The 239,588-nt window shown below is 40.5% G+C and overlaps 4 protein-coding genes, 1 non-coding gene and 1 pseudogene across 6 annotated transcripts in view; 4 read left to right on the top strand and 2 right to left on the bottom strand.

The window, feature by feature from the left end:
- Window positions 1-7,474: 7,474 nt before the first annotated feature.
- On the top strand, window positions 7,475-7,615 carry LOC114234444 (U4 spliceosomal RNA). Its single transcript, XR_003620645.1, has one exon. It is a non-coding gene; the product is annotated as a U4 spliceosomal RNA (small nuclear RNA).
- Window positions 7,616-19,190: 11,575 nt separating this feature from the next.
- APPBP2 (amyloid beta precursor protein binding protein 2) lies at window positions 19,191-67,578 on the top strand. The gene is made up of 13 exons (XM_008149502.3): window positions 19,191-19,604; window positions 30,996-31,084; window positions 37,275-37,426; window positions 40,537-40,660; window positions 44,667-44,835; window positions 47,989-48,078; window positions 50,079-50,146; window positions 50,227-50,332; window positions 51,025-51,149; window positions 54,590-54,675; window positions 57,361-57,551; window positions 59,066-59,231; window positions 62,019-67,578. Exons 1-13 carry the CDS (start codon window positions 19,467-19,469, stop codon window positions 62,270-62,272), a joined length of 1,758 nt encoding a protein of 585 aa, XP_008147724.1. The 5' UTR covers window positions 19,191-19,466; the 3' UTR covers window positions 62,273-67,578.
- On the top strand, window positions 48,696-49,178 carry LOC103293211 (ubiquitin-40S ribosomal protein S27a-like; annotated as a pseudogene).
- Window positions 67,579-72,841: 5,263 nt separating the features above from the next.
- On the bottom strand, window positions 72,842-80,003 carry CHCT1 (CHD1 helical C-terminal domain containing 1). The gene is made up of 6 exons (XM_008149503.3): window positions 79,871-80,003; window positions 77,855-77,956; window positions 77,397-77,572; window positions 76,872-76,971; window positions 76,018-76,213; window positions 72,842-73,055 (listed from the first exon to the last, which is right to left on the bottom strand). Exons 1-6 carry the CDS (start codon window positions 79,919-79,921, stop codon window positions 72,970-72,972), a joined length of 711 nt encoding a protein of 236 aa, XP_008147725.1. The 5' UTR covers window positions 79,922-80,003; the 3' UTR covers window positions 72,842-72,969.
- A 16,479-nt stretch (window positions 80,004-96,482) lies between these two features.
- Window positions 96,483-220,836, top strand: USP32 (ubiquitin specific peptidase 32). Of its 2 annotated transcripts, none has more exons than XM_054708936.1 (34): window positions 96,483-96,707; window positions 124,825-124,952; window positions 134,439-134,544; window positions 136,775-136,893; window positions 142,290-142,449; window positions 151,710-151,841; window positions 158,745-158,852; window positions 162,336-162,451; window positions 163,165-163,227; window positions 167,983-168,066; window positions 169,044-169,105; window positions 174,624-174,726; window positions 177,269-177,464; window positions 179,380-179,555; window positions 180,219-180,359; window positions 182,128-182,245; window positions 185,962-186,116; window positions 188,204-188,285; window positions 189,163-189,237; window positions 191,912-192,050; window positions 192,317-192,422; window positions 193,853-194,026; window positions 194,597-194,771; window positions 195,204-195,355; window positions 197,823-197,934; window positions 199,198-199,409; window positions 203,599-203,783; window positions 205,445-205,531; window positions 206,499-206,619; window positions 212,528-212,719; window positions 215,091-215,379; window positions 216,459-216,895; window positions 217,576-217,668; window positions 218,673-220,836. In XM_054708936.1, the coding sequence occupies exons 1-34, from the start codon at window positions 96,650-96,652 to the stop codon at window positions 218,844-218,846; spliced, it is 4,830 nt and encodes a 1,609-aa protein (XP_054564911.1). In that variant the 5' UTR covers window positions 96,483-96,649; the 3' UTR covers window positions 218,847-220,836. The 2 variants fall into 2 exon arrangements, with proteins under 2 accessions (XP_054564911.1, XP_054564910.1); XM_054708935.1 differs by having other exon boundaries at window positions 182,128-182,287.
- A 16,804-nt stretch (window positions 220,837-237,640) lies between these two features.
- CA4 (carbonic anhydrase 4) overlaps window positions 237,641-239,588 on the bottom strand; it is an 8,505-nt gene continuing 6,557 nt past the window's right edge. Inside the window, exons 5-8 of the mRNA XM_054708982.1 lie at window positions 239,398-239,481; window positions 239,070-239,133; window positions 238,737-238,903; window positions 237,641-237,835 (exon numbers count right to left, since the gene is read on the bottom strand). Coding sequence (XP_054564957.1) covers window positions 237,641-237,835; window positions 238,737-238,903; window positions 239,070-239,133; window positions 239,398-239,481 — 510 coding nt within the window. The remainder of the gene's footprint in view (window positions 237,836-238,736; window positions 238,904-239,069; window positions 239,134-239,397; window positions 239,482-239,588) is intronic.

The raw sequence follows: 239,588 nt of genomic DNA, 5'->3' as shown, positions 1-239,588 counted from the left end.
AATTTCTGGCTAACTTTAAAGTTCTTTGCAAGCAGAGAGGTTGAAAGCCAAGGTTGTCTTGTAAACTGCCTGAAGCTTGAAGGCATACCTTCCCAAACAGATTCCCTTCCCAAATGGTGGAAGACATAAAGACATCAACCGTAAAGGATACCTTCTGTTCCTAGTGGACTTCAGTGTTTCTTCCTAAATGAATAACAGGATCAATAACCCCATTCCCAATAAGTGTGAAAAGAGGGGAATTACTCCTCTGGACAAACGGGGAAAGTGACATAACAGTGTCATCTTGTAAGGGTACTGAAGTGACCCTGGTACTGAGGCTGAGCTATAACTGCTGAACTTGAGAATAAAATATACAGGGCAAAAGTGAAGAGCTCAGTGGTCTTTGCTTTCCTCTAGCTATTGTGAAAGTCTACCTTATTGCCAGCTGGGGTTATCAAGTAAAGCAGGGAGACAGTGGGCTAAGAAAGGGTAGGATTGGGGATCCTTGGGGATAGGACCTGAATCATGCACCCCCTTCTCTCCTTAGAGTTTTTGTATTTGTTAAATATCATCCCTGGGAAGAAGACAATAGCCATTACTGCATGCTCTTGCATGTGTCTGAGGTTCACAAAACCATTGGAGAGCTATCAGAATAAGAATCAGAGGAAGAAATGAAAGGGAGGAGCAAATATATCTGTGTGGCTTCAGCACACTCATGAGTTAGTCTCCTCCCTAGCCTGACAATGGATGCTCCTTTTGAATGGCCCAGGATCCCCATTCACCCTCCTCCCCATCCCACCAAACACCTTCCTCTTCAGTCTTATCCCGGTCTGGATTCATTTCTCCCCTCCCTTATCCGTCCCATACTCACAACCATCAGTTTGTTCCCACATGTCCCCAGACACAGTTCCCAAGAGGGACCAGGTGCCAAGATATCCAAAAGTCCCTCTACAGACAACTCAAATATCAATGACTACTGGGTTCGCCTGAAAGCCTGAGACAAGGAACTGAGTGAAGGTAGTTTATCTGGAAAATCATAGGATAAACTAAGGAACATAAAATACAGGGGGAAAAGATCATATAAGGGTCATTATGTAGGCTGTTGCTGTGGGCAACAGAAGTCCCGGTTAGCCAGGGCCTCCTGAGAAACTATAGAAGGGCTCTCCTGAAATGGTCCACTGGAGTACGGGAGGCAGGATCATCATCTACTCCCATTCCTTTGGGTGAGTTTGCCCCAGATACCTTGTCTATGGGTCTAGCAGACTCCTGGGGCATTGAAGAAAGTCTTGGGGCAGAATATACATTATGCACTGTATATAGTCATGGGTACTATCAGCGCTAGGTGCATCAGAGTTCACATGAACTATCCACCATAGCTGTGTCTAAAGGCAGAGATGGGCCAAAGGGATATAATTCGAGAGTCCAGAGGGTCTACCATAAGACCTAATACTGATTTTTCAAACTCTCTCATCAGAATCCATTATTGATAACATAACTTGTAATGAGTGTTTATTTGTGTTGCTTCCTCTAGCTGAATTCAAATGTGAAGTTCCTGATTGGCAGAGAGGGAGAAATTTTCTTAAATCTAGGAGAGAGCAATAGGAGGGAAGAGAAAAGGGCTATAAAGGGCTGGCATGTGACTCAGTAAAGGTTGAGTTGCAGATAATATGGAGTTTAAAGTACTTGCATAAGTTTCAGGTAATTTTTCTGTTTAAACCCAGCCATTAGATTTCAGTTTTACTCTGACATTTCTCAAGAGAAGATTTCAAGGATCTTGTCAATGAGTGTTCTATGTCTGAGGTCAAGGAATGCTTCTTAACCTTTGTTTAAAAGATTTGAGGTAGCCCTAGCTGGTTTGGCTCAGTGGATAGAGTGTCGGCCTGTGGACTGAAGAGTCCCAGGTTTGATTCTGGTCAAGGGCACATGCCCAGGTTGCGGGCTCAGTCCCCAGTAGGGGATGTGCAGGAGGCAGCCGATCAATGATTCTCTCTCATCATTGATGTTTCTATCACTCTCCCCCTCTCCCTTCCTCTCTGAAATCAATAAAAATATAAGATAAAAAAATTTTTGAGGTCAAGGAATGTTTCTTACCTTTGTTTAAAATATTTTCAGATATTTTCGTTGCTACTCTTATGGAACGAAACATAAGAGAAGAGAAACAGTTATTATACTTTTTGCAAATAATAAGGCACCTACTGAATTCTCATATGATATGCAGGATTTTTAATTTAGTGATTTTCCTGTTGGATATGAATATTCTATGCTGTTGGTGAGTGGACATGCTAATTACTAACTTCCCATCATTGCCTTGCACCTGAACCTTTCTCCGTATACTTTCCCAAAATACCTTGCTATCATAATAGCTAATAACTTGCACAGCATGATAACATAAATTGGAACAACAAATTCCTCTTAATAACTGTATTGTGATAAATTTGGACGGAAGCAGAAAATTCAAAAGAAAAGAGAAAAAATTACTTTGGAGTCATTAATGGCCATTTTAGCTGGTTTGTGTGGTGAGTGGAACCAAGTGGAGGTTTGGGCTCACTCTATTAGCCTCAGTAAATTTCTTATATAACTTGTTGTTATAATGGAAACTATACTAGTTCTGTCCACCAGGGGGCATTTCACAATAGAATGTAGAAAATTTATGTTGCAAGATTCGCTCTTGCCTAATTAGGGAATGATGCAAAGTTATAAAGTTGACATCCAGTTTCAGAGAGGGTATTCCCTTTCTGAAGAAACAGGCCCTTTGAGGACACTCGTTAGTAGAAAACAAAGATATTACATATTGTGAGGATGTAAGAGAGATTTCTGTGAAACTCCACAGTGAAACTAGTGTCATCTGGGTTCCAGGTCTTAAGCTAGGATAGACTTGATCCTGATTTTTCTGAGGCTAGCAGGCAGGTTTTGTTTGGTTAGGAGTAACTGAGCTCCCGCTTCTCTTTTGGACATTAGTTCTAATGCCTTGATCCAAAACAGAGAATTTGCTTATTGCCTTACAGAAATCCTCACCTACCCTGAATGGAAGAAAAGTACCAACTTACCTCTATCAAATCATCAAGAAAACAGACACACAAATCAACCTTATGCAGACTAGATGGGAGGTTTGTTTGTGGGATCCTCCAGTACTGAAGTACTTATTGCTTTTATCTGCTTGGCATCTGTGCCATCACTTTCTTCAGGTAGCAGACTCATACTCTAGGCAGAGAAAAGGCATATGACAATGATAAGCCAATTAACATCTCATCCACAGAGAGTAGGCCACCAGTGGTCATGAACAAGTACAGATTCTATTCCCCAAGAATTGCAATCTTGAATGGAGACATGTAGCAACAATTTAGAATGAAGATACCTTATGAAAACATCGTAACGAGAAGTTCTGTGAAGTGTCTGCACTGTTCTAGTATCTATTCTTTCCAATCTAGGGAGAGCAATTAGACAAGAAAAAGAAATAAAAGGTACCGAAATTGGAAAGGAAGAAGTAAAACTCTCTCTATTTGCAGATGGGATGATCTTACTGGTATATGTAGAATTGTAGGATACAAAATAAACATGCAAAAATCAGTTGTATTTCCAGACACTAGCTATGAACAATATAAAAAGGAAATTTTAAAAAACAATTCCAATTAAGTCATGGGGATGTATATACAGCATGTGATTATAGTTACTAATACTGTGTTGCATATTTAAAAGTTGCTAAGAGAGTAAATATTTTTTAAAACTATATTTTTTATTGATTTTAGAGACGGAGAGAGATATAGAAACATCAATGATGAGAATCACTGATTGGCTGCCTCCTGCACGCCCTCAACCAAAAATCAAGCCCACAACCAGGAGAATGTGCCCTGTCTGGGAATCACAACTGTGACTTCCTGGTTCATAGGTTGATGCTCAACCACTGACCCACATTGGCTGGGCAAGAGTAAATCTTTTTTAAAATTTATCTTTATTGTTGAAAGTAATATAATAAATCTTAAAAGTCCTCATCATAAGAAAAAAATTATAACTTTGTATAGGGATTTATTGTGGGGATCAATGTATACAAATATCAAATCATTATGCTGTATACCTGAAACTAATATGTTATATATCAACTAGAGGCCTGGTGCATGAAATTCGTGCACAGGTAGGGTCCCTAGGCCTGGCCTGCGATCAGGGCAGATTGGGGTCTTCTAGCTGCTGGCCAGGGCCTCCCTTCCCTGGCTGCTGGCCGGGGCCTTCCTTCGTTCCATGCCACTCCTTAGTGGTCAGCACACATCATAGCGAGCAATCGAACACCCGAGGGGACACTTTGCATATTAACCTTTTATATATATAGAGTATACCTCAATAAAAAATTGCTTGTATATATACACTCTTAATTAAAAGCAAGCTAAAAAAGAAAAGAATTTCAATTACAATAGCAACAGAAAGAATAAACTACTTGGGAATAAATTTAACCAAGGAGATGCATGACTTGTATATTGAAACTACACAACATTGCTGGATGAAATTAGAGACCTAAATATATGGAAAGTCATTCCATGTAAGATGTCAGCACTACTCAAAGTGTTCTACTGATTCAGTGTGATCCCTAACAAAATCCCAATTTTCTTTTTGCAAAAAATGGAAAAAAGGTAAGTTTATTTTATCCATTCTAAATTTTCCAATATGATCACATTTAAAAACTATTTTTTAGATTACATAAGGAATCAGTGAAAAATAAATGTTACTTAAAAATGAATTTATGGAAAACAGTATGGTGGCTCCTCAAAAATATTAAACATACAATTACTATATGATCCAGCAAGTCCACTTCTGGGTATATACACACAAAAATTGAAAACAGGGACTTAAACAGATATTTGTACACAGCAGCATTATTCATTATAGCCAAAACTTGAAGCACCCCAAGTGTTCATCAAAAGATGAATGAATAAACAAATGTGACATATACTATATATATGATTTGTTTATTCATTATATGTGTGCAATAGAATATTGTTCAAAAAGGAATTAAATTCTGCCCTGGCTGGTATAGCTCAGTTGGTTGAGTATCATCTCATACACAAAAAGATTGCTGGTTTGATTCCTGGTTAGGACACATGCCCAGATTGAGGGTTCAGTACATTGTGGAGGTGTGTACGGGAGGCAACCAATCAATGTTTCTCTCTCACATCGATGTTTTTCTCTCTCTCTCTCCCTTCTTTTTGTTTTTATAGTTAAATAGTTTAATCAGAGTATTGTCACAATCATAAATTAAAATAGCCCCAATGTTTGCAACATGGCCTTGCTACCATTCCAAACCTACCTTTTCATCTGTAAAGAACAGCATTCCATTTAAAAGGACTCAAAATGGAGTGACTGATCTCATCACCCGTGGTTTTATGCAACCGATGAACTCCCTGAATGGATATTGCTTCAGCATTGTCTCCCTTATATCTTAAAAAAAAATTTTAAACATATTTTAAAAAGAAATGAAGTTCTGATACATGTTACAACATACATGCACCTTGAAAACATGCTAAGTGAAATAAGTCAGACACTAAAGGAGAAAATACTGTATGATTGTGTATGATTCCACTTATATGAGGTACCTAGAATAGTCACATTTATAGAAACCGAAAGTATAATAGAGGTTACCAGGGGTTGGGAGGGTGAGAGAATGGGGAGCTATTGCTTAATGAGTGTAGATTTTCTGTTTGGGATTATGAAAAGTTTTGGAAATAAATAGTGGTGATGGTTGCACAATATGGTGATTGTAATTAGTGCCGCTGAGTTGTATGCTTAAAAATGGTCAAAATGGGGGCAAAAAGACTATTTTTTCCAAGATTTGTAAGCTACTTCAACATCTAATTTCTCTTTTGTCTCTTATCATATAGCATTTTCTATTGTTAAATCCAAAGGAATTTAATTCAATACACCATCACTACTTTCCCCTTAAAGAACAGGAATCCTGAGTGATCATTAGATAAACCTTTATATTTGTGGATTTCAGAGATCCACAATGTCGATTCAGCAGATTTTATGAGGAATTGGCAGAGGGCAGACTAGGGGTTATCAGGACATGAGGGAGGAGAGGGGCTCTTCAGAAAGAAAGCCTGTGCTCTTTTAAGTGAAAGGGACAGGAAAAAACTTTACTCATTTGTAACAGTATTGGAAAATAGGCGGCCTATCAATTGTTACTAGTTCAGGGAGGATGGCAGGGACCCCAAAAGATTTAACAAAGGAGAAGTCAAGTAGTAATCTTAGAAGTAGCTGGATCTCCCTTGAAAAAGCCAAAGTACAGGAAATTGGTGAAAGGCCTTGGCTGGGTTGCTCTGTTGGTCAGAGCATCGTCCCAATACGCCCAGACTGTGGGTTCATCTCCTGCCAGGGCACACACAAGAAGCAACCAACGAACGCATAAATAAGTGGAACAACAAATCAGTCAATCTCTCAAAATCAATCTCTCTCTCTCTCTCTCTCTCTCAAAGATAATGCCACTGTAGCACCTCTTGTGAATGAATTGACCATCACGTCATCTTTTCATCACTCACTGAAATTTCTGAGTAGAAGCATTTGGTTGGCCTTGTGTTCTGGCTGCTGAGAAGGGGAAAAGGAAGGAAAGATTTGCCTCTTTGGTTTCTGTAGTGGGAGGTGAGCTGCTACTGCTCACCATGAAAGAGGTTGGATAATGAACGGGGGTTGTGGGGAGCTTACTTGTCTGGAATAACCATGACAAATTTTCTTTTTCTTTTTCTTTTTCTTTTTCTTTTTGCAAAGAGATAAAAGTAATTCAGATGCTATTGTCTGCAAAGTGGAAGTTTATATGCAAGGTAAATATTTCCTCTCAGGCCCTGTGAAGCTTAGTGTCACAACTTCTTATTGTGGACCTTATCCCAATTGAGTTTCTTTTAAAAAAAAAAAATGTTTTTATTGATTTCAGAGAGAGGAATGGAGAGGGAGAGAGAGATAGAAATATCAATGATGAGAGAGAATCATCGATTGGCTGCCTCCCACACAGGGAATCGAACTGTGACCTTTTAGTTCATGGGTCAATGTTCAACCACTGGAGCCACACCAGCCCTGACCAATTGAGGGTTTAAAAAAAAATTATTTATCAACTTGGGAGAGAGAAACATTTTTGTTGTTCCACTTATTCGTGCATTCACTGGTTAATTCTTGAATATATGTACTCTGGGGATTGAACCCACAACCTTGGCATATGGGGATAACACTCTAACCAACTGAGCTACCCAGCCAGGGCCTCCCAAATGAGTTTTAACTTCACAGGTGGTGTGCTCTGAGTATATGGAATAGACTGATAAGACTTACAGCAAATCTAAAACAAGCCCTTTCTTGAATTCTCTTCACTGGCCCCAACAATGCTCAAATTCTGCTATGTTGGTACCTAACCTATGGACTTAGATTGCTTTAGATGATTGAAAATCACTATTTTTTAGGAAATGAAGTTTTGTGGACTAGGGACTTATAGAGAAACATTTTTGTGTGTACTAAAACTCAGGAAAAAAACTTTGTACAGTGGTAGTATCATAGCCAATGAGGTTTATTCAATGTGCAATTATTGCTAACTGAACACTTTTCCCAATACCCCATCATGACAACTTGACATATAGTCGACATTGGCAATTTTTGACAGTCTCTATGGAGACTGAATAAAAAAATAAGAATAAAAATTCAGGAAAAGGACAGAATTGGTTTGGAATATTTTGGGAGGAGCTGGAAAGTCCACAGTGGGCCTTGTGGAAGATGAATAGAGCTGCAATTGTCAAAGAAAGAACCCTGACAATAAGCTGGCACCTGAATGAGACCTCTCCAGCTAGAGCCCTCAGTAAGAATTGGGAAAGGGGAAATTTGGGGGTTTTAATTCTTTGGGAGTAAGAAGGGGGAGATCTATTTTGGAAATATCAATTTCTCTCAAAATATAAGGGAAAGGAACCATTCTGTTAAATTTTAAATGTTATGATTTTTAAAAATAGCTGGCTTAGTATTATTTGGGTGGTGTCATCCAATAAACAAGATTTGAAAATTTAATTGAGCAGAAATAAGGTGTGAGTTCTCATGTAGTATATAATGTGGCTGTTGGATAAAATGTGAATGTTCTGCTTTGACCCATTCCAAAGCTTTAGAGACCAGTATGAAAGAGGCATTCATAGAGACCTTGAGGAGCTAGACTACTTGTCTTAGTTGCTTTAGGCCAGTGTCTGGGAGGCTGGCCCAGGATGTGTGGGCAGGACTAGTCTGACATTACCTTCATCTCCTCCCCTGGAACATCCAAAGGGTACACTGTGTTCCAGGAAAAAAATGATACAAAATGATCAGCACAGAACAAATTCTGAAAAATTTTCCTATAGGACTACCAGTCTGATGAGATACATTAAAACATTAAAAACATGAACTGAACACGTAAAAATTTAAGCTACTTACTCATAAGGCTAAAAAATCACCATAAATACAAATTCCAAATCAGAAAAAATATTTTGCATCACTTGATAAAGGGTTGGTATTCTTAATATATATTATTAGAAGTCATTCCCTGGGTTGGGTGGGGGGGGGGGAGGATAAAAATGTAAATAGGCAGCTCATAAAACATAATAAATAGGTAATAACATGAAAAGCTTTTCAACTTCACTAATAATTTTTTAAAAATATTTTTATTGATTTGAGGGAGGAAGGGAGAGGGAGAGAGAGAAAGAGAAACATCAACGATGGGAGAGAATCACTGACTGGCTGCCTCCTGCATGCTCCACACTGGGGATCAAGCCTGTAACCCCGACATGTGCTATTGACCGGAATCGAACCTGGGACCCCTCAGTCTACAGGCTGACGCTCTATCCACTGAGCCAAACCAGCCAGGGCAACTTCACTAATAATTTACAAGTACAGATAAATTCAGCAGTAAGAAAAAGTTTACACCTACTAGAGAAGTAGCAATGTAGAAGACAATTACACCCAATGAATTTCCACGTTATGGAAATTAAGCAATCACATCTTGTTGGTGAAAATGCAAATTGTACAGTTTTTTTTGGCAGGGTTATATGACAATGCCCGTCAACCTTTACAGTGTGTATTCCTTTTAAAGCATCTAGTTCCTCTACTAGAAACGTACCTTACAGATGTATTCATACAAATAGAAAAAGATACATGTACAAGGTTGTTCATTACAGAAATATAATGGGAATAAATACCTAAGTTCAATGTAAGTATCTAAACCAAAGGGAAACGTTTACATAAAATGGTAAACATCTCTCTAATGGAAGACTCTGGCACCATGAAAAATAATGGGATTGAGTCTTAGCTGGTTTGGCTCAGTGGATAGAGCGTCGGCCTGCGAACTAAAGGGTCCCGGGTTCGATTCCGATCAAGGGCACATGCCTGGGTTGTGGGCTCGATCCCCAGTGCGGGGCGTGCAGGAGACAGCCAATCAATGGTTCTCTCTCATCATTGATGTTTCTATCTTTCTCTCCCTCTCCCTTCCTCTCTGAAATCAATAAAATATATTTTAAAAATAATAATGAGATCGAGGCCTGGCCGGCGTGGCTCAGTGGTTGAGCTTTGACCTATGAACTAGGCAGTCATGGTTCAATTCTAGGTTAGGGCACATGCCCAGGTTGCGGGCTAGATCCCCAGTAGTGGGCATGCAGGAGGCAGCCAGCCGATCAATGGTTCTCATTACTGATGTTTCTATCTCTTTCTCCCTCTCTCCTCCTCTTTGAAATCAATAAAAATATATTTTTTAAAAAGGAAAATAATGAGATCAATATCATTTTACTGCATTATTGTTCAACTTAATAAATTATCACAAAACCCTTACACCCATTAACAGCCCAGAGCCCCCTGATGCACTCTCCCAGTACTCTCCAGAGGTAACCACTTCCTGATTTCTATCTCTCTAGGTTAGTGTTGCCTGTCTTGAACTTTAAATAAATTTAATCATTCAGTAAATTTTCTATCCTGTCTGGCTTCTTTGGTCATGATTTTTGGGAGATATATTCACATCGAATGTTGCTACAGTTTGTTAATTTATGTTGCTATCTGGCATTTTTATTAAATATACAAAATTTATCCACTCTACAATTGGGTTGTCTCTAGTTTGGGGTTATTATGAATAAAGATCTGTGAATGTTTCTTTTACATTTTTTTTTTTAGTTCAAATATCTGTGTTTTCCGATGGTCTTAGGTGACCCTGCTAGCAGTTCTCAACCTGTGGGTCTCGAGAACCGCTGCTGTAGAGCCTAAGACCATCGGAAAACACAGATATTTACATTACGATTCATAACAGTAGCAAAATTACAATTACGAAGTAGCAACGAAAATAATTTTATGGTTGGGGGTCACCACAACATGAGAACTGTATTAAAGGGTCGCGGCATTAGAAAGGTTGAGAACCACTGTTCTAGGGTTTTACTTTAGCTTTGTTTTGTTTGGGCCCTCAATTCTGTATCATATTTTTTCCTCTTTGGTTCATTCCTTCATTTTGGTGCAGTCCATTCCCTAAATGTTTTGAGAAAGGATAATGGAGAGCAATTATTTTGAGATCTTTTATTTCTGAAAATATTTTTATTTTACTTTCACACTTTTTTTGTTTTTGTTTTTGTTTTAAAATATATTTTATTGATTTTTTACAGAGAGGAAGAGAGAGGGAGAGAGAGTTAGAGAAACATCGATCAGCTGCCTCTTGCACACCCCCTACTGGGGATGTGCCCGCAACCAAGGTACATGCCCTTGACCGGAATCGAACCTGGGACCCTTGAGTCCGCAGGCCGACGCTCTATCCACTGAGCCAAACTGGTTTCGGCTACTTTCACAGTTAATTGATAATCTGGCTTAGTAGGGAATTCTAGGTTGGAAATAATTTTTTTTAAATACATTTTATTGATTTTTTACAGAGAGGAAAGGAGAGGGATAGAGAGTTAGAAACATTGGTGAGAGAGAAACATCAATCAGCTGCCTCCTGCACACCCGCCACTGGGGATGTGCCCACAACCAAGGTACATGCCCTTGACCGGAATCGAACCTGAGACCCTTCAGTCCGCAGGCCAACGCTCTATCCACTGAGCCAAACCGGCTAGGGCAGAAATAATTTTTTTAAAGGAATTTCCTAAGATCATACACTAATAAATATTTTTACAATAGCATTGCTAGTGAGAAGTTTGATGTCATTTTGATTATTTTTATTTGTATTTTTATTATCTTTTTTATTAATTTCAGAAAGGAAGGAAGAGGGAGAGAGAGATAGGAACATTAATGATGAGAGAGAATCATTGGATCAGCTGTTTCCTACACTCCCCACACTGGGGATTGAGCACACAACCCAGGCATATGTCCTGACCAGGAATCAAACTGTGACCTCCTAGTTCACAGGTCGATGTTCAATCAGACCAGGTTTGGGAAAATACTCCTAAATTATGTCTGGATTACTTTCCACTCCTCTATTTTTCTCTCTTCCCTCTCTCTCTCCTCCTAATATTTGAAAATGTCATGACTCTCAGTCTCATCCTCTCTTTTTTCTCTTCTATTCTCTCTATTTTCTGGTTTTAAGTTTTTCTTCGACTTTCTGGGACATATCCTCAATTTTGACTTCCAAAATTAATATTGAAATTATTATTTCTGTGATCAAATTTTTTTATTTCCAAGAGTTCCTTTTACTCTCTAAAATTTAAAGTTTAAATTCCCCTTTTAAATTGCATATTTTTTTTTAATATTTTTATTGAGGTATTATATGTGTACATATCTTACTATTACCCCCCCACCCTTAAATTGCATCTTATTCTTGTTTTATAGATGCAATAACTCTGAGGATATGAGAAATAGTTTTGTTTGTTTTCTTCTCCCAAATCACATAGGTTTCCTCCAAGTTAATTTTTCTATTTGTTTTGGTTCTTTGTGTTTTATATTAGACTAGGGGGCTGGTGTACGAATTCGAGCACAGGTGGGTTCCCTTGGCCTGGCTGGCAATCGGGGCCGATTGGGGCCCTCTCGCCCAGTTCTTATCAGGGCCAGCTGGCTGGGGGGAGGGACTGCGGGAGGTTGGCTGGCCATGGGAGGTTGGCTTTGGGAGCGCACTGATCACCAGGGGACAGTTCCTGCATTGAGCATCTGCCCCCTGGTGGTCAGTGTGCATCATAGCAACCGGTCATTTGGTCAACTGGTCATTCAGTTGACTGGTCATAATGGTCACTTAGGCTTTTATATATATATATAGATGTTTTCATCTAATGTCTGGTGGTGTGTGGATCCTCAATATTTAATATTGAGTGGCCTCTAGGCAACGTATGTGGCTGTGACTTGTTCACTGTGTTATTTACTATATTGTAATCTGACTTAGCTTTTTTTATTGAAGAATCTTTGGTGTCACTTTGTTTAGCTCTTTTGGGCTGACAGACTCCCTAGAGAAGCCTCTTCTCCGGCATGGAGAATAAAGACCAGACTGACAGCATTCTGGAAGCTGAGGCAGGAAGAAGGCTAGGTCTAGAGGTACTATCTTAACAGAATGAAAATTTTCACTTAGAGTACCTGCTTTTAGTATGGAACCCCTACTTTCAACTAAACCTGGTTTCCCCCAAACCAGAACCCTATGTTTTATCCTTTCTAAAGAATAAGTTTCCATTTTTTCTGCCAGGATAGAAGAACCAGAATTTTGTTAGCATGTGTGGGCAGCTCGGAACTTTACATTTTCTAATCAAATTTTCAGTCAACCTTACTGTTTTTAGCCCCTTCTTCCTGCCCCTCCCCAATTCCAGGGATACTTGGTGCCCCATATTCCTGAGTCTTCTAAGATGGGTAAAGTTAAGGTGGGGTTTATGGTAATTTATTTCTGTAGCTGTATTAATTTCATCAAGCACCCACTTTATTTGGTCTACCTGGTTTGCTATCCACAATATTATATTCATCCTAAAGTTGGCTTCCTTTATGATAACAGGCCAGTTACAATCTGAATATAAGTTTTCATGTTTATGGGTAGCAGAAGAAAGTTGCTCACCCAAATGTTTAAAAAAAATAAAGGAAGCCTATCCCTTCAGTATAATTATGACAGTTTAGGAACATGCCTATGCCTATTTCTAAACCAATAAAGTCTACCTGGAAATGCCATGTTCTGATTGGCTTAGGTCTGGATTCCTAAACCCATCTTGTTTGTATTAGTTACCTATTGCCACATAACAAATTACCCTAAAACTACATGGCTTAAAACAACAACAAACATTTATAATCTCTCAAGGTTTATGTGGGTCAGGAGCAACTTAGCTGAAAAGTGTTCGTGTGGGACCTTTCATGAAGATTCATTCAAGATGTCAGGTGCAGCTGCAGTCCTCTGAAAGCTCAACTGAGACTGGGGGACTTTTAGGTGGCTCACGTACATAGCTGATGCCTCAGGTCCTCTCTTCAGTGTCCTTTCTACAGGGCAGCTTGAGTATCCTCACAACATGGTGGCTGGCTTCCCCCAGAATGAATGATTAAAGAAGGAGAGTGTTAAATGAAAGCTATGTCCTTGGAAGTAACATAGCATCATTCCCACCAGATTCTATTTGTTAGATGTGAGTCACAGTAGAGGAAGAGAGCTTCTCTTTTCCAATAGTTTCTGTTTCCTTTGCCAGGTTAGGGAAGTTTTCAGTCATTATTTCTTCAAATAGGTTCTCAATCCCTTGCTCTCTCTCTTCTCCTTCTGGTTATCCCAATGATGCAAATGTTGTTATGCTTGATGTTGTCCCAGAGGTCCCTTATACTATCCTCATTTCTTTAATCCTTTCTTTTTTCTTTTCTTTTCATGTTTTTTTTTTTTCCTGTTCTATTTGGGTGTTTTCTGCTACCTTGCCTTTCAAATCACTGATTTAATCCTGTTTCATCTAATCTCCTGTTGATTGCTTCTAGTTATTATATTTTTATTGATTTCTGAGAGCAAGGGAGAGGGAGAGAGAGAGATAGAAGCATCATTGATGAGAGAGTATCATTGATCAGCTGCTTCTTACACACCCCCTCCTAGGGATCGAGCCAGCAACCCTGGCATGTGCTCCACTAGAATCAAACCTGGGATCCTTCAGTCCTCAGGCCAAAGCTCTACCTACTGAGCCAAACCAGCTAGGGCTCTAGTACATTTTTAATTTTAGTTATTGTAGTCTTCATTTCTGACTGGTTCTTTTTTTATGGTTTTCATGTCTTTTTATGCTTACTAGCTCTTTGTTGAATTCTCACTAAGTTCCTTGAGCATCTTTATAACCAGTGTTTTGAACTCTCTCCTTCTCCCTTCCTCTCTGAAATTTATTTGTAAATTTTTATTTGCTAGAAAGTTATTTCATTGTGAAGCAGGAAGTGTCAGATAAGTAAGGATAAGGATTAAATAGAAAGTGGGAAGTGGGAAGAGATACAGTATTGACTCTAAATAGACTCTGATAAGTTAAGAATAGATATTATTAGCCTTAGAGAAAACACTGAAAAAATAATAGCTAAGAAGCTAGTAAAAAATAAAACTAAATATTAAAAATATTAGATTATTCCATTTACATAAAATACTAAAACAGAAAATAGTAATAATATTAGAAATTACATCAGTTGCTTGAGATGCGGCAGTTGTGGAGACTGACTACAAAGGGACACCATGAAACTTCTGGGGAAATGGTAATGTACACCTTGACTGGGATGGTAAATTATATAAATGTGTATATTTGTCAAAAATTATCAACCTGTATACTTAACATGTATGACTTTTATTGTGTTTAAGTTATGCCTTAGGCCCTAACCGGTTTGGCTCAGTGGATAGAGCTCCGGCCTGCGGACTCAAGGGTCCCAGGTTCATTTTCAGTCAAGGGCATGTACCTTGGTTGTGGGGACATCCCCAGTAGGGGGTGTGCAGGAGGCAGCTGATTGATGTTTCTCTCTCATCGATGTTTCTAACTCTCTCTCCCTCTCCCTTCTTCTCTGTAAAAAATCAATAAAATATAAGTTATGCCTTAGTAAAGTTGATTTTTAAAAAAGTATTGTGTCTTTGACCCAGTAAATACACTTGGTGACTTCAGCTTTGGGAGACATTTGTAGTTTTTGCTTGCCAGACATCCCTGACCTCATCTTTTGGTAACACCACTTGATTTTTTCCCCCCCTTAGGTAACAACTCCTTTCCTATTGTATGTAATTTTGGTGAATAGTCAATTATATTGCCTTGTCCTCCCTGGTTCAACCTCACCAATCAGACTTTATATTCCTGGAATTTGAATCTTGAGTCATGTGGTCCACAGACCAAAATTGGTTCAAGCCCATCATTGCTGTGCTTTTCTCCTTTTGAATCTCAAGATGTTCTTGAGAGACAGATTTTTGTCTCCGCCCTTAAAGATACTCTCTGATACATTGGAACTGTCAGCCCCGGTGACAGGCTGTCAGTAGCCATCTCTGGGAGGTTGACTAAGGCTCTTAGGCACACAGAAATGATTCTGTTTCTCTGAGCAACTCAAAGACCTTCATAGATACTGATTGCCCCAGGTAATTAAAGACAGTCACTCTATTATTCCCATATCAAGCTGGGGGGCCTGTGATGTTATCAAAGACCCATCTGCCTGGGCCTATCAGGCAGCTGTTCCCACTGTTCATTCTTACTGCCTTTCTGGACTCTACTTATGAAAGTAAATCCTCTGCACCCAGATGCCCCCAAATCTTTTTTTTTTCTTTCATTCCTACTCTAGGACCCATGCAGAGGCGTGGGGGTGAGGGATAGTGGTAGTGAGGAGCAGGGTGTAAGATACTTCCTCTATAATCACATTCCTATACTTTCTACTTTGGGCTTTTCTCCTTCTTCCTCCTTTCCAGGGAAACTGGCTGGTGTAAGGGATGGGGAAGCTCTATTTATAAAATCTACTGTATTGTCTTTGCATAAGTGTTCTTTCTGTTTCTCTTCAGGGCCTAGACTTCTGAAAAGCAAAAGCAAAGAAAAGGCTCCTTGTTTCCATCTTCTGTGTTCTCCAACTTAAAACAAATGGAGAACTATTCTATCTGCTGCCTCAATGGGGGGAAGGGTTACTATTATAATTTAAAACTAGTATCTTACCACATAAACAAGATGTATATGTGGTAAGATAGACAACCTTATACGTGTCTATTTGAACTTGTGAAGAAACATCTATAAATTAAGTTGGCATTTGCACAAAGACTGGCAAATGAAAGGGTTTATTAACCATTGCTTCTTAGGGCCAAATGGGGATATTATGTATGTTAATGAAAACAGTAGAGATCAAGAAGAGGGGGAGCATACCAGTAGGTAGATAGCAGTCTGGATTAAATTTGGAGACAGAATGCCACATGTAGCAAGCAGGGTGATTTTAAGAGGCCAAGACAAGATGGACAGTAACTATGAACATATTCAGGTAACTCTTTAAGTTTTCTGCAAATACGGGTAATGGTATAAGAGATAAGAATTGGGCCAGATTTTCTATCTGCATTGTTTCCCCAAGTGACAAGAACTTGTTGGCAAAGCCCTGCTCTGTTCTTTAGTGGCTTAAAATTACAGAATAATCATTTTGCCTCTACGGTGTGTGGTGCGATAGGCATGCTTTAACGACTCTGTTTATGAGGACCATGTGATTGATTGTTGGTCTGTGGTTGGGTGTTGAATATGTGGATTTTTACTTGGAGGGCTCTGAAAAAGACTCCTCAAATTTAGGACAAAAATCATTGTCTCCATTTTGATATTCTATGTTTAGGCAGGTCACTATTATAAATAGTGTAGCAGAAAGTTAAGGAAATTGTCCACTACAGGTTATGAATTGTATAATTTTCATGAACGGATTCATATACTTAGTATTATATAGCCCAAGGAGGAAATAGGTTCAAAATGGATTCTAAAATGATGGGTTCTTGAAAACTTTAGGGGATTGGAATGGGGTGTTCTGGTGATCTCTTATGGCATAACAAACCACCCCAACCTTAATAAATGAACTACCATTTTATTATGGTCCTGTGGGTCAGGAATTCAGACAGAGCAGAGCATGGATGCTTGTCTCAGCTCCATTATACACTTGGGCCCTCATCTGCCAACATCTTGGAGTTGAAGTCATTGGAGATCTCTTCACTGAAACAACTGGTACCTGAGCTGGGACTGTTGACCAGAGTGCTTATATATAGTCTCTTCATGTGGCTTGGGCTTTCTGAGAGCATGATGGTCTCAGGGTAATTTTTACATGGTGGCTCAGGAATCCAAGAGTAAGTATTCCAGAGAACACATGGACTCTACATGTCCTTTTCTGACCTAGCATCACTTCTCCTATACTCTATTTGTTGAAGCAGACACAATCCAACCAGATTTGAGAGGAAGGTACACCTTGATGATGGGAGAAAATGCAATTTAAAAATGGTCACAATGTGTATCACCTCTTAGGATTCTCAGAATTCTGTCTGGTCCCAGTTCATGTTTTATATAGCTCTTATGGTGCAAGGCCTCCTGCTAAATTTAAGGCCACCAGTAGTCTAGGATTAAAGGGGATCTGGTGGACTATAAGGATAACTTTGTGATACAAAGGACCTTTGTCTGCCAAATTGTATAGGCGGCAATGGCAGTTTAGCAGGCCTCTTCCTTATAGCCTTCTGCAGCTGGCAATGCAAAATTCTAGACCTCCTTCTGGCTCTGCAGGTAATAGACAACTGCTGTTTTTCTTCAGATAGACTCTGATCCTTTTACTTCTCTTACAATCCTATAAGGATTCCCTATCATCTCCAAGATAAAGTCCAAGGCTACGAGCATTACATTTAAGCCTCTTTATGATCTGGCTCTGACCACTAAAAACTCAGATGCTATGCTATCATCCAAAATATGAAAGCCAGTATTTACATAATTATTGAGTTCATATCCAAGCTCTGCTAGGATTCATTAATTCCCTAAGGGTACAAGGAAGAACATTTCTTCCTCATTTGAGGGTGGTCCACAATAAAAATGGCCTAGTTTCCACTGGTTTCTCTGTTCAACCAGTTCTTGAGGGTCCAAGCCTATAGTGCAGTGATGGCGAACCTATGACACGCGTGTCAGCACTGACACGCGTAGCCATTTCTGATGACACGCAGCCGCTGATGAAACATTTGCTGCTCCTGAGGATGAAACATTTGTGAAATAATGTTTTTTCCTGAAAGTGACACACTACCCGAGTTATGCTCAGTTTTTTGGCGAAGTTTGACAAACCAAGCTCAAAAGGTTGCCCATCACTGCTATAGTGATTCAGAATGGGTGGATAAAATTACTGCATGTAACATACCTATATTTAAAAAACTATCATTTTTATCTGAAATTAAAATGTAACTGGGCATTTGTTTTTTTAAAGATTGATTTTAGAGAGAGAGAGAAGAAGGGAAGTAGAGGGTGGGAGAGAGAGACACATAGATTTATTGTTCCACTTATTTATGAGTTGATTGGTTGATTCTTGTAAGTGCCCTGACCCCGGATGGAATCCACAACCTTGGCCTATGGGGAGGACCCTCTAACAAACTGAGCTAGTTGGCCATGGCACTATTATTTAATTCCATAATCAGGCTAACCTTCCTACCAAAATCTTCTAAAGCAAGTTCTTTTTGTTGTCGTTAAAATTTGTTTGGAACAAGAAATATGGTTTTTTTTACAAGTCACGAAGCAGGGAGGCATGGAACAGACTGACATACCTGGATGTGGGGTTGGTGGGACAAGAGATAAACCAAAGAACTCATATACTTATATGCATAGCCCATGGACACGGGCAATAGGGTAGGTTGTGAAGACCTGGGGGGTGGAGGTGGGGAGGGGTTGAGAGAAGGGGGGCAAAGATGGAGGAAATGGGAGATATCTGTAATTCTATCAACAATAAGAAATATATTTAAAAATGGGGGGAAATTTTCCAAACAGTGCGAATGGTTTATACAATGAAATTCAAATCTCCCTTCCATCCTGACCCCTAGTTCCTGGACCAAAGGTTCTTACCTTGGCTTAGGGACCAGAGTCTAAGGAAAGGTTTCTAGAGTCATGTGAATTCTCTGCATACTTTTCAATGTACTCACATTGTGCATTTTTGTGAGACCAGGATCCAAACTTTTACCTGAGGCACGAAAGGAACAGAGCCTAAGGCAGGTTTTGCTGAAGGGAGACCGAGACGTTCTCCGCGCTAAGGATCCGGGCTCTGCTCTTTCCAAGTTTTCCGCCTGCCGCATTCCTTCCCTCCAGCGCGTCGGCGCGCGCTGACGTCATGACGGCGCACACGCAGCCCCGCCCCTGCAGGGATCCGCGCTAGGACGGAACCCGGGTTTCTCTCAAACCCGGAATGTGAGGCCTGGGCCCGTCGTCCCCAGGTCCCTGTCCCGCTCTTCCCCGGGCCCTCCGCCTGCCGCCGCTGTCCCCCAACTCGCCCCAGAGGAGCCAGGGCGGCCGTGCCCTTCTGCCGGGTGCCCGCGTGGCTGCCGCCGCCCCTCGGAATCGTCCGGGGCCGCCGAGGAGTTCGCTACGGAGGGAGGCGGGGGCCTTTGGGAGGAGGAGGAGGCGGTGGCGGCGGCGGAGGAGGGAAGGAAGATGGCGGCCGTGGAACTAGAGTGGATCCCAGAGACTCTTTACAACACCGCCATCTCCGCCGTCGTGGACAACTACATCCGCTCCCGCCGGGACATCCGCTCCTTGCCCGAGAACATCCAGTTCGATGTTTACTACAAGGTACGGGCCTTGGGCCTGCTCTCCGCTCTCCTGCCGCAACCCGTGGGGCCGCACCCCCTTCCACGTCTGCGAACCCCCGCGGCAACCCCTCACCCCTCGTAGCAGGATGGCCTCCCGAGACATCTGGTGCGGTCTCGGGGTTGCCAGTATAGAAACACCCTGTCTCCATATTCTCTGTCTTTCAAGCTTTTGGGCCTTGATTGGTATCTCTTCCAAAGGAGTCCCCGTTTCGGTGTTCCCTCCTATACGGTGCCCCCCTGGGTAGGCCTTCGCTTGGACTTCCTCTATTGCGTCCCTCTCCTTCCCTTCTAGCTTGTGTCTTCGGGATATTTTCTGCACTCTTTTCCCAATTGTCAGCATCAGCTGGACTTTTTGCTGTGCTCCATCCCCCCCTCCCCCACACACACACACACAAACCCCTCTTCCCGGCCCCTTTCCTACTTTTCCCTCTCTCCTCCCTCCTTCCCAAGTTTTTTTTTTTTTTGCTTCGTGTTCCTTGGTTTCTCCTTTCTTATCCTAATTGAGAGGGAGTTGAGGAATTATTGGAAACAGTCGTGTGCCTTATTTTTTTAAAGCTTTGGTTTTCGTTTATTCTTGGAGTTAAATTGGGAATTTTATTAATTGGGAGTGTTGACAAACTATTTGAAAGGAAAAAGGGGGAGGGGTCTTTCCTAAAACAAAAAGCTTTAGAATTTAAATTATGTTCATGTATTGGGAAGTTGCAATCTTGCAGCATTCCTAAATCGCTCCCCCTCAAAAATCTCAACAAAAAGTCTCCAAGTCACTCTCCAAGGAGTTTCAAGGGTAAGAGTCTTTAGACGTGGACAATTTTTGCAGTGTTTTTAGAGGGAGGAGAACTTTATGGACTTGGAGTCTCCCCTTTCCTCTCCTCCCCACATTTGACTGTGAACAGTGGATTTATTATTCAGTTCTTGCCTTCAATTGGCGTGGAAAACTCCTATTCTCCAGTAGACACCCATACAAAATTTGCCTAAAGTAGAGTATGATTTATTTCTTAGACCTTAAATATTTCCTCTTGCTTTGTAAGTTGGCTGGGACAGTGTAAACTGATATTTAACAGATGTGTATATTCTTGTATATGCTTGGTGTTTCATGGCAGTTGTTTTATTGGGAAGTTTGCCTGCTTTCTCCACCCCAAAATAATTTTTCAGAAAGCAGCCAACTTGCTGCATTCTACTAAAGCCAACTGCTTTACACCAATTCTAAAAGTTCAAATGTTTTTCCCCCTAAATATTTGGAGAAAATTCATTTTGCTCATTTATAGTATTATTCAAAATCACTTTGATATATTGACTATTGTGTATATTCCAAATCCTTCATTCCAAATCGTTTTGATATATTGACTAGTGTGTATATTCCAAATCCTTCATTCCTTCATTTCAAATCCCTTTGATATATTGACTATTGTGTATATCTAAGGAAATAGTGTATATTTAAGATTCATAACTCCCAGGGAAGGATGAGTTAAGAGTTGTCTTTCTCACCTGGGGAGCTTCAACTTTGTGTGTGTACTAACTCTGTCCATTTTATTCAATCATATGCAATCTTTTACACTTTTAGAGAAAAATCATTGGAAATTTCATCCAAGTACATTTAGTAATTGAATGCCCTCAAAATACTTGGATATCTTCTAGTACCTTGCTTCTAATTGAAGTTTTTCATTTGAAGATTATTATTAGTGAGTATGAACAGATGGTGCGTATGCCACATTTTTTGTTTTGCGTAGTCCACAAAGTTTTAATGGTGCTTCTTGCCCTAGCCGGTTTGGCTTGGTGTATAAGAGCATCAGCCTGCAAACTGAAGGGTTCCTGGTTCCATTCCAGTCAAGGGCATATACCCAGGTTGCAGGCTCAGTCCCCAGTGCGGGGTGTGCGGGAGAGGGGATCAATGATTCTCTCTCATCCTTGATGTTTCTCTCTCTCCATCTCTCTTCCTCTCTGAAATCAATAAAAATATATATTTTTAAAAATAGTGCTTCTTTCTGGGACACTTTTACCCTGAATAGTTGTATGTCTTTTGGGAGTATGGCACTGTGCTAAGGTGAAGGAAGGTATTTAACAGCTACCTGGAACTGTTTTTACACGTTATCTTGTTTAATCCTCAAAAACTGTAAGTAGGGTATAACCCTGTGTGAGGTGAGAAAGTTAAGTAGTTTAGTCAAGGTCTCATACCTAGTATTTAGTTCCTTCAAGACCTTGCTTTCTTGCTTGGAAAGATTTTACATCTTGAGGTAGATTGTTTTTATGAAAGATACTATAGAACTAATTTTTATTAGCCTTTATAAAAATAGCTAGAGTGAAAGTCAATTCCTGGACTTCAGTCTTTAATGTAATGGAAGTATAAGAAGGAATTTTTATTTTAAACAGTTTATCAATACATAAATATGAGTCTCAGCATTTTAATACATATAAGATACTCATCTCATGCCCAATTTGTGAAAAATTTAAGAGTCTTACTGTTTATGGTTGCATTTTCTTCCATTTAGAGCTAAGAAGAAAGTCATTAGATCCCTCTAGTAGTCCCAACTTCCATCAATAGGCATAGTCATAGACAAAATTATAGTATTTGTGGAACCAAAAATTCCATCTCCCTCCCTCTCTCTCTCTCTTTTTTTTAACCTTCACCTGAGGATATATTTCCATTGATTTTTTAGAGAGAGAGTGGAAGAGACAGGGAAAGACAGAGAAATACTGATGTGAGAGAAACACATTGGTTGCCTCCTGCATGAACCCTGACAGGTCCTGGGCCAGGGAGGAGTCTATAACTCAGGTATATGCCCTTGATTGGAATTGAACCCGGGACCCTTTGGACGCTCTATGCACTGAACCAAACCGGCTAGGGTCTCCATCGTTGATTGTTTTGGTCCAGTTTCACACAAAGCTTTAGGAGGTGGGATTGTGGAATGAATGGGAGGTGAAACAGTAGGCATGCTGACTGCTCCTAAAATGGGCAGGGAGATAGGTGTTGATATGTACAAAGAGTAAAATGTGAAGGGATTTTTTTTTTTTTTAATGGAAAACATTAGATGTCTGTATTGGCTGACTGGCAGAAATCAAAACAGAGTAAGAAGTTAAATTTATCAGTAAGGCAAAAAATAAATTGTGGAGCAGAGTCCATGAGCAAGAACATTAATTTCTGAGTCTTGCCCCTTCACGTTGCATAAATTAAGGTGTCATTTATAAATTGGAGTTGGGGAAAGACCACTTTTTCTTTAAGATCAGATGGAAAGAGTTCAGGACATAAGGTATCAACCTAGGTAAATTTGTAAAGAATGGTTGTCATGAACAAGGAGGTATGATCATGTAATAGTAAGGGCGAGTGCTGATTTTTATTCAGAGAGGAAGGGAGAATGAGAGAGAGAGAGATAGAAACAAGGAGAGAGAATCATTGATTGGCTGCCTCCTGCACACCCCCACTGGGGATTGAGCTCACAACCCAGGCATGTGCCCCTTGGCCGGAATCGAACCTGGGACCCTTCAGTCCACAGGCCGACTCTCTATCTACTGAGCCAAACCAGCTAGGGCTGAGTGCTGATTTTTATGTAGGAAAGCTAAACTGAAGTTGGAAATGGCTGATGAGGTAGGTATATGGGAAGGGAAGGTCACTAAAATATGTTTTAAAAAATTGACAGGTAGTAAAGTTGGGTTAATAAAAAGTAATACCCTACAAAGTAATGTATTTGAATCTAAATAGTTTTTATTCAGAGATGCTAAACCATTTAGATATAGAAAGTGGATGAGGTGAATAGAAGGAATTGTAAAACTGTATATCAAGTAAAAGCAAATAGAATGAAGGGCTGGGTTCTTTAAAGAATGAAGTGTATATTCCCTTTTCATTTTAATCGCTGAATGGTATGTTTTGTATCTTGTTCCAATTACAATATTTGCCATAGTTAAGTTTTGGTTGGGTGAAGTGTTTTAGTAATTTGTTCATTTTATTATTTTCAGTCTTAAACTTAATGGTTTTTTAAAATTATTTTAAGTCTCATGCTGAAAACCATACGAATTCATGTCTGATTTAGTTAGAGTTCTTTTTTCTTTTTCTGGGTAAATTTCTGTTGTCTAGCTATATAGTCTCAACTAATATTCTGATAATCCTAAAATTGGCTGGTAACAAATTGAAAAAAATTCTTGCAATATATTTGACAGCTAAAGAATTACTCTTTTCATATAAAGAGCTTTTAAGATTAATAAATTGAAAATGAAAACTTTGCTGAAGCCAGTTTGGCTCAGTGGATAGAGCGTCGGCCTGCGGACTGAAGGGTCCCAGGTTCGATTCAGGTCAAGGGCATGTACCTTGGTTGCGGGCACATCCCCAGTTGGGGGTGTGCAGGAGGCCGCTGATCGATGTTTCTCTCTCATCAATGTTTCTAACTCTCTACCCTCTCCCTTCCTCTCTGTAAAAAAATGAAAAAAAATATATTTAAAAGAAAAAGAAAATGAAAACTTTATAAGATGGGTCACAAAAGAACATAAATAGCCAGCCATATCATGTATCTTTTTAAAAATATATATTTAAAAAATTTTTAAATATATTTATTGATTTTTTACAGAGAGGAAGGGAGAGGGATAGAGAGTTAGAAACGATGAGAGAGAAACATCGATCAGCTGCTTCCTGCACACTCCCTACTGGGTATGTGCCCACAACCAAGGTACATGCCCTTGACCGCTATCGATCCTGGGACCCTTGAATCATAGGCCAACACTCTATCCACTGAGCAAAACTGGTTAGTGCTAAAAAAAATTTTTTTGAAATATGTTTTTACTTATTTCAGAGCAGAAGGGAGAGATAGAAACACAATGATGAGAGAGAATCATTGTTCGCTGCCTCCTACCTGCCCCCTATTAGGGATAGAACTCACAGCCTGGGCATGTTCCCTGGCCAGGAATTGAACTGTGACTTCCTGGTTCACTGGTTGATGCTCAACCACTGAGCCACACCATATATTTTGATGGAAAGGTTATAATATGTCAACTCATCTCAGTTTAAGGTATAAATTTATCACAATTTGAATCAGACTCAGAATTTTATTGGATATAGGAAACTGATTAAATATAAAATTCATCTGGAGGAATTACATGAGAGTTAATGAGTCAAGGAAATTTTGAAGATGCACAATACTTAGATGTGCATTATAAGACAGTCAATTATATTAGAAAGCTACATATTTTAAAACACTGTAGCAGTGTCACAAAAACAGAGAAGTTGACTTGTAGAACATAGTAGACAGGAGCATTAGAGATCTTGCTGGGAAGATTTAGCCTGGCCCGTGCTGCTCAGTGGTTGGCATCGACCTGTGAACCCAGAGGTCATGGTTTGATTCCCCTTCAAGCACATTTCTGGGTTGCGGGCTCAGTCCCGGTAGGGGGAATGCGTGGTGGGGGAGAGGGGGCGGTTGATGATTATCTCTCATTGGTGTTTCTTTCCTCCCTTCCTCTCTCTGAAACCAACAAAAATAATATTTACTTTTTAAAAAAGAACAAAGTAGACAGTCAAGATAGAAACCAAAGCATATTTAAGAATTTAGTATGTGATCAAATTATGAGAGTGCTATATTACAAATAAGTGGGAGAAACATACAAAAATACCTTGGGCACCTGAGTATTTGGGGGAAAAGTTAGACCTCTACTTCACACTGTATACCAAAATGAATTCCCGGTGGTTAAAGATTTAAATATGGCAAATGAAATCATAAAAGAATCAGAATAAATCATTGAGTCAGTATCTCGTAGTGGGAAAAGATTGAAATTTCCTCAAAGAAATTATTTTCAAGGTAATTTACAAAATTTTAAAATGTCAAACATAAAAATAAATAATGTTATAAAAGGTGAAGTCCTCTGTTACTTGTCTTGCCAACACTAGAATGCCATCTTGTCATCGGGAAGGCTTTTCTAAGTATGAATTCAAAATCTAGGAGGAAAAAAAAGAAATTGGTACTTTTGAGTACATAAAAAAATTATAAGCACGTTTAAGAAAAAAATTTGCAAATAACAGTATATGACAGATAAGGGGTGAATTTCTTCTGGACGTTGGGTGACATTTAATGCCGGTGGGTCTTGATCCGGCATCTAGAAGGGTTCTGGAATCTGGAGAAGGCTGTACAGAGAGTAAATAAGAGTCCAGAGTCAAAAGATAATTTTGAAAGGCATTGGGGGTCAGAGGAGCCTAGCTAAAGGAGCTAAGTTCTCCTTGTCTCAGGACCCCTTGCTTTTTTCTTTTTTAAATATATTTTATTGATTTTTTACAGAGAGGAAGAGAGAGGGATAGAGAGCTAGAAACATCGATCAGCTGCCTCCCGCACACCCCCTACTGGGGACGTGCCCGCAACCAAGGTACATGCCCTTGACCTGAATCGAACCTGGGACCCTTGAGTCCGCAGACCTACGCTCTATCCTCTGAGCCAAACCGGTTTCAGCGACCCCTTGCTTTTTATTAACACAAATTGTCCTAAGGCAAGGTGGAGATATACACTTCAAAGGGTAGGGTTTCGTACTAGCCTATGGCTGTTCAGGTGTTTGGCCAGTAGGAGGCAATAACATGTAGAGTAAGATGCCCTGAGCTGTCTGGCAGCAAACAATCATCCTATTCAGGTTTGGGGGAAATGCCTTCAGCCATTCCCAACAGGTGATAACATATGTGACTCAGCCCTTGTTGAGTCCCCAAGTTCCATCAACCTTTTGATGAAACTTGCAATTTTGACATGCTGGAACTGGCTTCCGGCAAATTTCCTAATACAGAAAGATCACTAATGAGTATGTAAAGGACAACCAACTCATTTCCAGAAGTCCTGAACAGCCAGCACATAGAAGAGAAAAATGTGAATAGCCAGTAAACATCAAAAGATGCTCAACTGAAAGACAAATTAAAATACAGTATCACCCAGCCAAAGTGGCTCAATGGATTGAGTGTCGTCCTGTGCACCAAGAGGTCACTGGTTCAATTCCTGGTCAGGGTACATGCCTGAGTTGTGGGCTCCATCCCCAGTATGGAGCCAGTGGCAGTAGGAGGCAGTCGATTGATGTTTCCATCTCTTTCTCTCTAAAGTCAATAAAAACATGTATTTTTTTAAAGATACAATATCAAGCTCTGGCTGGTGTGGCTCAGTGGTTAGAATGAGAACGAAGGGGTCTTGGGTTCGGTTCCTGGTCAAAGGCATGTTCCTGCTTTGCAGATTCGATCTCCGGTACCAATCTGCACATGCAGGAGGCAACCAATCAATGTGTCTCTCTCACACTGTTGTTTCTCTCCCGCTTCCGTCTTCTTCCCTACCCCTCTCTTCCTCCCTTCCTTCCTTCCACTCTAAAAAAAAAAAAAAAAATCAATGGGAAAAATATTCTCAGGTAAGGATTAAGAAAAAACAAAATACAGTCTCAAGCCAAGGCAGTCATGAAGACGAAAGAAAATCTGGAGGACTAAAACTACCAAATATCAAGCTGTAACAATTAAGATCATATGGTATTGGCATATGGATAGACAAATAGACTAGTGGAACAAAACAGTTCAGAACCATACTGACACATATACTGTCACCTAATTTATGAAAAGGCAATTCAGTGGGGAAAGGAAAATCAAATAAATGTTATTAGTCAATTAAGTATCCATATAGGGAAAAAGGTATAATGACTTTACCTTACAACAGCAATTTTCAACCTTTTTCATCTTGAGGCACACATAAACTAAATTCATTCAGTAACAAACCAAGAAATGGAATTTTTGCTGACCTGACAAAAAAATAGGTATAATTTTGAATTATTCACACCAGATGACTATTGTATTAGCTGTTGTCATTTTTTTATTTGACAATCTAAGGAAAAATTAATCAGTGCCTCAGTGGACAAACAAAAACTCCTACCACCTTCAGATACTTACTTGAGTTTATTCAAAGAACAGTTGATGCTGCTGATAATTTATTTAGCTTGTTCCAGACCAACCTAATTCTTTCCAATTAAAAAAAAAACACACCACAGTAAAAGAGGTTAACATAATACTGATGCCTAGACCTAAGATAAAAAGAAAGTCTAGAAAACCTCACATGAATTGTGAGGCAAAAGTTCTAGATAAAATAATTGCAAGTGCAAATCAGCAAGTCTCTTCATATAATCACCATATTAATAGGACAGAGGAAAACTATCGTTACAGTTTTCTTCCATTGAACTTAAGGAATACACATTGACATTCTAAATATACATTTACTCAAAAGGTAATTTAAATACACATACCTAAACAAGAATACTTAGTGGTAGACACTTAAAGCATTCTGATTAAAATCAGGACTATAATAAGATAACTTCTATTATCAATATTATTTAATTTTTTTTTAAGTAAAGGCTTTCAGACTTAGTTCTGGAACTGTAAACTACATATTCAATATTCTTGAAGTGCTAATAAATACAGTTAAAGAAAAAGCCAGCAAAATCAACTGAAAAACTATCACAATGAGATATTCAGTGAGGGGGATGATTACACATTAGTAATTAAAATTAAATTTTTCTACATGCAGTATAGGAAAGAATACGTCACTTAAAATAACAACAGAAAACATGAATAGAGTAAATCCAAAAAGGAGATGTACAGAAACCCAAAGTGTTTAATAAATGTTGAAGAGAGATATTGTTACTAGATTGGAAAATTTAGGGTTTTCTACTGACTGTATATTCAATGTAGGCATAATCAGAATTTCAAAAACATATTTTGGAACCAAGTTTAATAACTTGAAGATATGTAATGGGGAAATAAGTTTTTAACTTCCATAACGAAGGGTTAAAGTTTATGAAACATACTCAAAACTCCAAGTCAATAAGAAAAAGAAGACTGAATAGAAATGTGCTGTTATGTTGACAGTGATTTCTCTTTTTTTAATCCTCACCCGAGGATATATTTTTTTAATTGATTTTTTATTTTAGAGAGAGAGGAAGGGAGAGAGAAACATCGATTTATCTGTTGCCTCCTGTACGAACCCTGACCGGGGATCAAACCTGCAACCTAGCTGTGCGCCCAGACTGGGAATCGAACCCTCAACCTTTTTGTGTATGGAATGATGCTCCAACCGAGCCACCGGGCCACGGCAATAGTGATTTTCTCTCTTTTTTTTTGTTAATCTTCACCAGAGGATATTTTTTCCGTTGCTTTTCAGAGAGAGTGGAAGGGAAGGAAGGAGGAGAAGAGGCCGGGAGAGATATAAAGATAGAAACATTGATATGAGAGAGACACATTAACTGGGTGCTTCCTGCACTCCCCCCTTTGGGTTGCTGGCCAGAGCTCTAACCACCGGGAAACACTGGCCAAGGCAACAGTGATTTTTCTCTCTTCCTGGTAAAATCAAATAAGTACTTTTCTTTTTTTAAATAAATTTTTTCTAGATTTTCTAATTTTTCTAAAAATGTATGTAATAATTCTGCAATCAGAGGAAACAAATATTTTAAAGTTCATTATTTAGACTATTGAATGTGTTTCTTATAACCATACTACCCTCTCTCTATTGTCTCATGGATATACTTCTAATTTTCACCACATATTGGTAGTGAAGCTTTAAGAAAAGCTGAGAAATTTATTCAGATTTACAGATTACTTATGAGTTGCATATGGCTGGTTATCATTATTGGTTAGATCTTACATCTAACTAGATTTTGTTTTAACCTTCCATTTATATCATGGTAGCATCTTCCACAATTAAACACAATCATGCTATCTTGAAAATTAAGCCATTAAATCCATCAAGTGAGCAATAGAGTTAAAGAATCTGGGTATTGGACATAAATTCATTCACATTACAATTGGAGGCGGGGAAAAACTCTTATTTAATGGATGGTGGATGTAGTGGACAACATGTAAATTTACAGCATATTTAAACTTTAGTAAGTTAACTGTCTGTTTCTTGTGCTTTTTAATGAAATGAACATGTCCACTTAAACCTTTGGCTTATTTCTCAGGACTGATCCTATGGGAGAGTCATAGCTCAATCTTTTTTAAAAAATGTTTTTTATTGATTTCAGAGAGTAAGAGAGAGATTGAAACATCAATGATAAGAGAGAATCATTAATCAGCTGCCACCTGCACACCCCCTACTGGGGATCGAGCCCGTAACCCAGGCATGTGCCCTTGACTGGAATTGAACCTGGGCCTACACTCTTATCCACTGAGCCAAACTGGCTAGGGCTGGACTCAATTTCTTTTATATCTTTTTCTAAAGTTTTCTGAATTTTTGTTTTGAGGAATTATTCTAAATTATTTATATGCTAATTAGATGTTAAGACTAAGCTGTTCACTTTTCGCCTATGATAATTTTGAATTGGTTTGGAAAGGTTTTTATCTTCATCTTTATTTCTCTGGGCTTGGGGCTGTCTTGCATTGCCCTTGCAATAATTGCCTTCAGTTTTCTGTTTTCATGTTTATATTTAATAATTACATAACTGTATAATACTTTGTATTACCTAATCATGTACCTGATACTGTTTTACAAATATTAATTTTTTATATTACTTTTCAACTACAGTTGACATTCAGTATTATATTAGTTTCAGGTGTACAGTGTAGTGGTTAGATAATCATATATTTTACAAAGTGATCCCCAATAATTCATGTACCCACCTGGCACCATACATAATTATTACAATACTAGAGGCCTGGACTGGATTCGTGCACTGGTGGGGTCCCTCGGCCTGGCCTGCGGGGATCAGGCCAAAACCGGCTCGCTGAGGGACCCCACTGGTGCACGGGGGCTGGAGAGGGACCGTGGGAGGGCTTCAGGGCATGTCTGGCCCATCTTGCCCAGTCCCAATCAGCCAGACTCCAGCAGCAAGCTAACCTAAGAGTCGGAGTGTCTGCCCCCTGGTGGTCAGTGCACGTCATAGCAACTGGTCGAATGGTCAAACTGTCGTACCCTTAGCATATTAGGCTTTTATATATATAGATTATTGACTATGTTTCCTATGCTGTACTTTACATCCCGATGACTATTTTGCAACTACCAATTTGTACTTCTTAATCCTTTCACTTTTCTCACCCAGCCCTTCAACTTTTTCCCCCTCTGGAACCAATAGTTCTCTGCATCAATGTGTCTGTTTCTGTTTTGTTTGTTTATGTATTTTGTTCTTTAGAGTCTACATAGATCATATACATATAACTAATTTCTAACTATCAGATACAACTATTAAAATGCTTTTATATGGATTGTATAAATTTGTTGATTTAGTGTTACATTTCTCATAGCACAAGCATCTTTCCCGATATTACTATGTAATCATACCAACTTTGAGTAGTATTCATTAAATTCATCAAATATTAAGTTCATCGAATTATATTCATAAGTATACTTAAAGTAGAAATTAAATTTAAAATTTTTAATTATCTCTTTTTGTTTTTTTATTTCAGCTTTACCAACAGGGACGCTTATGTCAACTGGGCAGTGAATTTTGTGAATTGGAAGTTTTTGCGAAAGTATTGAGAGCTCTGGATAAAAGGTAAATTTATTTATTTTTTATATTGTGGTAAACTGTACATAAACTAAATTTTACTATTGCACACCGACCTTCCTTGCCCATGGTCCTGGGCAACCAGCAGCAATGCACAGGTGCTGACTGCTAGCATGGCAAGGCATCTTCACTATTTTTATTTTGGGACTATTTCTCCTCTGTTCTTGTGGGCCACTACTTATTCTGTGGCTGGAACAGTTCTATCAGGTCTTCCCTAGGATCCATTGTTGCAGGAATCCACATGGTCTTGGAGTTTTCTGGAAATATAAACATTCTCAACCAAAGGTTAATAAAGAACTCTTTTCTATAAATTAGACTTGGGATCCTTTTGATTTTTGCCCAAACAATGTTCCTTTGGTTTATTTGACACCATGTGTGTTTTTCATGGGTGTCTTGCTGTTTGCATTACAAATAAAAATTAATTTTTAAAGTAAAAAATTTCTAGATGTAATTTACTTTCAGGATATTTTTCCTTACATAATATTACTTCACTATCCCCCCTTATTTTTATTTAATTATTAGGAGGCTTTTGGAAAATTTTTATAATGCAGTCTTGATAACTTTAAATTTTAATTTTTTTGCACAAAAATATGACTGCTTTAGGTTCATTGCATGTTAAGTAATTTTACCATGAAATGAACTATCAATAGAAATTTTGGTTAATACTTTAGGAACAGCTTTTGTACAATTACATTTTTTTGAATATTCACTTATTTCATTTAGCCAATTAAATTAATCTGAAAATCTTGATTACTATTTTACTGTCAAATTTAATACTCTAACAATAATCTTAGTTTACCCTATAAATATTAATGGAAAGGATTATTTGCATCCTTGAGAAAGCCCTGAGCATTCCTAGATTTAGATATAGGGCATCTGCATTTGGCCAACTCTCTTTCTGTTATCTGGGTCCAGATCTGAGCTGGGCATGGGAGGCACGAAGCAGCCATGGGGCAGACCTCCCTCAGAAGGGGCTAGGGTTCAGGCCCCTGTAATGTTGGGGGAGTGAGGATCTGTGCCCCACCTCTGTTGACCTCCAAATTCTCTCCTGATGGCCCCTCTGCGACTATGCCTGTCTTAGGTTGTTCCTCCCCTGAGGAATCTTACCCGTCTCTGGCTAACCAGCCATCCTCAGGGGCCAAGCAGGGTGATGTGAGGTTCAGTTCTGTCTCCTTGGTATCCTATGCCCCTATGGCCTCCATGCCCAGCACCTGCCTTGGGATCCCCTCACCTGCTGGCGGGGCCCCGGCATTGATCACATATCTCGGGGAACCCAGGTTTCTTTTCCATGGAGGGCCCAGCTCACGTTATTGGGCGAGAGACAGATCCATGGTACCAGCCACCATGAGGCTTCAACCTCAGCATGAACTGAAAACTCAGGCAACAGCTGTGGGCAATTGGATTGTGAGAAGAGGGTCCCTCTTGGCAAAAAGAGCAAGAAGGGCCAATATAGAATGCTCAAATGCTTTCCTAGGGGGCCTTCCACACAGTGGAAGGGATTAAATCCTTTCATGTCCTTATAAATTGCTGCCAAACATTCAAAGAATTAGTTTGTAAGTTTGGGATAATTGTACAATATGCTGTTGTAAAATATCAAAAATTATAATGAAATTGTAGAATATCATGTAAGAATATTCTTTGTTCTAGGCCAGTGATGGCAAACCTCTGACACGTGTGTCAGTGCCATTTCTGATGACACACAGCCGCTGAGGCGGCTGCATGCCGAGGATGAAACATTTATGTTATTTAAACTATAAATATCGCGAAATAATGTTTTTTCCTCAAAGTGACACACTACCCGAGTTATACTCAGTTTTTTGGCAAAGTTTGACATACCAAGCTCAAAAGGTTGCCCATCACTGTTCTAGGCCATGGCAATTCAATCTCAAACTGGCTATCAATTTCTTTTTGTATAGAAAAGGTTTTAACCAGTTAAAGTCTCCTAATAATTTCTAAAAGTCATTTAATCTTTTAAGACAATCTTTTCTTATCTCCACCTTCTGAGGCCTAATGTATTGGTTATCAATTACAATCCCTATGATATTTGAAAGGAACCTCTTTTTATTTCTTTCCAAAATAATTTTCAGACTACAGAGATTTTCATTTAAGAATCTTTGTCTTTCTTTTTACAACAAGCAACCTGTATGGTTACAGCTTGAAAGGCAAGCCTCAGGCGACTAGCTAGCTATATTACAAGTACTCGTACAGTAAGGCTGACTACTAATTTACTTTCAGATTTAACATTTTAACAATAATCTTGGTTTACATTGTAAATATTAGTGAAAGAGAATTTAAAATTTTAAAATTTCTCCTTTTTATTAAAATTATATTTTTAAAGTATCCTCTTAGGCTTATTTGCATATACAGAAGGATCATGGGAAGCCTTCAGTAACTTTCTTGCAAAACTTTATTTAAATTGCTTACAAAGACATTGGCTTATTTAAAGGAAGGGGGTTGGCCTTTGTTATTTCAAGATGGCGGGCAGTAAGCCACGTGGCCAGAGGGGCAGACAAGATGGCGGCTGTCTCACAAGCGGCAAATGTTGCCCCACCTCTAGCTTAATTAAGAATGCAGGCAGCCGAAACCGGTTTGGCTCAGTGGATAGAGTGTCGGCCTTCGGACTCAAGGGTCCGGGGTTCGATTCGGGTCAAGGGCATGTACCTTGGTTGCGGGCACATCCCCAGTGGGGGGTGTTTAGGAGTCAGCTGATCGATGTTTCTCTCTCATCGATGTTTCTAACTCTATCCCTCTCTCTTCCTCTCTGTGAAAAATCAATAAAATGAAAGAAAAAAAAAAGAATGCAGGCAGCTACGAGTCAGGATTCAATTATGTATAAAAACATTGGCTTCTCATGTAATTTATATGAGACCTTGATTATATTTTTTAAATCTAATTTATAAGGTAACTTAAGTAGGTATCTTTAATTAAAAAAGCAAAGAAACTTATTCAGTAAAACTTATATGTTTGATATTTTATTGGTCTGATCCAAAACCATAAACACTGTCCCACCTCCAATCCATACAAAAATGCTGGCTGCTTGAGGCTTTTGTTTTCTTGAAATTCTACTTCTGTTGAAAATTTTGGCTATATTTAAGAAATATATTGTTTTTGCCCTTCTTACAGGCGAAAACTTTCATAACACTTAATATATATGTATACAAGTAAAATACATTAATTTTTATTTGATAAAGCTTTCCATGCAATCTCAAGTATCAATCGGTTTAATTTAAAAATATTTATTTTAGCCGAAACCGGTTTGGCTCAGTGGATAGAGCGTCGGGTTTCGGACCGAAAGGTCCCAGGTTCGATTCCAGTCAAGGGCATGTACCTTGGTTGCGGGCACATCCCAGTAGGGGGTGTGCAGGAGGCAGCTGATCGATGTTTCTAACTCTCTATCCCTCTCTCTTCCTCTCTGTAAAAAATCAATAAAATAAAAAAATATTTCTTTTAAGAGAGAATAGACTTTTGTAAGATTTCGGGGCCTGTGAAATGTCTTAAAAGCTATTCTCAAAGCCTTGAAATACCTTGGAAAGATCAAATATATAATATATATATTTATATATATGATTTAAAGATTATATACTTAAATTATCTTAAAGAATATCAATTAAATTTAAACTGTATCACAGAATTCTCTTTTTAAAATCAGACCAAGAAGTAACATATTTTGAGTAGGTTTACAGGTGTTCATATGGAAAATAATACAATCCTATATAATAAAAGGCTAATATGCACATCAACCAAATGGTGGAACGACCGGTCACTTTGATGTGCACTGACCACCAGGGGGCAGATGCTCAATGCAGGAGCTGCCCCTGGTAGTCAGAAGCTCAGCCAGAAGCTGGTGAGTGCAGTGGCGGTGGCGGGAGGGCTCCTGGACTGCAAGAAGGCACAGGCTGGGCCTATTGTTATAATCTACTTTCTGTATCTGAATTTACCTATTGTACACATTTCATACAATATATAGTCTTTTGTGACTGGCTTTTTTTTTTTAATATATGTTATTGATTTTTCACAGAGAGGAAGGAAGAGGGTAGAGAGCTAGAAACATCAATGAGAGAGAAACATCGACCAGCTGCCTCCTGCACACCCTCTACTGGGAATGTGCCAGCAACCAAGGTACATGCCCTTGACCGGAATCGAACCTGGGACCTTTCAGTCCGCAGGCCGACGCTCTATCCACTGAGCCAAACCGGTTTCGGCCTTTCTTTACTTCCTGTAATGTTTTCAAGGTTCATTCATGTTGTTACTTATATTGGTATTTTTTTCTATGTTATAGTTGAATAAATTTCCATTGTATGGATATATGGATTTGTTTATCTAATCATCTGTTGATGAACATTTCAGTTGTTTCCCCCTTTTGGCAATTATGAATAATGCTGCTATGAATTGAATGTTCCTGGACAAGATTTGGTGTGGACATATGTTTTTAATTCTCTTGTATATAACTAGTTATATACATATGACAGCCCAATGTTTAACTTTTTGAATCTATAAACTGTTTTCCACAGCAGCTGTACCAGTTTTCATTTCTACCACCAATGTATGAGGGTTCTAATTTTTCCATATCCTTGCCATTACTTTTTTTTTTCTTGGCATTACTTTTTTTTATAGCTCGCTGCCGCTTGCCTCAGCTGGCCACCCGCCCACCACCCACCACCGCTGGTTGCTCTCCGCTGCTCATAGCTCGCTGCCTCGCCCTCCTGTAGCTCTCCACCACTTGTAGATTGGTCCTGACATTACGGCATAATAGATAATTAGCATATTCCTCTCTATAGGATTTTTATTGATTTCAGAGAGGAAGGGAGATAGAGAGAGAAACATCAATGATGTGAGAGAATCATTGATCGGCTGCCTTCTGTAGGCCCCCTGGGAGTTGAGCCCACAGCAAGGGCATGTGCCCTTAACTGGAATTGAATCCATGACTTCAGTCTGCAGGCTGACGCTCTATCCACTGAGCCAAACCAGCCAGGGCTTGGCATTACTTTTTAAACAAAATTATTATAACCATTCTAGCAGATATGAGGTGGTATATCATTATGATTTTGATTTGCTTTTCCCTAATGACTAATGATGTTGAACATCTTGTGTTTATTGGCCATTTGTATATTTTGGAGAACTTTGAAATCCATTGCTCTTTTTAAAAAAATTAAATTTATTGGAGTGACATTGATTAATAAAATTATATAGTTTTCAAGTATACAATTCTGTGACACATCTTCTGTATATTACATTGTATGTTCACCACCCAGAGTTAAATCTTTCGTTACCATATATTTGACCTTTCCTTTATGCTTTGCTATTCCCCATCCCCCTTTCCTCTAGTAACCACCATACTGTTGTCTGTGAGTTTTGTTTGTTTTTCTTGTTCATTTGTTGCGTTCCGTTTTATATTCCACATATGAGTGAAATCATATGGTTCTTGACTTTTTCTGTCTGACTTATTTTACTTAGTATGATATTCTCAAGATCATCCATGTTGACGTGAAGGCAGTATTTCATTTTTTCTTATTGCTTATTTTATAAATAGCGTTCCCGTTGCAGGAAAAATCCTGCAATAGGATTTCCTGCTGCACTCTACCCCACCTCCGTTCCTCCCTTGTCGCCCACCCCGCCTTCTCTGCCAGCCCGCCTGCTTTTCCCTTTGCCCCCGGCCCTGACTTCGCTCCTCCCTTCTCCCCCACCCTCTCCCCCCACCCCCGGGCTTGCTTGCTTCTTCGAAGCTTTACTTCCTTCTGCAGCTCTTGGCTTCTTTCAATGCTGTCTTGATATGCAAATTAGCCGCCATCTTTGTTGGGGGTAATTTGCATACTCGTCCTGATTGGTTGGTGGGCGTGGCTTGGTGTAGCGAAGGTGCGGTCAATTTGCATATTTGTCTATTATTAGATTAGATTGGGTTATTATTGTATTATAAGCCAATTTGGTTTTTAAAACTGATGTAAAAAGTTAGTTTTATTCTTTGTTGCCATAAATTCACCCATATAGGATCACTGAGTGATCACTGAGTAAAGATAGGCAAAATTGTGAATTATGGCTTCATAATTCATAAGGCAAAAAGCTTTTTTTCTTACTTCATCTTGGAAAATAATTGTACTATTATTTTTACAAAGCAAGCTAGCACTTTCTGAAAAGACAAAATACATTACCTTTATAAAATAATCTTTTCCTTCTCTTTCAGACATTTGCTTCATCATTGTTTCCAGGCTTTGATGGATCATGGTGTGAAAGTTGCTTCAGTCTTAGCCTACTCATTTAGCAGAAGGTGCTCTTATATAGCAGAATCAGATGCTGCAGTAAAGGAAAAAGCCATTCAAGTGGGCTTTGTTTTAGGTACGTAATGGTAAAATAGAGGAGTGTTTTGTTCTGTGACATGACTCATAATTAAACCTGCTAACAATAAAGGATTCTCCCTGGATAGTCCCAAAGTCTACATAAGGAGGTTGTGAGAAAAACATCAGAAAAACTATGTGTGATTTATTGAACATTAACTGCGCCAAGCACTATATTAGGCATTTAAGTGCTATCTTTCTAAATCCTCATGATATTCCAGTATTGCTATTAATAGCATTTTACAAATGCGGAAGTGGACTAAAAAAATGTAAAGTAACTTGCTCAAGTCACATAGCTAGTGGTAGTACTAAGTTTAGAATCCTGTGTCTAAATGACTTCCAGGCACATATCTTTCTACCATGTCATGCTGCCACAAGCCTCTTTCACCAGCTTACTATATGCAGTCATGGGACTGAATTCTTTTGGGATCTCAGTTTTTCCATCTCTAAAATGAGAGTAATTCTAAATACCTTCGTGGGAGTGTTATGAGACTACTGACAACATAAACAGGATTTTGAGGTTTTGTATGCTATATATAGGATGTCCCAAATAATGTATGCACACACTTAGAATAATTATAAAGGCAATGTTTATTAAACTACATTTCATTCTCAAAATTGAGCTGTCAGCTGTTAAATTTTTTGAGGGATACCTTATATATAAAAAATATTGTTTAATGTTTGTGTTCAGCAAATCTACTTAGATAAATGTTTCAGGCAAAATAAATTTTTAATGTATATTGTTGAAAGGATTGCAGATGTCCCCCTTTTTTCCCCCCATTGACCCCCCCACCCCCACCCTAGACCTTCACCATCAGGCAATTATTGAAGTTGTTGCTACCTTTTTTACTTTCTTTAAAAAAAATTTTTATATTTTGAAATGATTGTAGATTTACAGATAATATCAAAACCAGAAAGTTGACACTAGTTTAATACTGTTAACTAAACTATAGACCTTAATTAATTTTCACCAGTTTTTCTATTACATGCATGATTGTGTGTGTGTGTGTGTGTGTGTTTCTGTGCAGTTGATTCCATGTACAGATTTATATAACTATCATCAGGATCCTGGGCTGTTCCATCACCACAGATTACCTTTCATCTTTAACTTCTCACATTAATATGTGCATGTACCCCCCCCCACCTCCCCCACTCCCCCCCCACACACAGTGCACATACACTTTCTTTGCCAGCAAGTTTTTTTGGTCATTTCCTTCAGTCTTAGAATAATTCTGTGTAGTGATCATAGATAGTTTACTGGAGGAACTTCAGAACATTCTTTTCTGTGAAGAACCCTCAGCATTTATCCTTCCATAGTTCTGTGGAATTTAAATTGCAACAAAGAATTATGACCAAAGAATGTCTCTAACAATAGAGTATTTGTGATCTTGATGAATGTTAAGGTTGACATTCCTTTAATCTTAGATGGTCATGTAAGAATCTGTGGGGAAAATTTATATCAAGGAATGTGAAAAGCAGGCAGGCTAGTATTCATTAAGGTCCTCTGTTATCTCCACAAACATTTTTAACAATATGGCCATTGAAATGAGCCAGGTTGAAGAATTATCTTGGGAGAAGAGCCAAGTCCTAGCATACTCAGTTATATATGCCTGGCCTGTGTGGCCATATGATCAGTCTTAATGTTAAAACTACCAAAACAGTGAAAAATACTTCATGCCAGAGCACAGCCTGTGTTACTCAGTGGTTGAGCATCGACCTATGCACGAGGATGTTGCTGGTTCTATTCCCAGTCAGGGCACATGCCCATGTTTCGGGCTCAATCCCCAATAGGGGGCGTGCAGGAGGCAGCCAATCAATGATTATCTCTCATCATTGATGTTTCTATCTCTCTTTCTCTCTCTGAAATCAATAAAAATATATATTTAAAAATAGAATCAACTACCACACCTAGGGCTTAGGGAACCAAGAGCTGGGGTTGGAATTACTAAAATTTAGAAGGTTGATGAGGCGCCTTAACAGCTGGGATACTGCTAGGCTATAGGTGCCTCAGAGCACTGAGAAGTGGGACCTATGGGTCTAGAACTTAGACCACTAGGAGCAGACCTCACTGGCTGGTGCTGGTACCTCTGACCTGAGTTCTGTGAATCTAATTCTGTAAGTATTGGAAAACTGTGACTGGAACTGGCTTATTGGAATGAATTGCCACTACCAGAGTAAAGATTACTACCCTGGGGGTTTTGCTGTCAGCAGGGGCTTTGCTGACAGAAACTGGAAGCAAACAGGAAGGAGTGTCTCTTGTTCGTCCTCTACCACTCTAGTTGTTCCTTTTGACAGAGACTGCAGAGATTCAGCTGGCAATTCTAGTTCCCAGTGTCATAAAACAGAGTCTAAAAGGTTTATTTGAAGCTGAGAGACAATAGCTAATAACCAGCACTACACATCTATGAGGATGGTGAGTAGAGGCTGCTGAGTATGAATATGTATAATAACCATATTATTCAGTCACTTGGTGAGGGCCATAAAGTGTTCTTAAGTATACTTCTCTACAATTAGAATAATATTTGTTTGATCACATGTAAATCTCATTAAACATCAAACATGGATATGAGTAAAATATATTATTTTCTTAACTCAGACACTTTGACACTGTTAGACTATTGACACTATTTTTAAAAAATATTTTTATTGATTTCAAAGAGGAAGGGAGAGGGAGAGATAGAAACATCAATGAAGAGAGAGAATCATCATGCTCCTGCATACCCTCTTCTGGGGATGGAACCTGCAGCGTGGACATATGCCCTTCACCGTAATTAAACTCGGGACCCTTCAGTTTTCAGGCTGATGCTCTATCCACTTAGCCCAGTGGTCGACAAACTCATTAGTCAACAGAGCCAAATATCAACAGTACAACAATTGAAATTTCTTTTCAGAGCCAAAAACTGACTTCTGCTCATGGGCCACGAAGTTTCAATCGCACTGTATGTGCGTGCCCGCACGTGGTATTTTGTGGAAGAGCCACATTCAAGGGGCCAAAGAGCCGCATGTGCCTCGCGAGCCACAGTTTGCCGACCACTGACTTAGCCAAACCAGTTAGGGCATCAAGTGATTTATTAAATTATCTAAAAGTTAATGGTTTTTCTTGTCCTTCAGGTGGCTTTCTTTCTGATGCAGGCTGGTACAGTGATGCTGAGAAAGTTTTTCTGTCCTGCCTTCAGTTATGTACTCTACATGATGAGATGCTTCATTGGTTTCGTGCAGTAGAATGTTGTGTGAGGTAAGTTGGAATAGATCCTACAATTACCTCTTCTAATGGTACTTAGTAGCTTTTATGGTTTTAACTCAGATTCTAAGCATACATCACTATTTGAGTTAACCTCTGACGTGTTTATATGTCAGAGTTTCACTGGTCTGGTCTCCTGTCTCTCATCCCCAAAATATAGTTAACTTGCTATAGTTATTTTAGCTTAGATTTGAGTATTATGAACCAGACTGTATATATTTTTGCTTTGTTAGAGAACTTGCCTGTTCATTCATTCAACAAATATTTATTGAGTGCCTAGTATATACCAGGAACTATGCTAGGCATTGGATGCTAGGAAAAGAAATACACTTTTTTTCTTGGGTGTTACTATTTTTGTTTAACCCCTGCTCTGTTTACATTTCTAGAATCGTCCATGACAAGATTAGTATTTTACTTATACATAACAGTTTTCTTTAAAAATATATTGTTTAAACAGATGTACTTAAAGGAAAAGCAAGCAAATATAGAAGTAATTCTGCTTTTTACTGTCCTTATATTTTCTGCACATATAACATTTAGTTTTAGCTCTTTTTATATAGGTTTTCTCTCTGTTCCCCAATTTGACTTTTCTTCAAAAGAATTTTTTAACAAAACTAAAGGGAAATAAAAATAGTTTAAAAAAATCATAAAAACTTGACTTCCTAAGTTATCTAAAGTCTGCTCAATTTACTGAATATATAGTCTTCTATTTTTATTGAATTTGAATATCTATAGACACTTGAATGTCTCTAGCTTCTGCTCAGTTTTTGCTGTGAACCTAAAACTGCTCTAAAAAGTAAAATCAATTTTTAAAAAATAATAAGAAAATACTGTGCTTACATAGTAAGAGCCAGATTTGAAGGACCTTAAGAATCTAACTTGTCTTTTAATTAGGCTGAGTGTTGAGGCAAAATTAGATCCTCAGTTGGTTCAAAAGTTCCTGGGCCTTTGCATCCTACTTAATGTAAGCCCAGATCAGGCGTCCTCAAACTACGGCTCGCGGGCCACATGCGGGTGTTTTTGCGTTTTGTTTTTTTACTTCAAAATAAGATATGTGCAGTGTGCATAGGAATTTGTTCATAGTTTTTTTTTAAACTATAGTCCGGCCCTCCAACGGTCTGAGGGACAGTGAACTGGCCCCCTGTTTAAAAAGTTTAAGGACCCCTGGCCCAGATGGATACACAGATCCTGAAGAGTTTCTGCCCTTTTGTTTCAATAGACAACCATCGGGGACTGGAGAAATTACCAAGGTGTGCTTTTCTGGCATGAAATCTTTCATTTTCTACCCCCATCATGTGCCAATTATTAAATAATTTCTAGAACCTTATTCTTAGGGGAAATGCCTACTGTGAAAGTTGAAAATGCAATTCTTGGTATTGTAGCAATGAGAGGTAACACTGTTCTTTTTATTCTATAAATTAATCTATGACTGGGTTTAACCTTATTCAACCATTTGAATACTGTGAAATATATATTTTTAATACCAGTTCTTCGTATTTCAAGGGTTTTGTTTTTTTTTTCTGAATCGTTGCAATGTCTTTTGTAATGGCTACCATATTGGACAGAGTTGCACTGTCCAATATGGTAGCCATTAACCATAGTGACTATTTAAATTTAATTAAAATGAAAAATGCCCCTCAGTCACACTAGGGACATTTCAGATACTCAGAAGCCACTGTGGCTAGTGGCTACCAAATTGAGTAGAGCAGATATAGAACATTTCAGGAAGTTTTATTAAAGAGCATTGTTCTAGAGCATAAATGAAATAATCTCACTCACTATTGCAATTAGATCAGGGGTCCTCAAACTTTTAAACAGGGGGCCAGTTCACTGTCCCTCAGACCGTTGGAGGGCCGGACTATAGTTTAAAATAAACTATGAACAAATTCCTGTGCACACTGCACATATCTTATTTTGAAGTAAAAAAACAAAATGGCAAAAACACCCGCATGTGGCCCATGGGCCGTAGTTTGAGGACGCCTGAATTAGATTTACTTTCTCATCTCTCTCTACATAATCTCCTATTCATAAAACTCCAGGCACGTTGGCCTTTTTCCTGGTCTTATGCTAGAATTTTTTTCCCTTTCTTGGAGCCTTTGGATTTGTTTTTCTGTTTGGAATATATTTTCCTCCAGATCTTCACATGATTGTCTTTTTATCATTTAGGTGTCAATTCATATATTAACCTCCTCAAGACAATTCTTCCCTGTCTACCCCAAGCACTTCCTTTTTGAAGGTCTTAATCATATTACCCTATTTTTATCATCTTCATAGCATTTATCTTTAAATGAAAGTCTTATTTATTGGTGTGTTTGTTGGTCTACCCTAACACATGTCTCCCTGCTAGAATGAAGTTTCTTATGATCATGGATTCTTTCTCTCGTTTGCCACTACATCGTTTGCTTCTAGAAAAAAATGACTGGCATGTAATAGATGCTCAATCAGTACTTGACTGTGAGACCATCAAAACTTTATCATTTGGATTACTGTTTTTGTGAGGTTTTGTTTACTGTAATCTTTTACTAGATTTCCGTTTTATTTTTCTGTGTATGATTGCCATTGTGACAGGTCATTGCAAACTGGTCATTAGATCAGCAATTTGACAGTAAAAGTGATACTGTCTCCTTTTTCTATATGAGTACACTTACTTTTGCGTGAAATGTCTGTACACCAAAACATATATATTTTGTTCTTATGCTTCTGCTTAAAAAGTATAAATCCAATAATGCATTATTCAGCAGTAGCCTGATGTTACTATATTTACTTTAAATTATTAAATTTACTTTTTCGCTTTAAGTTGGAATTTGATATTATGAGTGAAAGATACTCCTTTAGAATTTTTTTTTAGTCTCAGTATATTATTTTGCTTGTCTTTTCTAAAAGCAGATTAACCGTATGGTGAGTGTTAGGAGGATGCACTGGCATTATGTAGTATTTGCTACTTTATTGAATAGTTCTGGTTCATTAGAAGTTACTCCTTTTTTCCTGACAGTACAAAGGATTAATACAGATTAGAAGATTTTTAGACTGTTTCTCATCATTGATCTGTTAATATTTTTGGTGGAGATAGAAAAAATAAATTTTAAGTAGATATATATTTTTATACTCCTGAAGAATGCTTCCTTACCTCTCTATACTTGGGTTTGTTTGTTTGTTTGTTTGTTTACATTAATTTCTATTCCTTTATTTCTTCGCAGGGCTAACAATTTTCAGAAAATTGTTTTGGCATGATAGATACATGGACATAATGCTCTAGCCAGCATTATAATAGAGGCATAAATATATGTCCAGTCCCCACACTATTACTCTGTTTTGCATGTTGGCTATTGCTCTCTACAGCTCAGTCTGCCCTAAAGCATTTCACTACTCGTGCATAGTATTAGATAGTCAGCATAGTTTTACTGTTTCTTTGTGTAAAGAACTCTGTACTTTTCCACTGTAGAGGATAAAGGTTATAAAGGAAACATCTGACAATACCACTATTTTTAATGAACTTATATTACTGGAAAGATGAGCAAAAATGAACATTTATAAAGCAACATAAAATGAGTGGTAACTGATCAAGTGTTGCACAATTATACTAGAAAAAAGAATGGTAGGTAATGATAGGTAATAGTATTTCACGTTGATTTTTATTATCTTTGTTGTCTTCCAAATTTTTTATAATGAGACTGCATTACTTTTAGATTTGGAACACAGAGAGTTTAAGGTTAGATGTAGATAGATTTAGTACATGCTGAGTGCACAAAGCATACAAAATATTTAGAGAATATAAGGAATCAAAGTTGGACAAGGTTAATCCTGGGTAACTTTCTGAGAAGAGCATATACTTCATGTTCATTAGTAGATCCCAGTTTGGACCAGATAGCTGTTTTCTAATGCCACCTCATTTCTTGAATCTAGTTACTTTAACTCATTTGGGTGCTACATGGTGATCTGTAAAGGTTATATTTCCATGCTGGAAATATAAAAAATAGAGGCATGTTTTTGTGCTTTGCAGGTTGCTTCATGTGCGAAATGGAAACTGTAAATATCATTTGGGTGAAGAAACATTTAAGTTAGCTCAGACATACATGGATAAACTCTCAAAACATGGCCAGCAAGCAAACAAAGCTGCACTCTATGGAGAACTGTGTGCACTTTTGTTTGCAAAAAGTCACTATGATGAGGTAAGTATTTTGAAGTATATTTCATTGTGACCGGTAAATATTTCTAAAACAGAGGATAAATCATGTACTCTTGTAATTTTGTTTTAATAGATCTCACTTTCACATGTTAGGTTTACTTAAAGCAGTACACATTTGTAATGGAATATTTAAAGTCAGTCAAAAATTCTGTGAGATGGGTTTTCAATATAAGCATGTGATTTAGGGCCTGTTTTGTTTTTGTTTTTATTTTGATCAAATGTATTTCACCTAAGTTATTTTGATGGGCATGCTCTGCTAAATAGACCTTCAGTAAATGCTTTTTATTGAATGCATAACTCTGGGTGAACTCTCATAATTGGAAGGCATTCATTTCAGTGGGAAGCTAGATTTTATTTATACTTTATTGCATTGTTTTGCTCCTTCCCCTGCCTTATGAGAAAGATAGCTTCCTCCTGGCTTTACACTACTAAATTAATGCTTTAGGGGTAATGAATACATAGTTGAGAAGTGATTTGTTTATTAACTTGGTTACTTTATTTATGGAAGAATATCATAATAATTTCATGCTGTCATTTAGCTTTTATATTTTAAAATTATTCCTATCTTGATTTTTGCCCCATTAATATAAATATTCCATATTTAAAGGAAAATTACAATTAGAAGTAAAACTAGAAAATTCTAGAATAATTATGAAGTGGTATTAAGCAACTCCAATGCTCTTCTTGCTTGTAATTCTATATAATGAAAGGCTCATATGCAAAATGACCGAATGGCAGAACGACTGGTCGCTATGACGCACATTGACCACCAGGGGGCAGACGCTCAATGCAGAAGCTGCCCCCTGGTGGTCAGTGCGCTCCCACAGTGGGAGTGCATTGGGCCTCTAGTACCTATATAAGAAGACACTGAACCCATTTGTAAAAATCTAAAATTCTTATCAGCATGCGTGTAATTTCTCAGGTGGTTTATGTATGCTCTTCTGATTATTTTTGATGCTGAGCTCCTCTATCTGCTGAATTAGTTTTGTTGATGGATTGTTTTGCTGCCCCTTGTATGCAGTGTCTGTTCCATAGTTTGTCGATCCAGTTATAGAATTTGGACCCTTTCCAAGATTTTCATACACCTAAAACCACACCATTCACAGAAGGCCTTCGTGTAGATAGCCTAATTTACTAGAAATGAGAGAGGGGTAAACAATAACAGTTTGAGTAGTAGAAGTGCCTATCTTAAAAGCTATTCAGGTGCCCCACCATTTTTTATATCTCTACATAGGAACTCCGTCATCTCTGGTGCCTCTTTTATCATTTTTTTATCCTTATTTTTCATACTGCCCTCTAGAACTACACTCTGTTTTTTCTGTTACATAGAGTGATTCAAATCTTGCCGTTCTTTACTCCCATATTCAGCCCCAGGCCCATCTTAATATAGCCAGTGGAACAAAGTACCTTTCATTTACCATTTTCCATTTTATTAGGCATTTACCATTTAATTGACAGTAATTTTTTTCCTGTATTTTAATTGGGAGTTTATGATGCTGTACCTTATTCATGGTGTTTGCAGCTCTCAGCAGTTTTATGAGGAATGTTTATAGATGTTTCTTGGATAATTTTGATAGTTTATTTTTTTTTAATATAAATATATTTATCAGTGATAACTGTAGAAAGTACACAATCTTGAGGATATAGTTACTAATTCAGCAGATATGAATTATCACCATAACCTGATATAAGTTACAGTAAGCTAGGCTCTACTGAGATAATATCAGCCCCAAAATAGCCGTAGATCGGAACTATGCTAGTTTATTTTACGCTCATGCTACAGCCTGTCTTGGGGATCTCTGTGGCTCTGCTTAACACTGTCTGCATTTGCTCAAAATTCCATGTTTCTATCTAGAACATTAGAGCTGGTTCTCTCCAGAACCAGCCTTATAGCAAAGGCCGAAAACACAATGAGGAATACTGCCTCTTAGAACTTTCTTCCAGAAATGGCACATTTCACTTCTATTCATATTTTAATTAGCCAAAGGAAATCACATGACCACGCTCATCTTTAGTGTGAAAGGGAACTATATCCTTCCCCAATGAGTGGCAATAAATGTTTTTTATTTTTTATTTATTTACTAGTATTTGTTTGTTTGTCTGTTTTTAATGATTTCCGAAATAGGGAGGGAGAGGGAGAGAGATAGAAACATCAGTGATGAGAAAGAAACATCCATCAGCTGCCTCCTACTGGAGATTGGACTCGCAACCCGGGCATGTTCCCTGACTAGGAATCAAACTGTGACCTGCTGGTTCATAGGTCAGTGCTCAACCAGTGAGCCACACCAGCCAGGCTCTTTTTATTTCTTTGAAGTTGTTCTTACTGTCCAAAATAATTTATTTTGCCTTTTTTTCTCCCCTTCTCCCACTAAGTACTGGGAGAGGAGGATCATTTTATGTTTTGTTCCTCACTAGATACCTAGATACTAGCACTCTGCCTGGCACTTAACTTCTCTGTCCCTCAGTTTTCCATAGAAATGTTACATATTTCATAGGGCTGTTGTGTCAGTTAAATGTGTTAATACACATAAAGTGTTTGGAACAATAGCTGGCATAAAGGAAGCAGTCACCTAAACAGGCAAGTAAGATATAAAATAGTGCCAGCTCATAGACACAGACAATAGCATGGTGATTGTACCAGAGGAAAAGGTGGGTGGGAGGAGGTAGGGAAGGGTATAGAGGGGGATAAATGGTGATGGAAGACTTGACTTGGGGTAGTGAACACACAATACAATATACAGGTTGTGTATTACAGAATTGTACACCTGAAACCTATATAATTTTATTAACCAATGTTATCCCAGTATATACAACAAAAAATAAAATAAAATATATGAAAAAAATTAAATAGTAAGCATTACAGTAGGAGAAGGCAAGTACAGGAAACCTAGTCTAGGACTGAAACTTGAGAGATAAGTTAGATGGGTTAAGAGGAAAGAGGAATGTATTCTAAGGCAGAGGGAACAGTATGTGCAAAGAGAAGAGAACATGGCTCTGATTTCTTGAATATGTGTTACATATCCAAAGAACTTAGCCTTAGAAAAAATTTTAAGTGTAAATATTTTGTGTGTTCTTCAAGTTCTTGAAAATTTGCAGAAAGAATATATATTTTTATTTTTTTAATTTTTTTCTTTAGGCGTACAAATGGTGCATTGAGGCAATGAAAGAAATCACAGCAGGCTTACCAGTCAAAGTTGTGGTGGATGTTTTAAGACAAGCTTCTAAGGTGAGTGAGTATAATGTTAAATTAATTATAAGATTTAGCAAACTTTAAATTTATCTTAACTCACTTATTTAACAAATTAGGTATTGCATACTCTGTGGACTAACAAAATCTGTTTTCTAAGTTTACATTCTCAGTTTTAGAAATCTGATTTCACAAAAAACTTGTGAAAATTTTTATTTTTATAATCAGCTCTCTGAAGTACAGATCAAAATAGAATTTTGATGCTATTCTGCTTGAATTTGTTGTTGTTGTTGTTGTTGTTGTGTGTGTGTGTGTGTGTGTGTGTGTGTGTGTGTGTGTGTGTGTTTAACCTTTACAACAACCTGAACTCCTTATGCCATGGCTGTATAGGCTTTGGTTACTTTTCTCCTAAAGGTATTAAATCTTTTGGTCATAGTACTGTAGTCTCATAGTATGTCAGCTTTCTATAATTGATTTGGTGGGCAATACATATATGATTTTTTCCTCTAGTTTCTTTTTATTCTGTAAATAAATGCATTAACTCTTTAAGACCAGTTAGTAATATCTAAAATTGCTGCTTTGAACCGGGAAACCCTGTGGGCCTGCATTTCACTCTTTCTTGCTCATTCACCATCTGTGGTGGAATTCCTGCCAAGATGCAGATTTTCATGAAAACCCTTACAGGGAAGACCATCACTCTCGAGGTTGAACCCTCGGATACAATAGAATATGTAAAGGCCAAGTTCCAGGGTAAGGAATTCTTACTGATCAGCAAAGGCTGATCTTTGCTGGCAAGCAACTGGAAGATGGTTGTACTTTGTCTGACTACAACATTCAAAAAAAGACCACTCCTCATCTTGTGTTGAGACTTGGTTGTGGTGCTAAGAAAAGGAAGAAATCTTAACACCATTCCCAAGAAGAATAAGTATAAGAGAAAGAAGATTAAGCTGGCTGTCCTGAAATACTACAAAGTGACTTCGAATGGCAAAATCAGTCGCCTTCATTGGGAGTGCCCTTTACATGAATGTGGTGCTGGAGTTTTTATGGCCAGCCACTTTGACAGACATCGTTGTGGCCAGTGTTGTTTGATCTATTGCTTCAACAAACCAGAAGAAGACAAGTACTTATATATGGGTTAATAAAATATGTGAACTAACAACAACAAAAATTGCTGCTTTGGTGCACTGAGGCTTAAAAGCATTAATGTACATTTTAAATATGCTCTATCTATACTCATAGGTTTTTCAGTTTTGAATATTACATTTTGGTTGGTTTTACTATCAATTAGAAGACAGATTCTAAAAGTAAAGATTTAGAAGAGTACAATTTCTGTGAAATTATGTAAATATTTTTTATTGATTTTTAGAGAGAAAGATTTTGATTTGTTTCAGTTACTTATGCATTCATTGGTTTGTTATATGTGCCCTGAATGGGGATCAAACCCTCAACCTTGGCATTTGGGACAATGCTCTAACCAACTGAACTACCCAGCCAGGGCATATATTTAATATAAAAAAAATGAAATATATGTTCAAGATTTCTATTTCTGTATACAAATGATAATTAGAGTTTTAAAACTACTGACTATCCTCATAAATCAAAATATTTTAAGAAGTAAAAGGAAAACTAAAAATTCTGTGCATATAAAACTTGTCAGATGAAAATGATACGATAGTTGTAAAGCTAGTCTAGAACTGGAATATAAATAAGTGCCCTAGAAAATAACATGGTAAGCCCTATCCCCACCATTTTATTTTAATAATAAGGAAGGATGGGAGTATACCAACTTTGTAAGGTAGCTTTGTTATAGCAGGTTTGTATTGGGCATGGCTATCAAAACTTTAATCTTTATAATTTCCCAGGATATATTTAGATCTGTTTATAATATAATTTTCAAGTTGGAAGGAAAAGAATTACAAATAGAACACTTCTTATGTTTGAAGGTGCTTTTTCTTTTTGACCATTATAGTTTGAATATTTAAACTATACTTATTTTAACACACTGAGAGTTATTTAATAATTTTTTACTTTATCTTTAGGCTTGTGTTGTAAAACGTGAATTTAAGAAGGCAGAACAGTTAATTAAACATGCAGTATATTTGGCACGGTAGGTGATTGTTATTAAAAATACCACTTCAAATTATCTGTCTCTACTTGATTCCCTAATAGTTTTGTATCTTTTTTTAGGGATCATTTTGGATCCAAACACCCAAAATATTCTGACACGCTGCTAGATTATGGTTTCTACTTACTCAATGTAGATAATATCTGTCAGTCTGTTGCAATTTATCAGGTATGTTAATGGTTACACTTTTTTTCTTTCAACCTAAATTGATTTGCTGACCTGTAGTTGTTTTCAGTGTATAAACTACTCTCAAAAAATAACTTTCTAAGCCCCTACTCATATATGGCACACCATTAGTTGACTAATATCTAGAAAGCTTACAAGTTAATGTTTTAAGGATTAAATAGAATCATCCAGGAAAAGAGTTGTGGATTGTGGGCTCATATGAAAGAGCACTCTTCCATTTCATTTGCCCAGATGTTGGCTTGTCCTTGTTTATTTAGTCAAGTCATAGCTGCCTTTGTAATAGCAAGGAGGGTCAATAGAGACAAAGCTATTTTAAGCCTTATCTGAATCTTTCTCAGGTAAATTATGTTTTTGCCATGGTTCTGGACAAGGTATCCTTGATTTTATAGTTCACTTCTGAAAAACATAGAAAAAAACACTGATATGATTCTCAAGATATATGAATGGTTTTTATATTTAAGCCATTGCCTTTTGAGTCAGACTCAGTCTTCAGAAAATCAAGCCTTGTAGGTAACTTTTATGTTCTATTGTGATTTAACTGCAGCATGACTTTACTTAAAAACTGATGAGATAAGTATATAGGATATATATTTAAATTACTAGGATGCTTAATTTAACTGAGTAGTGGTTTCTAAGGATTTACAGTATTATCAATTATTTTGATGATTTTTCAGGCAGCCCTTGACATTCGGCAGTCAGTGTTTGGTGGCAAAAATATCCATGTAGCAACAGCTCATGAAGACTTGGCTTATTCTTCTTATGTTCACCAATATAGCTCTGGGAAATTTGACAATGCACTGTAAGTTCCATGTTCCTTTTCATGAGGGATTATATGCTCTTGCTATTGTTTTGTTTTGTTTGTCCTACTACAGTAGTATTTAATGTACTTTATGCATTAAATTTGTCTTCCTGGAGCTCTAATATGATGCCTAAAATGTCTTTGACATTTTAAAATCATACCAATTTATAAGCCATTCATTTAGAGTTTATGTGGTTTAATATAGAGACTTGTATATCTTCTTATAGAATACTAGAGGTCAAGAGCATGAAATTCATGCAGGGGGCGGGGGGGTTCCTTAGCCTGGCCTGCACCGTCTCCAATCCAGGACCCCATGGGGATGTCCGACTGCCGGTTTAGGCTCGATCCCTGTGGGATCGGGTCTAAGTCAGCAGTTGGACATGCCTCTCACAATCTGGGACTGCTGGCTCCTAACTGCTTGCCTGCCTGCCTGCCTGCCTGCCTGATTGCCCCTAACCCCTCTCTCTGCCTGATCGCCCCTAACCACCTCTGCCTGCCTGCCTGATCGCCCCTAACTGCTCCATTGCTGGCCTGATCGCTCCTAACCACCTCTGCCTCAGCCCCGCACCCGGCACCCAGGATTCCCTCCTCCAGCTGGCTGCAGGCACCCTGGACCCGAATCGGCTTTGCCCGAGCTGGCCGCAGCTGCAGGGAACCATGGGCGGGCAGCTTTGCCCGGGCCTGGCTTTGTTAGGAAGGACGTCTGGATGGTCATCCGGAAGACGTCCGGTCTAATTAGCATATTACCCTTTTATTAGTATGGATAACTTATCTTTTGAATATTTTCTCCAATAATTTTTCTTGTGAGTAATATAGTAGTAGCCTCTGGCTAAATGACAGACTTAACCTAAAAACTTCTCGTCCAGAACACACAGAAATACTGAGTAAAACAATTATTTTTTAAAATGCATAACTGATTTTGCAAAAGAAGAAGGAAGCTTCCATGGGCCAATAATGCACTAAAATTCAAAAAATTAAATAATCAACTAAAATCCAAACTATGGTATAACTGCCCTGGAGAAGTGGGAAAGCTTACAAGTTTCTGTAATCTTTGGTGAACAGCAGACCTGGGTTTAAGAGACAAAGCATTTAGCCTACAGTAAGCTGTGAGTTAGAACTGAATTCACTTGAAGCCAGGATCAAGGCTACTCTTAGGGAAGGGTAGACTAGAAAAAAAATTTTGGCCACTAGCAAGAGAGATGACAAGGAAACTTGTCAGAAATTCCTCATAGGGATATTTACAACTACAGACATGTAGCACTCTTGTGTTTGGGCATCATGCATGCAGGAACCCTCAAATTGAGAAAAACATTGAAAAGCATTGAGACTAATTCTCTTGGGATGCTTTTCAAGAGAAAATGTGAAACTCTTGGAAATAACCCTCAAACCAAACCTTATAGATTTCCCATAGACTCAGCTCAACCTAAGATGAACTCACCATTCTAAAAAATTAAAAATAAGTAGGGCAACATTTCCTTATGAATGAGAGTCAGTAGACATAATGAACAGGATTAGGACCCTAAGAATGTCGCTTAACAGAAATTTTGGTTGATATTATATAAAGTAAGTATTCTTAAATGATTAAAGATATAAATGGGTTGGCAAACTATGGCATACAGGCATAATAAAGTTTTATTTGAACATAGCATTTTTCCTTCTCTTATGTATTGTCTGACTGTTTTCACATTACAACAGCAGAGTAGAGTAGTTGGGACAGCATGTGTGGCCCACACAACCTAAAATCTTTACTATCTGACCCTTTACAGAAAATAATTGCTGACCCTGATATTAAAGAAGGAATCAGTAATAGTTTGGAGGGGAAACAAAAAGAAAAAAACAGATTTAAAAACAAAACATCAGATACATGCTACAGAATGGATGAACCTTGAAAAACATGTACTAAGTGAAAGAAGCCAGTCACAAAGAACAACATTTGTATGATTATGTTTATACTAGAAGCCCGTTGCACGAAGTTTCGTGCAATAGACTTTCCTTCACCTGGCTGCCAGCACCAGTTTTCGGCTGGCCACCCGCCCATCGGAGCACCTCCCGAAGGCTGAGGGCGGGACTTGGGAGGCGCTCTGATCTGGGGGTGACCAGAGGAAAACTGGTGCCCGCGGAAAACTGGTACCCGCAGCCACGCAATCGGCCACCCCGAGTTCCGCCACCGGTGTCTTCAGCAGGCCCCATGGCTCCTCCCGCCAGCCAATCGGCCACCCTGAGTCCCGCCCCCCCGTGCCTCCAGCCGGCCCAATCGTGGGCGTACCGGAGTGATGCAATTTGCATATTACCTTTTTATTATGTAGGATGAAATATCCAGAATAGGCAAATGCATAGAGGCAGAAAGTAAAGGTGGTTAGTTGTGTAGGGCTAAGCGGTTGAAGGAAAATGTAGGGTTACTGCTAATGGCACAGAGTTTCTTTTTGGGGTGATGAAAATATTCTGAAGTTGATTGTGGTGATGGGTACACAACTCTGTCAACATACTAAAAATTATTGAGCTGTACACTTTAAATAGGTGAATTATGTGGTATGAATTACGTCTTAATATAAGAGCTGTTATAAAAAAAGAAAACATAGCTAGATTTATAAAGTGCTAATTGATATTAAAACTCAGTAGGTAAGTTAGCTAGCATATTAGACACAATTAAATAGACAGTGAATTAGAAGATATTTAATGTAATAAAATAATGATTACTTGGAAGATGGAGATAGAAAGCTTAGAGATTTTTTAAGGAACTGACAGATAAGATAGACAAATAGCTTACCTTCTGCTTGGTGAGATGGGCCATAAACAAATAACCAAACCTATCAGGTGAGAATGCATGTTGTGAAGAATAAAGTAAACTAGGAGTTTAGAGAGTGGTTGTAGATTATTTAGGGACTTTTGTATAAGCTAGAAAGGCTTTTCAATGAGGAGTGAGCCATGTAGATAGTCAAGGGAAGAGTATTTCAGAGTCCTACGTAAGAACATGATTTGCATATTCAGAAAACTGTGTGACTGGAAGTGTTTTTAAAAATGGTGGGAGATGAGGTTAGAGAGGTAGCCCAGTAAAAGATTGTTTTGAGCTTTGTAGGTTGTAATAACAACTTTATAGTTTATTCTGAGGGAGATGGGAATCCATTGGATGTTAAAAGTTCAGTTCACAAGCAGATAGAAATTTAAACCAAAAAAAAAAAAAATTGTTCTATACTACAGATGTTAGAAATTCTCAGTATTATATTATAAATTGTGTTTTTCAAGAATGCTTAAGTCACTTGTAACTAAAAGGAAATACCAGAATATACTTATCTATCTGTATTGCTTATTTCTATCTAAATGGTGGGCTCTGAAGGTTTAATTTGATGACTTGGTGTTAAAGAGAGGGAGGGAGGTAAGAAGGCCTGAGAGGGAAGCGGGGGTGGGGAAGAAATGCCAGAATATATCTATCTGTATTGCAGATTTCATGCAGAAAGAGCTATTGGTATCATTACCCACATCCTACCTGAAGATCATCTTCTTTTGGCTTCTTCAAAGAGGGTGAAAGGTACCCTTTGTAATTTAGTCTTCACCATTTATCTGTCTGTCTGTATTAGATTTCTTTAGCTATCAATTATAATTGATGTCTAGTCTCTGATATTTTTTAATTGATATATGGTATAAAATAAGGATATTTTTTATTTCTTCAGGGGTAGTGCTTAGGATTAGACTGTATCTATATACTAGGATAGCAGATTCACTGATTTAAAGTAATTTCCAGCCCTGTCTGGTTTGGCTCAGTGGATAGAGCGTCAGCCTGTGAACCGAAGGGTACAGGGCTCGATTCCAGTCAAGGGTACATACCTCAGTTTAGTTACAGGCTCCTCCCTGGCCTGGGCCCTAGTTGGGACAGGTACAGGAGGCAACTAATCCGTGTGTTTCTCTCACATCGATATTTCTCTCTGTCTCTCCCTTTCTCTCCACTCTTAAAAAAAAAAAATCAATGGAAAAATATCCTCAGATGAGGATTAAAAACAACAAATAAATAAATAATTGCCAGTGGTTCGTAATGAAAGGTTGTTTGCTTCTCTCCTATAGCATGGTTAATAAGCGAGAATGTCTAGCCCCCATCCCTTTCTTCATTTACATGCATTCATTCATGTATAACATGAAGGATTATTGCACAGTAACATGGATAGCAAACTGAAGATGGGTTTTTCACATGCCTTCAGCTTTATAGTGCAGGATTCTTCTGCTGCATATCGCATTATCCTTAATGTTTCAAGACTCTTTTTTTTAAAGTATATATTTTATTGATTTTTTACCGAAAGGAAGGGAGAGGGAGAGAGAGTTAGAAGCATTGATGAGAGAGAAACATCGATCAGCTGCCTTCTGCACACCCCCACCTGGGGATGTGCCTGCAACCAAGGTACATGCCCTTGACCGGAATCGAACCTGGGACCCTTCAATCCGCAGGCCGAGGCTCTATCCGCTGAGCCACACCGGCGAGGGCTGTTTTAAGACTCTTAACAAATACCACGTTCTTTTTTTATTTTAACTTTTCCTATAATCACTACCAAGCATTTAAGGCATTTATTTTGCCACCATAATTAGGTCACCCTTGTGGTAACTCCATGTATGTTGGATAAATTTTACCTTAATTCTGAAACAGGGTTTTTCCTCCCCTCTTAGTTTGCATTTATTTTATTTTTTAAACATTTAAAATATATATATATTTTATTGATTTCAGAGAGGAAGGGAGAGGGAAAGAGAGATAGAACCATCAATGATAAAAAAGAATCATCGATTGGCTGCCTCCTGCACGCCCCCCACTGGGGATCGAGTACACAACCCAGACATGTGCCCTGACCAGGAATTGAAACATGACCTCCTGGTTCATAGGTCAACACTGAGCAACCACAGCCAGGCTAAACATGTTTTTATTGATTTTAGAGATGAAGGGAGAGGGAGAGAGAGATTGAAACATCAATGATGACAGAGAATCATCAATTTGCTGCCTTCTGCACACCTCCTACTAGGGATCAAGCCTGAAACCTGGGCATGTACCCTGACTGGGAATCAAACTGTGACCTCCTGGTTCATGGGTGAATGCTCCCCCTGTGCTATATTGGCTGGGCACCAGTTTGCATTTTAAAAGTTACACAAGTAATATATGATCAATGTCAAAAATTAAAAGATAGAAAAGAGAAAAAAGTCACCTGAAGTTTTACCAATCCACAAGCAACATTTTGGTGAAATATTTTTAGACTTTTTCTGCACTCAATAATAAAATAAATGAATACATTTTTTTCCTAGTTTTACAATCTTTTTTTACACTTATTATGAACATTTTTCCATATTAGTACAAGTAGGTATATGTCCTTTTTTCTGATATTTTTAACCTCACCTCTGTTTTTGGACCTTTATATTGTTTTTAATCCTTTGTTCTTTAAAAATGCTACAGTGATCAAAATCTCTTTTACTTTTGTGCACATGGCCAGTTTTCCTAGAAATAAAATTACCTGGTAAAAGACTCTTTAAGGCTTTAAGTGAAACTTGAAACCTTGAATGTGACTTTGAAAGTGAACTATCTTTATACCTGATTTGGTTGGTCAAGTAGAAGGAAACCAGTTCTTCTGTTGTATTTGATTAAAGGTTATATTTGATAATAGTGTAGTTACAAAATTTTCAACTGTGCTTAGGTTCTCCTCGACACAGTTTCATAACTTTAAAATGTTTGCCTTTTCCTTTATAAAACAAATTCATACTGGCAATGTATAACAGTCTAGTACAATTAATTCTGCAAATAATTTGAAACACCACTGTTTTTCTTTTTCTTTTTTTTTTAAATATATTTTATTGACTTTTTACAGAGAGGAAAGGAGAGGGACAGAGAGCTAGAAACATCGATGAGAGAGAAACATCGACCAGCTGCCTCTTGCACACCCCCTACCGGGGATGTGCCTGCAACCAATGTACATGCCCTTGACCGGAATCGAACCTGGGACCTTTCAGTCCGCAGACCGACGCTCTATCCACTGAGCCAAACCGGTTTCGGCGACCACTGTTTTTCTTAAATTTGAATAACACCCCCCCTCAAAACTGTGTTTTTCCCCCAGTGAAGTGGAATACTTTCTTCTTACCAGTTTTAAACCATATCCACGTATATATGCATTTAATTTTAAATTATATGCTCAGATTAGCTCTGATAGATGGTTTGAAAGTACACTAATTTCATTGCTTTCTTATTCAGCACTTATTTTAGAGGAGATTGCAATTGACTGTCATAATAAAGAAACTGAACAGAGGCTGCTTCAAGAAGCTCATGATTTGCACCTATCTTCACTCCAACTGGCTAAAAAAGCTTTTGGGGAATTCAATGTCCAGACTGCAAAACACTATGGAAACCTTGGAAGACTTTATCAGTCAATGAGAAAATTTAAGGTAGAAATGTGTTTTACTATATTTTTCTTTCTCTAAATAATCTAAAGTAATAAAGCATAATCTTTTTTTTTTAAATATATTTTATTGATTTTTTACAGAGAGGAAGGGAGAGGGATAGAGAGTTAGAAACATCGATGAGAAACATCGATCAGCTGCCTCCTGCACGCCCCCTACTGGGGATGTGCCCGCAACCAAGGTACATGCCCTTGACCGGAATCGAACCCGGGACCCTTCAGTCCGCAGGCCGACGCTCTATCCACTGAGCCACACCGGTCAGGGCAATAAAGCATAATCTTAAATAATAAAGTATACATTTATTTTACCCATACTTTATTTCATTAAAAATTGGGAAAATATATGGGGGGAAGGGGATATATGTAATACTTTCAACAATAAAAATGAAAAAAAAAAACCTGGAAAAATTTTGAGAAAATATCTAGTATAAAGCAACATAGTTAAAATATAAATGTTTCAAAAATTCAGATCTTGGAAAAATAAGAAATATATCAAACCCTAAAGACATGTTATAGTTAGACTTAAAACATAGTTTTTAGGTAGGTTGAGTACAGCACGTGGCAGAATGCCTAGCACATAGTGGGTATGCAAGAAATGTCAGATATTTCAAGTATTATTAATCATAGTGATAAGATTTACTGAATTTCTCTTAGAATTTTGGGCTATAATTTTTTAAAATATTTTATTGATTTTTTTTATTTTTTTGTTTTGTTTTTTTTTTTACAGAGAGGAAGGGAGAGGGATAGAGAGTTAGAAACATCGATGAGAGAGAAACATCGATCAGCTGCCTCCTACACACTCCCTACTGGGGATGTGCTCGCAACCAGGGTACATGCCCTTGACCGGAATGGAACCTGTGAACCTTCAGTCCGCAGGCCGACGCTCTATCCACTGAGCCAAACCGGTTAGGGCTGGGTTATAAATTCTTAATATCCATTTTAGGGTCACAATGAGGAAAGGATGGGAGCACCTGCCTAATATTTTTTACCTGAAACTCAATCTACTTATTCCTCAGTTAACCTGAGTTTAATTTGTCAGAATAAAAATTATAACTCCAAAAAATAAAATATACTTCTGTATAAATCAACATGCTAGCGTATGAAATTTCAAGCTTCACAAGGTTCAGTTAAATTTTAGAGTGTGTTAACTGAAAGAAATAATTTTCATTTAAAAATGTTTTAATGATATTTTCTTCTAACAACTTTTTATTACCAGGACAAGTTTTCTCTTGTTACTTTTGGCATAGAACTGGATTTATATATCAGTTAGGTTATTACTATCATTACTATCATTAGGTTATATACATAGCTTCCCCAAATTGTTAATGCTTCCCATAGTTAACTTTTGGAATAACATAGTATATTCTCTGATCTGATTACCTTATGACATCCATAAAATCTCTTGAGCATAGAAGAATCTTGTTTATTGGGTAAGAATTGTTGACATAAGGCAAAGCACAATCTAATGGTTTGTATGGCTTAATTTTTTTTTTTTTTCAGGAAGCTGAAGAAATGCATATCAAAGCAATTCAGATTAAAGAGCAACTTCTTGGTCAAGAAGATTATGAAGTTGCTCTTTCAGTGGGACATCTGGCTTCTTTATATAATTATGACATGAATCAGTATGAAAATGCTGAGAAACTTTATTTGCGATCTATAGCAATTGGTATGTTATTTTATAAGTTTCTTGGTCAGTTGATTTAGCGATCAACATATCTTATATATTGTATAAGGGAAGTGTTACCAAGATTTAAATCAGTTTAGAGCTACCCAGTTTTTCTAGAAACTTCCCAAAAATCATCTGGAACATTTTACTAAACATGATTTATTGATGTTGAAACCAGAATGAAGTATGACACAACATCAAGTATAGGCAAAAATAGTTATTTTAAAAATTAAAGTATTTGTGTAATTATTACCCCCTCCATTCTCTGGATTTAATTATAGATCAGGTTTACCTGGTTTTTTAACTTGGTATTAATGGAATCATATAACATATATTTTTATATCTCTGGCTTCTTTTGGTGAACATGAATAATGAAAATCATCTGTGTTGTTCCAGACGACTATTGTCTGTTGATTTCCAGTGCTATAATAATATATTATTGGATAAGTATATCATTTGTTTATTCATTCTACTGTTAATGGGTTTTCAGAACATTTGGATTGTTTCCAGTTCGGACTTAAATATCAGAAAATAAGATACTGTGATCATCATTTAATGTGCCTATTAGAACTTCTCCATTTTTGTTTTTTATTTATTTTAAAAAAATATATTTTATTGGTTTCAGAGAGGAAGGGGGATGGAGAGAGAGATAGAAACATTAATGATGAGAGAGAATCATTGATTGGCTGCCTCCTGCACGCCCCTACTGGGGATCGAGCCCGCAACCCTGGCACGTGTCCTTGACTGGAATCGAACTCGGAACCCTTCAGTCCACAGGCCGATGCTCTATCCATTGAGCAAAACTGGCTAGGGCCGTGGTTGGCAAACTGCGGCTTGCAAGCCACATGCGGCTCTTTGGCCCCTTGAGTGTGGCTCTTCCATAAAATAACACAGCCTGGGCGAGTCTATTTTGAAGAAGTGACATTAGAAGAAGTTTAAGTTTAAAAAATTTGGTTCTTAAAAGAAATTTCAATCGTTGTACTGTTGATATTTGGCTCTGTTGACTAATGAGTTTGCCGACCACTGGGCTAGGGCAACTTCTCCATTTTTATATTGACTTCTCTGTCATTTTCTTACTGGTTTATAGAAGTTTTTTATATAATATGGATTTAACAAGTCCTTTGTTGGTTATATGTGTTGCAGATCACTCTACTGCTTGTTTTTTAATGACGCCTTTCAAAGAACCGAAGTTTTAGATTTTAATGTAATCAAATATATTGGAGTTTTTTCTTTTATGATTAGCATCTTTTGTATTCTGTTTAAGAAATATTTCCTACCCCAAAGTCATGAAGATATTCATTTAGAAGATTATCTTCTGGAAACTTTATTTTACTTTTCACATTTAGATCTATAGCCCTGAAATTGATTTTGTTTTTATTGTGCGAGGTAAGGATCAAATTTTTCCTTACCCTTCTCTCCCTCCCCCCCCCATCCCCATTGTGGATATACAGTTGCCCCAGAACCTTTTTTTTTTTTTAAATCCTCTACTAAGGACTTCTTTTTAGAGAGGAAGGGAGAGACAGACAGACATTGATTGAGAGAGAATTGTCCGTTGCCTTTAGTACACACCCTAACCGTGATCAAATCCACAACCTAGGTTAGGGGGGTATCAAACCCACAAACTTTTTGGTGCACTGGACAGCACTCCAAGGGACCACTTTTTTCAAAAGATTGTCCTCTCTCCTCTGCAGTTCTACCTTTGTCAAACCATGTATCTCTTGTATGTGTGGATTCCCCATTATCTATAATATTTTTACTTGCTCAGCCCTAAAATACACATAACGTAGTTTTAGAATTGTTACCCTTTAGTACTGTGAAAAACAAACCTACTAATTAGAATTCAATAATTTTTTAGTTTTATTTTTCTTTAGCATACTCAGAATATTTCAAAATTTACTTGGGTTATTATTCTTCCGCACCCCACCTAGTCAGAGTAAGTTATTCATTTTAAACATAATTAGGTTCATTGTTTATGTTTGTATAACATTTCCCCCATCTTTATTTACTTGGCTAAATTTTTTTTTGAGTATGTGAAATATTAATGTTCTAAAAGTTAGAACTATTTAGAGAAAGATATGTTCATAGATGTGTGATATCCCCCTAAATTTCTCTACCCACTTCTCACCCACTTGTTATGAGTAACCAATTTCATTATTTTCTCATTTACCCTTTCTGTGTATCTTTATGCACAAATGTTCAAATACATAAATATTTTGTTTTCCCTTTCTTACACAAAGATAGCATACTATAAGTACTTTTGTACTTTGCTTTTCATTTTACACTTAACAATATCCCCTATAAGTTGTTCCATTTCAGTTCATAGAGAGCTAAGAGCTTCCTCCTTTGTGTAGAGATGCATAATATAACATTGAGTGGACATACTGTGGTTATTCTCATTTGTTTCTAGTATTTTGCAATCATAAAGTGTGCTACAGTGATTAGCCTTGTGCAGTGTATTTTTCTATCGTTGAAGGTGCTACTATTATTCTTTACTTTTAGATCTCTTCAAATCAGTCTTTCAAACTATGAAATTTTATTCTGGTGAAACAAACTGCTTTGGGCAGAAAAAGTTTTGAAAGCCTTAGAGCTAGCTTTTGGATAGGACTGGGTTGGTAAGCACTGCTGCAAGAAATGAATTTATTCCTTTCAAGGGAATGAAAACCAAGCCACCCTATTTAAAGAACTGAACTCGTGTTGTCTTATAGAAACTTGTTTGTTATTTCCTTATATGAACTTTCTTTTTCTTTTCTTTCTATGTGTTATTGTTTGTTTATTTGTTACTTTCAGGGAAGAAACTTTTTGGTGAAGGCTATAGTGGACTAGAATATGATTACCGAGGTCTCATTAAACTTTACAACTCCATTGGAAATTACGAGAAAGTGTTTGAATATCACAATATTCTGTCTAACTGGAACCGGTTGCGAGATCGACAGTATTCAGTGACCGATGCTCTTGAAGACGTCAATACCAGCCCCCAGTCCACTGAAGAAGTGGTGCAGTCCTTTCTGATTTCTCAGCATGCTGAGGGACCGAGCTGCTGAGGCCTGACCTCAGTTAACTAATATACCTTTTCCCAGATTCCAGGGAATTCATACTGTGAAATCAAAACCATGTTGTTTTTTGGGGCTGGAATTTGCATTGAAACACTGGTCCAGTCCATTGACCCTATTTGGGTGATCCCTATCTTACAGAGTGTCCGTAGGTATAAGCATATATTCAGTTATATTCCGCATGTACCGCATGTATAAGTAGTCTGGCCCATATTTTCAACTTAGTAGAACAAACAAAAGGAATTTTTTTTTCTTTTTAAATAATTTTGCAGAAAGCCTGAAAGGAAAAAAGAACCCCTAATAAAACTATTTAAGAGTTTTAAGAGTTGCATTCTTATTATGTAAGGATGATTTTAACAACTTTTTAACATATAATTCTTCCTTATGGAGGTATTCAATACTGTACTGTAAAGAAATTTCATGGGGAAAATCTTTATATGCAGTATAGAAAATTAACAGAAGTACTAGTAGAAGAGGGACATCCTGACTTGGGTTGGCTACCTAACCCAGAGAAGTGGATACAGCCACTCCAGAGCTCTTACAAGGGAAGGGCTGTCAGATTCATCTGTACTGGACCAGTGTTGATCTGTAAGTAATAGAAAAGCTGATAGGCCAGCAGTTTTAACTCTTGGTTTTTCTTTTCTTTTGGTACAACAATGCAAGATGCTCTTATAACATTTGCTAACAGGACCAGGAGGATCTAAAAAGGACCAGCCTAATGTAGGAAGGGTTAAAGGGTTATTTGGACCAGCGGCTTTAGATTATATTTTAGCCCCTGCATTTACCTTTATCGGTAGAATGATTTCACTTAGATGTATAATGAAAAGTGATAATGCAAAAATTATATTCATGTAATAGACACCAAACTTGGCAATTTAAGTGGCATGGCTTTAGTCAAGGTACACAGATGGCAATGCCATAAGAAAGTCTGTAATACCTGCTGCATCCATCCCCCTCATTTTAAATGTTACCCTAATAATCAGTGCGGTTAACAAGTATACTGGCTAAGAGTCATGAAATTTCTCTTGTCCGGATGAGAATTTTAGGTTACTATATGGTTTGTAGGGATTAATAGAAAAATGAATGCCCCAAATAAACAAGTCTTAGAAATCTTTCATTTTTATGGTAAAGATGGTACAACTAGGTCATATTAGTACACCTGGGTCATTTTATTTGAAATTCAAGAGTCAAGTGGAAAAATTCCCTAATATGTTTATCTCACTAACTTGTTTTTTTTTTTTCTGTTTACTGGGTTTTGATATTTTTTATATAAGTCAGGTTGTTTAATGTTGAGGTAATATTCAAATTTGAGAAGTGTGACATGTAGCAATCCAAGCAACAAAATGATCTTTTGCTGTTACCTCAGTTCTTATTATAGTGGCCTATTTTGTGCCTCTATAGTTAAGAATCAGGGTTTTCCCCCCTATTTTCAGGGGTCCATGACTTGGCTGTTAGAGATGTTATCCCTGGCTGACTGCCTGGGGTAGTCTATGGGTGAGTGGATGTGTGTTGAATTTTGGTTTTCTTTTAACATGCATGTTGGGGTGGGAGGTGGGGAATATTTAAACTGTCCGTCACATTCAATACAGAAAAATTAATTGGAGATTTCAGATAAATTTGATTTTAAACACTTGTTTGAACTTCCCGAATATAACCTTGTTTAAAACTGTTACTTGCAGTCTTGTTAGTTATGAGCCAGTATTTTTTAAGTCCCCGGGAGGGGATTGATTGGGGGAGGTACCTAATGAGATTACACAAGCCCAGATCCTAAGATTATATCTACATGATTTTAAAACCTGTTTATTCAATTGTTTTCTTTTTTTTTTTCCTTTTTTATTTTATTTTATTTTTTAAATTACTTTATTAAGGTATCCCATATTTGTCATCAACCCCCCCCCCATTCCCATCCCAAACCCCCCCACACGCATGCCCCCATCCCCCTGTTGTCCGTGATCACTGGTTAGGCTCATATGCAAGCACACAAGTCCTTTGGTTGATCTATCTCCCTTGTCCCCACCCTCCCCTACCTTCCCTCTGAGGTCTGACGGTCTGATCAATGCTGTTCTTGTTCTTCAGTCTATGTTGTTCATCATTTCCCCTAGATGAGTGAGCTCATGTGATACTAGGAATACACTTATAGGAACCGAAAATGAGACAAGCAATAATGGTTATGCTGAGAGGCAAATGAATCAGTCTATAGTGAGTTTCTTTCCGGGCCAACAGTTCTTTTGAGTCCCGATTTCTATGTCCAACAGTTGTTTATGTGTACATAACAGCAATGATATTTCAGTTCTGGATGGTGGACAAATGGTGGTAATGCAGGTCCGACCCTCTCTGGTTTGGTCCTGGGCAATCTGCAGTGACGCACATCTGCTGACTGCTAGTATGGCAAGGCATGGTCAGCGTCTTCCATCTCTGGACTGTTTCTCTTCTGTCTTCATGGCTGGAACATTCCTGTCACTTCCTCTCTGTTGTAGGAATCCACATGGTCTCGGAGTTGTTTTCTGAAAATATACAAACATATTCTTGACCAAAAGTTAATAAAGGAATATTTTCTATAAATTTGACTTGCGATCCTTTTTCATTTTTTTGCCCAAACGATTTTCCTTTGGCTTGTTTTGACACCATGTATGTTTTACCTGGGTGTCTTGTTGTTAGCATTACAAATGAAAGTTAATTTTCTAAAGTAAAAATTTTCTAGATGTAATTTATTTACAAGATATTTTTCCTTACATGATATTCTTCTACTCTCCCCCTTTTTTGGTTTAAATATTGGGAGGCTTTTGCAAATTTTATGCTGTAATCTTGATATCAATTGTTTTCTTTCTAATTTCTAAAAGAGTACATTGGCACACCTGCACCTCCCCCCTCCCAGTTAATTGCAATCTAATGCCAAGCGGCACCTCTTTATTAATTACCAAATAGTCTGTGTGACCAAGGACTAACATTTTTAAGTTTACTCAGCTCTATCCTCATGGGCCTATATATTTAATACCTCCAAAGATATTTTCAGGATAGGCTTTGTATACTTTTGTTGGTTATTTAGAGTCCTGTGGTATGTTTGTGGTATAGGAATGTCATGGTAAATTGTTTTTCAATAAATATTTTGAAACATGTTTCCATATGAAGTTTTTTTTAAATCTATATTTTTGGGTTTTGTGCACATATAACATTTCCTAGGATAAAATCAAGCAAATGACTTAAGGCCTCATTCAGTTTGAGCTTAACTTAGCTCATATTCTGTGATAAAGCAACATGATACTAGGAGCCTAGGATCGCAGCATAATAATGTTAAGTGGCAGCCAGTTTTATCTAAAAAATAAAAATCATTATTGGCAGTTTTCCCTTATTATCACTACTTTAATGTAGTTTTCTGTCAATCCAAGCACTTTGATATAATGCAAATACACTAGATTGAGAAAAGAGATTGTCATCTTCTGTTAGTAATGTAACTTAATATGCTATTTATGGTTCTAATGAAGAATACTACCCTAATAATTTATAGTGTGGAATGTTTAGAATAAGTTAGAGAGGTAAATGTCACCATAATTTCTAGAATTTAAAAAAAAAAAAATCTCCAAGGAAGTAAAGAAAATTTATCTCACAATAACCAATAGCTCTCACAAAATTTTCTCATGTGGTAGGATTGTGTGTAAGGAAGCCTAGATCAACTTAAAAGATTTTTCTGGAAGTTCAAAGTAATGTTAAAAAAAAAAGGGGGGGGGGCCTTTGGTCTCATCCTCTCTGACTTTCATTTCTCTTATCCAGTCTTTTTCCTAAAGTTTGGTGCTACTCAAGTTGGGTGCATCAGGGAGCTCTGTAACACTCATGTGCCACACAGGTGGTCAGTCACTTCTGCATCCAGTTTAATGGAGCTGAATGGGTTTTTTAGACCATTATTCTTATGGGTCCGCAACACTGACTTTGCTCAAAGCCGTAGGACCCTTATTACCATATCAAAGCTCTGTCTCTGCTTAAGAATGAACTCACTGTTGCTTCATAGTAATCCCAACATGCTTTCATTTTTGAAAAAAAAATTTGACAAAGACCTTTGCTTCTAGGCTGTTTGGGGAAGAGTTCATAATACGGTGAAGTACAGAGACTGCAACCTTATAAATAATAACTGTTGCCACTTGGCTGCTCCTTCTAATGCAAATACTCAACAGTAAACATGCCTAAAACATAATTGAAGCTTTTGGCCATACTTTTGAAAGAATTGTTTGCTAAGTAGCAGGTATAGTTAACTGTCAGTTGGTATTTATTCTTTCCCCAGAATATGTAGCCTTGATGCTTCCAAACTGCTTGTTGTGTTTTGTTTGTTTGTTTTTTCTTTTTTCTGAATAGCAAAGTTACTACTGGAAAAACACTTATTTATAATTAGTGCAAATTTTTTAAGAGTTTCATTTTGCTTTAAAATTAACGTATATTTCATCTCTTGGCTTTGGAGAACCTCAGATCTGGTTAGGAAATTCTTTAAAATCTGACATTTGGATTAATCTCCAGCTTGAACACTAGTATAGTTGTATTGTCCACAAATCTCAGGAATGTTTTAGGCAGAAAACTGGTTGTACCTTGTTGGTGATCTGAAGGAGTGTACTTTAGGATTTATTAAATAATACCCTTCTTTAATTGCAATCCTAGGTATCGATAGCATGAGTGGCCTTAGTGAGTTTGTTGAAGTGTACATTTTTTCAAAAGTAAAATTTAAGATTAAAAATATATGCTATATATAGATATCTAGAAAACTTGGTTTGTGGTGCACAAGTTAAATGTTGGATCACTAAATAACTGTTGCAGGTACCATTTGTGTAACATTACTCATTTCTGTATATTCCTTTTATGGGAAGATATGTTGCCATGGTAACTAAAACTTTTCATTTTAGTTCTACTTTTATGATGTGAATGAATGCTACATTTTATTAAATATTACCAGGTCAGTACTATTTTTATACTTTATTAAGCAACAGGGGATTTTAGTTTAACGGATTAAAAATAAAAAGCTCTTAATGAAATGATTAAAAGCAAATCACTAACAATTCTTTACATGAGAATCCCCACTAATAGTGCCACAATAATTTCTATAGAAATATCTAAGGTCATTGATAGATTTTTTTTTGGACAATTCTTCATTGTGTCATAATGACCTTTCATATCATTCTTATCACAAACTTGTAGTACCCACCATTATTTGTAACCATTAAACCATACTAAGTATGTTTGTAACCAGCATTGTGATATATTCTGTACTTGTATTGCTAAAAATGAATTATTGACCTAATAAATATAGTGTTCCTGCATTCATAGTGTGTTTCCAATTTAGTCTGAACACTTGCGATTAGGACTTGGGGTTTAAACATTGCAGACTGTTTTCTTTGGAGAACAGTGCGAGAGAAGCTGTTGGAACCAGAACAGAAGTGCTCTTGTTCAAGGAAAGAACGATGTGTGGCAGCGGAGGCACAGGTAACAGTATTTGGAAATGGTGCCCGTGAAAGTACTTTGGAAAAGACAAAGCACAGTAATGCAGGGGGCTTTAGACTTTACCAAAGCAACTATACCGTTCTTTTCCCTGGTCTTTTAACTTTAAAAGGCTAAAAAATGGGATGAGACCTGCTGAAATTCTGCTGGCCTTCATAGTGCACAAAACTCTGGATTTGAGTTACAGTTTAGCTCTGCCTCTGACAGTGGGAATTGGAGATATGAGTCATAAGCTGCTTTGTGTTTCATTTCCTCATATGAATGGTGGGATCAAATTCAGTCTTTCAAAAAAACCAAAAACCAGCATGACACATACGAATCTTAAGTACTCTTAAAACAGTTATAAGAAGTAAAATCAAATTTTAAAAAATAAAACATTTAGACAAAATTCTACCTTCACTTGGAACAGCCAGCACTGGCTTCAAGTACAAATGTATTGAATTTGTACATTTTTCCTTTTACCCACTTGTGACTTTTAACATGCTTTTGTATGGAATGTCGTTTCCTATGTAAAGTCTTACCTGTGCAGCTCAATGGACAAGAGAGGCTTCCCTTAAGGCTTAAGTTTCCTCTTCTTGGTACTTATGTAGTATTTTACTTAAAGCTTTGTTAAAGCCATTACCATATAATCATATAACTTACAGAATTAAGACTGTTTCCAGCTTATAAACTTCGGCAATTTGTGCATTTATTTAACAAATTTAACAGTTTACTCTGTAACAGATATTATTTTAAGTGTTAGCAAATTATACCCACTTATTTTATGCACATTTCTACAGTTTAAAAATTCAAGGTAGCCCTGGCCAGCTTGGCTCAATGGATAGAGCGTCAGCCTGCGAACTGAAGGGTCCCAGGTTCGATTCTGGCCAAGGGCACATGCCTGGGTTGCGGGCTAGATCCCCAGTAGGGGGTGTGCAGGGGGCAGCTGATCAATGGTTCTAATCATTAATGTTTCTATCTCTCCTCCCTCTCTGAAATCAATAAATATATACTTGAAAAAAGATTCAAGGCAAATTACTCATTAGGATGGCTATTACAGCGCATGATGGGTGGGAATATAAAATGATGCATCTGCTTTGGAAAATGAGTGGTTCCTCAAAAAACTAAAAATAGAATTACCATGTGACCCAGCAATCTCTCATCTAGGTAATATATCTAAAAGAATTAAAAGCAGGATTCAAACAGATACTCATACACCCATGTTCATAGCATTCACAATAGCCAAGATATGGAAGCAACCCAAATGTCCATCAACGGATAAATGGATTTTTAAAAATGTGTATACTACATACAATGAAACATTATTCAGCCTTAAAAAGAAAGGGAACCTGATACATTCTACAACACGGACGAACCTTGATGGCATTATGTTAAGTGAAATACACCAGTCACAAAAGGAAGGAAGAAGAGTAAATACTGTATGACTCCACTTATGTGAGGTATCTAAGGTAGTCAAACTCCTAAAACAGAAAGTAGAATGGTGGTTGTCAGAGCTAGGAGGAGGGGGAATGGGGAGTGGTTGCTTAATGGGTATTGAGTTTCAGTTTTGCAAAATGAAAAAGATCAGAGATCAGTTGCACAACAACGAGTATACTGACACTACTGAACTGTACATTTACAAATAAGGTGGTAAAGTTGAGTTACCACCATTTTTTTTTTAAATGTCAAGGCAAAGGCCTTTAACTTGCATAAGCAGTTAAATCAGACATGATACATAAAGTTTGAAAAAACCTGATCACTTTCAGACAGTGCTTGATAAACCTCAACTGCAATTTCTGGATTAGAACATTGATGTAACATGTAAAAGTTGATTTGCATTTAAATTCCGGCTCAGCACAGAATCAGGGTTTGTTTTTCGGTCTTGGTACTACTTAAATACGGGGCTGGGAGTGGGGAGTAAAAGTAGGTTTAGAGTTTATTGTATTATTGTCATTTTCCATACAGACAACTGTAAACCTACTTTTGCCCCACTCTGTAGTTTATTTTTCTTTCCTGTTATTGGCTGTGACCCATTGCCAGTCCACATTCTGCATGTTATGTTGGTGTCAGAATAATCAAATTTCTGCCCTTGCTGGGTGGTTCAGCTGATTGGAGCATGGTTCCATACACCAAAAGGTGGCAGGTTTGATTTCTGGTCAGAGCACATACCTAGGTTGCGGGTTCAATCCCTGTCGGGGTAGGGTGTGGAGTACTGGAAGCAACCGCTCCATGTTTCTCTCCCTTTCCCCCCTTCCATCCCTTTCACTCTATCTAAAATCAATAGAAAAATATCCTCAAGTGAGGATTAACGAGAGAGAGAGAGAGAGAGAAAGAGAGAGAGAGAGAGAGAAAGAAAGAAAGAAAAAGAAAGAAAGAAAGAAAGAAAGAAAGAAAGAAAGAAAGAAAGAAAGAAAGAAAGAAAGAAAAAGAAAGAAAAAAAAAACGATACCAGGAGAAGCAATAGATTGAGCTTTGTGGGTTACTTATCTTTTGTGGAAAATGCTTTGGCCACATATTTGTGTCATTCGTGTATGGGAAGTCTGCTGATGTGAGGGTCTTCAGGTCCGAGTTCTAGTGCCATTTCTGTTGTTGACATCCTATACAACTTTGGAGAAGTCACCTTTTTTCTTGGGCTTCTTTTTCCCCATCTGAACCAGGAGTTAGTTGGATTAAATGTTCTATTTGGGTTTGTTCATTCACTCATTTATTCATTTTTTCATTCAATCATTCATTCTACAAATGTTTAAGTACCTACTACATGCTGGGTACTATTGTAATTGCTTGGGATATAGTAATGAAATAAAACATACAAAAAGCTCTGCCCTCTGAAACTTATATTTTAGTGGGAGAAGACCATCAATAAATAAGAAATAAAATCAGTCCTAGCCGGTTTGCCTCAGTGGATAGAGCATCAGTCTGTGGACTGAAGGGTCCCAGGTTCGATTCCAGTCAAGGGCACATTCCCAGGTTGCCGGCTCGATCCCCAGTAGGGGGCGTGCAGGAGGCAGTCGATCAATGACTCTCATCATTGATGTTTCTGTATCTCTCGCCCTCTCCCTTCCCTCTGAAATCAATAAAATATATTAAAATAAGTAAATAAATAAAATAATAAACTAAATTATCTAATATTTGAAGGGTATAAGTGCTTTAGAAAAACAAAAACGGATATTGAGAGAGAGTGAGCGGGGGACGTGTTGGAATTTAAAACAGAAGGACAGGGTAGGCTGCACTGAACAAAGATTTGAGAGCCATTAAGGAGTTAGCAAGTGGGTATCTTGAGAAAGAACATTCCAGGTAGTGGAAACAACCAGTGAAAAGGCCCTGAGGCAGGAGCATGCTTGACAAGTATGAGAATGCAAGGACGAGGGCAGAGAAGTAACACGATGGATAGTAGGAATAGACTGTAAATGGCCTTATAGCACATACTTTGGCTTTTAATTTGCATGAGGTAAAGAGTGATACTTTATTTAGGTTCACAGCAAAACTGAGTAGAAAGTACAGAAATTTCCTGTATACTGCCATCCCCACACACGCATAGCCTTCTCCACCGAAGTGGTACACTTTGTTACACTTGATGAACCTACATAGACACATCATAATCACTCAGTGTTCATAGTTTATGTTAGGGTTCACTCTTGTTTGCACATTGTATGTGTTTGGACAAATGTACAGTAACATGTATCTACCATTCTAGTATCATACAAGTGTGCTACTAGTATCCTGTGCTGTTGGAGGATTTTGAGCTGATTTTGCAATGTCAAGTGATCTGCCCTTTTGGAATTCTGAGATCCCACGGAATTTAAGAGTTAAGGGTGCCAAAGCCATGCCTCACCTGTTGCCCATTTTGCCTTCAGGCCTCCTGATTGTCCCCAAAGCGGACAGCTCCCCCACTTCCTCCTAGTCTCCGTCTCTCTGCACACCCCTGCCTTGGTTGAAAGAGTAAGTAGAGACCCATAATTCCTCTAGGTGGCAGTGCTGCCTCACACAGGGGACGTCTTCCTGGGACTTCCTAAGGGAAATCTCTCAGGAGAAGAGAAAATAGGAGAGACCCCAGTCATCAGGGACACACACCTCCAGCCTGCTTTGCCCTCATCTCAGTGTCAGGGATCACCCAAGGCAGGTTCAAGTGTGGCCAGTTGTTAAAAGCCAGAAGTCTGTTGTTTTTCATGGGAAATGTACTGAGTTCATATTGGTAATTTTTTAAAAAATGTTTTATAAACAAGTAGACACCGTGCCGAAACCGGTTTGGCTCAGCGGATCGAGCGTCAGCCTGGGGACTGAAAGGTCCCAGGTTCGATTCCGGTCAAGGGCATGTACCTTGGTTGTGGGCACATCCCCAGTGGGGAGTGTGCAGGAGGCAGCTGATTGATGTTTCTCTGTCATTGATATTCCTAATTCTCTGTCCCTCTCCATTCCTCTGTAAAAACTCAATAAAATATATTTTTAAAAAAATAAAGAAGTAGACACCGTAAGTGGCAAATACAGCAAGCACATCAACGGTCTGAATGCAGCACACGGGCTGCTGATTTTTGACTGCTGGTTTGAATCACCCTCCTGGCGAAGACTATTGTTGTTTCTTCTTTGGTCTGCCTCTGCCCTCTCTCACTTCCATGAGTTTTGCTCACAGTCTCCAGAGCATCTACCCAATCCCCAGGTCACAACAGCCCAATTCGGCTGCTTGACATCTCCCTTACCATGGCCCTCCCTGACCCCCCCAAACTTCCCCACAAGGTTAAATTCAGGCGATTCGGGCAGGCTGCCAGACTTCTCACTCTCTGACCCCAGGCCCACTCCACTCCCCATGCTTGCATCTGGCAAGCACATATCAGCTTCTTTGTTACTCCTGAGGCCTTCCCCAGGCCCCTGTATTCACCCTGGTGTAATGTCTATTCACATGTGTCTCCCCACTAGACTGTGATGGTCCTTGACACAAGTGACCACTTCTTATTATCTGTGTATGTGTGGGGCACCTGCCACTCAAAAGGTGGCTGGCAAATGTTTTTAAATAAATAAAAAAAATGAATGGTGCTTGTTAGCTAAGTAAAATAGACTTGTATTAAGGATGCTTATTTCCCATCCCATTTATGCACAATTAAGACCCAAGCGTCCTTTTGATAAAGACAAGTTTATTCTTTCCCCTCAAGGGTCCCCATCTCCCCAGGTGCAGAGGTCTGAAGACAAACATGTGCTCTGGGACCCAGGGCGAGCTGTCCCTCTGCCCCAGCCAGGTCTCCTTATGGGTCGGTCTCTGGGGTTTCTGGGGCTTCCTTAATCCTCTTTCTCTTGAGTTTTGGTGTTTGATGAAGTTTCCTTAAAGAACCTGAAAAAGGGAAGGTCAGAGACAGCTCTGATGACATCACAAATACTAAGAACTTCAGTCTGTGACATTAGAGGAGCAGTGGTAGAGATCTAAAGAAAGGAAAACAAAATCTTACTTTCAACCTATATCCCTTTTTTCTCACAGAAATCTGTGGGGTAGTTTACAGATGCGGGATTCTCCCCTAGCCACAGAATAAAGAAATGGCCTGCCCATTGCCTCATGAGAGAGAACCATCAATCAGCTGCCTCCTGCATGCCCCTCCACTGGGGATCAAGCCCAAAACCCAGGCATGTGCCCTGACCAGGAATCGAACCAGCAACCTCTCGGTGCATGGGACGATGCTTCATCAACTGAGCCACACTGGCCAGGGCAAGACCCATATTTCTTGACATCTGGCTACAGACTGATTCCTCCCCACTCCTCTCTCTGTTTCATGCTCCAGTTCCCAGTGCTTTAGTGCTGGACTGTTTGCAAACACCATTGCCATTGTTTTACTTAAGAACGGACATAAACATGGTGCCAAAGAAACACCATGCACTTTACCTTTAATTGCACGGATAAAACTCAGTTCATCATGGGGGGTCCATCAGATAGTATAGTATGTGTTTTCTTATGTAACACATACAGGAAGAACATAACCTTATCTCTAATGTCTCTTAGCCTCCTCCAAATTTTTTTTAACATGAATTCATCCAGACTTTTGATCCAAAGTCCTGTTTATAGATAGAAGAGCAAGCTTAAAAGATGCCAAAAGAAAGAAACAAGAAAAAGTGGAACATTCTGCCGAACAATAGCCTGAGCTCTTCAACAGGTCAGGGAGTAAGAAAGAGGTCTGTTAGGGTAAAAGAGACTTAAGACACATAGCCAGGTGGGATGCATGAAGTTTGGGAAGCCAGTGCAAAAGGCTTTTGGGAAATTTTAAATATGGAGTATTTAATCCAACAAATAGATGAAATAAAAATATTGACATGGAAGGTTGATAAGTTAACCGAAGAATACAAGTTCAAATCCAAAGTATATACATTGTAATCTTGGCCAGGTAGTCAGGTGGTTAGAGTGTTGTCCCAATACCCCCAAGGTTTTGGGCCCCAGTCAGGCCACATGCAAGAATCAACCAATGGCCTGGATGGCGTGGCTAGGTGGTTGAGCGTGGACCTATGAATCAGGAGGTCAGGGTTCGATTCCCTATCAGGGCACATGCCCGGGTTGCAGGCTTGATCCCCAGTATGGGGCATGCAGGAGGCAGCTGATCAGTGATTCTCATCACTGATGTTTCTATCTCTCACTTCCTCTCTGAGATCAATAAAAAATAAAAAGAATCAACCAATTAATGCATAATAAGTGAAACAACAAATTGATGTTTCTCTCTCTCTAAAAAAAAAAAGAAAACCCCCCCACACAAAAACGTATATACATCATGATCTCATTTTGGTTAAAATAGATGTTTTATATACATAAAAAACATTTGGTAGGTGCTAGCTGTGGTGATGATAATGTGCTGTTTATATTTTCTTATTTTTGCTTATCTGTATTATCTAACTTTCTATGATATGCTTATGTTTGTAGTAATAAAACATTATTTTAAGAATTGCATGAAAGCCAAACTTCTTAACCTACCATACAAGGGTTTTCCCTGTTACCCGTATCTTGCACGTTTCCATCCTGCTCTGCTATCCACTTCTAAACCCAGACTGTCTGCTCATTGCCCCTCACCTCTGCACACACCTTTGTCCCCACCTCGTCTCCTTTCTTCCCCACTTCCTCTCCTTATCCCTTTCTTTAAAGCCTGTCCCAAATTTACCTCCTCCAGACAGCCTGTCCTACCTTTGCCCTAAGGCCTCAGATTGGTCCTTGGTAAGAGGAGGATAATAATACTGAGCTCCTCGGGATGCTGTAAGGCCTAAGTGAAATTAGGAGATACATAATTTCCTCTGATTCATGGATTCCTTGGCCTAGATCATCTTCATGACAGACTGGTCTCCATTCCATTATAGGTTTCACTTCCCCAATTTTAACTGTAGGCACCGGGGCCAGGGGCCCACACAGAGCCCAGGCAGGATTCTGGGTCTCAGTAGCTGCCTAACCCGTAGCTGCACCTGACCTGCTCTCCCACTCGGTCCCGCTAGACTAGGGGACAAGGCCCCGAGGGTTGCTGATCTGCATTAGCCCCAGCTAGCCGGCCTTCAGAGGAAACACCTGGGTCCAACTTAGGACCAGGCTCTGAGGTCCTAGGGAACCCTATTTGCCTCCACTTTCTCCCCCAGGAGCTAAATAAGAACAGCTCACTGGCCCCAGGAGCCAGTTCCAGAAGGGTGAGGAGTGGGTGGCTCCAACATTTCTTTGCACCTCACTGCACAGAAGAGGTCTTCATAGGTTCCAACCATGGCTGGGGCTCCTCCCATTGAAGAGTCTCTGTTCAGACTCAGGCAGTGGAGTCATCGCCGAGGCCAGAGCTGCTGGGAAGGCCATTCTCTGCCCTTCTGGGAATGAGCGCCCTCCCTTAGCCCATACCCCACCCAACACCTACAGTGGGTGTCCTGCTGCTAGGACACTTTCTGGGAGTCCCCACTCATGGCCACTAGAAACAATCTCTGCTCTGCTTCTGGTCAGATGGGAAAGTGCCTTCACTTAAATGTTAGCTGAAAAATGCAGAATTCAAAACTGTATGTATCATGAGAGGGGGAAATTACACAGAACACTGAAGGAAACACACCAAAACAACAATAGTCATGGCCTCTGGGTGCTGGTAATTTTCCCTCTTCTGATTTCTACTTATCTGTGCATCTCCTACTTTCTATAGTTAGCATACCTGCCAGGAGGGAGAGGAAAAAGAGAGAAAACAAAGGGGAGGAAGGGAAGGAAAATGGACAGAAAAAGAAATGCAGGGTTGAGAAGCAATAGCAAGGAAGGAAGTGGCAAGTGCCCTCCTCCAGGCACTCTCCACGCGTCTAGTGGGCATCACCTCTCCTCACATGGACCCTGGACCTTGGCTCCGCTAGCAGGGAGGCCTCGCCGCTGGGGGCCTGCATCTTGGACAGCCTCTCCTTCATGCCGCTGATGTTACCGTGCAGCCCCCAGGCGCTGCAGAGCTTGGGCAGATTGTCTTCCTGGTCAGCCAGCAAGCAGCTCTCCGGAGCGTCCAAAGGGCAGAACGCTGCCTGCAACGGGGACAGAGTATTCAGAAGAGTGTGGAGAAGTGAGGGGCCCGAGTTCCACAGAGCCGGCCAGGCCCTTGTTGGGAAACTGCTGCGGTCTGGCTGCACCAAACCTCTGCCTCGCCAGAAGGATGGAGAGTCACGGATGCGGCAGAGAAAGGGTCATGGAGACAGGGAGGCCAGGCTGCCGACGGTCTGTTCCTGGTGGTTCTCTACTTTGAGGTAGGGCCTCCATTTCTTTTTTTGAGTTACAGGGTTTTATGTGTTTGTAGTGAAGCAATTTTTTTTAAAAGTCCTTTGCAAAATTAAAATTGAGAGCCTGACAATATCTTTTGAAATTTTCCTGGCTGGTGGAACCCAGGAATTGCTAAAATGGCAGCTCCTGGTTCAGAGGAGGAATCACTGAACCGATCCACCCACTGGTGTTCAGAGGAAGAGCCGCTGACCCAGAGAGGAAGAGGGTTTGGCTAAAGCTGCACAGCTAGAGAGTATGCTGGGGGGGAAGGGGGGGGGGGGCGGGGTTGGGTGCGAGAGTCGGGGCATGGTTGGTTAGAGCAGGGCTTCCCGCTGTGCCAGTTGTTTGAACCCTGCTCTTTGAACCCTACGTGCACACCAGCCAGCCCTCAGCGGGGCCCAGGAGGAGCTTTCCCGAGCCTCTCACCAGGAACTTGGTGTTCTGGTTGTTCTTGGTGTACTTGTAGAGCCTGAGAAGCTGCTTTGCCTCCAGCTCCGAGAAGAGGGAGACGAATCTCCAGAGCATCCTACAGGGAGAAACCGGAGGCTGAGGGAGGCAGAGCACAGCCCCTGTCCCTTCAGGTCCCACCCAGGGAAAAATGGGCCACGGGCTGTCTCCTTGGTTTTTGGTTGGGGGAATGGAGATATGGGGATTTTCCAGACCTTGGATACCCGTGCTGGTGACGAGCACCCACACCACACAGAACCTGTTCATTCAGAGATCCCTGTCCTCAGGGTCAGGAGAGTTTTTTGTCCTCTATGTGCACAGCTGTGGTGAATCAATGCCGCTCCGAGTGACTAGAGAACCCTGTTCTTTCCACCCCATCTTCCCCCTGCTCACTCCAGGATCCTGACTCTTTCACATCAAGATGAGGGACTAGGGGATCTTGACTGAATCTAGAGGGGGTGACCCAGGAGTGGGTGTAGGGGAAGGGCCAGGAGGCTGCCCTACTTCTTCCAGTGCTTCATTTCCCAGGCTCGGCAGTAGTGCTTCAGAAAGGTGTTGATGTGGTCGCCTAGGACCACAAGGCTCTGCTTCATATACTTTAGCTTCTTCTTCTGGGGAAGGTCCTGGGGCAGGTACAACTTTCGCAGGCACTTCTTTAATGGCCTTAGACATTCTTTACACTGAGGAGGCAACAAGGGAAGTGAGGGGCCATATGAGAAAAGAAGAGGCAGATGGGCCACCCCAAGTAACCAGCAGGTTAGTCCAGCTGCAGCCCTTAGGACCCAGGAAGGCTTTACACATGTTAAGTGAGGAGGCTCCAGTCAATGTCCTACCCCACTTCTTTCCCAAGAGTGTGACAAAGAAGGCAATGAGCTATGGGTCTGAGGCCTGCCAGTTTCTGGCCCAGGTTTCGTGATGTGTAGGGACCAGGGAGCAGGGTCCTGGGACGGCCCCTTACTCACAATTCTGAAGGTACACTGGTCCAGGCCCTTGGCATGGCACACAAGTGAGTCTCCAGCGGGGATGGTGCTGGAGCTCTTCTCCAAGCAGGGTGCATCCATCACCTGGGGGGAGGCAGGGGGCAGTGGTCAGCTGCGGGGGCTTTTGCTCCTGAGGGGCAGTGCTGGACAATCACTGAATCAAATGCTGGCCAAAGCCTTTCTCCATTTTCCCTATGACCTTTTCCTTGCCCCAGCCCTGAGACAAGTGAGTCCTGGGCAAAGAAACCCATCTCTGAGAACCCCTGCTTAGAAAACCTAGAATGGCCCAGCCGGTGTGGCTCAATGGTTGAGTGTCTACCTATGAACCAGGAGGTCATGGTTCAATTCCTGGTCAGGGCACATGCCCAGGTTGTGGGCTTGATCCCCAGTGTGGGGTGTGCGGGAGACAGACAATCAATGATTCTCTCCCATCTTTGATGTTCCTCTCTCTCTCTCTTTCTCTTCCTCTCTGAAATAAATAAAAATATATTTAAAAGAAAAAGAGCCCTGGCAGGTTTGGCTCAGAGAATAGAGTGTTTGGCCTGTGGACTGCAGGGTCCCGGGTATGATTCCTGTCAAGGGCACATGACCAGGTTGCAGGGTTGGTCCCCGGTAGGGGGTGGTGAGTGCAGGAAGCAGCCGATCAATGATTCTCTCTCATCATTGATGTTTCTATCTCTCTCCCTCTCCTTTCCTCTCTGAAATCAATAAAAAATATTTTAAAATGAATAAGTAAAAGTGAATAAGAAAATAAGAGTTAACCTAAAATAAAATTTTAAAGAAAAGAAAACCTAGAATGCCCAACTCATTTTAAAAAATAATAATTATAGCATAGTACAGTAGCTAACTTTTCAAAGCTCTAGGTAAACATTAACTCATTTTATTCACTCACAAGTTCTGTGAGCTTAGATATCATCATCCCTCCCTGGTTACAGATAAGAGCACTAAGGCACGAGGCGAGTTAAGTAACTCCTTGGAGGAATGAGCAGGGATTCGTTTACTCATTCCTTCAGTGAACATTTGTTGAATACCTAAGTCTCAGGCCCACCTCTTTCTGTCCCTAACCCTAAGAATCATGCCATGCTAATGGGCACTCAGAAAAAATGTGTGATGGTGATGGTAATGGTGAGAAGGAATTTTCTTTTTTTTTAAAGTATGTTTTTATTGACTTTTTATTGATTTCAGAGAGGAAGGGAGAGGGAGAGAGAGATAGAAACATCAATGATGAGAGAGAATCATTGATTGGCTGTCTCCTGTACGCCCACAACTGGGGATCGAGCCCACAACCCAGGCATGTGCCCTTGACTGGAATTGAACCCTGGACCCTTCAGTCTGCGGGCCGACGCTCTATCCCCTGAGCCAAACCAGCCAGGGCGAGAAGGAATTTTCTGACAGCAAAAGTGGGGCAAAAAAAAATCTAATGAAGATAAAGTGACTTGAAGGCAGAGCACAGAAGTAGACTGACATGGTGGAATTTGCTCCTGACCTTATAAAAGCCTCTCAGAAAAGTGAGTATTAATTCCTGCCTGTGTTCAGGGGGAACAAGGAAGATCCAGGCCCAGACCATTCTGAAGGGAGAGATCAGGGAATGGGAGGTTAGTAGATGGAGAGGGTACAATACAGGACCCGGGTTCCTCCAGGCCCCAGAGACAGAGGACTCTGGCTGATCAACGTTATAAACATACACCCCACACAACCACACACACACACACACACACACACACACACACACACACACACCACGAGATCCCTTGTGTCTTCATAACCGACAATCACCTTACCAGGAATCTTCCCATCATCTTGCCAGTAGTATATGTCCTTGATAAACCATTTGAATGAATTAACCTTCTCTTGTTCTTTTGGTTTCTTGCTAACTCATGTACCTCACCAATTTTCCCTCTTCTCCTCTTACTTGAATTTCGTAGTCTCTGTTTTCCAAAAACAGCCCCTCCAGGGTCCTCTTCTCCTCCCTCCCTCCCATCCCCAGCCCCACTTCACCTTCTCCTGCGGTTTGTCCTCTTCATCCCCTTGCCCATCTGAGGACTCCATCTCAACAGGTGTGCCAGTGGGCTCCAGAGTGGCACTCCTCCCGTGCCCCCAAGCTCTGACCTACTGCTCCTGTGACCTCAGTGTCTCAGGGAGTGGGCGGGCTGGCTCCAGAACCCCGGGGCAAAACCATGGCAACTGCCAACACAGAGCCCAGTGCCCCTCCCCCGCCCACCCCTCAATCCTAGGGGTGGCCACCAGCCTTCTCCTTCAACAGGGAGCTGGACCAGGGAAGTGGGCACGATGTGCTGGGAAGACCAGGTGTGCTGAGTGCGCGGCTGGACAGGGGAGGCCGGCACCCCTTTCCCCAAGAGACTGTCAGATGCTGTTGATTTTGAAGTCATTTTCCTGCGTGTGTCCCATTCATGCCCCCTCAGGCACACCGTGGGCTTCCTGAGAGTGAGGACCAGGGTTTGTAACATTCCTTTCCGGGTTCGGAACAAAGGACTAGAAGGTGCCCTGGAGAATGGAATACAGTAGCTCTCTATGGAGCCAGAGCTTCTCTCTACGGGGAGCCTCCGGGAAGTGGATAAGCGTTGGGTGTTGGTTGGGTCGTGGGGGGTTTTTAGGGGTGTGTACAAAAATGCTAGCCACCATATACTATCTCAATTAAGCTTCCCAACAGCCTTCCCGGGGTACGGGACCAGTGGTGACCCATTCACAGGAGAGGAGCCCACACGTAACTTGCCTGAAGTCCGCAGCCACTAGGGGGGCGGCGCTGCCAACCGGACTGGCCGCTCTCTCCCCACCGCGCCGCCCTCGCCCTCGGGGGTCTGGGTGAGCGTTTCCGTGGCCGCCTGGTCCGCAGGTCCTCGGGGCCTCCCTCGAGGACGTGGCAACGGCGCCCCCGCGCGTCCTTCATCAGGGCACACGGCGGGTTACGGAGACCGTTGCAGCCTTCGTTTTCTCACTGAACCCGCACCTTAACCCGCATCTTCGTCTCTGGAACGCTCCACTCCGTCTCCTGGCCCCTGCCACCGTGTCCAGTGGGTCCAGGCTCCCGTCCTCCCCACCCAGTGTGGTCCCTTTTCTCCCCTTCCTTAGTGGGCACCGGGTGGGATCGCCACCGGCCAGTGGAGCGGAAGTCAGGGCTCTCCCAAGCCTTCCCTTCTCCATCTGACCCGGTACCCACCCATGAGAGGGACTTCGTGGCTCTTGACATACAGGACAATGTGGCTTTGCCTCCAAACTGGAAGGTCTGTTCTCTGAGCATTAATTCAGAATTATTTTGCAGCTATTAAGAAGGATCACTATATTGACAAGGGTGAGGGGAAGGGGGCTCCCTTATACACTTTATTGGGAGTGATAATTGGCAAACTATTTATGTAGCAATGCAAAATGTTAAATGTGCATTCCCTTTGATCCATTTCCACAAATTAGTCCTAAGGAGAGAAGATGTAGGAGGGCTGTTACAATGGTGACAATTTAGAAACTACTGAAGTGCCATCAATGTGTGTGCTGCATGCCATTGAGTAGGATCTGACTCCTGGCGACCCTGTGAATGGCAGTGATGTTCCCAGTGTTCTGTCCTCAAAAGCCCTGCTCAGTTCTTGCCTGTGGCTCCTTTTACGGGTCAATCCATCTCATATTTGGTCCTCCTCTTTTCCTGCCCCTTCTATTTTCCCAGCTTTATGGTCTCTTCCAAAGAACCCTGCTGCCTCAGGATGTGCCCAAAGTAGGACAGCTTCAGTTTTGTCATTTTTGCCTTCAGCCATGTGTCAGGCTTAATTTGTTCTAGGGTCCACTTGTTCCTCTTTCAGGCAGTCCATGGTATCTGTAAGCTTTCCCCCAGAGCCATATTTCAAATGAATCCTTTCTTGCCTATCTTCACTGTCCAACTTTCACATCCATACATACTAACTGGGAATACAATGTGCGGATGATCTTAACCTTGGTCTCCAGTGACATATCTTTGCTCTTGGTGATCTTTCCTAATTCTTCCATTGCTACCCTTCCGAATCTTAGCCTTCTCTCGATTTCTTGGCTGCAGTCTCCATTTGAATTAATGGCTGAACCAAGGTAAACAAAATCTTGAACAATTCCAGTGTTTCCTTTGTCTTTGCTAAAGTTGTGTATTTCTTCTGTAGTCATGATTTTTATCTTTTTTTTTTTTTAAGATATTTTTATTGATTTTTTACAGAGAGGAAGAAAGAGGGATAGAGAGCTAGAAACATCGATGAGAGAGAAACATCGACCAGCTGCCTCCCGCGCACCCCCCACCGGGGACGTGCCCGCAACCAATGTACATGCCCTTGACCGGAATCGAACCCGGGACCCCTCAGTCCGCAGGCCGACGCTCTATCCACCGAGCCAAACCGGTTTCGGCATGATTTTTATCTTATTTGATGTTCAAATGCAGTCCTGGTTTGGCACTTTCTTCTATCACTTTCATCAGAAGTAATTTCAAATTATGGCTACTTTCTGGCGGTAAGATTGTGTCATTTGCATATCTTAAGTCATTGATATTTCTTGCAACAATTTGTACTCCTTCCTCGAGTCTAGCCCAGTTTTTTCATTTATATTCTTTACAGATTAAATAGGGAGATAAAATGCACCCGTCTGATAGCTTTTTCTATAGGAAACCATTCTGTCTTTCCATGTTCTGTCCTGATAGTGGCTTCCTGTCCATAGTGCAGGTTACACATCAGGACAATCCAGTGCAGAGGCATGCCTATTTCTTTCAGAACAACCTATAGCTTATCATGATCCACACAAAGGCTTTACTGTAGTTTATAAAACATAGACTAAACTTATTCTGAAATTCTTTGGAGCATTCCGGTATCCAACCAATGTTTGCAAATTTTTTACATTTTTATTTTTAAATTATCAGTTTATTTTCAATATTATTTTGTATTGGTTTCAGGTGTACAACATAGTGATTAGACAATCATATACCTTACAAAGTGTTCCCCCCAATAAATCCAGAACCCACCTGGCGCCATACATGGTTACTACAATATTATTGACTATATTTTCTATGCTGTGTACTTTACATTCCTGTGGCTATTCTGTAACTACCAATTTGTACTTCTTTTTTTCTTTTTCTTTTTTTTTTTAATTGATGTTTTACAGAGAGGAAGAGAGAGAGATAGAGAGTTAGAAACATCGATGAGAGAGAAACATTGATCAGCTGCCTCTTGCACACCCCCTACTGGGGATGTGCCCGCAACCAAGGTACATGCCCTTGACCGGAATCGAACCTGGGACCCTTGAGTCCGCAGGCTGACGCTCTATCCACTGAGCCAAACCGGTTTCGGCCAATTTGTACTTCTTAATCCCTTCTCCCTTTTCACCCAGTTCCACCAACCCCTCCCCTCTAGCATGCACCAGTCCACTCTGTGTGTCTGTGAGTCTGTTTCAATTCTATTCATTTGTTTATTTTGTTCTTTAGATTCCACATATCAGTGCAGTCATATGATATTTGTCTTTCTCAGACTTACTGCGCTGAGCATGTTTGCAATTTGATCTCAAGGGCCTCTTTTCTGAATCTAACTTGAACTTCCGGCATTTCTTGCTCCATACAAGGTAGAAGCCTTTGTTGCATCACTTTACTTGCATGGAAACTAGAGCAAATAGTTACTACACTCCTTGGCATCTCCTTTCTTAAAGATTGGGATGTATATTGAGTATGTCTAGTCTGTAGGCCATTGTTTTGTTTTCCATATTTGTTGATGTATTCTTGTTAGGATTTTGTCATATTCAGTCTCTGTGGCTTGAAATAATTCTATTGCTATCCCATCTACTCCTGGTAATTTATTTCTTCCCAATACTTTCAGGGCAGCTTTCACTTAGCTTTCTAGAATTATGGGTCCTTCCTCAGAGGAATCTTCTTCAAAGATATCTGCCATCCTTCTGTCTTTTCTGTGTAAATTTTTGGTGTACTGTTTCCACCTTCCCTTTATTTTCTCCTGATCAGATAATGTGCTACCTTGTTGATCATTTGGCATTCCTAGTTTAGGTCTGAATTTCCCTTTTCTTCTTGAATCTTCTGGTAGAGATCTCTTGTTTTCCCTCTTTTGTTGCTCTCCTCCATCTCCTTACATTGACTATTGTAATAGTTCTTTATCTCTACGTGATAGTCCTTGAAACAGTGTGTTCAGAATTCTAACCCTGTCATCAATAGGAAAGGGTAAATAAACTGTGGTACCCATACTTAAAAACACTACTCTATTAAATATTAAAGTTAAAATTAATTTTTAAAAATACTTTACTATTAAAAATACTGCTAGATATTAAAATACTACTCTATGCAGATTTTTGGAGCTCTTTTTTATATACTTTACTTCATTTGGCTAGTCTGTGTAGCAACTTCCAGCTGCCTCAGAGTGCATGAACTCCAATCTCTGTCTCCTTAACTCAGTGAGACTGCTGTGTTCTCCCATGTTCTGAATTTATGATACAGAATGTGCCTCTGGGCGGAAAGCCAGGGCAAGTGCAGAACTCACCTTGTTTGTTTTTCTTCTCTCAGTGATATCAGTTCTGCACTGCCTATTGCCAATGTCTGAAAACAGTGGCTTTTATGTTTTGTCTAGGTTCCCAGTGGTTTATGGCAGGAGGGTAAATCCGGTGCCTTTTACTCCATAATGGTCAGAAACAACGTTCCTCCATTTCATGGTCATTTGATTAGCATAAGCCAGTGTTTGAAATAACTGATTTGACAAATGGAGTTTGGAAACTTAAAAGTTCCTCAACTGAGGTGACTGCATTAAGATTAGTGTCAACCTTGGAAGCTTTTGTGGGCAGCTAACAAGCCTGTCCAGGTGACATCTCACACTCCAACTTCTTATACAAAATGATTATTTCACAAATGTTTATTGAATAAATGAATTGCTGAGTGAACATAATTAAATGTGTGTCTTTTTTCTAGGATCCAAAAGAATGGCCAGACTGATTTGTTCTATCCTAAGAATTTACTAATTCCTTGATCAATGAGTTTTATGGCAAAGAAGTTGTCTAATCATACTCATCTTGAGAAACAAGGCTAATTTACCAAAGAAATGAATGTTTGCCATATGTGTGGATGGGCAAAGCTCACCAATGTTCTCATAAAGGAAAAATAACTCACAAAGTAGCAACACACTTCAGTTCATACTTTATTTTCTAATCCATAGTGTAAGTATGGGTTATGAAATGATTCTGGATAGATGGCCTGGAGCAAGTTATTTAAATTTGTTGGACCTCAATTTTCTTCATCTGTAAAATGGAGCTATTATTAACAGAGGGCTGTTGTAAAGATTAAATAATTTAGCCGAAACCGGTTTGGCTCAGTGGATAGAGCGTCGGCCTGTGGACTCAAGGGTCCCAGGTTCGATTCCGGTCAAGGGCATGTACCTTGGTTGCGGGCACATCCCCAGTAGAGGGTGTGCAAGAGGCAGCTGATCGATGTTTCTAACTCTATCCCTCTCTCTTCCTCTCTGTAAAAAATCAATAAAATATATTTTAAAAAAGATTAAATAATTTAATAATATATGTAAAAGGCCTTAAACCAGTGTCTGACACAAATAAGAGCTCAATAAGTGCTAGCAACTATTATTAAATTATTGAAGAGGATTTTCCTTGATTAACTATCTCATAAATGAACTTTATATATCTTTGGTATGGCTAATACTTACTTTTTAGGTGACAAGGGTTTCAGAATAACCAGCTTTGAATGAGTAAAACTGTTAACATGATGGCCATGAATAAATTTATTAAATGGCTAGCATGTACCTTTTAGAGGTACTAACAGTTCCTAAACTGGGACTTTTGCTAGTGATTATTCTTTGTTTGGGGACTGTGACACTGTGGCTAAAAAGACCTGTCTTCTATTTGAGTGTCCTTTTCATTTGGAAACATGAGAAGGTTGTTTGTTGGCAGCCACTATTTTTAGAGTTTGTGTTCTGGGAGCACAATGATGGTGCTTCAAGGGAGCTAATGCCAGTCTCTTTTGTTAGAAGGAGGCAGGTGTGCATCCTTTTCCTACAATTTCTCTAAAAGCCAAGCCACACTTACAGATGCCTTTAGTATGGTAGGTAACACAAGACCATTGAAAAGCTCAGGCTCACCGAAACCGGTTTGGCTCAGTGGGTAGAGTGTCGGCCTGCGGACTGAAAGTTCCCAGGTTCGATTCTGGTCAAGGGCATGTACCTTGGTTGCGGGCACATCCCCAGTAGGGGGTGTGCAGGAGGCAGCTGATCGATGTTTCTCTCTCATCAATGTTTATAACTCTCTATCCCTCTCCCTTCCTCTTTGTAAAAAATCAATAAAATATATTTAAAAAAAGAAAAGAGAAGCTCAGGCTCGGCACGGCCAAATCTCCCCTTTCAAAGAGGGAACTTTCCCAGACCTGCTCTTTAGAGAAATGGGATGTGGAGAAATGTGGGCTGAAGTGTGGGAGGTGATGGTGTCTTCTTGTAGACATCCGGGCAAAGGAAGAACTAAAGGGTTTGCATTAACCACCAAAAGTTAAGAGAAAGGTCAAGTTAGGACTTGCCCCTGGAATTAAAATATCAAAATACTAATGATGCTCAGGACTTATTCTGTATGCAGCACATTTTTAAAAACTTTTTATTTGGAAATAATTTCAAGCTTACACAAAGTCGCAAAAACAAGAAGAGTACAAAGAATACTTGCATACCCTTTACTCAGATTCACCTATTGTTAACATTTTGCTCAATTTGCTTTATTATTTGCATTCTCTCTCTCTCTCCCCCTCTCCTAGCCTCAGAAATAACAGTGCCATTTCTGCTACATTCTATTCATTGAAGTAATCACGGAGTTCTGCTCAAGCTCAAGAAGGGGGGAAAGAGTTTCCAGAAGAGTGTGTATATGTAAAAATACTTTGTTTTCTCCTGAACCATTTATTTATTTGTTATTGATCCTCACCCAAGGATGCTTTTCCATTGATTTTTAGAGAGAGTGGAAGGGAAGGGGAGACACACACAGAGAGAAACATCACTGGTTGCCTCCTGGGCCAGGGATGGAGCCTACAACCGAAGTACATGCCCTTGACCAGAATCAAACCCGAGACCGTTCAGTCTGTGGGCCAATGCTCTGTCCACTGAGCCAAACTGGCTAGGGCTTTTCCTGAACCATTTAAAAGTAAGTTTTATACGTCTAGGTCACTTGCTCTGAAAAAACTCCAATGTGTATTTATTAAGAACAGGTGCTCAAGAGCGACTGTATTGAAGAAAACACACCCAAGAAACCTCAATCACACCTAGACCTGATCTAGATGCTGCGATCCTAGATTCAAAGCTTGAACCTGATGTCATAATGGGGATTTTGGAAAAAGGGGTGAATGTACAAGCGTACCTCATTTTATTGTTTCGTTTTATTGAGCTTCACAGATGTTGCATTTTTTACAATTGAATACAAAACCCTCTACCAGCAAAAAGATTAGAACTTGCTTTATTGTGGTCCTCATTTTAGGTGATCTGGAACGGAGCCTGCAATATCTCAGAGGGCTGACTGCTGCACAGCAATATTTCTAGAGATTATTTCCCTTATTACCTGGGAAGAACTTTGTGACTGCTTCAATGACTAGGGTGCAGCGGAACTGACATTGTGTTACATCTAAGGCTGGGTCATAAAAAGTGATACATCTTGGCTAAACTCTCTAGCTCTACACTGAGTGGCCAGATTATTATGATCTCTGAACGCATAATAATCTGGCCACTCAGTGTATATACTATATAATAAAAGGCTAATATGCAAATTGTCCCCTCGACCAGGAGTTCAACCAGCAGGCAGGTAGGCCAACCGTCCATGTCCACTCCCCCTGGCCAGGCTGGCCGGACCCCACCCATGCATGAATTCATGCACCGGGCCCCATACACACACACACACACACACACACACACACACACACACACACACATACACACACACACACACTAAGTGGCCAGATTATTATGCGTTCAGAGATCATAATAATCTGGCCACTCAGTGTAGCTCTAGCTCTAGCTCTTTCTCACTTTCTCTCCTCACCTTTGAAACCTGGCCACACGTTGTGAAGAAAAAGGAAGTGCATTACATGTGCAGTTGTTCCAGCTGACAGTTCCAGCTGAGGTCTCAGCCAACCACCAGCATCAATCGCCAGACTTGAGAGAGCAAGCCTGCAGAGGATTCCTAGCTTTCGAGCTGTTGCAGCTCACACTAAATGGAATAGAGGTTAGTTATCCGCACTGAACTTTGCCCCAATGGCAGATTCATGTGCAAAATAAATGTTATAATTGCTTTATGCTACTAGTTTATTGGGGTCATTTCTCGTGAAGTAATAATAACCAGAATCACATATAATAGCACAGGTACACTGACTTGTGTAAACAAAAATATATGTTCTAGAATGTAATTCTAATCCCTGTTGTAGCACTTCAGAAGAATAATACAGTTTCAGACCAACGAGGGATGGAATGTTGAGGATGGAGAAAACCCATATATTAGTGTTTGTGAAATGCAAGATTGGATGCAGTTAGTAATCGCACACAGTGAACTATTAATTAGAATGTAACTCTGTTCACTTTTGTTTTCGTTCCATAGCCGCAGAAGATAAAAGATATGGGTTAATTTAGCACCCCCCCCCTTTTTTTTTTTTTTTGTAAAGGTTGCTTATGAGTCTAGTACATAGGCTAAGCAACAAATTAAGAATTTGTCTGAGTTGGGAGAATTTGAACTCTTTCCTTATGGATTTTCTGGTAACAACCTTTCTATCTATTGGCTACTCCCTTAGATTGTTGCATGAAATACTTTGGATGTCATTATTACTTACTAATTTACACAAAAGTATGGGTCTTAAAAATCTCTTCTGAGTGACATTCAGGCAAAATTTCATGCATAGGGAGAGATCTACTTTCAACCATTATTTGTCTTACTTTGGCCTAATTTAATCCTTTAGATCAAATTTTAAGGGTACACACTGTCCTCAGAACCTTCTGTCAAGTATTGCTCACTGATAGCTCAAAGAGATCACAGCAAAATAAAAATCTGGTAAAACCTACTAAGTTCTTAAAATCTACCTGAAAGCCTTTGTCAAATGTTTTTTAATTTTTATCAACTGTTAAAAATGAGAAAATGAGAACTATTATCTTGTTAGTTAATGGATTTTTATTTTTTTCAGTTGTTTTAGTAGCTAGCTTTATTTCGTTGGTTCAAAAGGCATTTCTGATGAGGCAAAGCTTCTTATCTCTTGAGTTTCACTTTATATCCCTGTGCCTTTATTCACTTTTCTTTTTTCTTGGAATGCCCTCTCCCCTTCTTTGCTTTCCTGCCTTACTGGCTTTACCTTCTCAGTCTTCTTGATAGTTCCCAATCTCTGAACTTTTAATGTTGGAAATCCCAATCACCTTGGGAGTGGATGATGTTCTAGGACAGTGATTTTCAACCTTTTTCATCTCATGGCACATGTAAACTAATTATTAAAATTCTGTGGTACACCAGTATGTATGTATGTATGTTTGTGTGTGTGTATGTATGTGTGCCAATCTGACAAAAATAAAAGGTATAATTTTGATTCATTTACACCAGATGGCTAAAATCAATGAATTAAAACCCCTCCACAAAACCCACCTCTAATAGCATACCATTTGCCTCTATCCACTTCCTTCATTGTTGCAGTCACACTGTTACTGGACCTTGACTGCCAGGTTCTTGAGTCTCCATGTCATAGAAATGAGCACTGAACTCAGTACAAGATCAAGTAGATAGAGTTTATTGAAAAGACCTTGTACACAAGGGACTTGACCTTGTTGCTTCAGTGCCTAGGGTAAGTTTCCCTTGGGTAGCCACAGGTTTGCTCTACCATCTTCAGATTTTGTCTTAAATATCACCTTTTTGCTGATTTCTGATCATCTTATTTTAAACATATTTTTATTGATTTTAGAAGGGGAGGGAGAGGGAGAGAGAGAAACATCAATGATGAGGATCATTGATCAGCTGCCTCTTGTATGCCCCTTACAGGGGATTGAGCCCACAACCCAGAATCGAACCTGGTCATGTGCCCTGACCGGGAATCAAACGATCTCCTGGTTCAAAGGTAGATGATCAACCACTGAGCAACACCGGCTGGGCTGATCATCATATTTTAAATTGCAACCTTCATCTCAGCACTTCCTGTCTCCCTTCTCATTAGAACTTGTTACTGACTTACCACTATTTTATTTAGTTTACTCTTTCTTTTCCCACTAAAATGTAAATTTCATAAGAACAGGAATATTCCTTTGTTCAATTCTGTATCTTCAGTGCCTAGAATAGTAGGCACATTGAATTTGTTGAAGGAGTGAATGAATGGCTGATTTCTTATTCATCTTTCAAAGTTCCCATCCCCCAAGGCTTCCCTTCTTTCCCGACCCCTTCAGTTTGGTCGAATATCTCTCGCTACCCATGGTTCCCATGACATGCTATATTTATCTTGATTATAGTACTTTTCAGAGACTTTTTAAAAAATTTCATTGTTGCATTCCCTAGCACAGTCCCTTACACCTAGATAATGCTTTGCAAATGTTAAAATGAACTATTTGCTGCATTTATACCAAATGCCGGGGCCGTGAGAAGATTTTAAATGGTCATAGGGATTTCTCAACTTCCTCTTTTATTTTTTATGAATTTCCTTCCTCTTTCAAAGAAACCCAGATTTGCTTTCACCCCACCCCCACCCACAGAGGATCAGTAATTGACATAACTGCCAAATATCTTTTGATCAAATGCTATTTTATAGCTTTCAAATCTCTTTGAAAGAAAATATTGGAATTTTAAAAGATGTGTTGGATCAGCACCACCAGGCATAAAGTTTTACCTAAACCTAGAATCTCAATCACATACTAGCTTCACCTCCTATCTCCTTTTAGGACTAATGATTTTTTAAATAATGTTTTTTTCTTTATTGATTAAGGTATTACATATGTGTCCTTATTGCCCCATTGCCCCCCTCCCCACCTCCCACCCATGCCCTCACCCCCCTGTTGTATGTGCCCATTGGTTAGGCTTATATGCATGCATACCAGTCCTTTGGTTGATCTCTCCCCCTTACCCCATCCTCATTCCCACTGTATATCCTGATCATTTTTAATTATATCACAATTAAATACTTATATGTAGGCAGGCACATCTCTGTATCAGGATTTTGGGATTATCAAACTTTATTTTTTAGAGAAATTTTAGGTTCATAGCAAAATTGAGCAGAAGGTACAGTGATTCCCTGTATAACTCTTGTCCCCACACATACATATCCTCCCCCATTAAAGGAATAATTATTGATGAAAAGGAAGTCCACAGTTAAGAAAGGGAGAACAATTATTCAAACAGCAGACTGGTAATTCAGTAAAAGGTGGGAAACAGAATAGAAAATTGTATTAATAGCCAGGTGAGAAAAAACTCAGAGTGAACTAAACATAAAAATAGATTTGAGCTGGCAAGAGAATGTACAATTTAAGAGATAATACTAGAATTTAAGAACTGGAAAAAGCCTGATTGAGTTTGAATCTCTCATCTACTAGATGAAAAAGATCAAAGTCAAAGGTACACAGCTAAAGTTAGCATTTCTCAACTGCCTAAGAAAGCATATTAGAATGATAAGTGAACTTTAGATGATAAAGCTATTTAGAACCTAAAAACAAGTAAGCTATAGCTTCTCTGTTCAGAGCTGGCTTTTATATTATTTTAATTGCGGATTAGAATTCAATAATGTACTTATTCTCAAACTTGTAGTTCTAGAAAAGATTGGTCTAAGAGTACAATATAATTGCCACATTAGAAGGAATAAGGAGATTAGAGGAGGACTAAAAAGAAGCTGCTAACAAGAAAAAGAAGCCACTGGTGGTACAGCCTATAAGACCTATTCCCTAACCTTTGTAAACTATTAATTTGAAAGGGACAGAAATACAACTTCATTACAGTTGGGGTGGGAGAGGACAATATAGGAATATTATAAAGAGAAAATATTTACTCACAGATTCAGTGGGTAGTGTAAATTTTGTTTGCCAAGCTTGGATTGTGGAAAGAGGAAAAAAAGAACTTCTAAGACAGGTGTAAGTTACAGGCTCTTACTCTGAATGTTTTACTTCTTTCCAATCATTAGTTTTAACTTAGGTATCTAGTAAGTTGGAAGCTATTAGGGGATAGGGTCCTGTCAGAATTTTGCCAATTTTAGGCATATTTTCAAGAGTGATAAACAAGAGAAACATCTTTAATTGCAGATTAGAGAATGGCATAATTTTAGTCATTTTTTTTCAAATATTTTGTCCAGATTTAAAATGAATTTTATGTCTAGAAAATCAGGGATTCAATTCTTTATTGGTAGGATTTGTAATAGGTAAAGGGTAATGACAAAAATCAGCTTAAATTGATATTGTTAGCAAGGATGAGGGGAAACTGGCTTTTTATTACAATGTAAATTGATCCAACTTTTTAGGCTGGCAAATTGACAATATCTAATAAAACTCAAAAGATACATACTCTGCAATTTTACTTCTGGAAATTCCATCTACAGATACACTTACATATGTAAAGAAGGATATGTGTATTAGCATGTCTATTGCAACATTATAATATTAAAACACTTGAAACAATCTAATGTTCATCAGTAAGTGGTTAATGATACATTAAATACACAAAATTGGCATACTATGTGTTAAAAAGAATAAGGTAGATCTATATGCAGACATGAAATGCAATCTGAGATATACTGAGTGGAAAAAGAAACTGCATATCAGGATGTACACTATAAAAATGTGTGTAGAAAGAAAGGGAATATAGATGCACATTTTATATGCATGGAAAATATGGTGGGTGTAGTCACAGAAAACTGAAAGGATATATACCTCTAGGGAATGAGGGTAGGTAAAGCAGAAAGCATCATCTTTTATTTTATATATTTTTTGTACTGATGGAAATTTTTAAAAATAACTATTATTTTCATTAAATATAGCTTAAAGTGCTTTAGAGTAAATAAAAATATAAGTGATCATATTTTCATATTATGTCACTATAAGGTAACAAGTTCATAATGCTGGGAAATAAATTCTCTTATCATGTAGTCACACTTCATACACCACCGTTGGCCTCACTTTGTGGCAATCAAGTTGTACATAAATTAGCCTGGCCAGTGGGCCAGTGTGGCTCAGTGGTTGAGCATCAACCCAGGAACCAGGAGATCCCAGTTTGATTCCCAGTCAGGGCACAGCACATGCCCCCATTGCAGGTTGCAGGCTTAATCCCCAGTGAGGGGTGCATAGGAGGCATCCGATCAATGATTTTCTCTCATCATTGATGTTTCTCTCTCCTCTTCTCCCTTCCTCTCTGAAATCAATAAAAATATATATTTTAAAAAGTTATACACAAATTAGGTGCTGTTCCACCCTTTCTTTGTTATATTGACCGCTTTGTCTATGGCCTAAGCTTCTTTGACAAGTAGTAAAAGAACTCTGTCTTATTCCTTTGCCATTTCTCTGGGAGTACAAACTGAGGAACTGTCATTCAAATTGCCCAACTGGAAGTAGAAATTACATACCAATCCCTCATGCTTTAAATCTTTGTACAGGCAACTCTTTCACAGGCATGTAATTATAGTTAAAGCAATGAGTCCCCAAGTACAACCTAATGCTTAAAGTCAGGTGGCTGGCCAGCTCTTAAGTGGGTTAAGTGAAATATAATAAAACCAAACAAACTAAAGGATTACTAGAGTCCTTTCAGCATGACAAATTAAAGATTTTCTACATCATCAAATTTAAGTACTGTTTCAATTTTAAGTTATAGAGGGATGTTTAACATTTGACTTGCCTGATACTGTGTAATATAAACCAAGACAGGTTTTAATCCCAGCTTACCATTTAAAATTTCCATCAGATATAACTATCTGCTTCACTGCCTTCAATAATAGGCTTACTTTAACTCAGACAAAGGAGAAATAGTATTTCTTAGTTTTCTATCTCAACCCACAATTTTGAAAAGTGTTTAATCCATGGTAAACTCTGCGATGGGGTGAAACATTTTATGGTCCTAGGGGAAACCAAGCCTGAAACCAAGGAGGAAAATTTTTATGTTTCTGTGGGTTAATACTGCTTTGAATTTTCACTATAAAATGTCTCATCTGTTCTCTCCTGAGTATTTTGTAATCATTTACTATTTCATGAGATAGATTAACTTCAACTCTAGTCCCACCTTTCATGTGGGGCAAGAACTACAAAGAGATAAAACAATTTGCTTCCAATTCCTCTGTAAGTCAAGTGGGGAGAGCAGTCCTTTGTACGGCAGCTCTACCCTATGTACAGCAAGGCCCCCTTTAGGTCCTGATTATTTAGGACAGGCATTATGCCTAGGGATGTGGCACTGGAACTCTAGAGGGTCTTTTCTCCTACTTCCCATTAATTTTTAAAAATATTTTTAAATTGATTTCAGAGAGGAAGAGGGAGAGATACGAACATCAATGATGAGGGAGTATCATTGATCAGCTGCCTCCTGCACGCCCCCTACTGGGGATTGAGCCCGCAACCTAGGCATGTGCCCTGACTGGAAGCAAACCCAGGACCTTTCTGTCCGCAGGCTGACACTCTATCCACTGAGCCCAACCAGCCAGGGCCACTTCCCATTAATTACTATAATCTAACCGCAGGCTGAAGATGACTGAGTTGTTTTGTCTGGAGACTTCTGTCTACACCAAACGAATGACCTGGAAATGAAAGGCTTTGAAGTACATTCCCAACCCCCTTATTCGTGGCCTTTTACTAATGAAATTAACCCGAGGTCTTAAAGTGAACTGGAAAGGGCAGCCTGTGACTAACCCACCATGCTGCTGATCTGGTCTACCAGGAAAGGTAGGTAGAGAAACAGAGTTTCACCTTTCTCTGGCAGGGCAGAGTATAATCCGTTGGCTTTAGGAACGAAAAAACTTTTGCTGGCTTTGAATGACCTATCTGGCACCTTGAGTCTAATCTAATCCAAATAGTTATTTTTCAAAGTTGTTCCTTATCCAGAAGCTTTATATTGTGACTTTCAGGATGAAGACAGACGGAAGCAAACTGAATTAAGAGTTCAAAAGCCAGGAACGGAATAGTATTCCATTGCATGCATAGGCCACATTTTATTTCTCTGTCTGTGGACACTTGGGTTGCTTCTAACCTTTTGGCTATTGTGAATAAGGGCCTACAAGCATGGGTGCATAAATATGTCTCCCTGCGTTCAATTCTTTTGGGTATATAATCAAGTGTAATTTCTGGATCATATGGCAAATCTGGGAAATTCTGACATATGGTACAAACACGGAGGAACCTTAAGGACGTTACTTTAAAGTGAAATAAGCTAGCCACGGAAGAAGTAGGCTATAGCCACAAAAGACATACACTATGAATCCACTCATGAAGTACTTAAACATGGTTACAATAGTAATTGTTAGGTACAGGTGGGACAAAAGTAGGTTTATAACGACTTGTATAGAAAATAACACAAGAATAAACTCTGTTTCCAATACGACTGCAAACCTACTCTGCCCCACCCTTTATATTTTACAATTAAAAAATAAGTAATTTTAGCCCTAACCGGTTTGGCTCAGTGGATAAAGCGTCGGCCTTCGGACTCAAGGGTCCCAGGTTCGATTCCGGTCAAGGGCATGTACCTTGGTTGCGGGCACATCCCCAGTGGGGGGTGTGCAAGAGGCAGCTGATCGATGTTTCTCGCTCATCGATGTTTCTAGCTCTCTATCCCTCTCCCTTCCTCTCTGTAAAAAATCATTAAAATATATAAAAATAAATAAATAATTTTAAACCTAAGACTAGGAAGTCTATTGTGTGTGGTAAGCCTCACGTCTGGTGGGGAGCAACTCTGGGAGAGAAGCAAGCTGAGCCCTGTGCAGAGCAGTTTCCAAGGACTCCGGAACCCGAGGCGGGCTCAGGGCGGCGGGGGGCGCAGGCACCGGCCCGGCGGTGGGGCTGGGGAAACGCGGAAAAGGAAGGTCCTGTAAACTCGGTCCCAAGGTTCCCTTTCCTCAGGGCTGCCCCCGCGAGGAGCAAGGACCCTTTCGCCACAGGAAGTGTGTCTCCTCGCTTTCACAACTCCCTGGCAGCCAAGCCTGTTCTGACGGGAGGAGTTCCTCGCCTGCTCGCTCCTTCCTCTCAGGAATCGCCACCCGCGGACCCCGGTTCCCTAAGATTCCACGTCTTTTCCAACACGGGTCTGGGGCCAGGCCAGACCCAACCGTCCACCGCCCAGGCCCCGCCTGTCCAGCGCCGGGACGTGTGGGCGGGAGGGACGGCCGCTAGCGCCCCGGAAGTCACCACCCCCGGGCCAGCGGAGGTCCCCGCCTCCCGACTTCCGATTGGCCGGAAGGTGGGAATGACGCGTTGCGCGCGGGGCCCGGCCACGCCCCCTACGCCCCGGCGAGCGGTTAGCGTGGGGCGGGGAGGAGTGTGTGGTCCTGGGCGGCCATTACCCGGAACTAACCCCGGCCTTGGTGGGGCTGGCGGGAGGGGGTTGGGGGGAGGGAAGTGGGCGTGAGGAGGGAAGGGAAGGGAGGGGAGGAGAGACGAGAAGGGCGGAGTAGGAGGGAGGGGAAGGGGCGGGGTGGGAGCGGGTCACGTGATTCGGCATGGAGGCGGCGGCGGCGGCCGGGAGGAGCTGCCGGGGTAGAAGCCGCACTTGTTAGTGTCAGGGGAGGAGGGGTCCGGGGGACGCCGACACCGTCACCCCGGGACGCCGAGGAGAAGGCGGGAGCGGGGGTGGGGGCGAGACCAGGCTCCGACCCCCGGCCGAGGGGATGAAGGGAGCATGGGCGCCAAGGAGTCACGGATCGGATTCCTCAGCTACGAGGAGGCGCTGAGGAGAGGTGAGGGGGGAGGGGTCCGGACGAGCTGCCGGGGAGGCCAGCGACGGGCTGCCCAGAGGGTGGGTGACCGGGCCCGGCGGGGGGAAGGCTGAGGGTGTGGGTCGCCTGAGGCGGAAGGGTAAGGAGGCCCGCGATGGGGAACGTTATGGGGGAGGAGGGTCGGGTGGGAGCAGTGTTGGGGAATCGGGACGGTATGGAAGGGGGCGAAGCTTTCCCGGAGGGAGAGGTAGGTGTCTGGCGCTTGCCGGGCAGTGCCCCGTGCTCTCGGGTGCCGTTGTTACCCTGGATGGGTCCAGGGAAGTCCTCCACTCCCCCCTTTCTTGGGTGGCACCAGCCCTCTCAACCCCCTCGTCTCTTACTGCCATTTTCTCCTGTCCCTCCTTCATAAAAATGTCCAACAACCTCCTAACCTCGTACCCAACAGCCTTGACTGGGAGGGAGGGAGGGAGGCGGCCGCATAGCCCTCTCCTCTTTGCCGGCAGGAGCCCCTTCCATTTGTGGAGTCTCTGCCTTTTCCGAGGGCCTGGGCCAGTCTCTTGGGGGCTATCACCATCCACACCCTGTGAGCGGCTGACTTTGCTAGGAACGACCTGAAATTAAGTTGTGTTTGAGGTGAGATGAGACTGGACAGCTGGTGTAGCCGCAAGACCGAGTCTTAGGTTTCATCTCCTCAGATGTTGGCCAGAGCCTTTTATTTGCACTTGATCCCCCGTGCTCACCCCCGCTCCCCATAAAATGGCATTCGGAAGCCCAGCGTTCTGATCCTGTGTTGGAGCTCCCTGTAGAGACCGGCCTTGCTGCCAGCTCCAGCCTGCTGCCGCTCGGCTCTGCTGCACCGTGTGTTGTTAGCAGCCCCCACCCCCTACCACGGACTGATGCCGCGGTCCGTCCATGGTCACGAAAGCGCACGCTAACTGGAAGTGTCAGTTGCACAGTTTATGGCTGGAAGGTGACTCAATTTTTTCGTGACCGGGATTTGAGTGTGTGTGTGTGTGTGTGTGAGTGTGTGTGTGTGTGTGTGCTTCTATTTATTTGTGACACTTAATGGATTTTCTTGGTAAGAGGTGACAAACATTAAGCAGGTTAGATGCTAAACATTATTTTTAACTGGTTTCCGACTCAAATAACCAGCCATGCTCCAGGTGACAGTTTTAATACCCAAGAGACATTTGATTTAAAGGCATTCAAAACGAGAATTTAGTAGTGAACTCTTGTTCATATGTTCAAGGAAGAAAAAAGGATAAGTTCAGTGGATCATCACCTGAAAATAATGACAGTTTAGAGGTATTGTGGACTGACCAGAATTACAAATCTATGCTTTTTATGTCTTTTCCTGCGCAACAGTATAATGATGGTTGTATAGACAATCTCGCTTGAACTTCTTTCCTCGCCTCAATATGAGAAATATTCCAAATTCTTGATGTGGTTCCAGCTCTAGTAGGCTAGTCATTTCCGGGATGCTGTGGAGCCTGACAGGTCTGGCCTCAATTAGGCAATGGCTTACATGGCGTGAAAGAGGACATCAGTCAAACTGATTTACAGCTTCAGGGTTCAGAAGTGTTTAGTTTCTTAAGTTGGAAGGTGATGTAGTTGGCATTTAGGAATTCTAAAATTAAACTTTTATCCATCTCTAGCCTGATTACTCTTATATCGAACTAAGGTTGTACCTTTGCATATAAACTAAATTAATAGTTGGTGCATTTTAAACTGATTTGACTGAAGGTCTTTGTTAGATTTGTTAGGAAGTGTATACCTGTTGAATTTTAAAACATATTTGAAGAAGTAGTAAAATACTTGTTCAAATCTTATTTAACTATTTGAGTGGATTTATATTTTATCAGTTTTGCTACAGGGGAAAATTAAAGCAAAAGAGAGAAGCAAGTTGATAAAATAACATTTCTAAATGTAAACAGGAGCTATTTTTAAAAGTAGGTAATTCTTTTGAACATGATATTGTTTACTCTAGTAAATGTCAGACTTCAATATAGAATTTTTTTAGTAAGGTTATAAAAAGAATTTATAAAGCTTTTGATAGAGCTAAAAATGGTTTGAGAACTTTTTTGGGGTACTTGAGTAATCTAAATTGGTACTAAAACTTCCATCCATTAATCTCACCTGCTTGTTTATATTGTGTAAGATGACTGGAGGGAGATGAGAAAGGGGGATTGGACAAACACAACGTGTGTTATATGAGTCATTGTATAAGTAAAAAGTAAGCTTGATAAATTACTGAAATACCTATCCCCTTGGCTTTACTTAAAATTATTGAGCACTAAAATAATGCTAACTATAATTAGGTAGTATTAAAATAATAGTTAAGTATATTTTGCCTCATGCAAACTGGACTTGCAGGCAGTTTATCTTGGAGAAAGGGGCCCTGGAAATGGCATGTTATGCTAATAGCAGATAACACTTATTGGACCAGAGTGAAAGGGCAGTCTAGTGACTTCTTATTTGTTTACATTTCAGAAGCTCTTGAATTTAGGAAGATTGGTTTTGCCTACTAATTTGGCTAGACTGTATGTCAGTTATATAAATAGTAATAATTCCTGAAAGTATACCTTAACGTGTTTTTTTTTTAAAGGGAGATGTATTAGTGGTGGCTTTTATTTTTGACTTGTATCTGTTTTTCTTGAATATCTTGGATAGAACACAAGCCTTCCCTTGAAGACTTGTTTTAGATTGGATGTATTTCGTAAAGTATACTGTAGTTAGTGGGTCCTGAGAATTTTAGCAGCTATGTTCTTTATTTTTTCACTTTTAAGTTTGCACGTAAATGTGTGGTTTGTGTATTCCTAAATATTATTTGAAATGCTTGGAATATAGTATTAAAAAATTGAAAGATGAATTACAGTTTCAGAGCATTTCAGAACTCCAAGAAACTTCTTCTCCAATTCTTCTTTTTCCCATTCCTCTCTCCTTTCATCATTCTGGAAACAGAATTATAAGGGTTTATTTTCCCCCAAGAATTGCTGAATTAAAATTATTTTTAGTTTTTAAATTGTGGAAATAAAATACAGTGGATAAAATGTATTCTAATCTCTTTCATTAAGTAGAATTTGGCACTTTGATTGGATTAAGTAGCTGGGTGAATGAACTATATAACATGTCAAAAAATTATGTTGTGGATTCATGTTTTTGAGTTTACCTTTGCTCATTAATTCTTCAAATTTTTACTGAGCCCTGCCTATGACTTAGGCACTGAAGGAACAAAGATTACCAAGACCCTCTTTCACTGAAGTATATATACCTCAAAGTGTATGCAAGACTATCCATGGGAAGAGGTGGGAATAAAATTTTAGAACTTCTATTTAAATTTCCATTTTGTATGTGTTTGGTAATGTACATAATATTACAAATAATAGAATATATGTATATTTATATAATTTATAAATGATTAACATTTAGTATATTAAGTGCGATGGTACAGTGGAAGAAAATGCTAGTGGAATGCAGAGTGTGTGTGGGTGTATTTGGTGGCCTGGAAGTGTCCTAACACTGTATGTGCTCAATAACTGTGTTAAATAATTTACTTTCCTAGTGACTTTTAAAGGTTGTGTTTGCTAGTGGAATAATTAAGCATGTAATAGTTGAAGATTCTGGTACTTTTCATTTTGCTTATCCATCAATCCTAATATACTCTAAAACATTGACTCCCAACCAATATTTTATTCCCCAAATTTCATAGTAGTAATATTAAAATTTCACTAGTATTATACCATTTATGATGTAATGTTAGCTGGTTTAGTGTAATACCTCATTGTATGAATGAAAGTTGAATTCACAGTTGGTCCCTTCTGGGGTGTTCTATTCTCTCTTATTAAGCACTTACTTGCCTTCATCTGAATTTATTAAATTTACCAGTGAACTTTCTAGCATTAGTATGGCATTGTAAGTGTTTTTTTGTTGTTTTTTTTTAATTGTCTTTATTGTTGGAAGTATTACAGATGTCCCCATTGTTTGTTTTCTTTTCTCCATTGACCTCTCCAGCCTGTATCCACCCCTCCCAGGCCTTCACCACACTATTATTTGTGTCCATGTGTTATGGAATTTTAAGTTTTGATTAAGCCTTTGCAAGTATACCTAGCCAGCTGTTGTTATATATAAAGGAGAGAAATAGGTCAGTTTTGAATTAGTCTGCTTATATGTAGTCACTTAAATAGTTACAAAGGTGCTGTTCTTCATAATTTCCAGTTTGACACTACATGAGTGTCAGTGATAAAGAGAAGATAAATATACCAATGCACCATGAATTTAGGGGGATGAGCAGAATGAGGTGTTGTCACTTTGATGATGAATGGCCTCCCCATTTACTAAATTGGACAGCTTTTATTTTTTTTCTTGTTTCTCGTTTGTCCTTGTGCTTGGTTAGTAAGACTTCACAGTGAAAGCATTTAGGGTTACCTTACAGAAAGAGTTGGGAATGTGGTGACCAACCAGTAGCTAAGTGTTTTCTCAGGAGAAAGGGAAGTTTTTTGGCACTTGATTCTATAATAGGACACAGGAAAAATTAGGGTAGTAATTTGCTGTGACTATAGAAAATCTGGTTTTAGAGCGCTAGAGATTAATGCTGAGAGTTTAAATTAGAAACTTGAATGTTCAACAGCTGCAGGGGTGGCAGGCTTTTATTTATGAACTAGAGGCCTGGTGCACGGATTTATGCACTGGTGGGGGGCATGGCCTGCGGGCATCGGCCCTTTGTGGGAGTGCCGCTCATCCCATTCAGCCAAGTGGCTGTGGACCCGCCCTCGTGAGTGGCTGTTCCCACTGTGGGAGCGCACTGACCACCAGGGGGCAGCTCCTGCATTGAGCATCTGCCCCCTAGTGGTCAGTGTGTGTTATAGCGACTGATCGTTCCGCCATTCAATCGCTGGTCTTTTATATATACAGGCAGTCCTCAGGTTATGTTGGACTCAACGTATGTCGTTTTGTGGTTACGTAGCTATCTCCCCTTTATTTATAAAAAAAAAAGTATATACATACATGCTTTATGTTTTTTATTATTTATTTACCACAAATAAAGGTCAGAAATTGTTATCTTTCTTTAAAATTTTTTTTACTGTTTCACTTCATTACTGCTGTGTATGTGCTCCATGTGAGTGACGTAGGTGCTTATGTAGGTGGGTTCCGACTTACGGCGAAAATCACATTATCTTGCGCCATAGGAATGGATCTCGGTCATAACCCAACGACCTACTGTATAGAAGATAAAGAGTTGGTGGTTAGGTAGTAGTACTGAGAAGACTAAGATGGAACTGACAGTGCTTTCATACTGTATCCTGGAAGAATGGCTTCTCTCTTCAGGGCTTGTTAATGTTTTTCTTTTACCTTTTGGGCTTCATGGTATTTGTGTTTAAATTGAGACTGTCTACCTCATTTTGCATGCCAGTAAGTTCTTTCATCTAATAATAAAGTGCTCCTGGAGGTCAGAGGTGGATAGTTAATTACTGACATAAAAACCTGATAAAACTAGCTTTTTGTTATTTACTGTTATAGTCAGAGACATCTATTAGAAGATCTATCAAAAGATGAAGGCCTTCCCTTTACATCCCTCTTTATTGGGGATTTATTATTAATTAACATAAAGCTTTCCTTCTTTTAGGGAAATCCCAAGTTTATAACTATAACTATCTTTTGAACAAGGTTCAGGAAAATTGATGTTATGAAACCTTTCTGTAATATGGTTCTTGGAGTCCTTGGTAGTAGACTGCATTAAAAGCAAAAGAAACCCTGGCTGGGTAGCTCAGTTGGTTAGAGCAGTGGTCGGCAAACCGCGGCTCGCAAGCCGCTGTTTGCCGCTCTGTTGACTAATGAGTTTGCCAACCACTGGACTAGACTAAATGTTACCATGTAGTTGGAAGCTGTGAGGATTAGGCAATTGTGGCATATTGTGTGCAAAGAGGTAAAGGGTAGTATATGTTAGAGCATTGTACCCATACACCAAGATTGTGGGTTCCATCCTCCATCAGGGCACACACAAGAATCAATCAATGAATGCATAAATAAGTGGACTAACAAATTGCTGTTTCTCTTCCTCTCTCTAAAAAATCAAGAAATAACAATTTAAAAAAAGCACGCCCAGCCGGTATGGCTGAGTGATTGAGCGTTGACCTATGAACCAAGAGGTCACTGGTTTAATTCTCCTGTCAGGACACATGCCTGGATTGTGAGCTCAATCCCCAGTTGGGGGCATGCAGGAGGCAGCCGATCAGTGATTCTCATCATTGATGTTTCTGTCTCTTCCTTTCTGAAATCAATAAAATATATATATATATATTTTTAAAAGCATAACTATGCTAAAGTGAGGTTTTTACAGGAGGAAGTTTTCCAGCTTCTCTTTCGTTTCTATAAAGAAGTTAGAGTGTCCTAGCATCTTACTTACCCCTTATAAGGTTTGCTATGGTTCTTGCCTTTTCCTAATGATTTGTGAGAGTCTAGAGAGATTCCATTCTGAAAGGACCCTTTTATCAAGGTAGGTCTCCCCTGTTTTGTCCCATGACAGTAAATGGCACCACTGTTTCAATTGCTAAAGCCAAAAATATAGAGACATCCTCACTTTTCTTTCATCATCTGACCTATCCTTTTATCTCCAGTTTGAATGTGTTACCCAGTCCTGTTTGGTATCCATTTCAAACTGTTAACTTCTGCTCATCTTCGCTGCCACTACTCTAGTCCCAGCTGCCATCATCTCTTGCTAAGATACTCAGCATTGATTTCCTATTTTCACACAGTAGCCAGTGCAACCTTAAAATCCAAATCAGATCGTGTCATATTTTTTCTAGCCCCTCTTTTTTTCCCCCCCAAGCAAGGAGGGGCTATGTACAAATATTCACATATCTGGCCCATTCTTTATACCTGAAGTCCCAGCGCTGATGGCCTCAGTGAGGCCTTCTTTTATTATCATATATGACGTTGTCTTCTGTCACTATTGCACTGTTCTGTATAGTTTATTTATAACCTTTCTCATAATATGTAATTATGATGTTTGTTGTCAAGGCATGATGCTGAATCCCCATTGCCAGGATAAGTGCAGAGCCTGATGTATGTAGAGTGCTCAGTAAATATTGGGTGGCTGGGTGAATGTATAAAAGATGTAGAGAACATTGGAGAATATTCATGTTTGTAAGGTTGGGGGTAAAAATGGACTGCTGACATGGATTAAGTATACTAAGCAATGTATCCATCTCAAAATTTCTTTTAAAGTTTTTGAATGATAGTTAAAAATGTAAGAGCCTGAAATATGCAATTTTGTCTGTTTAGTTCAATTTAAAGTTGATACCCAATAATATAAATTCCTGAGTAGTCATGAGAGACTAGTATGATAGTAAGTATTGTGCTTATGAACACTTGAGAATGCCTTTTGGTAATATGTAATATTTAATAACCTTGTGCATAGATTTAATTTTATATAGCATCTTTATGTACTTTTCATCCATGATGACAAGTTTCATCCTACTGCCATATGTGAGGTTAGAAACTTATATGTTTAAAGTGTTGTGCAGAATTACTTTGGAAGCTAAGAATAAAATTCACACATTCAGAGCACTGTCTCATTGGTTCTAAATAACCTAGGTGATTTTAAACTAAATTTGTAAAATATCTTTATTTTTGTTTGTTTTTTGTCTAAGATTCTATTTTTCTTATATTCCATGGCTAATGCTTTACCCTCTCTTCTCAGTCTTTTAGTTGTAATCTTTATTACAGTGATATATAATTTATAATCAAATGGTTAAATGGGACTTGTTATGAAAATAATAGTACTATTGTTATCCTCTCTCCTTCACCAATATTCCTCTACTAATTGACCAATACTTTTAGCACTTTAAATTTAAAATTTATTAATTTGATCTTTACATTTATCGCCAAATAATATACTACTTTTCTTCCCATTTAAGGAGTATTTATTGGCTTTTTACTATAAAAGGTAAGGATTTAGCCCTGGCCAGTGTTTCTCAGTGGTTAGAGCATTGACCCAAGCCCTGAAGGGTCTCTGGTTTGATTCCTGGTCAATACCTGGGTTGTAGGTTTAATTGTGGTTGTGGAGCGTGCGGGAGGCAACCGGTCGATGTGTCTCCCTCATATCAATGTCTCTGTCTCTGTCTCTCTGTCTCTCTCTGTCTCTCTCTCTCTCTCTGTCTCTCTGTCTCTCTCTCTCTCTCTCTCTCTCCCTCCCTCCCTCCCTCCCTCTTCCTTCCCCCTCCCACTTTCTCTAAAAATCAATGGAAAAAGTATCCTCAGGTGAGGATTAGCAGCTACAACAATAACAACAACAAAATTCTTACATCTCTATTCGTCTGTCTTTTCTAGTTTCCAAGAGGCTCTCTGTTTTTACCAGTTACTTTTTAAATAATCTGCATACTTGATCACTGGTCATATGAGTCTTAATTTAAGCCTCAGGGCAGGTTCATTGCAGTGATCAGTTAAGAGACTGGGGGAGGAAGAAGACATTGCAGTTTTCATGATTTTGTACCACTAAACTATAAAACTCCATGTGGGTAGGGACATGAGCTATATCCCTAGCACAGTAGCTGCCATATATTAGCTATCCAATATATATTTGTTGAATGAGTGAATTGCATATCAAAGCAGTCTTTTCTAAAAACTAGATTGAACTTTTCGAGGAAACTTGGTTTAGGATATGTGTGTGTGCTCATATGTGCATGCCCTAAGGCTTAAAACTCATATTTTTGTATCTATGTTTAAATGCATCTTTTACTTTTAAAAAATTGTTAATTGTATTATACATGTCATTATGATGGGCTCTGCTTTAAAGTTGGCTTTGGAATCTGTTAGCAGGTGTGGAGGGAAGGTGTGGTGGGTTTGTAAGAGTTGTTCCATTAATAAATTTGGTTTAGAGATTTAGTTTATGTAAGCATCCATAAATAAAATTTTTCAATGTGTGGAGTTTTATAGATCAGAAGTTATTCTTTGTCAGATATGCTAATTTGAGAATACCTCTTTGCAGTTGATTACTAAAGGACAAAAATTACTTATTTAAAAACCACTTTGTACTGTTTAAAGCATAGATAGGTGTTCAGCATATGCTTGATGATCAAGAGAACCAGATGGTTGTAGTCATTACTGTCTTTTTATGATTGTGATGTGTTGCTTTTAAAAAATCAATAGTTATATCTTAGTTTTAAGATACTCCTTTTAATTTTAATTTCCATGTCTTCTCAATGTTTAAATAATATGCAGCTCACATATCAAACTCCCAATTTGCAAGTTTATGGGAATATGACTCAAGATTACAATTATAGGTCTAAGAGAACTACACTGCATGGCAATTCCATGTATGTTAGAATAATTTATCAGAAGAGAGACAATTGTAAGTTGCACTGGAATTTAGAAGGCTTTTGCTCATCTTATGTATTTATGTCATTTTGAGGATTCTGGCAGAGATAAGCTAAGCTGTTTATCTTATTATCCCGAATTCTATGCCTGGAATAATAGATGTTTATGTATTTCCTTATGCAAGCAAGTGAAAACACTACAAGTAGATCAGAAGCAGTTATCTAATCTTCCTTGGCATTTTCTATTTCCCCAAAAGAAACCACTTTATATTCTTTTAGTTGATTTTGGTACTTGGTATAGCTTTTTCAGTTTTAGGCATATCTGTTGACGTCTCACTTCTGAGCATGAGATTTTAGCCTTCTTCCCCATCCTTCCCCTTTAGCCACTTCCCTTTCCCCTTTCTCTATTACTTCATTTTACCATGATAGTTGTGGTTATATGCTAATTATGCTTAGGTAAGCATTCAGTGCTTTCCTTATCACCATGTACATATGATTCATAACTGAAGTTATGTAGTAAGCTATGATTATTTTTCTGCACAATTTTTGTTTAACTTAGAGCTAATAATTGTGGTTTTATTTGTGTTTGTTTAGTATTTTAAGTATTTAGCACTGACTCAACGTTATGCTATAACTTGCCCAAGTCTCTCAAGATGATCAGATGTTAGTTTCTTCTAATATTTTCATGTAGCCTTTGGACCGGCTTCAAACTGGATTGTTTACTCTCTCTTTTTTTTTTTTTTAATATATTTTATTGAGTTTGTTTTTTTTTTACAGAGAGGAAGGGAGAGGGATAGAGAGTTAGAAACATCATTCAGCTGCCTCCTGCACACCCCCTACTGGGGATGTGCCTGCAACCAAGGTACATGCCCTTGACTGGAATCGAACCTGGGACCCTTCAGTCTGCAGGTCGAGGCTCTATCCACTGAGCCAAACCTGTCAGGGCTGGGTTGTTTACTCTTTGAACCTGGACCATAATTATGAACCTGAGAATTCCCTTCACCCTTATTTTGGGGATTCTCCTATACTAGATCTTTTGTATCCTCTATTCCATATCTTCTGCTTTCTGAATTTTCTCTTGTTTTGGTGGATGATTTCCTCCAAGAATTTTTTGAGAAAAAGTTTGTGAGGCAAATTATTTGAGATTTGTAAGCCTGAACATATTTTAAATCTGTTCTCATACTTGATTGAAAGTTTGTTTGAATTAGAATTCTAATTGAGAAATCATTTTTCCTCAGAATTTAAAAAAGTTATTGATTCATTTTTAGCCTGGCTTCCCATGTAGATGTTTAGATATCCAGTGTCATTCTGATTCTTAGACTGTTATACTTGTTTCTGGAAACTGCTCTATTTTCACCTGTTTGCTAGTAAAAATGGGCTCTTATCTGAAGGCTTATGTCCTTCAGTTCTGGGACATTTTCTTTATCTCATAGATGATTTCCTTTCAGATTTTTTTTCTTCTGGAAACTCTTTTATTTGGATATTGGACCTCCTGGACTGAGCCTCTAATTTTCTTACCTTTTTCCATCTTCGTCTTTGTACTGTTTTTGGGGAGATATTTTTAACCTTACTTTCCAATCTTTAAATTTCTCTTTCCTCTTTTATTTAAAAAATGTTAAGAGCTCTTAATTTTTTTCTTTATTGAAAATTAATTTTTTTTCATGTGATAGCTTTACATGTAAAATTTTACATATGGTAAAATACACAAATCTTAAGGGTATACCTCAGTGAGATAAAAAATACATATACCTGTGTCAAGGTACATAACCTATGAAGCTATAGATCCTAAGTATTAGTTTAGTGAATTTTGACAAATGCTTTGCACTTACGTTATCATCCAATTCAAGATACAGAGTATTTCTATCACCCTGGAAAGAGCCTTCATTCCTCTTTCCAGATAATCATCCCCACCCACCAGAGGCATTTGACCTGATTTCTGTTACCATTAAATATTATTTGTTTTGTTTGTTCTTGCACTTAATATAAATGGACTCATGAAGTATGTTTCCTTTTGCGGCTGGCTTTTTTTGCTCAATATGATGTGATATTCATCCATGATGTTGCTGAGTAGAATTCTACTTTATGACTATAACACAATTATTTATCCTTCTTTTGGACATTTGAGTTTCATACAAGTCTTTCTGGACATACTCTTTCATATTGCTTATATACCTAGGAGTGTAGTGCAATGGTTTGGTCATAGGGTAGGTATATGTTTAACTTTATTAGAAACCACCAGATAGTTTTCCAAAGTTGGTTAAGGTTATAGAACTTTCATTTCCACCAGTTTCTGTTGCTCTAACTCCTCACCAATGCTTGGTATTGAGTTTTTTAAATTTTAGACATTCAGATTGGTGGGAAGTAGTATCTTGGTGTATCTTGTGGATGTTGGCCATTTGTATATCCCTTAAGAGCCCCTTTTTTCTATGAATTTTGTTTACTGGCATCTTGTGTGTGTGTGTGAGTGTGAGTGTGTGTTTATCTTTGTCATATCTTACCTCTTTGAGGACATTAATAATACATTTCTAAAAGTTTTTTTTCTCCCTAAATAGACTCTTTGATAAAAAAATCCCTAACAGTTTTTTGCTTCTTTCATATTAGGGGCTTTTCACAGGTGCTTAATAATCTTGTTCCTCTGCTCATAAAACTGATTAGAAGTTCTAAGTTAGTGGGGCTTGTTGCTGAGCATTTTCATTGTGGAAACTTCCACACACGCGCTTCCAAGTCAGTATCTTTACTCAGAGAAGTCTCCTCAGGTCTAGAGGGTAAAGGTCTGCCAGACTCTGAAAGCTCAGAGGAGAAAGAGGTAAGATGTCTCTATATTCCCATGCATGTGTTTATTTAATACCTCTGTTTTTATTTATTTATTTTTTAAAATATATTTTATTTATTTTTTACAGAGAGGAAGGGAGAGGGATAGAGAGCTAGAAACATCGATGAGAGAGAAACATCGATCAGCTGCCTCCTGCACACCCGCCACTGGGGATGTGCCCGCAACCAATGTACATGCCCTTGATCGGAATCAAACCCGGGACCTTTCAGTCCGCAGGCCGACGCTCTATCCACTGAGCCAAACCGGTTTTGGCATACCTCTGTTTTTAGAATGGCTTAGTTAACCTCACTTATTGTCTGGTATTTAAGGATATTTTCTGGTGTTCAGAGAAGTGTGTCATGTCTTCCAGACAATAAACTTCTAGTCTTTGTCATGGTTGGGAAGGCTTGGTAAGCAGGCTGTGTGGAATGGGATTGGAGATCTCTGGAATGTCATTGCTTTTTAAATAGCTTTGAGCCAATAGCATAATTGCTTTCTTTATTCCCATCCTCCTGCACCTTCTAGTGGCACCCTGGTCCCACTAATTCTGAGCCTTTGTGGGATTCTGCCATATAAAAAACTCACCTTTTTTCTATTGGCAGTTTAGGATTCAACTTTCTTACATCTACTAATTCCTTTAATATGTGTCTGCTTTACAGCTTCAAATATTTTCTTAGTTTTATCTCTTATTTTAATTTCTTTTGTCTTTGGTTTCATAAAACCTTTAAAGAAGAAAATAATCCCTTTATTGAGTTTTAGTGGGCTTTAAGAAGGGAGTAAAATTAAATGTTTCAACCCAGTGTTCTTTTACCAGAGCTCTGTATTATTTTTTTGTCACACAGTATATATCTTCTTTTTTTTTTTTTTTTTACAAATTATTATATTTTCGTAATTGTAATTTTTCTTGGTTTCTTGATATTCCATTGCCTGGATTACTTATAATCTATACTAATAAAATCATAATATGCTAATTAGACCGTGAGACCTTCTGGAGACCTTCTGGACATCCTCCGGGACAAAGCCATGGTGGCGGGGCTGAGGCAGAGGCAGTTTAGGGACAATCAGGCTGGCAGGGGAGAGCAGTTGGTGGTGATCGGGCCGGCAGGCGGGGGCAGTTGGGGCGATTGGGCCAGCAGGGGAGGGCATTTGGGGGCGATTAGGCAGACAGGCAGAGGGGTTAGGGGCAATCAGGCAGGCAGGGGAGAGGAGTTAGGGGGATCAGGCCGGCAGGGGAGGGCAGTTAGGGGGATCAGGCTGTCAGCGGAGGGCAGTTGGGGGCGATCGGGCTGGCAGGCAGGGGCAGTTGGGGGCGATCAGGCAGAGAGGTTAGGGGTGATCAGGCAGGCAGGCAGAGGCAGTTAGGGGCAATCAGGCAGGCAGGCAGAGGCAGTTAGGGGCAATCAGGCAGGCAGGCAGAGGCAGTTAGGGGCAATTAGGCAGGCAGGCAGGTGAGTGGTTAGGAGCCAGCGGTCCCAGATTGTGAGAGGAATGTCTGACTGCCAGTTTAGGACTGATCCCACTAAACCAGCAGTCGGACATCCCCCCAAGGGGTCCCTGATTGGAGAGGGTGCAGGCTGGGCTGAGGGAAACCCTTCCCTCTGTGCATGAATTTCGTGCACTAGGACACTAGTTTACTTATATTTTGCCTTATTACTAGGTACATGTTTCTTTCAATTTTTCACTCACTGCATTATTCTTAAGTGAACATCTTTATTTGTTTCCACTAATTTTAGGATTCTTTCCTTGGAATAGATTTCCAGAACTGACAATCTTTTTTTTCTTGATACTCAATATAATTATTTATCTATTTTTACAGTAAATCCTTTTATTGTTTTTTAATTTTAGTTTTCAATTACAGTTTACATTCAATATTATTTTCTACTAGAGGCCCAGTGCACAAAATTCATGCACGGGTAGGGTCCCTAGTGGCTGCCGGCTTGGGCCTCCATTTCCCCAGCTGCCTGCCACCACCACTGGCCAGGGTGGGGCTGGCCTGGGCGGGTGGCACTCAGGCAAGTAGGTCCACCAGCCCTGCCCCCTGGTCGAACTCCTGGTCGAGGGGACAATTTGCAAATTAGGCTTTTATTATATAGGGTTGGTTTCAGGTGTACAGCATAGTGGTTAGACAATGATATACTTTACAAAATGGTCCCCCTGATATTTTCAGTACCCACCTGGCACCATACATAGTTATTGCAATATTACTGACTATATTTCCTGAGTTGTACTTGACATCCCCATGACTATTTTGTAACTACCAATTTGTACTTCTTAATCCTTTTACCTTTTTCACCTAGTCCCCCAATCTACCTCCCCTCTGACAACCATCAGTCTGTTCTCTGTATCTGTGAGTCTGTTTCAATTTTGTTCATTTATTTTGTTCTTTAGAGTAGCGTTCGCCAACTGGTGGTCCGTGGACCACTGGTGGTCCATGAGGTCCGAAAGGTTGGCGACCACTGGTTTAAGGAAACCTTTGGAGAAGTGGTAACCAACCGGTGGTCCTCGGACCACTGGTGGTCTGTGAGGTCCGAAAGGTTGGCGACCATTGCTTTAGAGTCCACATATAAGTGAAATCGTGTTATTTGTTTTTCTCTGACTGACTTATTTCAACTGATCATAATACCTTCTAGATCCATTTGACTCAAATAATTTTCTGAAAGTAATATATGAATGTTGATTTTACTACTGGGGGTTGAGTCCGCAACCTGGGTCTGTACCCTTGACTGGAATTGAACCTAGGACCCTTCAGTCTGCAGGCCTATGCTCTATCCACTGCACCAAACCAGCTAGGGCTTAACATGTCTTAAAAATACATCGGTTTTAATTTATGATGACATATTTTTAGTATTTAACTTTTTGTTATTCACCTGAGATTTATTTTGGAGTGTGGTAAAGTTATGATCTAAATTGTAAGATTTTTGTTTTTTTCATTTGTGTATGTGTGTGTTTTACTTTTAAAGCAGCTATCTAATAGCCAGGGAATCATTTATATTCACATTTAAAAAAAATCTTTAAAAAATTGAATATGTGTAATAACTCGTATTTTGCCTCATACATTCTGTTCTAATTGTTCTCCCATGTAGTCTTACATCAGGAACTTGTGTATTTCTCAGAAAAACTTGTATTTGTACTATATGAAGTCAAGACTTCCTTATTTTAAATTATTTTGTTCTGCTTTGGTTGTTGGGAAGTGTTTGTACACTTTTGCTTTTATGTAATAAAACTTTAGAATGTTGTCATCTTGAGGTTATTTATAAAACCATGTATGATCATCAAAAATTGCTGACAGCGATGAAGTGTACAATAAGGAAAATAAACTTACTCATTTTTTTTTACATTGGTCTTTAGAGAGAGAGAGTGGAAGAGAGGGAGGGAGAAGGCGGGGGAGAGAGAGAGAAAGAGAGAAAAAACATTGATGTGAGAGAGACACTAGTTGCCTCTTGCACCTGCAACTCAGGTACGTGCCCTTGACTGTGCCCTTGATCGGGAATTGACCCGTGACCCTTAGGTCCAAGGGCTGACACTCTAAGCACTGAGCCAAACTAGTCAGGGCACTCTTAGACTTATTTTATGTTTACTTTTTTGATGGCCAGATTCAATTCGTGGTTTTAACAGTTATTGTTTTTTGTTGTTGTTGTTAATCCTCACCCAAGGATATTTTCCCATTGATTTTTAGAGATAGTGGGAGATTGGGAGGGAGAATATTAATGTGAGAGAGATACATCAATTGGTTGTCTCCCACTTATGCCTCCACCCGGTGGGGTTGGAACCTGCAACCGAGGTGAGTGCCATGGACTGGGAATCAAACTGTGACCTCCTGGTTCCTGGGTCAATGCTCAACCACTGAGCCACACCGGCTGGGTGAAAAAGGGGGCTTGAGGCTTTTTTATCCACTTAAATAATAGCAGTGTGTTTCTTGAGTGTGTTTGTGGAGGAAATATTCATTTCAGTTTTAAATGTCAGAGTACTAGAACTATTACTATTAAACACATAAATTAATTTTTCATGTCATTTTGCAGCCTATCCTTTGTATAAGTTTGGATTCAAGGCCAAACTCTTTTTGATAGTTTTGTTCTAGTTTTTCACATATATTTATTCTGTGGTATTATTTTTTTTGTATTTTAATAAAATGACATATAAAATTATATTTGTAAAAATGTCTCCTCTGAATGAGTCCTTTTAGTAATTACTTTGTTTCCTAATGACTTTATAACCATTACCATGAAGTCAGTGTAGAATAATGAAAAAGTAATAAAATTTTTGTGTATAACTAGGACAAGAATTCCTTGGGGAAATATTGAGTGAATGATTACAGGAAAGTAATTCTTTAGTTACAGATTAATTGTCTTGAAAGTTAAATTCAGCTTAAAATGCAGTAATTTTTAAAGACAAATTCATAAAGAAAGTAGATTAATTGAATTAATTAGAGCTTGATTGATAAGGTAAACTGGAAAAAAATGCACTTTTTAAAAAAAATTTAAACAAAATTAACTTTCACTTGTTGAAATAACTTTTTTCTTCAAGCCATAGGCTGGTAATGCTGTTGTCTGTTTATCTGAATGTTTAGTAAAACAGTAATGACTTTTCCTCTTATGCTTGTGGGTAAACTATTGCCATTTATGCCAATAGTTTTACAGTTAGGTACCTGTCTGAAAGTTGTGATCGGGAGTTTAGGATGAGAAGAATATATATCATTAGTATTAGAAAATTTGAGATCAGAGAGCTAGTAAGAAAAAATATCTAAAATACTCATGAAAATTAACCTTTTGCACTCGGATGTCGAGTGTGACTCCACACGGTTAGCATTAGAATAAAGGAATCGAGAAAAAAGCAAGCGAGTGCAAAGGGTTAAGTATTAATGGTATATGAATCCTTTCTACAAAAATTTTAAGCTCTTAGATATTAATATAATTTTAATTTAAAAATTTCAGATTAAAACATTTATCATTACCAGATTGGTAAACACTCTTGAGAAAATATAAAGCAAGAACTCATTTTGGGGTGCATTTGAGATCTTGCTCCCGGCATATGTGGTCAGTTTGGCTCAAACTTTTATTAAAAACAATTCAGTTGGTAAATGTCTGAATTTATCTTTTTTTATAAATATGCTTTTTAAATGGATTTTAGACAGGAAGAGGGAGAGAGAGAGAGTGAGAGAAAGAGAGAGAGAAACATAAATGATGAGAGAGAATCATCTATTGGCTGCCTCTTACACACCCCTACTGGGGATTGAGCCCACAACCCAGGCATGTGCTCTGACTGGGAATTGAACTGTGACCACCTGGTTCATGGGTCGATGCTCAACCACTGAGCCATACAGGCAGGGCACATGTGAATTTCTTTATATAATTCAGAATTGTCCACACCTGACTCTTACCCTAATTTTTTCAAAACTGCTTTTAGTATTAGAAGGAGTAACATCTGAAGGTTTTTCAGATGTTATATGTTGTAACCATTAATAGTACTGAAAATGACATTTTTCCTGTCACTTGGTAGGTGTAGTGGTTGCCAATACATCAGTTTATTTTCAAAGTATCTATATATATAAAAGCCAAGCGACTGTAATGGCGGAATGACCAGTCACTATGACATGCACTGTGGCGGCCAACCAGCCCGATGGGGGCCCTGTTTACCCACCCGCAACCACCTGCCATCCCTCTCCCCCCGCTGGCCCGGCACTAATCGGCCCCTCCTACCCCGATGAGGGGCAGGGCCATCTGGCCAATCTCAAGCATTCCCTCCCGCCCACCCCCACCGCCCAGCCCCTATCGGCCCCATTGGGGTGCTGGCCAGCCAAACCCCACCTGTGCATGAATTCGTACACCAGGCCTCTAATTTCTTCATAATGACAGCAGCATTGAGAATAGACACTATATGTGCTCTTTTTCACCAGTTTTTCAAGAGTGATGTTTATTTCAATTATTTCCATCTATATGGAAAGCAGAACTATTTCAAATTTCATTACTGTATTTTCTTTTGACTAGTACTTTTTTGTTTTGTTTCCAAATTTTCATTAATTTGTTTTTTTCTAAGGTGATTTTTTTTGTAATGCCTTTCAGCAAGGATCTTAGTGACACATAAGAATAGGTGAATTCTCATACAACTGTAGGAAAAAATTCATGATTTCTTTTTTTTTTTTAAATATATTTTATTGATTTATTACAGTGAGGAAGAGAGAAGGATAGAGAGTTAGAAACATCCATGAGAGAGAAACATCCACGAGCTGCCTCTTGCACACCCCCTACTGGGGATGTGCCTGCAACCAAGGTACATGCCCTTGACCGGAATCGAACCTGGGACCTTTCAGTCCGCAGGCCGACGCTCTATCCACTGAGCCAAACCGGTTTTGGCAAATTCATGATTTCTTAATTAAAATACAAGAAAATAACTTTCAACCTGAATTATGGGATTAGCTAGCAGTACTAATAATAGAATGTAGATGATCTGACTTTTAATTTTGTAACCATTTGATGAAGATATAAATCTGTGTTGTTATTTGTGGCTTTCTTTACAAATTGAAGCCTAAAATATAGACTTTAACTTTTACATGGAAGATGAATCTCATTGGAGGATTCGACTTTTTTAAAATTTGCAAACATATTCGTGAATAATAAAGTTTCTGGAAATGTAAGGTTTAGGATATATTATGTTGTAAAAGACTGCTCTTAAAGTGAAATAGAATGGAGGTAATAAATGGTTTCAAATTCATGAATTTTAAATGTGATTGGCTTAGCAGGTTTGGGGCAATGGTGATAAAAGAGAACCTCACTAGTTTCTTTAGGGAACCTTAAAGTACTTGTGGATGAGGCAGCCTTTCGCCAAGCCTCCCCACTCTGGCTTCCCAACCTTCCTCTCTCTCCATCTCCCTCAATCCTTTCCCTCTTTGCTTTCTGTTTTTTCCTCTCTCCTTCCTCTTCCAAACAGGGAAGAAACAATACTGAAATGTATGTTATTCTTATTTCATAAGACTATTTTAAGAATCTTGTGAGATAGTATCTGTGAAATTGCTTTTTAAAAAGTAAAATGCTAGGTTAGCTACAACATTTAATCTTATTTTGTTTAAGGTTAAAGGCAGTGATGATAACCTGTCATTACATTTTGGTTAGATTTGCGAAGGGATTTAGGCTACTAGATGTCTTTGACTGATCCCCCTTACCCCCAGGAGAGTAGTTGGAAGCATATAATTTAATGTAGTTGAACTGATGAGTGCCATGTTGCTGATAGCTTAGAAGTTTATGAACCAGGGGAATGACTGATTTGTGTGTTTGCTGGAAACGAGTGAACTTAGAAAACTTGTCAACATATGTTGACTAGTCATTTTGTTACGGAGAATTTTTTAAAAAGCTAATGAATACTTAAAGGCATTCTTTCCATGACATTTTTAAGACTCTTCTGTGGTATTTAAATATACAACAGATTTCCTATGGCCATAAACTAAGTGGAGTCTTTTTTGATTGATGTTCTTTTCTTATGGGCAGTTTTCAAGGACACATTCTTTCTAGAAGTTATTTGAATTTGTTAACTATAGTTGGCATGTTTCAGAATGAGCTGTTAGGTGAGCATTCCGGCCTCCACAGAATGAGCTGTTATTCTTAGTAGAAGAAAACTTGTACAACTTGCATTTTTCTCCATTTGTATTCTAAGTTTATAAGTTGTTTGTTAATGGTTTATTCATTAACAAAATAGCTTTGTTGTCCAGCACACAGATTTCATTCATATTATTTTTTCTTCACATTTTTATGCTTGTTAATAAAAAAACTAATAGGAAGGAGGAAGCAGAATTTTCCCTTAGACTACTTTAATTTTTATGCAGTGCAGCAAAGCTCAGGGATGCTGAGGAACATAAGTAGTGGCAGATGGTCCAACCTGATGCTCTGCAAAGTTAGGGAGGTTCATTTTGATTACAGACACTAGCAGTCTGTGAAGTGAAGATATGGAGTCACAATCTATTCTACAGCCTGCACTAACCATGTGTGTTGTGGTAAAGCCAAGAACAACTTTGTATGGACATAGTAGAAGAGATGACTAGGTCTAGTACTGTTTCTAAGTTGTGAGGTTCTGACCTGTAACTTTTTCTGATTGTTGCCTATACATCTTTATATATTTCAAGTAGTCAAATTGTTTTTTTTGTAGTACCCTCTATAGATATCCAGATCTCGTCCAGAGTGATCTCGTCTATTAATGTATTTAGTACTTAACTTTGCAGTCTACTCATGCCAACTATAATGTAATCATCACTAGTCTGTTTTTTGCAATTTTCCTATCTGTGTCATATTTGTAGATTTTTCTTTGTTTCTGTCATGGGAATTCTTCTGTATTCTACTTTTATGTTCTGTTTATATTTTACCCTTTTTTTCTCATAGATATTTTAGAAACTTTGGAGGAATGGTTATTTTTGACATTACCTTCAAAAGCTATATTTCTATGTTTTAGTTTAGAGCCAGAACAAAATATTGTGAATGCTTAAAGGGATTTGTGAAAATGTCATTTTGGTAGACTTGTTCACTATCAAAGGTTAGATTTGTATTATTGAGTGATTTAATGAGGTTAGAGAAACATATTGGGTTAACTGAGCCATTGGAACACCTTTTTTTAAACCTAAGAATAAGCCTAGTTTTAAAGTACTCTATCCATTTATTTCTCTATAGAAACAATGTTATAAATGATTATTAGATTCATAGGGAGCTGGCTTACAGAAATTTTAACTCAACCGGTTAGCTGAAATACTGTACATTTGCAATAAAAAAAAGTAGTAGGAACAAAACTGGGAATACTAGATGACAATAAAATTGAAAAAGTTATTTAAAGATGTATGTAAATGCTAATGTTTATAGATATGGAACACCCATCTCTGCTAGGCCAGTCACCCTTTTCAGATGCAGCCTTAGAGTATTTATCAACTACTATTATACACTTAGAGGGATGAGGGTATCTTTAGGGAATTTTTGTCCATTTTTAAGGAGCTGTTGAGTTGTAAGTCAGATATTTGCACTATCTTGGACTGTTCCTATGTATCTGGCATAGGTTTATTAGTTTTCATGTAGTAGAATCTACTCTTTTAAATCAGCCTTTTTTTGCTCAGTATAGTATTCAAGTTTCATCCATGTTGTTATGTGTATCAGTACCTTTTCCTTCTTTATTGGTGAATAATTTTCCATAATATTAATGTATCTTAGTCTTTTTATTCACTTGTGCATGGACATTTGGGTCATTTCCAGTTTTTGGTTATTATCAACTAGGGGCCCAGTGCACGAATTTGTGCACCTTGAAACAAACTGTGGCTATGCCCCTGCCTGGCCCCTCCCACTGTGGCCCCTGGCCCTGCTGCCGCTGACGCCTCTCCCATGCGCTGATGGCGCCGGGCCTTGCTTGCACCTGCTGACAGCACTGAGCGATTGGGGCAGGCGCCATTAGTGGGTGCAAGCGGTGGTTGCTGCTCCTATTGCAGGGGAAGGTGGAGAAGCCCTGAGGGGAGATCGGGGTCGGCAGCCGCCACTTGCACCCGCTGACGGCACCGAGCGATTGGGCCGGCGCTGAGCGCCGGCTATGGGTGCGAGCAGCAGCTCTGGCGCCAGCACCAGGTGCAAGCGGGGCCAGTGCTGGCAGTAGGTGCAAGTGCTGGGCGGGACCACGGCGCATGGGAGCAAAGAATTTTCAGTAACCACCAGAGGCTCGCCCCGGATTACAGCGACCGACTGGCGCCCCACCTTGGTCTGGCGCCCCTGCTCACCAGCTCCACCTGACAAAAAGCATCTCTTAGGCAACAAAGGAGAGACTGTTTTTGTTGGTGACAATTAGCACAATTTTAAAACATAAAGAGGCCATCCAGAGTGTTAATGTTGCTAAGGGTGTGAAAGTGCTCACAAGACATCACCGGCAATTGAATAGGTAGAAAAACTGCTGTTGATTGGATAAGCATAAAGCAGCAGTGATAGCAGTTAGCCTGTGATAGCATTTCGGAGGCAGTGATAATAATGAAAAAATCATTTAAGGTTAGTAGGGGGTGGTTTGATAAATTTAAGAAAAGAAGTGTTTGTTTATAGATTAAACAGTACATTAAACATGTATATAAGAAATCATTTGGGGGGTCTGGAACAGATTAATTCAATTTACATGATTTCTAATGGGGGCGGGAAGGGGGGAATGATTCAGTTTTCGAACAAATCACTTCTCCAACAGCCTTTCCGGAATGCATTAAGTTGGAGAACCAAGGTTCCATTGTATGTTATCATAGATACAAAAAGACAATAATAAACAGGCTCAGTTAAGATAAAGATTGACCTTTGTCAGGGAAGATACTGGCCTAGGACATGACTGCTTTTAGTTAAAAAAACACCCACATTTTTTTTTTTATATATATATTTTATTGGTTTTTTACAGAGAGGAAGAGAGAGGGATAGAGAGTTAGAAACATCGATCAGCTGCCTCTTGCACACCCCCTACTGGGTATGTGCCCGCAACCAAGGTACATGCCCTTGACCGGAATCGAACCTGGGACCCTTGAGTCCGCAGGCCGACACTCTAATCACTGAGCCAAACCGGTTTCGGCAACACCCACATTTTTATTTTAGACCATCCTTTGTGGTTATTTTAGGATTCTGCGTTTGTAAGACTGCCTCACAGGCCTCCTTTGAGCTTTTCAGGTTTAGTATGTGGCCCCTTTTTTGTCTGCACCTGTGTGCCTAAAGGCAGAGCAAGAGAGTAAGCTTTTAAGCTCTGGTGTTTCTTATAATCTTATCCAATCATGACTTCACCCTTATGACCTCATTTAACCTTAACTACTTCCCAGCTCTAAATACAGTCTCGCTGGGGGTTAGGGTTTCAACATACGAATTTTGAGAAATGTGTACATTCAATCTATAACATTTTAACCCTGGCCCTCCAAAATGAATGTCCGCAATGCATCAGAAATACATTCATTCTATCCCAACAGCCCCCCAAATCTTAATTCATTCCAGCATCAATTCTGAAGCCTAAAGTCCATAGTCTATCATCTGAATCCAGATATGGGTGAGACAGGAGATACATTCTTCCTGAGACAAAATTCCTCCCTAGCTGTGAACCTGTGAAACCAGTCAAGTTAATGGGCTTCCAAAATATATTGGTGAGACAGAATAGGATAGTCATTCTGATTTCAAAAGGGAGAAATCTGAAAGAAGAAAGAGATGACAGGTCCCACGCAAACTCAGAACTTAGCATATCAAATTCCATTAGATGTCTCGATAATAACCCTCTTTGGTTCAGTGCACTGCCTTCCAGGCCCATTGGGGAGGCAGTGTACCCCCATGGCTCTGTGGGGCAGTCATGCCCCCAGGCACTGGGCCATCACCTTGCTCTTGAGGCACTGGGTGGTGGCATCCTGGTTCTCCATCCTCAAACCAAGGAGACCCCACCTTTTGAAACCAGTCCTGCCTTCTGGGCCTGTGGTAGGAGTGGCAGCCCTGCCATCTCTGAATCAGCTTTGTAGTCAAGCTTCCCTTTTCTTGAAGGATATCTCTTGTTTGTGCTAGGTAACTAGGTCCCATCTGTAGAATCCCAGAAGTCTTGACAGCCCCTCCCCCCCTTTTTTTTTTCTGTTTCCTTTAGTCCCAGCTGGAAGTGTTTCTGCTGGTATAATACAGTCTTTATTCCTGGCTTCTGCTGAGGTGATTGATTAAATTGATGGCTCACATCCATACTAACCTTATCAAATAGTTTTTCAGCCACACTTTTAGGGTTCTTTTCAGAATAAACTTTGTCTTTTTGTAGTATGAATAGGCTGAGCATTTTCCAAATCTTCAAGTTGTGTCTCTTTTCTGTCAGTAAGGAGAAAACAATTCTTTGACATTTTGCTTAGAAATATCCTCAGTTAAATATTCAATTTCATCACACAAAGGTTCAGCCCACTTGGCCACTTTTTAACAAGGATCTCCTCTTCTCCAGTTTCCAATAACATATTCCTCATTTCTGTCTGAGATCTCCCCAGAATGGCCTTTGATGTCCATATTTCTACCAATGGGCTCTTTACAGCAATATAGGCCTTTTCTGGCCTGCACCTCAAAACTCCTCCAATCTATACCCATTACACAGTTCCAAACCATGTCCACATTTTTAGGTATTGATTATAGCAGCAACCATTTCTCAATACAAAACTTGGTATTAGCTTGGGCTGCCACACAAAATACCAAAGCCTGGGTGATTTAAACAACAAAATTTATTTCCTCACAGTTCTGGAAGCTAGCAAGTCTAAGATCAAGATTCTGTCAGGGTTTGGTTTCTGGTGAGAACTCTTCTTGGCTTGAAGAGGTTTGCTTTTTTTCTGGATTCTTACATGGCCTTTCTTCTCTGTGCATGTGGGGAGGTAGAGATGGGGGACAGTGCAAGCTCTCTGTTGTTTCTTATATGGACACAAGACTATCAGCCCTACTCGCATAACCTCATTTTTTCATAACTCCAAATGCAGCCACACTGGGAGGTAGGGCTTCAGCATATGAATTTTGGGAGTGACACATTTAGTCCATATCAGACATATAAACACAAAATATTCAAATTCTACTATAGACTTAATCTTCATCAGTGAAACAGATTACACCTTAGAACCAAGCAGACATCTAGAAATCATCATAGATCCTTTTTTCTTTATTGTTCTTGCACAGCTAATTATTTATCGAACCATTCAGTCAACTTTATCTCTTAGATCTGTCTTACTTTACCTCTGTTATTGTTTTTGTTAAAATATATTTTTATTGATTTCAGAGAGGAAGGGAAAAAGGGAGAGAGAAGCATCAGTGATGAGAGAGAATCATTGATTGGCTGCTTCCTGTATACTCCCTACTGGGTACTGGGTTCCCTACTGGGAACCTTCAGTCCGAAGTCTCTATCCACTGAAAAAGCTCTGTCCCAGTTAGGGCTTTACCTCCGTTTTTAGTTTAGGCCTTCATCTCTTGTCTGAACTAATGCAGTAGTTACTCAAACAGTCTTTCTGCTGCCTATGTCTTTTCAACACAAAATCATGAATGTAAGTATAATCCTGATTGTTACTTCCTAACACTCGGGAATAGTGTAGTGTCCATCCATATACTTGTACCTTCTTTTATCAGTTAGGGTTGTTTCAATGTATATTAAACAGAAAATAACTTAAATAATATACAGGGTTTTATGTTTCTCACACACAAATCTGGAGATAGGATATGCAGAGGTTATATGGCAATTCCATGGTTATCTAAGCTTTTCTGTTTGTTTGTTTTTATTGACTTTAGAGAGAAAGGGAGGGAGGGAGAAAGGAACATCAATTTGTTGTTCCAATTATTTATGCATTTATTGGTTGATTCTTGTATGTGCTCTGCCTGGGGATTGAATTCATAATCTTAGTGTATAGGTACGACACTCTAACCAACTGAACTACCTGGCCAGGGCTAATTTTTATTATTCTATTTTCCATCTTACCTAAATTTTTATTTTTAAAGTTTTCAAAGTTTCACTTGTACAATGAACACTTTTATGTTCTCCTTGTCTACATATTCACCAAGTGTTAGTCTATTTATTTTGAATAAATAAGAAAGACTTTATTTTCAGTAAATATGGGTTGTGGCAATATTTCAGGGTTTGATATTCTATTTTGAGCATATACAATAACTTACTCAATTTATCCTCTGTTGATGGACATTGTTTCCTTCTTATAAATGCTTTAAAAAGCTTATTTACATTTTTTACCCTGGTCGGTGTGGCTCAGGGGTTAGAGTGTCGCCCCGTGCACTGAGGGATCTCAGGTTCGATACCTTAGTTACCGCTTTGCTCCCCACCCCCAGTTGGGGATGTGTGGGAGGCAACCAGTGGATGTGTCTCTCTCACATTGATGTTTCTCTCTCCATGTCTCTCTCTCTCTCTCTCCTCTCCCTCCCCCCCCATCTCCCTCCTATCTTTCTCCCACTCTCTCTGAAAAAGTAAGGGGGAAAAATATTCTCAGGTGAGGATTAACAAAAAACAAATAAAAAAGCTTATTGTTATAAATGATAACAAAACATTACAAAACAGTTTTTCAAATAATTTGTAATCAACAGTGTATGTGATTATTATTTTATACCTTAGTTATTGATTTACTTGTCTCCTCCACTAGACTGTGAGTATCCTAATTTGTTAATGAAGCCATTAATGAAAATTAGCCATCTTGAAGAAATATATTCCAGTAGCTAAGTAATTTCTTCTCTATTACTGTAATTTATAAGATGAGTTTTGCTTTTCATTTTTATGTTCTAACAAGGAAAAAAGTATATTAGTGTATAGGGAATGTTAATATTATAAGTACAATTTTTAATGAATTAAGCATCTAATTTCACACTTGGGCTACTTATTCAAGCATTAGCTCTTATTGTATTGTCATTGTTCAACATGTTGTTGAACCTATGACCTTTCCCTCCCTACCACAGACACTTATTGAATGATGCATAACCTATATGCCAGGCACTCTTCAGTCTTTATCTTGCTGTTCCTTTCTGCCTTACTTGAGACTGTAGACCAGTCTCTTCTTCCTCTTGTTTGGAGACCACACTCTTGTTTTTCCTTTTGTAACTATTCCTATCAACTTTCTTTAAGTATTTTTTCCCATGCGCTCTAAGAATTGATTTCTTCCAGTTTCTTCTCTGTCTCATTGTGTTTCTTAGTAATGGTGTTAATTGCCACCTATATACTGATGACTCCTTTTAAACCTTTCCTAATTTCCTAAGCTTTACACTCATAATTGTAAAAACCCAATGGATCTCCTCAAGCTTCCCTATATTTGATGTGTCCTTACCAGAATCTTATCATCTTTTCTTGATCACATCCTCATTTTCTTACATTCCCTTTCTACATGATAATGCTATCTTTCAAACTTCTCAATATAGAATCCTGAGTATTATTATAGATTGCTTTTACTTTCAAACAAGGCCCAAGTTCCACTGACTTTTCTTTCTAGGTATTTCCCAGATTTAGCTCCTCCTTTTCTTCTTGAAGTAGCAGTCTACTTTTTGCTTCCACGTTTGTTCAGTTCTCTACATTACTGGTAGAGTGAACTATCTGAATTTTATTTATGTCCTGTTTTCTGTTTGCCTGGAGTTTCTATCTGAATTGTATCTGACTGTATCCCTTCCTTATTATGACAGAACAGAATTCTCTATCACTTGGTCAATGAATGCCTCTCTAAACTTATTATTTACTATTCCCTGCCTTGTTTATTTTGTTATAGTACTTTACAAGTCTCCATAGGTTCTATATGTATAGAAACAAACTGCTATCTCTGCTTGGTATGACCTCGTCCCCTTTGCTTGGATTAGTCTTTAAAATTTTATGTAATCATCTTTTCTGGCTAGAAGTCTTTCTTTTCTTCTAGCATGGACTAAAAATAACATTTCTGTGTCTCCTTTGTGATCATTGTACTGACTGCATAGCATTAAAGAGTGTTTATTTTTCTGTCTTTGTAGACAGAGATTGATTGTTCTAGTCAATGAAAAAAGTCTTGCAATGCCTAAAAGGAAGTAATGGCTTAGTAATCAGTTTTTGATAGTGAGTATCTAAAAATTTTAAGTTGTTAGAATCATCTATTAATAGGTTACATTATCTGTAAATGATGACAAAAATTTAATCTAAACTTGGGGTTATCCTCCACTTAGGTGCATGCTTAAGGACTACAAACAATATAATTTTTATCTCAAAGGAATGAATACATTGCTGCTGAAAACATTAATGCCAGAACCTAATGCCATTTAATTTACCTGCTAATTTGAAGTACTTGTTGCCTCTTCCTTGCCCCTGCTTGAAATTTGTATATATAATCTGTTGTTTGAAGATAGTGGGTCAAGAATTTTCATATTTATTTTCTAGATTAGATTTGTAAATACTAGAATTATGTCTAAGTATCTTTGGGTTTGTTTTGCTTATCCGGGGAGAGAAGTAATGGTTGTCAAATTTTATTAGGATCTGGATTAAAAAAAAAAAAAAGATTTTTTGAGTGATTTCTTTTCTGGTTTCTTATCCATCTTCAAATTCTGAATTGCAGTTACAGATGTAGAGCTGAAACGACTGAAAGATGCCTTCAAGAGGACCTGTGGACTCTCATATTACATGGGCCAACACTGCTTTATCAAGGAAGTGCTTGGGGATGGAGTGCCTCCAAAAGTTGCTGAGGTAATCTCTGTGTTCTACGTGTTCCTTTGAGATAGTTACCCTCCAGCCTGAGTTTTTGAGGGGCCTCTTGGTCTTAACAAACTTAAACCCTCCTTTATTTTTCTTGCTGAGTAGTTAAGTTTTAGATGTCAATATGGCTATGTTCTTAGAGGCTAAATGGAAATACTGCAGAGCTGCAATTCTGCTTCTTTTGTATTTCTGAGCTTTACTAGCCACTGACTATGATCATGAAACCATTTGAATGACTGGCTTCTTATTCTTGTAAACCTCATCACTCTGGCATATTTTTATGTTGGGATTATGTTTTATAAATTTTGTGTTAAAGAAAACCTTTTCATATATAGAAAATTAAATTCTATAAAATTAAATGTTGTAAATGAAACACTAGCTTATTGGAACTTGTAAAGGCTTATTTAGATTCTACTAAAGTTTTTAGATAGAGATAAAATGTGCTAAGTTGATAAAAATACTCCCTTTCTGAAAATAATAAGTTTACTATTTTATAGGTATAGTCACAGATATGCATTATGTCATTCTAAATGTGAAAAGAGAATAAGATTAATAAAACAGGGGAAATTATAATAGGAATTTTAAGCTTGGTATATTACATAGAACCATAATTCACCATTCCTAATTAGTGACAGTTTCTATTCTGACCTGTCTTGTGTGCTTTTGAATCTTGTGGTTTACATGATAACAGAGATTACATTTTGTGTGTATGTGTTTTAATCTTTTTTTGGTGGGGCTATATGTTGCATTAATTCTCTTATATGTATTGTGTAAAATTGTGTAGTTCTTGTTCTGTCATTATTTCAAATTTATGACAGAGTTAGCTTTTTCCTAATACGACTTACTGGGTTCTCTGTTTCAGTATGAATTCACCTACTTTTATTTATTGATTTAAGAGAGAGAAAAACGCTGATTTATTGTTCCACTTATTTATGCATTCATTGGTTGCTTCTTTTATGTGCCCTGACTGGGGATGGAACCTGCAACACTGGCGTTATTGGGATGACACTAACCAACTGAGCTACCTGCCCAGGGCTGAAATCTTTCTTGACTACTGGAAATAAGTTTATATAATTTTGTATTCTTTGTTGTTTATATCTTAGTTTGAGATTTTCAACAGTGATTACTCTCTGAAAATTTACTATGTGGGTGATATTGTTCTAGTGATGATATTGAAGATATTTATAACCTCTTGTTTTACAATGAGTATTCTAGTTGACCTTGTGATTTAATAAAATAAAATTCAGCTGTTGACACAATGTTTGTCACACACTGATACAAATAGTTGAGTTAGGTTTTGATTTTCCCATTTCTTATAGAGTTATATAGTATTTACTTAATAGTTAAGTAATATAGTGTTTAGGTCAATATAAGCTACCAGTGGCTGTAGGTAAAGGCACCAACTGGCATGAATTTAGGAAGAGCTTGCCCAGAGCATGCTTGGCTCTTAGTTTGAAAGATAATCGTGCAACTAGGCCCGGGTGAGCCCAAGTGGCCCTGGGTCTGGGAGAGGCCAAGCGTCCCTGGATCCGGGTGAGACCATGTGTCCCTGGATCCGGGTGAGGCCGCGTGCACCTAGGCCCGGGTGAGCCCAAGTGGCCCTGGGTCTGGGAGAGGCCAAGCGTCCCTGGGTCCGGGTGAGACCATGTGTCCCAGGATCCGGGTGAGGCCTCGTGCACCTAGGCCCGGGTGAGCCCAAGTGGCCCTGGGTCTGGGAGAGGCCAAGCGTCCCTCGGTCCGGGTGAGACCATGTGTCCCTGGATCCGGGTGAGGCCTCGTGCACCTAGGCCCGGGTGAGCCCAAGTGGCCCTGGGTCTGGGAGAGGCCAAGCATCCCTGGGTCCGGGTGAGACCATGTGTCCCTGGATCCGGGTGAGGCCGCATGCACCTAGGCCCGGGTGAGCCCAAGTGGCCCTGGGTCTGGGAGAGGCCAAGCGTCCCTGGGTCCGGGTGCAACCATGGGTCCCTGGATCCGGATGAGGCCTCGTGCACCTAGGCCCGGGTGAGCCCAAGTGGCCCTGGGTCTGGGAGAGGCCAAGCGTCCCTGGGTCCGGGAGCGACCATGTGTCCCTGGATCCGGGTGAGGCCTCGTGCACCTAGGCCCGGGTGAGCCCAAGTGGCCCTGGGTCTGGTAGAGGCCAAGCATCCCTGGGTCCGGGTGAGACCATGTGTCCCTGGATCCGGGTGAGGCCGCGTGCACCTAGGCCCGGGTGAGCCCAAGTGGCCCTGGGTCTGGGAGAGGCCAGGCGTCCCTGGGTCCGGGTGAGACCGTGTGTCCCTGGATCCGGGTGAGACCTCGTGCACCTAGGCCCGGGTGAGCCCAAGTGGCCCTGGGTCTGGGAGAGGCCAAGCGTCCCTGGGTCCGGGTGAGACCATGTGTCCCTGGATCCGGGTGAGGCCGTGTGCACCTAGGCCCGGGTGAGCCCAAGTGGCCCTGGGTCTGGGAGAGGCCAAGCGTCCCTGGGTCCGGGTGCGACCATGTGTCCCTGGATCCGAGTGAGGCCTCGTGAACCTAGGCCCGGGTGAGCCCAAGTGGCCCTGGGTCTGGGAGAGGCCAAGCGTCCCTGGGTCCGGGTGAGACCATGTGTCCCTGGATCCGGGTGAGGCCTCGTACACCTAGGCCCGGGTGAGCCCAAGTGGCCCTGGGTCTGGGAGAGGCCAAGCGTCCCTGGGTCCGGGTGCGACCATGTGTCCCTGGATCCGGATGAGGCCTCGTGCACCTAGGCCCGGGTGAGGCCACGTGCCCCTGGGTCTGGGAGAGGCCAAGCGTCCCTGGGTACGGGTGAAGCCAGATCCTGGGTCCGGGTGAGCCTGTGCGCCCCTGGATCCATCCGGGTGAGGCTGGGTCCCAGGCCCGGGTGAGACCACACGCCCCTTGGGTAGGGGTGAGGCCACGTGCCCCTTAGTCTGGGTGACGCCGTGCCCCTGGGTTCGGCCGAGACCAAACCAGAGGGAGTCGGACCTCCATTACCACCATTTGTCCACCATCCAGAGCTGAGGGGTCAGTGCTGACATGTACACATAAGGAACTACTGGACATTGAAATTGGGTCTCAAAAGAACTGTTGGTCCAGGGGGAAGCTCGCTACAGATTGATTCATTTGCCTGTCAGCATAACTATTATTGCTCGTCTCACATTCAGTTCTTATTAGTATATATCTAGTGACATATGATCTCGCTCATCTAGGGGAAATGATGAACAACATAGACTGAGGAACAAGAACAGAACCAGAAGCAAGGAGGCATCGATCGGAATATCGGGCCTCAGAGGGAGGATAGGGGAGGGTAGGGGGAGGGTGGGGGAGGGGGAGAGTTCAACCAAAGGACCTGTATGCATGCATATAAGCCTATCCAACGGTTAAGTTCAACAGGGGATTGGGGCATGCGTGGGGAGAGGGGTGGGATGGGAATGGGGGGATGAGGACAAATATGTGACACCTTAATCAATAAAGAAATTAAAAATATAAAAAAAAAAAAAGAAAAAAAAAAAAAGAAAGATAAGGTCAAACTAATAATGGTATTTTACTGTAGCTTGCCTAGGTGAGACAATTTTTGACTGTCATGGAAGTTCTCAGAAATGCTTGCTTACTACAACTTTTACATTTAAGAAATAGGAATGATATACCACTATATCAAATTTTTCTCCATCTGAAAACCTAAGAAAATAAGTCTTTAAAACCAAAATGCTTATTAATGAGATGAGGAAGATGTAGAGTAATTAAACACATTAAGGGAAAATGTATCCCTCTATTTTTTATTAAAGTTCTACACAAGGTTGGTGCCAAGAAATACTAATTCAGTTGTTTACTTCTCTTCTTCACTGTGTTTCCCTTACCCCCATTTGATTCCTTGCACATAGATGCACAATATTTATTACTAGTGGCCCGGTGCACAAAATTCGTGCACATTAAAAGGGGGGCCCAGAGTCAAGTCTCCACCCACCCACATGTGCCTCAAAATTGCGTGAGACCCAGACCTGGCCCCCCCGCATTGGGCTAGATTCAGACCCGGCCAGTCCCACCCTTGTCAAGCCCCGCCGGGCAGGGGGCGTAGCCTCAGGTCCCCTGACCCGGTGCCAGGACATGGTGTATGGCCTGAGGTCCCCCAGATGGGGTGGAGGACGTGCCTTGAGGTCTCCCCTTAAGCCCCACCAGGTAGGGGACACAGCCTGAGATCCCCTGTCAAGCCCCACTGGGTGGGGGGCATGACCTGAGGTCCCCCGTCATGCCCTGCCAGGCCTCACGCGCAGCCTCAGGTCCCCCGTCAAGCCCTGCTGGGCGGGTGGTGCAGCCTGAGTTCCCCCGACCCAGCACTGGGGGTGCACCTTAAGGTCCCCCGTCAAGCCCCACTGGGTGGGGAGGCATGGCCTGAGGTCCCTGTCAAGCCCCGCCAGGCAGGGGGGCGCATCCTCAGGTCCCCTGGCCCGGTGTTGGGGTGGGGGGCGCAGCCTCAGGTCCCCCAGCAAGCCCCACTGGCAGGGGGGTGGCGCAGCCTCAGGCCCCCAGTCAAGCCCCGCTGGGCGGGGGGCGCAGCCTGAGTTCCCCCGACCCAGCACTGGGGGTGCACCTTGAGGTCCCCCGTCAAGCCCTGCTGGGTGGGGGCATGGCCTGAGGTCCCCCAGCCTGGCGCTGGGGCGGGGGAGCAGCCTGAGGTCCCCTAGCCCAGCACCAGGATGGGAAGCGCACCTTGAGGCCCCCCGTCAAGCCCCGCCGGGCGGGGGGCATGGCCTCAGATCCCCTGGCCTGGTGCCAAGGAAGGAGGCACTGCCTGAGGTCCCCCAGCCTGGTGCCAAGGCAGGAGGCGCGGGCTGAGGTCCCCCAGCCTGGTGCCAAGGCAGGAGGCGCGGCCTGAGGTCCCCCAGCCTGGTGCCAGGGCAGGGGGCACAGCCTGAGGTCCCCTGTCAAGCCCCATGGGAGTGGAGGAGGGCATAGCCTCAGGTCCCTGCTGATTGCTTGTTAACGCTCCTTAAGGGAACTTGGCCTCAGCTGTGGGTGCAGCCATCTTTGTGATGGAGTGATGGTCAATTAGCATATTCCCTATTTATTAGATAGGATGTGAGGTATAATTTTTATTATTTGGCTTTATGAATAGTTTCTTTTTTTAATTGGAAAAGTGATATTTCTTGTTATCAAATAAGTTCAAGTTCTAATGTGTGGATTTTTGTGGAACTTCTTTCCTTGGTTATTGTGCCCTTAGGAGGAAAACTAGCTATTAAAGCTATTAGTAGGGAGAAAGTATTATTTAGAATACACTTAATGTAAAATTTTTTTCCTAAAAATTCTTTCTGTGGTACATTTACTCCAATACTCTGAAGATTCTTTCTTTCTAAATATTTTTAATTGAAATTTTTATCAAGCTACAGATTCAGCCCAACTGGTTTGCTCAGTGGATAGAGCGTCAGCCTGAGGACTGAAGGTTCCCTGATTGGCTTACAGTCAAGGGCCTGTACCTTGGTTGCAGGCGTGATCCCTGGCCCTGATTTGAATGCATGTGGGAGGCAATTGATGTGTCTCTCTCACATTGATGTTTCTCTCTCTGTCTCTTCCCCTCCCTTCCACTCTCTTTTAAAAAATCAATAGAAAAAATATCCTCTCGTGAGGATTAACAATAACAACAAAAGAGATACAGATACAGATGTAGTTATTAAGAAAGAATATAGAGAGATTCTTTTTATACTTTGCCCATTTCCCCTGAAGTTAACATTTTGCAAATGCATAATACCAAAACCAGGTATATCGACCCTGATACTAGTCACTGATCTTATTCTGCATTACCTAGTTTTATTTGTGTGTGTATGAAATTCTGTATAATTCTATAACTGTGTGGGTTTGTGTAGCCACCACCACAGTCAAGAAACCAACAGTTGGTAAAGTTGCCCAAGCGTGATAGTTGGATAACTTTTGGAGTTTTCTGGTGTTAGAGGTCTTCTGTTGGTAGAAATCACAGTATGGAACCTATGTGCATTATGATTTGCTGCTGTCCATTCATCATTGTTCTTCTAGCATTATCTTTGATTTCTGGTTCTGATTTGGTTTGGTTTGAGATACTTCTTATGTTATCCTTTTGTTCCTGAGCATTAGATTCCCTCATCCAGGTGTGTTTGAGGATCCTTTTGTTTGTCCAGACTAGTCCTGAAAAAGGATCAGCAGCTTAATTGAACTGATATTTTGAAAGCTATGTATCAAAAGTTTTTTGGACTGAAATATAGTCCCTATTACTGATTTACATTGCCTCTCCCTCCTCCCCCATTAAGATCAGGATTATTTTTTAAAATATATTTTTATTTATTTCAGAGAGGAAGGAAGAGGGAGAGAGAGATAGAAACATCAGTGATGAGAGAGAATCATTGATTGGCTTCCTCTTGCATGCCCCCCCACTGGGGATAGAGCCTGCAATCTAGGCATGTGCCCTTGACCGGAATCGAACCTGGGACCCTTCAGTCCACAGGCCGACACTCTATCTAGGGCATCCAAACCGGCTAGGGCAGGATTATTTTTTTAATCTTTAGGAACCACATTAAGCCCACATGAGCCTATTTATTTGAAAGATAATAGAATATTTATTTATTATTTTTGAATTCCAAAGAGATACTGCCTGAACTGTTTAATTATCATTAGTCTGTTCCTCATTAGGTCATTTGAGAGCATCATGCTATAATGGTCAAGGTTGTTATTTTTATCCTCCTATGAATAATTTCAGCTGAGCTCAAAACTGGCAATAACATAGTTATCTCTATATATAAAAGGCTAAGTGACCAACTGTCTGACCTTCCAACTGGCCGGCCAGCCAGTACATATAACATGCACTGGCAATTTAAAAATAAACATTGACTCGTGCATGCATGATACATATAAAGCTCTCACTAGCGCCAATCGTATGCATGTATTTCGATCTTCATTGTTGATCGTGAATTTGGTTGACACGTCTATTATAGAGAAAGGGTGAATAGCAATATTAAAATATTTCTTCTAATTAATTTCCTTTCAATGTGCACGAATCTATGCACCAGGCCACTAGTATATAATAACATAGTTTGCAGATGTTACAAGAGGTACAATTTGGTTATTTGAAACCAAACCTTTCCCTCAGAGATACTATGTCACTGTGATAGACTTTGATTGTTGTTTATTAATATTATATGCTAGTTACTTTATTAGCTGCTTTGCCAAGTATATCATTTAGTACTTTGAACAACCACATGTAGCTGGTTTATCTGTTAATTGGGATGTTAACTTAGAACACTTAGGTAAATTTATTTGCCTAATGAATTCACAAATTTTTATCTGACAACTTAAGTTATATGACATTTGTCATTATGTAAGTACTGATGTTACTATCATTTTATCAGTGAGGAAAAGATACTGAGGCTTAAGGAAGTTAGGTTACTTGCTCAAGTATTAAAGCTAATGAGCAAGTCCATGTATCTAAATCCATATTAGCTACTGTTCTATATTGCTTCCGACTGATGATGATAATAACTAATATTTATGGAGTTAATTTGCCAGGTATCTGAAGCTATGATAAACATTTTATGTAATTTATGTCATGTAATTCTCACCACACCATGTGAGGTGTAGATGCTATTCTTATTAATCCTCATTTTCTGGCTTTAGAAATGGGGGTGGAACTAGAAGCCACAGAGGATTTTGGCACAGTATCATGATCCCAAATTTTTGTTGTCTCTACTGGAGCCCCCCCATTGGAAATCTGCTACCTCCCAGAGATGGAATTCAGCTATTTGAATTGGGAAATTGGAACCTTCCCTTATAGGCATTTAAATAAGTTCTTTTCCCCTGCTGCTCCCTAACCATAGTTAATATGCATACTGGTTAATCCCATGCTGTTCTCTAGATTGAATTAGATTAGTGAACAGTAGGAGAATACTTTATTCTTGAGTCATTACCATGCAGCATAAAATTCTATTAACTTAGGCAAAATGATTATAGCTTTGTTGCCTAAAATTTTAAGCTCAATTCTGTTCTTCTGTATTTACTATATATAAACTAAATTTTTAAGAAACTCTAAATACATTACATTTAATCTTATTACCTTTAGCCAAGTGTCCATCCTGAGATGAGTTTGATTCTATATTGTTACCTATTTTATTAGCCATCCCTCCCAACTTTATTATTTACAAAATTAATACATGTGCCTTCTATATCATAACCCTAGTCATTGATTTAAAATGCTTAGAACGTGGTGCTACTAGTATTTGTAAGTAACAGTCTGTACCTTGGCCATAGTATTGTGCTGGCTGGGGGTATGGAACCCTAGAAAGAGACAGGTGGTGTGGCAGTCTCAGAGGTATATGAAGAGGAAGGAATCAGAGGAAGTTAGGCTGACTCGTGGGCATTTTCTAGCAGAACCAAGATTGAAAGCAGAATATACACTCTAAGATTCTGAGGGTTAGGAAGATTAGGTTATCATTGGGAGGCAGTGAGGCGGATTCAACAAAGAAGATTCGGTCAAGGTTCTCCAGTGCTACAAGCCAGCCTTTGCATGTTGAATATCTGGAAAAACTAAAGCTGGGTGGTTCTCCAACCCAGCTTTGTTTGTTTAAAACATTCAACTTTGTGGTTGAAAGATGGATGTTTTGTATAGGACAGCAGAGACTGAACTAAGTAGTGCGGTGATGGCGAACCAGTGCTGACACGCAGCCGCTAAGGCGGTCACATGCCGAGGATGAAACATTTGCTGCTCCTGAGGATGAAACATTTGCGAAATAATGTTTTTTCCTCAAAGTGACACACTACCCGAGTTATGCTCAGTTTTTTGGTGAAGTTTGACACACCAAGCTCAAAAGGTTGCCCATCACTGAAGTAGTTTTTTTTTTTTCTGGAGCTGAACACAACTAAGGCCTAGATGTTATCTCTAGTCTGACTGAAACTGTCTCTGTGGTCAATAGACCTGAGGCTTTGTTCCTGAGATTATTTGATACAAACCAGAATGTCATTGTCCCAAGGATTTAATGATTAAGGGAGTGACTGTGCAATGAAGAAGGCAAGTGGGTCTGGATGCTGGATGAGGCCAGTTTGAATCAAAAGGAAAGAAAAAAGGTCATATTAAAGAAATGAAGTTTCTACGTGGTTACACATTCAGTTAGAGAATGTCAGTCTTTTAAATCAAAATGATGTGTATACATTTTATAGAAGTTGAAGGAAGTTCTGTAATCCCACAGAATCCTTATCACATTATTGGGGCTGTTGAAGGACCTTATCTTTCTGGACCTTTCTAAGGACTCCAAAGAAACAGAATAAATACTTAGTGTGTGAGCCAGTGGTATATGTATTTGAGATTAGATACAGTATATTCTTGGCTGAGTGCAATAACAAGGTGTTAAAGAAGAAGAAGGGGGAGAAACTTATCATTTCACTAAAGTTTACCAGGGCCTTGTTTGGAGATGGAGACAAGATTTGTTTAAGGTGTTACCAGCCTCAGATTCCTCAACATCTAAGATTGGCTTCATCATTTTCTCCTAGGTGATTTACTGTTCTTTTGGTGGAACATCAAAGGGATTACATTTCAATAATTTAATAGTTGGACTTGTTCTTCTTACAAGAGGCAAAGATGAAGAGAAAGCAAAATGTAAGTACTTTTTTTATTATCTCAAAATGATAATATAGATGGGTACAGAATTATTTTACCTCATTTTTTTAAATTGATTTGAGAGAGAGAGAAATTGCTTTGTTGTTTCACTTAGTTATGTATTCACTGATTGTTTCTTGTATGTGCCCTGACCTGGAGCGAACCCACAAACTTGGCATATCAGGATGACATTGTAACCAAGTGAGCTCGCCAGTTAGAGCCTTACCTCAAATTTCTGATGATAAGCAAAGGATTTAAATTGCTATTTCTTTGAAGAAGATAACAAGTGTCCAAGAACCACTTGAAAAAAATGCTCAGCAGCCCGGCCAGCGTGGCTCAGTGGTTGAGCATCGACCAAGAGGTCGAGGTTCCATTCTCGGTCATGGCACATGCCCTGGTTGAGGGCTCCATCCCAGTGGGGGGCACTCAGGAGGCAGCTGATCAGTGATTCTCTCTCATCATTGATGTTTCTATCTCTCTCTCCCTCTCCCTTCCTTTCTGAAATGGATAAAAACTATTTTTAAAAAATGAAAAATACTCAACATAATTAGTATTTAGGGAAATGTAATCAAAATTACAATGATACAACAAGTCACACCCATTAGAATGGCTAAAATTAAAAAGAAACATAGCCCTGGCCAGTGTTCTCAGTGGTAGAACATCGGCCAGAGCATTGAAGGATTGCAGGTTCAATCTCTGATATGAGTTGGGGTACCTTTGGGAGGCAACCAATCAATGTGTCTCTTTCACATCGATGTTTCTCCCATCTCCCTTTCTCTCTTTCCACTCTCTCTAAAAATTAAAGGAAAAATATCCTCTGATGAGGATTAATAGAAAAACAAACAAACCGAAGAAACATAATAATTAGTGTTAGTGAGGATGTGGGAAAATTGCAATCCTCATACATTACTGTTGGAAATGTAAAATAGTGTAGCCACTTGAGAAAACAGTTTGGCCAGTTCCTTAGACTTTTGTTAAAAATTGAATTTTTGCCCTGGCCTGTTGTGGCTTAGTTGGTTGGGTGTCGTCCTACCGTCGCCGTTTGGATTCCCAGTCAGGGCATGTGCCCAGGTTGCAGGCTTGATTCCTATTAGGGGGCATATAGGAGGCAGTTGATCAGTGTTTTGCTCTCACATTGATGTTTTTTTTTCCTCTCTCTCAAAAATTAATAAAAACAATTTTTTAAAAATTGAGTTATCATATGATCCAGCAATTCCACTTTTAGTTACATACCCAAGAAAATTGAAAATGGATAGTTAACCCTGGAACAATGCAGGAATTAGGGGCACTAAATCCTGTACAGTTGAAAATTCAGATATAATTTTTGACCCATTCAAAACTTAGCTGTCCCTTGGTATCTGGGAGAGATTGGTTTCAGGACCTCCTGGGGATACCATAATCTGAAGATGCTCAAGGCGGCCTATATAAAATGGCATAGATCAATGCATACAATCAAGTCTTCTGTATCTGTAGACTCCCAATTGTGAATAGAAAAAACAGTATAATAGGTATTTATGGGGGGGGGGGGATCTGTGTATAAGTGACCGCTATGGTTTAAAACTGTGTGTTTCAAGGGGCAACTATATTCATTTAAAAAAAAGTACACGAATGTTCATAGCAGCAGTGGTTGCAGTAATTCATACTCTCATTAACAATGTATAAGAGTTTCAGTTTTTCCCACATTATTGCTAACTCTTTGTATTGTCACACCTAAACATTTTTGCAAATTTGGTATGTTTGAAAGTATATCACATTGCTGGGTAGTTGGGTTTTGTTTTTTTTTTTTGCTTTTTTTGTTAGTTTGTTTTTTTGTTAATCCTCACCCGAGGATATTTTTCCATTGATTTTTAGAGACTGCTAATGGGAGGGGAGAGATACAGAGAGAGAGAAACATTGATGTGAGAGAGACACATCAATTGGTTTACTCCCATAAGTTTCCTGACCAGGGCTGGGGATGCAGCCTGCAATGGAGGTACCTGCCCTTGACCAGAATTGAACCCGGGACTCTTTATACCATGGCTGATGCTCTATCCACTGAGCCAAACTGGTTAGGGCTCACATTTCTGTTTTAATTTGCATTGCTGGGTTGTTTTGAGGAATAAATAAATTTATGTGTTCATAAAGTGCTTGGCACTAATAATCACTAATTGTTACCTTTCTCTTTCCTCCCTACTTCCACCAGGGTATATTTGATCTGTGATAAGATTAATTTATTTTTCCTTTCTCTTAGACATTTTTAGTCTTTTTGCAAGTGAATCTGGAAGCTATGTTACACGGGAAGAAATGGAAAGAAAGCTCCATGGTGTGGATGGTAAAGTCCCAGATACACTTAGGAAATGTTTCTCAGAGGTATATTTAAAGTTTTACATTTTATCCTTACCTATTGACTATGAGTATTAACTCTTTGTTGTATAATGAGTTTAGCTATGATGAATAAATATTTATGTGCAGCATATTCTTAACATTCTTTTAATTTAACAGTTGATGCTTCAACCATGTTTTGTGCTTAAAGATCCATGGTACTTATTTCTGCTACATATGTGAATCTGAAACCCAGTTCTACTGTAAAGGCAGCTGTCTATACTTACGGTATAATGAAATACACTCCCATATTCTCACACCAACACACACATTCTCGCACTGTGATCCTACAGGAACCTGAGCATTGCTCACATTGTAGTGCCATTGCTTTTCATCATGGACATATAGGTATATCACTCATTTGCCTTGATCCATTCTTGTATTGCTATGACCCATCAGGGCCTATTTTACTATTTATTTTATTACTCAGTTGATTTGCATTGTGAAATATTTGGGCTTACAAAATTTGTCATTTTTTTCTCTCTTCATAATTTTTCTATTTTCATTGTATAAAGTTAAACATTACAAAATGTGTATCTTTCAGAGAAAATTCCCTTTTTTCAGAGGTCTGCTAATATGGGAAAAGTCCCTAGAGATGGTGGAGTAAAAAAAAAAAACAACCCTTTTACAAGTTTCTGAATCTTTCCTACAGCACTCAGTGCTGTATGATTTCTTATGGGTGGCTCTTTGACCTACTTTCATTTCACAGAGATGACAGTCTTTCACTGCTCTTGGTTTTATTCAGGGAGTTTTTATTCAGTTTAGTTTAGTCACCTTCCTAACTATATAGACATTGATTATCAATACTGCAGGCATATGCATGTTTGTGTGTGAATATGCTGCACATATATATATATCTGATATCTCTTTGGACTCTCTGTCTTAAGCTTTTCACCACTCTGGCTTTGAGCTTCCTCTTCATTGATAGCACTTGGAGATTTCCCTTTCTTGCTTTTGAGCTTGGCTGTGCAGTTTTTGGTAGTGATTATGGTATAACATTTTACTCAGTATTTCTATGTATAGTATTTGGTGCAAAGGATTAGCCTCTTGCATTTTTGGTTCTGACATATTGCCTGGAAGTTGCTGTGATAGTCTTTTAATATTTCAAGACAAACTGGCTAGCTATGTGTGTGTGTCTCCCCCCCCCCCCCCCCCCCATAACAAACATTTGCTGGTCAGAAAAAAATGTAATCTAATCTTTTCAGGCTTGATTAATTGGATTTTTTTTCAGAGATGTCAAATGTATTAATACTGTGCTCATTTGGGAGAAAAATGTGTATATTTTTTATTTTAATAAGGTTTATAAAGACATTCCCATTTTATATATGGGAATTAAATGTGGTTATTCTCTCAAATTTAGGCACAAAAGCAGGTATATATATTAGATGATAATTAGTGCTATAGGAAAATATAAGAGTCCTGGCCAGTTTGGCTTGGTGGTTAGAGCATCAGCCCTCAGACCAAAGAGTCAAGGGATTTGATTCCAGATCAAGGGCAGGTTACCTCAGTTGCAGGCTCTATCTTTGGCAACCAATCAGTGTGGGAGGCAACCAATCAGTGTGGGAGGCAACCAATCAATGTCTCTCCAACATAGATGCTTCTCTCTCTGTCTCTCTTTCCCTCCCTCCCTCCTTTCTCCCTTCCTTCCTCCCTCCTTTTCTTCTTGCTTTCCTCTCCCTCCTTTCCCCTCTCTTCCTCCTCCCTTCCTCTCTCAAAAAAAAAAAAAAAAGTTAATGGAAAAATATTCTCGGGTAAGGAAAAAAAAAGAATTAGGGAGATAGGTGGTGATAGAGAGGAGGTAGCTGAGTGTCAGTATTTTGTATAGAATAGTAGGAAAGGCTTGCTAGATAAAGTGACATTTGAACAGAAAATTTAAAGGAAGTGAGAGATAAAACCAGATATGGGGGGGTCGGGGGTGGGGTAGGAGCACTTTCCACTAAGAGAATATAGCTAAGTCCCTGAAGTGGGAGTGTGCTTGACATGAATAAGGAGCTACAAAGAGGCCAATTTAGCTGGAATGTAGTGAACAGGATATATTGTAGGAAATGAATTTACAGAGGTTGGGGGAGGGGTGTGATGGAGTTAGGGGTACTATATATGACCCTGTAGGACAGTGTGAGTTCTTTGACTTCACCCTTAGTGAGATAGAAACCATTAGAGAATTTTGAGCAGACGACTACATGAGTTGTGTTTTTGTTTTTTTAAATATGATCATTTTAGCTTTTATGTTTAGGGTAGGCTGGACAGAGTCCAATTGAGGTATCTGAATGACCCAAGTAAGAGGTAATGGCTATTTAGATCATGTGTGGCAGTGAGATGATAAGTTTTTAGATTTAGATTCTATATCTATTTTGAAGGTGGAGTTGACAGGATCTTTTCCTGTATTGATTATGGGCTGTGACAGAAAGAGAAGAGAATGACTAAGGTGTTCGCCTAATTTAGTAAATGAATTGCCATTAACTGAGATGGCTAAGACTACTAGAGAGGGAGGTTTGGGGCATAATTAAATTTGAGAATCATATTAGACATTCAAGTGGAGTTGTCAGCTATCCTTTTTGACATAATAAGTTGGAGTCCAAGGGAAAGGATTTATTGGCTTATAGATAGAAAACAAATCAGAAGACTGAATCCTATATTCCAATGTTTAGAAATTAGCAAGATGAAGAGGAATTCAAAACAGGAGCCTGTGAGGAGACCCAAGAGTGAATAGTGTCCTGGAAGCCAAGTGATAAAAATGTTTTAAGAAGAAGGAGTATTCAACTAAGTCAAATAAACTGAAAGGTCAAATGAGTTGACCTCTGATCACTGAGAAATGATCATTGGATTTGAAGGGTAGCTCATTGTTGTAGGTCCTGTGGAATAAAAAAATCACTGGAGTTGCGTTACTAGAAGGAATGTGCTTATAAGAGGAAATTGTGATAGGGAGAGGCTTAACCCTTTGCACTTGCTTGCTTTTTTCTCGATTCCTTTATTCTAATGCTAACCGTGTCGAGTCACACTCGACATCCGAGTGCAAAAGGTTAAAATTGCATTTTGGGGAAGAGCAATGGTTATTTATTTTTATTTATTTATTGATTGATTGGTTGATTGATTGATTGATTGATTAAGGTGTCACATATTTGTCCTCATCCCCCCATTCCCATCCCACACCCCTCCCCACGGATGCCCCCACCCCCCTGTTGTCCTTAACCATTGGTTAGGCTCGTATGCATGCACACAAGTCCTTTGGTTGATCTCTCCCCCCTACCCCCACCTTCCCCAACCCTCCCTCTGAGGCCCGACAGTCCGATCGATGCCTCCTTGTTTCTGGGTCTGTTCTTGTTCATCGGTCTATCTTGTTCATCATTTCCCCTAGATGAGCGAGATCATGTGTTACTAGAAATATAAGAACTGAATGTGAGACGAGCAATAATAGTTATGCTGACAGGCAAATGAATCAGTCTGTAGTGAGTTTCTTTCTGGACCAACAGTTCTTTTGAGACCCAATTTCAGTGTCCACCAGTTTCTTATGTGTACATGTCGGCACTGACTTTTCAGTTCTGGATGGTGGACAAATGGTGGTAATGCAGGTCCGACTCCCTCTGGTTTGGTCTCGGCCGGACCCAGGGGCACGGCTTCACCCGGACTCAGGGGCGCGTGGCCTCACCCGGACCCAGGGGCGCGTGGCCTCACCCGGACCCGGGTCCCAGCTTCACCCGGACCCAGGGGCGTGCGCGGCCTCACCCAGCAATGGTTATTTTAAGAAAATGATCATAAGACTTTGGTAGGAAATATCTGGGGTAGTGTTTTATGAAGGACAAGAGCTTTGGAAGAGGGAAGATAAAAGAAATGAGAGGTCAAGGTATTACAACATTCATATGTAAGGCTATGTAAATCATTAGATACTTATGGATGATAAAAACTCAACATTATAAATGGGCTAATTTTTTCTGATTCAGCTATTTAATGTATTTACCTGCTGTAATTTCTGAGTAATGTATCTGATGATTGTATCCAAGACCCTAGCTTTTCAAATTACCATGTTTCGGTATCAGTTTTCTTAGAATAGCCTTATTTTTTAGATCTTCCAAAATGTTTTGTGTGTTTTTGCACTCCTAAAAAAACAACCCCAAAACTGTAAAAAGCACTATAGGTAAAAAATACGGACCTAACACTTAGATTTAAGAGACATGGACTCATGGAATGGGTCTCTGCTTTTTCTGTCTTGGCTTTATTAGCCTTGATAAATAATGTTATAAAGGAAGTCCACATAGGAGTTGTATTGTTTTTTTCTTACTATATATATATTTTAAAGTGGAAATTCATATTTTTTGTTTGTTTGGTTTTTACTTATTTAATTTTTTTGTTAATCCTAACTTGAGGATATTTTCCCATTGATTTTTTTGAGAGAGTAGAAGGGAGGGGGACAGATAGAGAGAAAAACATCTTATGTGAGAGAGACACATCTATTGGTTGCCTCCTGCATGCATCCCAACCAGGGCCAGGCAACCGAGGTATGTGCCCTTGACCATAATCAAACCCAGGATCCTTCAGTCCTCGGGCCAAGGCTCTATCCACAGAGCCAAACCGGCTAGGGCTCCACCATATCTCTTTTAGGTTATAAGCTATTTGTATCCCTTAATATCTCCTAAGTGTCATTCCTGATTATATTTCCCGGGTGAGTTGGGTCTTCCTTTTTCTCATAGCAACATCTGACCCTCGCTCAGCCTAAGTTTTGTCTTCCATAGAGGTTGATTTGCAGAGCCATGTGATGTTCTTTCCCAGCCTGGTTACTATTTTTTTCTAGAGATTTAACAAGGCAAAGAAGTCTTAGCAAGGAAATAAAGCAAAGAAATAGAAATCTACTTGTTTCTTTTTTTGTATTCTAGTTGACTTGTGAATACATGTTTTCATTGATGCCTTCTGGTTGAGGACTCTGGGAAAGTTGTTTTTAATTTGCCAACGAAACTTAAAAGAGCACTTAAATTTCATATGTGTTTAATTAAAATATGCTAATTTCTCAAAAATATGCTAATTTAGATTGAGGTGCTAAAGAAGAGGGATAAGTTAAGTAAAAATTGGGTTTATTAAATATTAAAAGAAATGCAATTTACTGATTTCAGGATATACCTTAGCAAATAAAATATGACTTACTAGTAGCAATGCAGTGCTTTAATGAATTGATGAAATAAGTTGCAATTTGCATATAGATTTCGAGCAAATGGAAGTTCTGAAGTACAATTGTTTTTGAAAACACCTTGATTTCCAAGATTACAAGATAATTTATATAGATAATTCTTCCTTTGTAGATTAATGTCAACTAATTGCAGATTTCAAGTTGTGCATGTTCCAAGTAAGATACTTTAAATTTTGACTAAACTATATTTTTTCTTACTTAATCATAGGGTGAAAAGGTAAACTATGAAAAGTTTAGAAATTGGCTTCTTGTAAACAAAGATGCTTTTACCTTCTCTCGTTGGCTACTGTCTGGAGGTGTATATGTGACCCTCACTGATGATAGTGATACTCCCACTTTCTACCAAACTCTGGCTGGAGTCACACATTGTAAGTAATGACATTTTATTGTTTTCTGTTCACTTTTTAATGCAATTGCCTATAAAGAAGAAATTCATATTGTCAGTTTTTTTCTTCTAGAGTGTAATAAAATGAAATGCTTGACTGAAAAGGAAAACCCTTTCTTGTCTACTTTATATTCCAAATGTGTGGTTTTTTCCCCCACAGCAAGCAATTCTCCAGCGCTCTACAAACACCATTTGAGTGTCCTGCAATTCATTTCATTTCTGACACTATCTACTAGGGTTAGCATAAACACCACTAGGTTTAGGGCTCAGTTTCACAAGGCTGCCCCTCTGGTTGAGGACTCTGTCCCCCACTTCAGATACCAATCACAAGTCCAGGTTGTCACCGTGCTTCTGACCAATCATCTGTAAATTAGAGGTTCCTAAGAGTCCCTCCTTGGGTTTGATAATTTGCTAGAATAGTTCACAGGATTCAGGGAAATGGTTATGATTACTGACTTATTATATAATACAGGATATGTTAAAGGATACAGATGAACATCCAGATGAAGAGATACATAGGACAGTATCTGGAAGAGAGCTTCTGTCCCTGTGGAGCTGGGATAAACTAGACCTGCTGGCATGTGGTTATATTCATCAGTCTTGAAACTCTCTGAACCCCATACTTTGGGGATTTTTATGGAGGCTTCATCACATAGGCAAAATGAATTTTAACTCAGTTTCCAGCTCTTTTCACTCTTCAGATTGGGGAGTGGGACTGAAAGTTACAGTTTCTAATTATGGCTTGATCTTTTTGATAATCAGCCCCCATCCAGGAGCCCACCAATAGTCACCTTTTGCATTAAAACAAGACTTAATACTACCCAAGAAATTCCAAGGAATTTAAGAACTCAGATGCTGCCTCTTTTGTCATGTGGTCTCTATTTTTCTTCAGTTCGAATTAATTTTTCATTTGCATTCCTGCACACTTCACATTTTACTTAAAGCAAGTAAGATACATTTTGCCTCACCTTAGAGTCTTTTGGAAATGGCTTTGTTTCTCCTTAGAAGTTACAAGTCCCTTAAGTACAATACTCATGGTCTGTTTATCTTTGAGTTTTTCTTAGTGCAGTGGACTAGATGCATGTTATTGGCTTGAACTGTGTTAAAAAATTTTCAGCCATTAAAGTCTACATTATAAATACTGATTTAAACATTTGATTTCCCCAGCAGTGAGCAGGAGGTGTATGTTATTTTAGGATTGTAGGATTAAACTTATACCAAAGAGAAGGACCAAGATAAATTATCATATTTGAATAAGTTTTAACAACTTCATAGTGTGTGAGGGCTTATATAAAGAATTATTTTAGGGGGAAAATTAATTATGATATTTTACAAATTTAAGGAAGTTGTGAAGGTCACAAAGTTAGTTCTAAGATCTTCCTTTCTAAAACTTTTGCTTAAATGATGTGAGATACAGAAAACTGATTAGTATTGAATTAAGGCACATGGAAGGTCAGCTTCCTTTAAATATAAGAGAATTACCTAATTATTTTATCTACTCCCATAATGCACATATTGGCCATAGAAATAAGCCAATAGTGTGTGGTAAAAACCTGAAGAAATAATATGCTTTTAATTTTCTATTATTTTTAAATTTAATTTAAAAATTTAAAGTTCAAATTGCTGGCATCATAGTTGATTTTTGTCATATTCTTGTTTCTTATAAGAGAGCTACCTCAAAGTTAAAAAAATTAATCATGCCCAAGCTGGTTTGGCTTAGTGGATAGAGAATTGTTCTGAGGACTGAAAAGTCCCAGGTTCGATTTGAGTTAAGGGCATGTGCCCAGGTTGTAGGTTTGATCCCCTGTAGGGAGTGGGCAGGAAGCAGTCGATCAATGATTCTCTCTCATCATTAATGTTTCTATATCTCTCTCTCCCTCTTCCTCTCTGAAACCAATAAAAATAAATTTTAAAAAATCAACTATAAGGCCACTATGGTATATTAATAATTACCAGCCTTTATTGAGCAGTAGAATTAGGAGAGGATATTAAAAGTGCAGGTTACTGATTCTAGCATCAAAGATATTTCTTCAGTGGGCCCTAGGACTCTACTTTCCTAGATTTCCAGGGTAATCTGATGTTCATGGACCCTGGACTACATTTTGAGAAATACTGATGATACCAAATTTTTGGACTGGAACCCGGATTCTTTGTCCACCGGAATCGAAGAATGAATCCACGGACAGAAAGTGGTATAGCAGTGATGGAGATTTATTGAAGAACAAGTACAGACTCCCACGTGGGGAGGGGGAAGAGTCCCACAGAACTGACTTCCTTGTAGGAAGGGGGAAGAGTCCCACTGGGTTCCTCTTCCCAATGGCTTATAAAGGCTGCAGATCCTGGTGCCTTGATATCCCCTCTGATTGGTCACTATTCCCTTAGACTGGTTACTATAGTAACTCCTGGGCTCAAAGGTCAAACCTCACATGTTCTGCCCCCCTCCTTCCTTATTGTTTTTCTATTCCCTTTGGGCTCTCCTTCTGAATGAAGGGCTTCCTTCTCTTTATTTTGTAAATATATACCTTTCTTGGCTACTTCCAGTTCCCTTGTCTTATGGAGATGTAACTGCACCTGGTTTCCTTGTGTTATGGAAATGTACCTTCTCCCAGTCTGTGGCCCTGTGTTTTTTCCATGGACCCCAATTCTAAAAAATCCCTAAGCCTGCCTATGTTCCCCCAAAATTCCTGCTTCACTGATATGCTGTTGAATCTTCAGACTCTGGGTGAACACTCTGGCCCTGCCACTTATTATTCATGTTACTGTGGGAAATTTATTTAATCTCTCTGAACTTTTTTCCTTCTCTGAAGAACAGGGCTAATGATACAACTTACCTTATAGGTGTGTTATAAGGAGTGTAGATGAGGAAAATTTTTTTCCTTATCCATATTGGGTTCTTTGTCTGGGTCTTTTAAATTAGACTGAAAAAAGACATATGAAGAAAATGAAAGTTTATTAACCATCCTGCATGGGAGCATTCATTGATGAGTAACTCAAAGGAGTGGTTAGAATTTGAGCTTATATATATCCTAGCAAAAAAACACACCACACAATAATTTTGTAGAGAAGTGAGGAGAAAAAGGGAAAAGGGCTTTGAACTTCTATGGCTGGCAAAATGTGGGAAGGCAAATATATGGAGAAACTAATGGCAGATAGGACTGTTAATAAAGTTTGTTATGCAGATTCCTTCCTCTGGTGATAAGGATCTAGGGTTGTCTCTGATGAGTAACTTCTGTTCTTCCTGGTAGAGTAGCAGGAAAGATACCTTTACAAATTAGGCAGATAGGGGAGCAATTGCTTCTCAATTGCCCTCATCTCAAAATAATTCTTAATGCTAAAGTGCCATATTTGGGGTGGCATATTGTGCTATCCTTTTAGGAGTACAGGAGATGATACTTTTTGCTTTTACAGGACTCAGCTCTGTGCCTAGTATAGAATAAGTGCTTTACAATGAATATGTGTCCTCTTGTATTATTGAAAACATACTTGGCTTGTGAATGTCAGTGAGTTTCACCCACTGTTTCCAGAGACTAATTGTTTTGGGAGCAGGCAATTTCTAACAAAGGGCTGTAGACCAGTGCAAAAATGAACTCCTCTACATCTGTGGAAAGTTTTTCTTGCTAAGTTTGTTTTCTTTTATAATCCTATCTAATAAAAGAGTAATATGCAGATTGACCATCACTCCAACACACAATATGGCTTCCCCCATGTGGTCAAAGATCCTGCCCCCATGTGGACACAAGATGGCCACCACAAGATGGCCAGCAGGAGAGGGCAGTTGGGAGGCACCTGGCCTGCAAGGGAGGGCAGTTGAGAAGGACCAGGCCTGCAAGGGAGGGCAGTTGGAGGTGATCAGCCCTGCAGGAGAGGGCAGTTAGGGGTAACCAGGCCGGCAGAGGAGGGAAGTTGGGGGCAAACAGGCTGGCAGCAGAGTGGTTAGGGGGTGATCAGGCTGGCAGGCAGAAGCGGTTAGGGGCAATCAGGAAGGCAGGCAGGCAAGCAGTTGGGAGCCAGCAGTCCTGGATTGTGAGAGGGATTTCCGACTGCCCGTTTAGTCGGACATCCCTCGAGGGGTCCCGGATTGGAGACGGTACAGGCTGGGCTGAAGGACAACCCCCCTCTGTGCACGAATTTCGTGCACCAGGCCTCTAGTTTATAAAAATAAAGAACCAGAATAAACTAGTTCAGGAGAAACTCAATTTGCTACTGGTTTCAGCAAATGGCTACTTTCTTAGTGGGCCTTTCTATGAGAGCATTATCACAAAATCAGAATTACTGCTAAACATCTTATAGAAATTCTGACATGGGCAGGTTTACATTCTGATGACTGATTTCTCATTTATAAATTCTCAGTTTTTGTCTAAGCAGTTCACTACTGGCATCTTTGTAGGCTCTTCGACTCAAAGCATATTTGCTACTTTATACCTTTCAAATAATGTGTCAGGAAAGTGGAAACCTGTGATAAAAATAGAGACTGTTATTAACTGATTTATAAGTAGACAGAAAATATTTATTTTACAGCATCAGTGACTATTTAAATTTGTGTAATGAGCCAAGTTATCCAAGAAACATAAATGGATTACAATATTTCACTTGTAAGTAATATTTATGTTAGAATGCAGATGCCTTTAATTACTTTTTCACATACAATTATAAAGTGAAATTTGAAGTCACAGTAAGTTGAACATACTGCCATATTTAATCAAATTTTATTCTCTTATGTAAATCACAAATGAAACTGAGGAGCTATTTGTATTCAATATAGAATTATAATAATTAACTGATTTGACTTACACAAGATTTTAGATTTTGTCATGGCAAGTACTACATTTTCAGAACTGCAAATTTCAAACTATTGTAATCTTACCTTTTATTTAAATTTAAGAAATTGAATTAGAATTTTTGCCCAAAGTTCAAGTTTTTATGCGTGAATAGATCTTAACCAAATGTTTATCAAGATGGTTATATTGTCAATCATAATTTGCCATTTAAATACCTAAGATTAGTTTTCTAAGAAATTTTTTTGGTCAAGTATAAACAATATTCTTAATGACAAGTTAATTTTTAAAGCCATTTATAGTGGAGAGAGACATAGACAATGTTTGCAATAGTGCTGAACATATTTTTTAAAAATATTTTTTTTATTGATTTCAGAGCGGAAGGTAGAGGGAGAGAGATATTAACATCAATTATTAGAGAGAATCATTGATTAGCTGCCTCCTGCCCACCCATTACTGGGGATCGAGCCTGTAACCCTGCCATATGCCTTCACCAGGAATCAAACTGTGACCTTCTGTTTCATAGGTTGATGCTCTACCATTGAGCCACACCTGCCAGGCAGTGCTGAACATCTTGATGATGATGTTCAGAGTCAGAGAACCTATAGAGCGTAAATGTGTTCTATATAATTAAATGTTTGAAATAGGTTGGAACAGGTGTTAATTCATTCTCTCTTTTTCATATCTGAGAGAATAGTCTAAGACCAAACCCTAGTCTTTTGGCTTTTTCTTGGAATACCCTTTCCCTGTTTTTTCACATTTATTTAGCTCCACATAGTGTTGGAGTTTGGAGACACAGACTGTAAATTCAAAATGTAATTCATTTTACATACTTAGATCAATGTTTCCATCCCCTATTATTGAACATGCATAGTCCTAGCCAAATACAATCTGGCAGCTCTCTTCTTGAGTTTGAAGGCTCATCCTTTAGATGCTAACCTTTGAAATGCCTACATTCTGTCTAACTGCCTTCTAGTTCTAGGTTGAAATGCCTATCATCTTTAACATTCTTTTTTTGGTCACTCCCTGGAAAGTAAAGTTCTTTTTTGTTTTTTGTCTTGGGTCCATGGTACAGGTCCTTGTATAAGTTATTCTTGTGTTTGAATTATAAGAGAACACAACAGTTTTGTTTGTTTGTTTTTCTGTCCTGTTATTTATTACCTGTCTTGCCTACAGACTTTTTGTAAATACTCTTTTGCCTCTGCAAGACCTCCAGGGCCTAGTTGCTCTCACATGCTCCCTGAAAACCCTGTGTCTATTCCCTCATTGTACTTTCCACATTAGATTAAAATGACCAATTTTTACTTTTATTAGAATCTAAACATAGTTGTTTTGTTCACAATCATATCTATAGTTTTTGTCAGGCACATAATATTAATAAGCTCTTATTACATATTTGCAGAATATTAAATGATTTTTTTATTATAGTTCCTGTACTTTTCTTCCCTCTCCCCCCCTCCAATACTTTGCTCTGTGGAAGGTTCCAATTTACCACAAGCAGATTGGGTACTTTCTAGAGGAGGCACTATACTCTGTGTACATTATCTCATTTAATCTTTCATTTCATCTCCATTCTGAAGATGAGGCAACCAAGACTATGAGAAGTTAAATTTTCTCAAGATCAAATGACTAATAGGTGTCAAAGTTGGGATGTTTGAATCCCAGAGTGCATGCTTATTACCATTTTAGGACCTAAAGACAGTTGGTTGACACACAATCATTTTATTCTTTAATCTTTTATGAGTAGCTTGTAATTGCAGATAAAAAGATTCGGTTATGTGGCAGTTGTGGTGGTTGTTGAGCCATCTTCTTCAGACTGCAGAGAATCTTGTAGATTCATTTTTCCAGTTTCTTTTTCCCTTGGGATACTCACAAATGATTATTTTTCATTTCTCTTCAATAATTAATTTCATTTGATCCAGGCAAGATCATTGAATGATTGTCCTTTACCTACAGTGAAATAAATAGTAGAATAACTATGATTTTTAAGAACTATGTTTTAATAACTGAGAGTTAATTTTCCTTAATGTTGATCATATTTTTCATAGAATTTAGCTATATACTAAGAAAGAGTTTTTGAAGTTTTCCTAAAATGTATCATAAGAGTCAATAAGCCTGCTACCTCAGTGGTTCCTTGTAGTAATCGAAACTGGATTCTCAGGTAATTAATATAGTATTTTGGGCTAATTTTAGGGCCATGTAACTAATTTTGATTATTTTTCTTTTTCATATCTAATTCAAATTTACAGTGTCTCTATTTTAGCATTTATTATCTTAACTAAAAATATGTATATTATTGTATTCCCTTGCCACATTTTAGTTTGTAGTGTTAAAAACTTTAAATACGAAGAAAGTATTTTAGTGATTCTTAGACCATAAGCCAATAGTACATCTGCATGTCCCTCCTTGTTTATCCTTTATCTTGTTGTAAATTATATAAGGCTTACAGCCATTTTAAGTACCTCTCAGAAGGTCATTGCTTTTGAGAAGGTTGTTTCCTCAAAAATGTTGAAGAACTGTGTTACTATTTGAAAACACATGGATATTTTGCCTGGCTTTTTAACAAGTAGAATAAAATCCTGGCATTAAAGAGTTTTTTCTGCAGCTGGAGCCTCTGACATGGTGGGACTTCAGTAGGATGGCCCATTGTGCAGACCAAGAACTGTTTAGAATGTTAGGAATATTGTATGCTGCTGTTGTGAACCAGAAAAAATTATATCTATAGATGGGTAATAAATTAATTCCTATATAGTTTATAAAGTATACTAGAGGCCCGGTGCATGAAATTCATGCATGGGCGGGGGAGTGTCACTCAGCCCTGCCTGCACCCTCACCAATCTAGGACCCCTTGGGGGATGTCCGACTGCTGGTTTAGGCCTGATCCCTGTGGGATCCCTGTGCTATCAGGCCTAAACCGGCAGTCGGACATCCTTCTCACAATCTGGGACTGCTGGCTCCTAACGACTCGCCTGCCTGATTGCCCCTAACCACTTTGCCTGCCAGTCTGATCGCCCCCTAACTGCTCCCCTGCTGACCTGATTGATGCGTAACTGCTCCCCTGCCAGCCTGATCACCCCCAACATTCCTCCCCTGCCGGCCTGGTCGCATCTAACTGCCCTCCCCTGCAGGCCTGGTTGCCCTCAACTGCCCTCCCCTGCAGGCCTGGTCGCCCCCAACTGCCTTCCTCTGCCGGCCCGATCACCCACAACTGCATTCCCCTGCCAGCCTGATCGCCCACAACTGCTCTCCCCTGCCAGCCATCTTGTGGCGGCATGAGGTCTACATGCAAGGGCGCGAGGACCACCTATGCTTTTATTAGTATAGATGTTTTAGATGTTGTTTTATGAATTGCAAATAGAGCAACTACTGCAATTATTACCTTTTTAAGTGAAAATAAGGTTAGCTGCCTTCCCTCTTAGAAGTATTCAGCTGTCAATTCATTCGAAGTGTTTGAGTAATAATAATAATAATAATAATAATATAGTACATATCATTTACCATAGTTTGTTTTTGGCAAATATTTAATTAATGAACTGCAGTCTGTAACCCAAAATGAATAGTTAACATGAGTTTAAAAGGGAGCTCTAAAGCATGGTTTTAATGGTAACCGGGACCAATCTGATCATTTTTTCCCTCTAAATATGTTCTACTTGTCTTCCCACATTTCTACTTCAGTAAAGAAATTGTGTTTTTTAAGGAGATTAAGGTAAAAAATTTGGGGTGCAATTGGTGTGATTTTTCTGTGTTCTAATTTAGTTATTATGTAAACATCAATTAATCAGAAATACTTTAGTACCTTGAAGAGGGGGAAAGCACATATAAACTATAACCATGGTTAGCGTAGCTGTGGTTTTAAAAATACATATCTTCTGATGAGTGAGGAAAGAAAAATGTTCATGTTTTCATGATGCTCCTATAACCTGTCACATCGTAAATCCTCTAACTCTGCTATCATTATTGAGTTTGTTACTTATAATATCTTTTATCATACTCTTTCATTTAATAAATATTGAATTTGTATATAGTAACCATATTGACAGGATGTATCAGACAAGGATTCTGCTCTTAGAATGTTTATAGTAGAGAGTATGTATGTAGATAGAGATTTAAACCCCAGATAGAGATTGAAACTGATAAAAAATAAGTACAGATAAAAAAGGTATGGGAAGCCAAGAAGAAATGTTTCAGTTGTTTATTCTACATATTGGATTTAATCAGTATACTAAATGGGCAATTGCAAAAGTAATTTTTTATTTTGAAACCTCTTTTATGTTAATTTAAATTTACTTTTCATGCTATTTTAGATACAATGTATTTGTGTTTCAGAATTTTGTTTTAGATAGATTGGTGTTTTTTTAGCAATTAAATTGGGAAATTAAAATATATCCTTGAAAGTTATATTATTAAGATAAACTGCCCAGAAGAGAAGGCTGAGAGGTTTTATAATCTTGTTTGCTATGACTCTTAGTGGAGGAATCAGACATCATTGATCTGGAGAAACGTTATTGGTTGCTGAAGGCTCAATCTCGGACTGGACGATTTGATTTAGAGACATTTGGCCCGTTGGTTTCACCACCTATTCGTCCATCTCTAAGTGAAGGTAGGAATCATTCTCTTTTCTACAAGTGTTTTTTGGTAAACAGATTTGAGCCCATCTCTTATTATTAACCAATGCATCTGAACTCTAAAAGGCCATAATATTTCAGGTTTGCAAGTTTCTTGCAAATAGCAGCAGAGTTTAGTGGAAAAAAACTAAAATGGGAATTAAGATTGTAGTTTTGAGCATCCTGTTCTACCTATGTGACCTTGCATAAATTAGTTTGGCTTTCTTCACCTGAATATCTTCATAAATAAGCTTGACCAAGTCAGTGGCTATGAAGCTGTACTCCAATGAGGTACCTTAGTAGCTGGTGCCAGGGATTAGGGTGATGGCCACTGAATGGGCAGAGCTCCAGGTTTTTGCTTTGTTTTGTTTGTATGTTTTTTGTTAATCCTCACATGAGGATACTTTTTTCATTGCTTTTCAGAGAATGGAAAGGAGGGAGGGAAGGCAGGTAGAGAGAGAAACATAGATGCAAGAGAGACACATCAACTGGTTGCCTCCTGCAGATGCTTAAACTGGGCCCTGGGAGCGAACCCAGGTATGTGCCCTTGACCTGAATCGAACCCATGATCCTTAAGTGGGCAGGGCTGATGCTGTAACCACTGAACCACACCAACCAGGACCAAGGTTTTTTATTAGCCACACTTCTTCCTCAATTTGAGTGCCTCTACTTTTTTCCCTTTTACATAAGAAGTTTCCATTGCTATATCCTCCCCCCACCCCAACTACCAAAAGAAATTAAACTACTGGACTGGACCATCTCTGAGGTCCCTGTTGGCTCTAAACTTTCCATTTCTATGACTTTCTAAAAATATATATGTTTTTATTGGAAGGGAGAAGGAGAGAGAGAGAGAGAAACATCAATTGATTGGCTGCCTCCTGCTCCCCCCGCCCCCCCCCCCCCCGTCCCCCCAGGGATTGAACCCGAAATCTGAGCACAAGCTCTGACCAGGAATAAAATTGGCAACTTCTTGGTGCATGGGTCGATACTCAACCACTGAACTACACCAGCCAGGCATGCTATGACCTTTTTAAAACATTAGGGATACAAAGAGTAATTGTAGGTGATATCACACAAAATCATTTCAATCTTGAATATTTGGGTTCTGCTTCTTCTTTTTAAACTTCTTACTTTGGGGAACCCCCTACTGAGTTTTATTTAGTTTTCTACTCTTTAAACTGAGGGTATGGAATTAGATTCTTGGAATATATAATCTGTATTCTTTAGATTCCTAGGGTACTTCAGAATTACTTGTTAGGATAGCCAGAACTGATAAAGGCCCTGGGCTTTCACCCAGTTCAAGAGTACAACTGGCCGAAACCGGTTTGGCTCAGTGGATAGAGCGTCGGCCTGCGGACTGAAGGGTCCCAGGTTCGATTCCGGTCAAGGGCATGTGCCTTGGTTGCGGGCACATCCCCGGTGGGGGGTGTGCAAGAGGCAGCTGATCGATGTTTCTCTATCATCGATGTTTCTAACTCTCTGTCCCTCTCTCTTCCTCTCTGTGAAAAATCAATAAAATATATAAATAAATAAAAAAGTACAACTGTGTTTTTACCTTTTTTGAGTTGGAGAATTTGATAAATCATTTCATTTAAAACATATATATATTTTATTGATTTTTTACAGAGAGGAAGGGAGAGGGATAGAGAGTTAGAAACATCGATGAGAGAGAAACATCGATCAGCTGCCTCCTGCACACCTCCTACTGGGGATGTGCCCACAACCAAGGTATATGTCCTTGACCAGAATTGAACCTGGGACCTTTCAGTCCGAAGGCCGACTCTCTATCCACTGAGCCAAACCGGTTAGGGCTAAATCATTTCATTTTAAATCAAAATCATTTTATTTCTACCTTTTATAAAATATTTGAAAACCACAGGATTGGATTATAAATCCCCTTTCTTTCTGAAATTTAAGTACTCATTTATAAAAGATTACATAGTACAAACAAGACTACAGTATAGAATTTCTTTCTCTTAATATAATGTGTTATTTTTCTTCATTTCTTCATGGAAGAGCTTTATAGCAGCTTATTAAGAACAGCATGTTAAAAATAAAAATAAATGAACAAGATAAACTGATGAGTAAAATAGAACCAGAGGCATAGAAACATGGAACAAACTGAAGAATCTCAGAGGGCAGGAAGAATTTAACCAAAGAATTTACATGCATACTAGAGGCCCTTGCACGAGGAGGTGGCCCTGCCTCCCTCCATGCGAGGAGGCACCCCGCGGGGGGTGGGGGATGCGGGACCCGCGCCTGACCCATGTAGCGCCGGCCACTGCATTGTGTCCACTGGGGTGAGGGCAGGCACTCCTGTGTGTTGTGTCTCCGCTCCTGCCCACCCCCAGCCCAAGCCTCTCCGTGTGTTGTGTCTCCACTGTGGCCTACCCCCAGCCCCAGCCTCCCCTCGGCCGCTGGGGCTAGGGGCGGCATGCAGTCCCCTCTCGCCCATCTGCGTGGGTAGCTCCTCCTGAGCGGTCGTGACGTCTGACTAATTAGCATATTCCCTGTTTATAGATAGATAGATATAGATAGATATAGATAGATAGATAGATATGCATTACTTGTGGACATAGACAATAGGGTGGTGAAGGCTTGGGGCAGGGTGGGAACTGGGTAGAGATGGGCAATGAAGTGGAAGAAGGGAGAAATCTGTAATACTCTCAACAATAGAGATAAAAAGATTAAAATATAAAAAGAATAGTCTGTTATATCTTTGAGTGTGCAGTTAAACTATTTTCCTTTTTTTGTTAATCCTCACCTGAGGATATTTTTTCGGGAGATTGGAAGAGAGAGGGAATGACAGAGAGAAATATTGATGTGAGAGAAACACATCGATTGGTTGCTTCCTGCACAAGCCCACCAGGGCCTGGGCCGGAGAGGAGCCCGCAACCGAGGTACATGCCCTTGACCAGAATCGAACCCGGAGCCCTTTGGTCTGCAGTCTGACACTCTATCCAATGTGTCAGACCGGCTAGGGGAATCCTTTTTCTTCTCAATTTTTCTAAATAATTTCTGATTTGGGATGGATTTTTAATTAAATTTTATTTTGCATACTATAGCCATTTTTAGTTGTTAAAATTGATACAAGATAGAGACAGGCAGACATAACCAAACACTAAGTGATAGTAATGTATTTCTGCTAGGATCTTAAGTTTTAGTTATTCTTATATCAAAAGAAAAAAAAACTTCCTGAAACTACTGATAAACTCTTTAAAAATTTTTTGGCCAGTTTATGGGAGTCATGCCTGCTTTTATAAATATCCTATCTAATAAAAGAGTAATATGCAAATTAACCATCACTCCGCTACACCCACAAGCCACGCCCATAAGCCAATCAGGAGGGAGGCTTGGGTTTCCCCGGCAATGGAGGAAGCCAAGCTTTCCACCTGCCCTTGCCGGCCTAGGCCTCCACTCAAGGCTACAAAGTTTCAATGATAGAAGATACATAAATCCAAACAGAAATGGCGGCAGCCACGGAGCTGGAAAGAGCAGGAAGCTAGGGTTGCCCCTGGCGATGGAGAAAGCCAAACTTTCCACACACCCTGGCCGGCCCAGGCCTCTGCTTAAGGCTACAAAGTTTCAATTATAGAAGGTAAATAAACCCCAACAGAAATGGCTGCCGCCACAGAGCAAGCAGAAGGCTTAGCTCCGCTCCAGGCTACAAAGTTTCAGTTGTAGAAGATAAATAAACCCCAGATACCAGGGCCTCTGCTTGGGTCACCGGGGGGCATGGCCAGCCTGCAAACCACCACAGGCCCCTCACCCAGGCTGCCCCACACCCCAAGGGAACCCCCACCCTGATCCGGGACACCCTTCAGGGCAAACCAGCCAGCCCCCACCCATGCACCAGGCCTCTATCCTATCTAATAAAGAGTAATGTGCAAATTGATCATCACTCCACACAAGATGGCTGCCCCCATGTGGACACAAGATGGCCTCCACAAGATGGCCAGCAGGGGCGGGCAGTTGAGAGGGACCAAGCCTGCAAGGGAGGGCAGTTGGGGGCGATCAAGCCTGCATGGGAGGGCAGTTTGGGGTGACCAGGCTGGCAGAGGAGGGAATTTGGGGGTGACCAGGCCTGCAGGGGAGGGCAGTTAGGGGCAAACAGGCTGGCAGGGGACCAGTTAGGCATCAATCAGGCTGGCAGGGGAGTGGTTAGGGGGTGATCAAGCTGGCAGGCAGAAGCAGTTAGGGGTAATCAGGAAGGCAGGCAGGCGAGCAGTTGGGAGCCAACAGTCCTGGATTGTGAGAGGGATGTCCGACTGCCCGTTTAGGCCCGATCCTACTGGGATCGGGCCTAAATGGGCAGTCGGACATCCCTCAAGGGGTCCCAGAATGGAGAGGGTGCAGGCTGGGCTGAGGTACACTCCCCCCTACCCCGTGCACGAATTTCATGCATCGGGCCTCTAGTCCTATATAATAAAAGAGTAATATGCAAATGGACCATACCTCCACTACACCCACAAGCCATGCCCACCAGCAAATCAGGAGCAAATATGCAAATTAACCCAACCAAGATGGCTGTGGCCATGGAGCGAGCAGGAGGCTTGGGTTTCCCCAGTAATGGATGAAGCCAAGCTTTCCACACACCCTGGCGGGCTTAGGCCTCCACTCAAGGCTACAAAGTTTCAATTATAGAAGATAAATAAATCCCAACAAAAATGGCAGCAGCCACAGAGCTGGAGAGAGCAGGAAGCTTGGGTTGCCCCTGGCAATGGAGGAAGCCAAGCTTTCTGCACACCCTGGCAGGCCTAGGCCTCTACTCAAGGCTACAAAGTTTCAATTATAGAAGACTAGAGGCCGGGTGCACGAAATTCATGCACGGGGGTCCCTCAGCCCAACCTGCACCCTCTATAATCCAGGAGCTCTCAGAGGATATCCTACTGATGGCTTAGGCCCACTCCCATGGTTCTCTGCTCTCTGCAGGGCCTGGAGGTTTCCCTGTAGCCACGGAGATGAAGCCCCCATGCCCTGCTGTCGTTCTCTGCCTGCTGCCGCCATGTGCCATGTGAAGGAAGCCCCAATGCCCTGCAGTGTGCTCTGTCTGCTGGGCCTGGGGGCTTCCCAGACATGGACACACTAAGGAAGCCCCCATGCCCTGTTGTCCAGGCTCTGTCTGCAGGGCCTGGGGGTGTTCTCACCACCACTGCCCACTAAGGAAGCCCCCAAGCCCTGCTGTCTGGGCTCTGTCTGCCATGTCTGGGGACTTCCCTGCCACTGCCCCACTAAGGAAGCTGCCATGCCCGGCTTTGCCAGGCCTGGCAGCTTCCCGATCACCGCAGCGACAGGCCCTGCTCCTCCGCCGGCTCCGTGGGCACAGGGCCTTGCGTCTTCCCCATCGCCGCGGCAACAGGCCCTGCTCCTCCGCCGGCTCCATGGGCACAGGGCCTGGCGTCTTCCCCATCGCCACGGTGACAGGCCCTGCTCCTCCGCCGGCTCCGTGGGCGCAGGGCCTGGCGGCTTCCCGATCGCCGCGGCGACAGGCCCTGCTCCTCCGCCGGCTCCTGGCAGCTTCCCGATCGCCGAGGCGACAGGCCCTGCTCCTCCGCCGGCTCCGTGGGCGCAGGGCCTGGCGGCTTCCTGCTGCTGCAGCGAAAGGCCCTGCTCCTCCGCCGGCTCTGTGTGTGCAGGGCCTGGCGGCTTCCCACTGCCGCAGCACTAAGGAAGCAACCATGCCCTGCTCTCAGTGCTCTGTTTGCTGGTGGGACAGGCCAGACACTCCAGCAGCGGGGCTGAGGGGACTGGGCGCCGCCATCTTGTGGGTATGGGGGCCGTCATTTTTGTCACGGAGTGATGCCTAATTTGCATATTACTCTATTATTAGATAGGATAAATAAATCCCAAGAAAAATGGCAGCAGCCATGGAGCTAGAGAGAGCAGGAGGCTTGAATTGCCCCCAGCGATGGAGGAAGCCAAGCTTTCCGCACATCCTGGCCTGCCTAGGCCTCCACTCAAGGCTACAAAGTTTTAATTATAGAAGATAAATAAATCCCAACAAAAATGGCTGCGGCCACGGAGCAAGTAGGATGCTTGGCTCTGCTCAAGGCTACAAAGTTTCATTTATAGAAGATAAATAAACCCCAGATACCAGGGCCTCCGCTTGGGTCACTGGGGGGGCCTGCAAACCACCACAGGCCCCTCGCCCAGGCTGCCCCATGCCCCAAGGGAACCCCCACCCTGATCCGGGACAGCCTTCAGGGCAAACCATCTGGCCCCCACCTGTGCAGCAGGCCTCTATCCTATCTAATAAAAGTAATATGCAAATTGACCATCACTCCAATACACAAGATTGCTGCCCCCATGTGGTCAAAGATGGCTGCCCCCATGTGGACACAAGATGGCCACCACAAGATGGCCAGCAGGGGAGGGAAGTTGGGAGGGACCAGACCTGCAAGGGAGGGCAGTTGTGTGCAATCAGGCCAGCAGGGGAGGGCAGTTGGGGGCGACCGGGCCTGCAGGGAAGGGCAGTTGGGGGGGACCCAGTCCTGCAGGGGAGAGCAGTTGGGGGTGACCAGGCCTGCAGGGGAGGGCAGTTAGGGGCAAACAGGCTGGCAGGGGAGCAGTTAGACATCAATCAGGCTGGCAGGGGAGTGGTTAGGGGGTGATCAGGCTGGCAGGCAGAAGCGGTTAGGGGCAATCAGGAAGGCAGGCAGGCGAGCAGTTGGGATCCAGCAGTCCTGGATTGTGAGAGGGATGTCTGACTGCCCGTTTAGGGATTGGACCTAAACGGGCAGTTGGACATCCCTTGAGGGGTCCCAGATTGGAGAGGGTGCAGGCTGGGCTGAGGAACACCCCCTCCCCCCCGTGCACGAATTTCACGCATCGGGCCTCTAGTGTTATAACATTAGGAAGTTTGGTCACTGTAGTTTATCGTGTCTTTTCCTATTTTACAGGTTTGTTTAATGCTTTTGATGAAAATCGTGACAATCACATAGATTTTAAGGAGATATCCTGTGGATTGTCAGCCTGTTGCAGGGGACCCCTGGCTGAAAGACAAAAATGTAAGTTAAATATTGTCACAAAATTTGCAAGTATACAGTGAAAAAATTAGTATTCATCCATGTAAAATCATCTGTGGATTAAGGCTTGAATTTTCATCACTTTGTCAGATTAGCATATAGCAATCTCATGTTGAGATTTTATTTAAATCATTCTAAGGAGTCAATCATCTATTCTTTTGCTCTGTGGAGTAGTTTGGTATCTTTGTTATTATTAACTAGTGGCCCTGGTGCACGGATTCGTGCACATTGAAAGGAAATTAATTAGAATTCCTGGGGCAGCACCATGGCTCGAAGGGTGTCTGCAGAGCAGTAGGGGAGGGGAGGAAGAAGAGGAGGGGGGGATAGGAAGAAAACTCATGCTGGGATCTTCCAGCTCGCAGCACTGGCTCCAGTGCAGGGACTAATGCAGGCAGTCCCAGGTGGTGACTGGCGGGGCAGGACTGGGCGGCACCATGGGCATCTGTGGAGTGAGCGGGGGTCCCTCTGGCATTTGGGGTCCCTAGGCCTGGCCTGAGGGGATAGGGCCGAAATCGGCTCTCTGACATCCCCTGAGAGGTCCCAAAGTGCGAGAGGGAACTCTGCAAAGTTGCTGTTGTACCGGGTGTGGAACGCAAATGCAAGTGTGCAGTAAACCAGATTCAGGGCCAACAGTGCCCCAGGAACAACATAACCCACAGCGGAAGGTGGAATTGTGGAATCGTGGCATTGCACGGCCCCGCGAGAAATTGGGCTCCCTCTCTGGTTCCAGGGTGTGTCACCCGAGAACCGCTGCTGCCAAGTCACTGCAGCTCGGCAGCCCCTGCATTGAGCGTCTGCCCCCCCGGTGGTCAGTGCGTGTCATAGGTACCAGCCGGATGGTCAGACGGTGACTTAGCCTTTTATATATATAGATGAGGTTTATTTTCCTGATGAATTTACAGTTCATGATAAAGAAACTATTTCAGCCATAATATATTTGAAAATGTTAAACGTTTAAAAAATATTTTCTTTTTTCCCCCCTAGTAAATATTTTCTGGTAGTCTATATAGGGAATTCAGTGCCTTGCATAATTGGAAGTACAACTCATTTTCTATGACTTGTATAAATACTTTAATAGCAAAGTGAAATTTATGTTCAAAATACAGTTTTATTAAATACTAAATTGGTCATTTAAATCTAGCTAAAATGTTATAGCATAATTTATAAGCATATTACATTATTAAATCTTAACCATATTTCACAAAATGCCGCAATTTACATTTAATTGGTACCTAATACTGATACATTTACTAAGGTTATTATCTCTGTGTCTTTCTAAAATACAGCTTATAAATATTGTCTGTTTTGAGTGTGCTATTTGACTATTTTGACCTTCAGTAATATTTATAATGCACTTAAATAGCATAATTATTTTGGGGGTGTATGAAATAGATTATTACTTAATCTTAACAACTTAGATTTCTTCTTTTTTTTTCATGATGATATACCATTAGTTTGACCTACAAATGTACAGACTAGAGGCCCCATGCACGAAATTTTGGCAAGGGGCTTGGCCCTCACAGCCCCGGCTGGCCCCTGCAGCCCCTCACAGCCCCGGCTTTGTCCGGAAGGTCATCCGGAAGGTCGTCTGGAAGGACGTCTGGAAGGTCGTTCAGCTGTTTGGTCTAATTAGCATATTAGCTCTTTATTATATAGAATTATTTGTTCCCATTAAAGTGCTAATATTGCCCTAGTCCAGTGGTCGGCAAACTCATTAGTCAACAGAGTCAAATATCAACAGTACAACGATTAAAATTTCTTTTGAGAGCCAAATTTTTTAAACTTAAACTTCTTCTAACGCCACTTCTTCAAAATAGACTCGCCCAGGCCATGGTATTTTGTGGAAGAGTCACACTCAAGGGGCCAAAGAGCCGCATGTGGCTTGCGAGCTGCGGTTTGCCGACCACTGCCCTAGTCAGTTTCGCTCAGTGGGTAGAACATCTCTGCCTGTGGACTGGGGGGGCACGGGTTTGATTCCGTTCAAGGGCATGTACCTTGGTTTCAGGCTCTATCCCCAGCCCTGGTCGAGGAGCGTGCAGGAGGCAACCAATCAATGTGTCTCTCTCACATCTATGTTTCTCTCTCGCTGTCTCTCCCCCTCCCTTCCACTCTCTCTAAAAAATCAGTGGAAAAATAGCCTCAGGTGAAGGTTAACAAAAAATAAAATAAAGTGCTAATATTAAAAAGAGTGGCTAAAATTTTTGTTTCTCACTTGATCTTAATTATGGACTTAGAAACTTTTTTAAGCCCTCGCTGGTTTGGCTCAGTGGATAGAGCGTTGGCCTGTGGACTGAAGGGTCCCGAGTTCAATTCCGGTCCAGGGCACATGCCTGGGTTGCGGGCTCAGTCCCCAGTAGGGGACATGCAGGAGGCAACCAATCAATGATTCTCTCTCATCATTGATGTTTCTATCTCTCCCTCTCATTTCCTCTCTGAAATCAATAAAAATATATTTAAAAAAACTTTTTAAAATTCTTTGCTGATGGACCACTGAAAGTTAACAAACTGGTGATTCATTTGGAGTTAATTAGCAAAGTGCTTATATTTCTAATTCTTATCATCTATAATAATAAAAGGGTAATATGCTAATTAGACCGGATGTATTCTGGATGTCCTTCCTAATGAAGCCAGGGCCGGAGGGAAGCCAGCCCGGGTCCAAGGTGCTGGAGGGAAGCCAGTGCTGGCAGCCAGGGGAAGGAAGGCCTACTCTTGCACGAATTTTCGTGCATCGGACCTCTAGTATCGTATATAAACTTCATTGAAGAATTGAAATTGGCCCTAACCAGTTTAGCTCAGTGGATAGAATGTCAGCCTGCGGACTGAAAGGTCCCAGGTTCAATTCTGGTCAAGGGCATGTATCTTGGTTGTGGGCACATCCCCAGTGGGAGGTGTGCAGGAGGCAGCTGATCGATGTTTCTCTCTCATCGATGTTTCTAGCTCTCTATACCTCTCCCTTCCTCTCTGTAAAAAATCAATATATATTTTTTTAAAAAGTTGAAATTGTTCTTTGGCAAAACCTTGAGTGTGTATTACTTTTATTGGAGAGGCAAAATGGAAGTAGACTATCTTAATACCAGCTTGTTCCCATTGATTCTTAATATAGATTGAATATTTTCATCATTAGAAGAATCAACTCTTCAGTGATCAGTTTTAAATATAAGAAATTAAGGGCTTAAATTACCTCCTTAAAACCTGTTAGGTATGGTAGTATTTATTGGCCCCCTTTTTTGTTTTCAAATTTGAGAGAGACAGATTAATGAAGTGTGCAGATAATTCTGCATGTTCAGGGGACTTCAATGACATATTTCTATGTCTGCTCCAGATGAGAACTTAATCTAGGATATACTTGCTTGAGAAACTCAGTCATTTTACTAGAGCACCTTCTAGTGAAATGTATTGTACTTGTAAACATAAACTAATTCCCCTTCATAAGAGTTTCTTTTTTTTTTTCTTTTTTTTTTTTAGTTTGCTTCAAGGTGTTTGATGTTGACCGCGATGGAGTTCTCTCTAGGGTTGAACTGCGAGACATGGTGGTTGCACTTTTAGAGGTCTGGAAGGACAACCGCACTGATGATATCCCAGTAAGTTCTGATTTTAAACATCTTATTGTATGTAACTTCCAGAAAATGGAGTGGAGAATTTTTTAAAAGTCAGAGAATGAAAAGGATTTATTATTACTGTTAGTTGCTGAATTATGCTACTCAAAATATTCATTGCTGAAGATGAAAAATTGGGTAGAGAATTTGTCTTAGAAAATTTAATAAACTGTATAAAGTAAGAATCAAACTACAGAATAATTATTGTAATTTTTTAAAGCAAATATAAAATTCTATTTATGGTAATAAAAATACTTAGTCAAAATATAGTATACTAGTGGCCTGATGCACGAAGATTCGTGCAAGAATGGGCCTTCCTTCCCCTGGCTGCTGGCACTGCCTTCCCTCTGGCCTAGAGCTGCCTTTCTGCCTTTGTTCCGGCCCGGCGCCACTTTTCAGTCTTCCCATGCTGCTCAGAGGCCCAGAGCTGCTGGGGCAGTGTGGAATGCCTGCGTCGTCACCATGGCGATGACATAAGTGTCCCACACCACCCCCGGCCGCTCGGCGCCTGCATATGTAAATTAACCCACCATCTTTTTTGGGTTAATTTGCATACTCACTCCTGATTGACTGGTGGGCATTGCAAAGGTACGGTCAATTTGCATCTTTCTCTTTTATTAGTGTAGATTTTGGCCACTGAATAATAAAAATGGTATCAATTCTTTTCTAATTGCTCCTTTTAATTTCTTTTTTTAAAGGAATTACATATGGATCTATCTGATATTGTAGAAGGCATATTGAGTACACATGACACCACAAAGGTGAGTTTAGCCAGGGCTAACTTATCCTTTTCTAAAAATACCATGTACCAAAAATAGGGATATATAGCATATAATATTTTAATCTGTTCTGTATCATCCCTACCAACTGCTTATTTGGATCTGTGGTAACAGTACCTCCAGGTTGACTCTAAAGACAGTCCATTCCATGTGTTTTATGTATAAAAACATTTATTAGCTAGGCATTTTATAAAAATTAAGTAGACCAGCCCTTGTCAAAATAGTTTATAATTTTTATTTCTTTCATTTTAATAAGTAATGGTAAGGCTAACCTTATATTGAGCAAAAGAAGCCCCACAAAAAGAATATACTGTATGATCCCATTTATATGAAGTCAGGAACAGGGGCAAAACTAACAAATTATGATAGGCATTCGAATAATGATTTTTTAATATTAATCTGGGTGTCCATGTATTCCTAAAAGAGTTTTTTTATTTTTATTTTAAGTAGTACTGGTAAGGCTGTCTCAAGTTCTTTTTTTTTTCTTTTCTTTGAAAATGAATTTTTATTTTTCATTTTTTAAAAAATTTCTTTATTGATTAAGGCAGGTGTCCTCAAACTACGGCCCGCGGGCCACATGCGGGTGTTTTTGCCATTTTGGTTTTTTACTTCAAAATAAGATATGTGCAGTGTGCATAGGAATTTGTTTATAGTTTTTTTTTAAACTATAGTCCGGCCCTCCAACGGCCTGAGGGACAGTGAACTGGCCCCCTGTTTAAAAAGTTTGAGGACCCCTGGATTAAGGTATCACATATTTGTCCTCATCCACCCATTCCCATCCCAAACCCCTCCCCACGCATGCCCCCACCCCCCTGTTGTCCGTGACCACTGGTTAGGCTTATATGCATGCATACAAGTCCTTTGGTTGATCTCTCCTCCTTACCCCCACCCTCTCCTACCTTCCCTCTGAGGTTTGACAGTCTGATCGATGCTTCCCTGTCTCCGGGTCTGTTTTTGTTCATCAGTTTATGTTGTTCATTATTTCCCCTAGATGAGTGAGATCATGTGATACTAGAAATACACTTGTAAGAACCGAAAATGAGACAAGCCATAATGGTTATGCTGAGAGGCAAATGAATCAGTCTGTAGTGAGTTTCTTTCTGGGCCAACAGTTCTTTTGAGTCACAATTTCAATGTCAAAGAGTTCCTTATGTGTACATGTCAGCAATGATATTTCAGTTCTGTATGGTGGACAAATGGTGGTAATGCAGGTCCGACCTCTCTGGTTTGGTCCTGGGCAACGCACAGCTGCTGACTGCTAGTATGGCAAGGCATCGTCAGCATCTTCCATCTCTGGACTGTTTCTCTTCTGTCTTCATGGCTGGAGCAGTCCTGTCAATTCCTCTCTGTTGCAGGAATCCACATGGTCTTGGAGTTGTTTTCTGAAAATATACAAACATATTCTCGACCCCCTCTCGAGTTCTTGACTACTAGCCAGAATAAGCATGTACTTTATAAAGAATAAATCCTTTAATTTTTTAGTTTGATATTTATTACTGACTGTTAGGTTTACTCCTGTAGTTTGATTTGTTGTGATGTGTGTGTGTGTGTCCCTGTGAAATTGAAAATAAGCTACATATTGTGAGGCATATTTGAGTTAATTTGAGCCTTTCCAAGTAGCAGATTGGTTATAGAAGCTTAGATTAAAAAGTAACATCAGTGTTTTTTCTTTCTTCAATCACAATTCCAAAAGGAATAATCAGTCTTATTAACTGGTATTCATTGCTGTCTATCTATATATATATAAAGCCAGCGACTGGATCACCGAGACAACCAGAACGACTGGTTGCTATGATGCCCACTGCGGCCCGTGAACTGTCCCAATCGGGGTGGGGCAGCGGCCAACTTCTTATGGTCCTTCCCCCTGGCTGGCCCCACCCCTGATGGGCCCCCACCACCGAAGCCACTCCCCTCAGGTGGCTCCACCCCTGATCGTCCCCCTGACTCCAGTAGGGGGTGGGGCCAGCCAGCCAACCTCCTACAACCCCTCCCCCTCCCCCAGATCAGCCCCCGCACCCAATTCTGGGTTGGGGCCAGCTGGCCCACCACCCACAGCCCCTCCCCACAGCCAGCCCCACCTCTGATCAGCCCCTACCACCCTGAATGGCCCACAGCTCCTCCCCCCAGCCAGCTCCACCCCTGATTGGTACACCCCACACCAATCAGAGGTGGGGCTGGCTGGCCAACCTCCAAACTCCCACCTTCTCCTTCTCCCTACAGGCCCAGCCCCAATCCACCAATTGGGGCCAGGCTGGCCGGACACCACCCATGCACGAATTCGTGCACTGGGCCTCTAGTTTTTATATAAGATCAAGTTGCTACTTCTGGCTATGCTGTGAACATTAAAAAGATAATTTAGCTGTTTCAGCTCCATGTAACCATGATAATGAAATGGTTAGCATTTTATTTGATTTTTTACTTTTTAATATTTTTTGTTGATTTTTTAGAAAGAGAGTAAAGGAGAAGAATAGAGAGATAGAAGCATTGATGAGAGAGAAACATCATTGATAGGTTGCCTCCTGTACACCCCCTACCGGGGATCAACCCTGAAAACCAGGCATGTGCCCCGACAGGGAATCGAACCAGTGACCTCTTAATTCCTGGGTTGATTCTCATCCACTGTGCCACACTGTCCAGGGTGGTTAGCATTTTAGAATGGAACTTGGACCTTTCAGCCAAAGCTATTAACCATATCCATTTGTGACCAGATTGTGCCTATATTACCCATTATTTTGTACCTTTAGATTGGCATTAACATACTTAATAGAAATTGTAGCCTGAAAGTCAGTAATTACAGTGCTTTAAGATCTTTCCTTATTGTATATGGTTATTTTATAGTGAGAAGAGAATATATCAATATCATTAAATAATAAAAGCTAAAAACATTATTTATCTAGGGTTATTAGGTAATTGTTGAATACATGAAGTATGAAATACTTGGTTATATTTTTGCCAGACAAGAAAAAGTATATGTCGTCTTCTACATGGTATATGTAATTTTTGGTGCTCTTTGGCAACACAAAAATGTTGCTTTACCCAACTTATAAAAATGTAATGTTAAACTGCATTTTGGAGAAATGTAAAGTAGATATTAAATCTTTAAGAAGTCTGATAATATTGCTAGATGTTTCTAAGAAGGTCTTAGAAGGTTGTTAGAATGAAAGGACTAGGTTATTTATACTCAGACTCTTCGATCAGGAGTTAAACTGACCCAGTCAGCTTTAGTCAATGAAGAACATCAATGCTGGAGGTCACAAGCTTGGGTTGGGATTTGAACTAGTAGCTTAATGCGGATTTGAATAAAGCATCAGATTTCTCCTTGAAGGTGAAGAGAAATGAACCCACTATGTTTTGACCTTAAAATTCTCTGAAATTTCAAAAGTGAACTTTTCATTTTCCCCAAGAATTTTAATCCTCCCCACATTGAAGCCTAGAGATTGCAAGTCCTAAGGGAGGTGCTTGAAGGCATGCCTGGAAGTTGTTATTTTTGTGCCACATTTCAGTTCAGTTTCACAGTATTAATTTAAGTGTGTTCCTTAGCCACAATGTACTGTTGTTTTATAAAGGAAATTACCCAATCCTCCAGTTTATATATCACATCCTGCATGTCCCACACCACTTTTTCATGACCTATTAATATATTGGTCTTTGTGCTACAGTGGAATCTTAGGTTTTGCCTCAAAAAAAAAACAAACAAAAAAAAACCCTCAATTTTCCCTACCCAGAGCTTTTTGTAGTTTTCCATAGGTAACGCTTGAAACAGAAGATACTGTTGCCGAAACCGGTTTGGCTCAGTGGATGGAGCGTCGGCCTGCGGACTGAAGGGTCCCGGGTTCGATTCCGGTCGGGGGCATGTACCTTGGTTGCGGGCACATCCCCAGTGGGGAGTGTGCAGGAGGCAGCTGATCGATGTTTCTCTCTCATCGATGTTTCTGACTCTCTATCCCTCTCTCTTCCTCTCTGTGAAAAATCAATAAAAATATATTAAAAAAAAAAAAAAGAAGATACTGTTATTTTCTAGGTCTTGTTGAAACAAAATTGTTGATGTGTCCTCATTAGCATAGACTATTTTAACAGATTCTTGTCACTTTTAAACTTATTCTAGCTAGCTGGACTACTTGTCATATGAACACATAGAATCTACTTTACTTTATTTTATTATTTTTTAAAATATATTTTTATTTATTTCAGAGAGGAATGAAGATGGAGAGATAGAAACATCAATGATGAGAGAGAATCATGGATCGGCTGCCTCCTGCATGCCCGCCACTGGGGATCAAGCCCACAACCGGGGCATGTGCCCTTTACCGGAATGGAACCTGGGACCCTTCAGTCCGCAGGCCAATGCTCTATCCACTGAGCCAAATCAGCTAGGGCTCTACTTTATTTTAAATATATATATTTTTTAACTCAGATAGAGGAAGGAGGAGGGAAAGAGTCATAGAAACATCAATGATGAGAGAGAATCATTGATTAGCTGCCTCCTACATGTCCCCTATGGGGGATCAAGCCTGCAACCCGGGCTTGTGCCCTGACTGGGAATTGAACCATAACCTCCTAGTTCATGGGTCAATGCTCAGCCACTGAGCCACAGGGCTAGGCTAGAATCTACTTTAAATTATTGCTTTGTTTTCAGACAAATGACCAATATAAGTTTAATAAACCAGATTTTATTCAATTGCTATAAAAAAATGACATTCTTAGCATGAGATCTTTTTAATATTGTTTCTCTTTCAGATGGGCCATCTTACTCTAGAAGACTATCAGATCTGGAGTGTGAAAAATGTACTTGCCAATGAATTTTTGAATCTCCTTTTCCAGGTACGTTTAATGTAAATGACAGGTTCAGAGGTTAGTAGTACCAGTAATTCTATATATTTTCCATTATTTAGTAGTTAATGCAACTGGACTGCAAAACCACATATGATACTAGTTAAATAGAACTACCTTATCCTATACATGCCTGAAAGATGGTAGGATAGAACATGAGTGCCTTTTGAACCTTCTCAAAATCAAGATGGTGGGAGATAGGAAAGCAGAATATAGGTGATATTGTTTATTTATCTTATCATAACTCATGATAGAGAAGCATGTAGACTTACAGAGAACCATAAAAGCCATCATAATTTGCTTTTTCTTCACTCTTAATCTTTTTTAAAGGCCCTTCCTAACAAGTGAGATAGTGTGAACAGAGAGATGGGTCATTAGTAGGCAACTATAATTTTTTCAAAGTATACAGTCTCTTTAGTTAGAAGATTATCTTAGTTTCAAGGTGTCTCTTAATTTTATTTATTTATATTTTTATTCTTTATAAGGTCCAAGAAAAATTGAGGGACAAAGAGAGAAGAAAAGCAACCAGGAGTGAAAAGTCATAGAACTTGCTAGATTTTAACTATTTTCCTAAAGTAGTTCTCTTGCCCCAATTTATATAAATACTTTATGGTGCCCTGGCCAGTGTTGCTTAGTTGGTTGGGCATCATTGCATGCATGGAAAGGTTGCCAGTTCAATTCCCGGTCAGGGCACATGCTTGGGTTGTGGGCTTGATCTCCTATAGGGGGTCGAGTAGGAGGCAGCCAATCAGTGTTTCACTCTCACATTGATGTTTCTCTCTCTCCCTTTCCCTTCTTTTCTCTAAAAATCAATTAAAAAAAAAAAGAATTAGCTAAAATTTAAAGTTCAAATTTGCTCAAGTGACTCATTAATAGTTCATTAATTGAAAGCTCTGCAGAGACTGTGAAAAATACAATCTAGTCATTAGCACCAGTCAATGAAGTTTAATTTACCACTTTTTCTTTAGGTATGTCACATAGTTCTGGGATTAAGACCAGCTACTCCAGAAGAGGAAGGACAAATTATAAGGTAAGTTTATAGTTTCAGTCTATGTATTTTTCATTATATGGTTGAAATTGCTAACACCTGAAATATATCATTACTAAGTAATATTATGTCCCACTTTATTATTTTTTTAAAAATATATTTTATTGATTTTTTACAGAGAGGAAGAGAGAGGGATAGAGAGTTAGAAACATCGATGAGAGAGAAACATCGATCAGCTGCCTCTTGCACACCCCCTGCTGGGGATGTGCCCGCAACCAAGGTACATGCCCTTGACCGGAATCGAACCTGGGACCCTTGAGTCCGCAGGCCAACGCTCTACCCACTGAGCCAAACCGGTTTCGGCATGTCTCACTTTAATGTAATCATTATAGTAACACCCTGTTTCTCCAAAACAATTACATATAGAGATATTTTTAAGTAATTTCCTAACCAAGGTATTGGATTAATTTGAAATCAAATTCTATTTCACATTAAAATTGCACTGGTACTAAATTTAATTTTTTGAAATAAGACATTTTATAAGATAACAGGTAGTGCCCGGCCAGCATGGCTCAGTAGTTGAGTATCAACCTATAAACCAGGAGGTCATAGTTCAATTCCTGGTCAGGGCATATGCCCAGTTTGCAGACTGGTTCCCTAGTGTGGGGTGTGCAGGAGGCAGCCAATCAATGATTCTCTCTTATCATTAATGTTTCTATCTGTCTCTCCCTCTTCCTTCCTCTCTGAACTCAATAAAGAAATGTATATTTTATATATATATGTATATATATATATATATTTATTGATTTCAAAGAGGAAAAGAGAGATAGAAACATCAATGATGAGAGAGAATCATTGATCGGCTGCCTCCTGCACGCCCCCTACTGGGGATCAAGCCTGCAACCCAGGCTTGTGCCCTTGTCCAGAATCGAACCTGGGACCCTTCAGTGCGCAAGCTGATGCTCTATCCACTAAGCCAAACTGGCTAGGGCTAAAAATATATTTAAAAAAAAAAAAAAAGATAACAAGTAGCAATTTTTTCTTACTACAAAATAGTTCACATTTATTATAGAAAGATTACAAAGTAGACCTAAGCAAAAAGAAGCAAAAATGCCCATCATCTCTGTGTTTAGATAATTGCTGTTGGCATTTTTATTTATTGAGGTATAATTAACAACTAAAATTATAAGATATTCAAAATGTACAATGTGATGATTTCATAAATGTATGCCTTATAAAAGGATTCTCCCCATTGAGTTAATTAACACTTCCATTACCATCTTTACCTTTTTTTTGGGGGGGGGCATTTAAGTTATACTCTCTTAGCAAATTTCAATTATACAAGTGTTATCTACTATAGTCACTATATTATACTTTTGATCCACAGACCTTACTCATCTTATAATGAAAGTTTGTACCCTTTTAGCAACCTCTTTCTATTTCCCCAGCCCCAGCAACCATTTCTCTACTCTGTTTCTAATTGGACTTTTTTTTGTTTAAAGATTCCACACATAAGATAATACTGTGCAATATTTATCCTTTTCTGTCTGGCTTATTTCACTTAACATAACACCCTCCAGCTTCATCCATGTTCTTGTAAATGACAGGATATCCTTCTTGTTTAAAGCTGAATAATATTCCTATGAGAGAGAGAGAGAGAGAGAGAGAGAGAGAGAGAGAGAGAGAGATTGATTGATTGATTTTCTTTATCCATTAATTTGTTGTTGGACACTTAGGTTGTTTCCATACCTTGGTTATTATAAATAATATTGCAGCCCTAGCTGGTTTGGCTCCGTGGATAGAGCATTGGCCTGTGAACTGAAAGGTCCCAGTTTCAATTCCGGTCAAGGGCACATGCCGGGGTTGTGGGCTTGATACCCAGTGGGGGACTTGCAGGAGGCAGTCGATCCACCATGATTCTCTCTCATCATGGATGTTTCTATCTCTCTCTCTCTCATCCTTCCTCTCTGAAATCAATAAAAATATATTTAAAAAATAATAATATTGCAGTGGAAATGGGAGTGCAGCTATCTTTTCAAGATAATGATTTTGTTTTATTTGGATATATACGCAGAAGTAGGACTGCTGGATCATATGGTAGTTCTATTTTTAATTTCTTGAGAAACCTCAATAATGTTTTTCATAGTGATTATCCCAGTTTTCATTCCCATCAGCAGTGTACAGGATTTCTTTTTCTACATATCCTAACCAGAATTTGTTATACCTTGTCTTTTTGATAATAGTTAGCCTAACAGATGTGAGGTGATATTGTGGTTTTGATTTGTATTTCTCTGATGATTAGTGATGTTGAGCACCTTTGTATATCCTGTTGACTATTTGTATGTCTTTTTTGTAAAAATATCCTTTGCCCATTTTTTTAAATTGCGTTATTCTTTTGTTTGTTTTGCTATTGAGTTACATGAGTTCCTTGTATATTTTGAATATTAGTCCTTTATCAGTTATGTAGTTCACAATATTTCCTCCCATTCAATAGGTTTCCTTTCCTTTTTGTTGATGGTTTCATGTTAACACATTTTACATCCATATCACCACATATGTGTATGCCTCTGATGGAATTTATAAATTTTTTTACAAAAAATGAGAATATTCTGAAATATTGTTTTTTCTGCTTCCATTTTCAATGCATATCATATAATTATACTTTTATATATATAAAAGTATATATATATAAAAGCTTCTTATAATTTAAATGATTAACTAATAGGTCATATTTATCCCCTATTTATATTTCTTTAATGTATGTATATGGGAAAATTTAGTAATAAAGTATGTACATTTTTGGTTAAGGATTTACTTAGGCAAAATTACTTGAGGTAAAATACCTGAATTGGTAGGCCTGCACATTTTTATATTTATAACTCAATTTTTAATACCTTGAATATTTTTCATTGCTTTAGAGCAGGGGTGGGGAACCTTTTTTCTGCCAAGGGCCTTTGGATATTTATAACATCAATAAAGGCCCGGTGCATGAAATTTGTGTACAGGTAGGGTTCCTAGGCCTGGCCAGTGATCAGGGTCGATCTGTGGGGTGACCGGCAGGGCAATCAGGGGGCCCCTGCTGGCACCTGCCTTGGCTGGCCTGGGGCCTGTGGGCTGGGGGAGCTCATGCATTGAGCGTCTGCCCCCTGGTGGTCAGTGCATGTCATAGCGACTGGTCGTTCCACCAGTCGTTCTGCTGTTTGGTCAATTTGCATATTAGGCTTTTATTATGTAGGATTCTTGGGCTATACAAAATTATCATCTTAACCCTTTGCACTCACTTGCTTTTCTCGATTCCTTTATTCTACTGCTAACCATGTCGAGTCACACTCGACATCCAAGTGTAAAGGGTTAAATATTAACCTGCTGTATTTGGTCAAACATTTAATTAACACACCCCTGATGCCTTGCCAGGGCCAGAAGAAATGATTTCTCTGGCCTTTTATGGCCCCAGGCCAGACATTCCCCACCCCTGCTTTAGGGTTACCATTATATAATGTTAATGAATAGAAAGTTTCAGAAACAGGACTAGATCGCAACTAAACTTTGCTTTTAGAATAAATTCAATATATAGCTTATAACCCATATTTTTCTTAAAAGCAGTGTGTACACAAATTTTCCAGTAGTTTTGTTTTTTGGGTTTTTTTTTTGGCTTTGGACTACTTAATAAAAGAGTTTACTGAAGTAGAGTTGTTTGGAATACTTGGGAACAGGATTACATAGTCAAAATTTAAACAGGCAGTGCCACCTGGCCTGTGTTGCTCAGTGGTTGAGCATCGACCTGGAGATCACAGTTCGATTCCCAGTCAGGGCATATGCCTGGGTTGTGGGCTTCATCCCCAATAGAGGGGTGGGGAACAGGAGGCGGCCAATTGTTCTCATCATTGATGTTTCTATCTCCTTTCCTCTCTCTGAAATCAATAAAAACATTTTTTTTAAAGGAAAAAAAGATTTTATGAGGATGTGCAGAAATTGAAACCCTCATACATTGCTGGTGGAAATGTAAAATAGTGTAGCTGTTGTGGAAAACAAGTTGGTCGTTCCTCAACATGATATTACCACATAACCCAGCAATTCCAATTTTAAGTATATACTTAAAACATTTGAAAACAGGATGTACATAGATGCTCATAACAGCACTATTCAAAATAGCTAAAAAGGTGGAAACAGCTCAAATTGCTACCAGTGGATGAATGGATAAACTAAATGTAGTTTATACAGACCATGGAATATTATTCAGCATAAAACAGAAAGATGTAGTGATACATGGTACAACATGAATGGACCTCACAAATGAAAGAAGCTATTCACAGTAGGTCACATACTGTATGATTCCATTTGTATGAAATATCCAGAATATGTAAATGCATAGGTACAGAAAACAGGTGGATGATTGTCAAGGGATGGGGAAGGGAATAATAGGGGAAAACTGCTTAATATATAACTGCTTCGTTGGGATGTATGAAAATGTTTTGGAGAAATTGACATAACATAAAATGAACCTTTTAAAGCATACAATTCAGTAACATTTAGTACACTATTTCACATCCACTAGAACATTTATGATAGAAAAGGCAGACACGTTGGTGAGAATCTAGAGTAACTAGAATAGAACCCTCATACATTGCTAATGGGAATGTCTGATAGTACTTTGCAAAAACACTTCACCAGTTTCAAATTATTAGATGTTAGATGGTGAAACAAAAATGTGGTGTATATGTACTTTTGGAATACTATTCAGTAATAAAAAAGCACAAACTAAGGATACCTGATATAATACAGATGAACCTCAAAAACATTATGCTAAGTAAAAGTGGACAGATGTAAAAGACCTTGTGTTATATCATTCCATTTATATGAAATGTTCACACAAGGGAAGTTTATAAGAGATAGCAAATAGACTAGTGGTTTTCGGGGTCTAAAGGTGGTAACACAAATTGACTAAAAATAGGCACAAGATACCTTTTTGGGGTAATTGAAATATTCTAAAATTTGACTGTGGTGATAGTTGCACATGTCTGAAAATTTATCAAAATAATTGAGTTGTAAAAAAAAATTTGAGTTGTGAACTTAATTCAGGTAAATTTTATGATATGTAAAATATTCCTCAATAAAGCTGTTTTTAAAATATCATCAGGCCCTAGCCGGTTTGGCTCAATGGATAGACTGTCTTTCGGCTTGTGGACTGAAGGGTCCCAGGTTTGATTCGGTGGGCACATGCCTGGGTTGTAGGCTCGATCTGCAGTAGGAGGCATGAAGGAGGCAGCCGATCAATGATCCTCTCTCATCATTGATGTTTCTATCTCTCTTTCTCTCTCCCTTCCTCTCTGAAATCAATAAAAATAAAAACATCATCAGTATGAGTGATGCTTGATAGTGGTATTGTGACTCCCTGAAGTTGGCTTATCAGTATTTCACTAATCGAAATTGTAGCAATTTCCCAAGTATATCTATTTGTTTCATGTTTTTCCTTTGTAAAAATTGCTAATGATAAATTGTGGGTGCGTGGTCATCTGTGTCACATACCATTTGATGTACGAAGTTTCTTTTGTATGTACAGAGGATGGTTAGAACGGGAGAGCAGGTATGGTCTGCAACCAGGACACAATTGGTATATCATCTCCATGCAGTGGTGGCAGCAGTGGAAGGACTATGTCAAATATGTGAGTAAGATTTCTGTTTACCTACCTTTTTTCATAGGATTTTCAATTCTACAGACTTTGGGTGACTACTGGCTAATAATAAAATGCTCCAACTTAAAGATTTGAAGGGTTTAGAAATAATTTCCCATAAAATACTTGCTATGTACGAGGCTCTGTGCTTATAGATTTCCTCCCTGCAACAACTCTGTGAGGAAGGTAATATTGGGCATGCAGGTGCATGTATATACACCTTACATATCTCATTTAGTCCTCACAATCTCTGTGAGGAAGGTGGTATTGTATCTATTTTACCTGTGAGGAACCTGAGGCTGGGACTCGAGGTAACCTGAATTCTTGCTCAGAGTGGAAGTTCTGGAAACAAATGTAAGGACTGACTTTAAATCCAGGGGCATGTCAACTACATTATACTTCATTATTTCACCATTTTCATCAAAAAGTTGAAGATTCTTGGGTGGTTTTCTATTCAAGAAATTTAATTTCAGAAGTAATATTAGAACCCAATTTCTAAACGATAACCTGACATTGTTCCAAATAAAGAGTTAAAGAAGAAAGTATTAGTGAATATTCTACTCTTATTTAAAACATACAAGGAATTTTTTTCAGAATTAGAAAACTGAAAACAGTAATTCCAGTAATCAAATTCTCCATTTTGGAGAGTCATTTGATATGTTTTGTTGACTCATTGTCAGTTGCCAAATGATTACTAAGCAAAAAACTAATAATTTTATTCATATTATTCCTATATGTTCTTTTCTGTCATTGTTTATCAGAAAATACTGGTAGATTGTTTACATTATTTTCCTTATTCCACCTGGTTCTTTTTTCCTTTTGCAGAGGTTAGTAGTTTGTTTTCACACATAAAATATGTTAATTGGAAAAGGTAGACTTTAAGTGTCACTAAAGGAGTGAAAGTAGGCATATGACTTCAAAGACCTTATAGATAGATAATGATAGTGATTGTAGATAGAAAATGAGAATATTGGGTAACATGTCTCAGTCTATTTTGAAATTATTTTTGTCTTTATGTTCTTACTTTGACCTTAGAATAAATGGTTATTAATGTCTTACTGGCTACAGACTCAAAGAAGAACCTAGCTTTATGCTTGAGGTATTACTTTTTGCTCCTGTAGGAATATGATAGAGGTCTTGCTCTTAGCAGCACATCTCTTATAAAACAGAAGTACAGCCCTGGCCAGGTGGCTTAGTCGGTTGGGGCATCGTTCCATGTACTAAAGGGTTATGGATTTGATTCCTGGTCAGGTCACATACGTAGGTTGCAGGTTTGATCCCTATTGGGGCATGTGTGAAAGGCAGCTGATCTTAATATCTCTCTCTCTCTCTCTCCTTCCCTCCCTCCCTCCCTCCTTCCCTCCACTTTCTCAAAAAAATATCCACGGATGAGGATTAACTAAAAAAACAAACAAAAAACACACACACAAAAAATCATACTTGTAGTATACAGGGTGCGGCAAAAGTAGGTTTACAGTTCATATGGAAAATAATACAGTAATTAATAAATAATAAACTGTGCTTTGTGTACTCACACTATAACCTACTTTGCCCCACCCTGTAAATATGTGTAAAGCATAAAAAGAAATAGCATCAACACTGACAGAGAAAAAAGTGTATCCTGAAGTTTGATCTATCATAAACCATTCATACAACTTAGAAGAAATCATAAAATTCTCAAAATAGAATTATATTAAAGTTCCACATAGGCTTTTTAGGAATAGTTGACTCACATGAAGTGAGGAAATTGTTCAACACGGGGGAAATTTTATCTATTTAGAGACCTATCTTTCTAAAAACACAGTCTTCCAGGATAATTTCTGATAGTTACAGACCAAGAAGTAAGTAAAAACAAAAAGATCCTTTGATGTTTGGGGAGGTGGGGAGGACTTCCCAGAGCAACTGGAAATAACATAGTTAAGTAGCTAATGACTACAATATATGACCATTATTGGCTTGTTCAACATATAGAAGGAAAGTGATGATAACATTAGTTATCTGAAAATGTTGATAATTGCACTGGAAGCCAAGAAAAATGTAATCAATGATAAGAATAATAGGGCAGAGAAGGGGAAAGAACAAAATAACCTGAGTAATGGTGTCAGTTTTAGGCAGTGCCAGACACAGAGCAGTAGATTCCTAGAATAGAAAAACAAAACAAAACAAAAAAACAGAGACTGAGAAGCGGACCACTGTAGTTTGGTACACTGGAAAACAAGTGAAGAAAAGCACTATTCTCCAAGTCTACAGGGTGCATCATTCACTGTGCCATGTTAAAAAACATATGGTATGCTCTGGCTAGTGTGACTTGGTTGGGTGTGTCTCATGCACCCAAAGGTGCCGGTTTGATTCCTGGGCAGGGCACATGGCCAGGTTGCAGGCTTGATACCCAGTAGGGGGCATGCAGGAGGCAGCTGATTGATGTTTCCCTCTCACATCGATGTTTCTCTTTCTCCCCTTCTCTCCCTCTAAAATAGAAAATACATATTTTAAAAAAAATTTACCTCCTAATGTCTGACTTCATGATTTTTAGGATGCTAGCCCTGTTGTGATTGAGCCATCATCTGTTCTGAATGGAGGAAAATATTCGTTTGGAACAGCAGCACATTCTATAGAGCAGAGTGAAGATAGAATTGGAGGAGGCAGCCTCAGTTATATGAATACCACAGAAGAGAAATTTTCAGACAATATTTCTACTGCATCTGAAGCATCAGAAACTGCTGGCAGTGGTAAGTCTGACTTGTTTCCCTTGGGGTTTAGTCAGGGTCATTTCTTAAAGGAGTATACTTTGTCAGAGTATGCTTAGTAGAATATTGGGCATCAGGCTTCCATTCACAGAAATAAGTTTTGAATGAAATGGTTATTTATAAGATTCTTGAAAATATTTTTACTGATTAAGCCATATTTCCCCATATTGCTACTAAATTATTTTGTCAATAAGTTTAAATTTGGTAAATAAAAATCTAAATTTCTTTCTTTAGGACTCTGTAATTATAAGCATACTTTTACTGGATTAAATACATTTTCATATCAAATTCTACAGACATGTTAGGCTAGAATTTGGGGGATTGTTTTAAATGTTGAGAAACAATTCATAATGCTTTCCATAATTCCCTTCGGCTCTTGATACCTAAAACTCAGTGGTTCTACTCTAAGTTGGGGATGATGAGGAAGATGCTTTGGTGTTTTTATGGCTCAACTGAATTGAGTTGATCCCTGTTATTCTGCTGACATAAAAGGAGGACTTTCAGTCTTATTCTGTTGTTATTTCATCTTTGAGATTTTTTTTTTCTTTTTCCATGAAGGGAGTAGACAAATTGGACAGAGCTAGCATTTTCTCTAAGAAACTAGAATTTACTGCTTCTCTTTCCCCATCTGACATTACAAAGATCACTTAGCAGTCCTAGCTCTCTCTGACTGGCTTTCATACCAAATTACTTCTTAACCCTTTTAAATGTATATATGTTCTTATTAAAAAGAAAAAATATATATTTTTATTGATTTCAGAGAGGAAGGGAGATGGAAAGAGAGATAGAAACATCAGTGATGAGAGAGAATCATTGATTGGCTGCCTCCTGCACTCCCCACAGTGGGAATCGAGTCTGCAACCCGGGCATGTGCCCTGACTGGGAATTCAACTGTGACCTCCTGTTTCATAGATCATTGCTCAACCACTGAGCCACGCTGGTCAATCGGGTTAAACTCTCCTTTTGATATATGCTGAAGTTGAGCAGTGCCACACTTAGAAGGTTTAGTGACTAATGGTTAGAATGTTTACCTCAGATTTATATTTAGTTAAGAGTTGAAATTTCTTAAAATACCATTAAAGTTCACAACTCTAAGTTGTCATTAATCATTTTTTGTGTATATATTTTTATTGTAATGTTAATGCCTTCCTTTCAAAGGAAGGATTTATTAGGGGACAATTTCTTACCCCCAGCATTCTTCTGTTGAAATTGTTATTTTAGCTCCTTCCCTTTGGTTTAGACGTCTTTTTTTTTTTTAATCCTCACCCGAGGATATTTTTCTATTGATTTTTAGAGAGAGTGGAAGGGAGGGGGAGAGACACACAGAGAGAGAAACATTGATTGGTTGCTTCCTGCACACACTTTGATGGGGGCTGGGGGATTGAACCTGCAACTAAGGTATGTGACCTTGATCGAATCAAACCCACAACCCTTCAGTCCTCAGGCCAACATTCTCTCCACTGAGCCAAATTGACTAGGCCTGGTTTAGACTTAATACCATCATCTTCCAAAAACATTTGGGATGTGTTTCCAGGTAGAAGAGAAGAATTATGGGAGACTGTGGAAGAGCCCAGTTACTTTGCTATACTTCTTCCTTTCCTATTAGAGGAGATACAATTCTTGTAAATTATCAGATATTCTAAGAGGCTGCCCAAATGTTCATGTGGTAACAATTTTTAAAGTTTTTATTTCACCTAGTATTATGTTAGGTATTGTCCAGAAAGAAATACATCTATCTGTATTTCCTAGCTTCAGCACATTTATCAGAATTGACTGTACTGACATGCCAAGAGAATAATAGCATTAACCTAAAACATGGACATTGAATTCATATCTTCAAGCCTATTTATGTATAATAACTAAAAATACAGAGATTCCATCCTCTATTTCCTTACAGGCTTTTTGTATTCAGCCACACCAGGAGCAGATATGTGCTTTGCTCGACAACATAACATTTTGGACAGTAACAACCAGTGTTTCCTAGGCGCCAATGGGAATATTTTGTTGCATCTCAATCCTCAGAAACCAGGGGCTATTGATAACCAGCCACTAGTAACTCAGGAACCAGTAAAGGTAAGTAATTTGACATCTACTTAAAATCATTCTCTTTCAGCTTGCTTATATATTTTATTCTAGAGGTTTTAGCACATAACACTCCCCCCAATGAAGATTGAGCCTGCAACCTGGGCATATGCCCTGACTGTGAATCCAGCTGTGACCTCCTGTTTCATAGGTCGATGCTCAACCACTGAGCCATGCTGGTCAGTCGGGCTTAACCCTCCTCAGTGGTCATTTAATTAACCTGTTGTGGATGAAAATCTTTTTGCATAGTATATTTTCATGAGAATATTTTATGATTTAGTACTTGCACAGAGGCAGTGTAGTGATCCTTGGAAATATTCTCATTCTTACTTAGAACAGCTACTATGAACAGCTACATGAAAATGTAGTTTCATGTGTCTGTGGAATTTTCCCCCCAAAATAATATTTTATATTGTCTGAGAGAAATCTGTGAAAACAAGTCTTATTATTTCCAAATGCTCTGATGATTTTTTTTCAAATGATTTGCTTTTTGAGTTCCCTTTCTTAGTTTGTTTTGAAAGTTAAAAATAAAAATCTTATTTAGAACATGAAACTGAGTAGTGACATGTGTGTTTATTCTTCTGTGTCTAGATTTTGTTAAAACACAAGAGACTGTAATATTAAAAATCAACATTTACATTTTATTCTTCTAAGGCTACATCATTAACACTTGAAGGTGGTCGATTAAAACGAACCCCGCAGCTGATCCATGGAAGAGATTATGAAATGGTCCCAGAACCTGTATGGAGAGCACTTTATCATTGGTATGGAGCAAACCTGGCTCTTCCTAGACCTGTAAGTATAGCCAATAGTGCCTATATAAGGAGCAATCATAGATGGAGTCTTCTATTATTTTTATAAACCTCACTATCCACAATTTAGTTCTTATGGTAGTAGAATACTCAATACCTGTTAAAATCAGTTGAACAACTTTTGGGTTTCTTCTCATTCATTCATTCATTTTTTCATAGATTTATTGAGTGCTGTATTAACCATACAATGATGTGCCTATAGGAATGGGTGGCTTTTATGGAGTGGAGGGAATAATCACTGGACTAAATAAAGTCAGGACATAATTAGCTAGGCTATTAAATAAGTCATCCACATAAATGCAGACATTAGGATAATGTATGACATAGACTAAAGCAGAAGTCTGAGAGCCGGTGCTAATAAGTTTAGTAGGGGAAGTGGAGCATAATTTACTTCTGAAACTGCTTTTCCCATTAACTACAAAGGCATCCAGTGAGGGATCAGGTTTATTTTCTAGCTGTTGATGGATTTTTGTGGTTAGTCTTTTGAAGGATAATAGGAATTCAAAGCTAGTAAATGAATTCTGATTGTTGCCATTACTAGGATGAGTCATTTAGAGCAGCAGTTGCCAACCTTTCAGACCTCACGAACCACCAGTGGTCTGCAGACCACCAGTTGGCGACCGCTGCTCCAAAGGTTTCCTTTAACCAACGGTCGCCAACCTTTCAGACCTCACGGACCACCAGTTGGCGACTGCTGATTTAGAGCATAAGTAAAATCCTCTGAAGTAATTAAAGGACTTCGAGAATATAATACGAAATTTTAGTGATTTATGCAGCATCATTTGTTGTGCTTATACAAGTAAACAGCAGGACTCGTTACCTTTACTCGATACCCTCAGCAGGACTCTTACATTCTTATACCAGGAAGGTTTTGCATAGATAAGATATAAGTTAATCACTTCCAGTTACACAGTAGAACATAGATAGTAAATATTTATATAAACGTTTTTTATCCTCACTACTAATACAGGAAATAACATTTTAAGTAAATGTATAGTACTCTATATTTATTCAACCAATAGGGTATTTTTAAATGATGTCGGTAATAAGATTTTATGAGAGTAGTACATTCATATATTTCTTAGAATATTGTTAATTACTACACTTTGGGTGGCAATATGACCTATATAATTAATGGCATGAATACTTCCATACTTTTTGACCTGTAATTTCAGTCCTAAGAATTTGCCCTTTAAAAGACCATCATTTATATATATAAAATATGTAAAAGTGAAAAGTTATGGTGTGAGGGTAGTAAATTATAGATAATAAATATTTAAGTTTTTAAAAATACATATATTTTTATTGATTTCAGAGAGGAAGGGAGAGGGAGAGATAGAAACATCAATGACTGAAAGAAAATGAGTGATCAACTGCCTCCTGCATGCTCCCTACTAAGGATTGAGTTTGCTACCGAACCTCAACCTCCTGGTTGATAGGTCAATGCTCAACCACTAAGTGACACCAGCCGAACAATATTTAAGTCATTTAATTTTGATATTACTGATTTTAAGTGAAAGGGGGAAATACCCACCAGGAGTTCTAATCTTAGAAGATAGATTTGGAGCAGAAACTTGGGTGTTTTTAAATCCATGTAATTTCATTCTATGAATTTCTGTAATCTAACTGAAAAATAAATAGCAAACCTATTGAACATTTTAGATTTTAAAACTAAATCTCAGAAGTTAAAAAAAATTGCAAGTTTTGTTTCTTCTTTTACAGTAATCACTTTATATCTTTTAAAACAACAGGTCATCAAGAATAGCAAGACAGAAATCCCAGAGCTGGAATTATTTCCTCGATATCTTCTATTCCTGAGACAGCAGCCTGCCACTCGAACACAGCAGTCTAACATCTGGGTGAATATGGGTATGATGAGCCTGAGAATGTTTCCTCAGCATTTACCAAGAGGTAACTTAAGAATGCAGCAAGAATATCATGCATTTTCTTAAAAAAAAAACACCAAGTTGCTCAAAGTCTGGTGCCACTGTACCAGTAAATCCTTTGTGGGGCTTAGATCTATGGTCATGCGCAAGACTAGATGGGGTAGAGGGAAAAATCTCAGCAGCACACTCTGAAGGGTCGTTTCCTCTCCTGGTTTGTAAAATATACAACCATAATAAATAGAAATATATCTTACATACCTTCTTTGAGAACAAGCCATTATAAATTATTTGCTTGACCTAATTTAGAGTCAACCAGTCAATGACTTCTCTTTTCAACTCCACTCAAATTTTTAGAAGTGATTTCTTTGGCAGTATCATGTTTGTTTGTTTTTAATATTTCTGGTGTATCTTGGGTTAGTTTTTGTGTTTTCTTTTTTTTTACTATATAAAACATGATACATTTTTCATGCTCAGTCATAGGAACCTGTATCTTATGAGACACAGATAGCAAAGGATATATTTTTGAAAACAAATGAAGCCTATCAAAATGACAAATAAGTTCCAATTTTAATGTGTTATATATAAATAGTTCCCCTTTGATTTCTCTATAAAGTTGTTTTATTTTTAAAAAATATGATTTATTGATTTCAGAGAGAGGAAAGAAGAGGGAGAGAGGGATAGAAACATCAGTAATGAGAGAAAATCATTTATCAGCTGCCTTCTGCATGCCCCCTGCTGGGGAATAAGCCCACAGCCCAGGCATGTGCCCTAACCTGGAATCAAACCGTGACCTCCTGGTTCATGGGTCAATGCTCAACCACTGGACCACACTGGACAGGCCAAGTTAAGTTTTATTGATAGGCAGAACTCACTCCATGTTTTTGCTTTGCAAATATTCAAAATTGTTCTTCAGCAGAAATAATGAACTCATCCATTTACGCAGAGTCTTAGACTTTGTGTTAACAATTCCACAATGTTATTAAAATTAGCATAACTTAGTATGTAAGAACTACCTATGAACTCAAACCAACCCTATCATACCATCCCTCCTTTGAAATCAAGTAGGATTAATTTAATGCCTTCCTTGAAGGTTATATTCAAACTAGAGGCCCAGTGCATGATTGAATCATGCATGTGTAGGGTCCCCTACACGCTTTCGCTTTTTGTGGTGGAGCTGGGTGCCTGTCCGCTGGTGCACCAGGCCTTTTTTGTGGTGGAGCTGGGTGCCTGTCCGCTGGTGCACCAGGCCTTTCAGAAGGCCTTTTTGTGGTGGAGCTGGGTGCCTGTCCGCTGGTGCACCAGGCCTTTTTGTGGTGGAGCTGGGTGCCTGTTCGCTGGTGCACCAGGCCTTTCAGAAGCCTCCGCCGAGGGGGAGGCTTCTGAAAGGCCTGGTGCCGGAGCAGACAGGCACCCAGCTCCCACACTTTTGATGGTCCGCGGCCCCTGAGGGGGGCTACCCTGCTGTTGAGAGGCGCAGGGGGTGGGACTCCCGCCCCCTGCGCCTCTCAACGGCCGCTGAGGGGGGCTGCCGCGGACACCTGGCTACCCTGCCGTTGAGAGGTGCAACTGGATAGCCTCTCAACAGCAGGATAGCCCCCCTCAGTGGCAGCGGATCCGTGCCTCTCAATGGCCGGATAGGCCACCCCGAGTCCCACCCCCCAGCCTCCCGCCGCCCAATTGTGGGCATAGCAGAGTGATGGTAATTTACATGTTACTCTATTATTAGATAGGATAATATATGGAGATTCTTACACATATTTTTTGGTAAGAATTATAGCATAGCAGTGGCCTCTGCCTAACAAACTTTGTCTTTGGGGAAAACATCAAAATCAAGGAACAGTAAAATAGAATCTCTAGGAAACTTTCTTGATTTAATTTTCCATGAATAAAAGTATTTGCCTTGCTTTCACGGCATCCATAACACATACCTTTTTCAATTCTCCTTAAAAGATAACATGAGAGACAAAATGTGTTATTGGGCTTTAGTTAGTATTCTTTGCAACTCTTGTGCTGATCCTAGATTTTTGCTGCTCTGTAAATTCCACTAGATTTGTTGATGCTATTCAAAAGCACAACATTTTGTATAAGTGGCTGCCTACTTAATGAGCTATGCTATAAAAACTCTAGAATTCAAATAAATTTCTTATGTTGCTTAGGACAATAGAAATTGACTTGGACACTACATTTGCAAATGCTTCTGAATCCTAGAACTAGGTAGTTATTATGCTCCAAATTTGTTCTTAATTTGAAATTTTATTCCTTACTAATTAGTTGTGAAATCAATCAGTAATCATTTTGAAGTTTATGAAAATATGCTTTCTTGCTGTAATCTTATAACTAATCCTCTGATGTATAATTAGAGAAATTTGCTCTTTTGTTTTCTTTTAGTGATTGTCCTTTGCTTGCTTATAGAAAAAGATTTGCTTTGCTATGGGTTTAAAATTGATCATGGTTGGGTTTTGTTCTGCTTTCTCATTACTCTGTTTATTATAGCTGTTTACTAGGCTCTTTTATTCCTTTTGTAGTGACAAGTAAACAAACCTTGCCACAGTTATAATGACTTAAACATAGCCTTTTTGACAGACAATGCTACAGAAGTCATTGTTTCTTAGATGATTTTTCAGCCTATTTTAGGTGAGTGGATTCTTTTTGGAGCTCTAAAAAAGCGGATGATGCCTATACACTTTTCTGCTTTACTTAGTAGGTGAAGACTCAAAGTGCATTTAATAAGAATAAAACTAAGTCACCATTGAATGTGTGGAAAACTACCTGGAATGTATAATTATATCCTAGATGGGTTATATCCATATGTTAAGTTTATTTTAGTTTTGGATTTCTCAATAAACTATAACCTCCCATAGATAAGAGATGACCATTTTAAGCTGTAGTTTTGTCTCAGTTTTTGTCTAACTAGTTTAACCAATAATTTCTTATCATTTTATCTCCCTTCTTCTTTGAAGTATATGGTGAGACTTTGACATATTCTTCCTTCACTCTTCACTCTTTCCCCTTAACGCCACTCTTTCTGTTTCCATATCTTTCAGGAATTCAAGGTCATGTCTACTGCCATCTTATTTGGCAGGCAGGTCATATGATTTTTACCCCCTTAGGTCTTTTAATAGGGCATTTTTTTGGTCCTAGGAAGCTTCTTGAAGCTGCGTTTGGTCACGTAGAATCTATGCCTACTTAGAATTTCAAGTAAAATCATGTAATTGTACCAGTGTGCCAGGTATTTAGGGCACTTAATGACTGAGAGTGATGGAGTTAATAATTCAAAGAGTTTATGTGAAGAAAGTGCATCAGGTGAAGCCAATTATATATCTGTGAAATTCAAATCCAATCCCATTTTATCTTCTCCATTTGTATGCTGAATTTTTCTTTTGCTATTGAGTGTGACCCAGCTGAGGGCCTATTGTTTGTTTATATTTGCCACTCTTCTGGGATCTGAGAACTGCCAATTATTTGGGTCTTTGTGATTTTTGTTGCCTCCTTTCAAAGTTAAGGCTTTAAACTCACTCTAAGATACTAGGGTCTTCTGTCTTCATCTTAAAGCTTCTTAATTTATAAAATTATTAACCTCTAATTCTCATTTTTCATCATTATTTTCTAAAATACTGTGGTCCCCATTGCTAACGGGGTGCTTTTTATTTTTTTACTTCTTAACAACTCTTTTCCTTATTGTGATTACTATGACTATAGGAAACGTACCTTCTCCAAATGCACCATTAAAGCGGGTCTTAGCCTATACAGGCTGTTTTAGTAGAATGCAGACCATCAAGGAAATTCATGAGTATCTATCTCAGAGGCTTCGCATCAAAGAGGAAGATATGCGCTTGTGGCTATACAACAGTGAGGTAAGAGGCGTTCAGAGTCATAAAGGCATCTCCATGCAGCAATCAAGTGTTAAATCCATATTTCATGAGCATAGGATTTTGTCTACAGTAATTATGCTGAAAACCATTCCAAGGATCTCAGTGAAAACTTTATCTTTTATTTTATATTTATATTTTTTAAATATATTTTTATTGATTTCAGAGAGGAAGGAAGAGGGAGAGATAGAAACATCAATGATGAGAGAGAATCATTGACCGGCTGCCTCCTGCATGCCCCCTACTGGTGATTGAGCCTGTAACCTGGGCACATGCCCTTGACCAGAATCGAACCTGGACTCTTCAGTCCACAGGCTGATGCTCTATTCACTTAGGCCTGTGGTCGGCAAACTGCGGCTCGCAAGCCACATGCAGCTCTTTGGCCCCTTGAATGTGGCTCTTCCACAAAATACCATAGCCTGGGCGAGTCTATTTTGAAGAAGTGGCGTTAGAAGAAGTTTAAGTTTAAAAAATTTGGCTCTCAAGAAATTTCAATCGTTGTACTGTTGATATTTAGCTCTGTTGACTAATGAGTTTGCCGACCACTAGGCAAACCGGCTAGGGCGAAACTTCATCTTTTAAATTACTATATGCCTACATGTAGATATTTGTTACCTGAAATCCATAATACCACTTGATCATCATGGATAGTACCATCTTATGATTAAGGATTATTGTTATAAAATAACAAATTATTGTTATAAAATAACAGAAAATATATTTTTTCAACTACATAGAGTTTATTTTTTCCAAATTATAAGTTTGTTTTCTATTTGTTTTGAAGTAACATGCTCATATTCAAAAAATGCAAACAATACAAAATAATATAGTTAATATTCTTCCTTACCATTCTCTGGTCCCTCTCTTTCATTCTCAGAGGCGGTGCTGTTAATTGCTTAATATGCATTGTGTTTTCAGATTATTATAATATGAAATTGGATTATAAGTAGTTTTAACCAATTCTCTATTCCCTAGTTCCTTCTTTTTTACATCCTCCTTTGGTCACCATTGAGAGGCAGTGTAGTATAATAGTTTAAGAGCATGGGCTCCTGGAGCCAAACTGCCAGAGATTAAGCTTGTTATATAACTTTCTAGTTTTATAACCAAGGGAAAGTCACTTAACTCTATCTTCTTTTTCTCATGAGTAAATGGGGGAAATAATAGTATCTCCCTTAGGGAAGTTGTAAGAATTAAGTAGATTAATTGTGCAAGCATTTTAGACAGGGTGAGCATAAACAAAAATGTATAATCCTACTATATGACATTTGGTTTCACATTTTTAGTTCCTAGTAAGTGATCAATTTCCATCTTGATTACAGGCACATTTACTGAATTTCACACTAGGTTTGATCTGTGATGAGTCTTCTGGTCCCCCCCAAATTTTATATAATCTTATTCTAGAGATAAAAAGTACATTTTATGAAGTATACATTGGTTTTCCCTCATTTTACCAGCTAAATTATAAGCATTTCTGAACAACTATAGTATGCCTAATATCTGTCACGTAAGTTATGTGACGACAAGGGCATTTTTAATTGTTATTCATTTTTATTTCCATAATAAAAATGGGTCCCTCAGCCCAGCCTGCGCCCTCTCGAGATGACTGACTATATGCCAGTGATGGCGAACCTATGACACACGTGTCAGCACTGACATGCGTAGCCATTTCTGATGACACGCGGCCGCTGAGGTGGCCGCATGCCGAGGATGAAACATTTGCTGCTCCTGAGATGAAACATTTGCGCAATAATGTTTTTTCCTCAAAGTGACACACTACCCGAGTTATGCTCAGTTTTTTTGGCGAAGTTTGACACACCAAGCTCAAAAGGTTGCCCATCACTGCTATATGCATACATATAGATATTTGTTAGCGCTGCCGCAGAGGTGGGAGCGTAAGCCCGGCTTCTGGCTGAGCGCACTGACCACCAGGGGCAGCTCCTATGTTGAGTATCTGCCCCCTGGTGGTCAGTGTGCATCATAGCAACCAATCGATTTGCTTATTAGCCTTTTATTATATAGGATTTGTTATAAGTTTTTTAAATTAACAGAAACATTTTCTGTTCCATACACAGAATTACCTTACTCTTCTGGATGATGAAGATCATAGATTAGAATATTTGAAAATTCAAGATGAGCAGCACCTGGTAATTGAAGGTACAAGAAGGAAGCATTGCATCTGTATTAGATTTTTTAGGGGAAAAATTTAAAGATTTAGTTACTCACTAATAAACCATTTTATAATTTTTCTAACTTTTATTTGGTCATTATATTCTTTTTTTTTTTAAATTCTTTCTGTTTGTTCATTATATTCTTTATAGCAGCGTTTGCCAACCGGTGGTCCACGGACCACTGGTGGTCCATGAGGTCCGAAAGGTTGGTGACCGCTGCTTTATAGTAAAGAATACCCATTCAACCCTTATATAATCCTACATACTATTTAGGTTACTTCAAAAGAAAAATATGCCTACATTAATTGTCTGGCAAAGGGTGGAAATGGTGGGTATTTAGTTATAAGTTTACAAAGTATCTTAAATTTTCAACATGCCTCTCTGAGGGTAAATAAGGAGACTAATTTTCTTGCATAGTTAGTGGTGTAGACTTTCATTAGTCATCAACACTGGTCTCTCACCAACAGAGCTTCCCTGTACATTCACACATAGATTTATACACATAATTGAAAACTAACACATCATTTGTATTAAAATGAATAGGTTACTCTCACAGTTGTCACTATTTAAGAAAGAACTGTAATAGTTCTAATGTATTAACTTTAAGAGCTTTAATTACTTCTCTAGATGGTTGAGTATAATTTTACTTCAGGTAGGTAATTGAGGGAATAGCTTACTAATTAATTCTAACCAACTGACTATAAAGTCCCCAATATAAAGAATCAGAATGGTTTTAGAATAAAAAATAACTTGATTTTTTTTATAATTTCTGATTTAAAAATAACATTTTTTTAAACAGAAGGAGTTGAGCAGGTGTGATTTCAATGGATAAGAAATTAACACATTTCTATCTGTCTTTCTAGTTCGAAACAAAGATATGAGTTGGCCTGAGGAAATGTCCTTTATAGCAAACAGTAGTAAAATAGACAGACACAAGGGTAAGTCTCCAGTATATTATTTTCAAATAGGGTATCTTATCAAATAGATTTTCTCCCCTCTCTCAACAATTGAAGTGTTAACAACTTTTGACTTTCTAGTTCTTATTTTTCTTTTTCCTGATATATAAAATTTCTTTCTAACCTTCCAATTTTATATCTGTATATTTTTTCAATATAAATGAACATTTATTGAGCTCATTCAATATAAGAAATGGTTAAGATATATCCCTCCCCCAAACTGTGTCAACTTTTCTCCACTCAGCCTAGGATCAATGCCTTGCTGTTTCTCTTAGGCTGAGAAATACATGCTATGTTTCACTAGTTTTGAAAGTAGTAAGTAGCATAGTGGCGGACACTGCTAGCAGAACATTTGTTTCTTTTAAAACATGCATGAGATAAACTCATTGCTTTCCATGGAGGAGCTGAACTCATCTGGTGTTCCAGTCATGGGCTCTTCTGAATAATCACCAGTGACACTTGCCATGGCCTCAGTGACTTCTTTTAAAAGCTGGTGTTGTGCCCTCTTTGGTTTGGCTCAATGGATAGAGCATCAGCCTGAGGACTGAATGGTCCCGGGTTCGATTCTGGTCAAGGGCACATGCTGCAGGAGGCAGCCAATCAATGATTCTCTCTCATCATTTATATTTCTTTCTCTCCCTCTCTCTTCCTCTCTGAAATCAATAAAAAAATATATAAATTTTTAAAAGCTGGTATTTAATTTCATATCAGTAAAGAAATTAAAATCCGCCGAAACCGGTTTGGCTCAGTGGATAGAGCGTCGACCTGCGGACTGAAAGGTCCCGGGTTCGATTCCGGTCAGGGGCATGTACATGGGTTGCGGGCACATCCCCAGTGGGGGGCGTGCAGGAGGCGGCTGATCGATGTTTCTCTCTCATCGATGTTTCTAACTCTCTATCCCTCTCCCTTCCTCTCTGTAAAAAATCAATAAAATATATTTAAAAAAAAAAAAAAAAAAGAAATTAAAATCCAAGATGCTATCCAAATACACATCAATGGTTGAGTCTAGGGCAGTGGTTGACTCTTGGTCCGTATTAATGTCTAGGTCATTGATGATGTGTGGGAATGATGCAGGGAAAGTCACTGTCAGGATGAACCTGGTAAAGAAGACGAGGGCCTTCTTAATCATGGTGCAACTGGTCATTAAGAGTTTCCAAATTCTGGAGGGATAAGGCAGGGAGAAAAATGTAAATGTATTACTACCACTTGCAAAGATATAATTTTTGAAACTGCTCTAAGACAAACAAGTTTCCTTATATTTAAACTAGGCCCGGTGCACGAATCCAGCCTGGTCTGCACCCTCGAAATCTGGGACTCCTCGGGGGAATGTCAGATAGCCGGTTTCAGCCCATTCCCCTTAGGCCCGATCCAGACAGTAGGGACCCTGATCCCTGCAGGCACAATCCATACAGGAGGGAGCCCAATCCTGTGCGTTGAGCATCTGTCCCTGGTGGTCAGTGCGCCTCATAGCAACCGGTGGTTCAGTCATTTGGTCACTTAGGCTTTTAGATAGATAGATAGATAGATAGATAGATAGATAGATAGATAGATAACTTTTAAAAATTTCCACCTTTTATGGAACTCTCTAACTTTTCCTTCTGCCTTTCCATCTTATTAAGGGTGTCTTAAGGGCCAGTATTTTTAATACCAGTATTTTTCCAATCCAAAATTTTTTTCAATCCAAGACATGCACTGTTTGGCCAGTAATGGTGGGATTTGTAGCAACTCAACCAATAAGCCTTTTATGACCTAACTGGGGGAGCAAAATGCTTCCATAAAAAATGCAAAGCAGGGGCGGGGGGGGGGGCAGGTGAGGGCATGTACTGGGGGGTAAGGGAGGCTGGGGGGAGGTCAATGGGGGAAAAAAAGGAGACACATGTACTACTATTTGTAATACTTCAAACAATAAAAAAAATTTTAAAAAGTTAAAAATTAAAAATCAAGTCAATAAAAACAAAAAAAAACTCAAAAAAATGCAAAGTAAAGGATACAGCCCTCATAGGTCCACAGTTCATTCTCACAGGTAGCCTAAGAAAGATCTAATTTATATATATGTGTGTGTGTGTGTTTTTATATATATATATATATGTAAATATTTTTATTGATTTCAGAGAGGAAGGGAGAGGGAGAGAGAAATAGAGATAGTAACATCAGTGGTGAGAGAGAATCATCGATTGGCTGTCTCTTGCACGCCCCACACGGGGATCAAGCCCACAACCCAGGACCTCCTGGTTCATAGGTCGATGCTCAACCACTGGGCTGGGCTAATTTATATATTTTTAAAGACATAATGCTAGGGGGTGGAGGAGGCCAAAGAAGAGGGGATGGGCCATCTGTAATACTTTCAACAAAAGGATAAATTAAATATAAAAAAAAAGAGAGAGAGAATATTAGGAGAGAATTGTTTGAATTTAAAAGAAAAAACACCTATAGCAATTATAGAGAATCACTGCTGCTTCTAGATTACAAATGAGCATGGATTATCAGGATTGCCAGTGACACTCCTCTACTTCATCATTGCAAGACTAAATAGAGAAATATTAGCTTCATTTAGCTGATTTAAAAAGTTATAAAAATTTGTATCGAATATAAGTTACTGTTTGGTCTACGACATTTTACTACAGTTGGACTTCAGTTCTCATATTGTTTGTTCCAGTTCCCACAGAAAAGGGAGCCACAGGTCTGAGTAACCTGGGAAACACATGCTTCATGAATTCAAGCATCCAGTGTGTTAGTAACACACAGCCACTGACACAGTACTTTATCTCAGGGAGACATCTTTATGAACTGAACAGGTAATCTTTCTTGAGTTATTGGCCTCTTAACTTTTTACAACTATGATATGAACTCAGTATCACTTGAATTTCCTCTTTCTTTACCATGGTAAAGAAAAGTCTTACCTTATTTTCTCTATTTAGTATTAATTAAGGGCCAGGAGATAAGTCTCTTATTTTAAAAAGATGTTTTGATGTGCGAAAACAGATAACTAGGCATTTTTATTCCCTCATGATTGTTATTGATTAGAATCTTTGGCAACAAATTTTCCTTTCAAAACTTCTAGGACAAATCCCATTGGTATGAAGGGGCATATGGCTAAATGCTATGGGGATTTAGTACAGGAACTTTGGAGTGGAACTCAGAAGAATGTCGCCCCATTAAAGCTTCGGGTAAGCAGTTAAAGTAATATACATGTTTTTAACTCCTAAATAATTGTTTACGTAATTATTTTTCTTTACATATTTTGTATGTTTAGCTTTTTTTGTTTAGTTTAACTCATGTGTTTGGATGCTTCACATGGCATATTCTGGATGTCATATACTTTTACTTGTTTAAATATATGCAAAATACAGCTATAGAAAAAAATAAAATACAACTATAGATGTAGTGAGTGGGTAAGGAAAGATCAAAGGCACAATCTAAATTTGATATGTTGTTTCTTTTACCAATTCGTCAAATATCTTGCATATATATATATATACATAGTAAACCTTTCTTTGTTAATCTATCACTATTAGAAATATTCTAACTGCAAGATAGACCGGAGTCTAATTAATGATACTCAATACATCTTTAATATTATTGTAATAATAAATTCTACCTGTAGAATTTTTTTTTAAAGTAGCAGAAAGAAAGAATATAATTAATGGGTAAAATTTTATATTAATGTCACTTGTAGTAACTTTTAGTAAAGTTAGGATTGTTTTGTTTTTTTTTTAATATATTTTTTTATTGATTTTAGAGAGGAAGGAAGAGGGAGAAAGAGATAGAAATACCCATGATAAGAGAGAATCATGGATCAGCTGCAAGTCCCCCACTGGGGATCGAGCCCACAACCCTGGGCATGTGCCCTTGACCGGAATTGAACCTGGGACCTTTCAGTTCACAGGCCAATGCTCTATTCACTGTGCCAAACTAGCTAGGGCTAGGATTGTTTTTATCTCTATTTTAAAACAAGGCAAAATGTTTTTAGGTTAAAAATTAATAATTACAATAGCTAAAAATTTGACTACCACTTACCAGGCACTGTTCTCATTATTTTATATGTAGTAACTCATTTAATTTTCTATATGGCCCTACAATACAAAAGCGATATTATTATCCCCATTTTATGGCTGAGAAACTAAGGGTCAGAGCAGCTAAATATCCTGCCCAAGGTTGCAGGCTAGTTTGTAAGTCCTCACAGTTAAACATGAGTCTGTTCTGCCTCTATTAATAACAGTTAGGATGCAACAAGACCAGGAAAGTTATCTGTAAAAGAAAACATTATAATAGGAACTCTTAATGTGAGCGAATGCTATTTTAATATTTCTGCCTTACCTGTTTTAAATAACATCTGAGTATCTAAAGAACTGTTTGCTTTTATGATGCTGAACTGGGATATAGTATTGGCCAAAATACATTTTTTTCTTTTGGTCATTTGAGATTAAGATTAGAAAGCTTTCATGATTATCCAAAATATATTTGCTGAAATAGAGACAGACTAAATACCATACTATATTTACCTTCTTATAATGCCTCTGGTTGAATTATGAGGCATGTTCATTCCAAATACTATGGGGTAGCAAATAATTTGTATACTTCCAACTCTTACTTATAGTGGACCATAGCAAAATATGCTCCCAGGTTTAATGGGTTCCAGCAACAAGACTCCCAAGAACTTCTGGCTTTTCTCTTGGATGGTCTTCATGAAGATCTCAACCGAGTCCATGAGAAACCATATGTAGAACTGAAGGACAGCAATGGCCGGCCAGACTGGGAAGTGGCTGCAGAGGTTTGTCAATTTTGAGTTTCTAATGTAAGCAATAGATTAAATGTTCTGGCCACAAGTGTATGTTGTATAATTTATTTCTCTTCTTTGTTTTTGTGCAGTAATGCCAAAACAAAGCAGCCTTAAATGAAAATAGAAAAATGTTGCCTTTTCACATTGTACACTTTTGGGAGAGGATGTTTATTCAGTAACTTCAAGAATCTCCATAATTGCTAAAGTAATATGTACAGTGACCAATATGCACATATTATTTCCTTTTTAATGGACAAAGAACTCATCATCATCATTACCATAAGAACAAAGAAAATAATAGGATTTTCCATCTGAATTTAATATTTTATAGGTTGAACAGAGAGAATCACATTTTTAACTTTATATCTGAATTATGTTTGTAGGCAGAAAGTTTTTATATTTTTAGTGACTGTGAAGCATTATATTCTTTTTTTTTTTTTTAGGATTATATTCTTAACATTTAAATCTCATTTAACTAGTTTCTTTGAATTTGTGTAGAAATACTATTCTTTTGAATTTTCAAAAAAAAAATTTTTTTTCTCTAATCTTTTTTCTTGATAGGCCTGGGACAACCATCTGAGAAGGAATAGATCAATTGTTGTAGATTTGTTTCATGGGCAGTTAAGGTCCCAAGTCAAATGCAAGACATGTGGTCATATAAGTGTCCGATTTGACCCATTCAATTTTTTGTCTTTGCCGCTACCAATGGACAGTTATATGCACTTAGAAATAACAGGTAGGTTACAAAGTTCTGAAAAAATATTTAACTCGATTGTCTTTTACCTTATTCAAGCAGCCTGAATTTGTAAGTATGGTTATTTGTTTATAATGCATTCTCATAAAAATGATAGCCTGTTATAATATAGCAATCTGATTTCAGACATGATTTAAGGTTTGTAAGACTTGGAACATGGGTCCATTTTTATACCTATTGACTCCTCTGTTAGTTTTAGATATGCCAGAAACTCTCTTTAAAATCTTGCAAAGCCACTCACACTTCCATATCAGATGAGCATTAAAAAAAATAAAACTATTTTAATATAATCCCTATGTATCATCTATTGTAGTGTTTGCATATAAAATAAAAATTCTAGATTGAAATGTTTGTCATTTCCAAGTCATAGACTCACACACATTTTATTGATAATAGATCTTTTCTTATTACTAGTTATTAAGTTGGATGGTACTACCCCTGTACGTTATGGACTAAGACTGAATATGGATGAAAAGTACACAGGTTTAAAAAAACAGCTGAGTGATCTCTGTGGACTTAAATCAGAACAAATCCTTCTTGCAGAAGTACATGGTTCCAACATAAAGGTAATATTAACTATTCTTTGTAGGAAACCCTTGATTCTGTCCTTCAAAGAGCAGTTTTCTCCATTAATTATGATGTTAAGTGACTGAGCAAGATATTAAAATGCAACAACTGAACAAAAAAATTTGTCAAGTCTTCCATACCATTCTCTGGAACATTTGAGATCTTGCTCCCCAACATATTTTGTCAGTTTGGCTTAAATAAACTTATAAAAATCTCCCCCCCCCAAAAAAAAAAAAAATTTCCATCCCAGAAATTTAAAAGGGTTGTCTGCCAGAATAAAGGAGTAATAATCATGGTGATATTTTTTAAAAATGTATTTTATTGATTTTTTACAGAGAGGAAGGGAGAGGGATAGAGAGTTAGAAACATCTATGAGAGAGAAACATCGATCAGCTGCCTCCTGTACACTCCTTACTGGGTATGTGCCCACAACCAAGGTATATTCCCTTGACTGGAATCAAACCTGGGACCCTTCAGTCCTCAGGCCGACGCTCTATCCACTGAGCCAAACCAGTTAGGGCCATGGTGGTATTTTTAAAAGAAGGGAATTATGTAAGCCAAGGCTGCCTATATAGAGTGACCTAGCTGTGTTACTACAGTAGATGTCCTCCAAGGACTGCTGCTGCTGTGCTTGGCAGCTCTTCTGTATTACCATTGTCACCAGAATTATTCTAGGTTAAAGTATTTTATGTACTTATGAATGTGTGTTTTTAGTATTTATTTATGAACTAGAGGCCCAGTGCACAAAATCGTGCACCAGTGGGATCCCTCAGCCTGGCCTGCAGGATCAGGCCGAAACCAGCTCTCTGACATCCCCCAAGGGGTCACAGATTGCAAGAGGGCTCAGGACAGGCCAAGGGACCCCACCTGTGCACGATCAGACTGGGGAGAGACTGGGAGAGATGCGGGAAGTTGGCCAGCTGGGGAGGGACCGCAGGAGGGCTCCAGGGTGGGAGGGCTCTGGGGTGTGTTTGGTCCATCTCCCTCAGTCCCAATCAGCGGAACCTCAGCAGCAAGTTAACCTACCAGTCAGAGTGTCTATCCCCTGGTGATCAATGCATGTCATAGTGAGCCGTTGAGCAGACTTAGCATATCATTAGTATATTATGCTTTGATTAGTTGAATGGCCAACCGGTCAACTGGACACTTAGCATATTAGGCTTTTATTATATAGGATATGTATAGTTGGCCTTTAACACACTAGCAATTTAGAGAGTAAAAATAAATTGACACAAATCGGCTGGGTCCCAAGCCCGGGTGAGACCACGCGCCCCTTGGGTATGGGTGAGGCCACGTGCCCCTTAGTCCAGGTGACGCCGTGCCCCTGGGATCGGCCGAGACCAAACCAGAGGGAGTCAGACCTCCATTACCACCATTTGTCCACCATCCAGAGCTGAGGGGTCAGTGCTGACATGTACACATAAGGAACTACTGGACATCGAAATTGGGTCTCAAAAGAACTGTTGGTCCAGGGGGAAGCTCGCTACAGATTGATTCATTTGCCTGTCAGCATAAATATTATTGCTCGTCTCACATTCAGTTCTTATTAGTATATATCTAGTGACATTTGATCTCATTCATCTAGAGGAAATGATGAACAACATAGACTGAGGAACAAGAACAGAACCAGAAGCAAGGAGGCATCGATCGGACTATCGGGCCTCAGAGGGAGGATACGGGAGGGTAGGGGGAGGGTGGGGGGGAGGGGGAGAGTCCAACCAAAGGACCTGTATGCATGCATATAAGCCTATCCAACGGTTAAGTGCTACAGGGGATTGGGGCAGGCGTGGGGAGAGGGGTGGGATGGGAATGGGGGGATGAGGACAAATATGTGACACCTTAATCAATAAAGAAATTAAAAAAAAAAAAAAAAAAAAAAAAACCACTGGGTTCGCAATGTAGGACATCGTCATTTTAAATCAACTGAAAGTACCGTAAATATTCATGTGATAAGAAATACAGACTATTTTGTGATGGCCAAAAAAAAAAAAATAAATAAATAAAAAAATAAATTGACACAAATCACTTCCTCCTGAATACCAGCTAGAGAAACAAGCAATTTAACAAATATATTGCCAATCCTAAATTGAGCTCGTACCATTGGTATTATTTATATTTATCTTTGGAGTTTCTGAACAAACTCCCCCACCTTATTGGCATTTTGTTCATATGTAATGCAAAAGTGAGATCTCTCTGAGAGTGTTGGGTTTAGATGCCTGAATTGAAGGACAAAACTTAAAAACCAGTTATACACAACATATTTCCTTTCTGTGGAAAGGAATAGATAATGGTTTTGTCAGTGAGGTTAACTTATCAAGCTTTCATCTTTTAGTGACTTGAGAAATATTGTTCATTCATCTTGTTTATTTAGTGATAAAATCATCTAAGACATTCGCTTCAAATATATCACAGAGTTCATTTTCCATCTTATCTGAAACATCTCTCACCTTGCCTCTTTTTCTATAGAATTTCCCTCAGGACAACCAAAAAGTACGACTCTCAGTGAGTGGATTTTTGTGTGCATTTGAAATTCCCATCCCTGGATCTCCAGTTTCAGCTTCTAGTCCAATACTGACAGGTATGGTAGAACTAGAGCTTCTTTTCATGATTTCAGCTTTAAATTCTGGGCTAAGAGTTATCATCCTTTTTATATTTGTTTGGGCTGAGGATATTAGAGCAAAAGAATATTGGAGGCTGAAGGAAACTTTTGTGATGATTTGGCTCAAATTCTTCATTTTATAGATGAGGAGCCTAAAATTCAGAGAACCTAAGTAATTAAGTTAAGTAGTTTAGTTATGAGTTAATTTACTACTGGAATTCAGATCTCTTTTTGCTCTTTTATCTAATACTAACATGGCAATAGCTGGTGTGAGAAGAATATACTATCAGAAAACATGATAATCAATATGACTAAAAAGGAATTTGCTTATCAGATATTTGCATATCATTTAATATGGTCATCTAATGAGTCTTTTGGCCATTGATACGGTTTGTTTATTCTTTTTTATACTGTTGATAATTAGGTCCATTCTGCAATTATAAAGTACTTCTCTGATTGGCACTAAATAGGTAAGACTGATTGGTAGATGATTTAATAATGCTTTTTTGTTGAGATCTTCACTGGCCAATAGAACTCTCTGCAGTGATGGAAATTTTCTGTAATCTTGAAAATCCAATGCAGTATCCATTAGTCACATGGACTGTTGAGCCCTTGAAATGTGACTTATGAGACTGAGGAAATGTATTTCATTTTAATTTAAAAAGCAACATCTTTCATCATTTATAACAAATGTACCACTCTGGTGAGGGGGTTGTTAGGGGGGAAGCTATGCATATTAGGCTTTTAGGGGCAAGGGATATGTAGGAAATTTCTGTACCTTCTTTATTTTGCTATGAATCTAAAATTGCTCTAAAAAATAAATTTTAAAAAAATGAAATAATTAAAAGGAAAAGTTTCTAGTCTCTGGCTAGAGACTGTCACACTTGACAGAACATTTTTAGAGGAAAGGAGAAATGAATTTTTAGAGGAGAGGAAAAAGAAAACAAGTGGTAGAACTGTTTGGGTGCCACAGCATGGTGCTAGTAAAGGTTTCTGCAAAAATTCAACTTACACTTTCCAGAAGTTAATCTTTCTTTGCCATTTAGTCTTAAGTGTGAGTTATAGAAGTAAAATCTGAAATTAAAATCTTCTGATCAATCTAGAATTATTATGTGAACTATAATTTCTCCTTGTCCTTGGTTAAAAGAGACTACTATCAGTAGTTTAGATCTTCACAATATTTGAGAAAAAAAATGGAAGTACCACAAGCTTATGGTGCTATATTTATCTTTGAATTTGTAGATATCTCCTCTTCCCCATCCACAAATGGAATATTAACCTTAACCACCAATGGGGACCTGCCCCGACCAATATTCATCCCCAATGGAATGCCAAACACTGTTGTGCCATGTGGAACTGAGAAGATCTTAACAAATGGAATGGTGAATGGTCATATGCCATCTCTTCCTGACAATCCCTTTACAGGTTACATCATTGCAGTCCACCGAAAAATGGTTAGTTTGATGTTAGGCAAGTTACTGCTGGTCTTGCCAGTGTCATTTGTGAGACAGCCATTTTCTTTCTTTGCAACATTTTCTTTTTGTGCACTTTCAATGTGTTATGTATGCTATTGTAAGGGATCATAGCCTGTGTATGAAATGACATTTCTCACTCATTTTTAAGCAGCAACGGAATAGTAGTACATACTATTTTCTTTTAAAAGTGTGTGTCTCTTATATTTCATGTAGGCAAGTACATCTTCTCTACCATATAAGTATGGATGTCTTTGGAGAAGGTTTTGTTTTTTTGTTTGCTTGGGGGTGGAAGGGCACCAAAAATGTTCTTGGGCAAGATAAGTTGTTTCCTAGGACTGCTGTGACAAATTACCACAAACCTGGTGGCTTAAAACAACAAATTTATTCTTTCACAGTTCTGGAAGCCAGAAGTCCATAATCAAGGTCTCGACAGGGCTGTGCTCCCTTCAAAGGCTTTAGGGGATAATTCTTTCTTACCTCTTCCAACTTCCTTTAGAAGGAAGGAAGAATTTGTGATGGAAAGGAAGCAAGAGGGAGGCTTTTAGAGTGTTGGTTATATTCTATTTGTTGACCTGACTCATGGTTACATAGTTATTTGATTTTTGCTAATTCTTTGAATTAGTAATTCTTGACTAAAATGAGTTTCTGACTATGTAGATGATGTTCTATGGACCATGTTTTAGACAGGATTGTATGAGTGGACAGCCTACAGAATTACAGGATACATTTGTGACTTGAAATTGTCTTTAAGCACAGTTCCTACAGGTCCCATTAGCTAAAATAATTGGGTGATTCATGCATTTCCCCACCTCTTTTTCTTTTTTAATATATTTTTTTATTGCTTTCAGAGAGGAAGGGAGAGGGAGAGATAGAAACATCAATGATGAGAGTCATCAATTGGCTGCTTCCTGCACATCCCCTAGCAGGGACCTAGTCCTCAACCCAGACATGTGCCCTTAACTGGAATTGAACCTGGAACCCTTTAGTCCACAGGCTGACGCTGTATCCACTGAGCCAAACTGGCCAGGGCTTTTTTTTTTTTTTTTTTTTTACCATGTATTATCAGATCATATATTAAGAACTCTGAACCCCAAGGGGTTTCAGATTGGAGAGGGTGCAGGCCGGACTGAGGGACATCCCTCACACCTACCCCCCCATGCACAAATTTCATGTACTGGGCCTCTAGTAACAATAATAATACCAACACATGAAATAGGGCCTTAAAATCATGTATTTAGCTAAGCTTAATTGAATAATCCTATCTAATAAAAGAGCAATATGCAAATTAACCATCACTCCGCTACACCCACAAGCCACGCCCATGAGCCAATCAGGAGCAAATATGCAAATAAACCCAACCAAGCTGGCTATGGCCACAGAGAGCAGAAGGGAGGCTTGGGTTTCTCCGGCAATGGAGGAAGCCAAGCTTTCCACCTGCCCTTGCCGGCCTAGGCTTCCACTCAAGGCTACAAAGTTTCAATGATAGAAGATACATAAATCCAAACAGAAATGGCGGCAGCCACGGAGCTGGAAAGAGAAGGAGGCTAGGGTTGCCCCTGGCGATGGAGGAAGCCAAACTTTCCACACACCCTGGCCGGCCCAGGCCTCTGCTTAAGGCTACAAAGTTTCAATTATAGAAGATACATAAATCCCAACAGAAATGGCTGCCGCCATGGAGCAAGCAGAAGGCTTGGCTCCGCTCCAAGCTACAAAGTTTCAATTGTAGAAGATAAATAAACCCCAGATATCAGGGCCTCTGCTTGGGTCGCCAGGGGGCATGGCTGGCCTGCAAACCATCACAGGCTCCTCACCCAGTCTGCCCCACACCCCAAGGGAACTCCCACCCTGATCCGGGACACCCTTCAGGGCAAACCAGCCGGCCCCCTCCCGTGCACTAGGCCTCTATCCTATCTAATAAAAGAGTAATATGCAGATTGACCATCACTCCAACACACAAGATGGCTGCCCCCATGTGGACACAAGATGGCCAGCAGGGGAGGTCAGTTAGGGGTGACCAGACCAGCAGAGGAGGGAAGTTGAGGGCAAACAGGCTGGCAGGGGAGCAGTTAGGCATCAATCAGGCTGGAAGGCAGAAGCGGTTAGGGTAAGGTGACCAGATTTTAACATTGGTAAAGCGGGACACCATTGACTGGGGCGGGGGGGGGGAGGGTTCTTGATTAAAAATTTGGTCTATATGAAGTAACAAAAATTTTCATAGAACGCAAAAATAGTATTGTAATATATTTTTTTTAATTTCAACATAAGTACAATTTACAAATATAATAAATAAAAAATTATGTATAGTATTATTTTATTCTTTGGCATATTTCTCATTTGAGTGAATTTTTTTTTAGTAGATTGCTGTTGTTGTTTAAAAGGTCATGAATTTGCCGTAACTTAAGTCGTGTCACTTTCAAGGCCGGCGCTAGACTTTTTGCTGCCACTATAAAATATAAATAATACGAGTACTGTCTGCTAAATTCAAGAAAATTTATGTATTTATGAAATAAATAAATAAATTACTTACCTAAATTATCTGAATAGCTGATTTGTAATGACATCACTTGTTTAACTAGCTTACTAGCACACAGTACGATGTGTATCGTCTGAGAGACAATTACAAAATGTTTTCGTCGCCCTAACCGGTTTGGCTCAGTGGATAGAGCGTCGACCTGCGGACTGAAGGGTCCCAGGTTCGATTCTGGTCAAGGGCATGTACCTTGATTGCGGGCACATCCCCAGTGGGGAGTGTGCAGGAGGCAGCTGATAGGTGTTTATCTCTCATCGATGTTTCTAACTCTCTATCCCTCTCCCTTCCTCTCTGAAAAAAATCAATAAAAAAAAAAATGTTTTCGTCGTTGCCAATCCTAAAAAATGCCATTGTTCATTAAGTCCAAACAATGGTGGTCCAATTCTAACAACTGATCAACAATGCGAACTTTGATAAGCAGTTCTCAGTAATTATTTTTTATTATTAAAGTTTAACATTATAAAGTTAACAAAAATAATATAAAACTCATATCCTGGCTAAATAGCCACAGGCCACCAAAAACCGTATATTCCCTTCCCATTCTCCCGCCATTCCCTAGCTTGTCGTGCATTCTTTCCAAAAATCGGGACTTTTTTAAGACGCTGCGGGACGTGGGACAATTTGTTAAAAATTGGGACTGTCCCACCAAAAGCGGGACTTCTGGTCACCTTAGGTTAGGGGCAATCAGGAAGGCAGGCAGGCGAGCAGTTGGGAGCCAGCAGTCCTGGATTGTGAGAGGGATCCCAGATTGGAGAGGGTGCAGGCTGGGCTGAGAGACCGCCCCCCACCCCTGCACGAATTTCGTTCACCAGGCCTCTAGTTGCAAAATAAAATGCTTGAGAATCAGAAATAAAAGTCTTTTCACTTGGAAACTAGCTAACCCTTAGTGAGTTTATAGATTATTGACTTGGCTTCTCTAACTACTACATAAAGGCCAACCGAAAGAATTAAATGTCTCAGTGCTTAGCAGCTTTTTTGAATAATCCTGAACTCCCAACAATCTATTATACTAAGTTTTTGTTTTATTAAGCAACCATTTCCAAGCTAATTCTGTGCAGTATCTTTATTAAGGAATTTCAACTTAACATACTCAAAGCAAATATTTTTAAATTTTACCTTTTAATTTGTCACATATTTTAAAAATTAAAAAATACCATAGCCATTCAGCTGCTTTTAGGAAGGTGGATAAATTACAAAATTAAATGACTGGTTTCATAAGTCTCCAAAGGTCTCCAGTTGTCAGCAGCATATTTTCTGAAAATTGTATTTGGAGGGAGTATTGGGTTATTGCCATACTTTCTAGAGAAAGGGTTTTAATTGCTTAAAAGCCTTGAGCTACAAAACAATTACTAGTTTTTACATATGGTTCAGTGTGTGTATATTAAATGTTTACCAGAGAAAACTAGTTTGAAAATATTAAATGCTGAAAATCCAAGTTTGATAGATAGCCACACTGAAATTGGTAGTACCTCAACCTTCCAGTGATTCCACTATAAGTTTATCTTCATGTTAATAAAGAGTAGTAGTGACTAGTTTGAAATTGATAGTGATGCATGTTATTGGTAGTTGTAGAAGAACAAAAGGGAGGAATGAGAGGCTTCTCTTCTCAGTTCTCTCTTCTCTTGTTTATGCTTATAGATGAGGACAGAACTATATTTCCTGTCATCTCAGAAGAATCGCCCCAGCCTCTTTGGAATGCCACTGATTGTTCCATGCACTGTGCATACCCGGAAGAAAGACCTATATGATTCAGTTTGGATTCAAGTATCTCGATTAGCCAGCCCACTCCCACCTCAGGAAGCTAGTAACCATGCTCAGGATTGGTGAGTTCAGGGGATCAGCTTAGACCTGTGGTTTCCAAACTCCAGAAGAATGTATATGAATTCTGTGTGACTTATAGGACCCATTTTATGTAGGTTTAAACACTCTTTGAAGAACCATTCAGGGGATATATAATTCATCCATTTGGTTTGATCTTGTGAGTAGGAGAGTCTATACAGATTCCTTTCTTCACCTAGGCATTCTAATGTCTAATAATCCTTTTATTCACTAATCCCTCCTGCTGCTTTAAATGCTTCAGGTAATATTCTTTACGACTTTTACTGCAAAAATGGAGTATGAATTTGCCAGGGAATTTGTAGCATCTCAACCCTCTGAAATTCATAATGGGAGCAATAGTGTGCATATCTATACGTGAATTCTGAAAAAGTCTCATGCCATAACAATTGGATTGTTTCCATACGATGTCATTTTAATATGGAATAATTTCATAATAAATTATTATATTTCATAAGAATAATTAAAGAATAAACACCTTCTTTTTTCTTTCCATTCCTCCTACCACTGTTCTATTGGATTACTAAATGTATTTCTTCTAACAATCATTGGAATTGTAGTCCCTTATTTATATCTCAGTTGAATTGTAGATCATTTTCTTGCTATAATTGTGCAAATGAGAGTTCTGCCTCTTTGTGAACTGAGTAAAGAAAGTAAAGAAGTTCTATTAGCTAACAGGTTATTTGTTATGGTTTTGGGTCATTTGATGATTAGATAAGACAAGGTAACAGTTAGTGAGTCCTTATCATGGCTTCATTACCATCAGTAGCCACTACCAGTTGCCAACTGAGCCATAAAGTATATTCTTTGCGTTGCTTCTTAGCAAGGATACATAATACATACTTTTTTTTTAAAGTTGAGACCTCACAAGGCTATCTTATAGTTAAAAGATATTACTCTAAAATTAATGTTACCGGTATGTAGTTTATAACTTTGAGTAGTACAAAGGAAAAGGGTTACCTAGCATGTACCAGATCAGGGGTTCTGATTAAAGAAAGCTTCTAAATATGTAATCAACATCTCTAAAAACCATTATGAGTCCTGACCAATTTGCTCAGTGGTTAGAGCATTGATCCTCTGGTTGAAGGGTGAAGGGTTTGATTTCTGGTCAAGGGCACTTACTTGGGTTTCGGTTTGATCCCTGGCTCTGGGCGGGGAGAATGTGGGAGGCAACCAATCAATATGTCTCTCTCACATTGTTTTTTCTCTCTCTCTCCCTCCCCTCCTCTCTCTCTTTCACTTTTTCTAAAAACAACAAACAAAAAACATGATCTTTCAGCTTTCTGTGGTGTGTCAATGTTCTTGCCATGGAAAGATCTAATTATTTTAGCCTGATGTGAATTAAGTCTTCTGATAGGATTAGGGCTGAAGGATAATTGGTGTTTGATTAGCTTATCCTTCCATGTGGACTCTCTCAGAGACTTCTGGCAGTCTAGTATGTCTACACTTGGATACAGCATGGGAGCCCTGTGTGTGGGTGGTACAGGGCCCAGCTAATGGGTTAGGGTAAGCAGCATGGAGCTGTAAATGTGAGCATGCTGCTACAACAGATGCCCCTTCTGAGGATTATTTCATGGGAAGATGAAAAGGAGTTGAGAACTCAAATCAGAAATGTTTCTTACAATCTTTGGTTTATGTTCTGTTTCAGTGATGACAGTATGGGCTATCAATATCCATTCACTCTACGAGTTGTGCAGAAAGATGGGAACTCCTGTGCTTGGTGCCCATGGTATAGGTAAAGTAACCTTCTGCAAAAGAAAAATTTTAGTAGCTCCAGATATTATACCTTTTTAATAAGATTTCTCCGTTTTAGACTGAGAAGTTGAAATAATCTTGGGAATTGTTCATCATCTCTTCCTTGTGAAGTCTGTATAAGTTTTACTCTTGAGACATCTGGTTTTTTAAACTCTAGAGTCTCATCAAATTCATAGTTTATGATCAACATTATCTCAAATATCCAATTCCCATAGTACTTCTTTGCTACAAAGTTCATATAGTTATATGAATTAATAAATGGTTATCAAGTACTTTGAAAAGCCAAAGACTTGAAAAGTAATAAGCATGATTCCCTGAAATAATAATAATTATTAACATACTAGAGGCCCGGTGCATGAAAATTCATGCACTGGAGGGGGGTCCCTCAGCCCAGCCTTCCCCCTCTCACAGTCTGGAAGCCCTCAGGGGGGGAGGTGATGCCCCCATCACACCTCTGCTGCTGCCACTGCCAGTAGTGCAAGCCTCGGCCAGCCCTGGTTACCTGAGCCTTGGGCGGCCCTGGGCAGCTGGGCAGCCACCATCCGAGGATTGCCTGCACCTTGGGCCAGCCCTGGGTGGCTGGGCAGCCGACATCTGAGGCTTACCTGCACCTTGGGCCAGCTCTGAGCAGCTGGGCAACCGCCATCCGAGGCTTGCCTGTGCCTTAGGCCAGCCCTGGGCAGCTGGGAGGCTGAGGGGACTGGGGGACTCCAGAGGCAGGTGCCATCTTGTGGCTATAGGCGCTGCCATCTTTGAGGGTGTGATGGTCAATTAGCATATTCCCTCTTTATTAACTAGGATATTCATGCATTTATTAGTCTGAAGTAAGAAGCCCAAGACAAACTGAACCCAAGAAGAAATGTAGAAAGGGAGAATATTTCTGATAAAGAAAAATTTTATTCCTTCATAATTATTCCTTCCTCGGTATATCTTTTTTCTGCCTTTAGATTTTGCAGAGGCTGTAAAATAGATTGTGGGGAAGACAAAGCTTTCATTGGAAATGCCTATATTGCTGTAGATTGGGACCCCACAGCCCTTCACCTCCGCTATCAAACATCACAGGAAAGGGTAAGTACCCAGTGCCATCGCAAGATGGTTGTTTTTATATGTAAAATTTGTCCTGGTTTAACTATTATGCCATTTCTGTTATACGCAATTTAAGCACAGCCAGAAAAACATTCATTGACATTCTCTATGGCACTTAATATATTGACTTGATTACATGGATGTTTCCATTTTCCCACTTCTAGAGATAATTGTATTGGGGCTTTATTAAAAAAAAATTTTTCTTTTTTTTATTGGTTTCAGATTGTGGACGGGAGAGAGAAAAAGAAAGAGAGAGAGAGAGAGAGAAACATTAATTGATTGCCTCCTGAATGCGCCACAACTGGGGATCAAACCCGCAAGCTGGGTATGTGCCCTCACTGGGAATTAAGCCCACCACTTTTTGGTGTATGGAACGATGCTCCAATCAACTGAGCCACACCGGCCAGGACTATATTGGGTCTTTAAAGTTAAATACAACTAATAAGTAAATCTTGTAACAAGATTCTAGGTGTAATTAAGAAGTTATATTCTCTGGGCATGACATACCAATCAGTAAATATCTCACTGCCTGTTTATTAATTATTAGAGGCCTGGTGCATGAAATTCGTGCATGGGGGTGTGTGTCCCTCAGCCCAGCCTGCACCCTCTCCAATCTGGGATCCCTCTCACAATCCAGGACTGCTGGCTCCCAACTGCTCACCTGCCTGCCTTCCTGATTGCCCCTAACCACTTCTGCCTGCCAGCCTGATCACCCCCTAACCACTCCGCTGACAGCCTGATTGATGCCTAACTGCTCCCCTGCCAGCCTGATTGCCCCTAACTGCCCTCCCCTGCAGGCCTGGTCACCCCTAACTGCCCTCCCCTGCAGGCCTGGTCACCCCTAACTGCCCTCCCCTGCAGGCTTGATCGCCCCAACTGCCCTCTCTTGCAGGCCTGGTCCCTCCCAACTGCCTTCCCGTGCTGGCCATCTTGTGGCGGCCATCTTGTGTCCACATGGGGGCAGCCATCTTTGACCACATGGGGCAGCCATCTTGCGTGTTAGAGTGACAGTCAATTTGCATATTACTCTTTTATTAGATAGGATTATTGAAACTGCAGCATTTTGGTAACCAAAATTACTTAGCTCACATGCATTCCAGGGCTGTAGTTGCTACCTTTAATGGGTGTAGTGCGTAGAAAAATTAGAAAAAGTATTGAATGTTTCAGTGCTGAACAACTAAGATTACATCTCAATGGCTTTTCACCTTGGGATTCCTCTACTGCCACTCTCTGGCTAGAGCAATTTTTAAATTTTGAAAACGTTACTTCAAAAAAGAATACTAAAACATATAAATAAATAAATAGAATTAAAAAATAATAATAATATTGCCCTAGCCGGTTTGGCTCAGTGGATAGAGCGTTGGCCTGTGGACTGAGGGTCCCGGGTTCGATTCCAGTCAAGAGTGCACATGCCCTGGTAGCAGCTCAGTCCCCAGTAGGGGGCATGCAGGAGGCAGCCAATCAATGACTCTCTCATCATTGATATTTCTCTCTCTCTCCCTCTGCCTTCCTCTCTGAAATTAATTAAAAATATATATATATTAACTCCATACTTGAAAATGTTTGTCAAATGCTATTTGAAGGGTCAATTGAGTACGAAGCTTATGGGTAGAGATAAGATGAATCTGATGGAGAGGGGGAAAAAGCAATAGAATCAAAGGAGTTTCTTAGTTACATGAAGAATTGTAGTGGCCTTTGCATTTATTTAGCTCTTGATGGAAATTTCCTTTACTGTTCAAGAGAGTGTTCCCTTTAGATAGGTTAGTAATGATAATTGACTTTTCTGTCTTTTTGTGCTACTGAAGAATGAGGAAACTACCAATTCCAGACCTAGTTCCCTATTTGGATCCCTCAATATGTCCCCATATACCTTGAGGCTCCTGGCAGCTCTCACTAGGCAAGGAAGAGTGTAATTTGTGGATACTTGCCAAATGAAAGATCGTTGAGCTAAAGGAAGTTGAAGAGAAGTTGATCTGGTAGATCATGCTCTCTGTAGCAAGGTAATGCAATAATCTCAGCCATGCTTCCTTTGAAGAGGGAAAATTTTAGCAACTGATGAAGATTCCTGAATCTGTCAGCACAAAATCTGACAGAACATTATTGTGACAAGATACTCCTGTCAAAGATGAAAAATGATTTGGCTCTGTAAATCTCTTTATTTTTTTAACAAGCTGAGTGTCAATTTGAAAAGCTCTGGAGGACATCCTGCTTATAGGAAGAACAGCCTAAGTGACCTGTTCAATCTCATCCCATTTCTACTTTCAGTGATGCTCTTAGGACACCATGGAAACCAAGTTACAATTGAGATATTTTGCCTTGCTAGAGAGTGGGGCCACATGACTCATTTTTTCCCTACGTAATATATATTCCTACATGTGGCTTCTGTGTGTGCTTGGAGAATCACATAGATAAAGGAAGATACCTTAGTTTTAAATTAAGATTATTGCCCACATGTTTTATACTTTTTATTTTTTTAATTTTTATTTATTGATTGATTTGAAACAGAGAGAAAGAGAAACATTGAGGTGCCTTGACTGGAGATCAAACCTGCAACCTTGGTGTATTGGGATGATCTGACCAATTGAGTTACCTGGCCAGGGCCTCATATGTTTTATACTTTTTATTCCAGTGATTTCCCTTCTAGGAACTTATCTGTAATTTGCTGATAAATCTCCATCATGGCATTTTTTAGTAAAAAATTAGAAACAACTTGTATTTGTCCCGCATTAGAGGAATGATTAAGTAAAGCATGGTATAGTAATTGGATAAAATATTATACAGTTATTGAAAATGATGACTACCAGGAGTTTTTACTGACATATATGGGAAGATACTTATGATATGTTGTTTTTTTATAAAAAAGCAAGATAGAAAGTTGCATATACTGAAAAATCTCTTCAATATGAAAAAATACTATTTAGGAAAAGGACAAAAAAATCTGCCAATATTTTGACATGTTTGTCTTTGTATTAAGAATAAAAAGGTTCCCTGCCTTTTTACATTTTTCTTTGCTTTCCAAAATTTCTATGTGAATGTTTTCAGAAAAAAAGTAGAGAGGATATTGTTTGGTTTTGTTTTTCCTCTCTTCGTTTAGACCTCACATTTCTTAATAGAAAATTAAACTAGGTAATTTCTTAGAACTCCCTCTTTTCTAATCTTCCTATGTAATAAAAGGCTAATATGCAAATTGCCCCCTCAATCGGGCAACCAGGGGGCGGGGCTGGCTGGCCAACCGTCTTCGTCCCCTCCCCCTCGGCCAGCCGCCTGATTGGCCCCAATCAGGGCAGGCCTGCCGTACCCTGGCCATGAATGAATTTGTGTACCAGGCCTCTAGTAGTATTATAATATATGAACACTGTTACTTTATTCCTTATGTTTTGTGTTAAGAATGAGCATTCAAGCAACTTAGAAAAAAAGGAAGAGGATGCCAGTAGTAATTTAGACTATTTGAATAATAGAGAATCTGGCAATGGATCTCAAGAAATAAAGGAAGGGAATCTCTGTGATTTAGGGAAAAATATTTTTTAATATATTTTTTTTATTTTTTACAGAGAGGAAGGGAGAGGGATAGAGAGTTAGAAACATCTATGAGAGAGAAACATCGATCAGCTGCCTCCTGCACGCCCCCTACTGGGGATGTGCCTGCAACCAAGGTACATGCCCTTGACCGGAATCAAACCCGGGACCCTTCAGTCCACAGGCTGACGCTCTATCCACTGAGCCAAACCGGTTACGGCTGATTTAGGGAAATTTTGTTGATAAATAAAAATTATTGTCAGTCCACAAATATGGTGGTTTTTTTTTTTTATTGGTCTTTCTCCCTGTCTCCATCTAGTTCCATAGAAAATACAGTCAATAAAAATCAACATTCCTTACTAACTTACTGTAATTTGTGGTTGGCCATAAAGCATCCTTGATAGAGATAATGTTTAACTTGTTATGAGAAGAGACACTACTGTATTTGATACACCTCTTTTCCTACTCTGATTCCAACAGCCATAATACAGTATGGGATTTTTTTGTTTGTTTGTTGGGGGATTTTGGTTTGTTTTTTTGTTTGTTTGTTTGTTTTTTAGAAGAATGTCAGTTTTTCCCTGAGATGTGAACAGCTCTAAAGATGATAAGAGTTATTAGTATCAGAAAAGAAATCAGTGACCCCAGGTCAAGCTATATTTCCCTTTCTGAAAGAAAGTATTTTCCTCAAGTTCTCCTTTTTAAATGAATTCTTTTGAAATGGATGGTGTTACAATGCTAAAACCCTTAATTGCACGGTTAACCTCAACCTTGATAGTTTATAGAAGTATTTGGCAGCCTGTAATTCAGCCATCCTCTCATGTAGGAAAAAAGTCACCCCTGAAAAACTGTTCTAAACTGCATGTGTTGAGATGTGCTAGCTTGTAATTTAGGGAGCCCACTGTTCCCACTGTCAGTTTAGGAAGGGAAACCTAAGGGAAATTGCCTCAGGCAAAGAGAACTAATTCACCTTTGGAAAGGAGGTTTAATAATTGGAGTGATGGACATGTGTGTGACCTTTGCCAGAAAGAGAGGCATTCGGTTTTGGACTTGTATTCCAAACTCCACCCTGGAATAAAAAGGTCCCTATGTGAAGTCTCACGGTAGCTTTCATAGTCCTCATACTATGCCTCACCCACCATAGTTCTTGATTGCTTATTAAGTTACAGCCAAATATTGGAGAAGGAAAAATTATTCCTTTTCTGTTGTATTTTAGGCCCCTACTTCTCTCCCTCCTCCTGATCCCACACCACCTTCAACACACATCCTTACATACCTACCCCCTTTGCTGTCTCTTCTTTCTTTTTAAAAATAAATTTTTATTGACTTCGGAGAGGAAGGGAGAGGGAGAGAGAGATAGAAACATCAATGATGAAAGAGAATCATCGATCAGCTGCCTCCTGAACTCCTCACAATGGGATCAAGCCCACAACCCAGGCATGTGCCCCCATCCGGATTTGAACCTGGGACCCTTCAGTCCTCAGGCTGACACACTATCCACTGAGCCAAACCAGCTAGAGCTGTCTCTTCTTTCTTATACTTACCATCTTCTTGCTCCAAAGCCTAGTGTGTTGGTTAATGGGACCACGGAGGTTTGGAAGGTATTAGTGGCCTTCTCAACAAAACCCGGCTCTTTGAGCCTACTGTTTTATTGCTGTCTCAGATAGAGGCATTGTGAGGCAGGAGATAAATAATGACACACATGGTATTCTGATAACTTTGTGTTACATTTTGTCAATATGCAACTGAGTTGTTTCCTATGGGGTTTAACACTCTGATGTGTTGTATTCTCATGGTGAGCTTTTCTTACCTTTCTTATTTAATTCAGATCTGGCATCTGTGTTCCTGTGATATTATTTCTCCCTAGCCTCTGTAAAGCCTGCAACATTCTAATAATGTTCTGTCTCTCTAGGTAAAAAATTAAAAGACTTAATCTGAACACCCCTGGCTTGAAGGCCAGCTCACATGTAAGCTGTTTTAGGATTTCAAAATTGTAAAATAAATAGGCAATTCCTTGTTGGGTTTTGTCATTTCTAACCATTCAGAAAATATTCAAGAGCTATGGTCATATAAATGGAAATTTGGTCAAGGATGTGATGTTTGTGAATAAATGTACAGATGGTGTATTTGCTCAGAGACTTTTAGTTTGGATTGTATTATCTTTTTCTTCATGTAGAATAAAATGAGGGTCTATCACCTAGAGCAGTGGTCGGCAAACTGCGGCTGTGGCTCGCGAGCCGCGGTTTGCCGCTCTGTTGACTAATGAGTTTGCCGACCACTGACCTAGAGGATTATGCATAGCCAGGTGACCATTTTAAACTCGCTCCCTTCCCCACTCACCTTCTCCCCCTATTCTTCCTATTCCTTCCACTTACAGGTTGTCGATGAGCATGAGAGTGTAGAACAGAGTCGGCGAGCACAAGCTGAACCCATCAACCTGGACAACTGTCTCCGTGCTTTCACCAGTGAGGAGGAGCTGGGGGAAAATGAGATGTACTACTGCTCCAAGTGTAAGACCCACTGCTTAGCAACCAAGAAGCTGGATCTCTGGAGGCTTCCCCCAGTCCTGGTACGTTACAGTCCTACCTCGGAGAGAGCAAGAGTCTGGCAAAAAGGAAAGAAGTAATGAACAAATAGTTTTTATTATTTTTGAGAATAAAATCCTCCCCTCAGCAATGCTTAAGACACTTTTGCTGTGCAAGATTTTTGTGTTGCACACAGAAATTAATTGTTCTACAGGTATTTGCTAGTTCTTGTTCCTAAAGAGCAGACCACTAAAAAGGAGAGAAAAGTCATGTAAACCAGTAACTGCCATTCCACACAATGTGTAAGAAGGGTCAAAAGTGGTACAACCTGGTGAATTTGAACTGCAAAAGAAAGTGAAAGCACTTCTGACTCTAGGGAGAGAGAGCTTTAGGCTCATCGTTAGTGGATTGTAGAAGAACAGCTGAGCCTGGAGCCTCAGGGTCCATTGTGCTGGGTCTCATGGCCACAGCACACATGTGCAATGGGGCTTATGTGTTCTTTTGAATTTTATTTACTTCTGCCTTCGTCCTTTATGAATTAGGAAACTCTCCTGTTGTTTGTCAGATGAGTTTGAAGTGACAATTTTTCTTATTCATTTAAGAAAGCCTTTTTCTTAAGAGTGGAGATATCATAACAAGTGTAACTATAAGGCAGTGGTGTATTTTAACAAGATCTTATATGCATTTTTTTATTCGTGTTTTCTTCCTACTACTCTGTAAAACTGTGAGTGTAGGTTGTTGTTTTTATTTTATTAATCTAGAACAACTAGGGAAGAATGCACAAGTAATTAATAATTTTGGCTAGCTAGCTACAGGGATAAGAACTGAGGGAAGGGGAGAAGGCCAGAGCAGGCTTGGGGACAGGCAGATAGGAAGGGGGATAGTGTTTTTTGTTTTGTTTTGTTTTACTTGAATTATAATTAACACAGAATTAAATGCATAGATTTAAAATATCTAGTTTGATGAGTTTTGACAATTATATATATTCATATAACCATCACATAAAACATATCTTGGACATGTATTGTAGTAAAGACATTTATAAAAACTATGTTTTTGAGGTCTTTAAAAAATAATGAGCCCAACCAGCATGGCTCAGTGGTTGAGCATCAACCTGTGAACCAGGAGGTCATGGTTCATTTCCCAGTCGGGACATACTAGTATACGTGGATTGCGGGCTCAATCCCCAATGTGGGGCATGCAGGAGGAAGCTGATTGATGATTCTCATCATTGATGTTTCTTTCTTTCTCTCTCTCTCTCTCTCTCTCTCTCTCTCTCTCTCTCTCTCCCTCTCCCTCCCTCTCTCTCCCTCTCTCTCCCTCTCCCTCTCCCTCTCCCTCTCCCTCTCCCTCTCTGAAATCAATTAAAAATATATTTTAAAAAATAATAATAATGAGTGCCCCGGTTGGGTGGCTAAGTTGGTTAAGTGTTATCCCATACACCATAAGGTTGTGAGTTCAATTACCAGTCAGGGTACATTAGGAAAGCAACCAATCGGTTTCTCTCCCTCTCCCTCTCCCTCTCCCTCTCCCTCTCCCTCTCCCTCTCCCTCTCCCTCTCCCTCTCCCTCTCCCTCTCCCTCTCCCTCTTCCTCTCCCTTTCCCTCTCCCTTTCCCTCTCCCTCCCCCCCCCCTCTTTCTCCCCTTTCTTCCTTCCTTCCTTTCCTCCCCCCACCTCTCCCCCTTTCTCTCTCTCTAAAAATCAATAAAAACATATCCTCAGGTGAGGACTACAAGTAAATAAATAAAAAACAATGATGAGAAAATGTTTTGAGAGCTTGGTGGGCTTCTATGATATCCACACACCAGCGTGGATAGGAAGGGATTTTCTTTATATTAACAGTAAATTGTTAAGCATCTAGTGTAGAGGTAGCTACCAAAGATCTGTGCCCGCATTACAGAACTTAAACACTGGATGAATCTGGAGGAATTCATTGCTCTTGAAAAGAAGACAAGCCAGAAAGTAGGGAGATTCTTATGCTCTTCAGGATTTCCTGGTAGCCATCAAAGGATATGGTAAGAAAGGAGAGATGTGCAGTCGGAGATTGGGTAAATCTCATCTATTTAAAAAACTCAATTTTTCTTCTATGATATTGGAGAGAGGTAGAGTTCAGTGTGGATCACAAACACAGAAAGCAGAGGGATACATGCAAATATAGGCTCCAAGAATGTTGAAGAAATTGGGAAAGAGAGTTTCGGATATACAGAGGATATGAAATTAGGGAGATTACCATGGTAACCATATAGCTAAAGGGCAGTGGCCCTACTGATAACTGTGTTACATAATAAAATCTTTTTTTTTTTTTTTTTCGAAAAAATGTTATGTTGTATATTCTTGAACATTCACATGTTCAAGATCTGTTTTGTATCTTTGGAACCCTCTAACCCTAGTGTTTTCTACCTTTTCTTCTCCAGATTATTCATCTTAAACGATTTCAATTTGTAAATGGCCGATGGATAAAGTCACAGAAAATTGTTAAATTTCCTCGTGAAAGTTTTGACCCTAGTGCTTTTTTGGTACCAAGAGACCCGGCTCTCTGCCAGCGGAAACCACTCACACCCCAGGGGGATGACTTCTGTGAGACCAGGGTTCCAGCAGGAGAGGTGAAGAAAATGGATGCCCAGAACTCCGCTGGGGAAGAGGATGTGCTCCTGAGCAAGAGCCCATCCTCGCTCAGCGCAAACATCAGCAGTAGCCCTAAAGGTGAAGAAGCCTAGGGACCTCCTGAAGCCCAGATATCACCCTGAGGGGAGCTCTCCCAGGACCCCTGTAGACGGCATGTTTTCCTCTCCCTTCCACTCTAGAGCAACAGCTTGATGAGATGGAACAAACTTATCTAGAATCAGACCTATCTAGATTTGAACTATGTGACTTTTAGCAAGAGATACAGCCTCCCTGCATCTATTTTTTATGTAGGAAATTGAGATAATACTTAGTTCACAGAGTGTGAGGATTTCATGACAGGAGTAAAGCACGAATGGTAGTTGTCATTCTTGTTCCCTTACAGCAGAGGTTCTCAAAGTGTGGTCCAGCAACCCATATAGAGTACCTGAGGGCCTGGAGGATCAGAACTATTTTCATAAAAATAATAAGACATTATATACCTTTTCACTGTCATTCTCTCACAAGTGTACGTTGAAGTCAGAGCCAGCATGTTGTGATAATATTGGTGAAATATGTGCTTGTATATTGTTTTTTTAGATTCTTCCATTTTAATTCCTAGTATGGTAAATATTGATAGATATAACCCATAAAACAAAAGTTCTAGAGGTCATCAACAACTTTTAAGGGTATATAAGGAAGTGGGTGGGGCTGTGACCAAAAACGTTTAAGACCCACTACCTTACAGGTTTGTTGTGAGAGGTAAAGATAATAGAGAGTTTCCAATACTATGCTTAGCAATACTAAGTGCTTAATAATTAGTGATTGTATTTTTAATCTAATTTTACATACAAGACAGAGAAGAAAATACATTTGTAAAACTCCTTGGGGCCTTAGTCTAATAATATTGTTTTAAACTGAATCTGACCTAAATCACCTTTCTACTATTTTCTAAGTTCCTACATGGTAATTTACATTTTCAGGACATTCTTGCATTTTCAGGGCTTGGCATTTTTAGTTCCTTATTGGCTACATAATAGGAACTAAAAAGTAGCCAGTCAGGACTCCCAGTCTTTACCTTTATGTGTACACTTGTGAAGGTGGCTTCAAAGTTACCATTTGGTGGCTAGCTTAATTTGTGGCATTTGAGTTTTATGAATCTTCCCTTTTCCCTTTGACAGGTTCACCTTCTTCATCAAGAAAAGGTGGAGCCAGCTGTCCCTCCAGCAAAAACAGCAGCCCTAACAGCAGCCCACGGACTTTAGGGAGGAGCAAAGGCAGGCTTCGGCTACCCCAGATTGGCAGCAAAAATAAACTGACGAGTAGTAAGGAGAACTTGGATGCCAGCAAAGAGAATGGGACTGTGCAAGTTTGTGAGCTGGCTGATACCTTGAGCCAAGGGCACATGCTGGGGGGCAGCCAATCTGAGCTGGTTACCCCTCAGGACCACGAAGTAGCTTTGGCCAATGGATTTCTTTATGAGCATGAGGCATATGGCAGTGTCTGTGGCAATGGCTACAGCAATGGTCAGCTTGAAAACCACAGTGAAGAAGACAGCACCGATGACCAAAGAGAAGATATTCGTGTTAATCCTATTTATAATCTATATGCAATTTCGGTAAGTGGTATATTGTATGGTTTTCAGAATGATCTGCATTTTTCAGTGAATTGTTCATTCATCATTCATTCATTTTTTTCAATGCTTGCTTATTTCCTAAGCATTGAGCTTGGTGATAGACAAAGTTAGCAGTAGGTATCTTGGCCTTCCAGATAAAATCCAAGATGCTCATAGAGTAATGTGGGTATAGTCATGTAATTATTATAACTGAGTCACAGGTTTGAGTTATTCACAATTGTGTGCTCCCAAGAAATTTTTGCTTTCTAAAAAATAATTGCAACCACAAAATATTTAGATTTGGGACTTTTGAATTTTGAATTTTTGGAAAAAAGGTTAGATGATCCAAAACTTTCCTTTTTGATCACCTAAGTCAGTGGTCGGCAAACTCATTAGTCAACAGAGCCAAATATCAACAGTACAACGATTGAAATTTCTTTTGGAGAGCCAAATTTTTTAAACTTAAACTTCTTCTAACGCCACTTCTTCAAAATAGACTCGCCCAGGCTGTGGTATTTTGTGGAAGAGCCACACTCAAGGGGCCAAAGAGCCGCATGTGGCTCGTGAGCCGCAGTTTGCTGACCATGGACCTAAGTGATTAGTGTTTTCCTGATCGGATCCTAGTAGTGTCCCCTGACCAGTTCTGTTAACGACTAACATACCTCCACTTTCTTCTCTTACAGTGCCATTCAGGAATTCTGGGCGGGGGCCATTACGTCACTTATGCCAAAAACCCAAACAGCAAGTGGTACTGTTACAATGACAGCAGCTGTAAGGTAGATATTCCCAATCTTTGAATAAAGGAAAACAAAAATGTCAACAATTCTGAGGGATATTTGTTTAAATAATGGACTTTCTCCTAAATGGAATAGATATTTCTGTTAGAAACAGTATATAGATGCCTTTAGTAGTTTTAGTTTGCTTGTTTTTTGTTTTTTTGTTAATCCTTATCTGAGGATTGTTTTTCCCATTGATTTTTTGTTGTTGTTGTTGTTGTTTAGAGAGGGTAGAGGGAAGGAGGGAGAGTTCGGGGGTAGGGGGGAGAGAGAAGTGAGAGAGACACGTGGATTGAATGCCTCCCACACATACCCCAACCGGGGCCGTGGTTCGAACCTGCAACTCAGGTACTTGTCCTTGACAGGTCTGTGACCCTTCAGTGGCTGACATTCTAACTACTGAGAAACAAAGGCCAGGGCTAGATGCCTTTAGTGTTAAAGGAACAAAAGTGATATGCAGAGGAGAGAATGAAAACATGAGTAGTTGCCCAGCTGGTATGGCCCAGTGGTTGAGCGTCAACCCATGAACCGGGGAGTCATGGTTTGATTCCCAGTCAGGGAATGTGCCCCTGTTGTGGGCTCAATACCCAGTAGGGAGCATGCAGGAGACAGCCAATCGATGTTTCTATTTCTCTATTCCTCTCCCTTCCTCTCTCTCTAAAGATCAATAAAAACACATTTTAAAAAAACACATGAGTAGTAAGGGGAAAAAAGTATTAGTTAATGATTAAAAGCTCTTGTCTTTTGAGCTATTAGAATTTGATGGGGAGGTTTTTGGTTATTCTTTTTTAACATGTCTGTAGTCAGAATATTTTCCCTAAAACAAACACTGAAAGTAATGGGGCTTATTTTGGGGGCAGGTATGAGACAGCCAAAATGTTAAGCTAATTGGAAGCAAACATGTTTAGTAATTGAAGAGGCTTGGTCTTCTCTTTCCTGGCAAGAATTAAGACCCAGCAGAGTGGTGACTTTTTTATTATTAAAGACTTTTCTTTTCCCTTTAGGAACTTCACCCTGATGAAATTGACACCGACTCTGCCTACATTCTTTTCTATGAGCAGCAAGGGATAGACTATGCACAATTTCTGCCAAAGATTGATGGCAAAAAGATGGCAGACACGAGCAGCATGGACGAAGACTTTGAGTCTGATTACAAAAAGTACTGTGTTTTACAGTAAGCTACCACTCTGGCTGCTAGACAGTCTGGTGGTAAGGGAGATGACTCCCCGTAGCTAACATTTGGCAAAAGTGTCCCTGAAAGGCAAGCTAACTAAAGGTAGTTATTTTTATCCTGTGACCCTGAAGCACAAAATAACAATCCTAATTAAAATAGCAGTTAGCATAACAGTAGTGATAGTTTTGTTTGGAAGTATCTCACACAAGTTCTCTGGTAGAGAACTTTCAGGCAGAGTCCACCATTAGCCTGTAAACAAAAGGGTTTGGCACCAGCCACCTGGGACCAAATAAGAACTAAATTGTGCTTGTCCAGATGTGAACAAATATGTAGTGAGTATAGAGTTTACCAATAATTATAACAAAATACTAAGAATTTCCTTGGAGTCAAAGTAAAACGAAAAATTATAGTGTTGTCTCGGGACGACATGATATGCTACCTCCTTTTTCCTGAAGTTTTATTCCATTATATTGACAAGATGGAGAAAGCAAGATCATGAAGGTGTGCAAAGGATTCTTATGGCATGGACGCAGATTTTTCCACTTATTTTTAAAGCATTTTCCCAGTCTTTTTATGTCTTTTCTTGCTTTTTATTTTTGTTGTGTTTGTGTTTGAGACACAACCAGTCATGGTGGCAGAGCCATATATAGTAGTCAGTCAGTCAAAGAATTTCTTAAGGGCTGTGTGCCTTCTACCCAGGGCCTTGGTTGGAAGACTCTATGAAGAAAAAAAAAGCATCCTGGGAATCCCGCTGAAATGGCCCTCTCAGATAGAGGCATCTTACTTTGGAGGATACTCTGTGTGTCCTCGAAAATGTGTTCCACCCCTGCTGCTGAGTGTGGTGGGGTAGTTGCCAATGTTTGCACCATCTTCACTTGCACGAGTTGCACAAAAAGCTTCTGAGAAGAAAATGGCATCAAAGCTAAATGGTATTTCACAATTAGTGATTATTTTTCTTTGTTTCTTTGTTTTGCACTTTAAAAAAGGAGAGAGTACATACAAATGAACTTTTCAAGACTTGTTTATATTTGATGGCTATAAGGGCTATACATTAACTTGAATGGGGTATTTCCCCCCATCATATTCAGTTTAAAAACAAAATACATCCCAAACATTGATAGTGTGTATTTTTAATGAAATTGGTGGTTTTAAAAGTAAACTTCTATTTTGTTTGCATGTCCAGTTTTTTTGTTTTGTTTTTGTTTTGGGTGTTTGTCTTTTTTTTTAATTTCCCAGTAGTAGTCATCAAAAGTTTTGTTTCTTTGCTCACTTTATTTTTTCCTCTGATAATTCAAGACTGGAACAAAAATGTAAATGTTATTTATTTCAGGCAGCATCTTTTTTCATGTGTTATTATAAAATATATATTCAAAGTAAATATTTCACTTTTTTTTCAGTCTTTTGGTATTCATCTGGACCCTGGAAGTTGGTTCTCATTAATTGTCAGATTCCATTTCCCTTTCTTCCTCATAGATAGTAGGTACCAAAGTAATTCAGCATTTGTGTTCTGATATCTGAGGCTAGTTATTATTCAGTTCTTCTCAGAGTAGTTGGAAAGGTTGTCTTAAATGCCTTCCTAAGTTGAAACCCTATTCAGAAGACTATAATTGCAAGTAGGAAGCAGTGGCCTAAATGGAATAATGAGATGAAGTCAGACAAAATGCATACTTAATAGTTTCATGATTTTCAGTATATAAAATCTGTCCATTCCTACCTGGACAAGTCCCATGAAAAAAAATGGAAGATTTTAAATAATTTCCTTACAGATGTTTTATTTAAACAGGTAGCACAATCTACTAATGTTGTTTGATCTATGTTTGTTATATTGGTTGTAATTAATTTTTTTAATTCATGACTAGTGGAAACTTTATTAAATTAACTATTAACTACATTCACCTTGTAAATTACTGTATAAAACTTGTTGACAATGCACTGACTTTAGAAATATGTTAATGTACATAGAGTGTAAATAAAATAGTGTTGATGTACTGAAATATGAACTGTATAAAAAAGTATTGGTAATTGTATATGGAGTGTATCTGTTTATCTGTAACTATTATCCAAACAAATTAAATACTGTGGCTGCATCTATGTGCTATTTTTCCTCTATACAAGTAAACACCAAAAAAAGTCCAATTCTTCAGCCTTTCTCTCTTTGACCCTGTTTTAACTCCCCTACTTGAATAATACTTACCTGACTTAGAGCGTAGATACTCCATCTCTGAAAGAATGGAAACTGTGTTGGAGGTAGAGCAAGGTATCTACACTGCTTTAAATTTGGCTCACATCCCTGTTAGGAAATTATTTTGAAGATATGGAAGGGGGTTGGAGAGAAGGGTAGACAGCAGGTGGTGAACTGAGAATTGATGGAGGAGGTCTTACACTAGCTTCATGCAGATTGGGAGATAAGGTGAAGAAGAGTAAGACTTCTCGTTTGTATAATGCCTTGAAATGATCCTGGATTTCCAGGTAGTGCTGAGAAACCAGCAATGTCCCTGGTTGTCTCTGGAAGGTCTCCAAAGAGGCATTTGGCAGCATTGAGAAGGGTGGGAGATTTGGAGCTGTGGGTCCTTCAACCTCAGCCCCTGTTTGTTTACCTTTAAAATTAGAATACCTACCTCTCAGGCTTATATTAAGTAAATGAAGCATATAAATGCCTGGCACAGTTTCTTGGTAAGTTGTCAATGAATGTGAAGTCCTAGCCCCATGAGATTCAATCTGTTTTGCAGAGATTTTTTTTTTTACTTGCTATACTAATGCTAAAAGAATTTCATAACTCTCTGCTCACATTCTCCAAAAATGGGAATACACATTAAAAATTTATAGAATGAAACATGTTGAATCAGCAGTAATGGTAGCTTGTTTAAAGAAACAAACAGAAAAGGGATCCAAAAAGTCATCAGAAAGCACAGCTTCTAAGTGTCATCCTGTGTCCCTGGCTTTTTAAATGCAGCCTTGAAAAGGACCAGCTTGTAGAGGTGGGTAAGCATTTATTTCTTGTTTCTGAATGGCCTTGTAGCGTGAGAGGGAGCTTCCATCTCCCAGCCTTTCTGGCTGAGGGTGGCACTTCCACATGGGATCTCCACCCCTTGGCGGCATTGCTCGCTATGGATTCCTTAATAGCAGACCCCATTGAATTGGAGTAAGTAGATTAATTGCCATATTTTCCCCAACTATTTTAAAGATGAAATTTAGAATTTTACTAGTCCAGGGTCAGAATGTGTAGTTTAAGGACCAAAGATCCCAGTTTTCCTTAATGATGTACCAGCAGGTTCCTTAGTATTGAAATTACAGTAAAAAATGCACACACCTCTGTGATCAGAGACCCATACAAGACAGAGCAAGTAAAAGGGGCTGTCTGTAGGTTTACCAAACTTCCTGAACAATGAGAATCAGGATAGTAAATAGTGAAAGGGCCTCAATCTCAGAGGCCTATAGGGACCAGGCTGGGACAGAGTGTAAGAGAAGCAGGCCCAGCCGTGGATGAGGATGGGGGCTAGTAGGGACTCTGGGGAGTTCTAGCCCACATCCATCTAAAGGCTCCACTTAATTGTTGCCATAGAGTCGTGGTTGGCAAACTGCGGCTCTTTGGCCCCTTGAGTGTGGCTCTTCCACAAAATACCACGGCCTGGGCGAGTCTGTTTTGAAGAAGTGGCATTAGAAGAAGTTTAAGTTTAAAAAATTTGGCTCTCAAAAGAAATTTCAATCGTTGTACTGTTGATATTTGGCTCTGTTGACTAATGAGTTTGCTGACCACTGCCATAGAGGAATGTGGAACCCAGTGTTACCAATCCTTGTTTTTTTTCTCCCCTTAAGAGAGGCCAGAAATCCAGCTATTAATACAAAATATCCAATTTAGAAATGTTGGCAATTAGTTTTTTTGTTTAAAGGTTAAACATTGTACTGTCCAAATAAAACTTATCTGCAAATCAGATATTATAAGCCACCAGTTTATGCCATCTGGTAAGTAGAAGTCAGATTCTAGCTCTGCTGTAACCTAAAACAAGTTCCTTAGACTTCTCGTGCCAAAGAGAATACCACTTTGTTCCTAAAGGTTATAAGGAAAAGATAATATAAGTGAATAGCCACAGAGCCTGACACCTCACTTAGGGAAACAACAGGTTTAATAAAACAATACGGTTAAAATAAAATTCATTATCAGCCCAGAAGCCTTCCGCTACCATGTGAGCACATTATAGGTACAGAGCTTTGTGCTAGATTCCCTGACAATTCATCTGTATCATAAACTGTGCTTGTTAAATGTGCTGGCTCCAGGGTCCCACCCATCGTTACATTACACCTGCGTTCTTTGCCTATCCTCACCCAGATTTATGAGCTCATCTTCCCAAGAATCTGCATTTTAATGAGTTCCTCAGGGGAGATCTTTGGTAGCCAGTTTGCATTTATAGAAACCACTGCCCCAGAAAATGAATCATTACTTCCAGTGTAATTAGGGGAAGATGATAAGCATGTGCATATATGTAAGGAAGAATTAACAGTAATTAACCAAAGCTCCCTAGATATAATTGTCTCTGATGAAGTGCTGACTGAGGACATTAGACAGTCGGCTGTTGACTGTTGTGGGGTCGAACCCTGGAGTCAAAAATAAGACCACCGGAGGCTGCTGATTGATTAAAAAAAGCAGGCAAGGATTTATTGAACTGGCCAGGACGGCCGAGAGGGCACCACACGCAGGTGGCCACCCTCACGACCGCGCCATCCTAGGTGTAGGCAGTCCTTTTAAAGGTCTAAACCACAAGAATTTCCCTTTGTTCTAAATTCTAAATACATTGGAATGTGGATCTATCTTGCGAAAGCAGATTGTACAAAAGCAGGACTGAGCAGGGTTAATAATCTCTAAAGGTAGTCAACTCCTGGAGCCACTGAGTCAGTGGGAATCAATCTTCTGTGGTTCTGGTCCACAGGCACAGGAAAATTACCTTTGTGAGTTTCCAGGTCTCAATCTGGGGGCTGAGGTAACTACCCTATTGTTTAAGCAAGTGAGAGCAGAAGCCAGAATAGCAGGGTTAAAATTTAAACAACCGTTTTTACCTAAGTATGGTTGCTACCATACTTCATTGACAAAATACTTAGGGACAACCAAACGGGAAGGGAAGTGAGCGACACCATGCAGTGGGAGGTCAGGATTTTGTCAGAAGCAAGCAGAGCCGTCTAGCAGTCTAGACTCATATATTTAAGCAAGGTATGCGGCCCACCGGCTGCGAGTTTGACATGCTTGGACTCTAGACAGACAAGGGAGCAGAGGTCACACCTTGCAGAGGCTGTGCGGGCCTGTTCGAGCTGCATTGAGGTGCACGTGGAGCATAGTAGAAGATAGCAAGCAGGCAGAAAACTGGTTGTGAAGGCTTTTGAAGGTCAGATCAGTTATAAGTGCTTCACATTGCCAAGTGTTTTGGTGTGGTTGTGAAACATTTTCATATGGCTTACTGAAGTACACCCTAATCTATTTAAGACCATTTTATTATAAACAAGTTTTTGTTTGCTGTAATTTATCTTTCTCTTTTTCATACACACAATCCACTTTTGCTGAAATTCCTCTTGGTTGGTCAAGAACTTTGGGCCTTACCACAAGCCCCAGAGGAACACAGATGGATACCACCAGGCTTAAAGTGCTCCAAGGTGATCAAGTAAGTGGAGGGAAAACAAAAAAGGAATCAGGCTGGAGGTGGGAGAAAAACCAGAAGGGCCTTGAAAAGGGAGAAAGCATGCCAGAGAGAGGAGCCCCATCCTGGTGAAGTGGCCTAGAGAAGAGAGGAGAGGAGGGCCCAGAAAGGAGAGTGGGCTTGGGAGCCACGGGGAAGGCGTGGAGGGAGGGAGAGCGCTTCTTCAGTTCACAGCTGATCATGGCTAAATGGCAGTGCTCGCTGGGATTATAGATCTGGTGGGAAGAAGGGGACTTCCAAGTTGGGGATGAGCAGGGGGTCTCCCAGAAAGGATCAGGAGATGCCTATGGTCGCCAGAGGCTGCTATAGCCCCAATTTCGGGGCAGTCATGACACCACAGAAAGCAGTGGACTAGAAATAGAGTCTGTCGTGTTGGGTCTACACCTTGAGAATTGTATGACCTTGAGCAGGTCAGTTGTCTCCTGTGCACCTGAGGTCCCTCTGTGAATAATGAAGGGGTTGCATTAGGTCAGCTTTTATTTTGAAACAGTATTGGGACTGGATCCTTTCTTCCATCTACATTTTATCTGAAGAAGCAGACGAGGTTGGAGTTGCTCGTTGAAGTAAGAGTTGGGGGTGGGGTGCTGCTTGATCAACCTGTGAGGGCTCTGGGTCAGATGGCCACTACAGTCCCTTAGACCTCTAAGCATTCAGAGAGTTGGTCATGCCGTGCTGCTCCTGCGCCCAAAGAGCTCTCAGACAGTTGTTCCAGCAACAGCAGCGATTGCATTTGGTCTGCTGGGAGTCACGGTGACAGCAGAGGGAACCTTTCTGAACCCATTGTGCTGCTCTCAGTGCACCTAGGTGGGGAGGAAGAGTCAGCCAACTACGGTGAAGGTCAGTCAGCCTCCCTCCCTGCAGAGACCACTCATACCTGGGCCTCTGCAGGGAGCCAGCCCAGGGCCTCTTGGCCTTCCATTGTGCCAGCTGGAGAAAGTTACCGCTGCCACTCCTTGTTTGCAGAGCTCCCTGGGGCTTGGAGCTGTAATAAACATCCTCTCACTTTGGGAGGTTGGGGAAATGGAGAGAGGAGAGTTTATCACTCATATATCAAACAGTTCATTGAGCACTGTTCCCTTAAGAAGTGTTCAAACCTGTAGAAAAGTTTTATGAGCTTATTTGAACCAGAGGATATGCCTGGAAGCAAGATCTCAACAGACTGAGAAAAACACTTCAGGCAATGACAAATTGCAATTTCATTTATGCATCTGGAATTAAGAAGGGGATGTAAGGAAGATTACATGAAAGTGGGAGAAAGCTACGTGGGGAGATTGGATTACAGCATAATGGCACACATAAACTAATTACTAAAATTCTGTGGCATGCCAAAAAAGTGTGTGTGTTTTTTGTTGGTTTTGTTTTTTTTTTTTTTTTGCTATCTGACCAAAAAATAGATTTAATTTTTTAAAATATTGTTTTATTGATTTCAGAGAGGAAGGGAGAGAGAGAGATAGAAACATCAATGATGAGAGAGAATCATTGATCAGCTGCCTCCTGCATGCCCCCCACTGGGTATCGAGCCCACAACCTGGGCATATGCCCTTAACCAGAATCGAACCTCGGACCCTTCAGTCCGCAGGCTGATACTCTGTCTACTGAGCCAAACTGGCTAGGGCAAAATAGATATAATTTTTATTCATTCACACTGGACGGCTATTGTGTTGGCTGTTGTCATTTTTTTATTTGATAATCTAAGGGAAATGAGGTCAGTGCACATGACTAAATCATCAGGTGTTGCATGTTTTAAAAATTCTTGCGACACACTGGTTGAAAAATCACTGGATTACAGGATTAAGATTATGTGCTCTCCTGAGTGTGGTTACACTTCCGAAAGTCTAAGAAAGAACTATTTCAAAAGTGTGTTACCTACCCCTGGCCAGGTGGCTCAGTTGAGCATCGTCCCATGCACTGAAAGGTTGCCAGTTTGATTTCCCAGTCAGGGCACATACCCAGGTTGTGGGTTTGACCCCTGGTCAGTGTGTGTACGGAAGGCAACTGACCAATGTTTCTCATATCGATGTTTCTCTCTTCTTCTCTCTAAAATCAATAAAAAACATTTTTTAAGTGTGTTACCTAGATGCACAAAAAACAATGGACAGTGCTTGCTTCAGGCAAAGATAAACCTTTTACTAAACAAGTTTTAGGCCTGGGGTGTGACTCTTCACCATGACCAGCCCAGTTAGGAATTTATGAACAATCACCCTGTGAGGTTACTTTCAGTCAGATTTATTATAGCACCCCTTTTTCATCCACAGTACCTACTATGTAAAATAAAGGTTAGTCCTGCGCTTGGAATTGAAAGAAAAGTTGGAGAGGGCACTTAAACACTGAATGGACTTCTATTTGCCAGACCCATGCTATGCATTTTAAAATATATATTTTTATTAATTTCAGAGAGGGTAAAAGAGAAACATCAATGATGAGAGAGAATCATTGATTGGCTGTCCCCTGCACACCCCTCACTGGGGATCGAGCCCTCAACCCAGGCATGTGCCCTGACTGGGAATCCAACCATGACCTCCTGGTTCATAGGTTGATGCTCAACCGCTGAGCCACGCTGGCCGGGTCTTGCTATGCATGTTTCATTGATTGTGTACTGCTCACCTCAGCTCTATGAGAGTGCATTATCTCTTTTTATGGATGAGGAAATAGATTCAGTAAGATTAAGTCTCTTGCCCAAAGTATAACACCGGATACAAGTTGGATTCAAACCGAGGTTAATCTGGCTGCTTCTAGACCACCCCACTTCCCCCTGAATCCACAACTTAGCAACTCCTGTCAAGTCGTCTATCACTGTGAGCCTCGGTGACCTGTTTTTGACGAGAGTCCTGATGACCCTGACTCCCTTATAGTATTATACGCACTGAATAAGAAAGTGAACGTGAAACCCTTTACAACTGATAACGCTAAAACCCTTTTACAACTGATAACACTTAGGCAAATGCCAAGTATTGTTGCTAAGGAGAGGAAGTGGGTGTCCTGACAGCAGCCTCCTTGCCCTCCCTGGAAGATGAAAAACTTGGGAGCGAATAGCCAAGCAGTGAGTCCAGGGAGACGGACACCCTAGGTTTGTTCTCTTCGCTCTGGTGGCCCAGGGGCCATAGGAGGTGGACCGAGGTAGGAAAGGAGTGTAAGACGGGAGGTGGGCCCAGGGACGGCGCGAGAGGGCTTGGTCAGGTCAAGGCCTTCGAGCTCCAAACTGGACTTTGAAGTGTCTGATAGTATCTTTTCTTTCTCTTTCAGTTTTTTTTTTTTTTTAATAGTATGGTAATCTTATTGGGGGTTTAGCAGGGATGTGGTAGTTTCAGAGGCAGGATGGGAAAGACAAGGATTTAATGAGCTGTTCTTGGGAAGGCCGCCACCAGTCACCGCAGCCCTGAGGTTCCCTTGCTCCCACGGGCCCCCTGCCAGACTGGGCTACCTGTGTTGTTTAACCCACTGAGGACAATGCCTACAGCCGAGGCCTTTTCCTTCCTGGCCTTTCCTGGGAAGGGAGGGATAACAATTGAGTCTGACTGTTTATACCCAGGTGTTTGCGCCCATAAGCCCAGGCTCTAAACCAAATACCACATGTCCATCCGGCCATCATGACAGGCCCCTCACGCAGCCGGCAGACTCCTCCGTGGCCTTCCATTCATTCCTGGCTGTGCTGAGACCAAAGGGGCAGGCAGCCCTTGTCTTCCCCCAGCCTTTAGGAACCCAACTTTGGTTTTCTCATCTCTCCTTTTTAATATATATATATATATATATATATATATATATATATATATATATATATATTTATATTGCTTTCAGAGAGGAAGAGAGAGGGAGAGAGAGAGATAGAAACATTAATGATGAGAGAGTATCATTGATTGGCTGCCCCCTGCATGCAACCCGGGCATGGGCCCTGCCCGGGAATCAGACTGTGATCTCCTGGTTCTTGGGTCGATGCTCAACCACTGAGCCATGCCAGCTGTGCTCATCTCTCCTTTTTGATGATAGTGGAAATGCCAGGTCTCAATCCAAAACTGATATATGTACAAAAGAGAGAGAGAGAGAGAGAGAGAGAGAGAGAGAGAGAGGAAAAGAGAAATGGAGGGGGAGGGGAGAGAGAAAGCACACCTAATTTGGACTCTGGGGAAATAACCAGTATAAATATGGAGGGAAATCTAAACTCCCTAACTGATCTGAAAAGAAGTGCTGAAATCAGGGCCTGCTCCGCTGCCCAGGTAATACGCTTCTGGGGGTGGCGACCTGCCACTGCGCCTGGCAAGGACGCGGGTGGAACACTCCATCTGTCGTCCGGTTGGCACTGACAGTTCATCTCAGAGCACAGGCCGGCCTCACCCACTCCCTGAACTTAAACAGCCACCAAATCCCACACAGCCCCACGGACCCAGCTTCCTGCCAGCTGTGCTGCTCGGCCGCAGGCTCAGTGAAAGGTCACTCATTGTGATGACGCAGGTTCCATTGGATCGTTTTTTTAAAAAATGTTTTTATTGCCCTGACCGGTTTGGCTCAGTGAATAGAGCGTCGGCCTGCGGACTGAAGGGTCCCAGGTTCGATTCCAGTCAAGGGCATGTACCTTGGTTGTGGGCTCATCCCCAGTAGGAGGTGTGCAGGAGGCAGCTGATCGATGTTTCTCTCTCATCTATGTTTCTAGCTCTCTATCCCTCTCCCTTCCTCTCTGTAAAAAAATCAATAAAATATATTTCAAAAAATGTTTTTATTGATTTGAGAGAGAGACAAAAAACAAACAAACACAACACAACACAACCCATTGATTGGTCGCCTCCTGAATGCACCCTGACCGGGGGGGTCAAACCTGCAACCTGGATATGTGCGCTGACTGGGGATCAAACCCGTGACCCTTCAGTGCACGGGATATCGCTCCAACCAACCGAGCCACACCGGCCAGGGCATTGGATCTTACTCTTACCCCCGAGAAGTCTCCCTCTTCCTCTACAATGATGGCACCTCCGGAGAGTATCTCAAATGTGTCTTAAGAGAGTCCTTTCCGCTCCCAGCTGGTGTCTGCTGGGTGAGACCACCCAATTTTCCAGGTATCCCTCATGCAACATCACCACTGCCCCCAGGCATCCCCTCACAGCCTGGCTCCAGGGTCGGAACTGCTCACTGGCCCTCATACTCCACTAGTGGAGTGTCCCCAAAGAGTGTTTTGGTGAAATTGCTCTTTCCATCTTCATATGCCACTTCCTTCTCCCTCTGATCCCACTGGGACCCCAAGGCTGACTGATAGATGCCACACTGAACTCCAAGTCCCTCTTCCCTCGGACTCTGAAGCTTCCCTTGGACCCAGCATGTCATCCCGACCCCTTTCCCTGAAGACCGGTGTCTGCCAGGAGGCTCCTCAGTGGGAGACCCAGGCAAGTCTGTCCTACGTGCTCCAGGGGCTCCTGCTATGGCTAAACCCCGGGCTGGACATGAACCCACAGCTTACACTAGAGTGAGACCCCAGTTTGACCTGTAACCTCATGGAGGTTGTCGCCAGCCAGGCCCAAGGATTGGGAGGCCAACTCTGAGGAGGACCCAGGATGCTGGGGAACAGCGGAAGCCGAGGATCAAGCACCTTGCACACCCAGGCCCACATGTGGAAACAGCTGTTCAAACTGTAACAAAACTGGGTGGATTGTGTCAGTCACTGAAGGAAAGTCGGCGTAAATAGAACTCGGAAAACCAGGCTTGTCCATCAGGATTGCCCAATGGACAAAGTAAATATTTAGTTCCAGCCTTGGCATGGTGCCCGCTAATTCCGTGCTTTGCTATCATTTTTCCTTTTATTCATTCATCCTGCAAACATTTGCTGCCGCCTCCCCTCCGTGCGGCCAGTCCTGGCCTGGCACTTCTGTACTCTGATGTGAACCTCAGGGGCCTTGGTGGGGAAGGAGGAGCGGGGAGCAGAGATGGGCGAAGGCTTCACAAAGGAGTTACTTTTAAGCTGGGCTTTGCATTGATTTTTTTTTTTTTTTAAGAGAGAGTGGAAGGGAGGGGGAGAGACAGAGACATAGATGTGAGCCGCATCGATCAGTTGCCTCCTGCATGACTCCCAGTGGGATTGAGCCCGCAGGATTGAGCCTGTAGAATCGAACCCGGGACCCTTCAGTCTGAGGGCCAACGCTCTATCCACTGAGCCAACCCGGCTAGAGCTTCAGCTGGGTTTGGCTGATGTGTAGACCTCGTGAGAAGAGCCTCAAGGCGGGTAAGGACAGGACCGGGGAACAGCACATGACCCCAGGGCCTGTGGGTGGCTCGGTGATTCCTGCAGCCGAGCTCCCTGTGAGTGAGGACCCCCACAGCACTCAGACCAAGAGAAGCAGCGAGGACTGCACTTCGGGGCTGGCAGGCCACTCCCTGGCTGGCAAGGAGAATGCCTTTATCTTCCTAAGCCTCCGTTTCCTTCCGGAAAGTGGCAGAGGATGCTGGTGATCACAGGGTGGACTTGAGTGTCAAACTGTCTGGGTCCAAATGCTACTACCTGCTGGCCTTGGGCCCCCCGATTCCTTTTCCTCATGGACCGTGGAGAAAACAGAGACGCCCGCCTCCTCAGGACTGAGAGAGGAAGCATGTCAAATGGTTTCACCTGAGTAAATACCAGCTGCTCTTAGGGTCCTGTTATGTGTGTAGAGTCAGGACCCACAATGCCTGCCCCAGTTCTTCCAGTCCGGTATTGATTGAGGGCCTACTACATGCTCGCTGCTGCCAGGGCACTGGTGCACCTGGGTCCTGCAGGTTGGCCTCCCCGGGAGGCTGATGGGGTGCAGGATGTTCCTTAAGGAATGCCTCTGGGACCAATACCTGGGGAAGGGGAAGCAGGACTGAGAAGGGAGAAGTGAACAGCCGCTCGGGTCCAGTGCTAACCTCCACTTGGTCCCTACAGAGAGCTCTGGGGCTGGAACGGCCCTCTGGAGTCCCCGTGGGTCAGTCATTGGCTGGGCCTCCGCAGAAAGGAGTGTGACCTTGAGGCTTCCCCTCCCCGGAGAGGCCGGCATCTGCGCTCTGACGCCAGGACAAGCCTTTCTTTCCTTTTTCTATGTTTTAATTGATTTTTAGAGAAGAAGGGAGAGGGATAGAGAGACAGGAACACCGATCACAGTGATCGGCTGCTTCCTGCACGTCCCCTACGGGGGATCGAGCCTGCAACCCAGGCGTGTGCCCTGACCTGGAATCAAAGCAGTGACTTCTCGGTTCATGGGTCGACCCTCCACCGCTGAGCCACGCCGGCTGGGCCAGGACAAGCCTTTCTTAAAGGGGCCTCTGAGCTCTGCCCCACAGTGTCCACCAGGAAAACCCCACACGAAACCCCTGCTGTCCTTGAGAGGCTGCTCCCCGGGAGCGTACGGGCTCCAGGTGGCTGTCAGATTAAATGAGATCCTGGGTGACAGTACCTTACAGAAAGGCCCGGCCTAACAGTCGGCCTGCAAATCATGACGACCAAAGGTAGCTGGACACCAGGTGAAAGGACTTGGAGGAAGGATCTGGCTTGGACAGCACGCAGCCGCCCAGTGGTGTCTGGATCCTGCTCCGCCCGCACTCCAGACCGTGATGTGGACAGGACTCCACCCTGAGGGGCCCTGCACCTCGCCAGTCCCTCCTGGGCTTGCAAATCAAACTCCTGCTCTAGGAGCCTCCTCACTCCACCTGGGGCAGCAGTAGGGGCCCCGGCGGAGGGGGCACTTCCGCAAGAGGGGGCTGGGATGATGGGGGGGAGCTGGGCTGCCGGACAGTGGTCCTGGCACCTCCAGCTCAATGAGGCAGGAGGCAGGCAGAACCAGGGAGGTGAGGGCATGAGTGGGGGGGGGGGGGGGTGGGCAATGGGAGGATAAGGACACATATGTAATACATTAATCAATAAAGAAAAAAAAATCTAAAATTAAAAAAAAGAGGCAGGCAGAGACCCAGGGAGCAAGAATAAGAGATCTCCTTGGCAACGGCCTCTCCCAAGTTGTTGGAAAATGGTAGGAAATCGACAAGCAGAGGGCCCGCTCTGAGGTGTGCCCGGCTGCCCGCCCCAGCCCCACAGGAATCGCCCATTCCAGAAGGGAAAAACCCAGTGCCCAGTTTGCTATCAGTTCCTGGAAGGTGTGGTCAGCTGGAGGGAGAGGGAGACGGCCAAGAGGAGGAAGTGGTGCAGTCCTGGCCCTGCTTTAGTCCGCCCTTCTCTCTCGTCTGCTTCCCTGAAGCAGGTGGGATAGGGGTAGGGTCACCAAACCTAGCAAATACAAGTACAGGACACCCAGTGAAATTTCAATTTCAGATAAACAAGTAATGTTTTAGTGTAAATATGCGCCATGCAATTTGGGGGATATACTAGTACTTACACTAAGAAAAAATGTGTTTAGCCCCAGCCTACGTGGGTCAGTTGGTTGAGTGTCATCCTGTGCACGGAAAGGTCAAGGTTAGATTCCCCATCAGGGTAGGTCTGGGAGGCAACCAATCGATGTTTTCTCACATCAATGCTGCCCTCTCTCTCTCTCTCTCTCTCCCTCCCTCCCTCTCTCCCTCCCTCTCCCTTTTCCTCCCTTCCTCTCTCTCTAAAATCAATATAAACATAATTTTGGGGGGAAATTGTTGTTTATCTGAAATTGAAGCTTTTCTGGTAACCCTAGGTGGGAGCAGACCATGTGCTAGGCAGGGGAAGGCTGCCGCAAAGGCAGACAGCCAGGGGCAGAGCAGTGACAGCGAGAGGGACACATCAGAGGGCACACGGGGAAACCTGGGAATCCTGCAGCACCTGGGCCAGGGGGCAGGGAAGGGCTGGAGGAGAGGAGAAAGGGGAACGGGTCCCAGCCCAGCAGACCCTGCAGCAGGAATGCAGAAGGGCCCGGTTGTCTCAGCCTGACTCAACCCTGGCCCCACCCAACAAGACAGGGACTAGGGGTGAGAGAGCGCAGAGCAGCCGGGCCTCAGCTGGTCCCCTCGGCTCCTGTGCTGTCCTGGGTGACCTCAGGCAACTCTGGCAAAGGCCAGGCTGGGAGGCCTGCTCAGTGGACCGTTCTGTGTATGGGGTTAGCGTGCTGGAGGGGAGTGCCTGAGAGGAGAGGTGGGCTCCACGAGGGTCTTGCAGTTTCCTGTTTGCATAGGAATGACGGCCACCCCATCAGGCGTCTGCTACTCACCGCAGAGGTGACCCAGTGTGTCACTCCTGGGAATGCCAACCTCCACCCACAGTTCCCGGCATCCCTGAAGGGGCCAGTCTCCCCACATCTGTAGGTCCTACCTATCCTTCAGAGCTCTTCCTAATAAAAAGAATCGTAATGATAACTATAAATTATTGAACACATCCCCTTGGCCAGGCTTCTTGTTTCATCTTTTCAGCAACATTATGAGGTAAACGCCATCATCGTCCCCACTTTACAGATGAGAAAACCGAGGCTCAGGTGAATTAAGTTACCAAAGCACCTCCCTAGCTAGTCAGCAGTGGGCGAGGACGCAAACCCGGGTCTGTGTGGCTCGGGGGCCCATGCTCCAGGAGTGTCTGTGCCTCTCTCACAGCCTGGATTTCAAAGACCTGGTACCGCCGTGCCCCGTGTCTGCCCTTTGGTCAGGAATCTTGGGGGAAGGGCACAGGGTGGGATTTTCCCCCCTGAATCCTCAGTCCCTGGTACAGAGGAAATAACAGTGTTTGTTGAAAGACTAAATCTTGTTCCAAAATGTACTCAGATCCCTTCCCTGTCCCCCGTCCCTCTTCCTGTCCGCCCAGGCCTTGCAGGAGACAACACTTGGAATATGGAGAGCCTTCTGCGTGTCCGCTCTTAGCTGGGGCCAGGCCTCTGAGGAAGGAACTAGCCCGTAACTCCGTCTGTCCTGTAGCTCCCCTCCAAAGGAAGCCCCTCCCCGGGCAGGCGCCTGGGCCCCGGGACAAGTCCTTGGTCTCTGGAGGAGATAATGCCTTTGTCCCTTCTCAGATAAACAAACAGAGCCGGCTTGAAGTGTGTCCTGCAAGGTGCAGGAGCGGCGCCCCACCCTTGGAGATAGGCCTGGCCTTCCTCCCAAGGTCACGAGCAGCGAGGCCCAGTGTGAGGCAGAGGCCACGCTCAGCCCGTTTTGCAGGGAAGCCATGCCTCCACGTTCAGGGTGGGGACCCGGCACTGCAGATCCCACCTGGCCCCTGGGCCCTCTTCGTGAACAAGGCCACCGGCTTCCCTGCGTCCGCCCACCCATGGCCCACACATAAGCACAAAGCCTCAGGGCCACACCACACAGGGTACCAGTCACCGCGTGGTCTCCGGAGACGCACCCCCTGGAGTTCCGTGACGGCTGCTTTTACGGGCCCAGGTGTCTATGTGCCCGCACCACCCCGCCACCCATGACCCTGAGCCCCTAGACACCCTTGTACGCTTACCCTTCCTACACTCCTCCCTCCCGCCCCTGCACGGTCAGATCTGAGCCACAGGAAGCAGGGCCAGCAAGTGTGCAAACCAAGAGCCAAGATCGGGGAAGTTTATTTTCCAAGAATCATCTAAACACACAGGGAGTATTTTCAGGCCCTGGCTCCCACCCGGATGCCAAATCTAAACAGGGGTCAGAGGTCTGCCCGCTGGGGACACACAGCAGCCAGGGGAGGCAGGGTGGGACACGGCACTGCAGACCCCACCTTGCCCCTGGCCCGGAGGCCCATCTCCCTCAGCTAACTGCCAAAGGAGAGAGCTGGCGCGGGAGCCAAGCCGGGGCAGAGAAGTGACTGAGGGTGGGCCGGGCCCTCTTCATGAACAAGGGGACGCTGGTGGCCCCCTATTATCTCTGAGCGACTGTCAGGAGCCAGAGGGGTGGGCTGAGGGTGGCGGGCAGCACTGGGGGAGCCATTTCCCCAGAAGAGGAGGCTCTCAAGACCACACAACGCGAGAGGGACTGCCCCTCCGTCTCAGCCTCCAGGACGCGGGAGCCAATTCCAGGGGGGTGGCTGCCCACCCCTGGGTGACTGGCCAGGAGTGACCTTGCTTTGAGTGGTGTGCTGACGGCATCTGCTCCCGCCTCCAGGTGCAGGGAGGGCAGGTGGAATGCTGGGAGGAGGCCTGAACCCTGGGCCCCGGACAAGCTGTGCCCGTTCTGGCCCCCACTGGCCAGGTTTATTCTTGTTTATTATTGTGGGGTCAGGGGGGTGGGGGAGGGGGGTGTGCCTTCTGCCCCGGGTTGGAGAGGCCAAGGCTCCCCAGTCTCTTGCAAAGAGCTGGGACTTCCTGGTTATTCACTGAATGTTGCCTTGAGGGCAGGGTCGGGGATGGGAGGTGGGGTGTAGAAGGGGGGGAAGGGGCGGGTTGGGACTTCTAAGAGCCCTGAGCTGGGGGGGGGGGGGGTGCAACTTAGATCTTAGATCCCCTGCAGGCTGCCGTGGGAACCAGAGAACAGGTTCAGTGTCCACATACCCCCCGCTGACACAGGCTGCCTGCTGTTGCCATGGTGATGCAATGGCAATCTCCTCCCCTCCCTGCCACCCACAGCCGTGTGGTCACCAGTGAAAGGAGGTGGGTGCTTATTCTTGGTCACGAAGAGGAAAAGGGAGGGGGAGCAGCCCTTTCTTCCTCTTCCCAGGCTTGGCTGCGGGGGGGGGGGGGGGGGTCAGGGACGCTGAGGGTAGCAGGGTCAGGGAGGGCTTGGAGGTCACCTCCTCCAACCAGCTCCCTCCGGCGCCCCAGCAGGCCAGCCCTTCTCAGCTTCTCACTCTCACTCCTCACGCTGGGTAAGGGGATCCCTGTGTGCTGCCCAGCTCATGCACCTCCCTGCGGGGAGCCCACCACCTCCAGACAGAGAGCCTGTTAGAGAGGGGGTCCCCACTGCGCCCTGGCCCTGAGGGGCACCTCTTCACCCAGCACGCCTGTTCTTGTCCCCTTTTCCTGAGTCTCAAGGTGCAGGTTCCTCCCAAACCCAGCCCTGCCCTGAATGAGGAGGTCTCAGAGCCTGGGGCCCTCAGACCCTCCCGGCCTGGCTTGGGACCCACCAGTAGGCCCTTATTTCCTTCTCCCTTAGCTTCCCAGTCCCCCCCCCCCACCACACACACACACACCTACCCCTCCTAGTCTCACTGCCTCCTTGGGTCCCAGAGGGAAACATCATCAAAGACACACTGGAGGGGTGGGGAGAGTGGTGGGAGGGGGCTTCACTGACAACTCCCCTGTGCAAGGCCAGGGACCCTTGGGTTCACCTGTGACTCCCTTTCCTCCCCGTCCTTTTCTGACCCATCAGCTCCTGGGCTACTACGGCACCCCCACCTGCACCCCGTGTGCCTCACCCTGCAGCCCCAGCTCCACAAAGCAAAGACCCTCCCAGTCTCTCCTGCCCAAAACCAGCATCCCTGAAATATCCTACTTTAAAGGGCCCCCTACTTCGAGGCCCCCCTCACACAGCCTCTCCCCCCTGCGCACCCCCCCACCCCACCCCCGCCGGTCTCTCTTCTCCATCCTCCTCCTCCGGCTCCATATGGCCTCCTCCCTGGCCTCCGTCAAGTCCTCCGGATGTCCCTCCCCATGAGGCCCTCCCTGCCCACCTTCCTGACGGGGCTCTCTCCACAGCACGCACTGCCTCTGAGACCTTGTACAACGTGTCTATTTTTTTTTTTTCTTAAGGGATTTTATTTTTATTTATTTATTTTTTTTTTACGTGTCTATTTTATTGATGGGAACTCCAGGAGGGCAGGCATGTTTGTCCGTCTCATTCCAGAACATAGACACTCAAGAAGTATTTCAGAAAATAAATGAACTCTTGTCGTCCACCTCGCCCAGGCTGCAGCCGCACACAACCCGCACTCTCCAGCCCTGGCACCGAGGAGAGGGCGCGGCTGGGGCCTCCGTGGGCTCTGCACGGCCTCTGTGCTTCCACTGTGCTGGGTGCCCTCGCATCTCTCCACGCGGGGTGTAGACAGGGAGTTCACACCCACGGGGTCCCTGTTCCGCAGACATCTCCAGGCCTCAAGGTCCCTACCCAGGTACAGGGGTAGGCTGAGGGGAACCGGGCAGGGGTCGTGGTGGGAACTCAAAACAGACCCGAGAAAGGTTTCTCCAAAAATATATCTGTATTTCTTTCCATCATCATCCAAGTCCAACCTGGGAAGCAGAGGAAGGGAGGCCCAAGCCCTCTGAGGGCAGAGGGCAGAGGTCAAGTGTCCAGAGGTGAGCCATCATCGGAGGAAGCCAGCCACCAGGCAGGTGAGAGTGGGGGCCAGCAGAGCGGGCAGCGGCGAGGGCAGCAGTGGGCCGGGGGCCTGGGACCTGAACACCGGGCGCTGCCCCCGGGCTTGCAGGGGCCTGACGTTGTCCGTCATCTTCTGTTTCTGCTCATTGTCATAGTACAGCTTCTCAGAGAATGCAAGGATCTGCCGAGGGACAGGGACAGGGGGAGCTGGACTCCCTGCTGCGTGACCCCAGGCCAGTCACCTTGCCTCTCTGAGCCCTACCTCTCAGGTTCCCATGTGGATGACAAGGATGAGGGGTAAAGCGCTGGGCACTGGTGGCGCTCAGTTCCCATTAGCCAAGTGGACAGCTTTGAGGGCCCATGATTACAACTATTGTTGTCACTGTTACCACAGGACAGTGGTCCCGGAACTTGAGCATGCATGTCACCTGGGGGCTTGCTGGACCCCACACTGCCAGGCCGCACCCCAGACTTTCTGATTCCGTAAGGAGTGAGGCCTGAGAATTTGAATGTCCAGCAAGTTCCCAGATGATGTAGATGCCATGTGGTGCTGACCTGTGTCATCCCACACTCACCAGGGACCTCTCTTTGAGAACCACTCACTGTCCCGGAACAAAATACCAGGAGGGCGGGGACTGACTCATGGCTGCATCCCCAGCGGCTAGTGTGCCATAGGGACTGGAGGACCATTTGTGGAATGAATGACCTGTTTTCCCACTGTGGCTACGCCAACCCTCTCTCAGCTGCTCCTGGCCGGCCCGGGGCCCTCCCACGCAGGCGCCTCTCCCCAAGACCCAAGTCCCCTGCCCTCAGCTGGCCGACTCCCACCTCCTTTCCAGGGTGCAGCCTAGAAGCCTTTCTCTGACACCCCGGCCCGGCCGCAGCCTCTCCCCTCCAGCCCTTAACCCAGAGATGGGACGGCTGGGACCTTTCTTGTCTGTCTCCAGCAGGGATTCAGCCAGCAGGCCCTCAGCTCCCTGGGGTGCCCCACCCCAGCCCAGGGGGCCTCTGGGGGGGATCTAGAGAAGTGGTTTTGGGGAGCTGGGCAGTGGAAGGCTGCACCCTCAGCGGGCCCTGTGTACCTGGTCCATGTGGAGTTGAATGGGCTCCGCAAACACAGTCCAGACAACCTTCTCCTCGCAGCCCGGCGTGGTGAGCGAGCCCAGGTAGCGGAAGTAGTGCCTCAGTTTCCCCTTCTCAGGGAGCAGGTCAAACAGGCTGATGCTCTGTTTCATTGTGGTGCTCATTGCTGGTGGGGGTGGCGAAAGGGCGCTGTCAGTGGAGGGGAAGAGGGGGTTCTCACGCCGCTGATCCCCCTCACACACCTCCCTCCGAGAGCCTGGCCCCCCTTTAGAGGAACCAGTCCCACCGCTCCCATCACCCCCAGGCCCCCCCTCCTGGACCTCCTGACTCACTGGGTCTGGGAATAGCAGACAGCGCCTCCACCAGCGGCTGGAAGTCCTCGTTCTTGGATCCAGCCTGGAACAGGAGGGGAGGGAGCTTGAGAGGGGCTTGTGGGGAGCTGGTGGTGACCCCAATGTGTTCTCCTGGTCTGGGGTAGGGAGGGCAGGCAGCTTCTGCACCTGAGACTCTGAGAGGCTCTGAGCTCCCCCCACTGCCCCCTGGAGGGTGTACAAGTCACAGAAACAAGGGGCCTCCCCAGGCCCCTCCTGTCTTGCTCGAATCCCCGGTCTCTATATCCTAAGAAGCAGCCCCTCAGACCCTGGGGGGCGGAGGCCCCACCTCCACCAGGAAGGCCAGCACTGCAATCTCGTCTTTGGGGTCCTGGGCCTCTTTCTTGTTCTCTTTCTCGTGTACTATGTGCATCTGGTGGGAGGTGAGAGAGAAGGAGAGAGAAATGGTGGGGGCTGCACCCCCTTCCCCTCTGAGGCAGGTACCTCGGAGCCCAGCCGAGGCTCCACCCCAGGAGGGCC

Source organism: Eptesicus fuscus, chromosome 20, assembly GCF_027574615.1.
Source record: "Eptesicus fuscus isolate TK198812 chromosome 20, DD_ASM_mEF_20220401, whole genome shotgun sequence".
In the NCBI taxonomy this organism is placed as follows: domain Eukaryota; kingdom Metazoa; phylum Chordata; class Mammalia; order Chiroptera; family Vespertilionidae; genus Eptesicus; species Eptesicus fuscus.
The sequence above is the reverse complement of the archived record's forward strand: the minus strand, read 5'-3'. Positions and strand labels throughout refer to the sequence as shown.

Coding starts and splice junctions, on each gene's coding strand:
- USP32 (XM_054708935.1), top strand. CDS start 96,650: ATGGGCGCCAAGGAGTCACGGATCGGATTCCTCAGCTACGAGGAGGCG. Junction 197,935..199,197: donor TTCTAGTCCAATACTGACAG/GTATGGTAGAAC, acceptor TTGAATTTGTAG/ATATCTCCTCTTCCCCATCC. Junction 203,784..205,444: donor AGTAACCATGCTCAGGATTG/GTGAGTTCAGGG, acceptor GTTCTGTTTCAG/TGATGACAGTATGGGCTATC.
- CHCT1 (XM_008149503.3), bottom strand. CDS start 79,921: ATGGAGTCCTCAGATGGGCAAGGGGATGAAGAGGACAAACCGCAGGAG. Junction 77,573..77,854: donor ACCAGTGTACCTTCAGAATT/GTGAGTAAGGGG, acceptor TTGCCTCCTCAG/TGTAAAGAATGTCTAAGGCC. Junction 76,972..77,396: donor GAAATGAAGCACTGGAAGAA/GTAGGGCAGCCT, acceptor TTCTCCCTGTAG/GATGCTCTGGAGATTCGTCT.
- APPBP2 (XM_008149502.3), top strand. CDS start 19,467: ATGGCGGCCGTGGAACTAGAGTGGATCCCAGAGACTCTTTACAACACC. Junction 31,085..37,274: donor TTGAGAGCTCTGGATAAAAG/GTAAATTTATTT, acceptor CTTCTCTTTCAG/ACATTTGCTTCATCATTGTT. Junction 54,676..57,360: donor TTCTTCAAAGAGGGTGAAAG/GTACCCTTTGTA, acceptor TTTCTTATTCAG/CACTTATTTTAGAGGAGATT.